General features: G+C 44.4%; 3 protein-coding genes, 2 long non-coding RNA genes and 1 pseudogene across 5 annotated transcripts; 4 read left to right on the top strand and 2 right to left on the bottom strand.

Moving 5' to 3' along the window:
* The first annotated feature begins 31973 nt into the window (after positions 1–31973).
* LOC135175367 (alpha-2-macroglobulin-like protein 1) lies at positions 31974–58700 on the top strand. The gene is made up of 35 exons (XM_064143399.1): positions 31974–32034; positions 32857–33019; positions 33361–33413; positions 34267–34284; positions 35111–35270; positions 36341–36425; positions 37924–38038; positions 38372–38486; positions 38894–39003; positions 39716–39883; positions 40185–40415; positions 40801–40864; positions 41626–41771; positions 42578–42727; positions 43725–43841; positions 44335–44482; positions 44905–45022; positions 46994–47219; positions 47340–47466; positions 47727–47848; positions 48328–48382; positions 49280–49363; positions 49749–49925; positions 50078–50159; positions 50543–50699; positions 50896–50970; positions 54360–54522; positions 55146–55363; positions 55548–55763; positions 56235–56359; positions 56711–56801; positions 57319–57387; positions 57598–57700; positions 57793–57834; positions 58442–58700. Exons 1-34 carry the CDS (start codon positions 32017–32019, stop codon positions 57831–57833), a joined length of 4110 nt encoding a protein of 1369 aa, XP_063999469.1. The 5' UTR covers positions 31974–32016; the 3' UTR covers position 57834; positions 58442–58700.
* Positions 58701–61669: 2969 nt separating this feature from the next.
* LOC135175742 (U1 spliceosomal RNA) lies at positions 61670–61820 on the top strand (annotated as a pseudogene).
* A 25742-nt stretch (positions 61821–87562) lies between these two features.
* LOC135175368 (alpha-2-macroglobulin-like protein 1) lies at positions 87563–123480 on the top strand. Its single transcript, XM_064143400.1, has 34 exons — positions 87563–87621; positions 88329–88512; positions 89525–89687; positions 90211–90263; positions 91387–91407; positions 92533–92692; positions 93153–93237; positions 95642–95753; positions 100155–100269; positions 100677–100786; positions 101270–101437; positions 105282–105387; positions 105729–105874; positions 106853–107002; positions 107245–107388; positions 108445–108529; positions 109516–109630; positions 110274–110499; positions 110620–110746; positions 111516–111637; positions 112120–112174; positions 112763–112846; positions 114594–114770; positions 116254–116335; positions 117256–117412; positions 117642–117716; positions 118623–118785; positions 119799–120013; positions 120134–120349; positions 120462–120586; positions 120897–120987; positions 122771–122839; positions 123159–123261; positions 123379–123480. Exons 1-34 carry the CDS (start codon positions 87563–87565, stop codon positions 123417–123419), a joined length of 4104 nt encoding a protein of 1367 aa, XP_063999470.1. The 3' UTR covers positions 123420–123480.
* Positions 123481–124759: 1279 nt separating this feature from the next.
* On the bottom strand, positions 124760–185819 carry LOC135175364 (alpha-2-macroglobulin-like protein 1). Its single transcript, XM_064143398.1, is given in 38 exon segments — positions 124760–125022; positions 125792–125833; positions 126554–126656; positions 128348–128416; positions 128702–128792; positions 135014–135129; positions 135531–135746; positions 136057–136271; positions 136694–136739; positions 136741–136866; positions 137505–137579; positions 138731–138887; positions 139489–139570; positions 139863–140039; positions 140807–140890; positions 142414–142465; positions 142857–142978; positions 143151–143274; positions 144082–144310; positions 147670–147823; positions 148558–148645; positions 149551–149742; positions 150592–150741; positions 150891–151036; positions 151663–151726; positions 151855–151880; positions 151883–152078; positions 153349–153519; positions 153872–153981; positions 163530–163647; positions 165296–165416; positions 165941–166025; positions 166451–166604; positions 173957–173977; positions 174270–174322; positions 175098–175260; positions 176138–176324; positions 185749–185819. Coding segments are annotated over 37 exon segments (4395 nt in total). The 3' UTR covers positions 124760–125022; position 125792.
* On the bottom strand, positions 167382–173333 carry LOC135175365 (uncharacterized). The gene is made up of 2 exons (XR_010302339.1): positions 169274–173333; positions 167382–168041 (listed from the first exon to the last, which is right to left on the bottom strand). It is a non-coding gene; the product is annotated as an uncharacterized LOC135175365 (long non-coding RNA).
* Positions 173234–175133, top strand: LOC135175366 (uncharacterized). Its single transcript, XR_010302341.1, has 3 exons — positions 173234–173250; positions 173921–174023; positions 175078–175133. It is a non-coding gene; the product is annotated as an uncharacterized LOC135175366 (long non-coding RNA).
* Positions 185820–288358: the final 102539 nt, after the last annotated feature.

The following is a 288358-nucleotide window of genomic DNA, read 5'->3' as shown; positions in this document are numbered from 1 at the left end:
CAGGAGAAAAGGAGGCTAATGGCAGACCACCTCAGTCTACAGCTATCTGAAAGGAGGCTTTAGTAAGGTGGGTCTTGCTCTCTTCTCCCTGGTAGCAAGTGATAGAATGAGATTAAATGGCTTCAAATTGCACTAGGGGAAGTTCAGATGTGGTATATTAGAAGAAGCTACTTTACAGAAATAGTTCTGAACCACTGGAATAGACTCCCCAGGGAGGTGGTTGAATCCGCGTCCCTCAAGATGTTTAAAAGGTGCAAAGAGGTGTTGCTGAGGGACATAGTTTAGCACAAAACTTGTCAAAGTCATATAATGGTTGGACTTTATGATGTGAAAGGTGATTCTGTGATTCCATTCAGTGATTCTGTAGCAAAGGATAGAGGTACAGAAATACATGTGAACCTTTTTAATGAGCATGAGGACCATTCTAGGTGACTTAGAGTGATTTTCACCCACAGCTGTCAATGTGTAAGATTATTATTCCTACTAAATGTGACATAGCAAAGCAGCCTGTTCTCTACAACACTGAAATTTGAACAAGGTAAAATATTCTTTCTTATCCCAGGCTTCCACAACTAGGAAAGGGGTGATATGTATGCAAAATGAAGAATGGCTAAGTCCCTTGGGCTGACTGGAAGGTGGATTATGGATTTGGCTGATAGAAAAGTTAACATTTACATTGTACCTAAGCAAGGTGTTTTTGAGGTATTTCTGTATCCCCTTTTTGTTCCATTTAGAAAATGTAGAAATGTTACTAGATTATACAGAGCCTCCATAGTAATATGTTAAGCTCTGCGAAACCTGTCTGGGAAAAGCCTTCATAAAGTTTAATAAGAATTTCTGTGTAAGCCTACTTCTTTATTTGGAGCCAATGTGTGTGTCACAGAACCACAGAACTTTAGAGGTTGGAAGAGACCTCCAGAGATCTAGTCCAACCTCCCTGCCAAGGCAGGATCCCCTAGGATAGTTCTCACAGGAACGTATCCAGGAAGGTTTTGAAAGTCTCCAGAGAAGGAGGCTGGGCAGCCTGGTACAGTGCTCTGTCACCCTCACTCTAAAGAAGCTTCTCCTTATGTTGAGGTGAAACCTTCTATGTTCCAATTTGTAGCTGTTGCTCCTTGTCTTATTGCTGCAGACCACCGAAAAGAGATTGGCCCCATCCAGTTGGTACCCACCCCTCAGATATTTGTATACATTGATAAGATCTCCTCTCAGTCTTCTCTTCTCCGGGCTAAACAGCCCCAGGTTTCTCACTCTCCATAGAGAGTACTCTGTCTTCATGTAACAGAGTTTTCTGTTTGTTTGTAAGGAAAGGTGTTTGGGGAATTAAATACACCATTCTGTTGCCCATTTCTACAGGAAGCAAAATGGCGGAGGGCACACCTTTAGTACTGTGTTCAGTTTTAGACCCCTCACTGCAGGAAAGACAGTGAGATGCTGAAGTGGGTCCAGAGAAGGACAATGTGAAGAGTCTGGAGAAGAGGTCTTGTGAGAAGCAGCTGGGGTTGTTTAGAAGAGGAGGCTTGCTCTCTACAACTCCCTGAAATGAGATTGTAGGCAGGTGAAGGGCAGTCTCTTCTGTCTAGTAACAAGTGATATGATGAGATGAAATGCCTCAAGTTGCACCAGGGGAAAATTAGATTAGATATTAGGAAAAAAAAATATTTCCTGAAATGAAAGAGTGGCCAGATACTGGATTCAGCAGGGAGGTGGCTGAATCCCAGTTCCTGGAAGTGTTCAGAAAAGATGTAGACATAGTACTTTGGGACATGGTTTAGTGGCCATGGTGATGTTTGGTTAACAGTTGGACTCTGTGATGTTAAAGATCATTTGTGATCAAAATGATCTGTGATTGAATGAAAGCAATTAAATTGCATAGGAAAACTAGTTTCATCTTATGATGGTTTGGGTGTTACCCCCTCACCCCGTTTTGGAAATCACCCAGACTAGACTCAGCCAGCTCTGGAAATTGAATGAAGCTTATATTTACAGTTTAGCACAATATACAAGCAAATATTTACAATATATACAGTGATATACAGAAATATGCAAATTTATAGGTAATACAGAAACACAACAGTCCTCTGAGAAACCTAAGTCCCCAGGAGGGACTCCCAACCACCCTCCCACCTTTTTCCACCCCTCTCTACCTTACCCCAGATGTTGCCTTGTGCCCAAGGAAGATTGGAGGGTCGTCCAGGGGGGTTAGGAAGCAGGTGGATTAATCAGAGAGATGGCAGGTTAGATTAGAGAGAGACAATGCAGCCCACAGCCCAAACAGAGGGCATCTCCTTTATCTGTGTTTGGATTCTTGCTCTTACACATCTCAGCAAGCCTATGAGTGAAGTAGACATCACCATTGTTTCCCTTTCACAGCCTGTAATCTAGTTCTTCTCACCAAAATATTCTAGCTTGCTTCAAACTAGCACATGTCTGAAGCCTGGTGTTAGCACTTACTGATGTCACTAGGGGGAAGACTTTTTGGTCTGTTAATAACAGGAGGCAAAGAAATGTGATAAAGTTTGTTGCGTACATTAAATGACATCTACTGTCATTTCATTTTTGCTCTCGGAACTCTTTGATATGCTTCTGTACAAGTATCTTGGTTAAAAAGCAGTGGCTACTGAAATGTTTCTGGTCCTTAGCACTGAGCTCAGTCGAAGAGGAGGCATAGGTGTGGAATGCTCCAACTGAGAATGGTCAGCCAGGCTAATCTGGGCCTTAACTAGAGGAGGACAAAGAGTTACAGTCTAACCTGGATTTTGCTGGTCGTATATTTTTATTGCAACATGCAGTAATAGCAGAAGTCTGTCAACAGTATCCTGTGTAGCTGACACTTGAAAGTGCTTTTGATCAATGGTGAGTTACAGCATTTCCCTTCTGCTTTGCATTTTCCACAAGTACAGCTACTGTGTTATGTTAATCTGCTTTAACGTAATACAATATATATAGAGTTCTCCAAATCAGGACTGATTTTTTGTTCTTAGACTGATTGCAATGTAATTAAGGTATTTTGACGCAGGAATGGAAAAGGTAATTGGATTTTTTAAAAAATAAACTCATCAGAAAAAGATTTATTGATCACACTGATAAATTTTCAGGGATATATGTTAATATTCAGAATTAGTGGGACAATCAGTTTTGTACAAAATTGCATTTGTTAATAGAGAGTGAGGCAAAACCCGTATTGTATTAGCCAGTAACTTAATTGTTGCTACCTCTTTGGCCAGTCACACATTTTTTTCTATGCAGATACCCTGTTTATGTTGGAAGCAGTGATACTACTGAGCTTCCCTGATGCTTCCTTTATCTGAGTCATAAAATACTTACATTCTAGGGAGGAAGGAACTGGAGAGATGACAGCTGTGTCACATGGACTAAACAGAAAGGTGCCATGAGACAGGGAGAGAACACTAAGCAGTGGCTGTAGACATAGGTATTTGTTGAACTATGTCTTATCAATATAGTGGGAGACCAGGAGTCAAGGGGACTGTTTCATTTATGCCATGATGAGGAGTGCAGTGTCATGTTGACTGTGCAATTGTAAATATTTCCCATCTGTTGTTTACGAGCAGTGTGGCTTACCCAAGGACACCTGTGCAATTTCACTTCCTCACTACTACCATGCAAAGCACTGTCTGCTTGTATTTCTTATTCTCTGGCTTCTGTTTGTTAGGTTGTGTTGTGTTAAGCCCAAAACTTGTATAGTGTTTTTTGATTTCAGGATTAGATCTGGTGTGCTTGTGTATGTATTTTCCCTTCTAACAAGTACAAAGACAACAGAAACATCATGAATGCTATGGCTACTCTCCCTCCCATCTTTTCAACAGTTTATGGAAGGCACATGCCTAATGTGATGCAAGAATACTTGTCCATGCCCAAACGGAGGTATTTGTTTATCTGAGGGCAAATACTGAAGCTTTTTCAGAGATAGAACTTAATCATAAAAGAGGCTGCTGCGTTTTGACTTTACTATATCTTTATACAATTTTTCTCCCACATGAAATGTTTCCACAGGAATGTAATGCTTGTGAAAGATGATGGATCAGCAGTTGCAGAGATTGAACTCCTCTACTCAAAGGAAAGGTAACAGAAAGTAGGTTTTACCTTTAGAGCACTACATCTCACTCCTTTGACCTGGAAAGGCCTTTCGAAGGTCAGAAGAGGAGTTTGGTACCTGTGGCTCAGTCTTTGATGCATCCGTGATGCATTTCTCAAGGAAGCCAGATAATAAGTTAGCCACAGAAATCTTTGTTTAATGAGATCTAGTTGAATTTCTGGTATTAATATTTTGTGGGAAATTACTAACTTCTTTAATGGTTTGGTTTTTTAGGTTTTATCTACACCATCAGGACGTCTTCTCTTTCCTCTTACTGGGGCAATTAACTCTTCATAACAGCCCCTTCACAATGAAGGGAAGAACAGATGGACCAGCAGCATGTAAAATGGGGTGGTGTCCACATTTGGGATTAAGAGTCATAATGAACACTCCTACCAACTAAGAGTCATAATGAACACTATCTTACCAACATGAAGAACTGAATAAAAGGGTTGAATTTGAACTCATGAGAGTACGAGGTTCTTTTTGGTATCTTCTGCACCAGTTCCCTTTTCTTCAAGTGCTGGCTAGCTTCAGAAATCGTTCCAGCTTGTCTAAAAGCTACAGCTAACCCAGAAAAGTAAAACATACTGGATATCTTTCATCATACTGGTCTTTTCTTCAGGAATTTCATTCCTAAGAGTGTTCTTCCTGAATGCCTTAGAAACCTCCCTTGCTTTGTTGTTAGTGAAACACTGTAAAGACTTAGACACATGCTGATGTTATTTTCTATAATGTGCTTATCTGACAATTGTGTTATAAAAGTGCAGCAAAAAAAGAAGTAAGATACAGAGTTGGTACATTACAGGTAGCATCTCTTGCAAGTGTAGGATATTAGCTTTTTGATAATTTTTTCCTTCTGTCCTTGAAATCCTGGCTAAAGAGGGCTGCAATAAAGCATTATTGAGCCTGAAAAATTAAATTTTAAAGAATTTGTGAAACAGAAGTGGAAAGTGAAGTCAAATGTAAAACATTTAGCTAACTGCTGATTGCAAGAGGAAGCATAAGGAAGTAAAAGGGAAGTATCTCCTTGGGCTTTGAATCTTGCAAGGACCAGGGAAGTGACTGTCAGCACTGGTGAGGCCACACTGTGATGGTTTAGGGGTTACCCCGCCCCTCCCACACTTTTGAATTTGCCCCAGCTAACTCAGACGGACCCTGGGAATATAGATGAAGCAATTTATTTACAGCTAGCAGGATTTACAAGCAGCTATTTACAATATATACAGTTATATACAATTATATACAGAAATATACAAAGGATAAACAACACAAAAGCACAACTCCCCTCCCAGAAACCTGAGTCCCCAGGAGGGGCTCTCAAACCACCCCAATACCTCCCCCCGGCCCTCTCAACCTTACCCCAGTTCTCAGGAAGAAGAGAGGTGCAGCCAAGAGGTTAGGGAGCAAGGTTAGTAGGAGCAGGGTTAATGAGATGTGACCAGGTCTAAGGCAAAAGCAAGAGTGAGAAACAAAATGGAGAATGTTTTCTTCTTCCCAGAGTTCTCAGTGTGACTGTGAGAGAAGTAGACACAATTGTTTTTCATTTCACTGCCCGTTATCTAGTTCTGTTACCAAAACATTCCAGCTTGCTTCAAACTAGCACAATCCACCCCTTGTCTACTTCGCTCAGAGTATTGCTGAGAATTATCCAATCTAATCTAAACCAATATTTACACTGAAACAATATATATACAAGTTCAGTTCACACTTCAATCAGATGTAGGTGATTCAAAAGCTCAGAACAGGGACTCCCAGGTGATGTTGGGTTCATGCTCACATACTGTAGATTCTATCGTAGATTCTCTCAGTGTTGGGCGCCGATGTTACCTAAAAAAGAAAACTCCTAACAGTTTGAATTTAAACTCTCTCAGCTAAGGTTAGATTTCTCTGTGGAATACACTGGATTTCACCATTCTCCTGCATTACCCAGTATGTATGACCAGGACCTTCAGCAGAAACCACCCCTCGGACAGGTTTCCCTTCACCCGAAGGAGAAAATACCCAAACAGTTTTCCCTAACAGATTCTTTTCATGTACAACAGGAACTTTATCACCATCTACTGTTTGGACCAAATCTGATTGTGCAGGTCCTGCTCTGTTTACTGAACCTCTACTATTTACCAACCAAGTAGCTTGTGCTAAATGTTTGTCCCAGTTTTTCAGAGTTCCACCCCCCATGGCTTTTAGGGTGGTTTTCAGCAAACCATTGTAGCGCTCAATCTTCCCTGAAGCTGGTGCATAGTAGGGTATGTGATAGATCCATTCAATACCATGCTCTTTGGCCCAATTTTTCACAAGATTGTTCTTGAAGTGAGTACCATTGTCTGACTCGATTCTCTCTGGAGTTCCATGTCTCCACAAGATTTGTCTCTCCAAACCAACAATGGTGTTACGTGCAGTAGCATGTGGAACTGGATAGGTTTCCAACCATCCAGTGCTGGCTTCTACCATCGTCAACACATACTGCTTGCCAGAACGTGATCGAGGTAAAGTGATGTAGTCAATCTGCCAGGCTTCACCATACTTGTACTTTGACCATCTATCCCCATACCATAAGGGCTTGATTCGCTTAGCCTGCTTAATAGCAGCACAAATGTCACAGTCATAGATGACTTGGGTGATAGCGTCCATGGACAAGTCAATTGACCTATCGCGAGCCCATCGGTATGTTGCATCTCTGCCTTGATGTCCAGATGAGTCACGGGCCCACCGAGCTAAGAACAGTTCACCTCGGTGATTCCAATCAAGGTCAATGTCAAGATCAGAGTTGGTGTCAACTTGAGCAATCTTAGCAGCTTGGTCTGCCTTCTGATTGTGTTGATGTTCCTCAGTGGCTCTGCTCTTAGGCATGTGTGCATCTACGTGCCGCACCTTCACTGGAATTCTCTCCAGTCGTGCATCAATGTCCTGCCATAGATCAGCACACCAAATAGGCTTTCCTTTCCTCTGCCAACCATTCTTCTTCCAGTCCTTTAGCCAACCCCATAGAGCATTGGCTACCATCCACGAGTCGGTGTAGAGGTAAAGGATAGGCCAATTTTCACGTTCAGCCACATCAAGAGCAAGTTGAACAGCTTTTACCTCAGCGAACTGACTGGATTCTCCTTCTCCATCTTTTGTTTTGGTAACTCTCCTGGTTGGACTCCAAACTGCTGACTTCCATATTCGCTTGTTCCCAACAAGACGACAGGAACCGTCTGTGAACAAAGCATAGTTCTTTTCCTGATCAGAGAGATCACCATAGGGAGGAGCTTCCTCAGCACGAGTTATTTTCTCCTCTGGAGGTTTGGAACAGTCTGTGCCTTCCGGCCAGTTGGTGATCACCTCCACCAAACCAGGTCGGTCAAGATTACCCATTCGTGCTCGTTGGGTTATCAAAGCCATCCATTTAGACCAGGTTGCATCTGTGGCATGATGTGGTGATGAACCTTTGCCCTTGAACATCCAGTTAAGAACTGGCAGTCTAGGAGCTAAAAGCAATTGTGACTCAGTTCCAATCACTTCAGAAGCTGCTTTCACTCCCTCATAGGCTGCTAGAATCTCTTTCTCAGTTGCAGTATAATTTGTCTCTGAACCTCTGTAACAACGTCCCCAGAAACCAAGTGGACGACCACGTGTCTCATTTGGAGCTCTCTGCCAAAGACTCCAAGTTGGACCATTGTCACTGGCAGCTGTGTACAGAATGTTTTTAATGTCTGGACCAGATCTCACAGGTCCCAGGCCCACTGCATGGACTACTTCTCGCTTGATCTGATCAAAGGCTGCTTGTTGTTCAGGTCCCCACTCGAAATTGTTTCTCTTACGAGTCACATCATGCAGAGATTTGACAATCTGATTGAAACCAGGAATGTGTAGTCTCCAAAATCCCACCACAGCAAGGAAAGAAAGTGTGTCCTTCTTACTGGTGGGAACTGCCATGGTAGAGACTTTGTTGATCACATCCTGAGGAATGTAACGGCGACCATCCTGCCACCGCACTCCCAGAAACTGAATTTCTTTGGCAGGTCCTTTGACCTTGTCTCTCTTAATGGCAAAACCTGCTTGTAACAGAATGTCAATGATTTTGTTACCTTTCTCGAAGACTTCCTCAGCAGTTTGGCCCCACACAATGATGTCGTCGATGTACTGGATGTGCTCTGGAGCTTTACCTTTCTCCAGTGCATTGTGGATGACTGAGTGACAGATGGTTGAGCTGTGTTTCCACCCCTGAGGCAAACGATTGAACTGATACTGGATTCCTCTCCAGGTGAATGCAAACTGAGGCCTGCACTCCTTTGCTATGGGAATAGAGAAGAAAGCATTAGCAATGTCTATGGTTGCATACCATTTAGCCTCCTTCGATTCCAGCTCATACTGGAGTTCCAGCATGTCCGGCACAGCTGCACTCATGGGTGGCGTCACCTCGTTGAGGGCACGAAAGTCAACTGTCAGTCTCCAGTCGCCCGTAGGTTTACGCACAGGCCAGATGGGACTGTTGAAAGGTGAATGAGCTTTCTCGATGACAGCCTGACTCTCCAATTGATGAATCAGCTGATGAATGGGCAACAAAGAGTCACGGTTAGTTCTGTACTGCCTATGATGAACAGTTTGAGTTGCAATTGGCACTTCCAGGTCCTCTATGTCATGATGTCCCACAACTGCAGATTCATCAGAAAGTTCAGGTCTAACAGACAATTTCAATTTACCATCCTCAATCTCTACAGATGCTATTCCAAAAGCCCATTTGTGACCCTTAGGATCTTTGAAACAACCTTGTCTCAAAAAGTCAATTCCCAAAATGCAAGGCGCATCAGGACCAGTTACAATAGTATGTGTCTTCCACTCTTTACCAGTTAAACTGATCTCAGCCTGTACCTTAGTTAACTCTTGAGATCCACCAGTGATTCCAAAGATAGAAATGGACTCTGTCCCTTTGCAATTAGATGGCAATAAAGTACACTGTGCACCTGTGTCAACTAAAGCCCTGTATTTCTGAACTCTTGAACTGCCAGGCCACCTAATGAATACATTCCAATAGATTTGGTTCTCTCCACTATCCCTTTCCTCCTCCTGGCTGGAGGCAGGGCACCCCTAATGCTGAACATGGCATGTAGGGTGTACACAGTGATTGGTGTTGTTGTGAGAGGAACTGCAACTGTTGGAACAATTGCAGTTGCCCTCGGGAGCTGAAGAAGTGACAGCTACTTTTCTGGCATTATTGCCTCTGTTTCTGCCACTCTGCAGATCCCTGACCCTCTTTGAAAGAGCTGAAGTAGGTTTACCATCCCATTTGTTCATGTTCTCCCCGTATGTGTCACGCAGAAGTATCCACAGTGACGCACGTGATTGCTGCTGTCTGGGTGGAATTTGTCTCCTCCTAGGCTGGAACTGCCTTGCAGGAGGTGGGCGTCTGTTCCTGACTGCAGAAACATGCACCCATTCAGATGATGCAGGAATAGTATCCTTTACCAGATTTTTGAGATCCTCCTTCAGTTCTTTCATAGTATCTTTAATCTCTGTAGTCATAGTTTTTATGGCACAGATTATACCAGAATGTGACAAGCTGTCCTCAATCTGCCTGAGCTGATCAGTGAATTCACCAACAGTGAAAGACCTTCCATTATCACTCCTTGCTAGAAATTTACTGGCCAAGATGTTAGCATAGGATGAAGGAGCAAGCTTAATCAGCTTCTTCATGAGACCTGTTCCCAAAGGAATATCGTCAGGCTCATGAGTGCCATGATCTCCATAAAGCACTTCCTTCACAGCAAACTCCTTCAGAAGCTTAATTCCCTGCTCAATGGTGTTCCACTTCTTGGCAGCCCATGGCAAATCATCTCGGGAAGGATATCTCATAGCCACAGCCAACAGAAGGCGTGTCCACAAGCTAACCCTACCAAGAGGACTTGCCAGGTGTTTGTCCACTCCACTCTCCTTAGTGAGTGGTCCCAGCTGCTTGGCAGACTTGTCTCCTACCTGCAGAGCATTAGCACCAATGCCACGGCATCTCACTAGCCAGCTTAGGATTGGCTCACCTGATTCCCTTGTGTATTCCTTCCTAACTTCCCTGACCTCTCTGAGTGGATCCTTGGAACCCTGGATGTCATCTTCCTCCTCTTCTTCCTGTTGTTGATCTGGTGGTGCCGGGCCTAACACAATCTTCCTCATAGCATTCCTAAACTCATTGGAACCATCCTCTCTCTTGGCAGCTAACCTCACAGCACTCCTCTCACTTGAGTATTGTTGTCTCAGCACATCTACAAGGTCTCGCAGACTAACTGCCTCCTCTTCCTCCTCTTGCTGCTGATCACCAGAGGTCCCATGTCTTACATCCTCCTGTGAACCACTCTTTGTCTTAGCTTTTGCCTTAGCAGGTGCCAGAAGGGCCTGAGCAGCAACAGACTTGGATGTGTCTGCTGGAGGATTTGAATCTTTAGGAGTCTGACTTGGAGGGTTTGAATCCTTAGGGGTCTGACCTGGAGCTTGTGAGTTCAAATCTGCCTTGCTCTTAACAGGAGGATTTTGGTTCTGGTCTGCTGGCTGGGGGTTTGAATTGGCTGAGCTGGTGTCATTAGGATTTGGACTGACTGGGCTAGCATTACCAGCATTAGTATTAGCATTAGTGGGATTATTTGCCTGTCCTCCTGGGATGCCTGCCAACCCTGACTTGTTTTCATTTTTACTAGGAACATTCTGATTTTGGGTACCTGCCTGTCCTCCTGAGGCTCCTGCTAAACTCTGCGGCTTGTTTTGGTTATCCTTATCATTGTTTACGTTAGTGGCAGGAACACTGGCCGTGTTCCCAGCACTTGGAGAAGGAGGGCAGAGGCTGGCAAGGGGGAAGCCGATGACTGTGTTCCCTTGTTTTGCTGTGAAAGAGACTGCTTCTGAGACACAGAATTTTTCCTAGCTCTTACAGAAGCTGGTTTTGAATTTTTCACCAATAATGCCAAAATTAATATGAAATTTAAAACTACAAGAGCCAGTATAATGCCCAGCAACCCTGCCATGCTCTGTTTCGAGTAGCAATCCTTGCAGGGATTTGGCATTTCAGTTTGGGGCTGGATGACCCTCATGAGAGCAGTAGATAAAGCAGACTCTTGATTGATTCTCACATTATTGAGAAAAACTCTTGTAATATCACTAGTAATATTCTCAGTGACACTAAACCCAGCATAACCAAGAATAAAATCACCCCAGCTCCAGAACATGTTTGAAAGCTTAACTTTAGCCTTCTTAAAAACTACATGAAGCAAGAAATAACCAATTTGATCTTTGATCCAATTGTACACAAAAAACCAGAAAACAGGCCACACAGCAATCCCCACCAAGTACAATAGCTGCTTGATTAGCTTCATCTTAATTCCCAGAGCTAATTTCCACTCAGTGAAATATCTAGCCCCACGTTGGGAAAGCCAATAAAAAATGTGATGGTTTAGGGGTTACCCCGCCCCTCCCACACTTTTGAATTTGCCCCAGCTAACTCAGACGGACCCTGGGAATATAGATGAAGCAATTTATTTACAGCTAGCAGGATTTACAAGCAGCTATTTACAATATATACAGTTATATACAATTATATACAGAAATATACAAAGGATAAACAACACAAAAGCACAACTCCCCTCCCAGAAACCTGAGTCCCCAGGAGGGGCTCTCAAACCACCCCAACACCTCCCCCCAGCCCTCTCAACCTTACCCCAGTTCTCAGGAAGAAGAGAGGTGCAGCCAAGAGGTTAGGGAGCAAGGTTAGTAGGAGCAGGGTTAATGAGATGTGACCAGGTCTAAGGCAAAAGCAAGAGTGAGAAACAAAATGGAGAATGTTTTCTTCTTCCCAGAGTTCTCAGTGTGACTGTGAGAGAAGTAGACACAATTGTTTTTCATTTCACTGCCCGTTATCTAGTTCTGTTACCAAAACATTCCAGCTTGCTTCAAACTAGCACACACACCTTGAGTATTGTTTTCAGTTTTGGAGCTGTCTCTTCAAAGAAAACATTCGAGTTGCCAGAGCACATTCAGAAGGCGGCGACAAGGCTGGTGAAGTGTCTGGAGAGCAGGTCTTGTGAGGAGTGGCTGGGGGAGCTGAGTTTTAGTCTGGAGAAAAGAAGGCTAACGGGAACCTTGCTCTCTACAACTTCCTGAAAGGAGGTTGGAGACAGATGTGTGTTCATATCTTCTCCCTAGAAATGAGTGATAGGACAAGAGGAAATGGCCTTCAGTTGCACCAGGGGAAGTTTAAGTTGGACATCAGAATAAACTTCTTCACTGAAGAGGCTCTCAGCCACTGGAGTAGACTCCCAAGAGAGGTGTTGAATCCCCATCCCTGAAGGTGTTTAAAAGACATACATGTGGTGCTGAAGGGACATGGTTTAGCACCAGATTTGGTAGAGTTACGTAATGGTTAGACTTGATGATTTGAAAGGTCTTTTCCAACCAAAACTATTCTATGATCCTATATTTTAAAGTTAGATTACATCACACTATGCCGAAAGTTAGCATAACTGATGTAAAATTAATATAATACACTTGACGTACAAATACCAGTGCTCTTTAGATTGGAAGATGAAGGAATTTATTTCAAAGTGCTCTGCAGGCTAAGACTTTAGCAAGAGGGAGGCAGTTGTTTTATTTTTAGAAGCATTTACACAACTGTCATCTACATGTCATTGTAGCAATGAGAAAGGCAAGCAGTTTAATGTTTAGATGTTTCTGGAGAGCTATTCAGTACTGTTCATAGAATCATAGAATCAACCAGGTTGGAAGAGACCTCCAAGATCATCCAGTCCAACCTGTCCCCCATCCCTATCCAATCAACTAGACCATGGCATTAAGTGCCTCAACTAGGCTTTGCTTGAACACCTCTGAGGATGGCAACTCCACCACCTCCTTGGGCAGCCCATTCCAATGGCAAATCATTCTCTCTATGAAGAACTTCCTCCTAACATCCAGCCTATGTGCAAGGTCAAGCTGAGACATCATCTCTAAAGCTGTAAACACTTCTGATCATTTGGATTTGAAATAGAATTCCTCATGCTGAGGGATGTCTTCTAGGATAATAGTTTCTCCATTCTTTGTAATAAACAGTACACAAACTCGTCTTCTGAAACGTGTTGAAGAGTGAAGGCTCCTTATCATCTTGTGATGATAAGGATATTTTTGGTCCTGTTTTCTGTATGCTTGTTACAGTTATTTATGTGACTGTGGAAATGAGGAGCATGACTGGTACTCTGTCCACAGAGGAGGAAACTGCATTTCCTCCTGCAGTTTCTGATTGATTGGTTGGTTTGCAAATCTTTGTGTTAAACCATGCTTCTGGTAGTACTGCAATACCTCTGTAAGCTGATGCAAGGCCAAGAAGATCAGTGGTACCCTGGGGTGCACTAAACATGTAGCCAGCAGGTCAAGGGTCACTATTTGTCACTCTACTCTGCCTTGGTGAGGTCACACTTGGAGTACTGTGCACAGTTCTGGGGTCCCCAGTTCAAAAGAGACAGGGAGCTACTGAAGAGTCCATTGGAGAGCTACAAGGTAATCATAGGACTGGAACGTCTCTCTGACAAGGGAAGGCTGAGAGGCCTGATGCACTTTAGCCTGGAAAAGAGCACACACTGAGAGGATCTTCTTAAAGCTTATCAGTATCTAAAGAGTAGAGGTCAAGAGGGCAGGACTGGGCTCTTTTTAGTGATGCCCAGTGATAGGACAAGAGATTTCACTGAAACATACAGGAAAACTTCTCTCCTATGAGGAAGCTGGAGCATTGTACCAGGCTGCCCAGAAAGGTTGTGTGAGATGAGTAAGTAATGCTGGGCTCCAAAATCATGTGGAAGACATTAAGAAGAGTTTTGTCCAAGATGGAGTCAGAACTGATGCATATTTTTCTACAGACTTTTTATAGAAGAAGAAAGCTGGGTTTGTTGGTGGTTTTTTTTTTTTTTTTTTTTTTTTTTTTTTTTTTTTTTTGATGTGTCTGTTTGGGGGTTTTTGTGTGTGTATGTACAACAGTGTTTCTGAAGAGTTCTTGGTTCTCCTAGTTCTGCCCATACTTTCCTCCCTGGAGAGACCATACAGCAGCTGGCGGAAGTGTCTGCTTCTTTCCTACAGACCTTAAAATTGAGGATGAAGAGGTGCAGAAGAATACAGTGATGAGCTTCCAAGAGAGAAGAGTAAGATGCTGCTTTCTAGCATTTCCAGTATACATCTATGCTCATCTGCTTAGTGGTGACAGTGCTTAACTCTCCATGAATAGGGAAGCAAGATGGGCAAGCAGGGAAGGGACACAATCCCTTCTGACTGTAATAGATCACTGATGGACCAGAAGTCATGTCTGTGGTTGGGGTGGAGAGCTTGAGCTTTTGGAAAAACAAAGCTTCCATGATTTTCTTGTACCTTCTTTCTAGCCTTGTGGCCAGTGCTGTCGCTTATTAGCCTGTCTCCTCAGTCTTCCTTGTAACATCATACTGTAGAGCTTTCCGGGGTTCTACTTGCAATGTAAATCTCTGAGAGAACTCCTCCATAAAATTCGGTGCTCTTTGCAGCTCAAATTCTTGTCATGGCTTGGCTTGGTGATCTGCGATTTTAGCTCAGTTCTTCTAATATCTCACATGAATTTCTGAGCAGGGAAAGGCAATGAGACTTAGACCTGGAACAAGCAAACCCTGAAATGGGAGAAGAGGCCCCATAGAGTCATACAATGATTTAGATTTGAAGTGACCTTTAAAGGTCATCTAGTCCAAATGCCCTGCAGTAAGCAGGGACATTCCCAACTAGAGCAGATTGCTTAAGAGTCCCAAACAGCTTGGCGTGGCGGAAAAAAAGGGAAGGAAATTTTCAGTATCTTAAGATCATAGATTTTTTTAAATGAGTGTGTGTAGCTTTTTTATTACAACATCAGCTATCATACTAGGTTGGTTTACTTGGTTGGAAGATATTAAGGAGTATGGCCTTCTTTAGATGCAGCCGGTGATTTGGCATAATGATGACTTACTAGCAGAAGTTTCCTGAAGAAACCCCTATGTAAAATTAAGATGATACCATTTGGATAAGGTAGGCCACATAAAATCCTTGTCTAGGTTGCTCATAAGTCATTCTAAAATGTATTTTTCCCTCTCTTTTTTGTGTTATTTAGATTTTCATGCCCACAGTAGTATTTCTTGGAGCTGCTTTGCATATGCAAATTTACAAGTTGCTTTTCTTCACAAGATTGTGGTGTACTCAGAGGAGGAAATTTTTAGTTGCAAGCTCATTTCAAAGCTTTTTTTCAAATACTGTAGCAGTTGTAATTTCAGTTCAGGTTTAAGCCCTTAAGAGCTTCCATGCTAGAAAATGTATTCTATGTGTGTCTATGACTTAGATGAAACTATAAAGTCAAGATCTCTATAAGGGCTTGTCACTTAAAGTTTCTTCTGAACAGTACATGCTGTGTTGATCATCCTCTCATGTACTGTTCAGAAGAGAACCTTCGGTGACAATCACTGGCTTTTGTCACCTTTATTTATTCCTCTTGAACATCTTGGACATTAGACATGACTCTTGCAAAGCATCTCCAGGCCCAAATTTTTCTGTAGTCCTCTTTAGACTGTCCTTGGAGAGTTAAACTCTTTATGGTGTGTAATATACCTTGTGTCTTGCTGCACATTTGCAAGTGTGGAAATGGGCTCTTTGGGCTGATTGATCTCGGGAAGCTCCGTTTGCCTATTCTATCAGAGGTTGCTCTCCAAGTTGTGACATAACAGCTAAAACAACCACAGAAGATACTCCAGTTTAAACACAAGGAGGTGGTATAAAAAATGGCATGTACTTCTTAGATGAACAAAGTCCTCGATCTCTTTCTTGTCACTGGCACTCTAAGAATAAACTATAGAGACACTGTTTTCAAGACTTTGGGTCCTTTGATTTCAAAATCGTAAGGATCCTTGTCTTTTGGCCATCTGAAAGATTTCAGGTAATGGGACTTACAAGCTGATTGAAGTTCATTCAGAAAATGCAAACAGCAATCCCCTGGGATATCTAGCAGCTTGCATATTTATGACAGTTTGCTTAGTTATACTTCAGACTATTTTAATGTCTGCAAAGTTAGAATATTAATTGCCAATCTACTGACAAGAATCTGGGAGTCCTTCTTATCCTTTCAGGATTGTAAAGAGCAGAAAAATGTTCACCTGTAAAGCATACTAGAGCCTACCAATCCCCCAGTCACATCTTCTGATAGGTGGAGTATCACCAAACCAAATTTCAGATGTCATGCAGGTGTTCAAGGACTGAAAACTATTAAGCATTGTTGTGTGAATCTTTAATTACATTTGGAAAAGAAACATTTTGTGTCAGAGACTGGACTGTGACATCCTTAAGCAAGCAGGGGTAATGAAACCATTCATGTTAGGAAGCTAACATGTCTTGAGAACTGAACATCACAAGTGAATACACTGGCTGTGTGTTTCTGCAGGGAGGGTGAGCAGTTGGCAGACTAACTAGTTGGGTGATTGTAAAATTCAGTGATGGCATAGCCTTAGAGCAGCTTAAGGTGGTTTGCAAAGTGATTCCTAAAGCTATCTCTAGTACTACAAATATGCCACAGGTATTTATCACTGAGGTGGACCTAGAATCATAGAATTAGTCAGGGTTGGACTAGTTCCAAACCCTCTGCCACGGGCAGGGACACCCTACCCTAGAGCAGGCTGCCCACAGCCTCATCCAGCCTGGCCTTAAACATCTCCAGGGATGGGGACTCAACCACCGCCCTGGGCAAGAACCATTCCAGGTTCTTGCCACTCTCATGCTGAAGAACTTCCTCCTCACGTCCACTCTGACTCTCCCCACCTACAGCTTTGCTCCATTTCCCCTAGCCTGTCGCTTCCTGAGAGCCTAAAAAGTCCCTCCCCAGCTTTTTTGTAGGTCCCCTTCAGATACTGAAAGGCCACAAGAAGGTCACCTGGGAGCTTCCTCTTCTCCAGACTGAACAGCCTCAGCTCTTACAGTCTGTCCTCACAGCAGAGCTGCCCCAGCCCTCTGAGCATCCTCATGGCCCTTCTCTGGACATGCCCTATCATGTGACTGGCTTGCAACCAACGTGAATTGGCGTTCTTTTTTTCTCCTGAACAGGACAGTTCCATCTTTTTCAAAGCTGAAAAGAAAGCATCTTAGATGGTCCTCACTTTTAGTTACTTTGGAGTGTTTGTCATTGGTAAATCTAATTCACAGTAGGAGAGAGGTACAGTAGGAGGAGAGAGCAATATCTACGTGGCACTAAGCAGTACATCCAATTTCTCAGAACAAAGTATTGTTGTCTAGGCAGGACAATTCAAGCGCTGTAGGACTTCAGGTTTTTCAGTGCTTGACACAGCCATTGTTCAAGCCAGTTTTTTCAACCTATTGTTTATTAATGAAGGTAGTTTTTAAGTATCTATTATTTCAGCTTATGAAGGCAAACTTTATGTCATAGAATCATAAAAGACCATCAAGTTCAACCATTATCCAACTCTGCCAAGTCTGGTGCTAAACTGTGTCTCTCAGCACCACATCTCTGCCTCTTTGAAACACCTCCAAGGGGCAGATTCAACAATCTTCTAGTCTTTCAGAACTCTTTGAGGGAAGAAGTTTCTTCTAATATCCAACATAAACCTCCCCTGGTGGAACTCAAGGCCATTTTGCTTGTTATTAGAGGGAAGAAACCAACACCCACCTTGCTGCAGCTTCCTTTCAGAGAGTTGTAGAGCATAAGGAGGTCTCTTTTAAGCCTCCTTTTCTCCAGATTAAACACCCCTAGTTCCCTCAGCCACTCCCCACAAGACCTGTGCTCTAGACACTTTACCAGCTTTGTTGCCCTTCTCTGAACTCAGAGCAGCAATTCAAGTGTCTTTATTTTAGTGAGGGCCCCAAAACTCAACCTAGTATTAAGGTGCATGCAGCCTCACTAGTGCCAAGTCAGTTCTGGCTTGCGCTATCCTAAGGGACAGATTTTTCATGGTCTACATGTTTGTAAGCACACCCTGTGGTCAATGCACATTCAGACTAAACCCCAAGTTTGTTCAGAAGCACAAGTTGATGCCGTGATTACTGCATCTTACTAGGGAATCCCCTCTGAAACAGTAACTGTTGGCCCTTGTGTGAAGAGGGCAGGTTTGCAAACTGGCAACAGAGTGCTCAGTGGTTCCTGGTTATCCACACTTGAGCATTTTAGTGGTACCAGTGCTGCGTAGAAGTCTTGAGTGTCAAGTATTTTGCTCAGACTGTAGAGAACGGGAAAAAAGATTCTAAGTGCCCAGTAAAGACTTATGAAAAAAAATTGCTTCCTTTTTGTGATCTGATGTGGATCCTTGTCTTCAAAACTATCTTTTGGGTTTGGTAATTCATTCAGTATCTCAACCCAGGATTTTATCTGCAGCTGATGTATTATTTGCTTTGAGGCAGAGAAGTACTTTGTGTTCAAATTTGTCTTCAAATCTATTGTCTGTGATCTCTGGAGTGTGCCTTTGTAGCTACTGTGTCCTAAGAAACTGTGGTATTATCGATACTTAGTTTCAGGCAAAGACTTAAATGAGAAAGAAGTGAACTTCCCCACTCACGATCATATCTCTGTCCTTTGATCATTGCACATTAGCCTGAGTAAGAAACTCCACTGGGCCAGAGTGGAGAAATCTTCCCCGTGGGATAAGGACTCACCAGCTGGGGACAAAAAGATTGCTAAGAGACGCAACAGTACACAGGCTCCAGACATCTTCATCCTTGTGGGGTGGAGGACAGAGTCGGAGGAAAGCTAAGGCAGGAACAAGGATATTCTCCTCTGCAGCACAAAAACTCTTTGCTTGCTATCTCCGTTTCCCTCTCATGACCACTTAGCTCTCCCAGCCTCCCACCCACCTGTCTCCCTCTTTAAATCTAGCCATTTTTTTCAGGTGTTAGGGCTTTTCTGAGGGAATGTTGGTAACACGGAGGTAGCTGATACACTGCTTCACTGGTTTGTGAGCAGAGTACAGGCGTGTGCAAAGGAACTTTTCTTCACGACAATCTGGGAATACACACAGAGAGCTGCAATACAGCATCATTCTGGCACACATACAGCTTCATCACTAGGGACTGTCCCCCAGGCTCATAGGAAAGGCTCTAACCTCTATTTTCCATTTGCTCATGAGAGATGGGAATGGTTTAGAGAAGCAGAAAATAAGGCAGACAGAACACAGTATCACAGTATCACGGTTATCAGCAAGGTTGGAAGAGACCTCATAGATCATCAAGTCCAACCCTTTACCACAGAGCTCAAGGCTAGACCATGGCACCAAGTGCCACGTCCAATCCTGCCTTGAACAGCTCCAGGGACGGCGACTCCACCACCTCCCCGGGCAGCCCATTCCAGTGTCCAATGACTCTCTCAGGGAAGAACTTTCTCCTCACCTCGAGCCTAAATTTCCCCTGACGCAGCTTGAGGCTGTGTCCTCTCGTTCTGGCGATGGCCACCTGAGAGAAGGGAGCAACCTCCTCCTGGCCACAACCACCCTTCAGGTAGTTGTAGAGAGCAATAAGGTCACCCCTGAGCCTCCTCTTTTCCAGGCTAAACAATCCCAGGTCCCTCAGCCTCTCCTTGTAGGGCTTGTGCTCAAGGCCTCTCACCAGCCTCGTCGCCCTTCTCTGGACATGCTCAAGCATCTCAATGTCCCTTCTAAACTGGGGGGCCCAGAACTGAACACAGTACTCAAGGTGTGGTCTAACCAGTGCAGAGTACAGGGGTAGAATGACCTCCCTGCTCCTGCTGACCACACCATTCCTGATGCAGGCCAGGATGCCAGTGGCTCTCTTGGCCACTGCTGGCTCATGTTCAGGCGGGTATCGATCAGCACCCCCAGATCCCTTTTTGTTCTGATCCCCTTGCCTCACAAGACGAAAGTAAAGAAAGCTGAGTGAAATGTGTTGCGGAGGGCAGTAATAATTCGTGGCCGAGTCGAGAATTTATCAAAAATAGATATTTTTTATTTTTACAAAACCCGCCCCCACAACTATATATACAAAGATTAATTTCGTTTGATAAACAGGTTGAGTTGCATGAGAATTCTACGAGGATACCATTAATAATCTGACTATATATATTTGGAAGTCAGTTTTTGGAAAAGGACTCTGCTATTAATTAATAGCGGTTTCTTACTAAATTAAGCTAAGCCAAATAACTCACTCAGGCTGGCTCGTGCAGTCGGTCTTCCTCCTCCAGCGGCTACAGGAGTCGTTAAGGGTCGTTAAGGGTCGTTAGGCAGACAAAGGTGTGCCTAACACCAAAGCAAGTCCTTTATCTCTCTGCAGTCCAGGCACAGGAGAGTGAGCGAACTCGTCCAGGCACAGGCAAAATCCAAAAGCGGGAACCCCAAAGGCGGGAAGATCCCCAATATTTATAACCTTGGCTAGACAAAGGGCAGAGTTACCACACTTTAGGCGCGAAAGCGCACGGCCAATCCCAGCCTGGCTCCAGCGCGGGAACTCACGGGGCAGTCGCCGCCCCCTTCTCGGCTGCAGGGCAGGCGAGGGGGGGGGAAACCAGGCGGCTTTTCCCCTTTCCCCCCGAAGTCCGGGCAGGAGAGGAATTTAGGGGTACAGGACTCCAGGACAAAATGCAAGACAATTCCACTGGGGATCCTCAGTATGGAAAGCAGATGCTGGAAAGAGGACAGACATTAATGAGCAAAATGTCATTCACAGTCACATTTTTAAGATGTGTTTCTAATTGATCTGCAATCTCACATTTCCTTTGTTTTCTGGGTAATGAACTCAGTAGCTAACTATGCTGTTTCTTCTTGCATTTCCTTCTGAAAAGCCAGATCTTGGCCACTGACAATGAAAAAATATTGACTCAACATATCTGTTCTGGATGAGGAGAGAGCAGTGGATAGTTTACCTTGACTTCAATAAGGCTTTCAATAATGCATCCCACAGCATTTTCACAGCCTAGCTTAGGGAGTGTGGATTGGATGACTGGACAGCAAGGTGGATTGAGAACTGGCTGGAGGACAGAGCTCAGAGGGTTATGGTAATTGAGCAGCATCTACTTGGAGGCCCATGGTAGTTGTATTACTCAGGGTTCAGGACACTCTTCTCCATTGCAGCCTTCCCTGCTTATATATTCCTAGATTCATAACACAACCGCTTTTCACTGTGTTTCCCCACTTGTGTCTAGGGCAGGAGGCAACACGTATTCTAACTTAGAGAACCCTTTCTTTGCTCTCTGTGTAACTGGTACCCATCTGCTGACTGGGAGGCCATGTTGAATCATAGAACTGTTTTGGTTGGTAGTGACCTTTAAGAACAGTGAGTCCAAAAAGCACCTGTTGTACAGCACCACTGATCCTCAACAACATGTTCCTTTTCAGTCGGAGATAGAAAATTTGGTGTCTCTTGTTATTTAAGAGTTTAAAAAAACCTCTTTTGGGGGCAAAGGTGCAAACATTCTGGCTTTCCTGTGACTTCAAAACTTGGACAATAGTCTGCTGAACTATGATCAGATGACACAACAACCCCATACAGTGCTCCAAGCTTGGGGAAAAGGGTCTGGAAAGCTGTCCAGTACAAAAACAAATGTGAGTGTTGGATGGTTGAATATAAGCCAGTGTGTGCTCAGGTGGCCAAGAAGGCCAGCAGCTTCCTGGCCTGCAGCAAGAACAGTGTAACCAGCAAGACCAGGGGAAGTGATTGTTCCCCTGAACTCAGCACTGGGGAGGACACACCTTGAGTACTAGGTTCAATTTTTGTCTCCTCACCACAACAGTGGAGCAGGTTCAGAGAAGAGCAACAAGCTGGTGAAGGGTTTGGGAACAAGTCTTCTGAGAGCAGTGAGGGAATTGAGGTTGCTTAGCCTGAAGAAAAGGAGGCTCTCTGCAGCTGGATGAAAGTAGGGAGGTGGATGTTGGTTTCTTCTCTCTAGTAACAAGTGATAAAATGGGAGGAAATGATTTCTGGTTGCCTCAGAGGAGATTTGGGTTGGGTATTAGAAGAAACTGAAAGGGTTCTCAAAGACTGGAACAGGTTGCCCAGGGAAATGGCTGAGTCTCCATCTCTGGAAGTGTTTCAAAGATGCAGAGATATGGTTCTGAGGGACATGATTTAGCACCAGACTGTAGAGTTGGATAGTGGTTGAACTCAAGGATATTAAAGGACCTTTCCAACCAAAATGATTCTATGATTCTGTGACAGTGAAATTCTATCTTTTGTGTGACTATAGAGGTGTAGTTTATGAGATACTCCCAAAATGGAGGTTATTAAGGCAATGCAGACATGTTTCATTATTGATGGCTATATTTGGTAAGAGATCTGTCCCTGTCCTTTGACATCTAGTTATTATTTACTTCTAAATGAGGCAAAAAAACCCAGGATAATTTTTATATCTGTACTATTGTGCAGAGTGAAGGAGTGGGACTGTGGTCAAGTTATTGTTCACTTATCAGCTACAGAAACACTTCCTAATCTTAGTCTCTTGTCAGCAAGCTTACAGGTGAGAATGGGACTGCTTGGCTTTTGCCTTTACCCTCCACTCTTTCCTGGTGCCATGGGAACAGAGATCAGTGAATTGTCACTCAGCTTGTGTGTCTGCTCAGGCTACCATATATATATATCAGCAAGGCTGGTTCATGCTTCTGCTAGGTTGTTGACTGCTCTGCAATGGGAATAAGATAATTTCCAATACATTATTAATCCTTGGTCCCTGGAATGTAAGAGATACCTTTCTTTGAGGTTTAATCAACCAGCTGATTTCTTCATCTTTCTAAAGGTAAGTTCCCATAAGACCTTCATTAAACCAGAGAGTGGTTTGGCTTGGAAGTGACCTTTAATAAACTTCTAGTTCTAACCACCCTGCCATAGATGGGGACACCTTCCACTAAACCATGTTTCTTAAAGCCTGACCCAGCTTGAATGATTCTATCCACAACTTATCTGGGCAACGTGTCTCACCAACCTCATCATAAAGAATTTCCTCATATCTAATCTAAATCTACCATCTTTCATAGAATCATAGAATCATAGAATCAACCAGGTTGGAAGAGACCTCCAAGATCATCGAGTCCAACCTATCACCCAGCCCTAGCCAGTCAACTAGACCATGGCACTGAGTGCCTCATCCAGTCTTTTCTTGAAGACCCCCAGGGACGGTGCCTCCACCACCTCCCTGGGCAGCCCATTCCAATGGGAAATCACTCTCTCTGTGAAGAACTTCTTCCTAACATCCAGCCTATACCTACCCTGGCACAACTTGAGACTGTGTCCCCTTGTTTTATTGCTGGTTACCTGGGAGAAGAGGCCAACCCCCACCTGGCTACAATGCCCCTTCAGGTAGTTGTAGACAGTAATAAGATCACCCCTGAGCCTCCTCTTCTCCAGGCTAAACAGGCCCAGCTCCCTCAACCTCTCCTCATAGGGTTTGTGTTCCAGGCCCCTCACCAGCTTCGTTGCCCTTCTCTGGACATGCTCCAGCACCTCAACATCTTTCTTGAATTGAGGGGCCCAGAACTGGACACAGTACTGAAGGTGTAGCCTGACCAGTGCTGAGTACAGGGGAAGAATAACCTCCCTTGTCCTACTGGCCACACTGTTCCTGATGCAGGCCAGGATGCCATTGGCTCTCTTGGCCACCTGGGCACACTGCTGGCTCATCTTCAGCTTACTATCTATCAGTACCCCCAGGTCCCTTTCCTCCTGGCTGCTCTCCAGCCACTCAGTCCCCAGCCTGTAGCACTGCTTGGGGTTATTGTGGCCGAAGTGCAGAACCCTGCACTTGGCCTTGTTAAATCTCATCCCATTGGCCTCTGCCCACCCATCCAGCCTGTCCAGGTCCCTCTGCAGGGCTCTCCTACCTTCCAACAGATCAACACCTGCTCCTAGCTTGGTGTCATCTGCAAACTGACTGATGCTGGACTCAATGCCCTCGTCCAGATCATCAATAAAGATATTGAACAGGACTGGGCCCAGCACTGATCCTTGGGGAACACCACTTGTGACTGGCTGCCAACTGGATGTGGCACCATTCACCACCACTCTCTGAGCTCTGCCATCCAGCCAGTTCTTGATCCAGCACAGAGTGAATCTGTCCAAACCATGATCTGCCAGCTTGGCTAGGAGCTTCTTGTGGCAGACAGTGTCAAAGGCTTTGCTGAAGTCCAAGTAGACTACATCCACAGCCTTCCCCACATTCACCAGGTGGGTAACCTGATCATAAAAGGAGATCAGGTTGGTGATGCAGGACCTGCCCTTCCTAAACCCATGCTGGCTGGGCCTGATCCCTTGGCTATCCTGTAGGTGCTTTGTGATGGCACCCAAGATGACCTGTTCCATGACCTTGCCTGGCACTGAGGTCAGGCTGACAGGTCTGTAGTTTTCTGGCTCCTCCTTATGACCCTTCTTGTGTATGGGAATCACATTGGCCAGCTTCCAGTCTTCAGGGACCTCTCCAGTGAGCCAGGACTGCTGATAAATGATGGAGAGTGGCTTGGCCAGCTCAGCTGCCAGCTCTCTCAGCACCCTAGGGTGGATCCCATCCGGTCCCATGGACTTGTGAGGATCCAAGTGACTTAGCAGATCCCTTACTGCTTCCTCATGGATTAGAGGGGGACTGTACTGGTCCCTGTCCTGGAGACAACCTGTCCCACTAGTGAAGATTGAGGCAAAGAAGGTGTTAAGCACCTCTGCCTTTTCCTCATCCTTTGTCACTATGTTCCCATCTCTATCTAGTAAGGACTGGAGGTTGTCCTTGCCCCTTCTCTTGCCATTCATATATTTAAAGAAACACTTTTTATTTTCCTTGGCAGCCGTGGCCAGCCTGAGCTCCAAGTGGGCTTTTGCCTCTCTAATTTTTCCTCTACAAGACCTAGCAACCTCCTTGAACTTCTCCTGGGACACCTCCCCTCTTTTCCAAAGGTGATACACTCTCTTTTTAATCTTTAATTCCTTCAGCAGCTCCCTGCCCATCCAGCCTGGCTGCCTCCCTCGTCGGCTCATCTTCCGGCTCAGTGGCACTGCCTGCTCCTGTGCCTTCAGGAGTTCTTTCTTGAAGCAGGTCCAACCTTCCTGGACCCCTTTGTTTCTAAGGGCTATTTCCCAAGGAACTTTCTGAATTAGTTCCTTAAATAGGCTGAAGTCTGCCCTTCGGAAGTCCAGTGTGGAGGTTCTGTTGATGCCCCTCCTGGTTTCTCCATGGATTGAAAACTCTATAATTTCATGGTCACTGGACCCCAGGCAGCCTCCAACCACCACATCCCCTACCAGCCCCTCTCTATTTGTGAGCAGCAGGTCAAGCAGGGCTGCCCCCCTGGTAGGCTCATGTAACAGCTGGGATAGGAAGTTGTCTTCCACACATTGCAGAAACCTTCTAGACTGCTTCTTCTCTGCAGTGTTTAAGTCCCAGCAGATGTCTGGTAGGTTAAAGTCGCCCACCAGAACAAGGGCAGGTGATCTTGAGGCAGCCTCCAGTTGCTTAAAGAGTAATAAATCAACCTCTTCTTCCTGGTTGGGTGGTCTGTAACAGACTCCAACCAGGATATCAGCCTTGTTGGCCTTCGCCTTAAGTCTCACCCATAGTGACTCAACTTGATCATCTTTGATTTCTACCTCCACGACATCCAGAGCATCCCTAATATACAGAGCCACTTTAATTTTAAACTTTTGCCCTTTGTCCTGTCAGTACAGGCCCTGGTAAAAAAGGCCTTTTTTCTTTCTTACAAGCTCTCTTTAGCTATTAAAAGGCTGCAATAAGGTCTCCCCAGAGCCTCCTCTTCTCTAGGATGAATAACCTTAACTCTTTTTTTTTGTGAAAAGCATGGAATGCTGCAGTTTTCAGGATTCACACCTATTCCTTAGAGAGAGGTTCATGGCTCAGCTGTGGTTTGAGATCCTTCTTCTGAAGGTTTGCAAACTGCTGTGGATGTTCCATGATTCTCCAAAGCTTAATTCCAATTAACAAATGCAAAGCCTACAGTCTAAAGTCATGTAGGAGATTTCTGGGCAAAAGCTATGGAGGATTTGCAGTTTGTTGAATGGTCTTGGTGTAGGAGCCAAGTATTGAGAGGGGAATAGAAAAGTTTACGCTATGCTGCCTTGAAACTTTCTGACCCAGTTCCTGCTCTTCCTGCTGTGTTTGTCCAGGTGTGTTCTCAGGTCCTTGCTTGGCTTCAGTGCAATGGGCAAATTCTGCTGTCAAGCAAGAATCTGCCTTGACATTATGGAGAGATTATTTCACAGAATTATAAAAGACCTTTAAGAACACTGAGTCCAACAATTGTCTAACTCTACCAAGTCTGGTGCTAAACCTTGTCCCTCATCACCACTTCTCTGCCTTGTTTAAATGCCTCTAGAAATGGGGATCCATCCACCTTTCTGAGCAGCCTATTCCAATGTTTGAGAATACAGTTTCTTCTAATACCCAACCTGGTGCAACTTGAGGACATTTCCTCACATCTTAGCACTTCTTAATAGGAAGAGGAGACCAACCCTCACCTCACTGCAGACCTCCTTTCTGGAAGCTGTAGAGCAAGAAAGTATTCCCTCAGCCTCCTTGTCTCTAAGCTAAACAACCCCAGTTCACTCATCTGTCTTCACAAGACCTGTTCTGTAGACCCTTTATCCTCTTCACCAGCTTCTCTAGACCCACTCCAGCACTTACTTACACATTTTTCTTGTAGTGAGGATCCAAGACTGAACCCAGTACTCAAGGAAGTCTATCACATCCCTGGTCCTGCTGGTCACATTTTTCCTGCTGCAGACCAGGATGGTGTTAACCTTCTTGGCTACCTGGGCACCTGCTGGTTTGTATTCAGACCTGATTCAAGAGACTTCATTATTTTGTTGGTGCTACTCTGGTTGCAGAAACATGGCCTCATAGATATTGATGAACCTTGGATGGATCATGAAATAGTCTCAAGGCAAAAGTCTGCTTCACTATCAGAACAGAAGGCTATCAGATTTCATTGTTTCTGAAGGTGCTACACAGGGGATTTAAAATGTGTGTGTAAGAGGCGAGCTGGAAGTGTCCATCCTTAGGTTGATGTGCCTTTGCAGCCAAGAAGGCCAACAGTATTCTGGGACGCATCAAGAAGAGTGTGGCCAGTAGGCCAAGGGAAGTTCTCCTCACTCTCTACTCTGCTTTGCTGAGGCCTCATATGAAATACTCTGTCCAGTTCTGGACTTCTTCAGATCAAGAAGGACAAGAAACTGCTGGAGAGAGTCCAGCAGGTGGCCACTAAGAGAATGAGGGAACTGGAACATCTACCTAAGAGGAGAGCATGAGAGACCTGGAGCTCTTTAGGTGTGAGAAGATTGAGAGAGGACCTTCTTAATGCTTGTTAATAGCTGAAGGGTGGAAATCAAGAGGATGGAGCCAGGCTCTTTTCAGTGGTTCTCAGTGATAAAACAAGGGGAAGTAAGCATGAACACAGAAGAGAAGGAAAAACTTCTTTCTTGTGAGGGTGCCAGAGCACTGAAGCAAGCTGCCCAGAGAGGTTGTGGAGTCTCCTCTAGAGACTTCGAAAACCCATCTGGATGCACTCCTGTGCAACCTGATCTAGACAAACCTGCTTTAGCAGTGGGAGTTGAGCAAATAATCTCCAGACAACCCTTCCAACCACTACTGTTCTATGATTCCGTGCTTAGGAGAATGAAGTCTGACTGGCAGGGTAAGCAGTGCTGGAGGCTTTAGGCCTGTGTGAAGCTAATGATGAGTTTGAAGAGAATGAAGAATGATTCAGTTGCTTTGAATTTTCCTGCACTTGATGCTCTCTAAAAGATGAGTTGCTTTACAGAAACCAGTTATTTTCTCCTCTTTGGTTTCGTGCCAAAGTGCTCTGCAGACACCAGTGCTTCCCCACTAATGTTCTCATACAGAGCCTTCATACTATTGCATTTGTTTTCTTTGAAGCTACTAAACCATAGGAGTGATTTCCAGCATGCCATTGCTCCTAGTCCTCATCCTGAACCATGGAAGATGTCTTTCATGACTTTAAGTGTGAACTTTACCAAGTCTCCTTTTCTTCCTTTTTTCATGTTCATGATGATCTTAAAGGACTTTTCCAACCTTAATGTGGCTATGACTTTTTTATTCAAGTTACCTGTGGAGGTCAGGTATCTATGGTTTTTGCACTGCCAGTATCTGCAATGGCTTTTGCTCCAGCTGAACAGTGTGTTTTCAGGAGCATTAGCTTCCTTACTCCCCATGGAACTCTCAGCTCAGCACTTCTGTCACCAGGTCTCTTGGAAGAAGAGACCAGCAGAACTACAGATTGCTTTGCTGTGCTTTCTCTCTGCCAGACTAGAACACCTGTGTAGCTGTCTATCACTGCCTTGAATGTAGATTCTTCAAATGTAGGTTTCTGTGACCAAGAACCAGGTTTGCTGAAGCCAAACAAGGAATAGAGAACACACCTGAACAAACATGGTAGAAGGAGCATAGTGGGACAGGGTCAGAGAGATCTCCCTAGTGCTGACCTCAGTACATGCAGCTCCTATCAGGAGAGGAAATCACAGGGTTTTGACAAAAAAAGTATTAGTTTGCCTGTTCTTCTCAGTGGCATGGTGTTCCTTCACAAAGAGACAAGAACAGAGAGCTTGTGTTTGTATAATTAAGAATCATAGTATCAGCCAGGTTGGAAGAGACCTCCAAGATCATCCAGCCCGCCCTAGCACCCAGCCCACCCCAATCAACCAGACCATTGCACTAAGTGGCCCATCCAGGCTTTGCTTCAACACCTTCAGGGACAGCGACTCCACCACCTCCCTGGGCAACCCATTCCAATGTCAATCATTCTCTCTGGCAAGAACTTCCTCCTAAAATCCAGCCTAGACCTCCCCTGGCACACCTGAGACTGTGTCCCCTTGTTCTATTGCTGGTTGCCTGGGAGAAGAGGCCAACCCCACCTCAGGTAGGAGACAGCCTCCCTTCAGGTAGATGTAGATAGCAATGAGGTCTGCCCCGAGCCTCCTCTTCTCTAGGCTGCATACCCTCAGCTCCCTCAGCCTCTCGTCACAGGGCTGTACTCCAGGCCCCTCACCAGCTTTGTTGCCCTTCTCTCTCTCAACATCTCTCTTGCATTGAGGGGCCCAGAACTGGACACAGTACTCAAGGTGTGGCCTGACCAGTGCTGAGCACAGAGGCAGAATAACCTCCCTTGTCCTGCTGGCCACACTGTTCCTGATCCAGGCCAGGATGCCATTGGCTCTCCTGGACACCTGGGTACACCCTTGGCTCGTGTTCAGCTACTGTCTACCAGCACCCCCAGGTCCCTTTTTTCCTGGCTGTTCTTCAGCCACTCAGTCTCCAGCCTTCAGCGCTGCTTGGGGTTGCTGTGGCCGAAGTGCAGAATCCTGCACTTCGCCTTGTTAAATCTCACATCTAGTCTTCCTTCCCTAGGAACCTAGGACTGCATTCAGACGATGTCAAAGATGAATTTTGATATCAGTTGGGATATCTGGCCTCTGGCCAGTCATCTCAATCATCTGAGCAGGGAAATATTCACCAAAGACAGTGCTAGTACCAACGGCTCCTGCGTGTAACATACAGGCACCATAGAATAATAGAATCGTTTCAGTTGAAAAACACTTCTAAGATTGAGCCCAACTGTCACTCCAGCATTATGATGCCCACTGAGCCATGATGCCCGCTGAGCCATGTTGCCAGGTGCCATGTCTACATACTTTTTTTAACACCTCCAGTGACTCCACTGCCTCTTTGGAGAGCCTATTCCAGTGATGCAGAATGTTTTCAGTGAAGAAGTTTCTTCTAACAGCCATGCTAAAACTCCCCTGGTGCAACTGTGAGAAAAGACCAAATCCCACCTTGCTTACAACCTCCTTTAAGGGAGCTGTAGAGAGTGAGAAAGTCTGTCCTGAGCCTCCTGTCCTCCAGATCAAATGATCCCAGTTCCCTCAGCTGTTCTTCACAAGGCCTGTTCTCCACACCCTTCATGAGTTTCCTTGCCCTTCTGCTCCAGCACCTCAATGTCTTTCTTGTAGTCAGTGGCCCAGAACGGCATACAGTATTTGAGGTGTGGCTTCGCCAGTGCTGCAGGCATCATTCATGCTTGTTTTTGAGTGGCCCAGTGATTGAGATAAAATGGAGATCAGTCTTCTCAACGGTAAGAAGAGTATGGAGAGCATTGAGAATAGCAATTACAAGGTAGCTGGGAATTTCTAGGCAACCTCGAACCTCATCTGGGGACCCAGATATGGAGAGCTGAGGCAGCACCAGTGCTGTTGAAGAAGACTGGGAAATATTCCAGGAACAGGTCTATAGCTGTCTCACCTTGGACTAGCTAACACACTCACACTAGTCTCTGAGCAGGGGGATTGGACAAGATGATCTCCAAAGGTCCCTTCTATTCTATGATTCTATGTGGTTTTTGAGTTGATGCCATCCATATACAGCTCACAACAGGCAGCTTACTTGGTGACCGTGCTTTTCTGGAGGCCAAACTGGTTAAACAGTGTGATGCTTCACCCTTCTGTACAGGCTATCATCAGTGCAAGAGAAATATCCTGTGTGCTTATTTTGCAAATTTTAATCTGGCTGTCAGCTTCAAAACCAGAATTGAATGGCTGTATCCCTGTACTTTAGACCTTTCAGACCTAAACATGAGCAATGTGGAACAGAAACCAGTTTCTGAGGCCCCCTTCTTGCTAAAAGGAGCTGGCAGAGACTTTTGTTGACCAGTATATTCTCTCACTGTATACAGGGAAGGAAAAAGCAAAGTCATTAGCTCATTAATAGTTGCTGGCTGATGGTGGTATTGTTACCCTACTTTCTTGTGTAGATATCAAGATTTGCTCCCATTCCCCAGACAAATAGCCTAAGGAGGTCCACATCCACATAGTCAGATCCAGCACTACTGAATCTATGTCCTGAATGACAGCACTGCCTGCTGTGTGCTGGGGTCAGCTCTTGCTACTGGCTGCACAGCAGCAATCCATCTCCACATGAAACAAAAGGATGCAAGTTAACAAGTGATCAGGACCTGGCCTGGGTCACTGATCAGCAAACCTTCCCCTGATTTTTTTGTTTTTTTTTTTTTTTTTTTTCCCATGAAAAGTCCATTTGGTCAGATGTCTTCATGGCAGCCTTGCAGGAGGGAATGTTCTGAACCAGTGGCTGGCAGCCCATGCTGCTGCTATTGGCTAAGGGGCACTTGGCATGGTACGCACACCTCTACTGCTGCCTGAGTATAATCTCAGGAGGACTGAAAAGGTGGGGAAAGGCTGGCTCCTCCCCCAGCCCACCTCTTCATTTAGGCTGTGCTAGAAAGAAATTACACCTGTAAAAATAGCCTCATTAATTTCAGAAGAAAAAGACCATTGGAAACAAGGCAGCAAGAGTCCCCATGATGAGGATAGCTGTCCTCCTGAGCCTTCTCCTCCGCATTGCAGCTGTGTTTCACCAACTGTGAGTGATGCTGAGCTTCTGTTTCAGTTTCTTTCACAAAAGCATAGGTGTAGGTAGATAGACTGCAGTCCATGCTCTCATGCTCTGTCAGCTCTCGTGCTTTTTTCCCTATCAGGCTGCACCAAAGGATAGCCATAGCTTTGCCTCTCATGTGTTAGATTGACTCTTAGTTAAAATACAAGCCAGCTTTTTGCAACACTTAGGCCATGAGATGTTTGTTTCTGTAGTTGCTGTGCCAGATCAAATTGCTGGTGCCTACACTACAATGTTATGAGGCCACTTCTGAGGACTGTGAGGGATGTTTTGGGGGAGTTCAGGGGATGACTGGAGTAAGGGATTTAAAAAAGATGAGATAACACCTCTGATGCCTTCTTTTTCCTGGCACAGACATTACTTGGTGGTGGTTCCTGCAGATCTCCGCTACCCATCCACCCAAGTTGCCTGCCTCCATATCACCTGTTATGAAGTGAAACTTCAAGTGAATCTGATCCTGGAGCACTCTGCAGGTCGTGAGCTCTTGGTACAAGAAACCATCCAGAAGGAGAAGACTTTCATGTGCACCAAGTTCTGGGTGAGCTACCCTAGGCAAATGCCATCACTGATCTTCCCTTCAGGAGCTGCAAATCTCTTGTGTTACTCCCTAACCAGGCATGGCAGGGTCTACTTTGCCTTGGAGTGAGCCTGCTAGGAAGTGTAGTGGATGGTGCCTAGCAGTGTGTAGCCCAGCACAGTATCTCTTGATCATCACTGGATAGCCCTTCTTGAATCTAATTTTTAAATCGAAGTTAGACTTTTTTAACATGCACTGCACATCTAGATACATAAGAAGAACTCAGATGAAGCAGCTTTAGCTCTTCTCTGATGGACTTGTACAGCTCCACAGCTAAAGCCTGGGGTTTGCATGACAGACTGCAGTTTCTGTAGGACCCAAAACCAGGTAGCAGCTCAGCTCTTAGGAGCTGCTGAAGAGCAGCTGGATGGAAAAAGATGTGTTTTTTAAACAGCACTGAGCTTATGCATTGTTAGTGACACAGTTTATATTGAGGCTGCTGGGGTCTTTGTCTGCTGGATTCAGGAAGACCCTCTTGTTGTCTTTTTTAATCTGCCTTTCATGTTTGTGCTTACCACATCTCACCTTCAACCCGGAAGTGTCAGGCACCCCCTTGTCACTACAGGTGAAAGTCCTTCACCAGGGGGAAAAGGACAGATTCCATGACATGCAGGGTCTCCTGTAGGACTTATTGAGATCTGGATGTTATCTGGACCCAGACATTGAAGAGGATATCCTGGGGACAGATGGAGGGGAACTGGTTGGTTCTTCACTCTCAATTCCTGCTCAGGGCCACCGAAGATTATCTGGGGGCTGCATGCTCTCCTCTTTGTGTCTGTATAGGTTGCACCTCCAGCTGTTGGCACAGAAGAGATTGCCACTATCAAACTGATCATCACAGGCAAAGGGATAAGTATTGAGGAGAAGAAAAAAGTCCTGATCCGTAAGGCCAGCCATGGCACTTTCATCCAAACAGACAAGCCCATCTATCAACCAGGGCAGACAGGTGAGAGCTGCAAATAGGAGCAACTGTGGGCCCTAAGCTTACTGCTGGGGAGACCATGTGAAAAATCTGTTATTGCCTAAAATTAATGGATATCTCTATCAGAAGGCCTTGAAGCAACGTGTCCTGTTGATGTGATGTTTTCAGTCTGGGTAGTGGTGACTGTGAAGTCGCAGGGGGCAGTAGGTCATTGTCCATGTGCATTGTGTATGTGAACGTCCTTGTCAGATGTTATCACAAATGTTTACAGAATGGGGACAAGAGCAGGGGAAACATACAGAGCAGGGATCTATAGGGAATGATTGAGATCTGGTAAACATATTCCCTGATTTCCTTGCCTTCAGTGAAATTTCGCATTGTGACCCTGGATGAGGAATTCAATACACTCAACAATTCGGTAAGCCATGACTGTGGGGGTTGCGGATAAGGTCACCTTCTTCCCCATGTAGATCCTACTTCCTTTCTACTCTGCTCATCTGCCAAAGATCTAACGACTCCACATTAATCCCTGGGCTGTGCTTGAAGAGTGGCCAGGGTAGAATAGTCACTCAAGTTAAAGCTGGTACCTCAGCAAGATGGCAGAGGCTTACATGTCTCTTGCTTCTCTTGGTAAGATGATCATGCAGGAACAAGCAAGTGACATACTGATTTCTTATTCAAGAGTTTCTGCAAGTGAGGTTTTCCTGGGGATGTGTTGGGGAGAGATGCTCTTAATCTGGCTCCTAGGAGTTGGAAAATGGGAAATTCTGATTAGACACTAGGAAAAAGTTGCACATTGTGACAATGATCAGATATTGAAATAGGTGGCCAGAGAAGGCATCCCTGGAGGTATTTAAAACTCAGGTGAGAAGTCTATGGGCAATCTGCTCTAAGAAACTGTGGTTTGGCAAGGATGACCTCCAGAGGTTCTTCCAAACTCTGTGATCCATTTCCTCTGTAAGCCTTCAAGACTGGCAGAGAGCTCTGCCAGAAAGTCATCAGCAAGTGCTGGATGAGCTCCAAATTAGCTTTTCCTTTCTCTTTCTCCAGACCTTACTGTAAAGCACCCACTCAGTGCTTTTTGGGTTTTTTTGTGACTTGTTTTACTTTATACTATTGTCAGTGCTCTACATTTCCAAGTCACTAGTTGCATATCCTTCAGAGCAGTCACTAGTTGCATATCCTTCAGGCTCTGCATCTGACATACCTTCTGTGTGTTGCTGGTATGTGTTTCTGACTTCTGATGGTTTTGCCCTTTTTTCCCATCCCAGATTTCCCTGTTTCTCCAGGTGAGTGATGCTGAAATCTAGTCTTAAGGTAATGTTGATGGTACCCATTTCATTGGGCTATTTGTATTTGATTCTGGAGAGATTTTACTGATCTGTGAGTGAAATAGTAGAACTTCAAGTTTTCTTAAACTGACACACAACAGCTTCTGTTTTATGCACTTGAGGTTATGCTCCCAGTGACTTCAATAGAAATTCGAGTTGTTCTAGACTTGAAAAAGTAGTGACAGGGCTAGGGAATGCAGCAAAGCTGGAGGTGGGGACATTCAGACTGCACGTAAGGAGGAAGTTGTTGAGCATGAGAGTGGTGAGAGTCTGGACTGGGTTGCCCAGGGAGGTGGTTGAGGTGCCATCCCTGGAGGTGTTTAAGACCAGGCTGGATGAGGCTGTGGGCAGCCTGCTCTAGGGTAGGGTTTGGAACTAGATGATCCATGTGGTCCCTTCCAACCCTGACTGATTTTATGATTCAATGAAGAGTATAAAACAGGTCAACTTAGAATTTTAGGAGAAGGATTAGAACTGTGAAGGATCTTACCAGTTGAAATCAATGATCTTAAAGGACTTTTCCAACCCAAACAATTCTCTGATTCTGTAGTCTTTCTTTGAGATTAGAATACAAAGATCTGTCAAAGAAGACTCAGATGCTGGGAGCAGAATATAAGCATTGATTTCTTCTAAGTTTCTTAAATAGCCCACACCAAACCTCACTCCTTAGTTTGCAGAACGTGCTCTTCTCTTAGCAGCACTGAAATCCTAAGGCTCAATTTCTAGTGATGGGTGGACCAGTGAGATGCTGAAACAACTGCTTTCTTCTTTCTTGTGAGTATAGGACCCTAAGGACAACCAGATAGAGCAGTGGCTGAATGTGGTCCCTCAAGATGGTATTGCGGATCTGTCTTTCCAGCTGAGTGATGAGCCTCTACTGGGGACATATGTCATCAGTGTAACCAGTGCAAAAGCCTACAGCACCTTCTCCGTTGAGGAATATGGTATGAACATGTGGGGGTATATATCTGAGCTAGAGAGAGGCCCTTGCCTTTTTGATCCAGGAAGATGAATGTTTATTCCATAAAAACCATCCTAGAAGCAAATGGGTAAAGTAATAGCATCTGTCATAGAAAGAGTCTGAACTGAGAGAAAACATTTTGGGATTTTGGGTCAGTGTGAGAGGACCTGGGGTCATTCAGCCTGGAGAAGAGGAGGCTCAGGGGAGACCTTATTGTTCTCTACCTGAAAGGAGGTTGTAGCCAGGTGGGGGTTGCTCTCTTCGCCCAGGCACCCAGTGACAGAACAAGAAGACAGTCTCAAACTGTGCCAGGGCAGGTTTAGGCTGGATGTTAGGAAGAAGTTCTTCACAGAAAGAGTCATTGGCATTGGAATGGGCTGCCCAGGGAGGTCGGGGAGTCCCCATCCCTGGAGGTGTTTAAGAGGAGCTGGATGAGGTACTTAGTGCCATTGTCGGGTTGATTGTACAGGGCTAGTTGATAGGTTGGACTGGGTGATCTTGGAGGTCTCTTCCAACCTGGTTGATTCTATGATTCTATGTTTCTATTACATGTAGCTGAAATGTTTAGTTAATTAGAAGGGTTAGGTGATAGGTTGGACTGGATGATCTTAGAGGTCTTCTCCAACCTGATTAATTATGTGATTCTGTGAATGTTGTGTAGGGCCACAGACCTTTGACACAGCTGATTCCTGCACTTCTCTGTTTACAGACAAAGCAACGTCACTTACAATGGGCTTTTCCACTGAGAATGAGGTTCAGTGCCATCCCACTTCTCTTTCATCCTCTAATTAACTGTGTTGGGAGTCTAGTCTTCTCTCAGTTGCTCTTCTCTGTTGGAAGTGCAGACATGGTCATGTTTGGATTTTAGTATGGGAAGGAGCAATCTACCAAGGACTACACACACAAACAAACAGTGGAAATATTCCCTTTTCCCTCTCACCACCTCCTTCTCCATTTCCAGGCTCTTATTCAATCATAGTCTATCATCATATTGATTCTCTGGAATTTCCTGGCCAGTATTTATCCTACAGTTCTCCATTTTTTTTCTTCCAGTGCTACCAAAATTTGAAGTATTCTTTGAGGCACCAAATCAGATTTATGCACTAGATAAAACCTTCCCGCTCCGGATATGTGGCAGGTGAGAATTCTGCTTGGAGGAGTGGCCAAGTTAATTTCTGGCCTGATGAGTACAAGATGGCCAGGGTTCAGGGGAAATTTGCTACCCTTCAGCTAAGAAAGACAGAATCACAGAATGTTAGGGTTTGGAAGGGATGTCTGAAGATCATCTACTCCAACCCCCATGCTAGAGCAGGATGACCCAGTGTAAATCACACAGAAATATAATCAGGTGGGTTTTGAATGCCTCCAGAGAAGGCACACAACCTGTCTGAGCAGCCTGTTCCCGTACTCTGCCACCCTCAAGGGGAAGAACTTCTCCTTCTGTTTATGTGGAACCTCCTGTGTTGTAGTTTGTGTCCTTTGCCCCTTGTCCTGTAATGGGACACCACTGAAAGGAGTCTGGTTCCATCTTCCTTACACTCTCCCTCTAGATATTAGTAAGCATTAGTGAGATCCTTCTTCAGTCACCTCTTCTTCCTTGGTAGCTGTTTGCACCCTGATGCAAGTCAGAAAGTTCCTGTAGCTATCCTTCTGGTACTTGAACACCCCCCAAGTCTCTTGACGCAAAACAGGGAAACAACCTGCTTCTTGAAAAGCAGCCATTCATGGGCCAGAACATGGCAGATGTTTGGTGTTCATCTCCCTGCAGAACAAACTTATGGGAAATGAGGGGTAGTTTATCCAGATTCTGCTATGGAGGAAGCTAGGGAGACACAAAAATGGATTGTGCCAGGCACAGCTCAAGGAAAACACTAGGGCTAACAATCTCTTGTAAAGGAGCTTTCTTAATGAAAGGCACTTTCTCAATCATCTGTTCTTCTGCTCATAAGATGATACATGCCTTCAGTATATCCTGGGTTTTTTGCAGGTGATGATGGTGCTTAGGATGAGAGGAAATACCCTCAAATGGTGCCAGTAGAGGTTTAGATTAGATATTGGAAAAAAAATTCTTTGCTCTAAGAGTGGTCAGGAATTGGAACAGGCTACCCAGAGAGGTGATGAAGTCACCATTCCTGGAGGTATTAAAAACTGTGTAGACATGGCACTTTGGGACATCGGTAACTAGTCATGGTAGTGCCGGGCTTATGGTTGGATTTTGTGGTCTTAGAAGCCTTATCTAACTTTAATGACTCTATAATAGTATGAACGTGCAGAGCTCTGTGCTGAGTCAGCACCTACAGCACTTGCTTCCCCAGAATGTTTGTTTGGCACTAATTCTATCACAGAGTCCTTGATCTCCCATCACTGCAGTGTGCTAGACTGACCTCGCTTACTGGATCAGGGCTCCTGAACCTGCTGTGTGGCTGCCACTCTTGTGCCTTATGGTTCCTGTGCAACTTGTTCTAGGTGAACCTGCTTTAGCAGGGAAATCAGAGTAGATGATATCCAGAGATCCCTTTCAACCCCTGCCATCTGTGATTCTGTGAATGAGTAGTTTCTGAGGTGATGCAAAGCACGGCCTGTGTCTTCTCACTATGTGTGTGACTGTCTCTTCCTTTCCCTCCTCTCCCAAACAGATACACCTATGGGAAAGGTGTCCAGGGGATGCTTCATGTGAGCCTTTGTCAGAAGATAGCCCCATTCCTGCCCAGTGCTTCCAAACCTAATCTCTGTCAGGAATTCCACAACCAGGTGAGATGCTTAGGAGACTGTGAGCTGTATTTAGAGACAGTTGCACTCAGCTCCAGGATAAGGCAAGGCTGCTGGAGGCTTCAATGAAACAACAGTGATGCCACGCCCTGGTTTTGACTGCTTCACCAGTGGTCTGCTGGTGCTACCTCTTACTAACTTTGCTGGTGGCTGTGACTGGTTGTGTGTCATCTGCCTTCTCCACATCCCAGATTGCTGTATCAAAAGGCAAGCTCCCTGAAGACAGGGGTTTTGTATTGCTGTTCCTTCTCCATTTAGGTATTTTTTAACATAAATCCCTTGCTTGGACCTTGATTCCTCTCTCTGTGCTTTCAGACAGATGAGACAGGCTGCTTCTTCACAAATGTGAGTCTCTCCTCCTTCAGTCGAGACTCTCGGTACTATCAGAATAGCATAGCTGCAGAGGCCATGCTGGTGGAGGATGGCGCAGGTAAGTAGAAACAACTTGAGTCACTGAGAAGAGGCACATGATGACAAGCTAATCTTTCTAAGAACACTGGAGCCTTTCAGGCTAACAAGAGCCCTGAGCTTTCTGAGCCCATCAGAGACTGCCATCTAACCTGACAGATACAGACAGAGCCACCAGATCCAAATGGCATGACGTGCTCAGTCTGTCTTCAGTCTCAAGTGGGACATGGCTTAGTGACCTCTCTAAGGGCTAGAATCAAGTGTGAGGGAGACTAAATATGCAGAGCACTGGGCAGATCCTCTCTCTGGCATGATATGTGTGCAGCTGAACATGGGCAGTAGTATTACCAGTGGGTCATGCTACAGGGAAATTGCTGAGGGGTGCTTGGCTTCCTTGCTCCCTTCTTTATGTTTCTTTCACTGCTTTAGAGATACACGTCAATGGTTCCCACAAATTACTCATCTCCAAGATTGTTGGAATGGTCTTGTTTGGTGATGTGAATTCTTACTACCATACTGGAGAAGTGTACAGAGGGAAGGTAATTTTCAGTTATAGTCCTTTGGAGGAGAAAGTATGAGAAATGCCTTCACAATGACTGTTCTCTAGTATCTTTTCCAACCTCACCTCCAGCTTGGGAGGGCTTGAGTGATTCCCAGAAATAAAACTCTTGAACTGTCAAATGTGTGAATCACACAAGACTTCTATTTAGAGTCTTAGAATCATAGTATTAATAAAGTTGGAAAAGACCTCCAAGATCATTAGGTCCAACTGTCAACCCAGCACCACCATGGCCCCTAAACCGTGTCCCCCAGTGCCATGTCTACATGATTTTTAAACACCACCAAGCATGATGACTCCACCACACCCTTGGGCAGCCTGTTCCAATGCTTGACCACTCTTTCAGTAAAAAACAACCTCCCAGTATTCAGTCTAAAGCTCCCCTGGCACAATAATTTGCCAAATAAGCCTTGAGAGTGACATCTCTGGTGGTCTGTATTGGGGTGTTAAGTCAAACATTTGGAATTTCAGCAGCTGGGAGGCCTTCTGCTGTGAAAGGTAGAGCGCATGGTCATGAGTGAAGACGGTAGTGCAAGTGCTAATAGGAGGTGGGTGACCAGTAGCAGTGTTGATAATAATGTTAGTGACTGTTGCTATCTTTGGAAATGCTGCTTTTTGACTTGTAGAAGCAGAAGATTCTGTCCACTGATTTGGCTTTTCTGCACTTCTCTTGCTTATCATGATATTCTCAGATTAAAGTCATCAACTACCAAGGCAAGGCTCTAAAACACAAAACAGTCCTTCTCGTAGTAAGATGTGGTGAGCATCAGTTTAAGCAGAGGTACATCACTGGGGACTCAGGGACAACTTCGTTTAGCCTGAACACCACTGCTTGGAACAGCACCTCAGTCTCCCTGGAGGTGAGGAAAGGTCTGACTTGTTGGCAGAGGTATGCATGCATCTCAGAGCTATTCACTGTCCCACTGTCCCCCTTATTCTTGAAAGACAGTGATTCAAACCTGAAACACCTCAATATGTTCTGGATGTCAGTTCCCTGTGAGAGATTATTCCTTGGATCCTCATTAACTGTGCACTAAGACCTGTGCTGTGATGTTACTCAGACCCAACCTGAGCTTTTTACCAAGCCACAGCTAGGATGACTTCCAACTGACTTGCTTAACTTGAAAAATTAACTGTGGGGGTTTTGTTTTGTCTCACCAGGCAAGTGTTCTGCATCAAGATTTGGATAGAGAGACTGGGCCAGTTGACTTAAATTACCAGCAAGCCTCTTATTTCATCCGTCCATTCTACAGCATCAGCAGGAGTTTTCTTTCTATTGTCCGTGTGTCTGAAACAATGCCTTGTGACAGAAAGCAGGCTGTCCAGGTGGACTTCAGCATTCACCAGGAGGACCTGGAGCATGGGCCCAAGCGTGTCATTTTCTCATACTTTGTGAGTTTCTGGGGATGTGCTAGTGAGTGATGGCTCAAGGCACGTGACCAGACTCTCCTACAGATTCAGGCCCGATGTTTGATAGGTGTGATTCAATCCTGTGGAAGTAGCTCATCCAGCCATCACTAGGCTAGATCCTGGGGCTGCAATAATAGCAAGAAAGGCATCACCTTTCTTTTGGCCTCTGTACAGGTGTAGGGCAGGTACTCTGCTTACCTCTCCTACCCAAAGTATCTTGATTCCTTGAGCTCTCTCTGCTACCTGAAAGCAAGTAAATCTGATGTCTCTCCCTCTTCCCCCATTTATTACCCAGTTGCAGGATTATTTCAATCTGCATAGTGGCCTCAAAGACTGTGCCTGGCATTCCTTTCCCTTTCTTCCCTAGGTCACAGGGAAAGGAGGGATAGTCCATGCAGGTCAGAAGACTATTTGGGTTGGGCTGCCAAGGAGTAAGTACACTCTCCTGTTTCATGTCTATCAAGCACTCAGTGGCCAGTGGCATCCCATTTTACTTGGATGTGCGGCATAAACCTCTTTGCAGTTCAGAGTTGTCTCACCGCTTTGCTGTTGTATCAGAGTAGCATGCCTTTCCAGCTTGCATGTTTTCTTTACCCTCCTGCTTGGTACCAAGAGAACAATACTCAGCATTCCACAGCTCCTATGCTCATAGAATCATATGATTGTTTCAAATGGAAAAGATCTCCAAGATCAAGTTCAACTGTCAACCCAACAACACTAAATCATGTCCTGAAATGCCATGTCTACAAGTTTTTTGAGCTCTTTAAGGATGATGACTACACCACCTCCCTGGGCAGCCTGTTCTAATGCTTGACCACTCATTCAGTAAAGAAATGTTTCCTAATATTCAATCTAATACTCCCTTGTTGTCTTCTTTTTCAAAGTCTACTTTTGCTGCTCCAGCAATGCAACATGAAACTCTAGCCTTGCCCTTTACCAAAAGTTTTCTGCTTTCATTTGCAAATGTTTCATCTCCTTGAGACAGCAAATGGAACCAGGAAGAATATTTTGGTGATCTTGAATACCAGATGCAGATATGTGCTGATTGTTTCTGTGGTCTCCAGAAGTCTCCTTGGCTGTGAAAGATTTGAGGAAAAGAACTACACAGACACATGCAGAACAGCAAAAGCTGATTGGAATCCATTTTCACTACCCAATCTGCTTTCTCTTCTTCCCTGTCTCCTCTACCTAGTGCTGAAAGGCTTGTTCTCAATTCCCCTTACTTTCACCACAATCTACGGCCCATCTCCAAGACTCATTGTTTACGTTATCTTCCCAAATGGAAAAATCATTTCCGATTCTGCTGTCTTCAGCATCTCCATGTGTTTCAGGAATAAGGTAGGATTTGTGTCTGAGGCTATGACAGAATGTGTGATAGAGTGTATGTCTGCTGCAGTCTAAGGCGACACTGAGGAATACATGTATGGCTGCTTGTGGCTGACAGCGTGTGGGATGCTGCCACATGAAGAACACTGTGCTGTGATGTTTGGAGCAAGTATGCACTGAGCGTATATTTTCCAGAAGAGATCAAATGCTTGAGCTTGTTAGTATGTGGTGTTCGGAAGACAGCTGAAAGTGGCTGATGGAAGAAGTGGATTTTACTGGCCATCTAGAAAGGGACAAGTATTTGTGGTTATTCTGACATCTATGGGAAATCTGCTTGCTTGGCACTTCAAAGATGAACTGCTAAGGACTGGCATTACCCTGGTTATCTGCCACAGTCACAGATTCAAACACGATCAGGAAGTGCTTCAGGAAAATGACACCAAGCCCACAAAGAGTGTGGAGAAAAGTTCTAGGCTGTATTAGGGCTCCAAAAAGAAGAGAAGGACAGCTGTGAGGTGTGTGGCCATGGCTGACTGGTTTGCTGTGTAAAGAACACTGTGTTCTGACACAGTAATATCTCCAGCCCTGTGAGTTGTGCACACTGACAGCTCCTCTTCTGCCATCTTTGCTATTAAAACTTCACAGTGATTTTTTAAAAAATACCTCCTGGGGGGAGGGGTCCTTGGGAGATCCCTTGGGTTTCCATCCAAGTCAAGTCCTTGGAAACTCTCATGGAGATTCCTTCCATGCTTGGGAAATGATAGGTTGGTCATCAGCAAAAATGTCACTCAGGTATTGCCTGCATTCTTTCTACCCAGGTGGAGCTAAGCTTCTCAAGGCCAGAGACTCTTCCTGGTTCAGAGGTTGTTCTCCATCTCCGAGCAGCTCCTGGGTCCACCTGTGCAATTTGGGCTGTGGATCAGAGCGTTTCTTTGAGGAAGCCAGGAAAAGAGCTCAGCAGCTCTTTGGTGAGTGAGACAGCTCTGACTGTTTCCCTTTGTTTGTACTGACATGAAGTGGGAGGGGGAGCCACAAGCTGTTGCATCTTTGCAGAGCTAATCTTGAAGCACTCCCCAAAAGGATCAAAAGTGCTCTTAGTATGGCACGGGTAAGGACTTGGGGACATGCATTAAGAAACAGGTTGAACATCACACAGTGCACTGCTGGTAAATCAGCTTCTATTGTTCTGTGTCATGTTGAGGTCTCATGGTAAGGGATCTTAGCACTATCTACAGGGACAGTGTAACCAGTAGGACCAGAGAAATGTAGCCCTGGACAATCACTTGGTAGGGCTACACTTTGAGCACTGTGTTCAGTTTTGGGGCCCTCCCTGCAAGAATGACATCAAGGCATTGGAGCGGGTCCAGTGAAGGGCAATAAAGCTGGTGAAGGGTCTGGAGAACAGGTCTTGTGTGGAGTTGCTGAGGGAACTGGGGTTGTTTAGGGGAGGGGAGACCTTTCTCTCTACAATATCTGAAGAGAGGTTGTAGCAAGGTGGGAGTTGGTCTCTTCTTCCCAGTAACAAGTGATAGGACAAGAGAAAATGGCCTCAAGTTGCACCAGGGGAAGTTTAGGTTGGATATTAGAAGAAACTTCTTCACTGGAAGGGTCATGAAACATTGAAACAGGCTTCCCAAGGAGGTGGTTGAATCCCCACCCCTGGAGATGTTTAGAAGAGGCAGAGGAGTGGTGTCGAGGGACATGATTTAGCATCAGCCTTGGCAATTAGATAGTAGTTGGACTCTGTGACCTCAAAGGTCTTTTCCAAAACAAATCTGTGATTCTATAATTCTATGTTCAGTTTTGTGGGTTGTTCTGGCTCTACCAGAAGAGAGCCAGAGAAGAGTGCCAGCAAGTCTGGGCTTTATTGCATGTGTTGGTACATAGTAGCTGGAAGCCTTGAATGTCTGACAGGAAGGGAATGCTAGGTTTTATTTGTACTGATTTTTTTTCTTGCTTTCTCAGATCTATGGGCTGTTCCCATCTGTTTCTAGCTCCAGGTATCCTCCCCAAGTTTCTGAAGATGATAATTCATGCAGGTTCTCAAATGTTAATGAGCCAGATGTGTTTACAACATTTAAGGTAAAAAGGGTTGATTTGATGGGTTAGGGTAAGTCATGAACTGGGGGATGTGTGGACACCTGACTTCACCAATATCTTAGGGATGCTGTTCCAGACAGAACAGGGAACGCATCCACTTTAGACCCTTGTAACTCACTTGTTACTTGATTAAAAGACTTGAAATCTTAACCAAGAAGAAATTGTTCTGTGGCCATTATGCTTTGGTTATGTGATTCAGGATGTCAGGGATTATTGGTTACTTTAGTTAGATTTCCCATTGTTTATTTAATCTCAATAGCATGAGCAATTCCACTTTGCAGGCTGGGAAGGAATAGTATTGAAATGGCAATGTTGGTCAAAAATATCTGGCTGATTTAAGCCAGATGAATTCTCTTGGAAAATGAAGTGAGAGAATACTTTGCCAAGACAGAGGACTGCATAAAGGGATAAGAAAGTAGAAAGGAGAGCGGAGAGGACAGGCTTGTGGTACATCAGTTCATTCTTTCTTCTATAGGAAATGGGTTTGAAAGTTATGTCCAACACCAATATCAGGAAACCCAGAGTGTGTCTAGCCACTTCATCAACCACTATGCTGCAGGAAGGAAGAATTTTGGCTTTCAGGCCCATGTTGATGTTTGCCCAGTCCCACACAGCACATGACAGTAAGCATTTGCCAACTGTTTCTTCTTATATGGGATGCTTAGTCAAGTAAACGCAGTTCTGGTGTGAGCTAAGGGGCAGTACTTGCTGTAAGTGCAAACAGAAAGAGCATTCCAGGGCCCTAAATGTCTTGTGCTAGTGTCAGACTGCTTGGGGTTCACAACTTCTGGCTCTGAAATGTTAGCAAGCTATCTGGTTTCCAGGTCTTATCTCTGAGGTGATGGCAGTCACCCCCACAAATGCAAGTAAGGGCAAAAGCACCTTTTGTCATTTGAACTGAGGCCAGACATTTTAACATTTGGGTAGCACTTCACATTCCAGTGCCATGCTTCCCAGGATCTGGCTGGATGACCTGCAGCCTGAGCTGGACTGAAGCTCATCTGCACTGAGGGTCCTGTGGTGACTGGGTCTTTGTTATTTCCAGGAGAGCATCTGACAACATCTGTCTCTCAGCCCACTATGTTTTCACCTGTTTCTTCAGCTGAAGAGAGAGTACACAAGGATTTTCCCAAAACCTGGATATGGGATTTGTTTTCAGTGGGGTGAGTGAAGTGAACAGTGGGGGAATCTAGTGTGAGTAACTTAGTGTGACCTAGAGTGGCAGCAGATATGACTAAGGCTGTAAATTGCTGAGGGACATGTCATAGGGCTCACTCAAACTGTCATGCTGTGATGGTTCAGGTGTTCCCCCCCACCACTTTTGGAAATCACCCAAACTACACACTTTTGGAAATCACCCAGACTAGACTCAGCCGGCTCTGGAAATATGAATGAAGCTTATATTTACAGCTGGCACAATATACAAGCAGATATTTACAGTATATACAGTTACAGACAGAAATATACAAGGTAAAAAGGTAATACAGAAACACAACTCCCCTCCCAGAAACCTGAGTCCCCAGGAGGGGCTCTCAACCACCCCTTCACCTTCCCCCTATCCCTCTCAACCTTACCCCAGCCCCAAGGAAGAATAGAGGTTTGGCCAGGGGGTTAGGAAGCAAAGTGGATTAGTCCAAAATGGAGGGTGAGGTTAGAGAGTAAGATGCAGCTCAACCAGTTCCTCAGCAGCAGCCCAAGAGTGATTATCTATGTTTTTATTTCTGGTTCCTATACATCTCAGCAAGCTTATGAGAAAAGTAGACATCACCATTGTTTTCCTTTCACAGCCTATAATCTAATTCTTCTCACCAAAACATTCTAGCTAGCTTCAAACTAGCACACATGCCATTTTGCATTGGAGATGAGGTCTGTATGAAATTAATTTTCCTCTGCTAGATGATCATATAGAAATATTGTCCATCCATGGAAGGTGAGTGACATGGGACTGTAGGAAAGTAGGTTTAGTGAAGCAAAACAATTTGGTTTACTCCTACACTCTGCCAAGTGGGACACCATTTCTCAAACTGTGATCACAGGATGCATCCTGGGATGAGAAGAAGCCAATCTCCACAGATGTCCTTTGCAGGACTAGGAGTTGTGTTCTGGGAGAAAAACTCAGTTGAGTACACAGGGTATGCTGAGAGAGCTTTTGGAGGTTTTTAATCTCTGGTGCCTGGAGATGAGTCTGCTTAGGCCAGAAGCCACCACATCTGCCCTCTCCTTCCAGCTACTTCCATCTCTTCACCCCGTAGCAGTAGATATCTCCTATGTTATTTGTCCACAAGCCTGTTCAAGCAACCAAAGGTTTCTTAGAACACAGGTTTCATTTGCACTTGGGAAAAGACTTCTTTACCTGATCAGGCTGGAATAGGCTGCCCAGATAGATTGTGGAGTCTCCATCTCTGATGGCATTCCAAGCCCACTTGCATGATTTACTCAAGATGATCCTGCTCTAGCAGCAGCATTGGACTAGATGATCTCTAAAGGTCTCTCCAAGCCCTGCCAGTCTGTGATTCTGTTGTATATTTTTACCTTCCCTTATGTGCCCGGCAAAAGTGAATGTCTTGTTACTGGAGCCAGATAATATAGCTAGCTTTAGATAGAACAGTCTTTCTGTCTTTGGCAGTGGTAGCCACAGAACAGTCTACTGCTCTCTGAAATTGTGATGCAGGCACAAAGCAAATCTCTGCTGTCTTCATGTTGCACTTGAAGCTGTCAGTGTCTCACAGGAAGCTGGATGGCTGCATCTGTCTCTTTTGCTGGCTTCTACTGATGTAGAGTCCTATTGCTCTTATACTGTGTGGCTCTCCATCCCTAGGATGAGAAGAGTAAACCTGCTGATATCTGTAAACTGTTTTCAGATGTGCGAAGGGACTCTGAGAAAAGCATTGAGTGGCATTGATGGCATCTTGCAATCATGTCATGTACTGTCAAAAACTTCCTGCAGTAGGGGTCCCTACTTCTACAAGGATGTACTGGCAACCCTACGAGGGCTATAAGTTCATCAGAGATTAAGGGCTAGGAGGAGGGTAGGGAATGGGGTGCAATGAAGAGAAGAGCACAGACCAAGTCATTTGGTGCTGTGTACAGCGAGACTGAGTTAAATGCTTCTGTTGCTATCTACTTCTCCTCAGTCCCAATGGGAACAAGAATGTCACTATCACTGTGCCTGACACCATCACAGAATGGAAAGCAGGGATGTTCTGCACAGGACATAATGGCTTTGGACTTGCACCACATTCCAGCCTGCTTGTTTTCAAGCCCTTTCTTGTAGACCTCTCTCTTCCATCTTCTGTGATTCAGGGTGAGACCTTCATGTTGAAGGCCACAGTCGTCAACTACCTGCAGCGATGCATGAAGGTAGGCAAACTCTTACAGATTTTGAAAGAAAAGGAGGGTTTGGGTAGATAGGAGGTAGATGAAATCTATGGCCTGTGATGTTTATCTGGTTACCACTTGCCATCCTTCCTGCCCCTTCAGATCAAAGTAACCTTGGAGGAGTCTGCACACTTGCAGTTGAAGCCATGCAAAGGCTGTGTCTACAGCAGCTGCTTATGCGTGGGTGAAGCTAAGACCTTTCAGTGGAGTGTCACAGCTGAGCAACTGGGTGAGAAGAACAGAGAGTCAGTGGAGTAGTATTTGGGAAGAGACCGGATCAAAGTGGGGGGTGTTTCATAAGAGCTGACATGGAGTGAGGAGTCATTTGCCCTGTTAGCAAGAGAGTACTTTTTTTGCATTCATCCTATGGTCACGATTATCAGCAAGTAAACCATACAGGGCTCTGATCTAGTTGTTGGTTGTCGTTATGTGGCTTTCAAGAGCTTCCTCAAGAGATGTTTTATGTACCTAAACGTGTTTAATTTTCAGGGCTCATGAATATTACCCTCAGCACAGAGGCTGTGGCCACTGAGGAACTCTGTGGTGAAGAGATGCCGTTTGTCCCTAGGCGAGGACAGAAAGACACAATCATCAAACTCCTTCCAGTCCAGGTCAGACAAGCTCTTACGCTACCTAGACCAAAAGTAGGCTTTGTGCAATTCACACAGGTTACCCTTTGCAATTCAGGCTGTGTAATTGGGACCTTGGGGCCCAAGATGGACCCAGCTGTAAGGGCTGATGGCTGCAGGAAGTAGAGGTGTGTCCTCCATACCATAGAAAACTTTAAACATGTACACCCTTCTACATCCTTGCTCTTGAGCTCTCTGCTGAAACTTACAGCATCAATTTCACAAAGTTAAGATATTCTGAAAATGCTGTTTTCTTATTTGAAATGAAACTTACAGAGTCATGGAATGCTTCAGATTGGAAAATGATTGACTATCGTTTATATTTTTATGTGGCAATGATGTTACTCTATCTGATTCTCCAGCCTGAGCCCAGATTTTGTCCATAGCTATTTGTAATTCACTTGTAATCCTGTTTCTCTTTTGTGTGCTCACCGTGATGCTACTTCCGTGTGTTCCAACAGCCAGAGGGTGTCTTGGTAGAAAAGGCTCACAGCTCCATCTTGTGTCCCAAAAAAGGTAGAGAGATTGTTCTCTCATCCCTGTCCTTCTTGTGTAACCACCTTCTGGGTCTTTCTACTTACTGAAGTATTTTCTCTGTCAACATGATCATGCTGCAGAGGCTCAGTCTAATTGTAGTGGCAGCTAGAACTCCTCCTTGCTAAGTATGTGGGGAGGCCAAATGTTTTTTGCATTAACATCCTTGACACTAATCATAGAATCATAGAATCATTTTGTTGGAAAAAGACTTCAAATTCATAGAATCTATACGTTATCTAACTCTACCAAGTCTGGTGCTGAATCATGTCCCTGAGCACCACATCTCTACTTCTTTGAAACACCTCTAGGAACACAGGATTCAAACACCTCCCTGGGGAGACTATTCTGGTGTTTGAGAAGCCTTTCAGGGAAGAAATTTCTTCTAATACTCAACCTAAACCTCCTTTGCTGCAACTCGATGCTCTTCTTGTTTTGTGACACCATTAGGCCTTTTTCACCTCTGGTAATAAAAGCAGACTGCTGAACATGGCAAGGCAGAAGGACATGACTAAGGATTGATATTCCTGTCTTGAATTTTGTGGTGTATGATGACCCATTAGTGGGTTTTGAGAGCATGATGTCTGTTGAGAAGACATGCCTGCAGTCAAAATCCAAATTGAGATGGAGCAACTTTGACCAGCGGAGGTTTCCAGATGCAGATCTTCTCAAGTTCTTTAGGAAGAAGGCTATTAGGATAGTGCAGTCACCACGAGGTAGATGGATGAGGTTGAGGATGGAATGGGACAGGATAAGGCAATTTGCAATCTCTGTGACAAGAAAATGGGATGTCATCAGTTTCTGGGGATTTTGAAGACTGTTAATCAGAATCTCTTTCTTTTTGTCCTACACATGCACCCCTTATTCCACTCATGTCAGGGAATCCAGCACAGGAGTTTGTGTCCCTGGTGTTGCCTCCAAATGTGGTTGAAGGTTCAGTCAGAGCCACCATCTCAGTCACTGGTAAGGAATTCATCTATAATAGTACCTGTCCAAATCCCATATTTCTGAGGAAAGCCCAAACCCAAACCCATCTCCCTTTCTGAGGTTTCTGAGATTGTTCTGCCTTGTTCTTCTCACGTATATAGCAGTGTTTCTTGATTCCAAATAAGGTAAAACACTTAGCAAGGGAGTGTTCTGTTTATGGCCATTCCCTGACAGGATGGAGATATGTGCTGTCTGGAGCGCATAGTGGAACTGATAAGCTGACAAGACAGAGGTGACCTCACACTTCTGTATTGAAGCTATCTTGCCTGGTGCACTGCTGGGAAAGGGTCACAGGTAGGAGTAGGTGAATCCACAAGCATCCTGCCCAGGAGGTGGTCAGGATGCTTGTGCTCTGTTACAGGTGACCTCATGGGGACGGCACTGCAGAACTTGGACCATCTGGTGCAGATGCCCCATGGCTGTGGAGAGCAGAACATGGTGCTGTTTGCCCCCATTGTCTATGTGCTGCAGTACCTGGAGAAGACGAGGCAGCTGACCCCTGAGATCAGGGAGAGAGCAACAGGATTCCTGCGCAATGGCAAGTACAGCAGGACCCACCGTTGCTCCTCTGCATTCCACTGTGTCTGACTCACTAATAATCATAGGCACTTAATCAACCAGCCCATTCCCTTCACAGTGATTTCATTACAAATACCATTCTGCACACTAATGTCCTATCCTGCTTCCCAGGATACCAGATACAGCTGCAGTATCAGCACCCTGATGGTTCCTACAGTGAATTTGGTACCAAGGATGATTATGGTAACACTTGGTAAGCTCTGAGCTCTCTCCTTGCTGTCTGCTTGCTTTCTGACAGCCTGGAGGTGGGCAGCTTTCTGCTTCCATCATTGAATCCTTTCTGTCCTATTGGACCCAAAGTGTTCCAGATGCTTCACAGGCTAGGTTACCCCATGGGTATGCAGCTGTCTTTGGACCAGCAAATTAGGAATATCACAAGAGTAGGTGAGGAGTGACCCAGCAGTTTTGAGATCCCACATTTTGTTGTTTGGGTATTTTTTTGTTTGTTTGTTCGTTTTCCCCTCAGCGTCTGCTTAGAATCCTTCTTTCCACTCACTCTTACTTCTCTTTCACTCCATCTCTTTCAGCTTCTCTCCTCTCTCTTCTCATGCCTTTTTTTTCTTTTCTCTCCCCGAGGCTGACTGCATTTGTACTTAAATGCTTTGTCCAAGCCACACCATACATCTTCATTGACAACAGGACCATTCAAACTGCTCTCACCTGGCTAGAGTTCCACCAGCTTCCCAGTGGTTGCTTCAGAAACATGGGCCAGCTTTTCCACACAGCCATGAAGGTAAGAGGCAGAGCATGTTGAAAGGCAATTCAAAGCAGTTCTTGTCATTTGTACTGGTAATTGTTTGGTTCACCATCCATTGTTGTTCTGCTTTCTTGCATGGGAGCAGGTCAGGGATAGTGGGGCCTTTCCTAAAAAGCCTCAGGTCTTTGTATATTACCTTCTCCAGCTTTTTGGATATTTATGCTTTTTGTAGGGAGGTGTGGATGGGGAAGTCCCCTTGGCTGCCTACATCACTGCTGCATACTTGGAGGCAGGAGAGACACCAGAGGTAAGTATTGAGGTTCTTTTCCATGCTCTCGCCCCAAAATTGAATCTGAAAAACTTAGTGGTGTCACTAAGAAAGGCAAGAAAGCATCTTGGAGAGGCCCATGAGCATGTGGGAGGAAGAACTTAGCACTTCTCAGGAAAAAGCCTTAACTGTCCCTTGAGGAGGAGATAGCTAGCAGGGGAAAAGGTGAAGTTAGACTACCAAAACCCATTGGATATCATGTCTAGATGCCATTCCCATTTACCAAGCCTTGGCTGCTCATTCTTGCTCTACCCTCATCATCTTCCCATCCTCTTGCTACCCACTCACAGCTGAGAGCTAATGGTGAGTTGTAGCTTGTGAGTTGGTGGGTGTAGCTGCTCCCACAGTCAAGTAAATAGATATAATGACATTTGAAATATGTTTTAGCTTCACAAAAACATGGAAGTCTGCAAAAGGAGTGCTGGAAGGCAAGTGGAATTGCACATCTAAATAATAACAGTGAGTGGGAACTCTTAGAAGTGGTAAGGATCATAGCTCATTACTAAACTCTGGCAAGTGAAAAAATATAATAATCAACTTGGTGGAGAAATGCAGTTGTTGTAATCTTTGAGAAGCAAATTTTTGTGGGCATAAGAAAAGTAAGTGAAAGAGCAGTGCTTTTCATGGCAACAACAACAAAAAAAAACAGAGATAGATGAAAATTAACCTTTCTAGAAAGACATGTTCTACAGGTCACCTCTTTTCACTATAAGGAAAATGAAATGTTGGAACAGGTTCCCTGGAGAGGTTTAGTTTTCTCTGTCACTGGGAATTTTCAAGATGTAGCTGAATAAAACCCCTGAGCAACCTGTTCTTATCTCATAGCTAACCCCACTTTGAGCAGGAGGTTGGGTTAGAGACCTTTCAAGGTTTCTCTCAGACTGAATTAGTCTGTAATTTGGTAGTTGTACAACCTGTCTGAGTTTTGGCTGATTTTTGTGGAGGAGACTTTTCATGAAACTGAATGAGAAATACTTGACACATACTGTGCTCTGTGACAGGATGAAACACAACTACAAGTACCTTATCCTGGTAGAAAATTAAGAAAGGGTTTGTTGTAGGCCTTAACCAATTTTGGTCATCTGGGAAGGAAGGCAAAGAGTTACTGAGAGCAGACTGTGATCCAAAGGCATAATTCAGATCCTGAATTGTGGGCCTCAAAACAGTATGCATGATGACCTAGTTGAAGCCACAGAGGAGATTAAAAAATCCAAACTACTACAAGGTAGGAGACTTCATGGAATTCCTCATGCTCCAGAGAACTTGGCAGCAATATTGTTAGCTCAGAAGGTTGTCCATGGAGTGAGAAATGCTTTGTTGGATCAGCAGATTTGTCGATACCAAAGTAACCAGACAGTTATTCAATTGGACATACATACATAAACCAAGCTGGTGGAGATCATTGCCAGACCACACTCCATCATCTTTGGTAAGTCATGGTGGGCAGGAGAGGTGCCTGGGGATTGGAGGAAGGCAAACATCACTCCAATCTTCAAAAAGGGTAAGAAGGAGGACTCAGGTAACTATAGACCTCTCCGCCTCACCTCTATCCTCAGAAGGATAGTAGATGATGAACTTCTATGAGGACGTTACCAGGTGGATAAATGATGGAAGAGCAGATGTGCTTTACCTTGATTTCAGTAAAGCATTTGACACCGTCTCCCACAGCATTCTCATATTTAAACTCAGGAGGTGTGGTCTGGGTCATGGAATAGTGAGGTGGATTGGGAACTGGTTAAAAGAAAGAAGTTAGAGAGTTGTGGTCAATGAGATGGAGTCTAGCCGGAGGCCTGTAACTAGTGGAATTCCCCAGGGGTCAGTACTGGGACCAGTATTATTCACTGTATTTGTTAATGATCTGGATGAGGGCATGGAGCGTGCTGTCAACAAGTTTGCAGATGACACTAAGCTGGGTGGAGAGGCTGCCACACGAGAGAGTTGTGCTGCCATTCAGAGAGACTCAGACAGGCTGGAGAGTTGAGCAGGGAGAAATTTACTGAAGTTCAGTAGGGGCAAGTGTAGAGTTGTGCACCTGGGAAAGAACAAGCCCAGGTATCAGTATAGGTTGGGGACTGACCTGTTGGAGAGCAGTGAAGGGGAGAAGGACTTGGGAGTCCTGATGGATGGAAGGATGGTAATAAGCCAGCAGTGTGGCCAGGAGGGCCAATGCCACTGTGAGGTGTATTAGAAGGGCTGTGGTTAGTAGGTTGAGGAAATCCTCCTTCCCCCCTTCTCTGCCCTGGTGAGGCCTCATCTGGAGTATTGTGTCCAGTTCTGGGCCCCTCAGCTCGAGAAGGACAGGTTGCTGCTTGAGAGAGTCCAGCACAGAGCCACAAAAATGATTAAGGAAGTTGAACATCTTTCTCATGAAGAGAGCCTGAGGGAGCTGGGGCTTGTTAGCTTGGAGAGGGGACGACTAAAGTGCGGCCTCATTCATGTTTATAAATGTGTAACGGGTGAGTGCCAGAAGGCTGGAGCCAGGCTCTTCTTGGTGATGCCCAGTGACAGGTCTAGGGGTGATGGGTGGAAGTTGAGGCACTGGAGGTTCCATGTGAACCTGAGGAGGAATTCTTTCCCTGTGAGGGTGACAGAGCACTGGAACAGGCTGCCCAGGGAGGAATCTCCATCTCTGGAGATATTCAAGAACCATCTGGATGTATTCCAGTGTGACCTGCTCTGAATGATCCTGCTCTGGCAAGGGGGCTGGACCAGATGAACTTTTGACGTCACTTCCAGCCCCTGACATTCTATGATTCTAGATAAAATTGTCATGGTTGTGGAAGACACTGCAAAGTAATGATGAAGAGGTTAGAACTAGTTCCTCCAAGGGCCAGTGCACTCAGGATCTTCAGAACAGATCCTACTTTGCCTAGCAGGCATACCTGAAAGTCTTATAGAATCATTCAGTTTGGAAAAGACCTCTAAGATCATCAAGTCTAGCCATCAACCCTGCACCACCATGCCTACTAAACCATATGCCAAAGAGCTATGTCTACACATCTTTTGAACATCTCCATGGATGGTGACTCTGTCCCTTCCCTGGACAGCCAGAGGATAACTTATAAAAGTGATAAGGGGTTAAAATGTGGGGGAAAGGTTGGAGATGCACTGTCCTGAGTGAACCAGCAGTTTGCATGACAAAAAAAAATATCTAGGCAGAGATGTCTACCCACACTGTGTTGGAAATTGATCTCTTGGAACAAAGCCAGCTGTTCATGTTGACTGGAGAAACAAATGGCTATGGTTTAGTGGGTGTGGTGGTGTTGGGTTGACTGTTGGACTTGATCTTGAATTTGTGGTTGCATCTCAGTGTTTGCCTGCCTTGTGTGTTTGTCTGTTGCCAACTTCCATATAACTTTTCTCTGTAGAGTACAGTGGTACGCAAGGCTCTGGGCTGCATCGTTCCTTCCCTTCCCAAAGCTGCCAGCACTTATACGCAGGCCCTGCTGGCCTACACCTTTGCTCTGGCCAAGGACTCTCAACACACTCAAGAGCTACTTGAGATGCTGGATCAAAAGGCAATAAGAGCAGGTACAGGAATCATAACGCCCAGTGAGCATCAGAGAAGGGTCAAGTAACTTTTCTGTGCCTTTGGTTATATAAAACCTGGAACCTGTGGCCCTACTCTCTAAATCCTTGACCTTTAGCTTTTAGACAATCAGTCTATGAACTCAAGCTATGTGCTAGAAATACTAGGGTATGGGGACTAACCTCCTTCAATGCTCTTCTCCTTTTTCTGGTACCTGAGGGAAGGTTGGGCTCTGAGGGAAGTGGGCTTTTTTCTGCAGGACTGAAAACTACCAGAGAGGGATGCAAGCTGGCAACCTGCCCTACTTCTTGTTAGTCCCTGATACCCATAGGTAGCTAGTTAGTGTCAAGTAGCTAGTGGACCTAGCAAAAAAGACAGTGGAGAAGTTGGATATTTATGAGGTGATGTGTATGCATATTTCTGACATCTCAGTTTTTGCATATCACCTCAGTGTGGAGTATGGAGTGTTGGGCATTGCAAAGACCATAGGATTGCAGTTCACCCAGTGACATGAGCCAAGAGGTATTTATTCAGTAATTTTTGCAGACACAAGTCATTGTGCCTCCCAACCTCAGGATTTCTTTCCTGATGTCTCTCAATGTAACCTACTGCTTTCCTTTCCCAGATGGGCAAATCCACTGGAGTCATACCTCGCCCAAGCCCAGACTCAGCACCAGCCCTTGGGCACAGCCACTGTCTGTGGATGTGGAGTTGACAGCCTACGTCCTTCTAGCCCTGCTCTCCAAGCCAAATATCACAGAGTCTGATCTCAGCATGGCCTCTGGCATTGTGGCCTGGCTCACCAGGCAGCAGAATGCCTATGGAGGGTTTGCATCCACACAGGTAACACAGGTGGCCAGGGAAGAGGATATTACTTGAGAAAGAACCTTTGCACAATATATGTACAGTATGTGCAAGTGTGAACACTTGGAGCAGAGGACCCCTTGTATGAGGAAGTCCTCAGGATGGTGAGTTCAAGCATCTTTGAGTCTCATAGCTGAAGATATGATTGTTTCTTCGTTTTCAGGACACAGTAGTTGCCTTGCAGGCCTTGGCTAAGTATGCAGCACTGACATACAGAACGAAAGGGATTGCAGAAGTGAGGGTGAGGTCCCAAAGAGGCTTTGGAAAGCATTTCCAAGTCTCCTACCAGAACCGGCTGCTGGTGCAGGAAGCAGCACTGACAGAAGTCCCGGGCAAGATCTCAGTGCAGGCCAATGGCAGCTGCTGTGTCTTTACCCGGGTAGGTTTCCACAGACCCTTCTGTGACAACCCTCTGCTCACCTTATAAAACCCAAAACTTTCCATTGCAGCTATCACTGTGCTTTAATCCCAGTCTGTTGTCAATGCAATAAACTACTATGCTGAAGGGAACTTGGAGGTAGAATGTGTCCAAATGTGAGGACAATGATGCTTCCTTGGCCTTCAGAATACTGGAAGGATGGAAATGATATATCATGGTCGCACTGCTGTGTGCCTGACTTGCACAGACTCAAGGGGAAGGGTGAGGTGAAGGAGCCCCAGCTGGAAGGATCATGGAAGGTTTCCAACCTGAATGTCCTTTATTGTGGGATGAATGTTCTCACTGTGTCTGGCTTATCCTGTTGCTGTGTGGAGTCTATATCTTGAGGGTTGGTCAGTGACAAAGAAATGCAGTAGATGGTATTGAAATGATTGTCTGTGTCTTCTTCTGTCTTTTTGTCTCTCCCTGCAGATGGTGCTGAGGTACAACACGCCCTCACCGCAGGTCTCCACGTCCTTTGCCTTGAGAGTGGAAACCGAGCCAGTCAATTGCACAGGGGATGATAGACACTCTGTTACTATCTACATCAATGTCAGGTGACTATCTAAAGACCTTGTTCCACTTGGGAACAAAGCATGGCTGTATAGCTGAAGGGTGCTTCTTAGCTGCAATGGAGACACCAGATGGTTTCAGCAGGAGGTCCAGAGGGAATATGGAGAACATGACTTTGGTTCTTGTTAGGAAGAGCAGTGCAAGTAGTCATCTCAGATTTGGGATGCCCAGAGAAGTGAGAAGTGCAGCTGTCATCTGCTCTCTGGTAGAAGAAGCAGTGACTTCTTTGGGACTGGTCCTGGTTGGGATGCCTGGTTTAGGGCCCTGCATACAAGGCATGGTGGTGGAGAGAAGGGGGAGCTAGGAGAGTCTTTCTTTTTTATCTTCTCCCCCAGATACACTGGGAAGAGATCTATTTTCAACATGGTGATCCTGGAGGTGTCCCTGCTGTCTGGATTTGTCTTGGCTCCAGGATCCAGGATGTCTGTAAGAAGCCCAGAATGAGGGTGGTGATATGATGTCAGTGATACCATTTATGCCCAAGGAGATGGGGAGGTTGCATAGAAAAGTGGTTGCCTGTCTCTCTCTTGAGCAATCTCACCATCCCTTCCCATTCTGCCATCTTAAATATGGACAAATACTGTCTCTTTCTGTGATCCTTTTGGCCCAATTCACTCAGCATATCCTTGACATCTAAATAGTCTAGGTTCTTGTCCTTAAGTTTTGCAGGAGCTGAGTGGCCCTGCATGGAGATCAGCCTGAAAGATTAAGAGCCCAAAAGTAGTTTTGAAGTGAGCAGGTGAGAATCTGCCCAGTCAAGCTTAAGGGATACACTGGGGATGCTCAGAGAAGTGCAATCATCATCTATCCACTGTGAGAGGGAGAGTAACTGCCTTGGCACTGATTCTGTCTGGGCCGCCTGTCTCAGGGTCCTTGTTTGGATGTCTCGTCCTTGCTTTTCAAAATACTCAACTAAATTATTTCCTCTTTTCTCCTGTCCTAGCTGCAACATTGGCAGTCTGTGAGAAAAGCTGAGAAAACACAAGGAGTTATTGCCATCTACTTGGACAAGGTATGTGTCTGCTGTTGGAGAAGCTACATGAGTGGACCAGAGTTGTGTAGAACCAAGGACTAGGTTAGCAGAGCAGGATATTCAAGTTTCATCTTAGAAATTCTGCCTTTGACTCCAAAGAGTTATTACTGCCTCTCAATAGGATCAAATTTAGGTGAGGGATAAAAATAACAGATCAGAAGCAGACTGTCATTTGGTCTTCTTCTCCAGCTGAGCCACAAGTCTGAGACATATGTCCTGCAACTGGAGCAGAAGGTTGGTGTGACCAACCTGAAGCCAGGCCATGTCAGGGTCTATGACTACTATCATCCAGGTGAGTGTAGAACCATGGGGTGCCAGGACTTTCTGGGTGTTTACACTTGGCTCTGTGCAAAAATAACTTAAATCTCTCCTGTCCTTTTGCAGAGGAGCAGGCCCTGGCTGATTATAAAGTCTTCTGCATCTGAGGTAGGTGTAAATCTCTTCCTCCACACCCATGCAGACCTAGTAGCCTTCTGCAACTCAGCCAGTTCTTGCTGTCTTGGAAAAGCCCTGTGTATCTTTGATTCAGTATGTTCCCTTCATCTAGGACTGTATCTGGAACTCCTAAGGCCTCCAGAGACTTCAGTCTGCCCTCTGCTTTCTGGACTTTGCAATGTAGTCTTTCCTGGATTGCCCTGTAGGCAAGACATGACGTGGTTAATATATGCCCATGCTCTAACAGACCAGGCGTGCATTTTCTGGGACTGTGCAGGTACAGTGCACAGGTCTGCCTGCCAGATAAGTGACAACTATCATAGCTGGTTTGCACTGCTCCGGGAGAACTTTCTAGCAGAATTCATGATCTTAGTTTCAATTTACTGTGTTTGAGTATGGAGAGTCACTCTTTCTGTGGAGAGGCTGAGGTGAAACAAGGGTGCTAGATCAAACCAGAGAAACAGTTTCCTGTAGAGCCCTTCCTGAGAGCCTGGGCTCTCTAGCTGTTAGCATCCCAGAGTTAATAACGTGGATCATGTTATTTGCTCACTCCCTCTTCTGCTTTCATTTCTCCTTTCACTATTGCCCACTTCTTCAGCCCACAGGGATCCCACCAGTGTGAGACATCCTAGGACAGCAGGACTGCTGAATTACTGCTTCTGGTGTGATGTTGTATGTGTCACCAGGAAAGTCACATCTCAGTGACTTGGAATATTGATGGAACAGTTGGATTTCAGGACTAATTGAAGCCAAATCCATATCACATCCTGATGGCCATTTTGTTGTGAATTCCTTTGGGCATTTGATTAATTCTGATTGTCTTAATCCCACAATTTTCTCATTTATGTAAAAGAATGAAAGCAAAACATAAATCACAAATCTGGCTCATTTGGTGTGTGTTTGGACTCTGTGACAGAGAAAGCAGAAGCAGACCCTAAAAGAAAGTGTACCTGGTGTTCACAGGATATTGGGGGTTGGAAGGGACCCAAAGAGATCACTGAGTCCAACCGCCCTGCCAGAGCAGGGCCACACAATCTAGCTCAAGTCACAAAGAAATGCATTCAGACAGGCCTTGAAAGTCTCTAGAGAACGAGACTCCACAACCTCTCTGGGAAGCCTGTTCCAGTGCTTTGGGACCCTTACAGGAAAGAAGTTCCCTCTTGTGTTGAGGTGGAACCTCCTGTGCTGCAACTTACACACATTGTTCCTTGTCCTATCCCAGGGAGCAGTGAGCAGTGAGCAGAGCCTGTCAATCCCCCTCCTCACTCCCAGCCCTCAGATATTTACAAACATTTATTAAATTCCCTCTAAGTCTTCTCCAGACTAAAAAGCCCCAGGTCCTCAGCGTCTCCTCATCAGGCAGCCCTCCAGGCCCCTCATCATCCTTGTAGCCCTCTGCTGGACCCTCTCCAGCAGATCCCTGTCCCTCTTAAACTGTGGAGCACAAAACTGAACACAGTATTCAAGGTGAGGTCTCACCAGGGCAGAGTAGTGGGGAAGGAGACCCTCCCTTGATCTACTGGACACACTCTTCTTAATGCACCCCAGGATCCCATTGGTCTTCTTGGCCACAAGGGCACATTGCTGTGCCATGGTTTACTTGTTACCCACCAGCAAGCACTCTCAGGTCCCTCTCTACAGGGCTGCTCTCCAGCAGATCACCTCCCAGCCTGTACTGGTGCAGTTTATTATTCCTCCTCAGGTGCAGGACTTTGCACTTGGCCTTGTTGAACCTCTTTTAGTTCCTCTGTGCCCAGCTCTGTCTGTCCAGGTCTCACTGGATGGCAGCACAGCCTGCAGCTGTCTCAGCCAAGCCTCCCACTTCGGGGTCATCAGCAAACTTGCTGAGCAGACTCTGTCTGTCTGTGCCCTCATCAATGGCATTGATGAAGATGTTGAACAGGACTGGACCCAACACTGATCCCAGGGGACTCCACTAATTACAGCTCTCCAGATGGACCTGGCACCATTGATCACCACTCTTTGAACTCTATCCTGTAACTGGTTCCTAATCCACCTCACTGCTCTTCCATCCCACACTTCCTGAGCTTGCTGACTAGGATGTCATGGGAGATGGTGTCAAAGGCTTTGCTAAGGTCAAGGTCTCCCTGAATCTACCCATTCAGTTACGACATCACAGAGTGCTATCAGGTTAGTCAAGCATGACTTCCCCTTGGTAAATCCATGCTGACTACTCCTGATAACCTTCTTCTCTTCCAAGTGCCTTAAGATGCCCTCCAGAAGGAGACATATTAATTTCTTCTAGCACTCCAGCAGCATCATGTAGACACCCATATGGGGTTGTTGTGGAGACAGCGAATTAACATGGCCAAGTCAGGAAATAAAAAAATAGAATTATTTTATTTTCCTGAACCCCACCCCCAAAACTATACTAAAAATTAGTTTAGTTTATTAGCAGATTGACTTCTATTGGGAATATCTTACAAAGAATATTATAGATAAATTTGGATATTTAGGAAGTCAGGAAATGGAAAAGACTAAGCTATAAACATTAACACAGATTTACCCCACTATCAATCAGGCTGAGCAGAAATTTAAGGGAAAAGCTACTCACAGATGTGAGCTAGACACTCAGCAAAGATCCCTGAATTCCTGTGCAGGAGCAGCCTTCTGACATTGCGGCCAATATCCAATAATAGAGATCCACACCACAGAAGTCCAAGACAAGTCACAGAGCTGCCAAACTCAGAAATGTTTCAAGCGCTTCTTTCCAAGTGGGATGGTCGTGGGATGATGCTGCTCTCACAATGGCAGGGGAGAGCCCAAACTGCTAGGGTCCCCAGTCTGGGAGGCAGCCAAGAAATTAGCTACTAATAGGGTCTGAGAGAGGGCAGTCCAAATGCTGCTGGCTCTCTCTCTCAAAGGACCCCAGGGCTTGCTAAGCCTGCTGGCTTGCACAAAAAAGTGCAAAGTGAGGAGAACCATCCAAAAGCAGGGACGGGATAAAACCATGCCCCGTAGGAGCTGTCCAAATGTGGGGATGGTCCATTCATGGCAGGAGCCTATCCTTCGCAGTGGCAGGGACTTTCCAGACAGCAACTCTCAAGGCGGGAACCCTTGCTCTATTTATCCCTTTTTCTAGACAAAGTGTCCATCTGGGCGCAAATACACAGCCAATCACCATCTCGATATCAGTGCGGGCATCTACACGGATCAGCCCACGTGCAGCAAAAGGAGCCTTTGCTGCCCCTCTTCAAGCCTGCAGGGCAGGGAGGGAGAAACAGGTTTTTGCACCTTTCTTCTCCTATTCAAACCATGGAGTGAGAGGGAAAAGAGGGGAATTTGGGGTATCCAGGACAGGGATGAGAACCCCAAACCCTGCATGAAGCCTGATGCCACTGAGCATCGTCATAGATATAGCTGAGCAATGAGATCTTGGCCTTTTCTGCACTTTACAGTGCAGTAAATCTACCTTGCCATGCATCTCACAGATTCACTTATGTCCTCCTAGTGCAGGCATAGCAAGGCAAGTTGTTCTATTTTCTGCACCTCCTGTGAAGTTGTATCTTGCACAGGACAATTCAAACATGAGTTGGCAGGCAGTGATGATGCCTCAGAGTTGAATGCTCCCCAATAATGAGCTACTAGAGAGGCAACGGAGTCTCATTCAGCATCTATTGCTGCTTTTTTAAATCAAACCTCGTAACAGGTGACACCAAGCTGAATGGTATTATTGATATGTCAGAGGGATCAGGACAAGCTGGAGAAGTGGGCCTAGGTGAACCTCGGGAAGTTCAACAAGTCCAAGTGCAAGGTCCTGCACCTAGGTCAGGACAATCCCATTATCAGTACAAGATGGGGAATGATATTTACCTGGCAGAGAAAGTATCATGGTCAGGCATGTGGTTTACCCAGAATGAGGTATATCCTTTGCAGTCTGGGTCTGCCAACCCCTTCAGTTTCCTCAAGTGTGGGAAACTCAGCTGCATAATTTGTGGTAGTGGGGGTTACCTTTTTTATTTTTGCAGACTTCATTCTCTTCAGGGATCTATTTGGCAGAGTATCTTGGGATAAATCTTTGGAGGGAAGAGTGGCTCAAGAAAGTTGATCAATATTTAAGGGTCATCTCCTCCGAGCCCAGGAGCAGTGCATCCCAAGGAGGATAGAAGGCAGCAAAAGTGCCAGGATGCTGCCAACATGGACAAATAACGTGCTCCTAGACTTACTGGGTTAAAAAGGGGGAGCAGGCAATGGGAGCAAGAACAGGCCATGTGGGAAGACTACAAAGTTGTCTGAGAAGCCAGGGATCAGGTTAGGAGATCAGAAGCACAGGTGAAATTAAAATTGGCTAGAGACATAAAAGGGAATAAGAATTTCTTCAAGTGTATGACAGTCAAAAAGGTGACTAGGAAAGATATGGGGCCTCTCCAAAAGAAAGGTGGAGACCTGGTCACAAGGGATAAGGAGAGGGCTAAGGTACTGAATGGCTACTTTGTCTGATGAACTTGGTGGCTTTCTGTTTTTCTAGTTAAGGCATCAGTGGATAAGGTACCTGGCCTTGTGTAAAGCATTTCACAGAATTACAGAACTTTAAAAGTTGGAAGGGATATCCACAGATCATTGAGTCCAACTTCCCTGCACAGGAACACATCCAGGAAGGTTTTGAGAGTCTCCAGAGAAGGAGACTCCACAGCCTCTCTGGGCAGCCTGTTCTCTGTCACCCTCACTGTAAGAAGCTTCTCATGTTGAGGTGAAACATTTGGTACCATCCTGCATGACATCCTGGTCACCAAGTTGGAAAAGCATGAACTTGAGGATTGGACCACTTTCTAGAGAAGGAATTGGCTGGATGATCACACTGAGAGGGCTGCAGTCAGTGGCTCAATGTCCAAATGGAGACCCATGACAAGTGGCACTTGTCAGTACAGTGGCACTTGTCAGTACTTTAACGTCTTTGTCAGTGACAGTAGGATTGAATGCAAGTTTGTGCATGACACCAAGCCGTGTGGTCTGGCTGACATGCTGGAGGGAAGGGATTCCATCCACAGGGACTTGGACAGGCTTGAGACATGGGCCCAAGCCAACCTTGTGAAGTTCAGCAAGGCGCTACAACTGTGTCAAGGTAATCCTTAGCACAAAAACATACTGTGTGAGGAGTGGAATGAGAGTCTTGAGGAGAAGGACCCGGAGGGTGTCAGTCAATAAAAAACTCAACATAAGCTGGCACTGTGCAATTGCAGCCCAGAAGGGCAGCTGTGTCATCAGCTGTATCAAAAGAAGTGTGACCAGCAGGACAAGGGAGATCATTCTTTCTCTATATTCTGCTCTTGTGAGATTCTACCTGGAGTACTGTGTCCTATTCTGGTGTCCACAGTGTAAGAGGGTTATTGAACTGCTGGAGTGGATCCAGAGGAGGGCCAAGAAGGTGATCAGAAGACTGGAGCACCGCCCCTACGCCAACAGGCTGCAAAAGTTAGAGCTGTTCAGCCTGGAGGAAGGGCTCCAGGGAGAGCTGCCATTGGTTGAATTGAATCTGCTGCAGGTATTCAATACCATGCTGCTGTCATACCAGCTTCAAAATGGAAGTGCTGGTTGGGCCAAACTATCATGGGGACTGAAGCTCAGTTTATAGCATGGGAGGCTTCTTGCTCTGGTTGCTGCTTCTGGTTTTGGGGGTATTGGTCTTTTCCACTAGGCAGGTTGCAGGTCAGGGGGTGGGGACAGGTTACTGCCTTCTGCAGCTGCTTCTGCATTTTTGCTGCACTTTTTCTGCAAATAAGCTAATTGTTCATCAGATTGTTTCCAGTAAAACTTTTTTATCTCAACCCAAAGGGTTTTTTTTTGTGTGTGTTACTTTCCTTCCCATCTCTGTGGGGAGAGGGAGGTGCTTGTGAGAGTGTGTTGTGTTAACCTAGGACAGGAGCTTATAGTGGCCTTCCAGTAACTTAAGGAGCCTTACAAGAAAGCTCAGATGGGATTTTTTACAAGGGCTTGTTACTACAAGACAAGAAGGAACGGATTGAGGCTTGAGGAGGGTGGATTAGACTAGATATTAGACAGAAGTCTTTACAGGGAGAGTGGTGAGACACTGGAATGTCATGGATGCCCTCTCCCTGGAAGTGTTCAAGGCCAGGTTGGATGAAGCCTTGAGCAGCCTGATCTAGTTGGAGATGTCCCTGCCCATGGCAAGAGGGGATTTGAACTAGATGATCTTTATGGTCTTTTCCAACCCAAACCATGGAATCATTCTATAAAGTGATTGAAAGCAGCCCTGCAGAGAAGGACTTGAGTGCGCTGGTGGATGAAAAGCTGTACATGAACCAACCCTTGCAATCCAGAAAGCCAATCACATACTGAGTTGCATCAAAAGTAACAAAAAGAGATGATCTGCCACTCTGCTCTGGGAAGGCTTCAACTAGAGTACTGTATTTAGCTCTGGGGCCCTCAACAAAAGGACATAGACCTGATGGAGAGATTCTGGAGAAGGGCCACAAAAATGACTGGAGGGCTGGAGCACCTCTCCTCTAAGAAGACATGCTGAAGGAGCTGGGAGAAGAGAAAGATCCACAGAGATCTTGTAGTGGACTTCCAGTACTTCAAGGGGGCCTGTGAGAAAACTGGGGAGGTGTCCTGGGTTTGGGCTGATCCCTCCCCCGGGAAGAAAATTCACAACACAAACCCCCCTATTTTTTGAAAGTCAGGGAAAGATGAAATTGTATTTTCTTATAATATAAGTATAACAATGTAAAGAGAAATAATAACTAGAGAAGGAAGGAAGGAAAAAAAAATAAATACAATAACCTTAAGGGAGATGGGGAGGGGATCAAGCGGCGGTGAAGCAGCAGAAGCAGCAGCAGCCAAAACAGCAGCCGGGGAAGATAGGCGAAGCTGCAGCAGCAGAAGCCAGCGGGAGAAGGGGGAGAACAAACTGTGCTTCTAGACATTAAGTTCTTGATGTTCCAATGAAATTATATTAATTTATCTATTGTTGCCATTTATGTGGCCTATCCCTGGAATGTTCATCTCTCCCCTATGTCTGAGCTAGAGGATCAGCTCAAACGGCCACAGGAGGGACCTTTTACAAAGGCACATAGCACTGGGAGAAGGGCCAAAGCATGTAGCTCTGGGAGAAGGGCCAAAGGTTTTAAACTAGAGTAGGGTAGATTTAAATGGGAAATTAGGAAGAAGTTCTTTACTATGAGGGTCACATAAGACTGGAATGTGTTGCCTCCGGGAGTTGTGGAGGCCCTATCCCTGGAGATGTTCAAAGTCATTCCTGATGGAGCTCTGAGCAACCTGATCTACTAGGGAATGGCCCTGCTTACTGCAGAGGAGTTAAACTAGATGACCTCTAAAGGGGCCTTAAAACCCAACCCAATGCATTCCATGATTTGAGGAAGTCTAGCTTGTGATTTGTTGTCTTCAAATGGGTCTCAAACAGGGAGCTCTTCAAAGACCCTACTAGAACTGGCTGTGAGATTGTGATGGCAAAGTCAGGCTTAAGAGTGGAAGGTCTCAGAGTAGGGCAGAGGTTGAGCTAGAGGTCTGGGTTGAGCTAGAGCCCTGAAGGTTACAGTATCACAGTATCACAGTATCACCAAGGTTGGAAGAGACCTCACAGATCATCAAGTCCAACCCTTTACCACAGTGCCCCAAGGCTAGACCATGGCACCAAGTGCCACATCCAACCTTGCCTTGAACTGCCCCAGGGATGACGACTCCACCACCTCCCCAGGCAGCCCATTCCAGTGCCCAATGACTCTCTCAGTGAAGAATTTTCTCCTCACCTTGAGCCGAAATTTCCCCTGGCGCAGCCTGAGGCTGTGTCCTCTTGTTCTGGAGCTGGCCACCCGAGAGAAGAGAGCAACCTCCTCCTGGCCACAACCACCCCTCAGGTAGTTGTAGACAGTAATAAGGTCACCCCTGAGCCTCCTCTTCTCCAGGCTAAACAACCCCAGCTCCCTCAGCCTCACCTCGTAGGGCTTGTGCTCAAGGCCTCTCACCAGCCTCGTTGCCCTTCTCTGGACACGCTCGAGCATCTCAGTGTCCTTCCTAAACTGGGGGGCCCAGAACTGAACGCAGTACTCGAGGTGTGGTCTGACCAGTGCAGAGTACAGGGGCAAAATGACCTCCCTGCTCCTGCTGACCACACCATTCCTGATGCAGGCCAGGATGCCACTGGCTCTCTTGGCCACCTGGGCACACTGCTGGCTCATGTTCAGGCAGGTATCAATCAGTACCCCCAGATCCCTCTCTGTCTGGCTGCTCTCCAGCCACTCCGACCCCAGCCTCTATCTCTGCATGGGGTTGTTGTGGCCAAAGTGCAGCACCCTGCACTTGGAGCTATTGAACCCCATCCCATTGGCCTCTGCCCATCTGTCCAGGCGGTCAAGGTCCCGCTGCAGAGCCCTTCTGCCTTCCAACTCAGTCACATCTGCCCCCAGCTTAGTGTCATCTGCAAACTTGCTGATGACTGACTCGATGCCCTCATCCAGATCATCTATGAAGATGTTAAAGAGGATGGGGCCCAGCACTGATCCCTGAGGGTTGAAGAGCTGCTTGGGTCACAACAACCCACACAACACTCCACAGTTGGGGAAGTGTGGCTGGAAAGCTGCCCAGCAGAGAAAGACCTGAGGGTATTGATCGACAGCTGTCTGAACATGAGTGTGTGCCCAGGCGGCCAAGAATGCCAACAGCATCCTGACATCTATGAGGAATAGTATGACCAGCAAATTCAGGGAAGTGATTGTCCTGCTGTACTCAGTGTAGCTGAGGCCACACCTTGAGGCTCTTGTTCAGTTTTGGGGCCCTCACTACAAGAAGGACACTGAGGTGCTGGAGCGGACCCAGAATGGCTATGAGATATCCTTCCCAAGATGATCTGCCATGGGCTGCCAAGAAGTGGAACACCATTGAGCAGGGAATCAAGCTTCTGAAGGAGTTTGCTGTGAAGGAAGTGCTTTATGGAGATCATGGCACACATGAGGCTGATGACATTCCTCTTGGAACAGGTCTCATGAAGAAGCTTATTAAGCTTGCTCCTTCATCCTATGCTAACATCTTGGCCAGTAAGTTTCTATCAAGAGGTGATAATGGAAGGTCTATCACTGTTGGTGAATTCACTGACCAGCTCAGGCAGGTAGAGGACAGCTTGTCACATTCTGGCCTAGTCTCTGCTATAAAAACTCTAGGTACAGAGATTAAGGAAGGTATCAAAGACAGCATGAAAGAACTGAAGGAGGATCTTAGAAACATTACCAATCTGGTAAAGGATACCGTCCCTGCATCATCTGAATGGGTGCATGTTTCTGCCATCAGGAACAGACACCCACCTCCTGCAAGGCAATTCCAGCCCAGGAGGAGACAAATTCCACCTAGACATCAGCAATCACGTGCGTCACTGTGGATTATTCTGTGTGACAAATATAGTGAGAACATGAACAAGTGGGATGGTCAACCTACTTCAGCTCTTTCAAAGAGATTCAGGGAACTGCAGAGTGGCAGAAACAGAGGCAGCAATGCCAGGAAAGTAGCTGTCACTTCTTCAGCTCCCGAGAGCAACTGCAATTATTCCAACAATTGCAATTTCTCTCACAACAACACCAATCACTGTGTACACCCCACATGCCATGTTCAGCATTAGGGGTGCCCTGCCTCCAGCCAGGAGGAGGAAAGAGATAGTGGAGAGAACCGAATCTATTGGAATGTATTCATTAGATGGCCTGGCAGTTCAAAAGTTTGGAAATACAGGGCTTTAGTTGACACAGGTGCTCAGTGTACTTTATTGCCATCCAATTGCAAAGGGACAGAGTCCATATCTATTTTTGGAATCACTGGTGGATCTCAAGAGTTAACTAAGTTGCAGGCTGAGACAAGTTTAACTGGTAAAGAGTGGGAGAAACATACTATTGTAACTGGTCCTGATGCGCCTTGCATTCTGGGAATTGACTTTTTGAGACAAGGTTGTTTCAAAGAACCTAAGGGTCACAAATGGGCTTTTGGAATAGCAAAAGTATGGTAAATTGAAATTGTCCATTAGACCTGAACTTTCAGATGAATCTGCAGTTGTGGGACATCATGACATAGAGGATCTGGAAGTGCCAATTGTTACTCAAACTGTTCACCACAGGCAGTACAGAACTAACCGTGACTCTTTGTTGCCCATTCATCAGCTGATTTGTCAACTGGAGAGTCAGGCTGTCGTCGAGAAAGCTCATTCACCTTTCAACAGTCCCATCTGGCCTGTGTGTAAACTTAATGGCTGATTTTCGTGCCCTCAATGAGGTGACTCTACCCATGAGCACACCTGTGCCGGACATGCTGGAGCTCCAGTACGAGCTGGAATCGAAGGAGGATGAATGGTATGCTACCATAGACATTGCTAATGCTTTCTTCTCTATTCCCATAACAAAGGAGTGCAGGCCTCAGTTTGCATTCACCTGGAGAGGAATCCAGTACCAGTTCAACAGTTTGCCTCATGGGTGGAAACACAGCTCAACCATCTGTCACTCAGTCATCCACAATGCACTGGAGAAAGGTAAAGCTCCAGAGCACATACAGTTCATCAACGACATCATTGTGTGTGTCCAAACTGCTGAGGAAGTCTTCGAGAAAGGTAACAAAATCATTGACATTCTGTTGCAAGCAGGTTTTGCCATTAAGAGAGACAAGGTCAAAGGACCTTCCAGAGAAATTCAGTTTCTGGGAGTGCGGTGGCAGGATGGTCGCCGTCACATTCCACAGGATGTGATCAACAAAGTCTCCACCATGGCAGTTCCCACCAATAAGAAGGAGACTCTATCTTTCTTACATGCAGTGGGATTTTGGAGACTACCCATTCCTGGATTCAGTCAAATTGTCAAACCTCTGCATGATGTGACTCGTAAGAAAAACAATTTTGAGTGTGGACCTGAACAACAAGCAGCCTTTGATCAAATCAAGCAAGAAATAGTCCATGCAGTGGGCTTGGGACGTGTGCGATCTGGTCCGGACATTAAGAACATTCTGTACACGGCTGTGAGTGACAATGGTCCAACTTGGAGCCTTTGGCAGAGAGCTCCAAACGAGACACATGGTCATCCACTTGGTTTCTGGGGTCATACCTACAGAGGTTCAGAGGCAAATTACACTCCAACTGAGAAAGTGATACTAGCAGCTTATGAAGGAGTGAAAGCAGCTTCTGAAGTGATTGGAACTGAGTCACAATTGCTGTTAGTTCCTAGACTGCCAGTTTTAAACTGGATGTTCAAAGGCAAAGTTTCATCACCGCATCATGCCACAGATTCAACCTGGTCTAAATGGATGGCTTTGATAACCCAACGAGCACAAATGGGTAATCACGATCGGCCTGGTCTGGTGGAGGTGATGACCAACTGGCCGGGAGGCACAGACTGTACCAAACCTCCAGAGGAGAAAATAACCCATGCTGAGGAAGCTCCTCCCTATGGTGATGTGCTAGTTTGAAGCAAGCTGGAATGTTTTGGTAGAAGAACTAGATAACGGGCAGTGAAATGAAAAACAATTGTGTCTACTTCTCTCACAGTCATGCTGAGAACTCTGGGAAGAAGAAAGACTTTTTCTCCATTTTGTTTCTCACTCTTGCTTTTGCCTTGGACCTGGTCACATCTCATTAACCCTGCTCCTACTAACCTTGCTCCCTAACCTCTTGGCTGCACCTCTTTTCTTCCTGAGAACTGGGGTAAGGTTGAGAGGGCCGGGGGGAGGTGTTGGGGTGGTTTGAGAGCCCCTCCTGGGGACTCAGGTTTCTGGGAGGGGAGTTGTGCTTTTGTATTGTTTATCCTTTGTATATAACTGTATATAATTGTATATAACTGTATATATTGTAAATAGCTGCTTGTAAATTCTGCTAGCTGTAAATAAATTGCTTCATCTATATTCCCAGGGTCCGTCTGAGTTAGCTGGGGCAAATACAAAAGAGTGGGGGGGCGGGGTAACCCCCAAACCATCACATTTTTAATTGGCTTTCCCAACGTGGGGCTAGATATTTCAGTGAGTGGAAATTAGCTCTGGGAATTAAGATGAAGCTAATCAAGCAGCTATTGTATTTGGTTGGTGCATTGCTCTGGTCTGGTTTTGTTTTCTTGGTATTTAGTTGGTTAAAAGGCCAAATTGTTGCTTATTTCATTGATCTGGCTTATAATAAGGCTAAAGCTAAGGTTTCAGATATGTTCTGGAGCTGGGGTGATTTTATTCTTGGTTATGCTGGTTTTAATATCTCTGAGAATATTACCAAGGACATTACAGGAGCTCTGGTCAATAATGTGACAATCAATGGAAATTCTGCTTTAAATATGGCTCTAATGAGAGTTATTCAGCCTAAGACAGGAATTCCAACTGTTTGCATAGGTACATGCTCGTGTAAAACTGTTTTTCTTCTCACAATTTTTAATATTTGCCTCATGATTTTAATATTCATATTAATTTTGGCATTATTGGTGAAAAATTCAAAACCAGGTTCTGTAAGAGCTAGGAAAAATTCTGTGTCTCAGAAGCAGTCTCTTTCACAGCAAAACAAGGGAACACAGTTATCGGCTTCCCCCTTGCCAGCCTCTGCCCCTCCTTCTCCAAGTGCTGGGAACACAGCCAGTGTTCCCGCCACAAACAATAACAATGATAACAAAACCAAAAACAAAAACGGGCAGAATTCGGTAGGAGCCTCAGGAGCACAGGCAGGTACCCAAAATCAGAATGTTCCTAGCAAAAATGAAAACAAGTCAGGGTTGGCAGGCATCCCAGGAGGACAGGCAAATAATAATACTACTAGTGTTGGTAACGCTAGCCCAGTCAGTCCAAATCCTAATGACACCAGCTTAGCCAATTCGAACCCCCAGCCAGCAGACCAGAATCAGAATCCTCCTGTTAAAAGCAAGGCAGATTTGAACTCACAAGCTCCAGGTCAGACCCCTAAGGATACAAATGCTCCAAGTCAGACTCCTAAAGATTCAAATCCTCCAGCAGACACATCCAAGTCTGTTGCTGCTCAGGCCCTTCTGGCACCTGCTAAGGCAAAAGCTAAGACAAAGAGTGGTTCGCAGGAGGATGTAAGAGATGGGACCTCTGGTGATCAGCAGCAAGAGGAGGAAGAGGAGGCAGTTAGTCTGCGAGACCTTGTAGATGTGCTGAGACAACAATACTCCAGTGAGAGGAGCGCTGTGAGGTTAGCTGCCAGGAGAGAGGATGGTTCCAATGAGTTTAGGAATGCTATGAGGAAGATTGTGTTAGGCCAGGCACCACCAGAACAACAGGAAGAGGAGGAGGAAGATGACATCCAAGGCTCCAAGGATCCACTCAGAGAGGTCAGGGAAGTTAGGAAGGAATACACAAGGGAATCAGGTGAGCCAATCCTAAGCTGGCTAGTGAGATGCCGTGGCATTGGTGCTAATGCTCTGCAGGTAGGAGACAAGTCTGCCAAGCAGCTGGGACCACTCACTAAGGAGAGTGGAGTGGACAAACACCTAGCAAGTCCTCTTGGTAGGGTTAGCTTGTGGACGCGCCTTCTGTTGGCTGTGGCTATGAGATATCCTTCCCGAGATGATTTGCCATGGGCTGCCAAGAAGTGGAACACCGTTGAGCAGGGAATTAAGCTTCTGAAGGAGTTTGCTGTGAAGGAAGTGCTTTATGGAGATCATGGCACACATGAGCCTGATGATATTCCTTTGGGAACAGGTCTCATGAAGAAGCTGATTAAGCTTGCTCCTTCATCCTATGCTAACATCTTGGCCAGTAAATTTCTAGCAAGGAGTGATAATGGAAGATCTTTCACTGTTGGTGAATTCACTGACCAGCTCAGGCAGATAGAGGACAGCTTGTCCCATTCTGGTATAATCTGTGCCATAAAGACTATGACTACAGAGCTTAAAGATGGTATAAGAGATGGCATCAAAGAGAGCATGAAAGAACTGAAGGAGGATCTTAAAAACATTACCAATCTGGTAAAGGATACCATTCCTGCATCATCTGAATGGGTGAATGTTTCTGCAGTCAGGAACAGACGCCCACCTCCTGCAAGGCAATTCCAGCCCAGGAGGAGACAAATTCCACCCAGACAGCAGCAATCACGTGCGTCACTGTGGATACTTCTGCGTGACACATACGGGGAGAACATGAACAAATGGGATGGTAAACCTACTTCAGCTCTTTCAAAGAGGGTCAGGGATCTGCAGAGTGGCAGAAACAGAGGCAATAATGCCAGGAAAGTAGCTGTCACTTCTTCAACTCCTGAGAGCAACTGCAATCATTCCAACAGTTGCAATTCCTCTCACAACAACACCAATCACTGTGTACACCCTACATGCCATGTTCAGCATTAGGGGTGCCCTGCCTCCAGCCAGGAGGAGGAAAGGGATAGTGGAGAGAACCGAATCTATTGGAATGTATTCATTAGGTGGCCTGGCAGTTCAAGAGTTCGGAAATACAGGGCTTTAGTTGACACAGGTGCTCAGTGTACTTTATTGCCATCAAATTGCAAAGGGACAGAGTCCATTTCTATCTTTGGAATCACTGGTGGATCTCAAGAGTTAACTAAGGTACAGGCTGAGATCAGTTTAACTGGTAAAGAGTGGAAGATACATACTATTGTAACTGGTCCTGCTGCGCCTTGCATTTTGGGAATTGACTTTTTGAGACAAGGTTGTTTCAAAGATCCTAAGGGTCACAAATGGGCTTTTGGAATAGCATCTGTAGAGATTGAGGATGGTAAATTGAAATTGTCTGTTAGACCTGAACTTTCTGATGAATCTGCAGTTGTGGGACATCATGACATAGAGGACCTGGAAGTGCCAATTGCAACTCAAACTGTTCATCATAGGCAGTACAGAACTAACCGTGACTCTTTGTTGCCCATTCATCAGCTGATTCGTCAACTGGAGAGTCAGGCTGTCATCGAGAAAGCTCATTCACCTTTCAACAGTCCCATCTGGCCTGTGCGCAAACCTACAGGCGACTGGAGACTCACAGTTGACTTTCGTGCCCTCAACGAGGTGACGCCACCCATGAGTGCAGCTGTGCCGGACATGCTGGAACTCCAGTACGAGCTGGAATCGAAGGAGGCTAAATGGTATGCAACCATAGACATTGCTAATGCTTTCTTCTCTATTCCCATAGCAAAGGAGTGCAGGCCTCAGTTTGCATTCACCTGGAGAGGAATCCAGTACCAGTTCAATCGTTTGCCTCAGGGGTGGAAACACAGCTCAAGCATCTGTCACTCAGTCATCCACAATGCACTGGAGAAAGGTAAAGCTCCAGAGCACATCCAGTACATCGACGACATCATTGTGTGGGGCCAAACTGCTAAGGAAGTCTTCGAGAAAGGTAACAAAATCATTGACATTCTGTTACAAGCAGGTTTTGCCATTAAGAGAGACAAGGTCAAAGGACCTGCCAGAGAAATTCAGTTTCTGGGAGTGCGGTGGCAAGATGGTCGCCGTTACATTCCTCAGGATGTGATCAACAAAGTCTCTACCATGGCAGTTCCCACCAGTAAGAAGGACACACTTTCTTTCCTTGGTGTGGTGGGATTTTGGAGACTACACATTCCTGGTTTCAGTCAGATTGTCAAACCTCTGCATGATGTGACTCGTAAGAGAAACAATTTTGAGTGGGGACCTGAACAACAAGCAGCCTTTGATCAAATCAAACGAGAAGTAGTCCATGCAGTGGGCTTAGGACCTGTGAGATCTGGTCCGGACATTAAAAACATTCTGTACACAGCTGCCAGTGACAATGGTCCAACTTGGAGTCTTTGGCAGAGAGCTCCAAATGAGACACGTGGTCGTCCTCTTGGTTTCTGGGGACGTTGTTACAGAGGTTCAGAGACAAATTACACTGCAACTGAGAAAGAGATTCTAGCAGCCTATGAGGGAGTGAAAGCAGCTTCTGAAGTGATTGGAACTGAGTCACAATTGCTTTTAGCTCCTAGACTGCCAGTTCTTAACTGGATGTTCAAAGGCAAAGGTTCATCACCACATCATGCCACAGATGCAACCTGGTCTAAATGGATGGCTTTGATAACCCAACGAGCACGAATGGGTAATCTTGACCGACCTGGTCTAGTGGAGGTGATCACCAACTGGCCGGAAGGCACAGACTGTACCAAACCTCCAGAGGAGAAAATAACTCGTGCTGAGGAAGCTCCTCCCTATGATGATCTCTCTGATGAGGAAAAGAACTATGCTTTGTTCACAGATGGTTCCTGTCGTTTTGTTGGGAACAAGCGACTATGGAAGTCAGCAGTTTGGAGTCCAACCAGGAGAGTTACCGAAACGAAAGATGGAGAAGGAGAATCCAGTCAGTTCGCTGAGGTAAAAGCTGTTCAACTTGCTCTTGATGTGGCTGAACGTGAAAATTGGCCTATCCTTTACCTCTACACCGACTCGTGGATGGTAGCCAATGCTCTATGGGGTTGGCTGAAGGACTGGAAGAAGAATGGTTGGCAGAGGAAAGGAAAGCCTATTTGGTGTGCTGATCTATGGCAGGACATTGAAGCACGGCTGGAGAGAACTCCAGTGAAGGTGCGGCACGTAGATGCACACATGCCCAAGAGCAGAACCACTGAGGAACATCAACATAACCAGAAGGCAGACCAAGCTGCTAAGATTGCTCAAGTTGACACCAACTCTGAACTTGACATTGACCTTGATTGGAAACACCGAGGTGAGCTGTTCTTAGCTCGGTGGGCCCATGACTCATCTGGACATCAAGGCAGAGATGGAACATACCGATGGGCTCGTGATAGGTCAATTGACTTGTCCATGGACGCTATCACCCAAGTCATCTATGACTGTGACATTTGTGCTGCTATTAAGCAGGCTAAGCGAATCAAGCCCTTATGGTATGGTGATAGATGGTCAAAGTACAAGTATGGTGAAGCCTGGCAGATTGACTACATCACTTTACCTCGATCTCGTTCTGGCAAGCAGTATGTGCTAACGATGGTAGAAGCCAGCACCGGATGGTTGGAAACCTATCCAGTTCCACATGCAACTGCACGTAACACCATTGTTGGTTTGGAGAGACAGATCTTGTGGAGACATGGAACTCCAGAGAGAATTGAGTCAGACAATGGTACTCATTTCAAGAACAATCTTGTGAAAAATTGGGCCAAAGAGCATGGTATTGAATGGATCTATCACATACCCTACTATGCACCAGCTTCAGGGAAGATTGAGCGCTACAACGGTTTGCTGAAAACCACCCTAAAAGCCATGGGGGGTGGAACTCTAAAAAACTGGGACAAACATTTAGCACAAGCTACCTGGTTGGTAAATAGTAGAGGTTCAGTAAATAGAGCAGGACCTGCACAATCAGATTTGGTCCAAACAGTAGACGGTGATAAAGTTCCTGTTGTACATGAAAAGAATCTGTTAGGAAAAACTGTTTGGGTATTTTCTCCTTCGGGCGAAGGGAAACCTGTCCGAGGGGTGGTTTCTGCTGAAGGTCCTGGTCATACATACTGGGTAATGCAGGAGAATGGTGAAATCCAGTGTATTCCACAGAGAAATTTAACCTTAGCTGAGAGAGTTTAAATTCAAGCTGTTAGGAGTTTTCTTTTTTAGGTAACATCGGCGCCCAACACTGAGAGAATCTATGATAGAATCTACAGTACGTGAGCACGAAACCCAACATCACCTGGGAGTCCCTGTTCTGAGCTTTTGAATCACCTACATCTGATTGAAGTGTGAACTGAACTTGTATATATTATTTTAGTGTAAATATTGGTTTAGGTTAGATTGGATAATTCTCAGCGATACTCTGAGCGAAGTAGACAAGGGGTGGATTGTGCTAGTTTGAAGCAAGCTGGAATGTTTTGGTAGAAGAACTAGATAACGGGCAGTGAAATGAAAAACAATTGTGTCTACTTCTCTCACAGTCATGCTGAGAACTCTGGGAAGAAGAAAGACTTTTTCTCCATTTTGTTTCTCACTCTTGCTTTTGCCTTGGACCTGGTCACATCTCATTAACCCTGCTCCTACTAACCTTGCTCCCTAACCTCTTGGCTGCACCTCTTTTCTTCCTGAGAACTGGGGTAAGGTTGAGAGGGCCGGGGGGAGGTGTTGGGGTGGTTTGAGAGCCCCTCCTGGGGACTCAGGTTTCTGGGAGGGGAGTTGTGCTTTTGTATTGTTTATCCTTTGTATATAACTGTATATAATTGTATATAACTGTATATATTGTAAATAGCTGCTTGTAAATTCTGCTAGCTGTAAATAAATTGCTTCATCTATATTCCCAGGGTCCGTCTGAGTTAGCTGGGGCAAATACAAAAGAGTGGGGGGGCGGGGTAACCCCCAAACCATCACAGGTGATCTCTCTGATCAGGAAAAGAACTATGCTTTGTTCACAGATGGTTCCTGTCATCTTGTTGGGAACAAGCAAAGATGGAAGTCAGCAGTCTGGAGTCCTACCAGGAGAGTTACTGAAGCGAGAGATGGAGAGGGAGAATCCAGGCAGTTCGCTGAGGTGAAAGCTGTCCAGCTTGTTCTTGATGTGGCTGAATGTGAGAATTGGCCTATCCTTTACCTCTACACCGACTCATGGATGGTAGCCAATGCTCTATGGGGTTGGCTAAAGGACTGGAAGAAGCATGGTTGGCAGAGGAAAGGAAAGCCTATTTGGTGTGCTGATCTGTGGCAGGACAAATTCCACCTAGACACCAGCAATCACGTGTCACGGTGGATAAGTCTTTGTGACCAATTTGGTGAGAACATGAACAAGTGGGATGGTCAGTCTACTTCAGTTCTTTTCAAGATAGTCATGGAACTGCAGAGTGGCAGAAACAGAAGCAACAATGCCAGAAAATTGGTTGTCACTTCATCAGCTACCCAGAGCAACTGCAATTATTGCAACAATTGCAGTTTCTCTCACAACAACACCAATCATTGTGTACACCCCACATGCCATGTTCAGCATTCAGGGTGCTCAGTGTACTTTACTGACATCCAATTGCAAAGGCACAGAGACCATCACTATTTCTGGAATCACCTAGTGGATCTCAAGAGTTAACTAAGTTGCAGGCTGAGACAAGTTTAACTGGTAAAGAGTGGAAGAAACATACTATTGTAACTGGTCCTGATGCGCCTTGCATTCTGGGAATTGACTTTTTGAGACAAGGTTGTTTCAAAGAACCTAAGGGTCACAAATGGGCTTTTGGAATAGCACCTGTAGAGATTGAGGATGGTAAATTGAAATGGCTCATTAGACCTGAACTTTCAGATGAATCTGCAGTTGTGGGACATCATGACATAGAGGATCTGAAACTGCCCATTGATACTCAAACTGTACACCACAAGCAGCACAGACCTAACCATGACTCTTTGTTGCCCGTCCATCAGCTGATTTGTCTACTGGAGAGTCAGGCTATCATCGAGAAAGCTCATTCACCTTTCAACAGTCCCATCTGGCCTGTGCGCAAGCCTAACAGACACTGGCAAATGACAGTAGACATTTGTGCCCTCAACGAGGTGACTCCACCCATGAGCGCACCTGTGACAGACATGCTGGAACTCCAGTACGAGCTAGAATCGAAGGAGGCTAAATGGTATGCTACCTTAGGCATTGCTAATGCTTTCCTCTCTATTCCCATAGCAAAGGAGTGCAGGCCTCAGTTTGCATTCACCTGGAGAGGAATCCAGTACCAGTTCAACCATTTGCCTCAGGGGTGGAAGCACAGCTCAGCAATTTGTCACTCAGTCGTCCACAATGCACTGGAGAAAGATAAAGCCCCAGAGCACATACAATGCACCGACGACATCATTACGTGTGGCCAAACAGCTGAGGAAGTAGTTGAGAAAGGTAACAAAATCATTGACATTGTGTTGCAAGCAGGTTTTGCCATTAAGAGAGACAAGGTCAAAGGACCTTCCAGAGAAATTCAGTTTCTGGGAGTGCGGTTGCAAGGATGGTTGCCGTCACAATCCACAGGATGTGATCGACAAAGTCTCTACCATGGCAGTTCCCACCAATAAGAAGGAGACTCTATCTTTCTTGGGTGCAGTGGGATTTTGGAGACTACCCATTCCTGGATTCAGTCAAATTGTCAAACCTCTGCACGATGTGACTCATAAGAGAAACAACTTCGAGTAGGGACCTGAACAACAAGCAGCCTTTGATTAAATCAAACAAGAAGTAGCCCATGCAGAGGGCTTGTGACCTGTGTGATCTGGTCTGGACATTAAGATCATTCTGTACATGGCTGCCACTGACAATGGTCCAACTTGGAGCCTTTGGCAGAGAGCTCCAAACGAGACACATGGTCATCCACTTGGTTTCTGGGGTCATACCTACAGAGGTTCAGAGGCAAATTACACCCCCAACTGAGAAAGAGATACTAGCAGCTTATGAAGGAGTGAAAGCAGCTTCTGAAGTGATTGGAACTGAGTCACAATTACTCTTAGCTCCTAGATTGACAATTATAAATTGGATGTTCAAAGGCAAAGGTTCATCACTGCATCATGCCACAGATTCAACCTGGTCTAAATGGATGGCTTTGATAACCCAACGAGCATGAATGGGTAATCATGATTGACCTGGTCTGGTGGGGGTGATCACCAAACCTCCACAGGAGAAAATAACTCGTGCTGAGGAAGCTCCACCCTATGGTGATCTCTATGGTCAGGAAAAGAACTATGCTTTGTTCACAGATGGTTCCTGTCGTCTTGTTGGGAACAAGCAAAGATGGAAGTCAGCAGTCTGGAGTCCTACCAGGAGAGTTACTGAAGCAAGAGATGGAGAGGGAGAATCCAGTCAGTTCACTGAGGTAAAAGCTGTCCAGCTTGTTCTTGATGTGGCTGAACGTGAAAATTGGCCATCCTTTACCTCTTCACCTACTCATGGATGGCAGCCAATGCTCTATGGGGTTGCCTCAAGGACTGGAAAAAGAAAGGTTGGCAGAGGAAAGGAAAGCCTATTTGTTGTGCTGATCTATGGCAGGACATCAGTGCACGACTGGAGAGAATTCCAGTGAAGGTGCAGCACGTAGACTCAGACATGCCTAAGAGCAGAGCCACTGAGGAACAACAACACAACCAGCAGGCAGACCAAGCTACATAAATTTCCCAAGTTCATACCAACTCTGATCTTGACCTTGATTGGAAACACCGAAGTGAACTGTTCTTAGCTCGGTGGGCCCATGATTCATCTGGACATCAAGGCAGAGATGCAACATACCGATGGGCACGCGATAGGTCAATTGACTTGTCCATGGACGCTATCACCCAAGTCATCCATGACTGTGACATTTGTGCCGTTATTAAACAGGCTAAGTGAATCAAGCCCTTATGGTACGGTGAGAGATGGTCAAAGTACAAGTATGGTGAAGCCTGGCAGATTGACTACATCACTTTACCTCGATCTCGTTCTGGCAAGCAGTATGTGCTAACGATGGTAGAGGCCAGCACCGGATGGCTGGAAACCTATCCAGTTCCACATGCTGCTGCATGTAACACCATTCTTGGCTTGGAGAGACAAATCATGTGGAGTCATGGAATTCCAGAGAGAATCAAGTCAGACAATGGCACTCATTTCAAGAACAACCTTATGAAAAACTGGGCCAAAGAGCATGGCATTGAGTGGATCTACCACATACCCTACTATGCACCAGTTTCAGGGAAGATTGAGTGCTACAACTGTTTGCTGAAAACCACCCTAAAAGCCATGGGCGGTGCAACTCTGAAAAACTGGGACAAACATTTAGCACAAGATACCTGGTTGGTAAATAGTAGAGGTTCAGTAAACAGAGCAGGACCTGCACAATCAGACTTGGTCCAAACAGTAGAGGGTGATAAAGTTCCTGTTGTACGTGAAAAGAATCTGTTAGGGAAAACTGTTTGGGTATTTTCTCCTTCGGGCAAAGGGAAACCTGTCTGAGGGGTGGTGTCTGCTGAAGGTCCTGGTCACACCTACTGGGTAATGCAGGAGAATGGTGAAATCCAGTGTATTCCACAGAGAAACCTAACTGTAGCTGAGAGAGTCTAAATTCAGAATGTATAATACAAGCTGTTAGGAGTTTTCTGTTCTAGGTACCATCGGTGTCCATCATTGAAAGAATCTATGATAGAATCTACAGTACATGAGCACGAACCCAGTGTCACCTGGGAGTCCCTGTTCTCGTCTCATCTGTGAGGAGACAAACTGTTCTGAGCTTTTGAATCACCTACATCTGAGATAGCTGGAATGAAGTGTGAACTGAACTTGTAATATCCATTAGTGTAAATATTGGTTTAGATTAGATCAGATAGTTCTTAGCGATACTCTGAGTGAAGTAGACAGGGGTGGATTGTGCTTGTTTGGAACAGGCTAGAATGTTTTGGTGAAAAGAACTAGATAATAGGCTGTGAAAGGAAAACAGTGGTGATGTCTCCTTCCCTCAGAGTCTCGCTGAAGAAGAATGTAAACATTAGATAACACTTTCGCCATTTTGTCTGCACTTTCTGGCTGGGCTCGGACTGAGCTGCATCTTCCTAGCCTCACCTGCCACTCACCTCTGCTTCTTAACCTCTGGCCGAACCTCTCTTCTTTCTTTGGACTGGGGTAAGGTTGAGAGGGTCAGGGGGAAGGTACAGAGGTGGTTGAGAGCCCCTCCTGGGGACTCAAGTTTCTGGGAGGGAAGTTGTGTTTCTGTATTACCTTTTCATTTGTATATTTCTGTATATAACTGTATATATTGTAAATATCTGCTTGTCTATTGTGCTAGCTGTAAATAAATAGCTTCATTTATATTCCCACAGCCTGCCTGAGTCTAGCTGGATATTTCTAAAAGTGTGGGGGGGTGGGTAACACCCAAACCACCACACAGAAAAAGTCGATTAAGCTGTGGAATGGTTTGGAGAACAGGTTATCTGAGGAGCAGATGAGGCAACTGGGTCTGTTTTGTCTGGAGAAGAGGAGGCTGAGGTGAGATCTTCTCACCCTCTTCAAGTACCTCAAAGGAGGTTGTAGCCAGGTGAGTTTTGGTCTCTTCTGCCTAATAACAAGTGATATGATGAAAAGAAATGGCTGTAGGTTGCACCAGGGCAGGTTTAGGTTGGGTCTTAGAAAAAACTTCTCCGCTGAAAGGATTCTCAACCACTAAACACGCTCCCCACAGATGCAATTGAATCCTCATCACTAGTGGTTGAATCTGCATCCCTCTGAGTGTCAAAGATGCACAGATGTGGTGGTGAGGGACATGGCTCAGTACCAGACATAGCAAGTTAGATAATGTTTGAACTTGATGGTCTTAAAGGTCTTTTCCAACAAAAACAATTCTATGACTCTCTAAGTTCTCCATATCATACACTGCAGCAAGACTGGGGTCTGTGATGGTTTAAGGGGTAATTTTGAAAGTGTGTTCAAATTTCAGCTTTGAAATATCAGAGTAACCCTAAAGTCTCAGCAAGTCCCCTCTGTGAGGCAAAGATACTATCATTGCAAGTTCTTCTGGTTAAGAGTGAACATTCTCCACAACACACCAAGGAGTTTGCCAGCAAGGCAGGCTGCTGAAAGCCTGCTCTGTGACTCAGACGCAAACTGACAGGAAAAAAATGCATGCAGAAGTTCAACATTGCCATTGGGCCTGTGCCTTCAGCCGTGCCAGAAGTGGCTGTGAAGAGGTTGACTTCATTCCAGGTGTCACTTTCTCCCTCCTTCTGACCTTTGTTTGAACAAGTGCTTTTTCCTTCTTTGTGTTCAAATTTCTTAGCAGTCCATCAGCAATGCAGAGCCCAGTTCTGCAGAACAGGAATGTTTTTGCAGAACACTGGGTTTGCAAAATCACAGAATGGCGAGGATTGAGAGGGCCCTCTGAATATCATCTAGTCCAACTGCCCCTGCTAAAGCAGGATCACTCAGAATAAATCACCCAGGAACATACCTGGGTGGGTTTGGACTGCCTTCAGAGAAGGAGACTCCAAAACCTCTCTGGGCATCTTGCTCCAGTGATCTGCCACCATTAAAGGGAAGATTTTTTTCCCCCTTCTGCTTAGGTGAAACCTCCTGTGTTCTAGTTTGTGTCTGTTGCCCCTTGTCCTGTCACTGGAGACCACTGAAATGGTTCCATTGTCGTGACACTCACCCTTTAGATATTAATAATATCCTCCCTCCTCCAGGCTAAACAGCCCTCTTGCCATCTTACTGGCCCTCCACTGGGCTCTTTCCAGTAGTTTCTTGTTGTTCTTGAACTGGGAAGCCTGGATCTGGGCATGGTATTCTAGATAATGCCTCAACAAGGCCGAGCAGAATGGGACGATACTCTTACTTGACCTGAAATTTTACAAGAAAAGCTGCACAAATACTGCACATTTCTTTGCAAATGTCTCCTCCTCCTCCTCCTGCTCCTGCTCCTCCTCCTCCTCCTCCTCCTTCTCCTCCTTCTCCTCCTTGCCTTTACCTTTGAAAATATCTATCCTTGTGTTGTGAAGGGGTTTGTCTGGGTTTTAGGGGAATGAAATATGAGGCCGAATTTCAAAGGGTTTAAATAATTTAATATTATATAAACGAGAAATTCCCCCCTTCCCCAAACTTATTTACAGCTACCCCACACAAGTTCTTTGTATGCGGTTGTGAAATTATATTACAGAATGTCTATATACAGCGGAATTGGGAATTTAGCAAAGGTTTGGAAAGATTTAGATAGAGAGCCTGTGGCATGAAAGTGCCACAGGTAAAATTACTGAGAGTCTATGCTAGTTTAAATCGAATTTGCTCAGTTACTCACTGGCTGGAGTCAGTTTCAAGTGATCCCAAATATGTGCGGCAAAGCCACATTGTTAACCCTCATGGGTTTGAATAGTTCAGTTCAGGGATTATTGGGGCGCGTTGTCTGAGGATTCCACAGGCACGGTCAAGCTGGGAACGGCGGGCTGGAGCGGTGGCTGGCCAGAAGCACCTTGGTCAGTTTCCCTTGGCTGGTGCGAGGTGCCATAGGCTGGAATCATGCAGCATCGGTGGTCCCCAAAAGCAGCAAAGCGGCTGGAAACAGTAGATGGAGGAGGGTAGAAGAGAGGTGGCAGGAACACTGAATTGTCCCTTTTATGAGGTATGACCCTGAGATTGATGGTCCTTGGCCACATTTCTATCCAATAAGGGTCTGGCAGGAGGCCAAAACATACCAAATAAGGTGAAATCCACGGGTCTGGTACCCCCAAATATGGAGAGAGGTCAGGCGGATCCTCACCCTAGGCACGTGAGCTTACATAACGTGTTTGCTTCAACCTTCAAGCAGGCCAGGCCAGACTTGAAGGCACCAGAGTTATTGGGCTCCTTTGTCCCCCTTAACTTGTTTTCCCCAAGCTTGGCCAGGGTAACACCTTTCGGGGACACACACACACACACACACACAACATGTCCGGGCATGAATAGATTTGTAAACACGATCATCTGGGGCCTGTGCAATCCTCCACCACACCTTGCTAGTACCAAGCTGCAGAGCTGGAGCTACTCAGGCCTGTAGATACTTATAAAGCATTACAGGCTAGAAAGGGGGAGGGCCCCACTTGGCACTGCTTATGCCACCATGTTCTAATCATTTTAGCAAAGCCCAGGCAACAGATATGATAAAAGTTTCTGGAATAGAGGTCTTTTGAGAAAGCAACTGCTGCAGTGGTCATACACACTTATAATATACTTACCCCTTACTGACACCAGGATTAGCTTATGCTTGAGCCCATTGTTACAGGAGGACTTCACATACACACACACCCCCCACATATGTGTACACACACTGAAAATTCCACACAGTAACATTTTTATTCAATATTCATTTCTATTTCTGCTTTTTAAACATCTCTTCTGTGTCCTTCAAAACATTCTTTTTTGGTTTAAACTGTAGTACCTGCTGTGTCTTGTCACATCAGAGAGCGTTTGAAGGGATGTGGCTCCAGGAGAATTTAAAGATAGAGAAAAAACACTCACTTTTGTACAAAATGCATTAATTTCTCTGTGGTCTAAACTTCCATCTTCTCTGATTAGAGCAGGAGATGTCAAGCATCACATAAACTCATACAATAGAATCATCAAGGTTGGAAAAGGTCTCTGAGATCACGAAGTCCAACTGTCAAGCCAACACCACCATGCGCACTAAACCATGTGCCAACACTTCCAGGGATGGTGACTTCTACCACACTCATTTCTTTACCACTCACAAAACTGAGTATTTGAGTTGATTTGACATGGAGCCTTGGTGGTGCATGTGCCTCTATCTAGTTTGTAATCAGCTTTGCTGCTTAAGCAGAGGACCGCCTACCTCTAGAAACACAAATCCATCCTCAGCTTCATGTGCAGCTCTTGGCCTTTCTCTGAGACAAGTGATCAATGGGTCTGTAGGCTGAGGAAGGATGATCCCAGTATGTGACAATAGCCAGGTTCTCTGTACACTACCACAAGAAATTTGCTGAGAGATGTCCTCTTCCCAGGTGCCTCTTGGCTACCAACACTCACTGGCTGAATCAGAGTACCTGTGGCTGCTTTTGCTGCTCCACCCTTTATTTCATTCTGCTTCATTGTCTAGGAGTTGGATTGAGCAAATTGCTCAGGATGTAAGTTTCCAATCAGTGCTAAATCCAGAACTTCAGAGGTGTTTATGGGTCCACTCAGAAAACAGCTTCTGGAGTCAGTAGGAGCTGGGACTCTAAATACCTTCACTATTGTGAGCTCCTATGCTGTCATGAGGGATCTGCTTGTCCTTCAGAACTCCTGTGGATCCTGTGTGAACAAACAACTGTCAGCTGGGATTGTTCAGCAGGCACCGTCTGTACTTTTTTAGACCAAATGAAAGAAAGAAGGGCAGCCCAGTATCAGAGAATGACTCATGTTCTTGCTCCAGTTCCTGTTCCCTTGTTTATCCAGGTGCATTTACACCTTTTTCTCAGCCATTGTCACCCACAGCTCTGAGCTGCACAAAACAAGGCAGCCAGAAAGAGGAGATGGAGGCATTGTATCTGCCGACTGTGGGTGTGGGTGTAAGGAAAAAAAACCCAACAAACCTTAATTCCTTGTTATGCATCTATCTTTTCTAAAGAAAAGGAAAATACTACTCCACTCTGCATATTTAAGAGCTCAGATTGGTACTGAAGGATGAATTAGAGGTGCATTTTGAAATGAAGTGGCCATTGCACCACAATAGATCTTCCTTATTTTAAGAATAAGCACTTTCAAGAATCAGATTTTCTTTTCAATTATTGTAGATCTTGAGGGAAATGTTCTGAAGCTAGACACAGCTTTACAACTCTATCTACCTCTACAACTACCTGAAAGGAGATTGTAACAGGGTGGATGTTTGCTGTTTTCCCAAGTAGCAAGGAATAGGATGAGAAAGAAAGGGTAAAAAGTTGTGTTGGGAAGGTTTAGGTCAGACATTCTCCACTGAAAGGATTCTCATTTACTGGAACAGGTTCCCTGGGGAGATGGTTGAATCCCTATGCCTGAAGGTGTTTAAAAGCCACAGAGGTGTGGTGCTGAGGGACATGGTTTAGCACCAGACTTGGTAGTGTTATGTTATTGGTTGGATCTGATTATTTTAAAGGTCTTTTTCAACCAAGACAACTCATAGTAATTCTAGAATTCAAGAAATCTATAATCAGTAGACTAGCAAGCATAATATTAACAGGCAGAATGAAACCTCCAAATTAGAAAGAGTATGTTCCCATCAATTATATCCAGAGCCACAGCCTCTTGGTAGCTAGAGGAGATCCTGTGAGACTCAAGCCATGCAGGTTTTGACCTGCATGACAGTCATAGAACCATTAAGACTAGAAAAGACTTCTAAGATTGTTGAGTTCAACCATCAACCCAACACCACCATGTTCCAAAGTGTCACAGTTTTTTAACACCTTCAGAGATGATGACTCCACCATCTTCCTGGGCAGCCTGTTCCAATGCCTGACCACTATTTCAGAAAATAATTTTTTTCCTGATATCAAACCTAAATCTTTCCTGGCAAAATTTGAAGGTCAACTGTCTTTCCATCCATGAGGGTGTGTGCAATTTGGCTCTGAACTGGCCTACAGAGGACTGTGTGATATATCTGGAATGAACTGCAACTGTTAAGAGTACCTCTTTAAATGGCAATAGCTGTAGGACTGAGCTCTGCCTGCTCTCTGTGCTCTTCTCCTCTGTCGTGGAGAGCCTGTAGGCCCTAAAGGAGCTTATTTATGCCTGCTCTGCCTGGACATGTCTCTCTGCTTGCACCAGAGGTAAACGAGCACAAAGGGGCAGGACAGACTGGGGCTGTAAAGTCAGTTGCCCAGGACACCTGATTGTGTAAGTCCCCACATGCCCATCTCGTGCCTGCCTAGTGCTAGGCCCACGTGATTCCCATATTTGAAGTCCAGGTCTGTGGCTTTTGCCTAGCATGGTAAGGTTTGGCTGACTGCCAACCTGATTGGTCATTCTAGTGGCCAATGAGACCATTAACTCTTGGTCCATATTTAATAAATATGAGTGCACAGGCTCATGTGCAGCCTTCCCCACATTACTTGCGGCTTTGCCACATTGCTTGCTTGCCTGCCTGTGTACTTCCTTGCAGCTTTATGCCCGCCTTTGTATGATTACCTGGTGTGCACCACTGCCACCAGTTGCCAGGAGCAGAGCCACTTGCCTGCATTCAGTCGGCCTGAGTAGTCAGCGTTAGACCCATGCTCAGACTGCGTGGAATCCTGCCTCTGCACCTGAGATCCTGCCTGCATACCCCTGGGGAAAACATCCAGAAGAAATCAGCAGCACAAGGTCAGAGACTGCCGTTTCCCCTGAAGTCGGAGGATTCCAGCCTCAAAGTCCACAGACAGACTGGAGAATTGGACATTCGTATAGGCTGTGACATAGCCCCGGAGGGTGGTTGTTGGTTAATTAGAATTGTGAGTAAATACTTGAATGCCTCTATAATTTCTATTACCTCTGCCATAAAGCAGAAAACAGCTTTCAGCTCACCCTTGCTGGGCAAATAGTATATGACCTCAAGCAGCATTAAGCCACAGGGACAACTCTCTCTGTTAATAGTTTCAATGTTTGCTAGTGATTAATACATTTCTGTAGATATGTATCCTAGAATGTTTTCATAACCATGTAAGAATGCATATTAAAGTTCAGTGGTTGGGGGTGGCGAGAGTTCAGAATATTGGAAGTTATTAAATATATATATTTTTATAAATATCCTCTTGCATTAATTAATTTCTCCCCTCCGCCACAATTGGTGTACGGGCAGAATACCCCTCCATGACATCCTCCTGGGTAAGGCAGCACTCCACAAAGGCCTGGAGTGCTATGCTGAGTGAAATGTGGCTCTGGAGCTACAGTTTCAAAAAAGCTTAGGGACAGTTTGACCACAAGAGTTCTCAGTGAACTTGGGCTGAGTGCACGTGCCAAGGAGCTGTGGGCCAATCTACCTGAGGCAGAACAATGGGGCTGAGGCGCAGTTGGCATGGGGAGCAGGGTCAGCACAATGAACAGGAAATAAGCTGTTGATTAGCAAAATCAAAAGCAAATTTGTCTTAATCGTGCTGAGCCATCCACAGGCGGGTAAGAGAGTAGAGTCCAGAAACACTTGGATTGGCTGGAGTACATCCTGGATGGTACAATCCTGTGCATGCAGAACTATAAACACAGGAATGAGGCAGAAGGAAGAGAACTTTGAGGCTTCTTTTCTGCTTTCAGAGAGAAACAGCAAAACAAGCAGGTGGACTGGAGATCTTGGAAGGAGACGAGCTACACCCTGCCTTCTCTCCTGACCAGCCCTCCAGAGGAATCAACCTCTCTGGGGTGTCCCATGAAAATGTGGGCTCCCTTCCTCCTGAGTGGCTTGCTCTACACCTTGGGGTTAGCAGCACAACCGTAAGTGACATTTAATTATCTGGTGATAGTTGTGGTGCTGAGGGAGGGGGCAGGATAGTATAGAGAGAGTGAGAGTTTGTAAGTCACCTTCTGGAAGGGACAGATGTAGGGTGGTAAGCAGCACACCACATGATTTTTTAAGATCATAGGATACTCCTGAAGATGGGAACCTATCTCATGGATATTGCTGCTGTATGAGAACTAGGTGAGAACAGGTAGTGGGAACAAGAAGAGTGAGGGACTGTAGGTTGAGGCAGCCTGAAGAAGAAGAGCAGATGAAAAGGGATGCTGGTCTAGGGATGATAAAGCAAGAATCAGTTTGCTGCCAAGGTAGTTGAGGAGCCATCTCAAAGCAAGAAGGGCAAATCCCTTTCTGTTGAGAGGCTGGACTGTTGTGTATTGGCAACATCTAAGAGTGGTTACCTTTCCAGAAGCAGAGATGGTCTCCGCTGCTGTAGCATGGTCCAAAATTATGTATACACCAGCATGACTCAAGGTTATCAAGAAACATTTCTCTTGCATCTGAAATCAACTGTAAACCTCTCACCACCTGTGTTAATTCACCACTGCCATTGTTAATTCATTCCTTTCACTCCAGCAGAATAGCAGTCCCTGCCCCTAGAGAGGTGGAAACCCCCTGCTTCCTCAGACCATGAAGTATTAGTGCCAGGAGTTAGTGAAATTACTCTTCTGTTTTCCCACTGCAGAAGGTACCTGATCATTGTTCCAGCTGCACTGCCTTACCCATCTTCCCAGAGGGTGTGCTTGGACCTCCGTGGGGTGGAGAAGCCTATTCGTGTGGCTTTAACTCTTGTGCATCCATCTGGCAACCTCAGTCTCTACCGCAAAGTTGTCCGGAACAACTGGATCTTTGAGTGTTCCAAATTTCAGGTGAGGGTCATTCTTGGCAGGGACCTTTAGCTCCCTGCACTCCTAGTGCTCCCAGCTTCCCTGGTAAATATGTTAGTCAGGGCAGACCAGCAGCTCCAGTTGTGCTCAACTGACTCATGACTCCTCTCACCACAGACACAAAGAATGAGGTTGATGTGAGGTGAGAGGTCATGGAAAGGAGTGAATGTTTTCAGAGAGTGTTTAGTGGGAGCTCGGTGTTTTTGCTCCCTGCCTTTGTCTGTTATCATGATACTGTTTCTGTGTCTCACAATTCACCTTGGTGGCACACCTAGGGAAGGCTACCTGGCCAGGCATTAAAGGACTGAGGAGGATGAAGGCACTTGGAAGCATCCAAGTGGCAGTTGTGCAACTCATTGTCTCCTCTGAGAAAGAAGTACTGTCAAAAGGTGTCATTAGTGAATTGCAATGCAGGAAGAATCAGAGCTTTCCTCTCAGGCAGCCTTCCATCACATCTGCTTCCCTTTAAGCTTCTCTTTAAGGGATGGAAAATGTGCTGAAGGACTAGGAAAGACATGAGGGAGCACACACACAAGCTTGGCTCAAGTCTTTCTGATGCACCAAACTCATGAACCTTATTTTCTTGGTTTGAGCCAATGCTAAGGGTAGACTTCAGCCTCCATGACCCTCATGTACTAGATGTCTCCTCAACATAGAACTTTTCTTCCTTTGGTTGTCTTCTCCATCGCACTTCATGCAAGCTCTAACAGTGTCCCTGTGAAGAGGCAGACACAATTTCTGTGTCAGAACAGGCTCTGTTTTCCTCTCATCCTGGGTTTGTTCCAAGTGCAAATGCATTGTCCCTTGTGCTTCCATAAACAAGTTGTCACACAAAAAGTGCTGAGGGGACACCATGTGCTGACCTTCACAGTAAGATGAGACCAGAGAATAGGCCTCAGTGCAGCAAGAGCAAGGAGAACAGGAACAGCATTGCTCTTATGCCATCTTGTCTTCTACTGCCTGCTAAGCTGATGGCTCCTCTTGTATGTCCTAGGTCCCTCAACCTGCAAGCATCCAGGAGGTGGGCACTGTCCACCTGCGCATCTCCAATGGCCACTACTTCAATGCAAACGAGGAGAAGCAAGTCCTGATCCACAGAGCTGGCACAGGCACCTTCATCCAGATGGAGAAGCCCATCTATAACCCAGGAGAGCTAGGTGAACATTGTATGGAGCAACCTGACAACCACTGCCAGTATTCTGTTTCCAAATTCCTATGAGTGGTGTGCTGAGTGCTTTGTGCCATGTTGTCTCCATGGGGATGGAGCTGTAAGCTATCTGCTGCCTTGTGGAGTGGTATATCCACGCACCACCTTCAGGAATAGGACAGAACTTGCAAGGGTCAATATCACATGCTCTAAGAACCAAGAAATCTTGATTGCAATCTTCTTAGCCAGGGCCAGGTAGGACTGGTATGCTCATATTGCAGATGATGAAATGCAAGGGCAACTGCAGGGTTAGCCCATGGGAAAGACTCTAAATTTTGGGGCTGACTACTAATGGTGCTGTGAGGTGTTTTGGGGGGAAGAGCAGGGATGAGCAATAGGTAAAATGGGATGGAGGGCAGGTATGGTGCTGCTGGTAGGGATGTGTGATTTAGGGATGAGGCAAATACAGGGCATTTCCTTTCCCAAATGCATTCTCTCTCTAGGACGTGCTCTCCTTTGTTTTCTCCCTTCAGTGAGATTCCGGATTGTGACGCTGACTGAGGATTTTGCTCCTATTAACAGCAAGGTAAAGCACATCAAGATGGTGGAGAGGAAATCTCCAGGCTTCCTCTTTTAGTCCTGCCTCCTCTGCCAGCCCCACACCATGGAGGCTGAGACAGCTAGAATGTCTGCATCACTTGGGTGGCCAGTCCCAAGCTTCCTCTAAACTATATTGTGCCTCTCATAGGGCAGCTGCAGACTGGTGGGAGGGTCAGAGTTGCTGCTGATATCTGGAGATTGTGCCAGAGTTTGCTGCTAGCTTAGTTAGAGTCACAGAATTGTTTAAGCTGGAAAAGATCTTTAAGATCAAAAAGTCTAACCATCAACCTAAAACTATGAAGTCTGCTGTTAGTAGAGGGAAGACCAGGAGCTGTAGGCACCTGCCACCCTCCCTGCCATAAACCAGGCAAAGCTTCTGGGAGTGTCTGTGGGCTGCTGGCCATGAGTACCATGACCAGAAAAGTTGTGAGCAGACTCAGCCAGACCTGCGTGAGTATAAGCAAATTAGCATTGTAACTGTTGATAATGCTGTGACGGAAATTCAGAACAGATCATGTTTACTGACTCCTAGTTCATAGCTGCAGTGATACATGAACAAACAGAAAATTAAATGTCTAGAAGGTCTGAGGTATGTCCTTTGTTGTTCCTCCCTAATCATATCAGTTGCAGTCAGCAGTAATTCATATCTCCAAGCATTATGTCCTAGGCCAGGGATTCCACAGGAAAACGTGAGGTGTATTTTGCTTTAAGTGATGCAGTTTTGCTAATTCTTGGGATATATGTTGCAAAATTGAAGCCTATTAATATCTGTGAAATTGGGATTCTTGTGAGTCTTTCTACCTTTTTTCTAAAATATAAATTTGTAAATAGTGTCTTTCATAGTTGTAAAGTACCTCTCAAAATGTATGCTAAGATTTTGAGGATTAAAAAGCAGCTCCAAGGAATAGCACAGATTTCCATTCTACATATTTTTCTTTCTGTTTAAAAGCCGTTCTCTTGGGCTTGGTAGGAGCAAGAACCTTGCATTCTAATACTTGGGACTGGCAGTCCCTCTACTAACAGCAGACAGGCTAGGTGGGTAAGAGAACTTCATACGTACATAACTGTGTCATGCCCACTTCTGATATTTCTGTCTGTTTGCTTTGCAGTATTCTGTGGTGGAAGTCCAGGTGGGTGCTTCAGATGCCTCAGGGGTTATGAGAAAATGCACTTCAGGACAGATACACATTGGACGCTGTCTTAATGAGACAAGATTCGACCCCATGTAATGCTCCAGGCCTGGGGAAGTGTGGCTGGAAAAAAACAGCAGAGAAAGGCCTGGTGGTGTTGATCTACAGCCAGCTAAGCGTGAGCCAGTGTGTGCCCAGGTGGCCAAGAATGCCAATAGCAGCATGCCATGTATCAGGAACAGTGGCTCCGGCAGGACCAGGGGAGGGATTGTCCCTCTGAACTCATCACTGGTGGCGGCACACTTTGAGTACTGGCTTCAGTTTTGTGGCCCTCATTATAAGAAGGGCACTGAGATGCTGGAGTGAGTCCAGAGAGGGGCAAAGGGTCTGGAGAACAGGTCTTGTGAAGAGCAGCTATGGGGACTGGGGCTGTTTAGCCTGGAGATAAGGCTAAGGGAAGACCTTCTTGCTCTCTACAGCCTCCTGGAAGAAGATTGCAGTGAGGTGGGTGTTGATCTCTTTTTCCCAGTCACAAGTGATAGGATGAGAGAAAATGGTTGTATCAGCAGAGGTTTGGGTTGGACATTAGAAGGAACTTCTTCCATGAAAGGATTCTCAGCCACTGGAAAAGGCTCCCCACCCCTGGAGGTGTTTCAAAGACACAGAGCTGTGGCACTGAAAGACACCATTTAGCACCAGACTTGGTAGAGTTAGAGAATGGCTGAACTCAATGATCTTAAAGGTCTTTTCCAATCAAAATTATATTATGACTCTATGCATGCACATACTTTGTCTACATGGTTCTTATTAACAAGAATTGATGATCCAAATGGTTCCATTTCCATCCATGTCTACATTCAGGAACACCAGCCAGGCTTTAGGTAACTTACAGTTCATCTTTAAATGAGAACGGAGAGTCTAAATGTCAAGACCCTTTTTTAATGACACTACAGAATAGAGTAACCTTGAGTGGGTTGAGGTCACCTCTGTTGATGCTCCAGCACTCAGTTCACTTCAGCATCATCTGAGTTCAAAATAGCCTCTGAAATGCCTTTGAGTCCAGTGGATTCTGAATAGAGAACAGATATTGACAACAGCTTCTCCTCTCTTTCCTTCAAACTGCAGAACCCAAACCAAAACCGTGTTGGCCAGTGGCTGGATGTGAGGGCAAAACAAGGCATTGCAGAACTCTCTTTCCAGTTAGCTGCTGAACTTCCTTTGGGGACTTACACTATCAGTGTGGTGAACTCAAAAGCATCCAGTACCTTTAAGGTGGAGAAACGTGGTAAGATGGAATATGGAGAACAAAGAATGGGATGGAATAAGTGGCTTGTTTCTGTCTGTATAGAAATATATACCCAAATGCTGTCATCTAAGATTTACCTTTTGAGAGCTAGGATTAAACACAAATCTATAGAGTAACGAGTGGGCAATGTCAAGATCGGAAATGAACACTAAGGAGAGTTCTGTGCTGGAGAGTCCTGAAGAAGGTATCTCCTAACAGCTGGGCTGGCATAGAGTGAGAATGCACTAAAGACCTCTGTGAAAATGTTAATATGTTGAGGGGAAAAAAAAAAAGTGATTCTCTCTTTGGTTTCACTATTTTTAATTCATCGTTTACTTGAACATGTTCTTTCACGGGACTCCAGCCTTACATGAACACATGTGATCCTATGTCTAGGTAGTCTGTTCCCTCTGATGGAGTAACTACGTGTTGATGTGTTGTTGTTTTTTTTTTTCTCCAGTGTTGCAAAAGGTTTATGTTTTCTTCGAGGGACCAGCTCAGATTTATGCTTCAGATAAAACTTACCCACTGCGTGTGTGTGGCAGGTAAGGTGAATGCTCAAGGGAAAAGAAATTGCTTATTAAAGTAATCTCTCCTTCTGTGTATCTCCTATCAAACCCATCAAGGGCAACTGGCTCAAGAAGGGCCAAACACAGTCATTACTTTTGAAGAATCTCAAAAAGTGCAAGAGTCAAACTGATGGTTTCTTTCTTGGGGAAAAGGTGCATGTGCCACTCTTGGAACAGATAATCCAACCATAGGAGGCGAATGATAGTCTGCTCTGGAAGCTGTGTGCATATCCAGCCTTGAAAGACCTTTTCTGGGGGAAAATGCATATCTGATACAGAATCATCGAATAGTTTCTTTTGGAAAAGACGTTTAAGATCAAGTGTATCCATCAACCAAACACCATCATGGCCATTAAATCATGTCTCAAAGTGCCATGTCTACGTGTTTTTTAAACACCTCCAGGCATGATGACTGCATCACCTCCTTGGGCAGCCTATTCCAATGATGCTGTTCTGTTGAGGCAAAGGAGCAGGAACTGGTGCGGCTTTGTAAGATTATGCTCTTCCTTCTCATGTGCTGCTGAGCTCCACTACCTTTTTGGAAGAAGCATGTGTTTTTTTCTAGTTACATAGTCATTAGCAAAAACTGAGCAAATGAAGACATGAAGGCAGGCATGATCTCAGACGATGTAAGCATAAAGGAGGAGGGAGAATGTTCTGGAAAGCACTTTGTAGATAGATAAGAGTATTTGCCCTCATCTGTATTTGAGGTTGAGTTTTAGTTTCTTTCAGCTGATGGTTTGACATCATTTCTCATTAACTTGCACATTTGAAATTGGACTACATGAAGCTCTAGTAGAAAACAGAACAGCACTCTGCATCCCTAGAATGGGTCATAGATGTCTTCCTGTTATTGATATTGTCAGGAGCATTGCTCCAAAGGAAATGTCAAAAAGGAGTCAAAGGTGGTAAAGGTAACAAGGCTGGCAGGTGAAATGTCTGCCCTGACCAGGACACACTTCTGTTGTATGTTGTAAAAAAAACAGCAGAGCAGGGCTGATGATGGAAACACGAGTTCAGATCATGACTTATACCCATAGCAAGGCAGGTCTGAGGGCACTCTGTAGCTCTGTCAGTGCCATACACTTGTTATTGCTGTCTGCAGGGACACAGGTTTCTGCTGCTTTCACAGCTGAGCTAATATTTCTACCAATTGCTGCATGGACACATCATCTCAGGTCAGGTCTCTGTCTCTGACTACAATTCCAGGACTCTACTCCGCTCTGGTGAGGCCACACCTGAAGTAGTGTGTCCACTTCGAGGCTCTCCAGCTGATGAAAGTCAGAGAACTACTGGAGAGAGTCCAAAACAGGGTTACAAATATGGTCAGGGCACTGGAGCGTCTCTGTGATTGGGAAGCGGCTGAGAGACTTGGGGGACTTTAGCCTTGGAGAAGAGAAAACTGAGAGAGGATCTTATAAATTCTTATAAACATGTAAAGGTTTCATGTGGGAATGCAGAATGCACAAGAGTTGTGGGGTGCAGGTGCAGGACTGCTGTGGGAACAGAGCGAAGAGAAGAGACAACAGGCAGATCCTTGTAATAACAGACCTTGGTTCTCACATGCAGCTGGACACCTTATCTCAGAAGGGGTAGATAACGGACCTTACTAACGAGAATAACAAGGTGTGTACTTATGCATATGTGGTGGGTTGTCCCTGACTAATTATGCTAATGTGTAGGCGTGTGCTCTACTGGCTGAGTGTATAAATTCAGGCTGTCATGATCAATAAACGGCTTCAGCATAATTCGTATTTGGATCTTTCTGAAGCTCAGGCAGCTCGCCCGAACCATATTGGTTTATGGGTGTGTTTACTGTTGTCCCGATGGCAAGCAGTGATAGCAGGCATGCAGCCTGCAACATCTGGTGCACTGAACAGTGGAATCTAACCCCACTCTTTGGGTGCAACATTTTCACACAGAATGGGCTGGGCTCAGTGATAGGACAAAGAACAACAGGCACAAACTCAAACACAGTTTTCACTGAACAGAAGGAAAAATCTGTTTCCCGTGAGGGTGCTGGAGCACTGGAGCAGGCTCACCAGAGAGGCTGTGGAGTTTCCTTTTTCAAAACCTGTGTGCATGCATTCCTGTGCAACTCGATGTATGCAATCTGCTTCATCAGGGGAGCTGGAGTAGATGATCTCTGAAGGTCCCTTCCAATCCCTACCATTCTGTGATTCTGTAACAGCAAGCAGAAGTAAGAGAGATTCAGGGAGTGCAAGTTCTTTCTTGCCTGTGCTTTGTTTGTGCCCCTGTTTGATGCAGGGCCATGCTACTGCGCTCTAAAAGTAGACAATGTTCTCCAGTTTCATTTATGCCTGCCTGTCAAAACAAGCAATGCCTCTGCTCAGCAGCTCCTCTGGTGTTCTCCCTGCAGGTACAGCTATGGAAAAGCAGTGCAAGGAACCATGCGAGTGACTTTGTGTCAGAAGGCAAGGAGACGTCCTCAGAATGCCAGCAGGGACATCTGTAAGGAATATAGCGGTCCAGTAAGTAAAATCCTGGATGATACCTATGTACTACAGGGTAAAAACCTGACTGTGTGGTTCGGCCTAGAGACTGGTGATGAATACAATTAAACCCAGCTGGCAACCAGTCACAAGTAGTGAATCTATAAGGCTCAGTGGTGGGGCCAGTTCTCTTTAATATCTTTATCAATATCTATATCTGACACTAAGCTGGGAGGGTGTTGATCTGCTTGAGGAAGGCTCTACAGAGGGACCTGAACAGGCCAGATCAAGGGGCTGAGGCCATCTGTATGAGATTAAACAAGGATAGGTACTGGGTCAGACATTTGGGTAACAATAAACCCATGAGCGCTCCAGGCTTGGGGAAGAGTGGCTGGAACGATACCCATCAGACAGAAACTCAGGTGTGTTGAATGACAGTCAGCTGAACATGAGTCAGCAGAGTGCCCAGATGGCCAGGAAGGTCACCAGCATCCTGGCCTGTATCAGGTATAGTAAGACCAGCAGGACCATAGAGGTGAGTGTTCCCCTGTACTCAACATTGGTGAGGCCACACCTTGAGTCCTGTGTTCAGCTTTGGGGCCCTCCCTACAAGGGTTGAAGTGCCGAAGCATGTCCAGAGAAGATCAATGAAGGTGCTGAAAGAACTGGAGACAAATCATGTGAGAAGCAGATGAGGGGAAAAATGATGGAGTGTCTCCTTCTGGAGGGCATCTTAAGACACTTGGAAGAGAAGAAAGTTATTAGGAGTAATCAGCATGGATTTACCAAGGGGAAGTCATGTTTGACTAACCTGATAGCACTCTGTGATGCCGTAACTGAATGGGTATATTCAGGGAGACCAGTGGATGTAGTCTACCTTGACTTTAGCAAGACCTTTGACACCATCTCCCATGACATCCTAGTCAGCAAGCTCAGGAAGTGTGGTTACAGGATAGAGTTCAAAGAGTGGTGATCAATGGTGCCAGGTCCATTTGGAGAGCTGTAATTAGTGGAGTCCCCTGGGATCAGTGCTGGGTCCAGTCCTGTTCGACATCTTCATCAATGCCATTGATGAGGGCACAGACAGACAGAGTCTGCTCAGCAAGTTTGCTGATGACCCCAAAGTGGGAGACTTGGCTGAGACAGCTGCAGGCTGTGCTGCCATCCAGTGAGACCTGGACAGACAGAGCTGGGCACAGAGGAACCAAAAGTGGTTGAACAAGGCCAAGTGCAAAGTCCTGCACCTGAGGAGGAAAATAAACTGCATCAATACAGGCTGGGGGGTGATCTGCTGGAGAACTGCCCTGTGGAGAGGGACCTGGGAGTGCTGGTGTGTAACAAGTAAACCATGGCACAGCAATATGGCCTTGTGGCCAAAAAGTCCAATGGGATCCTGGGGTGCATTAAGAAGAGTGTGTCCAGCAGATCCAGGGCGGTTCTCTTCCCCCTCTGCCCTGGTGAGACCTCATCTTGAATACTGTGTTCAGTTTTGGGCTTCCCAGTTTAAGAGGGACAGGGATCTGCTGGAGAGGGTCCAGCAGAGGGCTACGAGGATGATGAGGGGCCTGGAGGGCTGCCTGATGAGGAGAGGCTGAGGGACCTGGGGCTTTTCAGTCTGGAGAAGAGAAGACTGAAAGGGGATTTAATAAATGTTTGTAAATATCTGAGGGCTGGGGGTCGGGGCTGGGTGGTGGGATTGACAGGTTCTGCTCACTGCTCCCTGGGATAGGACAAGGAACAATGTGTGTAAGTTGCAGCACAGGAGGTTCCACCTCAACACAAGAGGGAACTTCTTTCCTGTAAGGGTCCCAAAGCACTGGAACAGGCTCCCCAGAGAGGTTATGGAGTCTCCTTGCCTGGAGACTTTCAAGGCCCATCTGGGTGTGTTCCTCTGTGATAGTATTGTCCTGCTCTGGCAGTGCGGTTGGACTTGATAATCTACTTCCAACCCCTAACATCCTGTGAACCTGTGATCCTGTGAGAGAACTGGGATTGTTTAGTTTAGAGTAAAGGAGCCTTAAAGGGAGTCTTTCTTGCTCTCTACAACTCTGTGAAAGGAGGTTGGAATGAGCTGGGTGTTGGTGTCTTCTCCCTAGTATCAAGTGGGAGGAAACGGCCTCAAGTTGCACCAGGGGAGATTTTGCTTGGACATTGGAAGATCTTTCTTCACTGAAAAGGTTCTCAAACACTGAAATAGGCTCCCCAGTGAGGTGATTGAATCCCCATCCCTGGAGGTATTTAAAGGATGCAGAGATGTGGTGCTGAGGGAGATGGATTAGCACCAGTCTTACTAGAATAAATAATGGCTGGATTCAGAGATATTAAAGATCTTTTCCAACTGAAATAATTCTATGATTCTAAGGAGCACAACACAGGAGAGAGTGTGAAGGGATGAATGAACAGAATTAATTGCTATGCAGGGAAAGTTTGCCAACCTCTGTAATGAATATATAGACTAAAAAATGATTGTTTATATTCAGTTAATGCAATTATTGTTACCAAGACAAACTGAGAAGTCTTTGCCCCCAGATGTTCTTCTCTGTAATTTCACTTATTAGTGATATGGACTAGAAAAGTGGAATTTAAGGAAATATAAAGAGAAATGTCTTTACTTTGAGGGTACTGGACTGCCCAGAGAGGTTGCAGAGGCTCCTCTGGAAACTTTCAAGACCTGTCTGGACATGCTCCTGTGCAGCCTGCTCTAGCTGAACCTGCTTTAGTAGGAGGATTGGAGCAGATGATCTTCAGAGGTCTCTTCCAGCACCTAGCATTCTGTAATTTCAGAGAAAGATTAGGAGTACTGTTCTTTTAATGAAAGAAGCATAATTTTTCCAGTAATTGTTGCAATATAAGAAGCAACAATTAATAGAGCTTTCTCAGGTGCAAAATTGTCATGTAAAGGTGAATCTGGAGCTGCACAAGAACACTGAAGGTGTGGAATAGACATAGGTAATTCCATAGCCATGTCACACCATGGCTTCGAAACTTTATTTTCTCTCTATAAATATATATATATGTCTATAGGCAGATATATATATATATATATATATATACATCATATTTTTAGATTTTACTTGTTACATATTTCCATTCATAACAAAGTATCTTCTTTTGTACACATATGCTTGAAAAATTCTCATGCTTTATGATTTGTCATCATGACTTGTTACAGTAGTTGTAATCTTCCAACTCTGAAAAGGATTCATTACTTTGAGTTTTCACTTGACTCTGAAGTTTTTCTAGCTAGCTCTATTAAAATACTCAGTTCTCTATGAGCCATACTCATACTCTATGAGCCAGTCAGTGTAGTCTTCAGCTTTCTGCTAAAGCTACAAAGTTAACAACATTGCAACTTTGATAAAATTGTGATGCATGTTTTGATTTATATTCCTATACCATAACTGCATTAATGAATGAATGAATGACAGGGGTTAGAAAGGAGGTCATCTAATCCAACCCCCCTGCCTAGAGCAGGCTGCAAGGATGGCATCCAAGAGGGTTTTGAAAGTCCCCAAAGACAGACTCTGAATCTTGTCTGGGCAGCCCGTTCAGGGCTGTGTCTTCCTCAAAGCAAAGAAGTTCCTCCTCATGTTTAGATGGAACTTCATATATTCAAGTTTGGGCATTTTACCCCTTGTCCTGTCATCAGGCACCACTGAAAAACCACTGGCCTCAGAGTCGTGATACCCACCCATTTAGTATTTATAAGCACTGATAAGGCTTGATAAGAATACCCCCTCAATCTTCTCTAGGCTAAAAAGACCCAAGTCCCTCATCCTTTCTTCACTGGAGCCCCAGTCCCCTAATCATCTTTGTAACCCTTTGCTGTACTCCCTCAAGCAGTTTTGTGTTCATCTTGAGCTGGGGAGGCCAGAACTGCTTACAGTACTCCAGCTGAAATTGAGGCCTTATCAAGGCAGAGTAGAGGTGGCAGATAACCTCCCTCAGCCTGCTGCGCATATTCTTCTTGATGCATCCCAAGATACCATTTGCCTTCTTGGTGGGGCCAAGAGGACACATTGCTGGCTTCTGCTCATCCTATTGTCCACCAGGACTCTTAGATCTTTTTCTACAGAGCTGCATTCCAGCAGGTCAGACCCTAACCTATACCAGTGCAGGGGATTATTCCTCCCTAGGTGCAGGACCCTACTCTTGCCCTTGTTGAATTTCATAAAATTACTCTCTGCCCAACTCTCCAGCCTGTCCAGGTCATGCTGGATGGCAGCACAGCCTTCAGTTGTGTCAGCCACCCCTGTAGGTTTTGTGTTATCAATTAATGACACCTATGGACACACATAAAATAGAAAACACATAATTGAAAATGTGAGTCATAACTCTCTCTGCTTGATGACTGCATTGCAATCAAGTTATAGCAGAATATTGTACTTCTGCCTCTTTTCCTTCTCTGCAGCCCTGAATAGTATCTATTTCCTTTTGCAGACCACAAGCAAGGGGTGCTTCACCTCTTCTGTAAGCACATCAGTCTTCATCCTGTCTCCCACCGAGGAAGACAGCAAGCTCTATGCAGAAGCTTCTCTCCTGGAGATGAGCACAGGTACTCAGGGGCTTAGTAGAGAAGATGCAAGGGCAAGAAGGACCATTTTAGGAGTGTGAGGGTCAAAGGGGGCACACCTTCCCTTTTCCTTCACCTGATGCTGACACCATCACAGGACACAGCACTCCTGCCTTTGGAACTCACCGTGCCCACAAATTGCTTCTGCCAGCAGTAAGGAAGGCAAAGCATGACTAGGAGCATGTTTCATGAGGCCATAAATGGGTTTGGAGCCATCTTAACTAAGGAAGGACTTCCCATGGGAAGCACCTCCAAATCTTGAAGGGTGATGGTGAGAAGGAAGTTTAAGACACTCCACTTAAGAAGCTGGAATAGCTGACTGAGATTAAACCAGGGTTTGGTAATCACCTCTGATAACGATCCTACTTCCTTGAACTCTGTTGCAACAGGTCTGCAGATCAACACCTCCAGACAAATCCTCCTCTCCAGGACAGCTGCAAGGGCAGTGTTTGAGACACCAAATGCATATTACATCCCTGGAGTACCCTACAGGGGGAAGGTGATTTTGCCCCTCCCTCCCCCCTCCCCCCCCCCCCCCCGCCTTTGCTTCATCCCTCCCCACCATTTGCCAAGAAATTCAGTGTCTAGCAAATTTTGCTGACCCTGCTGACCATTTTCAGTTCTTCACACGTTGCAGTGTGTCACATTACTTGACAGCTCCAGAGCTCCAGTTCCTGCATTTCAGTTTCCCAGATGTCTCATCAGGGATGCTGGGATACAAGGACATCTCAGCTGTTGGCTAGGAGATAATCTCCTTACACTTCTAGTCACACACATGTTTTACAATGGACAGGTTTTTTTCACTTTTGCCTTAGCTTTAGAGATAAGGGTCTTTTATAGGTCTTCGCTCTTCTTAGGAAAAGTACTGAAGTTATGGCCACCTAACTCAAGAGGCTCTGTGTTTGTCAGAAGGAGGAAGGTTTTGGGGTTAATCTGGAAGAAATATCTGACTTGCTTTTCTGCCTCACCCTGTTGTGACCAGATTAAACTTCAGGACCACTACGGAAATGCTATGAAAAACAGAAAAGTTTATCTTGTGATAAAATTCACAAGGCGTAAGTTAATCAAAACATACATCACAGACAGCGATGGAATAGCATTATTCAACCTGGACACAACTGCCTGGAACAGCTCATCAGTGTCTTTGGAAGTAAGTTTCACCTCTGCATACAGAAAAAACAGGAATCCTGGATTTCTGCCAGTGCCCACCATGCCTGCCCTCCAACCTCCAGCAAGTCACAACATTAATAGATGAGGGGTAAGCAACTGATGTCATTTACATGGACCTGAGGAATGCCTTTTGACACTGTCCTGCACCACATTCTGGTCTCCAAGCTGGTGACACATGGGTTTGATGGGTGGATCACTAGATGGATAAAGAACTGGCTTAATGGCCACACCCAAAGAGTATCTGTCAAAGGGTTCATCTCCAAGTGGAGGCCAGTGACAAGTGCAGTCCCTCAGAGATCAGTACTGGGACCAGTCTCAATCCAACGTCTTTGTTGGTGCCATGGAGAGAGGCATTGAGTGCACCCTGAGCAAGTTTTCTGACAACACCAAGCTGCGTGGTGCAGGAGACAGGCTGGAGGGCAGGGGTGCCATCCAGAGGGACCTGGACAGGCTGGAGAGGTGGGCACAAGCCAACCTCAGGAGGTTCAACAAGACCAAGTACGAGGTCCTGCATCTGGGTCAAGGCAATCCCAAACACAACTCCAGGCTGGGCAGTGACTGGCTGGAGAGCACCCTGAGGGGAGGGATGTGGGGGTACTGGTAGATGAGAAGCTCAACATGAGCCAACAGTGTGCACTGGCAGCACAGAAAGCCAACCAGATCCTGGGCCGCATCAGGAGAAGTGTGGCCAGTTGGGTGAGGGAGGTGATTCTCCCCCTCTATTGTGCTCTGGTGAGACCCCACCTGGAGTACTGCATCCAGTTCTGGAGCCCCTATTACAAGAGGGATGTGGAGATGCTGGAGTGTGTCCAGAGAAGGGCCACAAGGATTCTCAGAGGGCTGGAGCAGCTCTGCTATGAGGACAGACTGAAAGAGTTGGGGCTGTGCAGTCTGCAGAAGAGGAGGTTCCCAGATGACCTTCTTGTGGCCTTCCAGTATCTGAAGGCGGCCTACAAAACAGCTGGGGAGGGATTTTTTAGGCTATGAGGGAGTGACAGGACTGGGGGAAATGGAGCAAAGCTGGAGGTGGGGAGATTCAGAGTGGAGGTGAGGAGGAAGTTGTTGATCATGAGAGTGGTGAGAGGCTGGAATGGGTTGCCCAGGGAGGTATCACAGTATCACAGTATCACCAAGGTTGGAAGAGACCTCATAGATCATCAAGTCCAACCCTTTACCACAGAGCTCAAGGCTAGACCATGGCACCAAGTGCCACGTCCAATCTTGCCTTGAACAGCCCCAGGGGCGGCGACTCCACCACCTCCCCGGGCAGCCCATTCCAGTGTCCAATGACTCTCTCAGTGAAGAACTTTCTCCTCACCTCGAGCCTAAATTTCCCCTGGCGCAGCCTGAGGCTGTGTCCTCTTGTTCTGGCGCTGGCCACCTGAGAGAAGAGAGCAACCTCCTCCTGGCCACAACCACCCCTCAGGTAGTTGTAGACAGCAATAAGGTCATCCCCGAGCCTCCTCTTCTCCAGGCTAAACAATCCCTGCTCTCTCAGCCTCTCCTCGTAGGGCTTGTGCTCGAGGTCTCTCACCAGCCTCGTCGCCCTTCTCTAGACACGCTCAAGCATCTCGATGTCCCTCCTAAACTGGGGGGCCCAGAACTGAACACAGTACTCAAGGTGTGGTCTAACCAGTGCAGAGTACAGGGGCAGAATGACCTCCCTGCTCCTGCTGACCACACCATTCCTGATGCAGGCCAGTATGCCATTGGCTCTCCTGGCTCATCTGTCCAGGTGGTCAAGGTCCCGCTGCAGAGCCCTTCTGCCCTCCAACCCAGCCACATCTGCCCCCAGCTTAGTGTCATCTGCAAACTTGCTGATGACTGACTCGATGCCCTCATCCAGATCATCTATGAAGATGTTAAAGAGGATGGGGCCCAGCACTGATCCCTGGAGGACACCACTTGTGACTGTCCACCAGCTGGATGTGGCACCACTCACCACCACTCTCTGGGCTTGGCCCTCCAGCCAGTTCCTAACCCAGCATAGAGTGTTGCCATCCAAGCCACGGGCTGATAGCTTAGCCAGCAGTTTGCTGTGGGGGACAGTGTCAAAGGCCTTGCTGAAGTCCAGATAGACCACATCCACAGGCCTTCCCACATCCACCAAGCGGGTCACCTGATCATAGAAGGAGATCAGGTTGGAGAGGCAGGATCTGCCCTTCCTAAACCCATGCTGGCTGGACCTGAGCCCTTTGCCATCCCTCAGGTGCGCTCTTGTCACCCCCAAGATAACCTGCTCCATCAGTTTCCCTGGCACTGAGGTCAGGCTGACAGGTCTATAGTTCCCAGGTTCCTCCATCCGACCCTTCTTGTGGATGGGGATCACGTTGGCCACTTTCCAGTCTCTTGGGACCTCTCCGGTGAGCCAGGACTGCTGGAAAATGATGGAGAGTGGTTTGGCTAGCTCAGCTGCCAGCTCTCTCAGCACCCTGGGATGGATCCCATCTGGTCCCATGGACTTGTAGGTGTCCAGATGTCTCAGCAGGTCCTGAACTAATTCTTCATGAATTTCCAGGGCAATATACTGCTCCCTGACCCCATCCCCCAGTTCAAGAGGCCACTTGCCTCCTTCTCCCTCCTTACTGTTGAAAACTGAGGCGAAGAAGGCATTCAGAACCTCAGCCTTTTCTTTGTCATCAGTGCCTGGAGGTATTTAAGACCAGGCTGAATGAGGCTGTGGGCAGCCTGCTCTAGGGTAGGGTGTCTCTGCCCATGGCAGGAAGTTTCAAACTAGATGATCCTTGTGGTCGCTTCCAACCCTGACTGATTCTTTGTCAGTTCACCCTGGGCTCACCACACAGAACCAGGAGGATGGCACCAAACAGCAGCCTTTCCCACACCAAGCTGATGATATCCTAACAAGACATTGAAACATGAAACTCTTGATTTCTGTGTGTCTCTGGTCTTGCCTCAGGGAAGATTCACACTGGAGGACCTCACTCACACACCTCGAAAAGCTGACTTAATTTACACCAATGCTTACCATCACCTGCAGCCCTCCCATGTCAGAACGAAGAGCTTTGTGGACATACATCCACTCACAGGAATGCTGCCTTGTGGACTGAAGCAGAATGTCCAAGTGACCTTCACACTTAGTCGAGATGACCTAGGAGAAGACACCAGCCGTATAGGTTTTGTGTATTATGTGAGTAGAAGTCATAGAGAACCTGAAGGGAAAAGGTGCCCTGATGGGACCAGAGCTCAATGAGATTTGCAGGATGGAATTTAGATAATTCCTGGAGAGATGACAGGAAAAACTTGTTCCTGGAAAACAAGTTGAACACTATATCCAGTAAAGCTCAGCCTTACCACAGTGTGGTGTCAGGGCCCCACTCATTTCCATGGACAGGAGGAAGCTTCTACCTTTGCAGCCCATCATGTCCTTAGCCTCTTGGGGTTCAGCAGGAAGTGTCTTGTGCAGACTTTGCTACCAAACTCTTCTCCCTGTAAGACTGCATGGGAGATCACCTTTTCACTCTGCTTATCCAACAAATGCTCAGTAGAAAGGTTGGGGTTTTTTTTCAGTCCAGTCTGGAGACCTGTCTACTAGAGTGCAAATACCTTAATTGTCTCTCACCTCCAGTGCATCCCATTACTCATCCATTGTACTAACTGGAAAGATCAGATCACAATTTCATGTGTTAAAGCTTATTCTTCCACACTGTGATGTCTGCAAATCTGATGGAGCTGAGATGTGAAGTTGGATTGGACCCACAGTTAATTTCTGAGGTCACTTAGAAAAGTGTGGTGCAAATGGATGAGGGTGACTGTGCTCCAGTGGCAAACAGTGGTCTGCTCATCCCATGTCCCTGCTTCCACAGGTCACTGGGAAAGCTGGAATTATTGTCAGGGGCCAGAGGAGTGTCCAGGTCGGGAAGCTGAACAGTAAGTCTGTGGCCATTGTACAATGGGAAAGAGTTGCCCCTGGCAGATTTCTAAGACAGGCAGTGAAAGCTGCTAGAGTTTGCCCAAAACTCCCTAAATCCATAGGTTCTCAGCAGTCAATGTACAAGACAGAGAGGGTTGAGGAAGCAATCACGTCATCTGGAAGAGGCTGATGAGACAGAACAAGGGAAGCAATGATAGGAAGAGAAATGGTGAGGACGTGTGGGAAGATTGTGCATATGTAATCAGAGAATGGAGGGAGAGAGCACACAGAGCTGCAGCAGGAATTGGTTTTACACTGTGGGATTATAAAGCGGAAAAAAGAAGGGCAGAAGCAAAGTTGATGGGACTGTGATAAAAACACTATGTTTTTCCTTTGTCAGTGTTGAAGGGCTCCTTTTCCATCCCTTTGACCTTCACTGCTGACTTCACCCCGTCGCCTTCCTTAGTGGTATATGCCATCTTCCCCAGTGGAGAGATAACAGCCGACAGCATTGATTTTGATGTTGCCTTGTGCTTCGAAAACCAAGTAAGGCTCACTCCTGCAGCTGGGAGAAAGCTGACAAGCAGGAGTCAGCAGGCATGGGGGAAGAAGACCCTCTGATTATTCAAAGAAAGAACTAGAGAGAAAAAAAGAGGGGAATGCCTGCAGCACAGGGACCAGGAAACTTTTGAGCAGCAGCTTCTGTTCATAGCAGTGGCTGAGCAGGGAAGACTGCAGCTGCTCTTCCTGAAATTGAAAAATGTTTAAGATTGGAAAAGACTTGTAAAATCATCAGATCTAACAATCAGCCCACCACCACCACACTCACTGAACCATGTTCCAAAATGCTATGTCTAGACCTCCCTGGGCAGCCTGTTCCAATGACTGACCACTTTGTCAGTAAAGAAATTGTTGCTAATATTCCCAATAAACCTCCCCTGGCACAACCTGAGGCCATTTACTCCCATTCCATTGTTAATTATTTGAGAGAAGAGACCAACACCCAACTCACTGCAATCTCCTTTAAGGTAGTTGTAGAAAGCAAGAATGTCTCCTCTCACACTCCTTTTCTCCAGGCTAAACAACCTGTTTCCTCATCCGCTTCTCACAAGATTTGGTCTCCAGATTGCTCAGCAACTTTCTGTTCTTCTCTGGATCCCATCCAGTACCTCAATATCTTTCTTGTAATGAGGGCCCCAAAACTTAACCCAGTATTCAAGATGTGGCCTCATCAATGCTGAGTACGTGGAGGCAATCTCTTCTCTGGTCCTGCTAGTCACACTATTCTTGATACAGGTCAGGATGATGGTGGCCTCCCTAGCACATACTAGCTCATCTTCAGCCAGCTGTTGATCAACCCTCCCCAGGTCTTTTTCTGTTGGGCAGCTTTCAGCCACTCTGCTCCAAGCCTGGAGGGTTCATGGGGTTGTCATGACCATCTTTCTGTCTATGCCACCTGTCTGTCAGCTCCTTTAACCTTCTTCCTTTCTTTTTCATATTTCCTTTTCTACTGTGTTGCTCAAGGTCAAGGTTGGATTCTCAGCTAAAGAAGCTCATTCAGGGTCAACAGTGCAGCTCCGACTTCAGGCAGCTCCTGGCTCCACGTGTGCAGTACAGGCAGTGGATGAAAATATGTTCTTCAAGAGACCAGAGACTGAGTTGACAAGTCAAATGGTGAGTGCTTGGAGAATCAGGCAAAAAAATCCAGAAGTGATAGATGAGCTGAGAGAGGCAGGCAAAGGCTGTGGCAAGAGGAGCCAGAGGCTAATGGATGAGGAGGTCTTGGTGTGGAGGAGAAAGTGAAGTCAGCCTGGGGAGATGGGCAGGAACAGATATGTATGCTATGGCAGGGTGGAGCAAAGCAACTGAGATATCTGCTCCTTGTCTGATTCTTCCCTCTCTGTGAGCTTCCCTAGGTCTATGATTTGTTCCCTGCTGCCTACCGACATGGATACCCTGCCCAAGTAGAAGAGCACTGTGTTCAACCTCAATCCACATCATCTCCACTGCGAGGGAAGTCACAGGATTCCTTCCAGCCTGACATCTTTAAAGTTTTCTGGGTAACCACCTCATGATTTTTCCTAAAGTTGTTGATACTATGGACATCTGAGATATCTTTATCCCCAAGCATTCTGAGAAGTTCTTGCCTTCTCTAGGCAGTCCCTGCTGTCTGTCCTTATCTAACTGAGCTCCCTCAAGAGATGTAGAATCTCATAATGAATATGGGCACCTGTATTTCCTTCTCCACAGATGCACAAAGAAAGATTATGAGATCCTGGTCTAGCAAAATTCAGCTTTCAGGACATGGGAATGGGGTCCTGGGCCATGTACTGTTCATCCACAGTATTGTTGAAAATAAAGACAGAGTGATCCCAGTCATTAGATCACAGATCATTGCATTGGCTTAGTTGTTACCCTGCTCTCTGGCACTGCATTGGACTGTTCCCTGATAGATCTATTGGTATCTTTGAGGTAGATGTCCTCTAGAAAGGACTAACAGGGAAGCAAAACAGGTAGTACCATTTGGCATTGGAGGTGGGAATCAGATCATGCCTCCTAGGTCAGGCTCCATGGGACTCTGAGCAACCTGACCTATTTGAGCATGTCCCTGCTTACTGCAGAGGAGTTAAACTAGATGACCTTTAAAGGTTTCTTCCAACCCAATGCATTCTATGATTCTTTTATTTAGCAGTAGAGACACATCCAAGGAGGCTCTCTCACATCATAGGGATATCCCTTACAGACAGACAGGTCTATGTCAGAGCCTCAACAGCTGTATGACTTCAGAGAGCAAAGAGGACTTCATTTCAGTGTGCATGAAAGCAGGACACTGACACCTCTTTCTCCATGCCCTTGCTGCTAGAAATGCATTGAGAGGAACAAGACATGGCAGTATCCACTGGAACAGAGATGGTGATTTAGTGACCTTTTGAGAAAAAACGGATTGAGGAGGCTGTGCCATGCCTCCTTCAGCATAGTGTTTGCTGCTCTGTGTCAACCAGGCACTGGGCTGTCCTGGCCTTGACAGCTTTCAGGTAATTTTGAAGAGTGGTGGCCACTTTTCCTCACTCACATCTGCTTTTCTGCCTCTATTTCCTTCTTTCTTTTCTTAACAGAACATGGGCCTGAAGATGTTCTCAAATCTCGTAATCAAGAAGCCATCTCAGTGCTTTCATTGGGCAGATAGGAAGCAGACCATAGGTGAGTGACGCTTTCAGTCTACCTGGGCCATGGAGTCACCCAGATGGAAGAGCACTCTGATCTCTGAGCAATGCTGGTGGTCGATATTGGCTCTTTTAAGGAGTAACAGATGGTCTTGCCACAGCCTACCTGCCTGGTCCACTAGCATCATGTGGAATGACCAAGTCTCTATACAAAGAGCCCCAAAAGTCACTGCCTGGATGTTCTTTGGCATTGAAAAATGACATTCTTTTTCCTGGCACAGACAAAACCAAATGTGGGCCCAGTATCTGTTTCCCAGTGACTAGCCCATAGACTATACTGAAACTTGGCTTTTATCACTGCCTGTGGCTGCAGGGACAATCACTCTCTCTATGTTTCAACTGTGTCACAGATTGGTAAGGTTTGGAAAGGACCTCTGGAGATAATCTAGTCCAACTGCCCTCTTAGAGCAGGGTCACCAAGAGCAGGTTGCACAAGAACACGTCCAGGAAGGCTTTGAAAGTCACCAGGGAAGTCACTTCACAGCCTCCCTGGGCAGCCTGATCAGGTGCTCTGGCACCCCTTTGCACTAGATCATCACACTAGATGGCTCAGATACCTGCTGATATTTAAATCATTGCTTGAAGAGGGCTGTGAGTTTTCTGCAGGCAAGAAACAGTGTTGTCCTCACAGAATTACAGAAGCATTTGTTGAAATTACTTTCTGAAGGTCCTGAGTCTCTTAGCACAAACTCTGAGTTGCATCAAGTCAACAAGGGGCTTGTCTAACCAGATAGTGGAAAACATAAAAGCTTACTGCAAGTTGGTTCTCCTGTTACCACTCTCTTTGCCCTTCCTGCTTTCCTTTTCCTACCAAATCAGCCCACTTCCTTGTATTCTCTTGTGCCAGACTATTCCCATGTTTCTCTTACTGCATGGTTTATTTCTTGCCCCAGGGCAAGGCTGTCTCTCATTGTCAGGGTTTACCTCACGCACTCTGGTGGGATTCCTTATTCCTTTATTCAGGAGTGCCTTCTACAGAAGACCAAAAAATTATTAAGGAACAGTCCAGATTTGCATCTCACAGAAGACTTCACCATTATTTCCCTGAAACTTGGATCTGGAATCTGTTCTCTGTTGGGTAAGTGATGCCAGATTTACAAATGGACAGAAGGAATCTTGGCTGCCTTGCATTCATGCAGGTGTCCAGCTGCAGGTGTCAAGAGAGGTCTGTGTATGAATTTTGTGGCAATCCCCTGCATTTACAGTACATCAAACTGAAGGACTAGTAGACTTTGAGGTGCAGAACTGAAGCCTGTGAAAGTTTAGAGAAGCCAAATACATTTCAAGTCCAGAATACTGAGCATCCTTTCCTCATGCATTGGGTATACTCCATTAGCTTCTCAGTTTGGTAGGTTTGTAGTCCTCGTTGATACAGTGCTTAAGAGTTACGAATCAGCACTCAGGAGGATATGGTGCTGCTGCTTTCCAAGACACTGTGTTGCTGACTGAGTGCATTGAGCTGGAATGCTTAGGTGGTGTCTTGTTCAGGAGAAGGATGTAGAACCATCACTGATGGCATTTAAGGAGGGTTTTATGACTTTATAGTACAAATAGCTGAGAGCTGATTTGCTGTAAGCCACTGCAGCAGAAGTAACTGGTAATGCAGCAGAGGCTGATCAAGCTTGAGGACCCGCATAATCTTGGTCATTCAAGGCCATGAGCACTCCCCATTGCTGTGGAGTGGGATGAATTTCTTCATGCAAATGTTCTCTTCCCCTCAGCTCCAACAGCAGCAGGAGTGTCCTGGTCACAGCACCTGATACTACTACAGAGTGGAAAGTCAAGATCTTCTGCTTGGCTGGGAGGGGATTTGGCCTTGCCCCTACCATGCACCTCAGAACAATCCAGTCCCTCTTTGTGGACATGATGCTGCCATATTCTGTCATCCAAGGAGAGACCTTCACACTGAAAGCTACTGTCTTCAGCTACTTGCAGCAGTGCATACAGGTCTGTGTGCCTGTGCCACAGGTGGACAGACTTACCACGCCCTCTGGTTTTAGAGTGCCTTGTGCCAAATCATCTGCTCTGAGATGCCCAGTCTCTCACTTGCATCTGTTATTCCCACAGATCCATGTGACCCTGGCTAAATCCTCAGACTTCCACATGGAGCCATGCTGGAGCTGCAGAGACAAGGAATGTCTGTGTGCAGAGGAGCCCAAGACCTTTACATGGAATGTGACAGCAGTCCAGCTGGGTATGGCAGCAGAAATAGGAGCGGTGATTGGAAACCCAAGAACTAAATTGAGAGAGAGTGGGAGACACACAGGAGTCAGCAGCTCCTCTGGATCCTGAAGTGTTTGGTCTTAGTGGTTCAAGCATGTAACCCATATTGTTTGCTTACTTTCTTCTTAGGCTCATTAGAGAGGGCAGGAATTTAATGAGTGCCATAGAGAACTCTAGAAGCTTGTGGGACCAGCTGGGGAGGAAGTGGCTGTGTGGATGTAGGTGGGAAAATGTTGTATTGCTAGTGTTGTCCTTCATATACAACGGTGTTCAAGGTGATACTGGACCTTCTGTCTTTACAGCCATATGTATTTCAATGAAGTTATAGTCAATGAAGCATTAGATTGGATAGTAGAAGAAAGTTCTTCACTGAAAGGGTGCTCAAACATTGGAATAGGCTCCCCGGGGAGATGGTTGAATCCCTGTCCCTGGAGGTATTTCAAAGAGGCAGAGATGTGGTGCTGAGGGATGTGGTTTAGCACCAGCCTTGATAGAGTTAGATAGTTGTTAGACTCAATGACCTTAAAAGTAATTTCCGACCAAAATGATTCTATGGTTACTCAGTTCCCTCATGCTTAACATGTCTGAACAAGCCACCAGTACTGGCTGGCTCACCTTAACTGGCCAATTGACTGAGATGATGATCATCCACTCAAAGCCCCTCAGACCAAAAAAAAAGCAAGTTGACTCCACTTGGCCTAAGGTATAAGAAACAGGCTTTTGGTCTATTTATTTGTTAGGCACTCTGAATATCACAATGCAGACAGAGGTACTGGAAACCGCAGCATGGTGTGGAGGTAGAAAGCCTTTACCAGCTACCATGAGGCGGAGGCATACACTGGTCAAACACCTACTGGTCCGGGTCAGTATGAAAGCATCCCTGCCCCTGGGTGAAGGGAGGCTAATATTGGCTAAATGTTCTTCTTTCTTCATGTTTCATCCAGCACTAGCATACCAAGGCTGAGGCTCAGTTCACTTTGCTCTCCTCAAGACTTAGCCAAGCCTATTTCCTTCTTCCAGTAGTTCTTCCAGAGCTACATCCACACATCATGTCTATGTTTTTCCCTGTACTTTTCCCTACTCCATCACCCATTCTACATAGTCTTTTGTATATGCTCATTGAGCAGAAAGCCCTGTCTCTCAGACTTGCTCTTGCTCTCGTAAGCAGTGCACAGATGGCTTCAATGCAGACCAGCCAAAGGTGAAGAGGATGGAGTCCCTGACAGCATGGGGACTAACGAATAAAATTCAGACCCAAACTTGCTTTGACATTTTGCTGCTGTTTGGGAATTTTGTCTATATTCTTGTTTCTTCTGTCCCATGTGCATGTTCCTGCCCTGGTAGCCAGAAGGTGTGTTAGTGGAGAAGTCTTACAGCTCCCTTCTGTGCCCAAGAGGAGGTATGTTGACAGTTTGAATACATTCTGCAGCCTGAAGTGAGTAGACCTGAGAGCAGAACCAAACTGTGAGAGGTCTGATGAAAAAATGTTTTAAAATTATTTTTCATATAGGAAATTTCACTTCCTACTAGACAGAAAAGAACAAGAAATATTACTTCCACATGTGCTGTCCTACTAAATTTGTCACTGAGTGTAAGTGGTAACATCCTGTTCTGCGGTCCTCTTCTCACACTGCAGCTCTGGAGTGATGCTAGGGCTTGATAGTCACCAGTGAGAGCTGCTCCAACCCTCTCACCCTGTCCCTGCAGCATTACATCTTTCCAGGATGCCTCTCTGTGAGATTTGTGAAGCACAGTGAATTGAGCTTTTAAGTTCAGTGAGCTCTCAGTCTGGCCAACAGCTTTCCCATCTTTTCTAATATGAAGTTTCCAGGTCATGGAGCTTGGTGTGGCGACTGGGACAGACTGTAGGGAGCAATGTGTGAGATGGGGATGTAGGCAGAGTCCTATTTACCTGTGCCAGCCTTGTTCTTCTGGTTAGATGAATCTGCCTTGATTTCCTCATGCTACACTTTTATCCTGTTATCAGGAAGCATGTCTGAAGAACCTATGTCACTTCACCTCCCTGACAACATAGTGAAGGGATCTGCCAGGGCCTCCATTTCCGTCTCAGGTAAGTGATTTCTATTGTCAGCTCACTGACTGATCTTACAGATCAGCAAGGCTTAACTTAGTGATGGTGTCAGGGTATCCACATAACACAAAACTCTTCAATAGAGAGGATGCTGTGCTTCCATTCTCTGCAAGGTTTGCAAATACCAGGCTTTCCAATTTTTTAGTATTTAGACTTTCATAGGAAAATTAATCTGCAGATGATAATAATCCTTATTTTTTTAGCCAGGATTTTGGATCAGAGACTTTAGGCCATTATTTTTACTGGGACTTTGAAATCTTGGCTAGTTTTGTGTAAATACAATCAGAAAATCCCATAACTATCTTGTCTCCCTGATAAGTTTTGCTAATACACTAGAAATTACTGGAGAGAATGAAACCATCTCAGCTTAGTACTAAGTTGCAAAAACCTGTTTGGGAGAGGCTGTTTGGACAGGCACATGTCCAATCCAATGCACTTCTTTGTATTGTGCTCATTTGCCCCTGTGCTGGAACTGGTGCAAAGCCAGGCCTGCCATAAGTAGCCATTGAAATGAAACAAAGAATCAAAGGAGGAAATCACATACAAGTTTTTCTGGTTTGCTTGAGGAAATACTGAATCATAGAATCAGTCAGGGTTGGAAGAGACCACAAGGATCATCTAGTTCCAACCCCCCTGCCACGGACAGGGACATCTCATACTAGATCAGGCTGTCTCATCCAACCTGGCCTTAAACACCACCAGGGATGAGGCTTCGACTACCTCCCTGGGCAACCCATTCCAGGGTCTTACCATCCTCATGCTGAAGAACCTCTTCCTCTCATCCAGTCTGAATCTCCCCATTACTACCTTTGTTCCATTCCCCCTAGTCCAATATGGACACCTTTACACCCGTGGTCACTTACTGACATTTTGATGCTTGACATGTGGCAGTTTGAGACATAGTTTTGTGGGCATGGTGGCATTGTATTGATGGTTGGACATGATGATATTAGAGGTCCTTTTCACCCTTAATGTTTCTACTTGAGAACTGGGATTGTTTAGTCTTGAGGAGTCTAAGAGAGTTTCTTATTGTTCTCTACAGCTCCCTGCAAGACAGTTGTAGTGAAGCAGCTGTTGGACTCTTCTTCCTAGTAATGAATGATAGAACAAGAAGGAATGGCCTCAAGTTATGTCAAGGAAGGTTTAGATGGAATATTAGGAAAAATTTCTTTACTGAAAGAGTGAGTGGTCAGTCATTGGAACAGGCTACTGGGGGAGGTGGAGGAATCACTGTCCCCTGAGTTGTTAAAAAAACACATAGAAATAGCACTTTGGAACATGGTTAAATGCCCATGGTGGTGTCAGGTTGGACCTGATGATCTTGGAGGTCTTTTCCAACTAAAACAAGTCTATGCTTCTATGATTCTATGACATGAAAAGGTAGAATAGCTCTGGCTAAAGATCGGAAACATCTCAACCTTTCCCTAAGTGCTTTCAGATTTGCCTGTCTGCAGCTCTCCTCATAGTGTTTTAGAAACAGTACGTGTTTTGATTGAAGCTCATTAGACTGTAAAAACTGATCTGCAGAAGTTCCTCAGGAACTTCATGGCGTGGCCACCCTGCATCAGGATGCAGGTATGGAAGTGGTGAAACAGATACCACTTTCTATACTGCACTCTGTTGTTCTTCCTCTCTCCAGCATTTTCCTCTGACTGAGATAAAGTACTCTTACTCACTGAGAAGCACCTCAAATTATACTTATTCTGTTTCTCACACCCTTGGATAGGTGACCTCATGGGGATGGCAATGAAGAACTTGGATCGCCTGGTGCAGATGCCCCATGGCTGTGGGGAGCAGAACATGGTGCTGTTTGCCTCAGTTCTCTATGTGTTGCAGTACCTGGAGAAGACAAGGCAGCTGACCCCTGAGATCAAGGAGAGGGCCACAAGATTCCTGCACAATGGCAAGTACAACAGCCTGTTGCGGTGGGGGTTCTCTATGCCTATGCCTATTTGGTGGAGGTGAGAAATTAATTTGAGGCAGTATTAATTTTTTATAAAAATATAATTTATTAAAATTAATATTTATGAACTCTTGCCACCCACAACCACTGTGTATTAAAACTTAGTTCTTTGGTGCAAAGTTATGAAAACAAATTGGTATATATAGGGATCTGGTTAATAACTGGCAAAACATTTCAAACTATAAACAGAGAGAGATTTCCCTTTGGCTTAGTGCCGCTTAGGAACTTATACTATTTGCCCAGCAGGGGCTGAAACTCTTTCTGCTCTAAGGCAGAGGTAACTTACATTACAGAGGAATTAAAGCTTACTTAGAAGTCTTGCTATTAATTGTTAATCACCCTCCGGGGTTGTGTCACAGCCTGTGCCCAGTGTCTGGACTTCAGGGGATCTTTGCCCATGGACTCTGTGGGGCTGGAATCTTCCTGGCTTGAAAGGAAATGATAAATCTTCCCAGTCTCTGGAGTAAACAGGTTTCTTTCTCTAACCTTTGTTCTCCTGGTGTGGAGCGATCTCTGCCTTGATGCTGCTGCTTCTTCTGGATACTGCATCCAGGGATTATCAGCTGGCAGGATTCCAAGAGCAGGAGAATGTCTGTGCTGGCTCCAGCATGGTCCCTTCACATGGGTTCAGGCCGTGTGTATGTGGGTTAGCAGACAGTCTAAATGTCTGCCTCTTGCTTCTCTTACCAGGCTGTAAGCTGGGAGTCTGAGCTCCGTAGATAAATGATATAGCTTGCAGATATGCACAGCTGGTCTTAGGAGGTTCTATCGGCTCCTTATATATATGTGTGTGCAGGCTTGAATGAGCTTCTGCATCTGAAGTATGCAGTCAGGTTAACTGCAAATTGAAATCAAGGCATGAGGTCTGTGCCTCAGTGAGCTGCAAGTGAGGGCCAGACTCTCTGTCTGAGCCTTGCAGGTGAGTCAGGGCAGCAGGATGCTGCAATGTGGGTCAGAAAGCTGAGCTGAACAGATCTGAACCGAGCTGAGTCTGAACACGTGGTGCTCTTGTGCACCCCTCTTTATGGACTGTGGGCCGAGATTAATGTGCCCCTTTGGCCACCAGTGACCAATCAGGTTGGCAGTAAGCCAAACCTTACCATAATAGGTAGGAGCTGTTTGCCTGGACTCTCCCAAATATGGGGATCACATGGGCGGACCCCAGGGATACATGAGTTGGGTGTGTGTGTGTTACACAACCTTTTTTCAACCAGGGGTCCTGGCAGAAAAACATGTCCGGGCATGTAGGGGCATGAATAAGCTTCCATTCGGGCCTACAGGCCCTCCACCATACAGCCCCACCTTGCTTCTCTGCTTTCCCTCATGTCTGACCTTCATGTAGCCCTTGCTTTTGTACTTAATCTGTCAATGTTGTCCCCTTTGTGTGTCTATGCTGCATTAATGACTGTTTCCATCTCCTCAGGGTATCAGACACAGCTCCTTTATATGCACAGAGATGGATCCTACAGTGTCTTTGGGCAGCAGGATGGAGAAGGGAACACTTGGTAAGCACAGCAAGTATCTCTCACTCCTAATTTTTCCTGTCTGGGCTACAGCATCTAATGTTTCTGTGAAAGCTGGTAGGAAGTGTGTTCCTTCTTTTGGATGGAGACAACAGAAGCTCTCTGGCAGGGAGACAAATTGAGGGACCTGAGCCACCTGAAAAAAGCAGTGAGGCAGGACAATATAGTTTCTTGAAAAGAAGAACATCAAAGATGTGGTCCCAAAGGGTGGTGGGAGGTCCATTTTTGTCTCTATGGCCCTGTTGTTGCCCTGCAGACAGCACAAGGTACTTCTAGTGGTGTCTCGGTAGCCAAGAGGGGTACATACTGACTGGGTGAAGATCAGGGAAGATCTCCCCAAGGAGAGCATTGCTTGAAAGCGCTGCACTAGCTCGGCTTGACCCTGTGGTGTCTGGCTGGGAGAAATGGAGAAAGGAAGAGAAGAAGGAAAAAGTGCATTCAAGATTCTTCCTAGGTATTTGGGAGACATGAAGTGCAATGGGTAAAAGCAGAAGGGGTACAAGGTTTTAAACCTTTAAATCAATGGGTAAAACAGTAGTACATGAGTAGTGCTTTTGTGAAGCAGTGCTGATGGAGAGAAGCCATTTGGGTCCTGTGGACCACTTTTCCACTTTTAACTTGCCATTCTGTATGAAAATGACTCTTTTTTTTTTTTTTTTTTTTTTTTTTTTTGGCACCACACTATATCACTGTTAGCTCCAAGAACAAGCACCAGGAGGCCTTTGACTTTCTGGAGATTTTTTAAACCTGCCTGGATGCGTTCTTGCACAACCTCCTCTAGGCAAAACTGCTCTAGCAGTGGGGTTGGACTAGATGATCTCTGGAGGTCCCTTCCAGCCTTTACCAATCTGTGACTCTGTGATTCTCTTTGCCCTTTTGTGTTCCTCTGCCTCACAATTTAGGCTGACAGCTTTTGTAGTGAAGAGTTTTGTCCAAGCCAGAAAATACATCTACGTAGATGAAAAGAACATCCAGGATGCCCTACACTGGCTGGAGCGAAATCAGCTCCCTGATGGCTGCTTTGCCACCAAAGGAAGCCTCTTTCACTCCTCCCTAAAGGTAAATGAGGGCCAAACCAGGCAGCACATCTGGCCAATGGCTGGGTATATATTGTGACAAGAGAAGACTGTGGGATCCCACAGGATCCTGGAAAATGTCTCCTGAAATCCATGCAACCAGCCTTAAAAAGAGCAGGGTACGGGGTGGGAAATGTGAAATGACTGCTTTTCCTTATGGCCTATATTCTCCAAACACCACTTTGAGAGTGAAAGACAGATACCCTTCACAGGGCAGTATGGATGATGAAATCTCTCTGGGTGCATATGTCGCTGCAGCACTGCTGGAGTTGGGTCAGCCACTGAAGGTGAGCATGCTCTCACTCTCTCCTGCTCTGCTCTACCCTCCTACATCTGGGCACTGCCATGCTTTGTAATGCTGGTATACTCGTGGCCAGGAACAGGTCCTGGTCCTACTGCTGCTTGGAGGGATATGATGTTTCACTATACTGTGAAGTTTGTGTTCAGTATTCTGTGTTAAGTTGTGTTCAGTTTTGGGCCTCTTACTTCAAGAAAGACATTGAGTGCTGGAGAGGGTCCAGACAAGGGCAGGAAAGCTGGTGAAGGTTCTGAAGAATAGGTCTTGTGAGAAGCAGCTAAGAGAACTGAGGTTGTTTAATCTAGAGAAAATGAAGCTGAGGGGAGACTTTCTTGCTCTCTGGCAACTCCTTGAAAGGAGGCTGGAATAAGGTGAGTGTAGATTTCTTCTCTCAGTTGATAGGAAGAGAGAAAATAACTTCAAGTTGTGCCAGGAGAGATTTAGGTAGGATATTAGGAAACATTTTTTTTTACTTAAAGACTGGTCAAACATTGGAATAGGATGCCCATGAAGACAGCACAGTCACCATCCTGGGAGATGTAGAAAAATGTGTAGACATGGCACAGTGGGACATGGTTCAGTGGGTATGGTGGTGTTGGGTTGACAGTTGGATTTGATGATCTTGGAGGTCTTTTCCAGACTTAATGATTCTGTAATTCTAAATCATTCTTCAAAAGAGGTAATGCTGTAAACCTGACATGGAACAACAGTTTGACAACTATGGTTTCCAGTGCATGTAAGGGCTGCATTGCATGTTTTCTCAAGAAAACATGGAATTTAATGTGTTTCTCCGCAGCTACATCAGGCAGGCACAGACCAGCTCCCTGGAATGAGTTCTCTTGCCCTCTGCTTTGACCCTGTCAGAGTTTGGCATGTGTCTCTTTTCCCAATGCAGAGCAAGCTTATGCAGACTACCCTCCGCTGCCTGCAGCAGGTGGTTCATAATGTCACCGACATCTACACAGAAGCCATACTGGCCTATGCTTTTGCCCTGGCTGGGGACTATGAGACAACTCAGGAGTTGCTGTATAAGTTGGAGGAACAAGCCATAAAATCAGGTGCTGACCGCTGGTTGGGGTAATGCTTCTCCTTCACTTGGTAGGAACAGGATGAATGCATGGCCAACTACAGCGGTTATAAATGGTGCATGTGTTTGTACATATTCATTGTGTTTGTGCAGTAACTGCTCTGTCTAACTGAAATACAGGAAGTTACTTCATAAGCTGTATGAGTTAGTTATCAGAGTGAAATTGCTCAGCCCAAAGTGAGGAGGTAGGAGGAAGGAACCTACGCACTAAGATAAGATGAAGTGATCCTAGTCTGAATACATGTAATGAGATGAAGCAGACCTGAAAGCATGATAGATTCTAGTTTTTCCTGTGAACACTCAATTTCTCAACCCCATGCAATGCTCCAGGCTTGGGAAAAAGCATCCTGGCCTGTATCAGGAATAGTGTGCCCAGTGGGACACAAAAGTGATTAACCAACTTCACTCAGCAGTGCTGAGGCCACAGCTCGTATTTGGTTTTGGACTCCTCACTACAGGTAGGACATTAAGGTGCTGAGTGGGTCCAGAGGAGGGCAACAAAACTTTTGAAAAGTCTGGAGAACAGGTTTTGTGAGGAGCAGCTGTGGGAACTGGGGTTGTTCAGTCTGGTTAAAAGGAAGCTGAGGAGAGACCTTCTCCCTCTTTGCAAGTTGCAGAGGTTGTAGTGAGGTAGTTTTTGGTCTCCTCTCCCATGTAACAAGCAATGAGATAAGAGGGAATGCCCTCACATCACACAAGGGAAGCTTTAGGCTGGATGCTAAAAGAAACTTCATGGAAAGGATTCTGAAACAGTGGGAAAGGTTCCTTGCAAAAGTGGTTGAATCTCCATCCCCAGAGGTGGTCAAATCTCTGGAGGTGTTTAAAAAACACAGAGGTATGGTGCTGGTGCTGAGGGACATGGTTTAGCACCAGACATGGTAAATTCAGTAATGGTCGGATTCAATGAACCAAAATGGTTCCGTGATTCTGTTTCTGATTCTATGTATTGTCCAGATAGCCTGCATTCTCCTTTTCCTTCTGCAGGAGGACAGATCCACTGGAGTCCCAAGCCACACTCTCCAGGTTCCACAAACTTCTGGCCTGGTACTCAATCAGTGGACATAGAGTTGACAGCCTATGTGCTCCTGGCATACCTGTCTAAGCCACAGGTACATGCAGGTGACATGACAACTGCAGCTGGTATTGTGGCATGGCTGACCCGTCAGCAGAATGTCTATGGGGGATTTGCCTCCACCCAGGTAAGAAGTACCTCCCTGTGGATTCCATTGGCAGAACGAGGTCTCTTGAGGTCTTCCTGCTCCACATCAGCTTTGCTAGAGCTGATACTTTCATAGGAGTGACTCTCCCTCTCTCTGTAGGATACAGTTGTGGCCTTGCAATCGTTAGCAAGATATGCAGCAAGGACATTCAGCACGTCAAGCCAGGCACTTGTGAGGGTGAAGTCTCAGAGAGGCTTCGAGAAGTCTTTCCAAATCAACCACCAGAATCGACTTCTGGTGCAGCAGGCAGCACTGGCAGAGGTCAAAGGGAATTTCCTAGTGCAGGTCCACGGCAGCAGCTGTGTTTTCACTCAGGTGAGGTGGTGGGACAAGTGTGGGAGAGAGGTGAGGTGGAGGACTCTGCCTCATCTCCCAGCACGAGGTCGTGCCTGCCATGTCTTTTCCCTTCCTGGCCCTCACTCTGCAGATAGTGCTGAGGCACCACCAGCGCTCGCAGCAGGCTGCTGTAACCTTTAATCTGCACGTGAACACAGAGCTGACCAACTGTAGCCAGGGCAAAGCACGTGTCCTCACTGTCTACATCCTTGCCAGGTGAGTCCCAAGGATTGTTTCCTCCTCCAGCAAGACCCACTGTGCTTGAAGACTGCAGCTGTGAAAGCCTCAGGGCTGCAATGGAGGGACTGGGCACTTGAGGCTGGGGAGAGGGGGAACAGGACAGAGGGTGAATTTGATATGTGGAGGTGGTGGGGAAGGAAGGTGCTGGCTACCACCTGCAAGAGGGAGCAGTGGCTGCTGCGTCCCTAATCTCCAACCTGTTTCAGAGTCCTGCGTACAGGGTATGGTGACTGGGGGGAGGGCACTATCCTCACAAACTCAGACACTCTGACTGCTTCTTCTTCAGCTACATTGGGAGCAGAGTCACATCCAACATGGTGATTGTAGAGGTCTCCTTGCTGTCTGGGTTTATTCTGGCTCCCAGATCTAGGATGCTGGTAAGGACTTTGCAATGAAAAGACAAGTGGTTATGGTAAATGGGTCCTGCCTGCTCACTCCTCTTTGGTAGTGTTTGTTTTAAGCCATGAGGTAACTGAATTAGCAGAGGTCCATTGCTGTCATAACTGAAACCAAACCTCTCACTTCCACAGAGGCCCCTCGTGGGTTTGCTGAAGGAGGTCAGAGGTAGTTCAACTTTTCCCATTGATACTGCTCTGCTTTGGGCCGGGAACAAAATGTACTGCTGGGTGTGATAAACACCAGGATTTATCTGGCAGAAATTCTAAGACAAGATTTGTTAAAAATACTCTAGTTTTACCCAAAAGTGTTTGATTTGGAGTATTTTTGTTGTTTGGGGTTGGTTTTGGGTTTTTTTTTCTTTCTTTTTTTTTTTTCCAATTAAGCCATTAAACTGAGAAATTAATAATTTGCACAGCATCTAGACAGGTTTCTCAGAGCTGCCTAGCAGTTAGTGAGATAATAAGAATCTTTATTGGTGCCTGCACCTCTTTGCTAACCAGTACATCAGGTCCCATATACACAGGACTGTTTGTCCCGAGGGGAAGGTTTCTCTGAGCAGAAACAGCACAGTTCGTCCCTGAAATGCTCACAGGAAACAGTGCCAAAGATACAACTACTAAAACCCTTGTAATAGAATCATAGAATGATTGCATTGGAAGGGACCTTCAAAGGTCATCTAGAGCAAGCTAGTTATGCATGAGAAAGATACGAAGTACAGCTAAACACCATCCCTTCAGTGATCCTTTGGAGAGCAGGTCTCACAAGGAACAGCTGAGGGGACTGGCATTTAGGCTGGAGAAGAAAAGGCTGAGGGGAGTATCTAGGTTCTAGTTTAAATTTCCCAGAAACTCAAAATATAGCTAACAGAACCAATACAATAATAGGGAGCCTTCCCCTCTCCCGCCACCCTTTGGAAGGAAAAGGAATTAGATGTAGAGAGGAAAAGGGTAAAAAATACCCAAATAAATAGTCTTTCTTCCATTTGAAAGTTAAAAGATAAACCCATAACTTTTAACAATAAATAAAAGGTATTTAAGGTAAGGGAGCTACAAAGAGGTACAGGGAAGGGAACACAAGATACAAAAATATGTATACTATCAGATTGATGGCAATGGATGGAGGTAGAATCAAGAAGGCTTTGTCCACCACATGGAAGAATGACCACATGGCAAAAAAGGAACAACAGCAGGAACCAGGGTGATGCTAGCAGGCAGGGAGGCAAAAGAAACAGGAGGTTTCTGTGTTTTTATAGGGGTGGGCTAACCACTGCACCTGGGGTTAGGTTCAGACCACTCTCCAAGAGGGTTAACCCTTTACAAGGAGACATCTCTTTTTCTACCACTCCTTTAACAGAAGTTGGAGCAAGGTGGGTGTCAGTCTATTCTCTCAAGTAACCAGCAATAGAATGAGAGGAAATAGCCTCGAGTTGGGAGCATTAGATTGGATATTAGGGAAATGTTCTTTACTGAAATAGCGGTCAAGTACTGTAATAGGCTTCCCAGGGAAGCAGTAGAGTCGCCACCCCTGTAGGTGTTCAAAAAACATGTAGACATGGCACTTCAGGACATGGTTTAGTGGCCATGTTGGTGTTGGGTTGACAGTTGGACTTGATATTTCAGGTCTTTTCCAACCTATAATTTGTGTTTTCACTCAGATGAGTGAAATCAATTCTATGATTTAAACCAAGAGTGCGTCCCTCAGGTCAGGAGGCCCTAAGGATAATGCTGACAAATTTCCTTGTGTTATTGCTTCCTATCCCAGCTGGAGCATAGAACCATCATTAAGAAACTAGAAGTGAAAGCTGATGTGGTCTACATTTATCTGGAGAAGGTATGTGGGAACAAAAGTATTTTGTCTGGCCCAGCAAGAGGAAGATATCAGAGGACAGGGAGAGCTCTGTGTGAAGTTAAAGACTTGGTTAGATGTGGAGAAAGAGAATTGTGGGTAGAACTGTGGATAAAAGAAGGTTGCCCAATTTCATTGTCATTGGGTTAGCACTTGCTACTCCTCCCACTGACTCCAATTCTAGAATCCAGAATATTTAATGCTTTATGGAGATTTAGTGCAGGAAAACATTCAAGCTAGGGAAGATGAAGATGCAATGACTTCTTTCTCCCATTCCTTGCTATTTTCTTTCCATCTACATAAGCTCAGTGATGAATCTCAAACATTCCTTCTGCAACTGGAAGAAGTAATTCATGTAAAGAACCTGAAGCCAGCCAGCATCAAAGTCTATGATTACTACCAGCCAGGTGGGTTGCAGGTTTCCTTCTACTCTGAGGCTGGGAGCTGGGTTCCTAGCTGTCTGACTGGGAAAAGACATCACGCGCTCTTCTCTGTGTAATTGTCTTCCTCACTTCCCTTTGCAGAGGAGCATGCCTCTGTGGACTACAGTGTTGTCTGCATTTGAGGTAGGCAACAAGTCTCAGTGTGACACAGTGACACCTTGACATGGTGGGTCTTGGGCCACAGAGAGGCAATGTAAGCAAACAAACACTGGCAGTGTTGGTGTCTCCTCCCTAACAGCAAGTAATAGGACAATATTAAATGACCTCAAGTTACACCAGGGGAGATTTAGGTTGGCTATTAGAGGAAATGTCTTCACTGAAATGGTGCTCGAACACTGTAACAGGATCCCCAGGGAGATGGTTGAATCCCCACCCCTGGTGCTGAGGGATGTGGTTTAACACAAGCCTTGGTAGAGTTGGATAATGGTTGGACTCAATGACTTTTCCAACTAAAACAATTATGTGATCTATGGGAAGGAGGATGGCAATCATTGGGGGGCCTATATCCAGATAGAAAGAGGAACTGGCATTTATCTGTGGCTAAGCATGTGGATTTAGAATGGAGCTCTTTTGCAGCTGGGAAGGTAGTGAAAAGGCACTTATGGGAAGCAGCTGAAGCATCCTGCTTGTTTGTTTTACTTTCTATCCCCACAACTGCACATTCTTCATAAAGAGGTAGAGGTACTCCCAAACTTGCGATGAAGGATGGGGGAGAAACTATCACACCATCACACCTACCTTTGCCTACTATTATACATGGAATGGAAGGAAATGCCACCCAGCTGGTACATAGCCCATATGGTCCTCCACTTGAGTGAATGGACTGAGGGATCACAACAGACCAACAGTTGTGTCGGAACTGTGAGGACTTTGGCTGGGGTGGTGGTGGAGGGGGTGTCATGCACCTGGGAAGAATTAAAGTAAGCATGACCCCTGACCTTGCTGCCGATGTTCCAGTTGGTGATGAGCTACAGGCTTAGTCCATGAAGATATAATTCTGCCTTCAATGTACAAAACTTCTAGCTCCTCTGTTGCTCTCTCCTCACACTTTCCATGGTTTCTCCTAATCGTTCTGCAGCAGGATTCAGACAGCACTGGAGTACAAGTGAACATGCTGTGATAGCCTTGTCTCGTGTGCCCTTTCTGCAAGTCACCAGCTCTTCTTGGAAGTGGCCTTCAGATAGTGATGCAGTGTTCTGAGACGCCTACTCCTCACCCCTCCTCAGCAGCCTAGCCTTGCTAATTGCTGGTGATTAAGGTTTCTAAATGCTTTCCAAATTGCTGGCCAAGGAAACTGCTGAACATACCCCAGGTCTCTGTTGCCTTCAGATCCAGTTTGTGTGATGCTCATCTTCCCTGGGTACCAACTGTGCCTTGGTGCATGCTCCACTTCCTCCTCTGCAAGTCTGCAGCTGGAGGGACAGAATGTTGCGTGTGTACATACACACAGAGCAGAGGAGAAGAAATTATTTTTACTCTGGTGCTCTTAGTTTTTCTGGTTTGGTAGACATACAGTAAACCTGAATAACCATTCAATCAGATAGTTCCAGTCTCCTGCGATTTAATAAGATGCCAGGCACAGTCTGAGCCTTTCGGAAACTACCTGCTCATCAGGAAATGTGACATATTTTCTCTTTGCTTCTCATCTCCACGTGGTGGTTGTTGGCAGGAGTGACAGGGGATGGATGGACAGAGACTGCAGAGGATGGGTCTCTAACCCTGTCCCTGTGAAGACATCAAAAGACAATAAGTCTGTGTTCCTGAAGTATTAAATGTAACCATTTGAAATCTGGGGGGTTATTTTGCGCCTTGTGACTAAAGAAGACTGCCAAGTCGTCAAAGAGAGGGCTCATTGTGAATCTACCTATACCAAAGCTATAGCAGAATCTCTACTAAGAGTATAGGGTTAGTGGCTGCCATTCCACAGTAGGGCAGGTGATTCATGAAGCAAGTGTGTCTCTCCGTCTGATGGTCTGTGGGCAAGGAAGCATGCAGATACAGAAAAATTTAGAACAGCAGCATGCACTGCTTAAGTTCAAGCCTTTACTCATTGTGGCAGATGCTTATTCCCTACTGTGCATCACAAACCGGGCTGAGATTGTGAAAAACTGGCACTGAGAAAGACTTAGGTCCTGCGACAAAGGTGAACATGGCTTGTTGTGTGCACAGGTCTAGAGAGCTGTGGAAATGCAGGGAAAGGGCCAGGAAAAGGAACTGTGTTGATTTGAGGAAAGTGTATTTGACGTAAAATGCCAGGACTGGTGGTAGGACTCAGGATAAGCAGTTCTTGCTTTCTGTGAACATACCTCAACTCTTAAGAGCTCAGGACTTCAAACCTTCCACTTCAGTTCTCCCTTTGCTTTAGTGTAACTACTGACATACAGGAACTCCTTCTTGTTTAGCATTGCTAATCACTTTCTGCCCTCAACTGGCACTCTGGCCTTGTCCGTATCTCCATACTCTTCAAGACCATGCCACCAAAAGAGGCCCTTACCTCACTCACACAAGGCACTGTAGTTCATCATTGTAGTTTCTTCTGAATGACAAAAAAAGAAGTGCAAATGAGACACACTTGCCAAAAACTGACTAAAGTAAGCCAGATTTGTGACTCTGTTCCTAGGAGAGGTGCTTCCACAGATTACAGACCATGACTTCCCTCTGCTATGACACACAAACCCACCAGTATATGTCTGACTCTGGGTGCAGCTAGTCCAGACTCACTCAGGTCATGAGGCTGGTTTTATTTTGAAACTGTAAGTTCCAGACAACTCTATTACAGTTATGGATTCCTCACTTTCTGAAGCAATAGCGAGCCCGAGCAGATATCTAGCTTTTATCTCCACCAGGGAAGGGCCCCAGAGAACAGAGAAATTTTTAACAGTATTATTCTTTTGCGGGGGAGGGGGAGGGCACTCATTCTTCTAAGTCATCTCCTCATCACAGTCCCACTGCCTTGGCTGTATCCCACAGAATGAGTGTACAAACGAATGGCTTTGGGCTCTGTATTCCCTTCTTGTTGGGAGACTTAGAATCTAAGTGGGTCTGCAAGACAACTTCAAGCTTGTAGGTTCGGGGATCAGAGAAAGAAGAATCTACCAATTTGATATCCAAGAGGGTAAGTTTGTCACTAGAAAGCTTCTCAGGGGAAGTTAGATAAACATGTAAGGGAGGTATTGTATTAGACTTTACAACTTCAGAAAATGTCTTTCCAGTGTTACCTTTGGGTGGTGTCTGCAATGCATCAATCTGATCTTACCTAGCATGTAGTAATCATAGACCTTGATACTAGCTGGTTTATGATCCTTCACTTGCATGTCCTGCTGCACCAGCAAAGTGTAGGTATGGGGCTGTCTAGTCAGCTGTGACCAAGAGATGTAAGGATTACAGCTAGAATTGAATCATTGCAAGAAAATCCCTTCCACCCATTCTCCCTCAGGCTCTGTGAAGGCCTCACTGCTGTGAAGGATCTGTTCTGCTTCCCAGGCCATCTCAAAAGTATCTTCTCAGTCTGTGACCATCTCCCCTTTTTGATCACTAATTTTAACTTAGCTTGTGAGACAGCAAATCCACGCAGTCAATGTGCATTGGATATCTAAATGTTACACTGGTGTTCCCAACCAATCCCACTTTCTCATCTATCTCTGCTCTGAGCTCCATGCATTTTGCCTCAATGGCTACTTTCATACAGAGTCCCATTATGTCAGCTTTTGTTCTCACCTTGCATAACCCTCATCATGAAGCAGACAAATGCAAGGTGTCTGCTGGATGATAGTAGTTACATGACCTGCCATTGATTAGGATCCTCCTTGTGCTACATGGGAGCCTGAACTGAAATCTTTGTGCTGCCTTCTGCTGCAGGTGTAACAAAACCAGCATCTCTGCAACCCTTGTGCATGCACACTTATTATGAAGCCAGCTTAGCTCAGCTTAGTGACAGCTAGGGACAAACCACAGAATTGTTTTGATTGGAACAGACCTTTAAGATCATCAAGTCCAATCATCATCTAACTCTACCAAGACTGGTATTAAGCCACAGCTCTGCATTTTAGAAACACCCCCATGGATGGGCATTCAGCCATCTCCTCAGGGAGCCTGTTCCAGTGTTTGAGAATCCTTTCAGTGAAGAAGTTTCTTCTAATATCCAATCTAAGTCCCTCCTCAGGAAATGGAAGGCCATTTCCTTTCATGCTATCACTTGTTACTAGGCAGAAGAGATGACTCCCATCTCCAAACAACCTCCTTTCAGAGAGATAAAGAGAATGGGAAGGTCTACCTTCAGCCTCCTTGTCTCCAGGCTAACCATCCCTAGTTCCATCAGCTGCTTCTCACAAGACCTCTTCTCCCAACACTTCACCAGTTTCATTATCCTTCTCTGAACCTACCCAAGGACCTCAGTGTAGGGTCCAAAACTGAACCCAGTGATGAAGCTGTGGGCTCACTAGTGCTGAGTAGAGGGGAAATGAACAATCACAGAAATCTAAAAGTTCTCCTTGAACATTCTAAAGGTTTTTAATTCGTTTTTATTTCCCTTTTGTATAGGTGTGTATGTAGCTAGCAAAAGGCTGGAGCGGTTGTTAATCTGCTGATTAATGAGGCTGGGGAGCAAGCACTGCATCTGACACAACCATCTGCTTTAATTTTGAGTGGTCTTGACAAACTCCATAAGCAATCTTGGCTGCTTCCTATAGGCTGCATAAGGGCTCTGTATGAACTGAATTTACAAGATGGATCCTACTACTACTCCCCAGTCCTGATCAGACACTGTGGACTCATAGCATGTAGGAATAAATTCTCTGTGGGTCCCCTGATTTCTCTTTTAATTCTGCTGAACCATCAGTGTTATTCTCATTTTACCCAAGAGAAGTGTCCCTGTATACAGGCTCTGCAACTGAACTACTGCAGACTGATAGGTCACCAAATATGGCTGGTGTGTAGGAGCAACACCTTTGGATACTTAAAATACTAATTGGAATCAAGATACAAGAGTAGGCTAAAACCGTGTTATCAGACCTTAGCCCTTTTAATAGATGTTGGTATAAATTCCACTTACTTCTTCCAGGTAGAGAACAACTTGCTCAGCTTTACTTTCCACTTTCCTCACTAAAGGCATCCTCTTTAACTGAAAATAGGAGGACAGTGTCAGAAACACTAATAGAAAAAAAAGATATTCAGGCATGTTTGGCCTTGTGAGGGCACAGGCAAAATGGTGTCATCACCAAGGAAGCCCTTAGGGTAGGAGAAGGCAAGATGTGATCTGGAAGGCACTTAGTTTATACAAATTTCTTGAGAGGAAAATTACTTTATTTCTCTGTCCATGGGAATGATCGAAGTCCCGCATACAGTCCTGCGTGATATACAACTATCACTATTCTCATTCCATCTGGATATAAACTGACAGTCTCACCTTTTCCAGTGAACCTATCACAGGGCTGTAGCCAGACAGCAGCTCCATTTGGATCAGGACCATATTGGTGGAAACATGATTCCCTGTGTAGCTGCAGCAGAAAACCAGGGGACAGCACTAATGTTACTTTCTGAGCCATGATCTTCAGATACTCCAGCCCAGCTTTGGCATTCAAGTGGAGGAATCTGCCTTTGCTTTCACTGTTCTTCCTGTTGTCACGGAAGGTAGCACCCCCACCAGTATGTATCTCTTCCCATGTGAGGGTTTAAATGGACCCACATAATCAACTTGCCATGTGCTCCATAGCTTCTTGTCTTCTCTAATGTGTTGTGCTGGAGCTAAGTTGGGGTGATCGGTTCTAAGCCTAACTTTACACTGTGGACAAGCTGAAATGATTTCCCCGCAGGTAGTCATAGAAATTGGCCATCCTCTGGATCTACACTCGTAGTAGAGGTCTGCTTTTCCTGAATGGCCTCTTTTAATGTGTAGCCATTCAGCTAATCTCCACCATTCATCTTTCTCATCTTCAACTATGTTTATTCTCGCCAGAAAATCTGCCTGATTATTCCAGGCTGCAGATGGAGTTTGCTGTTTAGAATGCCCTTTAACCCAACCAACTTCAAGTGATCTGGATCGGCCTATTTCTAATAGTCTTTTCCAGTCATCAGCCCTCCAAACTTCCACGTTTGAAACCTTCCACTGATTCGCTTCCCACTGGCAAATCCACTCAGTGGCACCTTTGAATGTAGAGTAGGAATCAGTGTAAATGGTTGTTGCTCCGTGCTCTGCTGCTAGCATGAGAGCATGCAGCTCCCCTACCTGTGCACTGCCATCACCCTCTTCAGTGATGGTTTGGCCTGTAGCAATCTCCAAGGCAGCGGCTTTATAGCGCCACTTTGACCCCACTCTCCGAGAAGATGCATCTGTGAACCATACTCCTGATTTATCAGAGTCTGCAGTCATTTCTGGGGCCACCTGAATAGGAGAAGGCTTATATGGCTGACCAAGTAGTGCCTTGTCAGGGTTGATGGGCTGCTGTAATTTGGATACCTTAGTAGGTCCTTCTCTCAGTGGCATAAGCTGTGAGATTCCCTCTAGGTAAGTATACCACTTTCTTACAGTGGCCTTTTGGGCAATTCCTTCTGGTGGAGGAGATCCTTTGAGGATCGATTTTAGCAGAGGAAATGGGCCTTGCACTACAATGTCTTGTGTAGTGCGAAGCTTTTCTGCCTCTTTGACAGCTCGAGTTAGGGAAAGGAGTCCCTTTTCCCATTCCGAGTACCGTGTCTCGGTCTCTTTGAACGCTGTTGAGGAAAACAAAAGAGCTCTACTGGGACCATTGGGTCCTCTCTGGAAAATTCCACAGTATGAGGCATTCTCGGAAAAACCCCATTCAGCCCTCAGGGCATCTTTTGGGTGCAAGGGCCCCAACTTCTGATATGCCTTCAGTTCATCTTTGAGAACTTTCAGGCTCTCAGAATGTTGTGGAGTCCAATCCCAAACTTTGTGCTTCTTAAGCAAATCATACAGAGGAGCAGAGGAAATGGGCCTTGACACTTTTCCTTTGGAATAGTTAGCCCTTTATCAGTTAACAGCTTTCGAATATTCTCAGCTACTGTAGCAACTTGTTCTTTGTCATTCCCTCCCACCAAGATGTCATCAATGTAATGATACACCTTAACATCTTTAGGAAGTTGAACAGTGTCAAGCAAAGCTGCAAGTGTGTTGTGCGCAATAGTTGCACAGTGTTTGTACCCTTGTGGGAGACTGTTGAATGTGTATTGAATACCTTGCCAAGTAAATGCAAATTGCGGTTTGTCCTCTTCTCTTAGTGGTACCATGAAAAACATGTCCTTCACGTCCAGAGTCGCCATCCAGGCATGAGAAGCTGCTTGGATCGCTGTTACTGTGGATGAGAGACTAGGAACTGCTGCAGTGAGAGGAAGAGTGTTACTATTAAGTTTTCTGAAATCAATCATTAATCTCCATCGGCCATCTGGTTTGCGGACTGGCCAGACAGGTGAATTGTAAGGAGAATGAGTTCTGGTGATGATCTTTCTCTTCTCAAGATCAGCTGTCACTTCAGTAATACCTTGCCTAGCTGCTGCTGGCAATGGATATTGTGCAACACAGGTAATGTGCGACTTCGGCAAAGGAGGAGCAGTTTGTAACCAATGAACATGAGCATGTACTAATTTTCCCCTCTTATTTCTCACCTCATAAGCACCAAAGCTCCATAATGTTCCATCTGGAAGATGCCACCTTCTACCTGCTAAAACATCAAATCCGAGAATATTATATCGACAATCAGCTAATGCTACTTCTACCAGGGTACTTCTCTTCTCCCCAGGCAACCATAGTTTCGTTTTAGCCAAGTGGCATATGTCAGGCTGTCCTGTTACACCTGTTATTTTTATCTTCTTACTAGATGGCAGAATTCTGAGGCGTTTTGCCAATTGCTCATTCAACACAGTAATTTGTGCACCTGTGTCTATTAGGTACTTAACAGCAGTTCTATCTGGTCCTGTTGGAATCATAATGAAAGGTTCAGGTTTTTCAGACCACTGACAAGCAGAAACAAAGCGATGAGTGTGGCCTGAAGCATTCATCGCTGCTTCTAGTTTTTTGACTTGTTTTTAGCCCTTTGCTGATCAGATTGACCTGACTTATTGGGAGAGGTGTTTCTGGAACCCCTCTTGCGTCTCTGTTTTGTCTTATTTCCATCCTGGCCTAATAGTTTTTTCATTTCATCAATGATGGCTTTACCCATAGCACCAATTTCAGTCTTCATGGGGTCACACTCCACCAGTCTCTTCTTCGGGTAGTCACCTTGCCCATAATAGGAATTCCGCCCCCAGAATGTTCTCGAATTAGAGCGACGGTTGATCTCAGGGCTCCCCCTGGGACTTGACCGTGGGCTCGTCCTGGGGCTTCCCACAGGGCTTTCTGGACCACCATAAGCTTTGGCATACCTCACTTCTGGCTTCTTTCCATGTGGAGGTTTGCTCCTTCGGTCAGATGTTCTTGATTTGTACCAGGATGGATGTAAAGGTGTGGTATCAGTATAACCTAGATTTCGCCCTTTAAACATTAATTCTTCTAGGAGTTCTCCCCACGTAGTGTGATTTAATGTGTTATCTCCTGTTCTTACCTTTTCTTGTATCGCTTTCTCAATATGCTCCCTTCTAGCCTCACACACAGTTCTCAAAATTCCTGGCAAACCTTTTACCAAAGGATGAAGCCTATTTGGTTCAATTGGGAGACTCATAGGATTTGGGTTAATTCCACGATTATCCATGGCCTGTATACAAGCCAACTTTGTGATTGTTTCAACTAACTGATCACAATTTGAAATACGACATCTGATTACCTCATCTCTCTCTGAAGGATGATAAGCACCAGCCCAATAAAGTATTCTAGAACTCAATGCAAGCTCACCCTCGGGACCATTCCCTAGAAACACTTCAGATCCCCAACAATATCCCTTTACCTCTTCAAGAGACAAAATTACAGATTCAGCATCATTCATTATAATTCTATAAACATAATCAGTTATAGTCTCGTTAGGCAATCGGGAATACCTTTCCCTTATCTCCTGCTTCTGCAATGCGGTGTATGGTCGAGTTTTCTGAGTCGTGGTGCGCTGTCCTCGTGGTCCTATAACGGTTTCTGTCTTGAAAACGGGATTGACAGATGCGTTCCTCATGCTGTCGGTTAGCTCCTCCACTTCCGTGTCGCTGCTCATGACGCAATTGCGGGTGATGGCTCGGAGTGGGGCTGCGCAGGCGCGCTGTCCTTGTCGCTCCGTAATGGCGCCTGCGGGCGTGGCTGCGAAGAAGATGGCGTCTGCGGCGCGGGCTGTTTAACCGGGATGGACGTCGGCATGGCCTGCGGAATCAGAACCTGCAACGGAACCTGCTGAGGCAAAATCGGTTGAAAAGACATCGCTAATTGCGGCTGAGCCGTTGCCTGAGGCTGAGAAGGCATCGGGACTGGCAAAACTGGTTGCAAAAGCGACGTCGGCACGGGCTGCTGAGCCGTTTGCGGCTGTGGGGGCAGCTGTGGCATGGGCTGAGATAGTATCGGAGCCGCTGGCGGCGGACCCGGCTGGGCTTGCGGCAGGGGCTGAGAAGGCAAAACAGTTATCTGTGGAGAGAGCGGCGGTGGCACAGGCTGAGACGTCCGCCGAATTGAGGTCCGCGGCAGAGGGACGGGTGCCGGCCGTGCCGGGGACTGCTGCGGCGACAGCGCCTCTGGGCCCTGCTGCCCTACGCGCGGCTGCGGGGACTGCGATGGCGACATTCGCAGCTGTAATTCTTGAAAGGCTTGGAGAAACTTCCCCTCTAGCCTCTCCTCCAACTCCCGAAGTCGTTGATCGGTAACCGCGGGTACGTTCACACGATTAATCTCGCTACTCAACCTGCTATTCTCAGCTTTCAACTCCTCAACCTGTTGTCTCGCCTTCTGGCCGATCTGCCTCCAACATTTTCGCTGTTTATCGAGATAATCAACTTCTCTCCTTAACTTGTCTCCTTCGTCACTCGCCTGTTTCAACTCATACTCCAATTCATCTACTTTATCTTGAGCTCGAATTAAGCCTACTGCCAGCACAAGGTTTTCTTTATCTATTCCTTCCACGTCTTGGAAAGCTTTATATAGCATAATAACCATATCTATTAAATTATCGGTGACCTGTTTCATGGTATCATTAGCAAGTGCGTCCATAGTCTTTCGTATGTGAGCGATCTCAAAAACAGACATCAACTTAACAACTGGATCATCTGCTACTGCCTCCACTGTATCTTCTGCCTCCACTGTGGCAGACTCAGACTCTGCTTCAGCTGCCATAGCCTGTGGCTGCGGCTGTTGCTGCTCCATCATGATATTTTCTGCCATAAATCTGTAGTTATTCTACGGTTACAATCCCATCCTCGTCGCCAATTTGTCACGGAAGGTAGTTTGGGAGGTTGTGGGGAAAATACGTGGAGACTCACTTGTGGATTTCAAGTGATTTATTGCTCAAACACGGAGATCCCCCTCCCGAACTAAATTCCCCACGTGAGTTCTTTTGTATTGAAGTTGTAAAATAACAGTTCAGAAAATAGCGGATAAAAGAGAGTCTGTGATTTCTTTAGAGTTCTTTTGAGTCTTTAAAGTTACTCAGTCTTTAGGTAAAGAGTTCTTTCTCCAATTTACTCACTGTTCGAGGTTCAGTTCAGCAAAGTTCGAAGGTTTTGGGCGGTGTCCCTTTGTTCCTCAGGATCGGGCCCAAGCAGGTTTGAGGCCTCTGCGGGCCCCTCGTCGGGCAAGGCCGATCAGGAACGTGAGGGCACCGCGGCAGGAGCGAGGCAGGCAGGCAGGCTAGCGAGCGAGCGGTAGGAGCAGGTACCAGCAAGCTCAAGCCAGCAAGCGCCCCGATCCAGGAAGGCACACCATTTTTATAATGTTCAAAAGAGGTGTAACCCTCCAGTCCAGGCTATTTTAAGTTATTCTTACAGATTGGCACAAAATTACAATTAACCTATATAATTGGACAGTTCTTACCAAAACAACCTGTAGGACCACCCAAAGCTCGGCCCACACCAGGTGTCGAGCGGGCATGAGAACTGCCGTTCCCCCTAGCCAAAACAGTGGCCATTGTTTACCTTTATCTCGACTAGGGAGAGACTTTCTCATGGGGCTGAAGGACTGTTTTGGTTTACGATGCTTGTGGCTTAAAATGTGAGACACTGCAACTTTTACAGCAGGGAGGCCTGCTAAGGGCTTCTGCTACCCTCCATGACACCTGTAAACATACATTTTCCTGTACTGGAATAAATTTTTGTTCTTCCCTCAGTTTCCCTTCTAATTTTTCTGAGACAAAGAAAAGAAATTCCTTGGAAGACTTTTGGAGTTACCTTCTCTATGTGTGTCAGAGAACATCACATCCTCTGCCTGCTCCCTTGGTAATTCTGTGCCAGGTATATGGCAGAGTGGTCAACCAAGAGTGGAGGAGGGAAGACTTAGGAATGAGAGTCAGTAGTCAGACCCACAGGACCTTCACATCACTAGTATTTTGAGACCTAAGCCTACAAGGCAGTGAGACCCCTAGACCTTGTGAAAATTTGTGGTGAGTGTCATAATAACAAGTAAATCTGTAGCCTGAGTCATCCCTCTGGGGTCTTACACTTTTCACTGAGCTGAGGAGAGCATAATTAAAAGAATGTGGACATCTTAGCCCTCGGACCTCGTGAGTGAAAGGGAATCCTGACCATTAAGAGACTGGTGTGAATTCTCTTAGCACAGTGGCTGCAAGGGACAACTGTCTCCTACCGAGCATGAACGGTGATAGAGAATTGGGTGGCGTTGGGTGCAGTGCATTCTGTATACACGGATATGGCAAAGGTGTCCTCACTTCTCGGTGGAGGGATGTGGTACCGCAGGACAGCCTGCCGGGACAGAAAGAAGCCAGTTGGCAGAGAGCAGCATTTTTGTCTTCTCATGGAGAGTATAGTTTTCTAGCATTTGATTGTTGCTTGCTGTCTTCTGCTCATGTAAGAGAGAATTATGTGGTAGAAACAGAGGTTCTGCTAGTGTACTGCTTCTGGTGGTGGTTGACAGACTTCTTGAAGAGGTGCAACTCTGGCAGGGTGGAGATGATCCAGATTTCATTTGAGGAACTGCTATTCCCTTCCTGTTGGATCTCAGCTGCTGCTACTAGCTGTGAACCCAGATTCTTGCAAGTCCCTGTAGCAGTCTGTTTTTAATGTTGGCTAAGGAGCAAGGTGAGAAGCTCCCTAGCTTTCAAGGCTTTTCCCTAGACAGACCCTTTCTCCCTGGCTGGTCTTACCTGCAGGAAGAGGCACCCATGGCCCTGTACTTGCACAATATAATCTCGGGGAATGGCTGGCAGCTCCACCATCTGCAACAGGAGGCGATTGGTGTTGTCTACTCTGATGTTTTGGTTGAAACCCTCAGATGAGAGAGATGCCTGAAGATCGGGGCCATCCTTGCTGAAGGTCTTGGTTGCATACAGGGCTAAGGCTTCCAGAGCAACCACTGTGTCCTAAGAGAAGAGAAACAGGTTGGGCAAAATAGTACCACTTCCTCCTCTGCATTCCCAGTCCTTAGGCATTCCCTCACTCATGCTGCCTCTACAACACAGTAAGGATTAAGCTTTTAGCACAGGATTATTTCAGAGGAATACAAATATCCCCTTTTTTTCCCAGCGCCCAGGAGCTATAAATCCACACATCTTTTTTTTTTTTTTTTTTTCTTTTGTGTTTTTTTTTACTATGAGAAGTGCTAGGACCCATTGCTCTCACAAATCATAGCTGATGACACATTCTCCAATGCTGATGGCTCCCAGAGGTTACCTGGGTTGAAGCAAAGCCTCCATAAGGGTTTTGTTGCTTGGTGAGCCATGACACAATCTGGGATGCCTTTTTTATTTCATCTGAAGATAAACTTGGCTTTGAAAGGTGAGCCATGAGGATACTAGATGTCAATTCCACATCAACAGATGGAGCCCGATACCAATACAGGGAGTCTTCTTCCTGTTTGGGCTGTTGACTCCAGAATATTTGGTCATCTAGAGATGGAATTAGAAGACTTACAGACTGTGACTGTATCTAATGAGTTAATGCTCCTCCACCCTTAGGCCTAAGTATTGAGTAAATACATACACAAGAAATGGGTTCATATCTCCCTATTTGTCCCCCACACCTTGCTCTTCCCAATAGAGACCTAGGTCTACAGAGTGGGAAGGAGCTATTCAACATCCATGAAGTTCCCCTGGTTTGTGTAACTGGAAGGCCAGAACTGTGAGAGCATAGAGAAAATATGTCTCACAGTGCTGACACAGCTTGGCAAGCGGGTTGCTAAAGTGTTGGGTTCCCCACAGAGCTCTGCCAGTGCTCCCCACTCCTGTCTTTCATTTGCTTGATCATCAGCTCTGGGATCTCCACACGGTTCTGTCAGTGCTCCTCTAGCCTGACCCACAGTCCTTGGTACCTGATATTATGGCAGCCATATCCAATCTTTCAAGGATTTTCTGCCTGAAGGTCTTTATCGCCTGCTACTGCAAAAGCATTTGCAGCTAGTGCCAAGTCATAGAGGGTAGAGCTGCCAGTATCAGAGCTGACCATGTCCTTTATACATTTCAGAGCTTTCCACACAACTGGGTCCTAGGATACAGAATCACATAATCATAAAATTGTTCCTTTTGGAAAGGACCTTTACAATCAAGTCCAACCCAACCATTAGCCCAGCACTGCTGAATCACCACTAAACAATGTCCCTCAGCACCACAGCTACATGACTTTTAAATGCCTTCAGGGATGGGGACTCCAACATTGTCCTGGGCAGCCTGTTCCAGGCCTTAACAACCCTTTCAGGGAAGAAATTGTTCCTCATGTACAGTCAAAACTGCTTTTGGCACAACATGAGGCCATTTCTTCTATCACTTGTTACTGAGGAGATTGACTCCCACTTCACTACAACCTTCTTTCAGGGAATTGTAGAAAGTGAGAAAGTCTTCCTTCAGCCTCCTTTTCTCCAGGCTGAACAGCCCTGTTCCCTCAGCTGCTCCTCAGAAGACTTGTTCTCCTTCATCAGCATTATTGCCCATTTTTCCAACTGAAAGCATACTGGTTGCTGGCAGGTATTATGGGAAGGGAACACAGCTCTGATGTGCAAAGGAGGGTGGAAAAAGTGACAGAATACGCAGGGAGAAAATGAGCAACATACTCCTGTGTGCACAAAGGCAGAAGATCACTGCCTGCCAAGTGGCTGCACGCATAGCCCATCCTGATACTGTACTTACAGAGCGTGGCATCCCTGAGTGCATGAGAGCTGTGATGATTGCAGAGCTCAGACCCAGTCCTTCCTCCACTGCACCCTGCAGCCACCCCGAGACAGAGAAGAATGCTGCTGTGAGAAGAAGTTTTCCAGTGCCTTGTGCTCCCCAAGCATGCCATAGCACCAGTGCAAGTAATGGTGCTGGCCCTGTTCATGGAATTGGTTTGACTGGGAAAAACATTTCATATCATCAAGTCCAACGATCATCTAACTCCACCAAAACTGGTGCTAAACTGTATCTCTCAGCACCACAACTCTGCATCTTTGAAACAGCGCTGGAGATGACAGTTCAGCCACCTCCCTGGGAAGCCTATTTCAGTGTTTGAGAACGCTTTCAGTGGAGAAGTTTCTCCTAATAACCTAAACCTTCACTGGTACTATCTGAGCCCATTTCATTCTTCTGCTAAGAAAGTGTCAGGACTGGTCTCTACTCTGCAGGTCCTGTTTCCCAGAACACTTCTCAGCCATGATGACCTTGGGCAGCTGCTTCTCTCCCACTGCTGAACACATTTTCTTTTCCCTCCCCCTGCAAAATATTTTCAGTAGCAGATTTCAGTTCTGGGAGCAAGTGATGTTCCCACAACCCCAATGAAATGTGGCACCTTATTCAAGGGCCAGAACAATGGCAAGGGTATGAAGGAACAGAAGAAAAGTCATGTCTTGCAAGAGGAAGTGAAAGGTACCATTCTCTTCACTTAGAAGTTTATTTGTCTGAAGTCCTGACCACTGGAACTGTTGCTGGTGCCACTTTGGAGGCACTCTGCGTGTCTGTGCTTTGTTTCTGAGTGTGTAGGGCACATCTCTGGTAAGGTGAATCTCACTTGAGTGGCTGCCATCAATCTCCATTCACTTAATTTCTAACTTTTTCTGTAGATGTGGTAATTCAGAGTGAAAGAAGAAACAACAGCTTGATAATGGGATAGGAAGCTAAACCATTTTCCCAAGGGAATACCTGCTAGCTTTTGAGATGAGGCTAGGGAAGGGCACTGTTTCAGTTCCCACACCCATATCATTCATAACTTGAAAAAGTACCACCATGACTAAGCACAGTCCCAAGTGTCACCCAAGAGTGATCTTGGGCACATCAGAGCCTCTCTCCTGCAGTAGGATTTGTTTGTTCTTGGCACCCAAATTGTGCCAGTATGTGAAGGAGCTCTGAGCTATCTAATGAACAGTCAGGACAGTTCATACCATCAAACCATTATTGAAGAGCTTCCCCACACTCTTGAAGCAGCCAGTTGGAGTCTGACTTTTTATCAGGGCACTGGTAGCATCCTTTATATTCTGCTCATCTATGTGGATGAAGTCCCGGGCTTGACTGAAGGTCTTCAGGACAAGGGCAGTAAGCCTAGGTCAAAGGAATGGAGAAGAAAATTGAATTGGACCAATCACACATACTTATCTCCAATAGGAGACAGGAGTCTCTGTGGCTTCTACTGTCTCATCCCTGGAGAAAAACAGCAGGGCAGAACCTCTGTACAGATGGAGAACTGGAAGCAGTGCATATGAGTTAGATGCTCTTGATCTATTTGCAGTGAGAGAAAAAAATCACCTACAGCTCAGTGCTTCCCCCAAAGCTCTGTCAATTCCAACAGGGTGCACTTAATGTGACTTCAAGTCAGGAGGGCTGATATTCAGTGAGCTCGCTCAGCCCTTCTCACAATCCTGTTTGGGCATGAAGTACTCTAGAAAACTTGGATAAAAGCTGTCTTTGCAACCAGGGTTTCAGAGTCCACCTAAGCTGGGGTGCAAGCACAAACAATCAAGCAGGGGTACCTTCAGGCAGTTCATTAGCACAGTCCTTTTCCAAAAATGCCTCAGGAGGAGTTTGAGTTTAAAACTCCAGACCTCTAAAGTTCCTCAGTTTCCCCAGGCCAAAGTCTAAGCCAGCTTGAGCCTGACTAGGTCAAGCTGTTGTTCCTCAGCTCTGTCCAGATATCTCTGCTTACCATGTGTTCCCTGGCTCACTTCCTTCCCCAAAGGCACTGTATGAGCCATCTGTGTGCTTGTACAGGAGTTGCCGCTGATATCCTACAGGAAGAGGCTGGGATTAGTGAAGATGCACTGTATCTGTTGTATTCTCAAGCCTGCCCCACCAATCCTGCTGACCAGTAGAGAAAGTATTGTCTCTGAGAAATTTAGCAAAGGGCTTCTGAAGGGGTGTTGTGTACCCCTTGTTGTGGGGCATGACTTGCACTGCTGTAATTCCCATGATGTCTAACAAGTGATGCTGCACCAAGCCTCTGCTGAGATCCCCACCCCACAATCTACTGCAGTGGACATCAGCAGCTCAATAATCCAACAGGAGAAGAAATCCACTCACCACTTTCCAAATAGCCAATTGCCTTCTGTTTGACTTCTGGTGTCAGTTGTCCTGTTTCTTCAAGGTATTGTGTGATAAACACATTGGGGGCAAAATGAACCATGTTCTGCTCACCACAGCCACTGGACATCTGCAGGAGATCATCTATGTTGTCCAGTGCAGGCCCCAGAATGTCACCTGTAGGACAGAACACAGTATCACAGTATCAGCAAGGTTGGAAGAGACCTCATAGATCATCAAGTCCAACCCTTATCCACAGAGCTCAAGGCTAGACCATGGCACCAAGTGCCACGTCCAATCCTGCCTTGAACAGCTCCAGGGACGGTGACTCCACCACCTCCCCAGGCAGCCCATTCCAGTATCCAATGACTCTCTCGGTGAAGAACTTTCTCCTCACCTCAAGCCTAAATTTCCCCTGGCGCAGCTTGAGGCTGTGTCCTCTCATTCTGGTGCTGGCCACCTGAGAGAAGAGAGCAACCTCCTCCTGGCCACAACCACCCCTCAGGTAGTTGTAGACAGCAATAAGGTCATCCCTGAGCCTCCTCCAGGCTAAACAATCCTAGCTCCCTCAGCCTCTCCTCGTAAGAACCACAGCTTTGGGAGCTTTACATGTTCTTGCATGTGAAAAATGTCTGCTAAGACTCATCCCAGTTTACTTCTGGCCACATTACAGTCATTTCGTCTATAGAGTCCTGTAGGAGCAGTGATATGGTACTTGCCTATCTTTCTCTTGGCTGGGTAAAATTTCACATGGCCATCTGGCCCTCTGTCACTTGGATAAGAGAGATAGACTGCTTCTTTGGAAGACATAAGGTCCCAATATCACATCTTACTGTACACATTCCCTCATTTCTCTGATAGAGCACCAGAAGAAAGTGGTGGCACCAGAAGAAAAGACTCTTGCAGTGGAAAATCTTACTTTCCAAGATTCCCTCCAAACTCACCTAAGAAAGAGATATGTGCTCTCTCTGACCCAAGGACTGTGTTCTCTGGCATAGCAAAAGTGATTGTCTCAGAAGCTGATGTTCCTGTAAAGGGCAAGAGTATCAGAACAACAGGCAGGAGGGAGATGGAATAGAATCATAGGACAGTTTGGGTTGAAAGGGACTTTAAAGATCACCTAGTTCCAGCCTCCCTGTTATGGGCAGGAACACTACCTACTAAACAAAAATACCCACAGGCATCCCTCAGAGATGATGTAAACAAGGCTAGGAATATGTCATCAGCTGGTGAAACCAGCATTCAAAAGAGGATGACACAGAGATCAGATCACTCACTGATGAATGACTGTGATCATAGATTCATAGAAACATAGAATCAACCAGGTTGAAAGAGACCTCCAAGATCATCCAGTCCAACCTATTCCCCAGCCCTAGCCAGTCAACTAGACCATGGCACTAAATGCCTCATCCAATCTTTTCTTGAACACCTCCAGAGACAGTGACTCCACCACCTCCCTGGGCAGCACATTCCAATGCCAATCATTCTCTCTGGCAACAACTTCCTCCTAACATCCAGCCTAGACTTCCCCTGGCACAACTTGATACTGTGTCCCCTTGTTCTGTTGCTGGTTGCCTGGGAGAAGAGACCAACCCCCACCTGGCTACAGCCTCCCTTCAGGTAGTTGTAGACAGCAATGACGTCTCCCCTGAGTGTCCTCTTCTACTTTTATAAACAGTCTAGACAAACATTGGTCAGGAATAACCTATGAGTGACTTGTCCTGCCCTGGTATGCACGAATCCCATTCCAAAATCCAGTTTCTTAATCCATTTCCGATCTGATGCTGAGCCCAGTCCGGGACTTCTGACACAGCATCAGTGATGACAGTGACTGTCACCAGAATGGTTGGGTTCAATATTGGTTTTGTATATAGCTGATTATTATTATTGTTACTACTATTAACAACAATAATAGGTTTAGCTTCCTTTTCCAATTAATAAGTCTCTCCCTTATTTCATTTCTCAACCCTTTGGGAAGAGAGAGGGGATAATGGAGAGTGTCTGTCATCCATTTAGAGGCTGGGCAAGCCCCAACCCTTGACAATAATGAGATTGAATTCCATAATTTACACCTGATGGATGAGCAAGTTTTAGAACCCTCATCAATACAAAGAAAATTAGCATGGTAAAAATATTCAGCCAGGCTTTAAATCATATCAAAGCTAGAAGCAACCACAAATAGAACAGAAATCTATCCATAAAGTTTATGATATGATTCTTGTCCTTAGGTCTTGTCTTGAGGATGTAAATTGTTTCATAGGTTTTATTTACATTCTTGTAGTCTCTTTGTTATCAAACCTGCAGTTTCGACAGGAGGTTAATTAGAAACAGAGCTAACTGTCAGAGCTTCAATAATTGGCATAATTAAAAAATTAGAACAACCAAATAGAGCTGAATGGTTTTATCCCCTCAAAAAAGCTCTGCAAACACTGACTTTGCTCTCCCGATACATCTTCAAGTAGTCCTAGTTCTGTTCCCACACCACACTGCTTCTGTTTGGTCTTCTCACTTCGTGTGCGTACCCCTCTCTCTGAGGTACCTAAGGACCTACCTTTAGGGCACAGGAGTGAGGTGTGTGTCTTTTCCTCCAGCAGACCCTCTGCCTGGTAGAGAAAAGTCTGGTCAGTTCCAGTAAGAGCTCCAGGAGAGCAGTAATATGAGATAGCAGCCCCACACCACCTCATCTTCTTGCAAGCTGTCCTGATGAGCCATGCAAAGGGCCTCATATAGCAGTGAGGTCTTGCTGGGAAATAGGTTTCTAAGCTGCTACATCATGTTTGCCCCTTACTGCGCTGCTAGCAAGCAGTTCTGACTTCTCTGTTCCATGGAGTAGAGGTGCTTAGCTCATGCCCCAACCCAAACTGTCCTTAGAATCACTCTTTCACTAGCCCTTCTGAGAAATGTGCTTATCTGCTGTGCTGACTTCTCATGCCCAGAGCCACCCCCCGGTCATTCTGAATTTGATCTTGCCAAGACCCTGAAGCATACTCTGACCTTCACCAGCAGTTGTTTAATCACTGTGTCCTTCCCTCCAGACTCTGGAATAAAGGCTGTACTCTCAGTGCAAATATCTTCCTGTTTCATCACCTCAGCAGTGACAGTGAAATTCACATTCCCTAGAGAACAAAACATTGAGAGGCCAGCTGGCACATCCATGCTGCCCAGCACAAGGCTGCTCACTTGTTCTTCATATAACAGGCCATAGCTCTCCTTTCCAGCACAGCTCTGGTTTCCTCAAGCATCTCTGCTACAGTGCCTCCCTTTCTTGCTGCTTCCTTGCCTCCTTACCTAATTTTGTAGCCTTCACATCCCAGAAAAATGTTTTAGCTGAATCAGGACAGAGACAGACAGTGAACCTGGCATTGGCGTGTACAAATTCAAAATCTCTGGATTCCATTAGGCTGAGTTGGATCTAAAGGTTAGACAGAAGGAAGTTTGGGTTACAGAGCTGATTCTGAGTTGTTCTTTCCATGATCCAAATGTCAGTCAAGCCCAAAAGCCCCGGATGAGTATAGAATCATAAAATCATTAAGGTTGAAAAGGACCTCAAGATTACCAAGTCTAATCATCAACCTAACACTAGCATGACCATGAAGCCATGTCCCAAAGTGCCATGTCTACATATTTTTTAAAAACTCCTCCAGGGATGTTAACACCATCGCTTCCCTGGGCATCCTTTTCCAATGCTTGACCACTCTTGCAGTATGAAATTTTTCCTAATATCTGATCTAAACCTCCTCTGGTGCAGCTTGAGACTTACTGATGAGGGAGTGACAGGACAGGGAGGAATGGAGCAAAGCTGGAGGTGGGGAGGTTCAGAGTGGAGGTGAGGAGGATGTTGTTCAGCATGAGAGTGGTGAGAGCCTGGAATGGGTTGCCCAGGGAGGTGGTTGAGGCCCCATGCCTGGAGGTGTTTAAGGCCAGGCTGGATGAGGCTGTGGGCACTCTACTCTAGGGTAGGGTGTCCCTGGGCATGGCAGTGGGTTTGGAACTAAATGATCCTTGTGGTCCCTTCCAACCCTGACTGATTCTATGATTCTATGAAATTGCAGTGAAGGATAAGCTGGGCACAGGTGGCTCAGCACAGAGCTTTGTGAAGCGCTTCTTTGGTGTCTTTTGCCAGCTCCTAAGGAGGCAGCCCCTTGTCTGGTTCTCTATCAGTGAAATACTGTTCTACACATCCCCTTACCCAAAAACAGTTCTGGAGGGATCCACTCACCACTGTGCACTGCTTCAAGTAGCTGAAGATTTTGACTTTCAAGGGAAATGACTCTCCCCGGAAGACAGAGTAGGGCAAGCTGGGTTCCATGAAGAAAGGTTTAAAGCTCTGCAGGTTGGTGGTCTCTGAGATGCCCAGTCCATGGCTCCTTGAGGTGCAGAAGGTCATGGCTTTCCAGTCTGTGATCCTGTCAGGTACTGTGACGTCTATCTCAGCAGTCCCTGAATCACTGAGGTGAAAACAGTAGAAGGGGTTGTCCCCATCCCTTTTAAGATTTCCCTTGGGAATACAAATGCAGAAGGCCTATGAGCTGGAAGTGCATGTGAAGGTGTGGGGATTCCTAGGAAACAGGAAAGGAGTATGAGAAGGATAGCAAATGGCTGTGCACGGAAGGTCTGAGAGGCAAATGAAACCCAATATATGCTTCTGGATAATGTTTCATGTTTTGTGGGGGCATCAGGGCTCCCAAGAATCCATGTTATATACCTAGCCTGTGCAATATGACACTTCCACCACACTGCCAGCCAAAAGCCCAGCAACAGTTCATCAGTCATCACTACAAGTGTCACTTACAGATCTGCGTACACAAAATGGAAAATAGTCCCTGCCCTGAAATGGACATGTATAGGGTTAACCCTCCAGGGGGAGTAACCTTGAACCTGACCCTAGGTGGTCTTGACCCCTCCCCAGGGGTGGGTCTGAACACTACCAGGTGATGGTTAGCCCACTCCCCCTTCCTGTCTAAGGTTCCATAAAAGCAGGGGTACTTCCTGTTTCTCCCTCTACACTCCCTGCCTTCCTGATTACCAGCATCATCATCCTGTTCCTGGTTTCTCTTTGTTTTACCACATGGCCATCACCCACGAGGCGGACAAAGCCATCACCATCAAAATTGGGTTGTAGTTATACATTTTGTATTTGGTTTCCCTTCCCTGTACCTTTGTAACTTCCCTACCTCAGATACCTTTTTAAGCTATTGTTAAACTACTTTTTCCTTTTTAACTTCCAAATTGAGTGAGATTAATTTATTTGGGTGTGCTTACTTTTTGTCTCCATCTAATTCCTTTCTTATGGGAAAGGAGGGGGAAGAGGGAAGGGCACTCTATAAAAATTGTTAATGGTTCTATCAAATTTATTTCAGTCTCTGGAAATTTAAATTAGAACTTAGGGCATAATCTAGCCAAACAAGCTAGAGAGCAGCCATTTTATTTTACAGATGGAGAACATAGGCATGTGGAAGGATTAAGAAAGCTGGAAAGTGTGAATGAAGAGAGAATAATGGGTGCTTCATGACTAAACCTCAGCAAGGCCTCCTACGCAGTCTCCTGATAGTATCCTTGTAGTCATGTGTGATGGTTTGGGTGTTCCCCATCCCCCCACACTTTAGAAATTATCCATACTAGGCTCAGTTCACTCTGGAAATATAAATGGAGCTATTTATTTACAGCTAGCACAATATACAAGCAGATAATTACAGTATATACAGTTATATACAGAAATATACAAGGTAAAAGGTAATACAGAAACACAACTCCCCTCTCAGAAACCTGAGTCCCCAGGAGGGGTTCTCAACCACCCCTGCACCTTCCCCCTGCCTCTCTCAACCTTACCCCAGTCCCAAGGAAGAAATTGAGGCTCGGCCAGAGGTTAAGAAGCAAAGTGGGTCAGGCCAAATGGAAGGTGAGGTTAGGGAGTAAGATGTTGCTCAGCCAGCAGCCCAAGCCAGAGTGAGAGAAAATGGTGAGAGTGTTATCTAATGTTTTCATTTCTTCCTCCCAAACACGTCAGTGAGACTTCTGAGGGAAGTAGACATCACCATTGTTTTCCTTTCACAACCTGTGATCTAGTTCTTCTCACCAAAACATTCTAGCTAGCTTCAAACTAGCACATCGTGTTAGTGTGGACTGGACACACTGGTGAGCAGGAAATTTGCTGTACCACTGGGGAAAAAGGATAGTTATTGCTGACAAAACATCCAGCTGATGGCTCTTGACCCATGGCATCCTTCCCCTCTACTCTGCCCTATTCCCCTCTATTCTGCCATAGTGAGGCCCCACCTAGAATAGTGCATCCAGTTCTGGGCTCCAAAGTTCAAGAGGGACAGGGATCTACTAGAGAGTCCAGCAGAGGACTACAAAGATGATTAAGAGCCTGGAGCACTGCTTTATGAGGAATAGCTGAGAGACCTGGGGCTGTTTAGTCTGGAGAAGAGAAGGCTTAAACAAGTGTTTATAAATACACTTAAACATGTGTTTATAAATATATGAGGGCTAGGTGTCAAGACGGAGGGGACAAACTCTTTTCAGTTGCACCCTGTGATAGGACAAAGGGCAATGAATCATAGAATCAACCAGGTTGGAAGATACCTCTAATATCATCCAGTCCAACCTACCACCAGTGGATGTAAGCTACAGCACATGAAGGTCCACCTCAACATGAGAAAGAACTTCTTTACTGTAAGGGTCACAGAGTGTTGAAACAGCCTCCCCTGAGAAGTTGTGAAGTCTCCTGAGGAGACTTTCAAGACCCATCTGGATGTGTTCCTGTGTGACCTGCACTAGATTATATGGTCCTGCTCTGACAGAGGGGTTGAACCCAAAGATCTCCAGATGTCTCTTCCAACCCCTAACATCCTGTGATCATTCAGAGACTGATACTTGGTCAAATACTGCTTAATGACTTTATTAATGACCAGGATAATAGGAGAAAGGATGTCCTATGCATTTGTGGACTATGTTGGAGGTAAAAGTTGCTATTAAGAAGAAGTGAGGGACAAGTTGAGCATGAGACATCTCATGTGCTCTTACAGCAGCGAAAGGCATCTATTTCTGGACTTCGTTAAGAGGACTGCAGCTACTGGGTTGGAAAAAAATATTTTTCTCTCTGTACTCCTTTGGGCTGAGACCATATCTGGAGTACTGTATCTCATTTTTGCCTTCCAGTATATGAAAGACACTGACATAGTCAAAAGCATCCAGTGGAGTACTACCAAAAAGGTCAGAGGGCATTTGATGTAAAACTAATAGCTGAAAGAACTGGGGTTTTCAAACTTAAGAAAGAAAGGCTAAGGGGAGATCTTTCAACTTTATAAAGCTACCAGTTGGGAAGATGCAGAGACAATGGAAACAGTCTGTTCCGAGATGTATATTGATAGGATGAAAGGTAACAGATGCAAGTCGGAACATGGGAAATTCTGACTTAAGATGAGAAAAAAAATACCATGGGGATGGTCAAACACTGGTTAAAAAATGCCCGGATAGTTTGCAGAATCTCCAGCATTGGAGATGTGAACTTGATTACAACTTGATCAAACTGGACTGGCCTTGTGTTGAACTACAGACTTTTGGAGGTCCCTTCCATCCTATAGGAACCTGTGTGTTCAAATTCTCCAAGATAATTTATAAAATCTCAGCCAAAACAAGTAATTGAACCAATCCTTCATTGTCCTTATCTACCTCTTCACATCTCCCTTTTCTTTGTGAATACAGAAAGCAATAACATTCTGGTTCTCCTGCCTATTCCCTCTTCATTATGGCTGGTAGGAGGTCTGTCTGGATCCGTGTGTAGCCACAGCCTGTAAGCACTTACTTAACAGGAACCAGAGTCCAGATGAATATCTCTGGAAACCAGACACGTACTGGTCCTGCCTCGCTGCCCAGCTCAACATGCTCAGACTCAGCACGTCCAACAGCAGCATCTGTTTCCGTGTCCAAGTGGTCCAAGTCTGCCAGCTCATCATAAGCTGTTGGGAATACAAGCATTCATTCAAAGGCAGAGAAACTGTGAAATCAGGATAGAGCTCAGCTTTTCATTCCTCCAATTTCCACTCCAATCCCACTTGTCCTTTCCAAGACAACTCCTCAATCTACTTAATTATTGTCTTTTAAGAGACAATCCAGGAATCCATGAGGATTCCACTATGTATGTTCTCCTCCATGAGAAACTCTACCTGCTTATACTTTCACCCCCAGCAGAACTGGCTAGATACGGCCTGGTGCCAATCTTGGCTCATTCTGTGTTTTGAGCAAGGCCTTTCCTAATCTTACAAATAAATATTCCTTCCTGAGGCAGCTGCCTTGTTTCCCTTCTTGACTATCATAGAACAGTTTTGATTGGAAGAGACTTTTAAAAGCATCAGTTCCAAACATTAATTCAATACCACTAAGCTATGTCTTTCAGCACCACATCTACATATCTTTGAAGCACCTCCAGGGACAGTGACTACACCACCACCTACCTGCCTGCCAGCACAAGTTTCTAAGCAGGTTTTTCCTATGCAGCACCCCTCCACTGAGCTGGAAACACAAACACATCAGGACCCTTCCCTTCTTCCCATGGTGCAGATCTCCTGCACTAAATACTACTCATCTCTGGAATCCATCCTCAGTCCATCAACACACTGCAGGCTTGTCTGCCTTTGTGTATCCTGTCTGTTACCCACAGTTTCCAAAACAAGCAGGATATATGGAGACATACACATGTAGTCATAGTGGAAAGTGGTCTGGGTGCGGCACTCAACTGGAGACTTGATTTTAAGGCTGGTTAAAAGTGTTAGACCTAAATTCTGGAGAGAAAAAGGGGAAGAAAAGAAGGCATATTTCAGCAGAGGGGGATCATACAATCATAGACTCATTAAGGTTTGAAAAGACCTCTAAGATCATCAACCCAAAACCACCATGCCTACTAAACCATGTCCTGAAGTGTGCCTGATGGGACAGTGTGTCTGAGGGTCCATCTCTCTCCCACTTCCCAGCATATCAGGCACATAGATTGTCAGTGTGACCACTCACATGTGCACGTCCACACACAAAGTCATTATTCTGCAACACAGTTTACTGCCTGTTCTAACGCAATTATTCTCCTCTTTGGCCTCCTTTCCATTTCTACTGTTCATTTCCGCTGTTAATTTCTACTGTTCATAAGGATGATAGAAGATGTTTAGATTGGATATTGGGAAAGATTTCTTTGCTGAAAGAGTGGTCAGGCAATGAAACAGGCTGTCCAGGGAGGTGGGGGAGTCACTATCCCTGGAGGTGTTAGAAAAATCTGTAGAAATGACACTTTGGCATGTGGTTTCATGGGCATGCTGGTGTTGGGTTTACAGTTGGACTTGATAATCTTAGAGGTCTTTTCCAACCTTAATGATTCTATGATTCCTTCAGTTGCTTTTCTTTTCCAACCTCCAGTTTTCTCTGACACTCCCCTCTCCTTCCAACCTCTAGAAAATCTGAGGGTGTTGATCCTGGGATAAACAGGGATCTGTGTTCTAGGCATCTTCCTAAACAATGGGAATTTATCAATCTGGGAGCATGGAGAGTCAGAGATGTCTTATCTGAGACGCTTGGCAAACTTGGACCCTGTAGTTGCCAGTGTTTAGAGGAGAGATAATCAGTGAAGCTACCCAGAGCTGCCCTAGGGTATGAAAAGACTCAGCTCTGATATTTCAGGTTTTCTGGAAATAAGTTTTACCTTCAGAAGTTTGTAAGTATCTGGTTGGGACACTGCATAAGTCTCATACATAAATGGTGACATTGTTCCTGGTGGAATGGTGGTCTGAGAGGAGCCTGTGATTCCTGGACTCCTGTGGATAGTACAGTAATCACTGTAATAGTCTGTAAGAGTGCTGGACTGCTCCCAGGAGTAGCTGAACATGTTGTATATCTGTAGAAAGAGAATAAAAACTATGTGGGAAGTTTTCCACTTTTATCCAGAGATCTGTGACTGCAGAAAGCAAAGTTTGGATCTTGCCTGTCACAAAACCCCAGGCCCAAAGGTTTTTTAGTTTCATGGAGAGACTATGCAAATTTTCAGATGCATATCACCAGAGATGAATGTGAACCCTTCAGAGGTAAAATTGCAGTAGCTGTGGCCACTTCTATCTCTTAGGTGGTACCTGTGATCTCAATGGATACAAAGAAGACACTTTCCCTGTATGGGTCATTAGATGGCTTCCTCTCTGACCGAAGGCACATTCTGGATCCACCAAGTGTCAAAAGGCAATTCAAGGGTCCTTAGACCCAGGTCTAGAGGAGAAATGGGACCCTCTCATTGCCAAGGCACCACTTTGACTCCAGTCTGAATGGAAGGACTGTCTGGTTCACGTGAGCTGGAAAAAAGATAGAACCTACCACACACCGGGCTTTTACTTCACTGTTGTTTTCAGAGCCCTGTCATGGATCAGTTTAGGAGATTGAAGTCTCTTGCCATCTAGTTGCCTCTGTGGCAAAGCACTCTAGTTTAACAAGGATATGACTTTGGACTGTTCTTAGGGATGACAGTAGGTTATTCTATTAGACATCTCCATAGAGACTGGAAATCTTTACTTGTGTTTGATAATGGTCTTGGGTTTTTTTGTTTGTTGTTTTTTTTTTTTTTTGTCGTCATTAAGCCATTTCTGTCCCTATTCTAGTATTTGTAATATCCACTGTTCCTTGCTAACCAGTGCCTGTAACCAGACCCTCAGAATGCATCTCTCCAACATCAGCAAGGCTCTGTTCTTGGGTGACTCACACTATTCTTTGATAGCTCAGCCTCTGGCTTCAGAAGAAGGACACCCTGGTCTACAGCACGGATGCTACATAGAGAGCCTGGTGCAGCTTGTAAATGGAGATGGACAGATGATCCTGGGAGAGCCACTGTGTCTGAGAAGCCCAGCTTCACCTGAAACAGAAAAAAGGACTGAAGGAACTGACAGAGGAAGGAAAGGGGAGACTGTGGCTTACTGAATTCCAATGGATGTCTATTGCCATTTTGAAGTTAATTAACTTCATCCAGCCTATCTGCCCCTCTATGTTTTCAGCACTACTTACATGGTTCTTGAAGCACTTGGAGACTTTAAGACTGAAGGTGTCAGCTGCCACTTGTCCATCAGGGAAGGGAATATAAACAAAGAGAGTCGCCATGGGTGAAATGAGGTCAGTGGGCAGAGTGACATTGAAAGCCCCACTATACTGACCTGAAGGAAGAAAAATAAATAGAACTAGCATAGGAAGTGGCAACGAAGTCTGTCTCCAAGAAGCACAGCAGCAACATGTCCGTCCTATATAATACAGAAGTATTACCACTACTTGGATCAAAATTATTCTGCCTTGCTTCAGAGAAGGCCACAGCTTGGTCAGGATATAGATAAGTGTGATTTTGTAGCAGTGACATTACATAATGAATGGAAGATGTCCCTGTTCTCTGCAAGATGATCTTTAAAGGCCCCTTCCAACTCAAACCATTCTGCAATTCTATGGTTCTATGATCTTGACAACAGTGTGCACTTGGAAGAGAAGTGACCTTCCAGCTGAGTCCAGCAAAAGGATTCTGTGAGTTTTCTTGCACATGTCTTATAATTCAAACTTGGCAGGTAAACTTTGACAGTTCCACCATCTGAATCAAGAAACAATATATTAATAGGGAAATTAAGAGAGAGAAGAGACAGAGTCTATTTGCCATTTCCTGTTGACTTTTTTTTTCTTTGGTAGTAGATCTGTTATTTCTTTTTGGTCTCAGATTGCTTTTCTCCCCTTCCCCATTTAGGATGGAAGGACTTTCTTTCGAATCCTCAATGCACTCTTGGTATTTCTATATTTTTACCTAATGCTACATCAAGAGGTACTGTTGTTTGGCCATGGTGCACAAGGGATTCTCTGGTCAAAACCTGAAGGGTAAACAACAGACTAAATGTTGATAGTGTTTCTGCTCCATGTCTCTGGGCCAGCAAACATTCTTTGCTGGCAGAGATCCATTGAAAAGCTGACCTCATTGCCAACACTATCCTGCACTCACCAAGTGGTAGAAGTCTGCTTTGGTAGCCCTGTTCCCAGCTCTGTGGCTAGGATGCAATAGTGCACAGTGACCTGCTGCATGTCCCCACAGAGTAGAGTTGCCTGCACTGGCTGGATCCTCACAGAGCTGCGGCTGGAAGAGTAGAAAGCCCTCAGTGTGAGGGATGCAGTACCATAGGACACCTTAACATTTCGACTGCTCACGTCCTCTGGATGGGTCTTTGCCTGTGGCACAGAAAAAGTAGTTCAGTGTCTGAAGTGGTTTTATAGCTCTCTCCATGCCAAAAGCAAGATTGATACAACAGTGGGCTCTGAACTCTTCCAGATTATGGTGCCTACTTCTATCTAAGCCAGGCTCATCAGCCTCTTTCTGTGGTGCTTGATTGCTCCACTACACCCTGGGATAAGTAGTAGGAGACTACTGGAGACTCTAAAACAGGAGACAAGGAGCTGTGTACTACTAGGGCTTGGACTATAGCCTAGACTTCTGCAATGCCGCTTCTCCTCCAGAAGCAAGCCAGGTTGATAGACTGTGTAGAGTGGCTTATTAAGTCTGTGGATCAAATTGCTGAATCCTTTGCTTCTATCAGCCTGTGTGGGAAAGTATAAATTCCACTTGCACACTGTATTTATTTTAATATTTGCCCTGATTCGGAGGATAGAGGTGATAGGGAACAACTGAAAATCAATAGTCTTGCTCATCTTTGACCTGTGACCTATTTGCACTGAGACTATCATAGTAAAGTCTGGTAGACTTCCAGCAAGGTCAAGATCTAACATACTGTGTGCACTCTGATAAAGGGAGAGAGCTGACCATGAAAGTTTAGATGGGACAGATGTTAGAATCCCACCACTACAACCAGGCAAGAGAGCCTTCATTTTCCATGAGAAAGCAGATGTAAACTTTTATTTGTCCTTGTTGAACTGTTAGGTTCATCCTGGTTACCTGCTCTTCTTTGGATTGCCTTCCAGCAACTGCTGTCTTACTGGCCTGTCTTCTTTCTCTCCTAAACTTGATGTCTCTTCTATTCCAGTTCTCTTCTAATTCTTATGCTATGAGGAAACATAATGTGAACTGGTCATTAATATTTTCTTCTCTACAGATGATTTCAGATGCTTCCAGATGCTTCTTCCCAGCTCCTTTACTACCTTCCCTCTTTATTCCATGTGGGAGCTTTTCCTTTGTGCTTTGTCTCTGCCCAGTGTCACAAAGCCCTTTGTACCTCAGACAGGAGAATGATGTTGGTAGATCTCAGTATCAGCTCCATGGAGCCTCTGGCCACTCTCCCATATCTCATCATGTCTCCTGACTGCTCACTATGTGTGTGGCACTGTGGGTCAGGATGCTAGCTCTACTATGGGCTACTCTAGATTTGTCATTTCACTGCTCTAAGCCTCCATCTTCCTGGCCATATCAAAACAATGACGTAGACAACAGGTCTGAGAGATGCATTGTTTAGGGCTAACCAAATCCAGTGTAGTTAACTGGCTTAACCTGTAGCAGAACTTTGCTGCTGTTGTCCCACGCTGATGTCTCTAAGATGAAATAGGCCATCCCAGTGTCATCTGTGAAACAGGTCTTGGTTTGTTTCTTGTTATTGTAGGACACTGTAAGAGTCACTTCCTTGTTCTTCAGATGTGTCCCATTGGGACTTTTGAGCTCCAGCTGTAATTATACAGAGAACAGAGAATTGGAGGCCTTGTGGCTGAAAATCTGCCTCCCAGTAGAAGTCCCAGTTCCCCTCTGTGCAAAGGGACTCTCAGTGTGAACTGTATCTCTTCCAACCCCTCCCCATTTATGCAGCAGCCATCTATCTCACCTGGCAAAAGCACGTGTCTATCATGAACTCACACTTTTTAATTACCTCTGGTAGAGAGATCAAAGGAGAGAATGGGACAGAGGACTGTGCTAGAGGTTTTGGGCAGCTCCAAACAAGAGGATTTCTCAGTATTTCTGTGCTCGCTATCCCTTAAAGCACAGCTGCTAAGCTTTCCATCTTTCTACCCTCTTCACATACGTTTCCATAGTAGGGAGCTCCTTGCTGGTAGTAGTAGCTTGTTCCCCAGAACTGCAGAGCTGTGATCTCAAAAGAGACCCTGCAGTTTTTAGTAGTGCTGAACTCCACTCCTAGGAAAGACAGAAGATGCATGCAAATGAGTATCATGTGGTTGAGCAAAGGCAGCAACACTGGATAGACTGAGGTATGGGACAGACAGGTACTCATAGGAAGGGAACTGTAGTAGTATTTTCAGGAGTCATTTCACACACACACACACACGTTTGGCAGTAGTGCATCCTACATTCTGGCCTTCTAGAATGACAGTAGTCAACCAGGAGGTCTCTGCCAGACAGTTTACAAATGCTCCTTCTGACTATGTTTGAGACAGCCATAGAATCATTTTGACTGGAAAAGACCTTTAAGATCATTGAGTCCAACCATTATCTAACTCTACAAAGTTTGGTGATAAACAAAGTCCCTCCAAAGTCCCACCACATCACTGTGTCTTCAAAACACTTCTCTGGGGAGCCTGTTCTTGTGCTGCTGCTGTGAAGGTTTGGGTATTACCTGCCCCCCCCCCCCCCTCCACTTTAGAAATCACCCAGACTAGACTCAGTCAGCTCTGGAAATTGAATGAAGATTTTCTATTTACAGCTTAGCACAGAACAATATACAAGCAGATACTTACAGAATATACAGTTATATACAGAAATATACAAGTTAAAAGGTAATATGGAAACACACCACCCCCCAAAACCTGATTCCCCAGGAGGGGCTCCCAACTACCCTACAACCTTCTCCCACCCCTCTCTACCTTATGCCAGATGTTGCCTTGTGCCCGAAGAAGAATGGAGGGTCGGCTGGGGGATTAGGAAGCAGGTGGAATAGTCAGGTTAGGTTGGAGAGAGAGAAATGCAGCTCAAAGCCCAGGTAGCGACTGAACATCTTATGTATGTTTGGATTCTTGCTCTTATACCTCTCAGCAAGCGTATGAGTGAAGTAGACATCACCATTGCTTCCTTTTCACAGCCTGTAATCTAGTTCTTCTCACCTAAATATTGTAGCTAGCTTCAAACTAGCACAATCCAACCCTGTCTATATCACACAGAGCATTGCTTGAGAACTATCTAATCTAATCTAAAACAATATCTACACTAATGAATATCACAAGTTCAGTTCACAATTCATTCTGGCTATCTCAGATGTAGGTGATTCAAAATCTCAGAAAACAGCAGTTTGTCTCCTCACAGATGAGACGAGAACAGGGACACCCAGGTGACACTGGGTTCGTGCTCATGTACTGTAGATTCTATCATAGATTCTTTCACTGGTGGACACCGATGGTACCTAGAACAGAAAACTCCTAACAGCTTGTATTATACACTCTGAATTTAAACTCTCTCAGCTAAAGTTAGATTTTTCTGTGGAATACACTGGATTTCACCATTCTCTTGCATTACCCAGTATGTATGACCAGGACCTTCAGCAGACACCACCCCTCAGACAGGTTTCCCTTTGCCCGAAGGAGAAAATACCCAAACAGTTTTCCCTAACAGATTCTTTTCACGTACAACAGGAACATTGTCACCATCTACTGTTTGGACCAAATCTGATTGTGCAGGTCCTGTTCTGTTTACTGAACCTCTACTATTTACTGACCAGATTACTTGTGCTAAATGTTTGTCCCAGTTCTTCAGAGTTCCACCCCCCATGGCTTTTAGGGTGGTTTTCAGCAAACCGTTGCAGCACTCAATCTTCCCTGAAGCTGGTGCATAGTAGGGTATGTGGTAGATCCACTCAATACCGTGCTCTTTGGCCCAGTTTTTCACAAGGTTGTTCTTGAAATGAGTGCCATTGTCTGACTTGATTCTCTCTGGAATTCCATGTCTCCACATGATTTGTCTCTCCAAGCCAAGAATGGTGTTACATGCAGTACCATGTGAAGCTGGATAGGTTTCCAGCCATCTGGTGCTGGCCTCTAACATTGCTAGCACATACTGCTTGTCAGAACGAGATTAAGTGATGTAGTCAATCTGCCAGGCTTCACCATACTTGTACTTTGACCATCTCTCACCATAACATAAGGGCTTGATTCACTTAGCCTGCTTAATAACGGCACAAATGTCACAGTCATGGATGACTTGGGTGATAGCGTCCATGGACACGTCAATTGACCTATCGCATGCCCATCGGTATGTTGCATCTCTGCCTTGATGTCCAGATGAATCATGGGCCCACCGAGCTAAGAACAGTTCACCTCGGTGTTTCCAATCAAGGTCAAGATCAGAGTTGGTATGAACTTGGGAAATTTATGTAGCTTGGTCTGCCTGCTGGTTGTGTTGTTGTTCCTCAGTGGCTCTGCTCTTAGGCATGTCTGAGTCTACGTGCTGCACCTTCACTGGAATTCTCTCCAGTCGTGCACTGATGTCCTGCCATAGATCAGCACAACAAATAGGCTTTCCTTTCCTCTGCCAACCTTTCTTTTTCCAGTCCTTGAGGCAACCCCATAGAGCATTGGCTGCCATCCATGAGTAGGTGAAGAGGTAAAGGATGGCCAATTTTCACGTTCAGCCACATCAAGAACAAGCTGGACAGCTTTTACCTCAGTGAACTGACTGGATTCTCCCTCTCCATCTCTTGCTTCAGTAACTCTCCTGGTAGGACTCCAGACTGCTGACTTCCATCTTTGCTTGTTCCCAACAAGACGACAGGAACCATCTGTGAACAAAGCATAGTTCTTTTCCTGACCATAGAGATCACCATAGGGTGGAGCTTCCTCAGCACGAGTTATTTTCTCCTGTGGAGGTTTGGTGATCACCCCCACCAGACCAGGTCAATCATGATTACCCATTCATGCTCGTTGGGTTATCAAAGCCATCCATTTAGACCAGGTTGAATCTGTGGCATGATGCAGTGATGAACCTTTGCCTTTGAACATCCAATTTATAATTGTCAATCTAGGAGCTAAGAGTAATTGTGACTCAGTTCCAATCACTTCAGAAGCTGCTTTCACTCCTTCATAAGCTGCTAGTATCTCTTTCTCAGTTGGGGGTGTAATTTGCCTCTGAACCTCTGTAGGTATGACCCCAGAAACCAAGTGGATGACCATGTGTCTCGTTTGGAGCTCTCTGCCAAAGGCTCCAAGTTGGACCATTGTCAGTGGCAGCCATGTACAGAATGATCTTAATGTCCAGACCAGATCACACAGGTCACAAGCCCTCTGCATGGGCTACTTCTTGTTTGATTTAATCAAAGGCTGCTTGTTGTTCAGGTCCCTACTCGAAGTTGTTTCTCTTATGAGTCACATCGTGCAGAGGTTTGACAATTTGACTGAATCCAGGAATGGGTAGTCTCCAAAATCCCACTGCACCCAAGAAAGATAGAGTCTCCTTCTTATTGGTGGGAACTGCCATGGTAGAGACTTTGTCGATCACATCCTGTGGATTGTGACGGCAACCATCCTTGCAACCGCACTCCCAGAAACTGAATTTCTCTGGAAGGTCCTTTGACCTTGTCTCTCTTAATGGCAAAACCTGCTTGCAACACAATGTCAATGATTTTGTTACCTTTCTCAACTACTTCCTCAGCTGTTTGGCCACACGTAATGATGTCGTCGGTGCATTGTATGTGCTCTGGGGCTTTATCTTTCTCCAGTGCATTGTGGACGACTGAGTGACAAATTGCTGAGCTGTGCTTCCACCCCTGAGGCAAATGGTTGAACTGGTACTGGATTCCTCTCCAGGTGAATGCAAACTGAGGCCTGCACTCCTTTGCTATGGGAATAGAGAGGAAAGCATTAGCAATGCCTAAGGTAGCATACCATTTAGCCTCCTTCGATTCTAGCTCGTACTGGAGTTCCAGCATGTCTGTCACAGGTGCGCTCATGGGTGGAGTCACCTCGTTGAGGGCACAAATGTCTACTGTCATTTGCCAGTGTCTGTTAGGCTTGCGCACAGGCCAGATGGGACTGTTGAAAGGTGAATGAGCTTTCTCGATGATAGCCTGACTCTCCAGTAGACAAATCAGCTGATGGACGGGCAACAAAGAGTCATGGTTAGGTCTGTGCTGCTTGTGGTGTACAGTTTGAGTATCAATGGGCAGTTTCAGATCCTCTATGTCATGATGTCCCACAACTGCAGATTCATCTGAAAGTTCAGGTCTAATGAGCCATTTCAATTTACCATCCTCAATCTCTACAGGTGCTATTCCAAAAGCCCATTTGTGACCCTTAAGTTCTTTGAAACAACCTTGTCTCAAAAAGTCAATTCCCAGAATGCAAGGCGCATCAGGACCAGTTACAATAGTATGTTTCTTCCACTCTTTACCAGTTAAACTTGTCTCAGCCTGCAACTTAGTTAACTCTTGAGATCCACTAGGTGATTCCAGAAATAGTGATGGTCTCTGTGCCTTTGCAATTGGATGTCAGTAAAGTACACTGAGCACCCTGAATGCTGAACATGGCATGTGGGGTGTACACAATGATTGGTGTTGTTGTGAGAGAAACTGCAATTGTTGCAATAATTGCAGTTGCTCTGGGTAGCTGATGAAGTGACAACCAATTTTCTGGCATTGTTGCTTCTGTTTCTGCCACTCTGCAGTTCCATGACTCTCTTGAAAAGAACTGAAGTAGACTGACCATCCCACTTGTTCATGTTCTCACCAAATTGGTCACAAAGACTTATCCACCGTGACACGTGATTGCTGGTGTCTAGGTGGAATTTGTCTCCTCCTGGGCTGGAACTGACTTGCAGGAGGTTGGCATCTGTTCCTGATTGCAGAAACATGCACCCATTCAGATGATGCAGGGATAGTATCCTTTACCAGATTGGAGATGGAGATTTTAAGATCCAACTTCAGTTCTCTCATGCCATCTTTAATATAATTCTTTGTCTCTTTCACCTCTGTAGTCATAGTTTTTATAGCAGAGGCTATGTTAGAATATGACAAGCTGTCCTCTGTCTGCCTCAGCTGGTCAGTAAATTCACCAACAGTGAAAGACCTTCCATTATCACTCCTTGATAGAAACCTGCTAGCCAAAATGTTAGCATAGGATGAAGGAGCAAGCTTAATCAGCTTCTTCATGAGACCTGTTCCAAGAGGAATGTCATCAGCCTCATGTGTGCCAGGGTCTTCATAAAGCACTTCCTTCACGGCAAACTCCTTCAGAAGCTTAATTCCCTGCTCAATGGTGTTCCACTTCTTGGCAGCACATGGCAGATCATCTTGGGAAGGATATCTCATAGCCACACCCAACAGAAGGTGTGTCCACAAGCTAACCTTACCAAAAGGACTTGCTAGGTATTTGTCCACTCCACTCTCCTTGGTGAGTGGTCCTAGCTGCTTGGCAGACTTGTCTCCTACCTGCAGGGCATTTGCACCAATAGTATGGCATCTCACCAGCCAGCTTAGGATTGGCTCTCCCGACTCCCTTGAGTATTACTTTCTAACTTCCCTGACCTCTCTGAGGGGATCGTTGGATTCCTGGATGTCATCCTTCTTCTCTTCCTCTTGTTGTTCTGGTTGTCCCTGGCCTAGAAACAGAACTCTTAAACTCATTAGAACCATCCTTTTTCTTGGCAGCCAATCTCACAATGCTACTCTCATCAGAGTACTGGGTTCTAAGTTTATTTGCCAAATCTCGAAGACTATACATCTCCTCTTCCTCCTCTTGCTCATCAGAGGTCCCCTCCTCTGAGTCCTCTTTTGAATCACTCTGTCCCGCGAAGCCGGCATCCGGGGGAGGCGGGGTTCGCACTCCCGGTGCCAGCCCTTGAGTCCGCGGGGCGGGGGGAAGGTGGGGGGTGAGCGTGCTGCTCTGGCAGGCGCGGGGGGAGGAGAGGGGCGTGTGGGCATGAAACCGACAACAGAAAACCAGTCCCGATCTCCCACCCTGCCAAAGCCTCCAAGTCCCAAACCCCATGATGGAGTCTGAGACCAAGGTGTGGGGGGGACGCAGCTGGTGAATCCGGTGAAGAGACGCCGCCCATCCTGCCTCTTTGTGCAGCGAGAAGTTCCAAGGTGAAGAAGAAAAAAAAACTCGATCGGCCATCAGCCTGTTGAAATGCAAAACAGCCCAGCTCCCTGAAGCCCATACAGAGACCTAGCACCTCCCCAAAACAGACCCATCGCCCCTGGCCATGATGGATAGGCCGCAAAAACACAGGAAATGCTGGATGGAAGCATTTCACAGGTCCCCCAGTCAGCAATGGATGAATTCGCCTGTGGGGCTTCGTCTTTCTTGGGGTGATCTTATGAAGCGTGGGAGATTGCAAGAGTGGGTCTCCGGAGGAGGACGAAGCATCCGCTGATGTGAACTCAGTCGCTTCTTTCTTGGTCTCCGCTTTTCCTCTCGAGCTTCAGAAAAGTTAGCTGGAACAGACTTTCAGACACTTCAGCTGGTAGTTAATCACTTAGCTAGGATTCGGCTTATCAGCAAACAGTTACAAACAGCAGTCTCTGGACAGCAGCAAAGAAATTCCTGAGATATCTGTGCAGCTTCCACTACTCTCCCCAGTCTGACTTTAAGGCAAAAAGCGAAGAGTCTTTAGAAACAACATTTACGTCTCTTTTCCAAGGTTTATTACCCGTCGTCACCCAGAGGGATGCTTCAAAAGGCCACATATATTGAGTCGCTCCTTTTGACCAGCAAAATTAGAGCGTCCAAATGTCTCATAGAGACATGCTTTGAGGGGCATTCCACCACTGCTCCTCTGAGCGTGGACCCCATGCCCCCCCTGGCCGTCTGCCCTGATCAGGGGCAGAAAATCTAGTTACCTCACTAGGCGTGCACGACTTTGACCCTGTCTCTGGGGCAGAGATTGTATATGGCCAGTCTCCCCCACCCCTTCTCTCTCATCAGCCATCTTCACATCCCCCATATGGAGAATTTGTAGCTGCGGAGGAAGGTCAAGCCTCTCCATTCTGTGCATCCGAAGGGTCAAATCCCACTGTTCAGTGCACCAGATGTTGCAGGCCACATTGCCTGCTATCACTGCTTGCCATCAGGACAATGGTAAACAGGCCCATTAATCTACATGATTCGGGCCTGCCGCCTGAGCTTCGGAAAAATCCAAATACGAATTATGCTGAAGCCGTTTATGGATCATGACAGCCTGAATTTATACACTCAGCCAGTAGAGCACACGCCTACACATTAGCATAATTAGTCAGGGACAACCCACCACATATGCATAAGTCCACGCCTTGTTATTCTCGTTAATGAGGTCTGTTATCTACCCCTTCTGAGATAAGGTGTCCAGCTGCATATGAGAGCCAAGGTCTGTTATTACAAGGATCTGACTGTTGTCTCTTCTCTTCACTCCGTTCCCACAGTAGTCCTGCACCTGCACCCCACAACTCTTGTGCATTCTGCATTCCCACAGGTCTGGCTTGAGGCCTGTGAATTTGAATCTGTCTTAGGGTTAAGGGTTTCTGCTGCCTGAGGAGTCAAATTAGCTGAAGGAACATCTTGGGCTGGGGCAGTTATCTGTTCCTGGGCTTTGTGCCATGTTATTGTTATTACCTGGGACCTTGGCAGTTTTCCCAGAATCTAGGGGAGGAGGTGCAGTTGTGGCCCCCCCTTGCTCTCCCTCCGAGCTAGGACTGTTTAGACTCTTTTTATCTTTACTCAAAGATAGCCACCTCTTTCTCTGGTTCCTTAAAGGCATCACACCCGAATTCCTCTTACGTAATGCCAAAATTAATATGAAAATTGAAATTACAAGACCTAAGATCACATACAACAGAAATACCACAGTCTCAAGTGGATAAAATTCAGAGCAAGGGTTAGATATCTGGATCTTAGGCAAAATTACTCTCATTAAAGCTGTTGATAAAGCAGTATCATTTCCTGTATTGTTGCTGGTAAAAGACGCTGTAATACTAAATCAAACATATCCAAGGATGTAATCTCCAAAATAAAAAAAAAATTATGTAACTTTTGATTTAATCTTCAAAATTAGATTAACAAAACGTAACCAATTTGGGGTTTAATCCAATTATAGACACGAAAGCAGAAAATAGGCCACACATTAGCCCCCACTAAGTAAAATAGCTTCATTAGCTTCATTCTGATTCCTAGAGTTAATTAGCAATTACTCAAAATTAACTTTCCCCACATTGGGTGCCAAAATGAAAGATGTGATGGTGTGGGTGTTACCCTCCCCCCCACAGTTTAGAAATCACCCAGACTAGACTCAGTCAGCTCTGGAAATTGAATGAAGATTTTCTATTTACAGCTTACCACAATATACAAGCAGATATTTACAGTATATACAGCTATATACAGAAATATACAAGTTAAAAGGTAATATGGAAACACAACACCCCCCCAAGAAACCTGATTCCCCAGGAGGGGCTCCCAGCTGCCCTTCCACCTTCTCCCACCCCTCTCTACCTTACCCCAGACATTGCCTTGTGCCCAAGGAAGAGTGGAGGGTCGGCCCGGGAGTTAGGAAGCAGGTGGATTAGTCAGGTCAGGTTGGAGAGAGAAATGCAGCTCAAATCCCAGGCAGTGACTGAATGTCTTATGTATGTTTGGATTCTTGCTCTTATACCTCTCAGCAAGCGTATGAGTGAAGTAGACATCACCATTGCTTCCCTTTTGCAGCCTGTAATCTAGTTCTTCTCACCAAAAAATTGTAGCTAGCTTCAAACTAGCACAGCTTGACAACCCTTTCAGTGAAGAAAGTTCTTCTACTTGCCAATCTAAACCTTCTCTCGAATCCATTTCCTCTAATTCTATCACTTGTTACTAGAGAGAAGAGACCAACACTCACCTGACTCCAACCTCCTTTCAGGGAATTGTAGAGAGCAAGGTGTCCTCAAGCTCCTTTCCTCCAGACTATTCAACCTGAGTTTCCTCAGCCACTCCTGAAGACCTGTATGATGGCCCTAATCACTTACATTCTCCTCCCATTCTCACAGCAGTCACCAGAAGGCAACATTTTCTCTTGCTATCATGTAAGGTGGTGTTCATCTGAAATCACTGCAGCTGTTTGCTAAGTCACTGCTTTCAGCAAGGGACTGTAGAACATTTATTTGCTTGTAAGTAAGGGTTTGTAAAATATTGGAGAGGAAACCTTACAGTGTGGGATATTTAACAGCATCTCTGGATTGGTATCTTCATCTCTCTGTTTGGGGATATGGATATTAATCTAACAAGGAGGTATTAAAAGTACACAGTCCGGGCCTTGGTTATTGCTGGTTGCTTTGAATCTCCTCATTCTGGTGCACTTTTCTAAAATAAAGTTTAAGGACAAAAGAAGCTGGCCTGTCCCACCTCTATCCCATTTTTTGCTGTGATTAGAATACCAAAACAAAACCGGCTTTTGCCTGTATCTGCCCAAAGCAGGTGACTGTCAGAGCTGGACTGGACACAACATCTTGTGGAGGAACAAGCATACAGGTGAAGCCCATCCAGCAATTAGGAGAACTTGCATGTCTTATCTAAGTCAGAGCTTGATGGTACAGTACAAGTGAACATCCCTGCTGCCGTGCTGCTTGCAGGGAAGGCACAACCTACTTGACTACATGGCAGCCAATGAAGAAACTTACAGCAGTTTGATAGGAAGACAGAAGGATCTAGAAATCTTACAGATGAAAAAGCAAAGACAACAATGTGCTATGAGCATAGAGTAAAATATTTTCCACGAAGTGTAGAATCAGTTTTTGCTACCTGTTCCACTTTCTTTCAGAAAAGCCACAGCTTCCAGGTTGAAATCAAAACTGTCACCATGTTTCTGGTGGTAGAACTTAGTGTTCACCTCAGTGGTAAAGCAGCCGTCCTCGTCAGTCTAGGGATATGAAATAGCATCTATTAACCAGGCACAAATGTACTGATCCCTTATGCAGTGCAGATCAAATCCAAGGCCCAGGAATCACAGAATTACAGACTGGTAGGGGTGCTGGAAGAGACCACTGGTGATCATTTAGTCTAAATCTCCTGATAAAGCTGGGCTACCCAGAGCAGGTTGCATAGGCAGGTTTTGAAAGTTTCCAGAGAAGAATCCATAACCTATCTGGGCAGCCTGTCCCAGTGCTCTGGCACCTGCACAGCAAATAAGTTTTTCTTGCATTTAAATGAAACCTGCTGTGTTCTAGTTTGTACCCATGGCTCCTCATCCTTTCACTGGGCACCACTGGGAAGAGCCCAAACCCATCCTAGATTTAAAAGAACATGACTAAGACGTGACTTAAAGGAGAAGATTCCATGCTGGCATGAAACATACTCCTTTTTTAGTGGAGAAGCCACTAGGAGGGGATGCTGTTTCACCTGTCTCATCTTTACACTCTCTGTCATGTGCCAGTAACAACCGTAAGTTGTCATTTCTCCCTGCAAACATGATTTCTTTTACAATAGCATGATTTATCTTTTGATATGTACTAAGTTACTTTAAAATATGTAAACAATAGGTTCATTTGACCCTAGAGCTGAATGAGTAAATACTGTGCTGAACTGCAACTGCTTGCTTAGGTGCCAGAAGTGGTTTCTGTGTCTCCAGAAGAGCTGCTTCTGGGGAACAGCACATAGATGTTCATGCCAGATTGAAAGGTAGTCCTAAAAAGCATCCAGGGTATCAATACGGACACTGTACTTCTTATCTCCCTGTTGCAATACCACTTTTGCAGGTGAATCCGCAATAGAATTATAGAATGGTAGAATCATTAAGGTTGGAAAAGATCTCCAAGATCATCAACTCCAACTGTCAACACTACCATTCCTACCACAGCATGTGCCAGAGCCATGAGTCTATAGGCTTTTTTGACACCTTCAGGAATGGTGACACCACCGCTTCACTGGGCAGCCTGTTCCAGTGGTTGAGTACTTTTTCAGTAAAGGAGTTTTTCCTAAACCTCCCCTGGCACAACTTGAAGCCATTCCTATTCTTCTATCACTTCAGAGAAGAGATCAACACCCACCTCACTACAACCTCTTTTCAGGTACTTATAGAGCACCAGAAGGTCTCCTCTCAGCCTCCTTTTCTCTAGAGTAAACAACTCCAGTTCCCTCAAATATTCCTCATAAGACCTGTTCTTCAGACCCTTCATCAGTTTCCTTGCCCTTTTCTAGACCAACTTCAACACCTCAGTGTCTCTTACACATGGGGCCCACAAAACTGAACACAGTACTCAAACTGAGTCCTCACCAGTGCTGTGCACAGGGGCATGATCACTTCCCACCTCCTGCTGGACACACTAGTTTTGACATGGACCATGATACTATTTGTCTGCATCTTCCTTTGAATGCATCTAAGTGCAGTCAGATAAACCAGAGAGGGGGCAAGATTGCCACACTAGGAAGTTAGGGACAGTCATTCATCCCCAAACAAAGAGCATGTTGGTTCAAATGCTCATGTCTGTCCCACTCCATCCTCTAGTACTCTTCCCTCTTTGCCCCTATTCCTCTCTTTCACAAGAGGATTAAATGTCCCATGTGCTCACCTCACCAGTGTATTCCTTACAAATACTTCTCTTGGCTTTGGAAGACCTCTTATCATAGCGGATATGTTTACGGCACACCACAGCCTTTGCAATACCTTGGACTGGTTTCCCATATGTGTACCTGGCAAACAGAGCAGAGACTTAAGCTCACATGCAGAAACACTGTCTCAGGAATTAATAACATCAGTTCTAGCCTTGGTTTGCAGGTATACAGCTCAGCTGCCTGCAGCATCTTCATGGTTCATGAGTTTGGCTGAGACCAAAAAATTAAAATTACTTCATCAGATTAGAACAAAAGGCAGTCAGTGATGTGCAAGTTCTCTCCAACTCAACACTAGTCCCACTAGGCAGTGCTAGGAAACAGGTGCTGTCCACAAACCAAGTTATCATTCCTTCCACACTAGCACGTGCTCCACTGAGAGGATCCACACTAGATTTTTGAACTTTCAAACTCACAGAAGAAGAAGGGAGAGAGAATATGGAGAAAGATAACAGTCCAGATGAATTCCTTCACAAAGGATGTCAGGGTACCAAACTTTTGGAAGGGGGTATGATTGGCAGAGAAAATTATGAGCTCTGTTATTTATAGCTATGCAGTTCCCAAACCAGTAAGAATGCACTTTCTGTCATGGTAAGTCAGCTTACATGCCACAGAGGCGGAGAGTGAAGTTCTCCTCCAAGATGGTGACCACCTGAGGCATCTGGATGGTGACAGTGAACTTGGGCAACACTGTGTAAAAGCAAGAGAAGTAGAATTCAGTGAGAAAAGAGAGAAGTAATTTGTTTTTATCCTTTCCAAATGGTTGTCCACAGGAAAAAAAAAAATCCTTCTCTGACTACCAGCTCGGTAGTAATGCATCAGCAGCCCAGCCAAGACAGTGCAGTGAGAGCAGACAGCTTTAGTCTTCTCTCCAGAGCACAGCTGTGGGACAATGCCTCAGTCCATCTTCAGGACATGAGAAAGCCAGTGAGCCTGAGTGAAAGGCAGTGATTACATACTACATCCACTGGCAGAGGCAGCAGGACATCTCATGCACTAGCACAACTAGCACAGCTGTTCACAGCTTCAAAGTCCACTCATCTCTGGGTGAGAGAATGGGGGAAACAGAGGCAACACAGTTTTCTCAGCTGCCCTCGGCTCCCTGAGACTCTTACCATACTCCTCTACCCTGAAGGTATGTGTGCATTCAGGCACTTTGATGGTGTACTCTCCAACTGGTGCTTCTGCAGCTGTAGGGAAAGACAGATCCACAATGCCTCCCACAGGTGTGACATTCAGCCACTGAGCAATTTGGTTTCCTTTGGGGTCCTGTATAGGCAGTTGTAGAGAGTAGTTATTTCCCAGTGCAAGAACAGACTTTTCTGTAGAAAAGCTACCACAGCATGGTCTGAGCGCATAGGCTTTTGTCCTGAGAGCTTGGGTTTATAGTCCTATGACATAGCTACAGTGCTCAAGTGAGAATGAACTTGAGGAGCGTAGGGCTTTTCTCCCTGTCTCATTGACAGAGTCACAACCATAGGATTATTTTGGTTGGAAAAGAACTTTAAGATCGTTGAGTACAACAGTCAACCCAACACCACCATGCCCACTAAAGCATGCCCAAAAATGCTGTGAAGCAGAGATGTTTGCAAGAGCAACAAAGATCTCACCTTGCAGATTGGTGACAGATGGCACATTGAGCATAACTTACACACTATTCACACAGTGCAGTTAAGGCATGTAGGTTGCTAAGTACACACCAATATCTCACTGACTGCTGCAAAACTTGTTTACTTCCTTCCTTACCTGTCTCACTGAGAGACAGATGTGGTCTGTCTTAAAGACCTCTGTGATGATCTGAGCTGGCATAGTCCTAAGGTTGCTGTAGAGAGGATGAGTCCTAACAGCACTTGACAGTATGTTGCCTATAGCATGGGCTATTTGAGGAGTCTGATGACTTGAATCCCCAGGGAAGTCTGGGCAAATGAGTCCAGGACTTCATGCAGGGGACCATGAGTCCCAGTATAGGAAAAGGAGGATGTAAAGTGTTGGGAATCATGTTCGGTGGAGCGCTATGGGAAGATGACTCTTTGTTCACCAATATGGTTAGATGGTCAAATCCACTTTATTTCCGTGATACAGTGACTTATATGCATTCTAGCAAGAGGCGTGCTCAGCTTAAGATTGGTTACAGTCAGAGGGTCCAGAGTTACATGTAAGGTGTGCATAGGTTAACTTATCACAACATTCTAAGGGTCAGCCTCCCAGACCACCCACTCCAGCCCCCTTGGTTATCTAGTCTCTGCCCACTGCAGCTGTGTGTGGGGTGCTCAGTTGTTTACATCTCGATTTCCTAGCCTCGCTGGGAACCAAGGACGTTCTCAGCGCCAGTTACCCATGTTTATGACTTTATGTCCTCGACTGGCGAGAAATTCTTCCACAATTCCCTCTTTTTCTTTTGAGCAACCCACACCTGGCTAACTACCTTAGTTAAGCTCTTCTTAATGCAAGCAAAGACAATACAAGCGCATAGCAGAATTATTATGAAAATAACAAATAACCGTAAGCCTTCTCCTAATAAGCTGCTTAACCACCCCGGGATTGTCCCAAACAGGTTCTGCAACCAGTCATCAAAAGTCGATGTTTCCTTTTTGATCTTGTCAATACGGCCTTTCTACCAGGTTATACTCTTGTGAATGGACTCACCATGATCTGATAAATTCAGACAACACATCCCTTCAAAGTCCTGGCAGCCGTGTCCTTGGGCTAGCAAAAGAAAATCAACGGTTGCTCGATTTTGCAATAGGGCATGACGAAGGCTATTTTGATCAACCAATAGTTGTCCTAAAACCTTTGTGGTGACATTGGCTTGTTTTGCTGACCAACACGCGAGTCTCTCTAGCTGTACTAATGCTTTTCCAGCTGCTCCTCCTGGTAGAAATACAGCTAAGGCAACACGAGCAGCTGTGGATAACAATTGAACGTTGTCATTGCAATTAGGACTCAATTTTAGAGATCGCTTAGGCCGGCGTCGGGCTAGGTCCCTGAGCTGACTAAGATGAGGGGCAAACATTGTCAGTTTACCCAGATAACGTGGACCTCCATAAACGTTCTTTGGTATGCCTTGCCAGGCTCTATCACCACAAATAAGGAACACACCAGTGGGAAGTGCCTTAGCGGTTCTGTTGTTCCACAACAGATGACCTCGGCCCGTTCTTGATGCTTTAACACCATAACGCCAATTGTTTGCTCCAAAAGCACCTAAGGGTCTAACATGGGCCTTGTCAGTGTCGTTTGAACCGCAGTGTCCATCCTCGTTGCTAAGGAAGTTATCATAGGCTGTTTAACACAGGGGTGAATGGTGCAGCTACAAATCAACAGCGCTACAATCAAAAGGAATAAACCTGTTAGAGCTTTCATCAGTAGCATTAGTCTGGCAAGCTAACAACCCAAGCTTAGCTAACAATCCCAAAAGCTATTTCTGCAAGCGACAGTAAGTCATTCGTTCAGAAACCCAAAAGTGCAGACGAACATCACAGTCACAGGAGAGTGCAGGTGTGCCACGTCTGCGCTGGCTCTGTGTGGCAGTCGACGCTGCAGACTCGCAGATCACTCAGCTGTCAAGTATTCTTCTCAGACTCCCATAGTTCTGGGTTCACTCGATGTTCTCATTACACTCCTTAGCTATGAGCTGTGTCTGACTACTGTGCTTAAGAACTACTAACCTCTAAATACAATATAAAGATATGCCCTAGATGTTACTATCAGTCTATTCTACTTAGGCCTTTTCCCACAGTTCTTCATCTGCTTTTAGAATTTAGGGCAGTGGTTTTTTATCTCTTGCAGGGCCCTTGCAAGAGAAAAAAGTCACATTGCCATCTTATGCCAATTTGAGTGGGCCTTGGCCTTTACAAAGCTGTTAAACTGAACCTATTCCATTAAACCACAATCACTGAAAACTCATAAAAATACACAAATTCGTTAGCCATGGTCCAAACCTTAAAGATCCATACAAATACAATCATCATGTCAGTGCTTCTTTCAAGTCCTTTCACAGTTCTGCCATCTGAGCAAGACTTCTGCTCACTTTAGGAAAAAACAAGTTGGTCATAATCAGGTTGGTCTTCATCAAGGCCTGTGAAGATAAATGGTCAAACACAAGCAGATACAAGAACAAATGCAGACACATCCATTGCCTAGGCTAGCAGATCCACTGGCCTAGTCTGTATGCTGTGATTAGAAAAATCCCGAAAAGGAAAAGATTTCTTCTGCTATCCTACTGTCCTCTAACCCATATTCCCCTTTTCAATAATGCCTAAATGTACCCAAGAAAAACATCCCATAACATCCTTGTGTCCTAAGTTCCCAAAACTACAAACCCTTAGTCTTAACTTATCTTACCCTAAATATCTATCAGCTATAGGAACTTCAAGAAAAGCAAAGAAAATCCAAGAAGATAACAATACCATGGTATTCTCAGAAAAGGGAAAAGTCAGAATTGTCACAAGACTCAGTTCATGCAATTAGCAGCTGTTCCAGTAAACTTCTATACTAGTCCTGTCATTATCTGTTATTGGGGGAAGGAGCTGACTGGCATTAGCCTACAAGCTCTATCATTCCCTGCTCCTAGTCCAGAATCTGGTTAGTGACTTGCAATGTGGATCTCAGTGCCTACACCCTCGCTGTGAGAGGCAATGCATCTGAGTTCTAATCTGTCCTGCTTGGTGCCTTCCATGTCTGTATAAGTTTCCACCCATGGTCAGTGGCATTGGCATCTCTGCTATGTCCTAGCAATCTCCCTCTTTTTCTTTTTGCCACTGAGCAGGGGGTGCAAAAGTCATTGCTGCCTAATCTGTAGAAGGAATTAACCAGCAAGGCGATGGTGAATACCCCAGCCAGGAACTATCAGCCATCATCCGGAATGCAAACTGTTATCATCAGGTGACTAAAAAATACACCTGTGCGTGTCCATGCCTGTAACAGGGACAAAAATGGTCCTAAGTCATCCTTGTCATTCTTGCTACCATTTCCATAAACTTTCTGACATCTGTCTGCAGTAGCACAGTATCACAGTACCATCAGGGTTGGAAGAGACCTCATAGGTCATCAAGTCCAACCCGTCACCACGGGGCTCAAGGTCAGACCATGGCACCAAGCGCCACGTCCAACCTTGCCTTGAACAGCTCCAGGGCACCAGGGACGGCGACTTCACCACCTCCCCGGGGAGCCCATTCCAGTATCCAATCAGTCCCTCAGTGAAGAGCTCTCCCCTCGCATCTGGTGTTGTCAAAACAGCTTCGAGGCTTCGCTGCCTCCTAGCAGGGAAAAAAAAATCCGTAAAAGAAACAACGGGCGGGGGGGGAACGGGGCCCCGCGGGCCCTCCACAGGTGGCTAGAGGGGGAGAGGAGGAGGGGGAGGAGGCCAGCAGCCGCAGCGCCGCTTTTGTCCTCGGCCTTCCATCTCGCCCAACCCCTAGCTGTTTCAGGTCAGCCACCACTTGCTGTTTTCGTCCTTCTCCCATCCCACTATCGATCCTTAGTACACAACATGAAATCTACTCTGAAAACTCCCAAACTGCCGTCCTCCCTCTCAGGCTCTTCCAGAAAAAAAAAGGCAGAGGTGAAGCTGTGAGCTATCGAACAGCTAATCTCCCTGTAGCCATACAAACGCAAATTGACTAAACTCTGAAACGACTCAAGGAAACCCACAAACTCTTCCCACCCCACCGATCCCCTCAGCATCTCCCTCAGTCCCCCAGCTGTTGAAGACTCGCGGGAGACCCCTCGGCTTTGGGATGCGGTCCGTCGGAGATGGGCGGGCGGGCGGCGGTGAAGGGGGCGGATCTGAAGACTGTTCCGCCGAGCCGCGGGAAAGGGAGGGTCCCGAGCCGTCCGGTGCGGTCACGTCTGCCGTCGGTCCGTTCTCTCTTTACCGTCCGTTCCTCTGTACCTTCAGTAACGTCTTTTACCGGCTGAAAAACTAAAAGGCGGTGTCCTGTATCGCGTGCAGCCATCCGCGGGGACGCGCGGGCTACAGCGGCAGATTCGACACAGTACACACAGCGGCAGGCAGCCGCCCTCCGCGCGGCAGGTCCGAAAACTTTTCCAAGCTGAGAAGCGATTGTAACTGGCTGCCGGCGGGTCGCTGCGGGCAGCCGCCATCACGGGTGTGTCAGTGAGTCGCTACGGGCAGCCGCCATCATGGGTGTGTCAGCCGCAACTCAGTCCCAAGCGCATCTCTCCCAGCGCTCCAGTTAGACCGATCAAAAAGTCCTTAGCTTTCTACGTGCAGCCCACAGAGCTGAAGCAAGACGAGATGTCTCTCGGAGACTAAGACTCGTCAGCGGGGACAGAAAACAAAGTCATTCACATAGTGATAAACAATTGCACACGCCCAGTTCTTCTCGGGGGCTTGCAAATGCTTTGCAACGAACAATCAGCAGAGAGTTGGTGTGGTCTGCATGCCTCGCGGCAAAGTTGTGTACTCAGAGCGGCTCGCAGGCTCAGCTTCAGTCAGAGATGGTACTATAAAGGCAAACCGCCGGCAACCTTGTTGCGAACCGCGTATTGCTCCTGCGGTCAACGTGGCTACAATCGGGTTACCGGGCGCGGCTCCAGTAGGGAAGGAGGGCGGAGGCGGGGCGGGTGGGGCGGGCGACACGGGTGCCCGCCGGGATCGTACGGCACGCTCATTTTCAACTCCGCCACAGAGCTGGCAACCTTCCCAGCCACGCCTTTAACGGAAGCAGCTCTGCCGAGACCGAAAAACCGAACCACGGAGCCTTCTCTCTCCGGGACGCTCGGGGCGGGGGTGGAGGAAAAACCTGGCGCCGCGCACGCGTCAGAGCTGTTCGTAGCGGCCGGCAGGGCTAGGAGTAATACCAGGAAGACCACCGCCGCCGTGTTTCTTTCGGCTTCCATCTTTAGTAACGCGCGGAGCACCTCCCGCCGGGCGGGACTTAGCTGGCGGGGCGACTCAAAGTCTGTGCCGTTGCTAAGAACCGCGTCCCACAGTGCGTCTCCGACCTCCCGCTGCACTTTCGATCTTAAAATCATGGGAGGCTCTTTACTCGCATGACCCTGCGCATACGCCCGGGCCAGCAGCTCTCAGAGCTCAATGTCCGTCGAACTTCTCTCACGAGATAAATACGCCAGCAAACGCAGTGCCCCAGCAAATCCACCGTGGGCCTTACCTGCCTTACACACGGGCTGTTCACTCCGGAAATGAACGTCCAGACTACTGCCACCTCGGGGCAGCGCTACCCGGCCCAGCGGCACCGAATGACGCTTACTCTCTCCGATACGGAGAACGTCCCACAAGTTGATCGGACCCCTCTGTCTTCGGGCCAACCCTCCGGCCCCCAACGCAGTCTCACCTGCGGCCGGCTTGTGTCCTGACTCCTCTGTTCGAGCGCCAGATGTTGGGAATCACGTTCGGTGGAGCGCTATGGGAAGATGACTCTTTGTTCACCAATATGGTTAGATGGTCAAATCCACTTTATTTCCGTGATACAGTGACTTATATGCATTCTAGCAAGAGGCGTGCTCAGCTTAAGATTGGTTACAGTCAGAGGGTCCAGAGTTACATGTAAGGTGTGCATAGGTTAACTTATCACAACATTCTAAGGGTCAGCCTCCCAGACCACCCACTCCAGCCCCCTTGGTTATCTAGTCTCTGCCCACTGCAGCTGTGTGTGGGGTGCTCAGTTGTTTACATCTCGATTTCCTAGCCTCGCTGGGAACCAAGGACGTTCTCAGCGCCAGTTACCCATGTTTATGACTTTATGTCCTTGACTGGCAAGAAATTCTTCCACAGTAAAGACTAGGGATACCAGTACATTTGGAGGCTTCATTGACTATCACAGTCAGTCCCTGATGGACAACATTCTCCCATTGCTGATTCTTGGGAAGGCAAGATGCAGAACTCTGGCTTCAGTCACTCTGCCCATCTGGGAAAGACTTAAGTGATGACTTGGTGAGTGCTGTATAAACATATGGAATGAGCAGACACTGTGTTTTGAAAGGGTGAAGCTGGATCAGGGTAGTACTTTTGTATGTAATGGCATAAAGATTTACATAAAAGTCTTGGAAACCACGTGTTTATAGACTGGTTGCTTGCTGAATATGGCAAATGTGCCTACTACTAGTTGGAACTGTGATTTATCTACATGAGTCTTTACAAATTCCAGACTGCTTTCAGATGTCTTTCCTTAGCTCAGATGATTGAAATTAGTAATACTGGAACTAAACTAATGTATTTTAAAAGCAATCCTCCAAAAGCTGCTTTAGGAAGTTTTTCCAGATGTGTAGCTGCAAAGCTAACTGGTCAAACTTTCATTTCCTGCTTGTTAAAAAGAAAAAAAATCCATAAAAACGCTTCAGGTTTTTCACAAATCTTCAGTTCATAGGCTAGAGAGACTAGAAGTCCTGTGATCACTCTAGAACTCAAGTTTGCTGGACAAGTTTCCAGTTTACTGCAGGGACCCCTGTGTGATCAGTATCATGACAGTGCATTGTAAAACTTGTGTGGACACTAAAGGAAGGAAGGGTAACAAGTGAAAGACTATTTCCATTCATTTTGAGATCGCTAGCCTTCTGCATCTGTATTTCACCACCACCAACTCTAAACCTGTGATTTCCCCAAGGTGAGATCACCGATTTCAATAAAGTAGGTGCTTTACCTTCAGTTCCACCAGGTGATGCTGTGGGGAAGAAATAACAGTTACTGATGGGATGCTTTCAGATAAGGTACCACCTCCTCAGCCATCCATGAATCTTCCTTAACTAACTCCCAAGAAACTGCCCTTGGCCCAACATTATGAGCAACTCCTGTGTTGGAAGCTGTGCCCAATGCTGTTTACAATCCCCAAACTCAACACTGAGACTAGCTGTCCACAGATGGATCACCTAGATGGCCCAAACACTGATTCAGAAGCCATGGAGGCAGCCCACAGTGTTTTTGGATTTATTAAGGCTTTTCTGCTCTTGGCTTACCGTTTCATTGCTGGCCATAAAGTTCTGATCCAACGTTACAATTCGCAGTTTGACTATACAGTAAAAGAAAAAAACAGGGCTGGCTGAAATGAAATCAAATCTGTCAATGATAATAAAAATATGGAAGTTAGCATATGGATAGACTGGGTGGGTAACCAAGATGAGCCCTTGTGCTTCACTGAGAAGGTGTGTGCAGCAGCTAGAGCCATCCACTCCTGAGTCTATGCTCAAAGCCCTGTTATGAGCTGGCAGCCTGGCAGGAGGGGTGTTATGAGGTTTCTGGGAAGGCTGGCTGTGCTGCTGAGAAACAGTATTTTTCTGGGCATTGGACCTGTGGTAATGCATTCAATCTTTCCTGTAGTAAAGGTCGTGTCAACTGAAAGGGTGCAGAGCCACAAAGTAAACAGTTGTACCATATGGTGATATGAGCTGTACTAGGGAAGTGTTGTGGCCCACAGGACCCCATAATCTTCATATGAGTGAGTCTATGGGAGAGAGAGGGATTTAGAGCACGGAGAGACTATTGTGGTTTTGACTGCAACAATCATGAACATGTCAGCATCCAAATATTTTCTCAAGCATCGGCCAAAATACATTGCTATGTGGTCCAAATATGGCTGCTACTAGGGAAAACATGTATCTGTCTGATGTAGAACCCAAATCCCTCAAAGCCTAGAAAGAAGGTGAAGTCTGTGGCCTATCTCCCTTGTAGCACAGGATCCCCACTCCAAGTGCTAAATGTTACTCTGGATTGTGCTAAATGCTACCCTGTATTTTGTGATCTGAAGGCTGCTTTTTCTCTCAGAAGACATGGCATACTGTCCGTACCTATCTGACCAGGCTTATACACAGGTTTCTCTGTCTGAATAAAAGTCTTCTTGTCTGCATGTTTGATTAGAACTTTCTGTTTCTTCTGAAACTCTGAGTTGGCCACCAGGACTGTGATCACAATAAAAGCCACTTCTTCAGGGTTTCCAACAGGCAGAGGGACCTACAGGAATAGTTGCAAGCATCATTCAGGGTCAATCACATTCACCGATCCCCATGCTTTATCCTCAGGAATAGTACCTATGATACTGCTCTGATGTTGCTCCAGTTTTTGCCCTGAATGACATCACAGTACTTTTCAGAATGTTTTCTAAACTAGTAGAACACCAGTGGAGCTACTTAGCAGGAAGGGCACTGACAGACCTATAGAGGCTGAAGCAGAATCATAGAATACAATGACAGAATAGTTTTGGTTTGAAAAGAATTTAAAATCATTGAGTCAAACCATTCTCTACCTCTGCAAAGGCTTGTGCTGAACCATGGCCCTCAGCATCACATCTTTGTGACTTTGAAACACCTCAAAGGACAGGGATCCAACCATCTCACTGGGCAGCCTGTTCCAGTGTTTGAGGAAACCTTTCAGTGAAGAAGTTTCTTCTAATAGCCAACCTAAACCTTCCTTGGCACAACTTGAGCTGATTTCCTCTTGTCTTATCACTTCTTACTAGGGAGAAGAGATGGACACCCACCTGGCTCCATCCTCCTTTCAGGGAGTTATAGAGAGCAAGAAGGGCTCCTCTCAGCCTCCTTTTCTCCAGACCAAACCCCAGTTCCCTTAGACACTCCTTACAAGACCTGTTTTCTAGACCATTCAACAGCTTTGCTGCCCTTCTCTTGATCCACTTAAGGACCTCAATGTTTTTCTTGTATTGGGTGCCCCAAAATCAAACCCAGTACTCAAGATGATGAGCACAGGGAGATGATCTCTTCTCTATTAAGATATTTGCATGGAAAGATAAATTTCTTTGCCTCCTGCCCAGCTAAAGCAGAATTCACACACTATCCACCCTACTGAGAATCTTTTAAAATCTGTTCCTCACCTGGAATCTTGTGCAATGAAAGAAGGTGAGCTGAGAGACGGACTGAGTGATCAAAGTCTCATTTCCAGCTCTGCTTTGCAAGGTTACTGTCACATGAGTTGGGACTGATTGCTTTCTGCTGATCTGGAGACACACTGTCTCTGAGAAGGGGTAGTAGAGCTGAGATGGTATTGCCACAGCATAATTGCTATTTATAAAAAGAAAAGGAAAAAAGTCAGGTGAAATTGATTTTCCAAGAGGATAGACTTTTTTGTGATTCTGTGACTTTAACCATAGGATTTGGGTACTTAATAAGATTTCTAGTCCTTTATTCTGTTCTTACAGTGTCAGTGTGGCATGATTACATTGTTCTTTTCACCTAGAGGTACGCAGCTAAGGTACTAGGTTAACACTGAATCACTGCATGCTACATGTACATATAGAATGATCAAGTCACTGCTCCCACACCTGAAAGTTCAAATAAGGGGAAGAGACCTCCCCACATGACCCAAGAGATCAGCAGCAGAACTTACATTGGGGGTTTCCTGGGACTTTGGCCTTTTCCATAAACCACAGTAGATATTGCTGTCAGTTTGGCTGGTTGACTGTCTGCTTTCTGTCCTATCAGCTACTTGTGGGCTCAGAATTAATGCCAAGAGTATGAGGCCCAGTGTCCTGGCTTTGTGTCCCAGACACAGTCAGTCTCATGAGCACTTTCTCTTCAGCCCCTGACACTCCTGTCCTCCTTGCTATCTTTTGCCAGATCTTGCACCTCTGTAGCTACTCTTGTAGCTGTGCCCATGGTTTGGTTTTCTTCGCATTATGCTGCACTGCAGCAACCAGGACAAAAGAAAAGCCAACATTCAAGCAGGTTTGAAAATTCTTATCACTGACTCCTTGTGCTTACTGCCTCTGGACAGGTTCAGTCAGCAGCATGTTTTGCGGCCGGAACAGAGCATTTTGATTTTTCTACTTGAGCTGACTCACTGGGCCAGCAGTGATGGGGTAGGGATAAGATACCAGGATAAAGAACTCAGTGAGCACTAAAGACTTTCTGCTAGAACCTTTCATACATTCCATGCACCTAATGACTCTGGAATATTTTCTTACACCTCTTTGAGAATTGATCCCATGCCCTCTGAGCTATCAAAGTAGGAGACAGCATCTCTGAGGCTGTCATTCAGGCATCTCAAGAGTCAAGCTGAATTACTTTCTCATAGAATCACTTTGTTTGGAAAAGGTCTTTAAGATCATTGAGTCCAACCATCTTATAACTTGTGAATTCTTGTTAATCTGCCAAAACCATTGGTATACAGGTGGGACAACAGACAGCCTGTTGAAGCAAGCAAGCATGGCAAAACCAACTAGACTGCCATAGAACAGGAAGGCAAGTTGGTTTAGCAAAGGTCAGGACCAAAGTCATTCACAATTGGCAGGTGTTTGTGTTAAATGAAAATCTGCAAAGCTGGCCCAACAAAGAGCTGAAGAAAGGAGTCTTATGAAGAAAAGACAGCCCTGTTTTGTCTAAAACTGATGAAGCAAGGCTCATGTAACTTAAACATCCCACTTCAAAGCAGATACTGAGGGCCAAAGTGCTTGAGCAAAGATTTTTGCTTCAATGTTAATGTTAAAGTTGACACCCCTCAATATGCCAGCGAGGAAACCCAAATGCTAAAGGTATATGAGTGTGTTACAAAACTTTCCTCCCAAATCATGCTACATGTCATTTAGAAAGCAGCAACAACCTGGGCTAGGGTATAAAAAACATTAGGGGAACATGTGTGCACGTGGCACTGATACTAGTAACAGGGGTGTAGCATGGGCCAGCAGCAGAAGTGAAGCATGGCCAGCACCAGCATCCCCACCAGCCACAGCAGCAGCTGTTGGGAGAGAAAGACAGAGATGAGGACAGTTTATGGGCTGCGCTCCTTCTCCTCCACCCAAGACAGGGACACATTTCTTAGTGAGAACTGCATCTTTTGAGCTTTTGTTCCATTTATCTTACATTAGAGCTACTGCAAAGGTTTGCATCTTCAATTTTGCCAGACAGTATCACAGTATCACACAGTATCATTAGGGTTGGAAGAGACCTCACAGATCATCAAGTCCAACCCTTCACCACAGAGCTCAAGGCTAGACCATGGCACCAAGTGCCACGTCCAACCTTGCCTTGAAGTGCCCCAGAGACGGCAACTCCACCACCTCCCCGGGCAGCCCATTCCAGTGTCCAATGACTCTCTCAGTGAAGAACTTCCTCCTCACCTCAAGCCTAAATCTCCCCTGGCGCAGCCTGAGGCTGTGTCCTCTTGTTCTGGCGCTGGCCACCTGAGAGAAGAGAGCAACCTCCTCCTGGCCACAACCACCCCTCAGGTAGTTGTAGACAGCAATAAGGTCACCCCTGAGCCTCCTCTTCTCCAGGCTAAACAATCCCAGCTCCCTCAGCCTCTCCTCATAGGGTTTGTGCTCAAGGCCTCTTACCAGCCTCGTCGCCCTTCTATGGACACGCTCAAGCATCTCAGTGTCCCTTTTAAATTGGGGAGCCCAGAACTGAACACAGTACTCAAGGTGTGGTCTAACCAGTGCAGAGTACAGAGGCAGAATGACCTCCTTGCTCCTGCTGACCACACCATTCCTGATGCAGGCCAGGATGCCACTGGCTCTCTTGGCCACAAGGGCACACTGCTGGCTCATGTTCAGGTGGGTATCAATCAGTACCCCCAGATCCCTCTCTGTCTGGCTGCTCTCCAGCCACTCCGACCCTAGCCTATATCTCTCCATGGGGTTGTTGTAGCCAAAGTGCAGCACCCTGCACTTGGAGCTATTGAACTCCATTCCATTGGACTCTGCCCATCTGTACAGGCGGTCAAGGTCCCGCTGCAGAGCCCTTCTGCCTTCCAACTCAGTCACATCTGCCCCCAGCTTGGTGTCATCTGCAAACTTGCTGATGACTGACTCGATGCCCTCATCCAGATCATCTATGAAGATGTTAAAGAGGATGGGGCCCAGCACAGATCCCTGAGGGACACCACTAGTGACTGGCCGCCAGCTGGATGTGGCACCATTCACCACCACTCTCTGGGTCCGGCCCTCCAGCCAGTTCCTAACCCAGCACAGAGTGTTGCCATCCAAGCCATGGGCTGACAGCTTAGCCAGCAGTTTGCTGTGGGGGACAGTGTCAAAGGCCTTGCTGAAGTCCAGATAGACCACATCCACAGGCCTTCCCACATCCACCAAGCGGGTCACCTGATCATAGAAGGAGATCAGGTTAGAAAGGCAGGATGTGCCCTTCCTAAACCCATGCTGGCTGGACCTGAGCCCTTTGCCATCCCTTAGGTGTGCTCTTATCACCCCCAAGATAACCTGTTCCATCAGTTTCCCTGGCACTGAGGTCAGGCTGACGGGTCTGTACTTCCCAGGTTCCTCCATCCGACCCTTCTTGTGGATGGGGACCACGTTGGCCAGTTTCCAGTCTCCTGGGACCTCTCCAGTGAGCCAGTACTGCTGGAAAATGATGGAGAGTGGCTTGGCCAGCTCATCTGCCAGCTCTCTCAGCACCCTGGGATGGATCCCATCTGGTCCCATGGGCTTGTGGGTGTCCAGATGGCTCAGCAGGTCCTGAACTAATTCTTCAGGAATTTCCAGGGGAACACACTGCTCCCTGACCCCATCCCCCAGTTCAAGAGGCCATTCTTCTCCTCCTCCTTCCTTACTGTTGAAAATTGAGGCAAAGAAGGCATTCAGGACCTCAGCCTTTTCTACATCATCAGTTATAGTATTCCCCTCCTGGTCCAGTAAGCAGTGGAGGCTCTTCTTGCCCTTCCTTTTTGCGTTGATAAATTTATAAAAGTGTTTTTTGTTATCTTTCACGGAAGTTTAAGAGTGCTATGAGGAAACTTCTGTTTCTAGGCCAGGGACAACCAGGTCAACAAGAGGAAGAGGAGGAGGATGACATCCAGGACTCCAACGATTCTCTCAGAGAGGTCAGGGAAGTTAGAAAGGAATACTCAGGGGAGTCAGGTGAGCCAATCCTAAGCTGGCTAGTGAGATGCCGTAGCATTGGTGCAAATGCCCTGCAGGTAGGAGACAAGTCTGCCAAGCAGCTAGGACCACTCACCAAGGAGAGTGGAGTGGACAAATACCTAGCAAGCCCTTTTGGTAAGGTTAGCTTGTGGACACGCCTTCTGTTGGGTGTGGCTATGAGATATCCTTCCCAAGATGATCTGCCATGGGCTGCCAAGAAGTGGAACACCATTGAGCAGGGAATTAAGCTTCTGAAGGAGTTTGCTGTGAAGGAAGTGCTCTATGGAGATCATGGCACACATGAGGCTGATGACATTCCTCTTGGAACAGGTCTCATGAAGAAGCTTATCAAGCTTGCTCCTTCATCCTATGCTAACATTTTGGCCAGCAAGTTTCTATCAAGGGGTGATAATGGAAGGTCTATCACTGTTGGTGAATTCACAGACCAGCTCAGGCAGGTAGAGGACAGCTTGTCACATTCTGCCATAGTCTCTGCCATACAAACTATGACTACAGAGATGAAGGGGATAAAAGATGGTTTTGAGAATAGCATGAAAGAACTGAAGGAGGACCTTAAAACCTCAATTTCCAATCTGGTAAGGGATACTGTTCCTGCATCATCTGAATGGGTGCATGTTTCTGCCATCAGGAATAGACGCCCACCTCCTGCAAGGCAATTCCAGCCCAGGAGGAGACAAATTCCACCTAGACATCAGCAATCACGTGCGTCACTGTGGATACTTCTGCGTGACACATACAGTGGGAACATGAACAAGTGGGATGGTCAACCTACTTCAGCGGTTTCAAAGAGAGTCAGGGAACTGCAGAGTGGCAGAAACAGAGGCAGCAATGCCAGGAAAGTAGCTGTCACCTCTTCAGCTCCCGAGAGCAACTGCAATTATTCCAACAATTGCAATTTCTCTCACAACAACACCAAGCACTGTGTACACCCTACATGCCATGTTCAGCATTAGGGGTGCCCTGCCTCCAGCCAGGAGGAGGAAAGAGTGGAGAGAAAGTATTCATTAGGTGGCCTGGCAGTTCAAAAGTTTGGAAATACAGGGCTTTAGTTGACACAGGTGCTCAGTGTACTTTATTGACATCCAATTGCAAAGGGACAGAGTCCATATCTATTTTTGGAATCACTGGTGGATCTCAAGAGTCAACTAAGACACAGGCTGAGACAAGTTTAACTGGTAAAGAGTGGGAGAAACATACTATTGTAACTGGTCCTGATGTGCATTGCATTCTGGGAATTGACTTTTTGGGTCAAGGTTGTTTCAAAGATCCTAAGGGTCACAAATGGGCCTTTGGAATAGCATCTGTAGAGATTGAGTATGGTAAATTGAAATTGTCCATTAGACCTGAACTTTCAGATGAATCTGCAGTTGTGGGACATCATGACATAGAGGATCTGGAGGTGCCAATTGCTACTCAAACTGTTCACCACAGGCAGTACAGAACTAACCGTGACTCTTTGTTGCCCATTCATCAGCTGATTTGTCGACTGGAGAGTCAGGCTGTCATCGAGAAAGCTCATTCACCTTTCAACAGTCCCATCTGGCCTGTGCATAAACTTAATGGAGACTGGAGACTGACAGTTGATTTTCATGCCCTCAACGAGGTGACTCCACCCATGAGCACACCTGTGCTGGACATGCTGGAACTCCAGTACGAGCTGGAATCGAAGGAGGCTAAATGGTATGCTACCATAGACATTGCTAATGCTTTCTTCTCTATTCCCATAGCAAAGGAGTGCAGGCCTCAGTTGGCATTCACCTGGAGAGGAATCCAGTACCAATTCAACCGTTTGCCTCAGGGGTGGAAACACAGCTCAGCGATCTGTCACTCAGTCATCCACAATGCACTGGAGAAAGATAAAGCCCCAGAGCACATCCAATGCATCGACGACATCATTGTGTGGGTCCAAACAGCTGAGGAAGTCTTTGAGAAAGGTAACAGAATCATTGACATTGTGTTGCAAGCAAGTTTTGCCATTAAGAGAGACAAGGTCAAAGGACCTTCCAGAGAAATTCAGTTTCTGGGAGTGCGGTGGCAGGATGGTCGCCGTCACAATCCACAGGATGTGATCGACAAAGTCTCCACCATGGCAGTTCCCACCAATAAGAAGGACACTCTATCTTTCTTACATGCAATGGGATTTTGGAGACTACCCATTCCTGGATTCAATCAAATTGTCAAACCTCTGCACGATGTGTCTCATAAGAGAAACAATTTCGAGTGTGGACTTGAACAACAAGCAGCCTTTGATCAGATCAAACAAGAAGTAGTCCATGCAGTGGGCTTGGGACCTGTGCAATCTGGTCCAGACATTAAGATCATTCTGTACACGTCTGCCAGTGACAATGGTCCAACTTGGAGCCTTTGGCAGAGAGCTCCAAATGAGACATGTGGTCGTCCACCTGGTTTCTGGGGTTGTAGCTGCAGAGGCAAATTACACCCCAACAGAGAAAGAGATACTAGCAGCCTATGGAGGAGTGAAAGCAGCTTCTGAAGTGATTGGAACTGAGTCACAATTGCTTTTAGCTCCTAGACTGCCAGTTCTTAACTGGATGTTCAAGGGCAAAGGTTCATCACCACATCATGCCGCAGATGCAACCTGGCCTAAATGGATGGCTTTGATAACCCAACGAGCACAAATGGGTAATCTTGACCGACCTGGTCTGGTGGGGTGATGACCAACTGGCCGGGAGGCACAGACTGTACCAAACCTCCAGAGGAGAAAATAACTCATGCTGAGGGAGCTCCTCCTTATGGGGATCTCTCTGATCAGGAAAAGAACTGTGCTTTGTTCACAGATGGTTCCTGTTGTCTTGTTGGGAACAAGCAAAGATGGAAGTCAGCAGTCTGGAGTCCTACCAGGAGAGTTACTGAAGTGAGAGATGGAGAGGGAGAATCCAGTCAGTTCGCTGAGGTAAAAGCTGTCCAACTTGCTCTTGATGTGGCTGAACGTGAAAATTGGCCTATCCTTTACCTCTCCACCAACTCATGGATGGTAGCCAATGCTCTATGGGGTTGGCTAGAGGACTGGAAAAAGAAAGGTTGACAGAGGAAAGGAAAGCCTATTTGGTGTGCTGATCTATGGCAGGACATTGATGCACGACTGGAGAGAATTCCAGTGAAGGTGCAGCACGCAGACGCACACATGAATAAGAATAGAGCCACTGAGGAAGACCAACAGAATGAGCAGGCAGACCAAGCTGCTAAGATTTCCCAAGTTCATACCAACTCTGATCTTGACCATGATTGGAAACACCGAGGTGAACTGTTCTTAGCTCGGTGGGCCCATGATTCATCTGGACATCAAAGCAGAGATGCAACATACCGATGGGCACGCGATAGGTCAATTGACGTGTCCATTGACGCTATCACCCAAGTCATCCATGACTGTGACATTTGTGCCATTATTAAACAGGCTAAGCGAATCAAGCCATTATGTTATGGTGAGAGATGGTCAAAGTACAAGTATGGTGAAGCCTGGCAGATTGACTACATCACTTTGCCTCGATCTCGTTCTGGCAAGCAGTATGTGCTAACGATGGTAGAGGCCAGCACCGGATGGCTGGAAACCTATCCAGTTCCACATGCTACTGCATGTAACACCATTCTTGGCTTGGAGAGACAGATCATATGGAGACATGGAATTCCAGAGGGAATCGAGTCAGACAATGGCACTCATTTCAAGAACAACCTTATGAAAAACTGGGCCAAAGAGCATGGCATTGAGTGGATCTACCACATACCCTACTATGCACCAGCTTAGGGAAGATTGAGTGCTACAACTGTTTGCTAAAAACCACTCTAAAAGCCATGGGCGGTGCAACTCTGAAAAACTGGGACAAACATTTAGCACAAGATACCTGGTTGGTAAATAGTAGAGGTTCAGTAAACAGAGCAGGACCTGCACAATCAGGTCTGGTCCAAACAGTAGAGGATGATAAAGTTCCTGTTGTATGTGAAAAGAATCTGTTAGGGAAAACTGGGTATTTTCTCCTTCGGGCAAAGGGAAACCTGTCTGAGGGGTGGTGTCTGCTGAAGGTCCTGGTCACACCTAATGCAAGAGAATGGTGAAATCCAGTGTATTCCACAGAGAAATCTAACCTTAGCAGAGAGAGTTTAAATTCAGAGTGTATAATACAAGCTGTTAGGAGTTTTCTGTTCTAGGTACCATCAGTGTCCATCATTGAAAGAATCTATGATAGAATCTACAGTACATGAGCCCGAACCCAGTGTCACCTGGGAGTCCCTGTTCTCGTCTCATCTGTGAGGAGACAAACTGTTCTGAGCTTTTGAATCACCTACATCTGAGATAGCTGGAATGAAGTGTGAACTGAACTTGAAATATCCATTAGTGTAAATATTGTTTTAGATTGGATCGGATAGTTCTTAGCAATACTCTGAGCGAAGTAGACAGGGGTGGATTGTGCTAGTTTGAAACAGGCTAGAATGTTTTGGTGAGAAAAAATAGATTATAGGCTGTGAAAGGAAAAACAATGGTGATGTCTGCTTCCCTCAGAGTCTTGCTGAAGAAGAACGTAAACATTAGATAACACTCGCCATTTTCGCACTCTCGCTCTGGCTACTGACTGAGCTGTGTTTCCCTAACCTCACCTGCCACTCACCTTTGCTTCTTAATCTCTTGGCTGAACCTCTATTCTTCCTTAGGACTGGGGTGAGGTTGAGAGCGGCAGGGGGAAGGTGCAGGGGTGATTGAGAGCCCCTCCTGGGGACTCAGGTTTCTGGGAGGGGAGTTGTGTTTCTGTATTACTTTCACCTTGTATATTTCTGTATTTAACTGTATATGCTGTAAATAGCTGCTTGTATATTGTGCTAGCTGTAAATAAATAGCTTCATTTATATTCCCAGAGCCCGTCTGAGTCTAGCTGGGTACCTTGTAAAGTGGGGAGGGGGCGGGGTACACCCAAACCACCACAAGAACGTAGTAGTAAAACATCATCTGGGCAAAAGCTGTGTCAGACTATGCTACATCTCCTGGAAGACGAGGATGTACTCCCTCTGAAATAGTCTTCTGTATGCCACACTACATCCAGGAGAGCCCAGCTATGATCACGTGACACATTTCCCACTGTACCATCTAATATTTGGGCAGTCATACCTCTGCTTGCACTTATGCCACGGCTGCAAAAGCAAAGGCCTTCAAAAAGAAAGTTCACAAGGCTTGTAAAGGCATCCAGCCTTTTCCACTAAGTATTTAAATAGTCACCTGTGACTATGTGGAGAAAAGCATAGCTCAAAAGAAAAGATATTCTGGAGTATAGAAGGAGATATGAGATTTTAACACGTCAGAATGAAATACACATGGAAAGCTGGCAGAGCTGCTCTGGCTGAGTGCTTGTAGAAGTAAATGGTCTATAGAAATGAAACTAATGGAAGAGCCAAGTAGTATTTGGAATATACAGAGTGATAGAAAGTGCATGAGAATCAAGGAAAACCTTGAGAATGTGAGAAATTATTCCTCTTTGGAATATCATTCCTTATTTTAGGACTTATGTCCTGTTTCTGTTACATCACCACCCACCCAGGATTCCCCACACACCAGAACACTTAGGAGAAGCAGCTGAGATTCTTACAGCATTGCAGGCATTCTAGCCATGCTAGACAGGAGAAGGATGCTGCCCCACAGGAAAGCGATGATCCACATTGCTGATGGCAGGTCAAATTTCTCCAGGGAAACTTTAGCCTCGCCGTCCCTCCTTTGCCCCTACTCTTGCTGTCTTCTTTCTTCCTCCTCCTCCTCATCCAGAGCTGAAGGACTACACAGCTCCTGCCCAGACTGGGTGCCTGTCTCTCTTGGCTTTAAAATCAAGAAGGTGAAAATCACAATGAGCATGGCAGGGGCTGGGGCTGGGATATGGGCGGGTGGAAGGGGTGGAGACAGTGTTTGCTGCCTACATGCCAAAAGCACTTGCCTTGAGCTTTTGCAAGGTTTATTGGTATGTCTCCAGAAGACATCTCACTATGAATTAATGCAGCACAGTAAGAGTGCTCAGTTAGTACATTTGGTACAGGGGGTCTATTTTTATAAAGTCATTACTGGGACTTTATTGGAAACATCCTGGGACAACATTATTCTTTGCAATGTCAGCAGATTTTTTTTTCAGGATTCTTCTGTAGAGCTTCTTTTTTTGTACATTATTTACTTCTTAGAGAAAATTCACTTCTGCCCTGCAGCCTCCAGTCAAGGCCAGCCAAGACCTTGCCACACAGCTCTTCCATTCCTCTCTGGAAGAAGGCAAGAACTTTCACATGTTACTATCTTTTCACTGTCTACCTGTTCCCATTTAACTTCCTAGGAAGCCAGCTTCAAGACTGTTCAGAGAAGCAGAGCAGTGGGGAACGTTTCAGAAATCAGACACGACTCAGATTGTTTTTTGTCCTGCTACTTTAGGCTTGGGTTCAAAACCCTGCTGATTTCAGAGAATCAAATATGCTCTCAGAGCAGTGACACACAGTGGTCTAAACCTGTGAATTATCTCCAGCATCAGAGGCTCATGTGCTCCTGTTGCATCAGACTGTATGCTAAGGTTTGGTGCTAAGCACACATATGAGGAACATGCCAAAGTAAATCCAAAGGATTGCTTCAGTTTGGAGCAAAGAGTGGGTTAATGGCCTATCCAGTGTACCTTCAACCATGCTCAGCAAAAACACAGCTGGAGCCAGGGCAGGATGAGGACAACCACCTGAAAATGAGATTGTAACTAGATGGCAGATATATCCAAGCACCGTTCACTTCACTGCTGCCACCCAGGAAAAGGAAATAAAAACTTTACACAAAGGAGACCTTCTGGCACTCTACAACACCCTGAAAGGAAGTTGGAGTCAGGTGGGGGTCAGTCTCTTCTCTCTATTAACGAATGATAGGACAAGAAGAAATTACCTCAAACTGTGCCAGGGGAGGATTAGGTTGGATATTAGAAGAAACATTTTCACCAAAAAGATTCTCAAACACTGGAAAAGGCTTCACCAGGAGGTGATTGAATCCTTGTCTCTGGACATGTTGAAAAGATGCAGATATGTGGTGCTGAGGGATAAAGATTAGCACGAGACTTGGTAGAGTTAGATAACAGTTGGACTTGATGATCTTAAAGGTCTTTTCCAAGTAAAACAGTTCCATGATTCTAAGGTTGCAGTGCATGAGAAGAGTCTGGAGGAGGTGGCTGGTGATGTCAATGAACTTTCTTTTACCTATAGAAAGCTGTCAAACGAACAGACATCTGACTTGGGGGAGGTAAATTAGAGATTTGATAAAATATAGGATCAGACATGGTTGGATAGATGGACAGAAGTAGGAATGGAGGTAAATTGAGTTTTACTACAAACTCTGATTAAATATTGGATGACAAGAAGATCACAGAATCATAGAATCACTGATTGGGAAAGACATTTAAGATCACTGAAGTCCAATAATTATCTAACTCTACCAGGTCTGGTGCCAAACCATTTCCCTCAGCACCATATCTTTGCATACTTTAAACACGTCTAGATTACTAATGATAGACAGAAAGTACTGTGGATGCTTTTCACAAACTGAGGACTGTATCTTGTGTGTGTCTGTGGCTGTCAGATGCTATAGCCAGAAGCCAGGTCAGCCAAAGCTGAGATGATTTTTTTCTCTTAAGTTCCCTTCAGCCTGGATTAGAGGTCATCCACCCCACATCTCTCCTGATACAATCTGGTATCTCCACAATTTGGAATAACATCTGAATATAGATGTGCATGGAGAACTGTGCTTTGGCCTTTACTTTGCTGGTGGTGGAAGCAAGTAAATATTTGCTAAGGTCATTAGCCTGGAAAAGATACTATCTCCATATATCAAGTCCCTTACTCTTTGGACTTAGGAGCAGCTGAGGGTTTTTTTTAGCATTGTTCAGTCCATCAGTACAGGCAGTTGTCTCCTCCTGTCCCAGTCCAAGCAATGGGAACACCAATGCTCTTTTTAGCTCTGACCCTCTTCCCACTTGCAGTTGAAACTGCAGCAAGCATGGAACTGTGAGATTATCTCCTTCTGATTTCAGGGAGGGCTTGGTGGAAGGGACTGACATTGAAGGGTGGTGTTGAGGTGCTGCACTTCTGAGCACATCAGAGGTGAATGGTGGGGGCTTTTTTCCCAGGATGGTTGAGAAGAAACAACTCCTATAGAGTCCCATTGGAGCACTGGGTATTGACTGCTACTGGGCAGGTGAAACCCCTGGTGTTTGTATGTTCATGTGCAATGCACACACCACAAAGCTGCAGAACCCACAAGATCATTCTATGCTGATGGGGGTGACCAGTCTTCAGCTTAATTTCTCACAGTCTTGCTGTGCTCACAACTGAAGTATCATACACTGGGCAAGGTGCTGACAGACAGGTATCAGGAGATCTCTAGATACACACTAAGCATGTTGCCACCAGTATGGAAAGGGAACTGCACTGTGGTTCCTTTACTGCAGGCCTCCAGACACTTCTGAACCCTGATCTACTTCTTCATGGAAGCAGCACAGACAGGTTCTGGACTGTCCACTTCAGCCTCTGAATTTTTTTTTAACATCTGCTGCTCTCTTATAGTCACCCTATGGTGGTGTTCCCTGCTGTCATTCACCACACCCAAGAGCAGAAGCTCTGCATTCACCTCACAGGATTACAGGATCATAGGATATTAGGGGTTGGAAGGGGACCCAAGGAGATCATTGAATCCAACCCCCCTGCCAGAGCAGGACAATCCTATCTAACACAGAGCACAGAGGAACACATCCAGAGAGGCCTTGAAAGGCTCCAGAGAAGGAGACTCCACAACCTCCCTGGGAAGTCTGTGCCAGTGCTCTGTGACCCTTACAGGAAAGAAGTCCCCCCTTGTGTTGAGGTGGAACCTCCTGTGCTGCTGCTTCCATCCATTGCTCTTTGTCCTATCACAGCAAGCAAGTGAGAAGAGCCTGTCCCACCCTCCTGGCCAGCCTTCAGATACTTACAAACATTTATCAAATCCCCTCTAAGTCTTCTTTTCTCCAGACTAAAAAGCCACAAGCCTCTCAGCCTCTCCTCATAAGCCATGCTCTCCTGTCCCCTAATCATCCTCTTAGCCCTCCGCTGGACCCTCTCCAGCAGATCCCTGCCCTCTTAAACTGGGGAGCCCAAAACTGAACACAGTATTCAAGATGAGGTCACCAGGGCAGAGTAGAGGGGAAGGAGACCCTCCCTTGATCTGCTGGACACACTCTTCCTAATACACCCCAGGATCCCATTGTCCTTGCCACAAGGGTACATTGCTGTGCCATGGTTAACTTGTTATCCACCAGGACCCCCTCTCAACTCCCTGACTGTGGCCATGCATTTGGCTGTTACCTTGCAAGTGAAAACCCAGAACCACACAGTACTTGAACAAGATGTGGAGAATCCAGGAGCTTTTCAGTGCCTCACCTTCCAGGTGAGTGTAGCTATTGCTGATGTTTTGGTACTGCAGACAGGATCCCAGCACCCCCCTGGGTATGCTGTCTTTTGCCTTGTCATGGTTTGCAAGAGCATTAAGTATGTTTCCCTCCCAGGGGTAGGCAAAAAAAACAAAACAACCCAATAGTGCCTTGGAGCCCAGCAAAGCAGAGAATCTTTCCCATATAAATGGCTTCCTCAGAAGCCTACTTCTCCATCTCCAAGAAGACCATCCTGCTCTAAAGCTGCACCTGTATTGCAAGGTGTTCCTGCAGCCTGCACAGGCATTGAGCTTGCTTAAATTATCTGTGATAAGTGGTGATGGTGCTGAATAAATGCTGAACTGAAGTTCAGTGTGATGGTTTGGGTGTTCCCTGCCCCCCCACACTTTAGAAATCACCCAGACTAGACTCAGACGGCTCTGGGAATATGAATGAAGCTATTTATTTACAGCTAGCACAATATACAAGCAGCTATTTACAGCATATACAGTTAAATACAGAAATATACAAGGTGAAAGTAATATAGAAACACAACAGCCCTCCCAGAAACCTGAGTCCCCAGGAGGGGCTCTCAACCACTCCTGCATCTTCCCCCCTTGCCCCTCTCAACCTTACCCCAGTCCTAAGGAAGAACAGAGGTTTGGCCAAGAGTTTATGAAGCAAAGTGGGTTAGGGCAAATGGAATGTGAGGTTAGGGAGTAAGATGTTGCTCAGCCAGCAGCCCAAGCCAGAGTGAGAGAAAAATGGTGAGAGTGTTATCTAATGTTTTTGATTCTTCTTCAGCAAGACTGTGAGGGAAGTAGACATCACAATTGTTTTCCTTTCACAACCTGTGATCTAGTTCTTCTCACCAAAACATTCTAGCTAGCTTCAAACTAGCACAATGCACCCCTGTCTACTTCACTTACACTATTGCCAAGAACTGTTCTAATCTAAACCAACATTTACACTAATGGATACTACAAGTTCAGTTCACGCTTCATTCCGGCTATCTCAGATGTAGGTGATTCAAGAGCTCAGAACAGTTTGTCTTCTCACAGATGAGACGAGAACAGGGACTCCCAGGTGACGTTGGGTTCGGGCTCATATACTGTAGATTCTATCATAGATTCTTTCAATGATGGACACCAGTGGCAGAGTATTATACACTCTGAATTTAAACTCTCTCTGCTAAGGTTAGATTTTTCTGTGGAATACACTGGATTTCACCATTCTCCTGCATTACCCAGTAGGTGTGACCAGGACCTTCAGCAGACACCACCCCTCAGACAGGTTTCCCTTTGCCCGAAGGAGAAAATACCCAGTTTTCCCTAACAGATTCTTTTCACATACAACAGGAACTTTATCATCCTCTACTGTTTGGACCAGACCTGATTGTGCAGGTCCTGCTCTGTTTACTGAACCTCTATTATTTACCTACCAGGTATCTTGTGCTAAATGTTTGTCCCAGTTTTTCAGAGTTGCACCGCCCATGGCTTTTAGGGTGGTTTTCAGCAAACCATTGTAGCACTCAATCTTCCCTGAAGCTGGTGCATAGTAGGGTATGTGGTAGATCCACTCAATACCGTGCTCTTTGGCCCAGTTTTTCACAAGGTTGTTCTTGAAATGAGTGCCATTGTCTGACTCGATTCTCTCTGGAGTTCCATGTCTCCACATGATAGGTGGAGATTGATCTATCGCATGCCCATTGGTATGTTGCATCTCTGCCTTGATGTCCAGGTGAATCATGGGCCCACTGAGCTAAGAACAGTTCACCTCGGTGTTTCCAATCATGGTCAAGATCAGAGTTGGTATCAACTTGGGAAATTTATGCAGCTTGGTCTGCCTGCTGGTTGTGTTGATGTTCTTCAGTAGCTCTGTTCTTAGGCATGTGTGCGTCTACGTGCTGCACCTTCACTGGAATTCTCTCCAGTCGTGCATCAATGTCCTGCCATAGATCAGCATACCAAATAGGCTTTCCTTTCCTCTGTCAACCTTTCTTTTTCCAGTCCTCTAGCCAACCCCATAGAGCATTGGCTACCATCCATGAGTCGGTGTAGAGGTAAAGGATAGGCCAATTCTCACGTTCAGCCACATCAAGAACAAGCTGGACAGCTTTTACCTCAGCGAACTGACTGGATTCTCCCTCTCCATCTCTCACTTCAGTAACTCTCCTGGTAGGACTCCAGACTGCTGACTTCCATCTTCGCTTGTTCCCAACAAGATGACAGGAACCATCTGTGAACAAAGCATAGTTATTTTCCTGATCAGAGAGATCACCATAGGGTGAAGCTCCCTCAGCATGAGTTATTTTCTCCTCTGGAGGTGTGGTACAGTCTGTGCCTCCCGGCCAGTTGGTGATCGCCTCCACCAGACCAGGTCGGTCAAGATTACCCATTTGTGCTTGTTGGGTTATCAAAGCCATCCATTTAGGCCAGGTTGCATCTGTGGCATGATGTGGTGATGAACCTTTGCCTTTGAACATCCAGTTTAAAACTGACAGTCTAGGAGCTAAAAGCAATTGTGACTCAGTTCCAATCACTTCAGAAGCTGCTTTCACTCCTCCATAGGCTGCTAGTATCTCTTTCTCTGTTGGGGGTGTAATTTGCCTCTGAACCTCTGTAGGTATGACCCCAGAAACCAAGTGGATGACCATGTGTCTCGTTTGGAGCTCTCTGCCAAAGGCTCCAAGTTGGACCATTGTCACTGGCAGACGTGTACAGAATGATCTTAATGTCTGGACCAGATTGCACAGGTCCCAAGCCCACTGCATGGACTACTTCTTGTTTGATCTGATCAAAGGCTGCTTGTTGTTCAAGTCCACACTCGAAATTGTTTCTCTTATGAGTCACATCGTGCAGAGGTTTGACAATTTGACTGAATCCAGGAATGGGTAGTCTCCAAAATCCCATTGCACCCAAGAAAGATAGAGTGTCCTTCTTATTGGTGGGAACTGCCATGGTGGAGACTTTGTTGATCACATCCTGTGGATTGTGACGGCGACCATCCTGCCACCGCACTCCCAGAAACTGAATTTCTTTGGAAAGTGCTTTGACTTTGTCTCTCTTAATGGCAAAACTTGCTTGCAACACAATGTCAATGATTCTGTTACCTTTCTCAAAGACTTCCTCAGCTGTTTGGACCCACACAATGATGTCGTCGATGCATTGGATGTGCTCTGGGGCTTTATCTTTCTCCAGTGCATTGTGGATGACTGAGTGACAGATCGCTGAGCTGTGTTTCCACCCCTGAGGCAAACGGTTGAATTGGTACTGGATTCCTCTCCAGGTGAATGCCAACTGAGGCCTGCACTTCTCTGGTATAGGAATAGAGAAGAAAGCATTAGCAGTGTCTGTGGTAGCATACCATTTAGCCTTCTTCAATTCCAGCTCATACTGGAGTTCCAGCATGTCTGTCACAGGTGCGCTCATGGGTGGAGTCACCTTGTTGAGGGCACAAAAGTCTACTGTCATTTGCCAGTGTCTGTTAGGCTTGCGCACAGGCCAGATGGGACTGTTGAAAGGTGAATGAGCTTTCTCGATGACAGCCTGACTCTCCAGTTGATGAATCAGCTGATGAACGGGCAACAAAGAGTCACAGTTAGGTCTGTGCTGCCTGTGGTGCACAGTTTGGGTAGCAATTGGCACTTCGAGATCCTCTATGTCATGATGTCCCACAACTGCAGATTCATCTGAAAGTTCAGGTCTAATGGACAATTCCAATTTACCATACTCAATCTCTACAGATGCTATTCCAAAAGCCCATTTGTGACCCTTAGGATCTTTGAAACAACCTTGACCCAAAAAGTCAATTCCCAGAATGCAATGCACATCAGGACCAGTTACAATAGTATGTTTCTTCCACTTGTCTCAGCCTGCAACTTAGTTAACTCTTGTGATCCGCTAGGTGATTCCAGAAATAGATATGGACTCTGTCCCTTTGCAATTGGATGTCAATAAAGTACACTGAGCACCTGTGTCAACTAAAGCCCTCTATTTCCAAACTTTTGAACTGCCAGGCCACCTAATGAATACATTCCAATAGATTTGGATCTCTCCACTATCGCTTTCCTCCTCCTGACTGGAGGCAGGGCACCCCTAATGCTGAACATGGCATGTGGGGTGTACACAGTGATTGGTGTTGTTATGAGAGAAATTGCAATTGTTGGAATAATTGCAGTTGCTCTCGGGAGCTGAAGAAGTGACAGCTACTTTTCTGGCATTGCTGCCTCTGTTTCTGCCACTCTGCAGTTCCCTGACTCTCTTTGAAACCGCTGAAGTAGGTTGACCATCCCACTTGTTCATGTTCCCACCGTATGTGTCACGCAGAAGTATCCACAGTGACGCACGTGATTGCTGATGTCTAGGTGGAATTTGTCTCCTCCTGGGCTGGAATTGCCTTGCAGGAGGTGGGCGTCTATTCCTGATGGCAGAAACATGCACCCATTCAGATGATGAAGGAATGGTATCCTTTACCAGATTGGAAATTGAGGTTTTAAGATCCTCCTTCAGTTCTCTCATGCCATCTTTGATGCCATCCTTGATGCTCTTCTTAATGCCATTCATCCCCTTCATCTCTGTAGTCATAGTTTTTGTGGCAGAGACTAGGGCAGAATGTGACAAGCTGTCCTCTATCTGCCTCAGCTGGTCAGTGAATTCACCAACAGTGATAGACCTTCCATTATCACCCCTTGATAGAAACCTGCTGGCCAAAATGTTAGCATAGGATGAAGGAGCAAGCTTGATAAGCTTCTTCATGAGACCTGTTCCAAGAGGAATGTCATCAGCCTCATGTGTGCCATGATCTCCATAGAGCACTTCCTTCGCGGCAAACTCCTTCAGAAGCTTAATTCCCTGCTCAATGGTATTCCACTTCTTGGCTGACCATGGCAGATCATCTTGGGAAGGATATCTCATAGCCACACCCAACAGAAGGTGTGTCCACAAGCTAACCTTACCAAAAGGGCTTGCTAGGTATTTGTCCACTCCACTCTCCTTGGTGAGTGGTCCTAGCTGCTTGGCAGACTTGTCTCCTACCTGCAGGGCATTTGCACCAATAGTATGGCATCTCACTAGCCAGCTTAGGATTGACTCTCCCGACTCCCTTGAGTATTACTTTCTAACTTCCCTGACCTCTCTGAGGGGATTGTTGGATTCCTGGATGTCGTCCTTCTCCTCTTCCTATTGTTGTTCTGGTTGTTCCTGGTCTAGAAACAGAACTTTCCTAAGAGCACTCTTAAACCCGTTGGAACCATCTTGGCTGCCACACTCACAGTGCTCCTCTCATCAGAGTACTGGGTTCTAAGTTTATTTGCCAAATCTCGAAGAATATACATCTCCTCTTCCTCCTCTTGTACACCAGAGTTCTCATCTCCTAAATACTCTTTTGAATCACTCTTTGTCAAATATTTTGTCTTAACTAGGACTTTGGCATGCACCAAGACAACCTGCGATGAGAGAGATTTTGATGAGTCCACTAGCCGTTTGGAATTATTTGGGGTCTGGCCAGAGGCCTGTGAGTTCAAATCTGCCTTAGGGATAGGGTTTTTTTCTGCTGCTGGGGAGGTTGAACTGGCTGAATTAGTTATTAGTTGAAGTAACATCTTGTGTTTGGGTAGTTCCCTGTGTTCCTGGGCATCCTGCCATGTTATCATTTTTTGTAAGAACACTGGCAGCTTTCCCAGAATCTAGGGGAGGAGGTGTAGTGGTGGCCCCCCGTTGCTCTGCCCCTGAGTTATCTCTGTTTACACTTAGATTGGTACTTTGTTTACCATTAGTCTGGGACACAGGCACCTTCTTTTTACTTCTTAAAGGTATCACACTCAAATTTCTCTTACATAATGCCAAAATTAATACAAAAATCAAAATTACAAGACCTAAAATCACACACAACAGAAATACCACGGTTTGATGTGAATAACATTCAGAATAAGAGTCAGCCACCTGAGTCTTAGGTAGAATTACCTTCATTAGGCCTGTAGATAAAGCAGAAGATGTAATACTTCAATTTCCTGCAATGTTACTGGTGAATGCCCTGTAATGTTACTGGTAAAAGACTCAATGATGCTAAATCCAATATAGCCAAGGATGAAATCCCCCCAATTCCAAAAACTGAATGCAAGTTCAGCTTTGATCTTCAAAATTAGATGAAACAAAAAGTAACCAACTTGTGCCTTGGTCCAATTATAAACAAGAAAACAGAAGATAGGCCACACAATAGCCCCCACTGCTCCAGGATCCTCATGCTCTGTTCAAGCTGTTGACAAGAGTGTCCTCCTGAAGAAGAACCCTAACAGCAGACATAGTGAGTGCAGCCTGTCATGACCAACCTACTAGTGTCTACCTGCCTTCTGCCTCTAGGCACTGACAAGAGGAAGCCCATAGTCCATCCCAGGATATGGCTGCTCCAACATTCTCTCTCTTTGGCATCTTCTGAGAAGTGGTTCTTGAGCATCAGTCCTGAACTGTAGACCTCTGCCTGGAGAGTGCTAGATGCTGCACAACGCTGCAGTGGTAGGCAGAGAGAGCAGCATTTTGCCTGGAGAGAGAGTACTTGGCAGCGTTTCTCACATCCACCTGTCTTGCTGCTCTTCCATCTTCCATCAACAGTGAGGCTAAACCTTTGAAATTTGTCCTACTAAGGTCCTCATACCCCTCTGCCCCAAACATTGCTTGTTATAACCACATGACAGAACAGACTGAGAACATGAGGAACTCTTTACAAAACAGCAGCTGAAGCAGTTTAGGCCGGAGAAAAGGAGGCTGAAGGGAGACTGTCTCAGTCTGGACAATTCCCTGAAAGGAGGTTAGAGTGAAGTGGGTGTTTCTCTCCCTAGTAACAAGTGATAGTAAAAGAGAAAATGGCGTCAAGTTGCACCAGGGGAGGTTTAGGTTGGATATTAGAAGAAATGTCTTCACTGAAAGGGTTCTCAAAAACTGCAATGGGTTCCCTAGGGAAATGGTTGAATCCCCATACCTGGAGGTGTTTCAAAGACACAGAGATGTGGTGCTGAGGGATGTGGTTTAGCACCAGACTTGGCAGAATTAGATAACGTTTGGATTTCATTATTTTAAAGGTCTTTTCCAACTCAAACAGTTCTACATTAAATGGCAGCACACACAATAGGTGGTTAAAAGCATTCAGCTAGCTGCATTCTAAGGTTATGAAAAGGCCTTGCCGTGAGTTTATAAAGAAATAGCAGAATTATGGGATTGAATAACAATCTTCTAGTCCCCAGAAGACTTTTAACCTTATAGTTGTCAATCTGGGACACCCTCTTTCAGAAGGAAAGGAAGTAAATGTAGAGAGGCAAAAGAGGTGAAACACACAAAGAATAGTCTTGCTTTGATGAGGAAGTTAAAAGAAAAAAAATCAATAAATAAAGGGTACTTAAGGAAAGGGGAATTACAAAGAGGTATAGGGAAGGGAAACGAGATATAAATATATATATACAACCAGATTGATGGCAATGGATGGAGGTAGATTCAGGAAGTGGTGGTCCCACCATGTGGTAGGATGGCCACGTGGCAAAATAGGAGCAGCAGGAACAAGAGTGGTGCTATCAGGCAGGGAGGACAAAGAGAGAAAGAGAAACAGAAAGCTCCTCTGTTTTTATAGGGGGTATAAACAGCAAGATGGACTGGGCTAACCACTACACCTGGGGTCAGGTTGAGACCACCCCTAGAAGGGTTAACCCCTTACAGAGGCTAACTTGAGTAAGGATGATTGCATGCGAACAGAGAGTCAGATCTTTCCATTAAAGTTTAGATTTTTTTTTTCTCTCAAGTTCATTTGTGGGCTATATGGTTGTGGCAGTTTGAGCTGATTTTTCTAGCTCAGACATAGGGGAGAGGTGAATATTCCAGGGACAGGCCATATAATGGCTACAATAGATAAATTAATATAATTTCATTGGACCATCAAGAGCTTAATGTCTAGAAGCACAGCTTGTTCTCCCCCTTCTTCTGCTGGCTTCTGCTGCTTGAGCTGTGCCTGCCTATCTTCCCTGGTTGCTGTTTTGGCTGCTGCTGCTTTTGCTGCTTTGCCACCACTTGACCCCTCCTCCATCTCCCCTAAGGTTATTATATTTTTTTTCCTCTTCTCTAGTAGTTTATCTCTCTTTATATTGTTACACTTACACTATTAGAAATGCAATTTCATCTTTCCCTGACTTTCAAAAGAAAATCTGTGTTGTAGTGAGTTTATTCTCCTGGAGGAAGGATCCACCATAACCCAGGGCAATGGTATTTGACTTTGGCTTGCTGTTAGGGTCAGGTATATGAAAGACAAGTCTAGATAAGACTTACTTTTATGATAAGTAATAATTGGTTACAGTATTCCTCTGAAGCTGGTTTTCATTCCTCATGCACAGTCCAGAGTCTGAACCTGTAATTTTGTGTAAAAGTGTACAAACAAGAAGTATTTAAAAGTGTTTCAGCTACCACCAGCCCCTTTATAGAATCATAGCAGTCAGGGTTGGAAAGGACCACAAGGATCATCCAGTTCCAACCCTCACTGCTATGCCCAGGGACACCCTACCCTAGAGCAGGCTGCCCACAGCCTCATCCAGCCTGGCCTTAAACACCTCCAAGCATGAGGCCTCGAACACCTTCCTGGGCAACCCGTTCCAGCCTCTCACCACTCTCATGATCAACAACTTCCTCCTCACCTCCACTCTGAACCTCCCCACCTCCAGCTTTGTTCCATTTCCCCCAGTCCTGTCACTCCCTCATAGCCTAAAAAGTCCCTTCCCAGCTTTTTTTGTAGGCCCCCTTCAGACACTGGAAGGCCACAAGAAGGTCATCTGGGAACCTCCTCTTCTGCAGACTGCACAGCCCCAACTCTTTCAGTCTGTCCTCACAGCAGAGCTGCTCCAGCCCTATGAACATCCTCATGGCCCTTCCCTGGACACACTCCAGCATCTCCACATCCCCCTTGTAATGGAGGCTCCAGAACTGGATGCTGTACTCTAAGTGGGATCTCAGAAGAGTGGAGTAGAGGGGAAGAACCACCTCCCTCACCCTGCTGGCCACACTTCTCCTGATGCGGCCCAGGATCTGGTTGGCCCTCTGGGCTGCAAGTGCACACTGCTGGTTCCTGTTGAGCTTCTTGTCCAGCAGCACCCCCATGTCCCTCTCTTCAGGGCTACTCTCCAGCCAGTCACTGCCCAGCCTGGAGTTGTGCCTGGGATTGCCTCGACCCAGATGCAGTACCTTGTACTTGGTCTTGTTGAAGCTCCTGAGGTTGTCTTGTGCCCACCTCTCCAGCCTGTCCAGGTCCCTCTGGATGGCACCCCTGCCCTCCAGCCTGTCTCCTGTACCACACAGCTTGGTGTAGTCAGCAAACTTGCTGAGGGTGCCTCTGTCCATGGCACCGATAAAGATGTTGAACAAGATACTTTCAATATTCCTTGTTCCCTTTAATTTCTCATTGATTCACTATTTTCATTGTTTTCCCAGAAATTGCATATGAAAGTATTAACCAATGCTAGTGTGCTAGTTTGAAGCAGGCTAGAATGTTTTGGTGAGAGAAAGTAGATAATTGGCTGTGAAAGGAAAACAATGGTTATGTCTCCTTCCCTCACAGTCTCGCTGAGAGGTATGGGAACAAGAAAGTAAACATTAGATAACACTTTTCGCCATTTTCTTCACTCTGCTTCTGGCTTCGAACTGGGCCACAGCTCCCTAACCTCACTGCCACTAACCTTGCTTCTTAACCTCTTGGCTGAACCTCTCTTCTTTCTTTGGACTGGGGTAAGGTTGAGAGAGGCAGGGGGAAGGTGCAGGGGTGGTTGAGAGCCCCTCCCGGGGACTCAGGTTTCTGGGAGGGGAGTTGTGTTTCTGTATTACTTTTACTTTGTATATTTGTGTATATTTCTATATATATTGTAAATAACTGCTTGTATATTGTGCTAGCTGTAAATAAATAGCTTCATTTATATTCCCAGAGCCCATCTGAGTTAGCTGGGGTACCTTCTAAAGTGTGTGTGTGTGGGGGGCAGATAACAGCCAAACCACCACAGCTAGAATCAAGAAACCAGTTTCCTGTATGAGACCAAACATTGAAAAAAAGGTGCTCTCTGGAACTGTCACTATGCTTGGTAAGGAATAGACACATCCATCTTCTCTCCCAGTTCTGGACAACCTGCAGCTGAGACAGCTGATTCCCAGTCTGCTATGTTCCTTGCCTGTGGGGTATGACAAGAACAAACATCTTCATACTCCAGTTCTTGAATAAGACTAAACAACTGGATGCAGGAATTGAAGATAGAGCACTAGAATTCTTGAGAAAAGGTAAACATTGTCCTTCTTCCTTCTGCTGAAAAACAAAGGTACTCTAAATAAAAAGTGCAGGGCACTGGCCTAGTGGGAAAGTGCAGGATAGTAGTGGGAACACTGCCAAAAGTATGACAAAAGCAGGTATCACAGAGAACAAGGAAAATGTCTCATGGAAGGAAGAACCAGAATTTCTGTATTTTTGCCTGTTATTGAGATACTAAACCTGCTCTTAATGATTTCCATCACTCTCTGATGCCTGTGGTTTGCTCTTTAATCAGTCTTAGGCAGATGGAAGTCCCTTGCGGTAACAGGGAATCAACTGCTATTACCTGGAATAGAGTGGCCCTTAGGGACAGACAGGATTTTGGTAGCTTTTCCCTGTTTTTTTAGGACACATATTGTAGAGGCATATGGGCTCTGTCCAACATATTCTGAATTTAACACAGTGCCAGTGTCTTTGTCTCATTTTGCAACAAGCCTCATATGTCAGCCTGACTGTCTCCTTAGCCTACCATGTTCCAAGTTCAGCAGCAACCCCTGGAGAGGATTTTGCTCCCTCTCCTTCCCTGTTCCTCTCTTGTACTGTGAATTGCAATATCTGTCTGGGAGAGGGTGGCCTGAGAGAATGGTGGCAACAGAGAGTCAAAGGGGAGGGTAAATAATGAGCAAACAAAAGCAGACAGGGCTTTGCCCTCAGAGCTTAAAGGCATGACCTTGTTACTTTCTGTACATCCCATAAAAAGGGCTGTCTTGAGTCCTAGTGGAGTGCCAGTGAGAGCTAGCAGAAGCACTGAAAGACTCTCCACTTCTACATCTCTTCTTATTCATGGCAAGGTGCAAGTGACAGTTCCCTGTGGAGATGTGAGGTGGCTGAGCATGTCACTGTTCAGCAAACCAGCAAGGCAGATACCTACAGTACTTGCACACAGCAGCTCTAGTAACATGGAACAGCCACATGGCATATTTCAGTGATACTTCATGTCATGCTGATGTGGTGGGGTGTGTGGGGAGATGTGGGGTGGTAGGTTTGCCTCACTGTCTCTGATTGTAGGGCCTGATGAAATCTCTTGCTGCAAAGCCTTCTCACAGCAAGGATACAGTTTGAGATTGAATTGGTTGTGGCAATTAATGAGGCGGGAATTATAAAATACGTAGTTGTTTTATTTCTGAAAGCCCCGTCCACAACTCTATACAAATTAGTTAATTTTGAGTTCTTAATTTATTCAGGAAAATCTTCATAAGGATGCTTCTCAGCAGTGTAATAATTTAGAAAAATGAGAAACATTGGAAAAGGTTTGTCCACAAAAATATCTTTGTTCCACTTACAAATGAAAGGCATCCTGGAGCCTTAGGAAAACTCTGTGCTACTCATGGCAGTGGAGTAAAAATTTCAAGATAGTCTCTGGCTCCTTTGTGACAATGTTGGACCTGCTTGACCATTGAGATGCTTCCAGATTTTCCCAGGGTGCTGGGAAAGAGGCAGACAATCTCTGACCTGATCCTGGTTCCTCTTGGCACAGAGGTTTGCAGAAGTGCAGGCAGGATCTCTTGCAGATGTGTAGAGAGCACCATGTTGATGGCACTTCTTGCCATGTCATGAGACACTTAAATGCCTTCTCCTGGGAAACTTGAGGCACTTCAGTTTCCTGGTAGTTCAAGCCCAAAATATGAGGGCTAAGCTGGTCTGAAGCACGAGGCAGAGCAGAACAGGTTGTCCAAGAGCAGTGAGGCAGAGGCAGCAAGGAAGAGGCAGCATGTACTGAGGCAGAGCAGTGAGGCAGAAGCAGCTCAACTACTTGCAACTTAGCTCAATTTATATTATTTGCCCCTGTGGAAAGGCTCCTTTGGCCACAGAGAGTCACCAATCAAAATGGCATTTGCCAAACTGACCATGTTAGGTGAACCCAGGGCTTGCTCACTCTTATTTGGGCAAGACACCAACAAGTACCTAAACACCTGTGGATACACGTTTATCACTTTGGGAGGGGACATAATGGCCCAAGCTTTTGTTTTCCTCCCACCCTTGCTTCCCCCATCAGCAGAAGGGTGGGGCAAGCCAGGACATCTAATAGGCCTATTGGCCTTCCAGGACATCTCCAGACATGATGATGGGTCCTACAGTGCCTTTGGGAAAGCTGACAACCAGAACAACACGTGGTAGGTGACCAGTGTTGGTACTGTCATCCCAAACCTATTGTCCTTGCTGGTTCAGCTCCTGGCTGTGACATGGGAACCCCTCTGTTCTCTGCCTACAGGCTGACAGCTTTTGTAGCCAGGTCCTTTAGACAAGCCAACTCTCATATTTACATCAATAAGAAACATGTGCAAAGTGTTCTACTCTGGCTGCAGAAGCATCAGCTGCCCAGTGGCTGCTTCAGGAGTGTGGGGAAACTCTTCAACAATGACCTGAAGGTACCAAACATGGGAGTGGAAGGAACATAATGTGGGGCACAGGGTTTTTTCCTCCTACTCTTCTACTGTGCACAGATGCACAAAACTATGTGCCCATAGACCATCAAAGCCAAGGCAGCTTCCCAGAGTGGAACAAAAAATTGTAGCCTAAACCAGCAATCATTTCCTCCATGTGAGGTTTTAATCTCAGCTAGGCTTTCTTTATTTTCACACTAGTCTTATTTTCACACTAGTCAAAAGGTACCATGGCTAACTGTGATAAGGCAATTCAAGAACACAAGGAGAAACATTTGCATATTTTAGTGCTTGTCTAAAATAATCTGGTTGTGTTCTCCCTCTTTTCATGCCTTACAACACACAATACTCTCCAGATAGGCCTGATGATGTGCTTTAATATGAGACAATCTGAAGACACGGTTGTCCTTCCATTGCCCCAAAAGTATGACTTCTCTTGTCACTTCCCATCATCAAAATGATCCCTGCAATGTTGCTGGAAATCATAGAATCATAGAATAGTTTGGGTTGCAAGGGACCTTAAGGATGATCTAGTTCACAGGCAGGAACACTTCCTACTAGACTAGATTGCTTAAGACTCCATCCAGCCTAGCTTTGCTTGGACCCTTCACAACTTCTATAGGCAAGCTGTTACAGTGTCTCACCACCCTCATGGGGAGGAATTTCTTCCCGGTGGCTAATCTAAATCAAGCTTCTCCTGGTTAAAGGTCATTACCTCTCATCCTGTCACTACACACCTTTCTAAAAAGTCCCTCTCCATCTCTCCTCTAGCTCTATTCAAATATTGGAAGGTTTATAGAGGTCTTTTCCAGCTGAAAAGATTCTATAATTCTATGATTCTATAAGGTCTCCACAGATATTTCTCTCCAGGCTGAACAACTCCAACTCTCTCAGCCTTTCTGTGTAGGAGTATCCAATCTTCAGGAACTCTGCCCATGGACATGGAGGCTGGAATTCTCCCGGCTTCAGGGGAAAGGACAGTCTCTGACCTTGTTCTCATGGCTTCTTCTGGACGATCTGTCCAGGGATTCTTAGGCAGGGCAGCCTAAGCACATGTCCCAGCACAGTGTCACACTGGCCACACAGGCTGATCATGTGCAGACAAGTGGAGCCTACCAGGCAATAATAAGGCAATGGACATGCAATAGGGTGCACTGCTGCACAGGAGACTAGGCTCCATAGATAAAGGCAGGCAATACAGTATCTAGTCCTGGTAACTCACCACAGTGGTGTGCAGGTGTACATGGCTGGCTGGGAGCCCATGGGAGATTCTGTCTCCATAGATAAAGGCAGGCATTAGGGTGAGCACTGCGGGTGAGCAGGCCAGCAGGCAAGCAGGCACGCAAAAGCAAGTTGTTTTCCTGTGGACCTCTATTTATCAAATGCAGGCTGAGATTAATGGCCCTTTGGCCACCAAAATGACCAATCAGGTTAGTAGTTAGCCAAACCTTACCATAATAGGCAAAAGCCACAGGCCTGGACCTTCCAAATAAGTGGAGAACATGGGCCTAAACACCCTGGTGGGCCATAAGCTAGGTACATGGGCTTATAAAAAAACCACTAACACAGCCAGGGGCCTGGGGCAGGCCAGACTTTATGGCACCAGATTTGTTATGCCCCTTTGTGTTCATTTATGTGTTTTCCTCTGGTGTGGGCAGAAAAACATGTTCAGTCAAGACAAGGCATGTATAAGCCTATTTGGGCCTAAGGGCCCTCCACAACATGAAGCCATGTTGTCTGTCATCAATAACCTCGTCATTTTTCATGTGCCTTAGTAGAGTTTCCAGGAGAATCTGCTCCATGAGCTTTGTGATGGTTTGAGTGTTAACTGCCTGTGCTAGTTTGAAGCAGGCTAGAATGTTTTGGTGAAAAGAACTAGATAATTGGCTGAAAAAGGAAAACAATGATTGTGTCTCCTTCTCTCACAGTCTTGCTGAGAAGTATGGGAACAAGAAGGGTAAACATTAGATAACTTTCGCCATTTTTTCTCTCTCTGCTTTTGGCTTCAGACTGAACTGCATCTCCTTAACCTCTCTGCCACTAACCTTGTTCCTTAACCTCTTGGCTGCACCTCTATTCTTTCTTTGGATTGAGGTAAGGTTGAGAGGGGCAGGGGGAAGGTGCAGGGGTGGTTGAGAGCCCCTCCTGGGGACTCAGGTTTCTGGGAGGGGAGTTGTGTTTCTGTATTATTTTTAACTTGTATATTTCTGTATATAACTGTATATGTTGTACATATCTGCTTGTATATTGTGCTAGCTGTAAATAAATAGCTTCATTTATATTCCCAGAGCCCATCTGAGTTAGCTGGGGCATTTCTAAAGTGTGGGGGGGCGGGTAACAGCCTAAACCACCACATATTTTATTTGGCTTCCCCAATGTAGGGCTAAATTCATTTGAGCGACTGTTAATTAACTCTGGGAATCAGAATGAAGCTAATAAAGCAGCTATTGTACTTGGCGGGGGCTATTGTGTGGCCTGTTTGCTGTTTCTTTGTGTACAATTGGATCAAAGACCAAATTGGATATTTCTTGCTTCATGTAGTTTTTTAGAAGGTCAAAGCTAAACTTTCAAGCATTTTCTGGTCTTGGGGTGATGTTATTCTTGGTTATGATGGTTTTAATGTCACTGAAAATCTTACCAGTAACATTACAGGGGCACTTGTCAAAAATATTAAAGGCAATCGAAACACTGCTTTATCTACAGACATCATGAGGGTAATTCACCCCAGAACTGGGATGCCAGACGTTTGTCTAGGTGGTTGCTCATGTAAAACTGTGTGTCTTCTCTCAATTTTTAATCTATGTCTTATGGGTTTAATTTTCATATTAATTTTGGCATTATGTGTGAAAAATTCGAATGCAGTTCTTGCAAAAACTAAGAAAATGTCTGTATCGAAACTGTCTGTCTCAAAACCAAATTCAGTAACAGTTTCTCAGCAACTACCTTCCCCCCAGCCAGTCTCTGCACCCTCCTCTTTAGATTCTGGGAAGGCTGCCAGTGTTCCTGGTAGGAACAATAACTATAACAATGAGCCAGGTTTGGCAGGCATCCCAGGAGTACAGGCTCAAAATTAGAATGTTACTGATAACACCAGCTCAGCTAGTTTGAATCCCCAGCCAGCAGACCAAAACACTGTTAGATCTAAGGCAGATCTGAACTCACAGACCCCAAGTCAGACCCCCAGTGATTCAAACCCTCCACCAAACACATTAAAGTCTGTTGCTGCGCAGGCCTTTTTGGCACCTGCTAAGGCAAAAGCCAAGTGTGATTCAAAGGAGGATGTAAGAGAGGGGACCTCTGGTGAGCAAGAGGAGGAAGAGAAGGCACTTAGTCTGCGAGACCTCGCAAACGTGCTAACATCCCAATACTCGAATGAAAAGAGCGCTGTGAGGTTGGCTGCCAAGAAAGAGGATGGTTCCAATGAGTTTAAGAGTGCTATGAGGAAACTTCTGTTTCTAGGCCAGGGACAACCAGATCAACAAGAGGAAGAGGAGGAGGATGACATCCAGGACTCCAACAATTCTCTCAGAGAGGTCAGGGAAGTTAGAAAGGAATACTCAAGGGAATCAGGTGAACCAATCCTAAGCTGGCTAGTGAGATGCTGTAGCATTGGTGCCAATGCTCTGCAGGTAGGAGACAAGTCTGCCAAGCAGGTAGGACCACTCACCAAGGAGAGTGGAGTGGACAAATACCTAGCAAGTCCTCTTGGTAAGGTTAGCTTGTGGACACGCCTTCTGTTGGGTGTGGCTATGAGATATCCTTCCCAAGATGATCTGCCATGTGCTGCCAAGAAGTGGAACACCATTGAGCAGGGAATTAAGCTTCTGAAGGAGTTTGCTGTGAAGGAAGTGCTCTATGGAGATCATGGCACACATGAGGCTGATGACATTCCTCTTGGAACAGGTCTCATGAAGAAGCTTATCAAGCTTGCTCCTTCATCCTATGCTAACATCTTGGCCAGCAAGTTCCTATCAAGGAGTGATAATGGAAGGTCTTTCGCTGTTGGTGAATTCACAGACCAGCTCAGACAGATAGAGGACAGCTTGTCAAACTCTGGTCTAGTCTCTGCCATAAAAACTCTGGATACAGAGCTTAAAGAAGATATTAAGGACGGCATCAAAGAGGACATGAAAGAAATGAAGGAGGATCTCAGAAACACTACCAATGTGGTAAAGGATACCATTTCTTCATCATCTGGATGGGTGCATGTTTCTGCCATAAGGAACAGACGCCCACCTCCTGCAAGGCAATTCCAGCCCAGGAGGAGACAAATTCCACCTAGACATCAGCAATCACGTGGATACTTCTGCGTGACACATACAGTGGGAACATGAACAAGTGGGATGGTCAACCTACTTCAGCGGTTTCAAAGAGAGTCAGGGAACTGCAGAGTGGCAGAAACAGAGGCAGCAATGCCAGAAAAGTAGCTGTCACTTCTTCATCTCCCCAGAGCAACTGCAATTATTCTAACAATTGCAATTTCTCTCATAACAACACTAATCACTGTGTACACCCTACATGCCATGTTCAGCATTAGGGGTGCCCTGCCTCCAGCCAGGAGGAGGAAAGAGATAGTGGAGAGAACCGAATCTATTGGAATGTATTCATTAGGTGGCCTGGCAGTTCAAAAGTTTGGAAATAGAGGGCTTTAGTTGACACAGGTGCTCAGTGTACTTTATTGCCATCCAATTGCAAAGGGACAGAGTCCATATCTATTTTTGGAATCACTGGTGGATCTCAAGAGATAACTAAGACACAGGCTGAGATCAGCTTAACTGGTAAAGATTGGAAGAAACATACTATTGTAACTGGTCCTGATGTGCATTGCATTCTGGGAATTGACTTTTTGAGAAAAGGTTGTTTCAAAGATCCTAAGGGTCACAAATGGGCTTTTGGAATAGCATCTGTAGAGATTGAGTATGGTAAATTGGAATTGTCCATTAGACCTGAACTTTCAGATGAATCTGCAGTTGTGGGACATCATGACATAGAGGATCTCGAAGTGCCAATTGCTACCCAAACTGTGCACCACAGGCAGCACAGACCTAACTGTGACTCTTTGTTGCCCGTTCATCAGCTGATTCATCAACTGGAGAGTCAGGCTGTCATCGAGAAAGCTCATTCACCTTTCAACAGTCCCATCTGGCCTGTGCGCAAGCCTAACAGACACTGGCAAATGACAGTAGACTTTTGTGCCCTCAACGAGGTGACTCCACCCATGAGCACACCTGTGCCGGACATGCTGGAACTCCAGTATGAGCTGGAATTGAAGAAGGCTAAATGGTATGCTACCATAGACATTGCTAATGCTTTCTTCTCTATTCCCATAGCAAAGGAGTGCAGGCCTCAGTTGGCATTCACCTGGAGAGGAATCCAGTACCAGTTCAACCGTTTGCCTCAGGGGTGGAAACACAGCTCAACAATCTGTCACTCAGTCATCCACAATGCACTGGAGAAAGGTAAAGCTCCAGAGCACATACAGTTCATCGACGACATCATTTTGTGGGCATCGAAACTGCTGAGGAAGTCTTTGAGAAAGGTAACAGAATCATTGACATTGTGTTGCAAGCAGGTTTTGCCATTAAGAGAGACAAAGTCAAAGGACCTGCCAGAGAAATTCAGTTTCTGGGAGTGTGGTGGCTGGATAGTCGCCGTCACATTCCACAGGATGTGATCGACAAAGTCTCTACCATGGCAGTTCCCACCAGTAAGAAGGACACTCTGTCTTTCTTAGGTGTGGTGGGATTTTGGAGACTACCCATTCCTGGATTCAGTCAAATTGTCAAACCTCTGCACGATGTGTCTCATAAGAGAAACAATTTCGAGTGTGGACTTGAACAACAAGCAGCCTTTGATCAAATCAAGCAAGAAATAGTCCATGCAGTGGGTTTAGGACCTGTGCGATCTGGTCCAGACATTAAAAACGTTCTGTACGTGGCTGCCAGTGACAATGGTCCAACTTGGAGCCTTTGGCAGAGAGCTCCAAATGAGACATGTGGTCGTCCACCTGGTTTCTGGGGTCGTAGTTACAGAGGTTCAGAGGCAAATTACACCCCAACAGAGAAAGAGATACTAGCAGCCTATGGAGGAGTGAAAGCAGCTTCTGAAGTGATTGGAACTGAGTCACAATTGCTTTTAGCTCCTAGACTGCCAGTTCTAAACTGGATGTTCAAAGGCAAAGGTTCATCACCGCATCATGCCGCAGATGCAACCTGGCCTAAATGGATGGCTTTGATAACCCAACGAGCACAAATGGGTAATCATGATTGGCCTGGTCTGGTGGAGGTGATGACCAACTGGCCGGGATGCACAGACTGTACCACACCTCCAGAGGAGAAAATAACTCATGCTGAGGAAGCTCCTCCCTATGGTGATCTCTCTGATCAGGAAAAGAGCTATGCTTTGTTCACAGATGGTTCCTGTTGTCTTGTTGGGAACAAGCGAAGATGGAAGTCAGCAGTCTGGAGTCCTACCAGGAGAGTTACTGAAGCGAGAGATGGAGAGGGAGAATCCAGGCAGTTCGCTGAGGTAAAAGCTGTCCAACTTGCTCTTGATGTGGCTGAACGTGAGAATTGGCCTATCTTTTACCTCTACACCGACTCATGGATGGTAGCCAATGCTCTATGGGGTTGGCTAAAGGACTGGAAGAAGCATGGTTGGCAGAGGAAAGGAAAGCCTATTTGGTGTGCTGATCTATGGCAGGACATTGATGCACGACTGGAGAGAATTCCAGTGAAGATGCAGCACGCAGACGCACACATGCCTAAGAACAGAGCTACTGAAGAACATCAACACAACCAGCAGGCAGACCAAGCTGCTAAGTTTTCTCAAGTTGATACCAACTCTGACCTTGATACCAACTTAGATTTCGACCTTGATTGGAAAGACTGAGGTGAACTGTTCCTAGCTCAGTGGTCTCATGACTCATCTGGACATCAAGGCAGAGATGCAACTTACTGAGGTGCACGTGATAGGTCAATTGACTTGTCCATGGATGCTATCACCCAAGTCATCTATGACTGTGACATTTGTGCTGCTATTAAGCAGGCTAAGTGAATCAAGCCCTTATGGTATGGTCAGCGATGGTCCAAGTACAAGTATGGTGAAGCCTGGCAGATTGACGTAACACCATTCTTGGCTTGGAAAGACAGATCATGTGGAGACATGGAACTCCAGAGAGAATCGAGTCAGACAATGGCACTTATTTGAAGAACAACCTTGTGAAAGACTGGACTCGTTCTGGTGCTGGCCACCTGAGAGAAGAGAGAAATAGCTTCATTTATATTCCCAGAGCCCGTCTGAGTTAGCTGGGGCATTTCTAAAGTTGGGGGGGGGGGGGGGGCGGGTAACAGCCTAAACCACCACACTGCCCCCTCACACTTAAGAAAATCACCCAGACTAGGCTCAGTTGCTGGAAATTGAATGGATGAACCTATATTTACAGATTAGCACAAAATACAAGCAGATATTTACAGTATCTACAGCTTAGCACAAAATACAAGCAGATATTTACAGTATCTACAGCTATAGACAAAAATATACAAGTTAAAAAGTAATACAGAAACACAACACCCCTCTCAGAAACCAGAGTCCCCAGGAGGTGCTCCCAACCACCCTTCCACCTTCCTCCCACCCCTTGACCTTACCCCAGACTGCTTTATGTTTAAGGTGAGTTAGGGTGAGCCAGGGGAGTTAGGAAGCAGAAGGATTAGTCAGGGAGCAAGTTAGAGAGAAAAATGCATCCCCAAAAGCCAGAAAGAGACTCTCTTATCTATGTTTGTGTTCTTATTCTTATATGTCTCAGCAAGCCTGAGTGAAGTAAATATCACCATTATTTCCTTTTCACAGCCTGTAGTCTAATTCTTCTAACCAAAATATCCCATCTAGGCTCAAACTAGCACAATCTTGCTGGGGACTGAAGGGATTCTGACTGGCTTGTAGTTTGCTGCATCTCCTTTTTTTTCTCTTTTTAAAATTTGAGGTGACGTTTGCACAAAAGTCTTGGTGAACGTGCCCCAGTGCTCAAGTATCAGTGTACATGCCATATGGCACTGTTTGGGTTCATTGTCCTTCTAAAGATGAGAGTAATTCAGTCCAGTCAGATTGCAAAGCCATCCGTACTATGTACAAAGCAAGTATGTGAAAAAAAAAAAATCTATTTTGTTTTGTTTTGGTTTATTTTCTTATTCTAGTAAAGCAGAGGCATATCTTTCTTTTTTTTTCTCTTCAATTTTAAATGCAGTACTGAAGGAAACCAGAGTGTACATGTAGACTGTTCATCTATTTCTGACTTCCATTAGTTTCTTATCTTGGGCTTTCTATTTGAAGAGAATTTTTTGGAATACTTTCCCTGTGCCCCCCTCTCCTTGCCCCCTTATCCTTCAAAATTTCATCTGTTCAGTGTGAAAGCTGCTTCTCAGCATCTCAGCCCCTTTTTTTTAGATCACAGGATCACAGGATGTCAGGGGTTGAAAGGAACCCAAAGAAATCATCAGATCCAACTGCCCTGCCAGAGCAGGACCAAATCTAGCTCAGGTCACAGAGAAACGCACCCCGATAAGTCTTGAAAGTCTCCAGAGAAGGGGTCTCCACAACCTCTCTGGGGAGCCTGTTCCAATGCTCTGTGACTGTTACAGTAAAGAAGTTCCCCCCTGTGTTGAGATGGAACCTCCTGTGCTGCAGCTTATGTCCATTGCTGCTTGTCCTATCACAGGGAGCAAATGAGAAGAGCCTGTCCCACTCTCGCCTGGCCCCCAGCCCTCAGATGTTTATAAACATTTATTAAATCCCCTCTCAGTCTTCTCTTCTGAAGACTAAGCAGCCCCGGGGCCCTCAGCCTCTCCTTCTCAGGCAGTGCTCCAGTCCCCTCATAATCTTTATAGCCTTCTACTGGACCTTTTCCAGCAGATCTCTGTCCCTCTTAAACTGGTGAGCCCAAAACTGAAGGCAGTATTCAAGATGAGGTCTCATCAGGGCAGAGTAGAGGAGGAGGAGAACCTCCCTTGATCTGCTGGACATTCCAGGATCCCATTGGCCCTCTTGGCCACAAGGGCACATTGCTGTCCCATGGATGTCCTCCCCCAGTGCTCCCAGGTCCCTCTCCATAGGGCTGCTCTCCAGCAGATCACCTCCCAGCCTGTACTGCTGCAGTTTATTATTCCTTCCCAGGTGTAGGACTCTGCACTTGTCCTTGTTGAACCTCATCTGGTTCCTCCATGCCTAGGTCTCCTGTCTGTCCAGGTATCCTTTTGTATGCACATCCTGCATCCAAAACTCTGTTCACGTGTCTAGTTGTGTGGTGAATAGTCCTAAAGGACATAAACATGGACTTAAGCATGTCCTGTCTTATTTACCTGCCTGTCTGCATTGCAGCCAGAGGCAGGAAAACAGGACAAAAGAAACCCAGGCAACTTAGACTCTCTGCCTGAGAGGAGTTTCATGGGACCGCACCCCTGTCCCGGGGTAGGCGTGTGCGCCCCCATTTTGTGGAGGACAACAGCCTGTGGGTTCTTTCATTTCTGTGTCTACTTGGGTGATTGCCAGAGGTGATTGGGTGATTATGTGGTCAATGAGACCATTAGCCTCGGCCATTACCCTATAAATGGGGGTGAACAGGGGAAGAGGTGCTGGCGTGCTCATTCATTCCTCGCTGATCTGCCACTTGCCCATCTGTTGCTTCAGCCACCACCTCAAGCCACCTCAGCCAGCAGCAGATTTTCACTTTGCGGCCCACGTGGGATTTGCCACAGGACTTCTGTTGGATATTTTCCTGCCTGTGTTTTTGGGCCATGGACATTAGGACTAGTGAGTATTCTCCATTCTTTGTTCATGTTGCTAAAGGATTTTAATTAACCTCACAAGCGGCGAATTAAGCCACCAGACTCTCTATTAAAGACATTTTCTGAAATCTTTCAAAATTCCACTGTACATAGACATTCTGTGCAATAGCTCTGCTAACCGCATCCAAGAACTTGTGTGGATAGTTGTAAATAAGTTTGGGGGAATTATTTTGTGTATATTAATAAATATTTCATAACTTTTAAATCTGCCTCGTTGCATTTTACCCCAAATTCAGATTTCAACTAGCCCCATTTACAACAAGTTGTAACACATTTAATAAAATATACAGCTAAACCATTTGCTTCCTGCCTTCCTACAACAAGGCAAGCCTAGATTTTATGGACAATATGGTGCTAAGGATGCCCTCAACACCAGACTTCCAGGATAATCAGTAAGTAAGCCTGGAGGGCTTTCTTTCAGTCCCCACATGTCCTAGAATGCCCAGAAGCATGCTGCTATACTCTGTCAGCTACCCCATTCATACACACTTTTCAGAGGCTATACAATGACAGGCAAGCAATGTCTGCTTTTGCCCCTTTGGTGGTTGTCTGTATGACTTGCAGGGTGTTGTGCATGACTCAATCTTGTTAACACCCTGCATCACTGCTGTGCTGGTGGAACTCCATCTGGAGAGCCATGTAAGTCACATCTGAACTCTTACAGGGCTTGAGAGCATCTTCCACCCCTCATTCCTCCCCAGGTCTGTGGTTTCAAGGCCTATCCTACTTGAGTTGCTGAAAGGTTCTGTCACATCCCACCTTTGTACATAATCACAGTATCACAGTATCACCAAGGTTGGAAGAGACCTCATAGATCATCAAGTCCAACCCTTTACCACAGAGCTCAAGGCTAGACCATGGCACCAAGTGCCACGTCCAATCCTGCCTTGAACAGCTCCAGGGATGGCGACTCCACCACCTCCCCAGGCAGTCCATTCCAGTAGCCAATGACTCTCTGTGAAGAACTTTCTCCTCACCTCGAGCCTAAATTTCCCCCAGTGTAGCTTGAGGCTGTGTCCTCTTGTTCTGGTGCTGGCCACCTGAGAGAAGGGAGCAACCTCCTCCTGACTACAACCTCCCCTCAGGTACTTGTAGACAACAATAAGGTCTCCCCTGAGCCTCCTCTTCTCCAGGCTAAACAATCCCAGGTCCCTTAGCCTCTCCTTGTACGGCTTGTGCTCAAGGCCTCTCACCAGCCTCATCACCCTTCTCTGGGCACGCTCAAGCATCTCGATGTCCCTCCTAAACTGGGAGGCCCAGAACTGAACACAATACTCAAGGTGTGGTCTGACCAGTGCAGAGTACAGGGGCAAAATGACCTCCCTGCTCCTGCTGACCACACCATTCCTGATGCAGGCCAGGATGCCACTGGCTCTCTTGGCCACCTGGGCACACTGCTGGCTCATGTTCAGGCGGGTATCAATCAGCACCCTCAGATCCCTTTCTGTTTGGCTGCTCTCCAGCCACTCCGACCCCAGCCTGTATCTCTGCATGGGGTTGTTGTGGCCAAAGTGCAGCACCCTGCACTTGGAGTTGTTGAACGCCATCCCATTGGACTCTGCCCATCTGTCCAGGTGGTCAAGATCCTGCTGCAGAGCCCTTCTGCCCTCCAATCCAGACACATCTGCCCCCAGCTTGGTGTCATCTGCAAACTTGCTGATGACTGACTCGATGCCCTCATCCAGATCATCTATGAAGATGTTAAAGAGGATGGGGCCCAGCACTGATCCTTGAGAGACACCGCTAGTGACCAGCCACCAGCTGGATGTGGCACCATTCACCACCACCCTCTGGGTTCGTCCCTCCAGCCAGTTCCTAACCCAGCACAGAGTGTTGCCATCCAAGCCATGGGCTGACATCTTAGCCAGCAGTTTGCTGTGGGGGACAGTGTCAAAGGCCTTGCTGAAGTCCAGATAGACCACATCCACAGACCTTCCCACATCCACCAAGCGGGTCACCTGATCATAGAAGGAGATCAAGTTGGAGAGGCAGGATCTGCCCTTCCTAAACCCATGCTGGCTGGACCTGAGCCCTTTGCCATCCCTCAGGTGCGCTCTTATCACCCCCAAGATAACCTGCTCCATCAGTTTCCCTGGCACTGAGGTCAGGCTGACAGGTCTATAGTTCCCGGGTTCCTCCTTTCAACCCTTGTGGATGGGGATCATGTTGGCCATTTTCCAGTCTCCTGGGACCTCTCCAGTGAGCCAGGACTGCTGGAAAATGATGGAGAGTGGCTTGGCCAGCTCAGCTGCCAGCTCTCTCAGCACCCTGGGATGAATCCCATCTGGTCCCATGGGCTTGTGGATGTCCAGGTGGCTCAGCAGGTCCTGAACTAATTCCTCATGGATTTCCAGGGAAATACACCGCTCCCCAGCCCCATCCCCCAGTTCAAGAGGCCACTTGCCATCAACTCCTCCCTCCTTACTGTTGAAAATTGAGGCAAAGAAGGCATTCAGGACCTCAGTCTTTTCCTCAAAATAAGCTCAAAAGGAATTTTTTAACTTGGTAATAAGTTCTTAATGTAAACGGCCTGATTTGCAGCAAAGCAGAGCATCTGCCTTCCTCAACTGATCTTAGGGGAAACAGCTGTCTCTGAAAATGGCTCTGGGCTTGCAGGGAGAGGGCACAATATTCGTTAAACTAATCAATGTAGGTAAAGGAGAAAAAAAAGACCCATTCTCCCTCAGACCTGAAATCTTTGTGTACAGACTGTTCTGCTCAGGATGAACAGTCTGACTGGTACATTTCTGCAAACAGCATCAAACTTCCTCAGGAGCTGAGCCCACAGCACACAGTTCTGACATCCCTGAGACAGTGTTCCCAGATGCTTACTACAGCTGGAATCTCCAGTTGATTAACAATCCCCTATCCCAGTGATATGTCCAGTCACACCTTTAACGTGAACCCACAGCAAGTACTGCTTTGTTCACTCTACTTCATGTTCCACAGTTCTGAAAGAGATGCTAATTCTGAAACACAGGAAGGATGCAGCTGGGATACTTGGGGAATGAGGACAGATTTTTCATAATAAAAAGTGGTCAGAGGAAGTTCACTGGAGATTGATTCCTTTTTTAGGATACTATGCTGGATAATGCCTTACATTGCCTCAAGAATGAAACACTTGATAGGACAAACCTTTATGTCAAGGCTTTGCTGGCTTATGTATTCGCACTGACCAAGGACACAGAGAAGAGACAGCAGGTCCTGGATATGTTGGAGATTCAAACTGGTAGGTTGTTGCTGTTTAGAAGGTTTCAGGTTCTAGACATGATTATGTTTAAGGCCTGATAGCTGTAGGATTTTATTGCAGTGATTTGGGAAATGTATCTATCCTCAGATTGGCTTTTGTGTCAGAAATGGTAATTTATTGAAGCTCTGTGTGGTAGTTTGAGGGAGTCCCAGGTTCCTTTAAGAAGAACACAGAGAGGAAGTCCCATCCCAGGGGGATCGAGCTGGTCATCCCAGGATGTGATAACTTTGTTGTTCTATTTCGCTTTCTGGTATCACAGCTCATAAGGCAGCGCCTGGCTGATATCTCTCCCTTCTCTTCCCTTCCCTGCCTCACCTCCCTTCACTTTTCTCCTGGCAAGGCACGCATACCTCCTCATGGTTTGTGCCGGGGAGACGGCTTCCAGCTGGCAGGGAATTCCGAGCTGTGTCATGCAGCCTGCTGAGGCCTTGTAGGCCTAAGCTTGGGAGGGCAGCATTGACCTACTCTCAGGCCTGCTGAAGGTGGAAGGGGTGGAGAATTCTAGATGGATTTAGTCTGATAAAATTGGCCCTAGTTTGTGAACAATTTAATTCTACCTGACTGCCTTTTGTACATATGCACCTGCCAATAGAATCTCCCCTTAAACTTCCAGTCAGTGTGCAATATCTTAATTTTCACTCCCCAAAGGAGTAGATGTAATTTCTGCCCTCTAGTTTTGCATAGCTCATAGCCCTAAACTGGGACAGAAATTTCTGTCAATATCTATAGAGCAGACAGAATTGAGATTATTTTACTTTTAAAAGGCAGTAAAACAACAATGCTTTTGCTTAATTGAAGAGGAATACAGAAAAGTGTATGTAAAGATGTGCAGGAAGAAAAAATATAGCATATACGGATCCTTAACACCTAACACAGATACAGGATACAGATGGGAATTCCCCCAAAACCTTCCTCCTGACCAATTCTAAACTACCAAACCCCAGTGCTTGTTTCCTCTCCCCACCATTGTCTCCCATTAGGCCCAAGCAGGTCATGATTGTGCAGCAAGAAATGCACTGTGGCCTTGGAAGCTGCAGGCAGGTTACTCCTCCATAGTTACCCAGATAAGACTCCCTCTGGAGTGCCGATGGAAGGAAGAAAAGAGAAAAAAATTGCTTTGCTGCCCACTTATAAAGTGATAGCAGGATTATGGGATCGGATAACAAAAATTACAATATCTGGGGTCCACCTCCTAAACCTCTGTGGTCCTCCTGGAAAACTCTATGGCTTTCTTAAGGGGACCTGGGTCAAACTACCACACTGTGAAGGTCTCTAGTCTAGGCTCAAGAACCAATTTCCAGTCAAAAGAAGCAAAGGTGATCCATGCTTAACTTGTGTGGTAAACATAGTCACTTGAGTTGTGGTGCTTCCATCTTTCTTCACCAATCCACATAGTATAAGAGATCTTGCATGGAAAGTAGGAAAAGGGGTCACAGGCATAAACTAGAACACAGGAAGTTTCACTTAAAAATAGATTCTTTACTTTGAGGGTGGCAGAGCTCTGGACTAGGCTGCCCAGAGGGGTTGAGTAATCTCCTTCTCTGGAGACTTTCAAAATCTGCCTGGACACATTTCTGTGCAACCTGGTCTAGGTGAACCTGCTCAAGCTGGGCGGCTGGACTAGATGATTTCTAGATGTCCCTTCCAACCCCCACTAGTCTGTGATTCTCTGACTGCTGCAATGGCTCAGGGTCCTTGTTGTTTTCTGTTGTGTTGCTAAGCTTGGTTCTTCCTTTTGTCTCTGTAACACACAAAACAGTGGACCTCCAATATAAAGAAGGATGGCAAGTGGCAGTTTCAAAGCATCTAAGCCTATGGTTGAACAAGTGATAATCTTCCTAGGATTAGAAGAAATGGCCTCAAGTTGCACCAGGGGAGATTTGGGTTGGATATTAGAAGAAACTTCTTCACTGAAAGGGTTCTCAATGACTGAAATAGGCTCCCCTTGGAGATGGATACATCCTTATCACTGGAGATGTTTCAAAAGCACAGAAATGTGATGCTGAGGGACATGGTTTAGTACTAGACTCAGCAGCATTAGAGAATGGTTGGACAAAATGATCTTAAAGGTCTTTTCCAACCACAATGATGCTGTGATTCTGTGAATATTACCTGAACTGACTAAAGTATGTTCTTCTGCACCTCTGTTCATCTGACAGTATGGTGAACAATGTTGAGGACTGAAAAATAGCACAGAAGAAAAAAGGGAGAGTGGATTTTTACAGTCTCGTCAGCCTGACTAGTTACCAGTGCAGTTCACTGCATAGCCACTCAAGCTGCCCAGATGGCTTCATGGGGTGGCTGGTAGGCAAACTGGAGGGAGTAGAATTGCACACAGTGAAAGCAGTAACACCCCTGAGATAGAATATATGGATCAAATGACTGTAGCACATTCTCATTGATGTCCATTCAGTCTGATGTTTGTAACTTGCAAAGCACTTGGGGAAATGTGCCTTTAAGACATGGACCACTACCAAACACCTACAAGTCAAGTGATAGTTTGATTTGGCTCTGCTTCCCCTCATAATAGTTAGCAATGACTTATGGAAAGCAATGGAGTGAGGAAAAACTGGTGTCCTACATATTTAAATGTATCTGTGTTTTGCATACCGAGTCGGAGGATATGGCTGCCTGCTGGGGAACATCTGTCTTGAAGGATTACCGTCTGCTGACTAGAGATGCCTTCTGTGGCCTGGTGGCTGGGATTCTGTTGGCTTCACTATCAGGGTTACAGTTGGAAGACAAAGAAGAATTACAGAAATTTGGTGCTAGGTTTCTCCTTTAGAATGCACCCATGTTTGTCGCTAGATGTCGCTGTTTCCATGCTGACTGACGAAGTTGAGGAATATGGACTTACGGACTCCAACATGAAGTGTAAATGTAAGCCGTTTAATACAGAAATCAGAAGGCTTTTTGTACTGTTACAGGATTACATGTCGATTTCTAATTGGTCCATGCTACACATTTTTGTGGTTTAAAGCATAATCATTAGTAGATAGAAAAGGTATTTTATAAGCACTACGTGTGCTCATATATCAAACCCTACATTTCCAGATGTGCAGATCCTTTATTCTAAGGTATATTCATGACTGATTTATTACTTTGTTTTACTTCGCACAGCTGCTGACAAGGACACAACACCCTCAGGCTAACCTTGCTTTTTTTCATAGAAAGCACAAAGAGGACACAGAGTCCTTGGGCTGATCGATGTTTTACCCGCTGTGCTCAAGTCACTTACATATTGATTGCAAAGCAACAGCTCCCACAAAAGCACCCACACATGTTCCCATTGCTCTCTATCGGCGCAAGAAGAAAACGCGTTCAGAAAATGCATTCATTCAACTTACACCTCTGAACAGGAAAGTCATAGGCATGAGTATGATGCCTCATTCTGCATCTTTATGGAATCCTCTCACGTGGCAGAAAGAAATTTGGTGCTAGAATTTTTTCTGTAGAAAGCACCCATGTCCTCATTTCTCTCTATTGGCATAAGAAGAAAACACATTCAGAAAATGCATTAATTCCCCATATAACTCTGAAAAAGTAGATGGTTGGCATGAGTATGATGCCTCATTCTGCATCATTTTGGAATCCTCTCACGTTGCAGAAAGAAATTTGGTGTTAGGGTTTTTCTGTAGAATGCACCCATGTCCCCATTTCTCTCTATTGGCATGAGAAGAAAACACATTCCGAAAATGCATTCATTCCTTTAATAACTCTGAAGAAGCAGATGGTTGGCATGAGTATGAAGCCTCATTCCGCATCATTTTGGAATCCTCTCACGTTGCAGAAAGTAATTTGGTGCTAGGATTTTTCTATAGAATGCAACCATGTTCCCATTTCTCTCTATTGGCATAAGAAGAAAACGCGTTCTGAGAATGCATTCATTCCCCTTATAACTCTGTGCACGAAAGTCATAGGCATGAGTATGAAGCCTCATTCTGCATCCTTTTTGAATCCTCTCACATTGCAGAAAGAAATTTGGTGCAAGGATTTTTCCTGTAGAATGCACCCATGTTCCCATTTCTGTCTTTTGTCCTGAGAAGAAAACGCTTTCGGAATATACATTCATTCCCCTTATAACTCTGTGCACGAAAGTCATAGGCATGAGTCTGATGCCTCATTCTGCATCATTTTTGAATCCTTTCACGTTGCAGAAAGAAATTTGGTGCTAGGATTTTTCCTGTAGAATGTACCCATGTTCCCATTTCTCTCTATTGGCCTAAGAAGAAAACGCGTTCGGAAAATGCATTCATTCCCCTTATAACTCTGAGCACGGAAGTCATAGCCATGAGAATTATGCATCATTTTGCATCATTTTTCAATCCTTTCACGTTGCAGTAAGATATATGGTGCTGGTTCGTTTCCTTGAGATGCACCCATGTTCCCTTTTCTCTGTATTGGCACAGTAGGAAAACGCGTTCAGAAATGCATTCATTCCCCTTATAACTCAGAGCACGAAAGTCATAGGCATGAGAATTATGCATCATTCCGCATCATTTTGGAATCCTCTCACTTTGCAGAAAGAAATTAGATGCTAGGTTTTTTCTGTAGAATGTAACCATGTTCCCATTTCTCTCAATTGGCACTATAAGAAAACGCGTTCAGAAAATGCATTCATTCCCCTTATATCTCTGAGCAAGAAAGTCATAGGCATGAGAGTTATGAATCATTCTGCATCATTTTGGAATCCTCTCACGTTGCAGAAAGAAATGTGGTACTAGGTTTTTTCTTTAGAATTCACCCACGTTCCCATCTCTCTCTATTGGCATAAGAAGAAAACGCGTTCTGAAACTGCATTCATTCCTCTAATAACTCTCAGCACGAAAGTCATAGCCATGAGAATTATACATCATTCAGCGTCATTTTGGAATCCTCTCACGTTGCAGAAAGAAATTTCATGCTAGTTCGTTTCTTTGAAATGTACCCATGGTCCCAATTTTCTCTATTGGCTCAGGGAGAAAACGCGTTCAGAAAATGCATTCATTCCCCTTATATCTCTGAAGAAGTAGGTGGTACGCCTGAGAATAATGCCTCATTCTGCATCATTTTGGAATCCTCTCACGTTGCAGGGAGAAACTTGGTGGTAGTTTTTTTCTGTAGAATGCACCCATGTTCCCATTACTCTCTGTTCTCACAAGAAGAAAACACATTCAGAAAATGCAATCATTCCCCTTATATATCTGAAGAAGTAGGTAATAGGCATGAGTATGATGCCTCATTCTGCATCATTTTTGAATCCTCTCACGTTGCAGAAAGAAATTTGGTGCAAGGATTTTTCCTGTAGAATTCACCCATGTTCCCATTTCTGTCTTTTGTCCTGAGTAGAAAACGCTTTCGGAATGTACGTTCATTCCCCTTATAACTCTGTGCACGAAAGTCATAGGCATGAGTATGATGCCTCATTCTACATCCTTTTTGAATCCTCTCACATTGCAGAAAGAAATTTGGTGCTAGTTCGTTTCCTTGAAATGCACCCATGTTCCCTATTCTCACTATTTGGTCAGGGAGAGAACACATCCAGAAAATGCATTCATTCCATTATAACTCTGAAGAAGTAGGTGGTAGGCCTGAGAATGATGCCTCATTCTGCATCATATTGGAATCCTCTCACGTTGCAGAAAGAAATTTGGTGCTAGGATTTTTCCTGTAGAATGTACCCATGTTCCCATTTCTCTCAATTGGCACTATAAGAAAATGCGTTCAGAAAATGCATTCATTCCCCTTATATCTCTGAGCAACAAAGTCATAGGCATGAGAGTTATGCATCATTCTGCATCATACTGGAATCCTCTCACGTTGCAGAAAGAAATGTGGTACTAGGTTTTTTCTTTAGAATTCACCCACGTTCCCATCTCTCTCTATTGACATAAGAAAATGTGTTCTGAAACTGCATTCATTCCTCTAATAACTCTCAGCACAAAAGTCATAGCCATGAGAATTATGCATCATTCAGCGTCATTTTGGAATCCTCTCACGTTGCAGAAAGAAATTTCATGCTAGTTCGTTTCTTTGAAATGTACCCATGGTGCCTATTCCCTCTATTAGCTCAGGGAGAAAATGCATTCAGAAAATGCATTCATTCCCCTTATAACTCTGAAGAAGCAGATGGTTGGCATGAGTATGATGCCTCATTCCACATCATTTTGGAATCTTCTCACGTTGCAGAAAGTTATTTGGTGCTAGGATTTTTCTATAGAATGCAACCATGTTCCCATTTCTCTCTATTGGCATAAGAAGAAAACGCATTCTGAAAATGCATTCATTCCCCTTATAACTCTGAAGAAGCAGATGGTTGGCATGAGTATGATGCCTCATTCCGCATCATTTTGGAATCCTCTCACGTTGCAGAAAGTAATTTGGTGCTAGGATTTTTCTATAGAGTGCAACCATGTTCCCATTTCTCTCTATCGGCATAAGAAGAAAACGCGTTCTGAAAATGCATTCATTCCCCTTATAACTCTGTGCACGAAAGTCATAGGCATGAGTATGAAGCCTCATTCTGCATCCTTTTTGAATCCTCTCACATTGCAGGAAGAAATTTGGTGCAAGGATTTTTCCTGTAGAATGCACCCATGTTCCCATTTCTGCCTTTTGTCCTAAGAAGAAAACGCTTTCGGAATATACATTCATTCCCCTTATAACTCAGAGCACGAAAGTCATAGGCATGAGTATGATGCCTCATTCTGCATCATTTTGGAATCCTCTCATGTTGCAGGGAGAAATTTGGTGGTAGTTTTTTTCTGTAGAATGAACCAATGTTAACATTACTCTCTGTTCTCACAAGAAGAAAACACATTCAGAAAATGCTTTCATTCCCCATATAACTCAGAAGAACCAGATGGTTGGCATGAGTATGATGCCTCATTCCGCATCATTTTGGAATCCTCTCACGTTGCAGAAAGAAATTTGGTGCTAGGATTTTTCTATAGAATGCAACCATGTTCCAATTTCTCTCTATTAGCACAATAAGAAAACGCATTCTGAAAATGCATTCATTCCCCTTATAACTCTGAAAAAGTAGGTGGTAGGCCTGAGAATGATGCCTCATTCTGCATCATTTTGGAATCCTCTCACGTTGCAGGGAGAAATTTGGTGGTAGTTTTTTTCTGTAGAATGAACCAATGTTCCCCTTTACTCTCTGTTCTCACAAGAAGAAAACACATTCAGAAAATGCTTTATTCCCCATATAACTCTGAATAAGCAGGTGGTAGGCATGAGTATGATGCCTCATTCCGCATCATTTTGGAATCCTCTCATGTTGCAGAAAGTAATTTGGTGCTAGGATTTTTCTATAGAGTGCAACCATGTTCCCATTTCTCTCTATTGGCATAAGAAGAAAACGCATTCTGATAATGCATTCATTCCCCTTATAACTCTGTGCACGAAAGTCATAGGCATGAGTATAAAGCCTCATTCTGCATCCTTTTTGAATCCTCTCACGTTGCAGAAAGAAATTTGGTGCAAGGATTTTTCCTGTAGAATGCACCCATGTTCCCATTTCTGTCTTTTGTCCTAAGAAGAAAATGCTTTCGGAATCTACATTCATTCCCTTTATAACTCCGTGCACGAAAGTCATAGGCATGAGTATGATGCCTCATTCCGCATCCTTTTGGAATCCTCTCACGTTGCAGGGAGAAATTTGGTGCTAGGATTTTTCTATAGAATTCACCCACGTTCCCATTTCTCTCTATTGGCATAAGAAGAAAACGCGTTCTTGAAATGCATGCATTCAACTTATAACTCTGAGCACGAACGTCATAGGCATGAGAATTTTGCATCATTCGGCATCATTTTGGAATCCTCTCACGTTGCAGAAAGAAATTTGGTGCTCGGTTTCTTCTTTAGAATGCACCTATATTTGTCGATAGATGTCGCTGTTTCCATGCTGACTGACGAAGTTGAGGCAAATGGACTTACGGTCTCCAACATGAAGTGTAAATGTAAGCCGTTTAATACAGAAATCAGAAGGCTTTTTGTACTGTTACAGGATTACATGTCGATTTCTAATTGGTCCATGCTACACATTTTTGTGGTTTAAAGCATAATCATTAGTAGATAGAAAAGGTATTTTATAAGCACTACGTGTGCTCATATATCAAACCCTACATTTCCAGATGTGCAGATCCTTTATTCTAAGGTATATTCATGACTGATTTATTACTTTGTTTTACTTCGCACAGCTGCCGACAAGGACACAACACCCTCAGGCTAACCTTGCTTTTTTTCATAGAAAGCACAAAGAGGACACAGAGTCCTTGGGCTGATCGATGTTTTACCCGCTGTGCTCAAGTCACTTACATATTGATTGCAAAGCAACAGCTCCCACAAAAGCACCCACACATGTTCCCATTGCTCTCTATCGGCGCAAGAAGAAAACGCGTTCAGAAAATGCATTCATTCAACTTAAACCTCTGAGCAGGAAAGTCATAGGCATGAGTATGATGCCTCATTCTGCATCTTTTTGGAATCCTCTCACGCGGCAGAAAGAAATTTGGTGCTAGATTTTTTTCTGTAGAAAGCACACATGTCCCCATTTCTCTCTACTGGCATAAGAAGAAAACACATTCAGAAAATGCATTCATTCCCCTTATAACTCTGAAGAAGTAGATGGTTGGCATGAGTATGATGCCTCATTCTGCATCATTTTGGAATCCTCTCACGTTGCAGAAAGAAATTTGGTGTTAGGTTTTTTTCTGTAGAATGCACCCATGTCCCCATTTCTCTCTATTGGCATAAGAAGAAAACATATTCCGAAAATGCATTCATTCCTTTAATAACTCTGAAGAAGCAGATGGTTGGCATGAGTATGATGCCTCAATCCACATCATTTTGGAATCCTCTCACGTTGCAGAAAGTAATTTGGTGCAAGGATTTTTCTATAGAATGCAACCATGTTCCCATTTCTCTCTATTGGCATAAGAAGAAAACGCGTTCTGAAAATGTATTCATTCCCCTTATAACTCTGTGCACGAAAGTCATAGGCATGAGTATGAAGCCTCATTCTGCATCCTTTTGGAATCCTCTCACGTTGCAGAAAGAAATTTGAAGCAAGGATTTTTCCTGTAGAATGCACCCATGTTCCCATTTCTGTCTTTTGTCCTGAGAAGAAAACGCTTTCGGAATATACATTCATTCCCCTTATAACTCCGTGCACGAAAGTCATAGGCATGAGTATGATGCCTCATTCTGCATCATTTTGGAATCCTCTCATGTTGCAGGGAGAAATTTGGTGGTAGTTTTTTTCTGTAGAATGAACCAATATTAACATTACTCTCTGTTCTCACAAGAAGAAAACACATTCAGAAAATGCTTTCATTCCCCATATAACTCAGAAGAAGCAGATGGTTGGCATGAGTATGATGCCTCATTCCACATCATTTTGGAATCCTCTCACGTTGCAGAAAGAAATTTGGTGCTAGGATTTTTCTATAGAATGCAACCATGTTCCAATTTCTCTCTATTGGCACAATGAGAAAACGCATTCTGAAAATGCATTCATTCCCCTTATAACTCTGTGCACGAAAGTCATAGGCATGAGTATGAAGCCTCATTCTGCATCATTTTGGAATCCTCTCACGTTGGAGAAAGAAATTTGATGCTAGGTCGTTTCCTTAAGTGCACCTATGTTCCTAATGTTCACTATTGGCACAATAAGAAAACGCATTCTGAAAATGCATTCATTCCCCTTATAACTCTGAAAAAGTAGGTGGTAGGCCTGAGCATGATGCCTCATTCTGCATCATTTTGGAATCCTCTCACGTTGCAGAGAGAAATTTGGTGGTAGTTTTTTTCTGTAGAATGAACCAATGTTCCCCTTTACTCTCTGTTCTCACAAGAAGAAAACACATTCAGAAAATGCTTTATTCCCCTTATAACTCTGAATAAGCAGGTGGTAGGCATGAGCATGATGCCTCATTCCGCTCCATTTGGAATCCTCTCACGTTGCAGAAAGAAATTTGGTGCTAGGATTTTTCCTGTAGAATGCATCCATGGTCCCATTTCTCTGTATTGGCCCAATAGGAAAACGCGTTCAGAAGATGCATTCATTCACCTTATAACTCAGAGCACAAAAGTCATAGGCATGAGTATGATGCCTCATTCTGCATCATTTCGGAATCCTCTCACGTTGCAGAAAGAAATTTGGTGGTAGGCTTTTTCTTTAGACTTCACCCACGTTCCCATTTCTCTCTATTGGCATAAGAAGAAAACGCGTTCTTGAAATGCATTCATTCAACTTATAACTCTGAGCACGAAAGTCATAGGCATGAGTATGATGCCTCATTCTACATCCTTTTTGAATTCTCTCACGTTGCAGAAAGAAATTTGGTGCTAGTTCGTTTCCTTGAAATGCACCCATGTTCCCTATTCTCACTATTTGGTCAGGTAGAGAACACATCCAGAAAATGCATTCATTCCCATTATAACTCTGAAGAAGTAGGTGGTAGGCCTGAGAATGATGCCTCATTCTGCATCATTCTGCAATCCTCTCACGTTGCAGAAAGAAAATTGTTGCTAGGATTTTTCCTGTAGAATGTACCCATGTTCCCATTTCTCTGAATCGGCACTGTAAGAAAACGCGTTCAGAAAATGCATTCATTCCCCTTATATCTCTTAAGAAGTAGGTGGTACGCCTGAGAATGATGCCTCATTCTGCATCATTTTGGAATCCTCTCACGTTGCAGGGAGGAATTTGGTGGTAGTTTTTTTCGGTAGAATGCACCGATGTTCCCATTACTCTCTGTTCTCACAAGAAGAAAACACATTCAGAAAATGCAATAATTCCCCTTATATCTCTGAAGAAGTAGGTAATAGGCATGAGTATGATGCCTCATTCTGCATCATTTTTGAATCCTCTCACGTTGCAGAAAGAAATTTGGTGCAAGGATTTTTCCTGTAGAATTCACCCATGTTCCCATTTCTGTCTTTTGTCCTGAGTAGAAAACGCTTTCGGAATGTACGTTCATTCCCCTTATAACTCTGTGCACGAAAGTCATAGGCATGAGTATGATGCCTCATTCTACATCCTTTTTGAATCCTCTCACATTGCAGAAAGAAATTTGGTGCTAGTTCGTTTCCTTGAAATGCACCCATGTTCCCTATTCTCACTATTTGGTCAGGGAGAGAACACATCCAGAAAATGCATTCATTCCATTATAACTCTGAAGAAGTAGGTGGTAGGCCTGAGAATGATGCCTCATTCTGCATCATATTGGAATCCTCTCACGTTGCAGAAAGAAATTTGGTGCTAGGATTTTTCCTGTAGAATGTAACCATGTTCCCATTTCTCTCAATTGGCACTATAAGAAAATGCGTTCAGAAAATGCATTCATTCCCCTTATATCTCTGAGCAACAAAGTCATAGGCATGAGAGTTATGCATCATTCTGCATCATACTGGAATCCTCTCACGTTGCAGAAAGAAATGTGGTACTAGGTTTTTTCTTTAGAATTCACCCACGTTCCCATCTCTCTCTATTGACATAAGAAAATGTGTTCTGAAACTGCATTCATTCCTCTAATAACTCTCAGCACAAAAGTCATAGCCATGAGAATTATGCATCATTCAGCGTCATTTTGGAATCCTCTCACGTTGCAGAAAGAAATTTCATGCTAGTTCGTTTCTTTGAAATGTACCCATGGTGCCTATTCCCTCTATTAGCTCAGGGAGAAAATGCATTCAGAAAATGCATTCATTCCCCTTATAACTCTGAAGAAGCAGATGGTTGGCATGAGTATGATGCCTCATTCCACATCATTTTGGAATCTTCTCACGTTGCAGAAAGTTATTTGGTGCTAGGATTTTTCTATAGAATGCAACCATGTTCCCATTTCTCTCTATTGGCATAAGAAGAAAACGCATTCTGAAAATGCATTCATTCCCCTTATAACTCTGAAGAAGCAGATGGTTGGCATGAGTATGATGCCTCATTCCGCATCATTTTGGAATCCTCTCACGTTGCAGAAAGTAATTTGGTGCTAGGATTTTTCTATAGAGTGCAACCATGTTCCCATTTCTCTCTATCGGCATAAGAAGAAAACGCGTTCTGAAAATGCATTCATTCCCCTTATAACTCTGTGCACGAAAGTCATAGGCATGAGTATGAAGCCTCATTCTGCATCCTTTTTGAATCCTCTCACATTGCAGGAAGAAATTTGGTGCAAGGATTTTTCCTGTAGAATGCACCCATGTTCCCATTTCTGCCTTTTGTCCTAAGAAGAAAACGCTTTCGGAATATACATTCATTCCCCTTATAACTCAGAGCACGAAAGTCATAGGCATGAGTATGATGCCTCATTCTGCATCATTTTGGAATCCTCTCATGTTGCAGGGAGAAATTTGGTGGTAGTTTTTTTCTGTAGAATGAACCAATGTTAACATTACTCTCTGTTCTCACAAGAAGAAAACACATTCAGAAAATGCTTTCATTCCCCATATAACTCAGAAGAACCAGATGGTTGGCATGAGTATGATGCCTCATTCCGCATCATTTTGGAATCCTCTCACGTTGCAGAAAGAAATTTGGTGCTAGGATTTTTCTATAGAATGCAACCATGTTCCAATTTCTCTCTATTAGCACAATAAGAAAACGCATTCTGAAAATGCATTCATTCCCCTTATAACTCTGAAAAAGTAGGTGGTAGGCCTGAGAATGATGCCTCATTCTGCATCATTTTGGAATCCTCTCACGTTGCAGGGAGAAATTTGGTGGTAGTTTTTTTCTGTAGAATGAACCAATGTTCCCCTTTACTCTCTGTTCTCACAAGAAGAAAACACATTCAGAAAATGCTTTATTCCCCATATAACTCTGAATAAGCAGGTGGTAGGCATGAGTATGATGCCTCATTCCGCATCATTTTGGAATCCTCTCATGTTGCAGAAAGTAATTTGGTGCTAGGATTTTTCTATAGAGTGCAACCATGTTCCCATTTCTCTCTATTGGCATAAGAAGAAAACGCATTCTGATAATGCATTCATTCCCCTTATAACTCTGTGCACGAAAGTCATAGGCATGAGTATAAAGCCTCATTCTGCATCCTTTTTGAATCCTCTCACGTTGCAGAAAGAAATTTGGTGCAAGGATTTTTCCTGTAGAATGCACCCATGTTCCCATTTCTGTCTTTTGTCCTAAGAAGAAAATGCTTTCGGAATCTACATTCATTCCCTTTATAACTCCGTGCACGAAAGTCATAGGCATGAGTATGATGCCTCATTCTGCATCCTTTTGGAATCCTCTCACGTTGCAGGGAGAAATTTGGTGCTAGGATTTTTCTATAGAATTCACCCACGTTCCCATTTCTCTCTATTGGCATAAGAAGAAAACGCGTTCTTGAAATGCATGCATTCAACTTATAACTCTGAGCACGAACGTCATAGGCATGAGAATTTTGCATCATTCGGCATCATTTTGGAATCCTCTCACGTTGCAGAAAGAAATTTGGTGCTCGGTTTCTTCTTTAGAATGCACCTATATTTGTCGCTAGATGTCGCTGTTTCCATGCTGACTGACGAAGTTGAGGCAAATGGACTTACGGTCTCAAACATGAAGTGTAAATGTAAGCCGTTTAATACAGAAATCAGAAGGCTTTTTGTACTGTTACAGGATTACATGTCGATTTCTAATTGGTCCATGCTACACATTTTTGTGGTTTAAAGCATAATCATTAGTAGATAGAAAAGGTATTTTATAAGCACTACGTGTGCTCATATATCAAACCCTACATTTCCAGATGTGCAGATCCTTTATTCTAAGGTATATTCATGACTGATTTATTACTTTGTTTTACTTCGCACAGCTGCCGACAAGGACACAACACCCTCAGGCTAACCTTGCTTTTTTTCATAGAAAGCACAAAGAGGACACAGAGTCCTTGGGCTGATCGATGTTTTACCCGCTGTGCTCAAGTCACTTACATATTGATTGCAAAGCAACAGCTCCCACAAAAGCACCCACACATGTTCCCATTGCTCTCTATCGGCGCAAGAAGAAAACGCGTTCAGAAAATGCATTCATTCAACTTAAACCTCTGAGCAGGAAAGTCATAGGCATGAGTATGATGCCTCATTCTGCATCTTTTTGGAATCCTCTCACGCGGCAGAAAGAAATTTGGTGCTAGATTTTTTTCTGTAGAAAGCACACATGTCCCCATTTCTCTCTACTGGCATAAGAAGAAAACACATTCAGAAAATGCATTCATTCCCATTATAACTCTGAAGAAGTAGATGGTTGGCATGAGTATGATGCCTCATTCTGCATCATTTTGGAATCCTCTCACGTTGCAGAAAGAAATTTGGTGTTAGGTTTTTTTCTGTAGAATGCACCCATGTCCCCATTTCTCTCTATTGGCATAAGAAGAAAACATATTCCGAAAATGCATTCATTCCTTTAATAACTCTGAAGAAGCAGATGGTTGGCATGAGTATGATGCCTCAATCCACATCATTTTGGAATCCTCTCACGTTGCAGAAAGTAATTTGGTGCAAGGATTTTTCTATAGAATGCAACCATGTTCCCATTTCTCTCTATTGGCATAAGAAGAAAACGCGTTCTGAAAATGTATTCATTCCCCTTATAACTCTGTGCACGAAAGTCATAGGCATGAGTATGAAGCCTCATTCTGCATCCTTTTGGAATCCTCTCACGTTGCAGAAAGAAATTTGAAGCAAGGATTTTTCCTGTAGAATGCACCCATGTTCCCATTTCTGTCTTTTGTCCTGAGAAGAAAACGCTTTCGGAATATACATTCATTCCCCTTATAACTCCGTGCACGAAAGTCATAGGCATGAGTATGATGCCTCATTCCGCATCATTTTGGAATCCTCTCATGTTGCAGGGAGAAATTTGGTGGTAGTTTTTTTCTGTAGAATGAACCAATATTAACATTACTCTCTGTTCTCACAAGAAGAAAACACATTCAGAAAATGCTTTCATTCCCCATATAACTCAGAAGAAGCAGATGGTTGGCATGAGTATGATGCCTCATTCCACATCATTTTGGAATCCTCTCACGTTGCAGAAAGAAATTTGGTGCTAGGATTTTTCTATAGAATGCAACCATGTTCCAATTTCTCTCTATTGGCACAATGAGAAAACGCATTCTGAAAATGCATTCATTCCCCTTATAACTCTGTGCACGAAAGTCATAGGCATGAGTATGAAGCCTCATTCTGCATCATTTTGGAATCCTCTCACGTTGGAGAAAGAAATTTGATGCTAGGTCGTTTCCTTAAGTGCACCTATGTTCCTAATGTTCACTTTTGGCACAATAAGAAAACGCATTCTGAAAATGCATTCATTCCCCTTATAACTCTGAAAAAGTAGGTGGTAGGCCTGAGCATGATGCCTCATTCTGCATCATTTTGGAATCCTCTCACGTTGCAGAGAGAAATTTGGTGGTAGTTTTTTTCTGTAGAATGAACCAATGTTCCCCTTTACTCTCTGTTCTCACAAGAAGAAAACACATTCAGAAAATGCTTTATTCCCCTTATAACTCTGAATAAGCAGGTGGTAGGCATGAGCATGATGCCTCATTCCGCTCCATTTGGAATCCTCTCACGTTGCAGAAAGAAATTTGGTGCTAGGATTTTTCCTGTAGAATGCATCCATGGTCCCATTTCTCTGTATTGGCCCAATAGGAAAACGCGTTCAGAAGATGCATTCATTCACCTTATAACTCAGAGCACAAAAGTCATAGGCATGAGAATTATGCATCATTCCGCATCATTTTGGAATCCTCTCACGTTGCAGAAAGAAATGTGGTACTAGGCTTTTTCTTTAGACTTCACCCACGTTCCCATCTCTCTCTATTGGCACTATAAGAAAACGCGTTCTGAAAATGCATTCATTCCTCTAATAACTCTCAGCACGAAAGTCATAGCCATGAGAATTATGCATCATTCAGCGTCATTTTGGAATCCTCTCACGTTGCAGAAAGAAATTTCGTGCTAGTTCGTTTCTTTGAAATGTACCCATAGTCCCTATTCCCTCTATTGGCTCAGGGGGAAAATGCATTCAGAAAATGCATTCATTCCCCTTATGTCTCTGAAGAAGTAGGTGGTAGGCCTCAGAATGATGCCTCATTCTGCATCATCTTGGAATCCTCTCACCTTGCAGGGGGAAATTTGGTGGTAGTTTTTTTCTGTACAATGCACCCATGTTCCCATTACTCTCTGTTCTCACAAGAAGAAAACACATTCAGAAAATGCAATCATTCCCCTTATATCTCTGTATAAGTAGGTAATAGGCATGAGTATGATGCCTCATTCTGCATCATTTCGGAATCCTCTCACGTTGCAGAAAGAAATTTGGTGGTAGGCTTTTTCTTTAGAATTCACCCACGTTCCCATTTCTCTCTATTGGCATAAGAAGAAAACGCGTTCTTGAAATGCATTCATTCAACTTATAACTCTGAGCACGAAAGTCATAGGCATGAGTATGATGCCTCATTCTACATCCTTTTTGAATTCTCTCACGTTGCAGAAAGAAATTTGGTGCTAGTTCGTTTCCTTGAAATGCACCCATGTTCCCTATTCTCACTATTTGGTCAGGTAGAGAACACATCCAGAAAATGCATTCATTCCCATTATAACTCTGAAGAAGTAGGTGGTAGGCCTGAGAATGATGCCTCATTCTGCATCATTTTGGAATCCTCTCACGTTGCAGAAAGAAAATTGTTGCTAGGATTTTTCTTGTAGAATGTACCCATGTTCCCATTTCTCTGAATCGGCACTGTAAGAAAACACGTTCAGAAAATGCATTCATTCCCCTTATATCTCTTAAGAAGTAGGTGGTACGCCTGAGAATGATGCCTCATTCTGCATCATTTTGGAATCCTCTCCCGTTGCAGGGAGGAATTTGGTGGTAGTTTTTTTCGGTAGAATGCACCGATGTTCCCATTACTCTCTGTTCTCACAAGAAGAAAACACATTCAGAAAATGCAATAATTCCCCTTATATCTCTGAAGAAGTAGGTAATAGGCATGAGTATGATGCCTCATTCTGCATCATTTTGGAATCCTCTCACGTTGCAGAAAGACATTTGGTGCTAGGATTTTTCTATAGAGTGCAACCATGTTCCCATTTCTCTCTATTGGCATAAGAAGAAAACGCATTCTGAAAATGCATTCATTCCCCTTACAACTCTGTGCACGAAAGTCATAGGCATGAGTATGAAGCCTCATTCTGCATCATTTTTGAATCCTCTCGTGTTGCAGAAAGAAATTTGGTGCAAGGATTTTTCCTGTAGAATGCACCCATGTTCCCATTTCTGTCTTTTGTCCTGAGAAGAAAACGCTTTCGGAATATACATTCATTCCCCTTATAACTCCGTGCGCGAAAGTCATAGGCATAAGTATGATGCCTCATTCCGCATCATTTTGGAATCCTCTCATGTTACAGGGAGAAATTTGGCGGGAGTTTTTTTCTGTAGAATGAGCCAATGTTAACATTACTCTCTGTTCTCACAAGAAGAAAACACATTCAGAAAATGCTTTCATTCCCCATATAACTCCGAAGAAGCAGATGGTTGGCATGAGTATGATGCCTCATTCCGCATCATTTTGGAATCCTCTCACGTTGCAGAAAGAAATTTGGTGCTAGGATTTTTCTATAGAATTCACCCACGTTCCCATTTCTCTCTATTGGCATAAGAAGAAAACGCGTTCTTGAAATGCATGCATTCAACTTATAACTCTGAGCACGAACGTCATAGGCATGAGAATTTTGCATCATTCGGCATCATTTTGGAATCCTCTCACGTTGCAGAAAGAAATTTGGTGCTCGGTTTCTTCTTTAGAATGCACCCGTATTTGTCGCTAGATGTCGCTGTTTCCATGCTGACTGACGAAGTTGAGGCAAATGGACTTACGGACTCCAACATGAAGTGTAAATGTAAGCCGTTTAATACAGAAATCAGAAGGCTTTTTGTACTGTTACAGGATTACATGTCGATTTCTAATTGGTCCATGCTACACATTTTTGTGGTTTAAAGCATAATCATTAGTAGATAGAAAAGGTATTTTATAAGCACTACGTGTGCTCATATATCAAACCCTACATTTCCAGATGTGCAGATCCTTTATTCTAAGGTATATTCATGAGTGATTTATTACTTTGTTTTACTTCGCACAGCTGCCGACAAGGACACAACACCCTCAGGCTAACCTTGCTTTTTTTCATAGAAAGCACAAAGAGGACACAGAGTCCTTGGGCTGATCGATGTTTTACCCGCTGTGCTCAAGTCACTTACATATTGATTGCAAAGCAACAGCTCCCACAAAAGCACCCACACATGTTCCCATTGCTCTCTATCGGCGCAAGAAGAAAACGCGTTCAGAAAATGCATTCATTCAACTTAAACCTCTGAGCAGGAAAGTCATAGGCATGAGTATGATGCCTCATTCTGCATCTTTTTGGAATCCTCTCACGCGGCAGAAAGAAATTTGGTGCTAGATTTTTTTCTGTAGAAAGCACACATGTCCCCATTTCTCTCTACTGGCATAAGAAGAAAACACATTCAGAAAATGCATTCATTCCCCTTATAACTCTGAAGAAGTAGATGGTTGGCATGAGTATGATGCCTCATTCTGCATCATTTTGGAATCCTCTCACGTTGCAGAAAGAAATTTGGTGTTAGGTTTTTTTCTGTAGAATGCACCCATGTCCCCATTTCTCTCTATTGGCATAAGAAGAAAACACATTCCGAAAATGCATTCATTCCTTTAATAACTCTGAAGAAGCAGATGGTTGGCATGAGTATGATGCCTCAATCCACATCATTTTGGAATCCTCTCACGTTGGAGAAAGAAATTTGATGCTAGGTCGTTTCCTTAAGTGCACCTATGTTCCTAATGTTCACTATTGGCACAATAAGAAAACGCATTCTGGAAATGCATTCATTCCCCTTATAACTCTGAAAAAGTAGGTGGTAGGCCTGAGCATGATGCCTCATTCTGCATCATTTTGGAATCCTCTCACGTTGCAGAGAGAAATTTGGTGGTAGTTTTTTTCTGTAGAATGAACCAATGTTCCCCTTTACTCTCTGTTCTCACAAGAAGAAAACACATTCAGAAAATGCTTTATTCCCCACATAACTCTGAATAAGCAGGTGGTAGGCATGAGTATGATGCCTCATTCCGCATCATTTTGGAATCCTCTCACGTTGCAGAAAGAAATTTGGTGCTAGGATTTTTCCTGTAGAATGTACCCATGGTCCCATTTCTCTCTATTGGCATAAGAAGAAAACGCGTTCGGTAAATGCATTCATTCCCCTTATAACTCTGTGCACAAAAGTCATAGGCATGAGAATAATGCATCATTCTGCATCATTTTGGAGTCCTCTCACGTTGCAGTAAGATATATGGTGCTGGTTCTTTTCCTTGAAATGCACCCATGTTCCTGTTTCTCTGTATTGGCACAATAGGAAAACGCGTTCAGAAGATGCATTCATTCCCCTTATAACTCAGAGCACGAAAGTCATAGGCATGAGTATGATGCCTCATTCTGCATCATTTTGGAATCCTCTCTCGTTGCAGAAAGACATGTGGTACCACGCTTTTTCTTTAGAATTCACCCACGTTCCCATCTCTCTCTATTGGCACTATAAGAAAATGCGTTCAGAAAATGCATTCATTCCTCTAATAACTCTCAGCACGAAAGTCATAGCCATGAGAATTATGGATCATTCAGCGTCATTTTGGAATCCTCTCACGTTGCAGAAAGAAATTTCGTGCTAGTTCGTTTCTTTGAAATGTACCCATGGTCCCTATTCTCACTATTTGGTCAGGGAGAGAACACATCCAGAAAATGCATTCATTCCCATTATAACTCTGAAGAAGTAGGTGGTAGGCCTGAGAATGATGCCTCATTCTGCTTCATTTTGGAATCCTCTCATGTTGTAGAAAGACATTTGGTGGTAGGCTTTTTCTTCATAATTCACCCACGTTCCCATTTCTCTCTATTGGCATAAGAAGAAAACGCATTCTGAAAATGCATTCTTTCCCCTTATAACTCTGTGCACGAAAGTCATAGGCATGAGTATGAAGCCTCATTCTGCATCCTTTTTGAATCCTCTCACGTTGTAGAAAGAAATTTGGTGCAAGGATTTTTCCTGTAGAATGCACCCATGTTCCCATTTCTGTCTTTTGTCCTGAGAAGAAAACGCTTTCGGAATATACATTCATTCCCCTTATAACTCCGTGCACGAAAGTCATAGGCATGAGTATGATGCCTCATTCTGCATCATTTTGGAATCCTCGCATGTTACAGGGAGAAATTGGGTAGTAGTTTTTTTCTGTAGAATGAACCAATGTTAACATTACTCTGTTCTCACAAGAAGAAAACACATTCAGAAAATGCTTTCATTCCCCATATAACTCCGAAGAAGCAGATGGTTGGCATGAGTATGATGCCTCATTCCGCATCATTTTGGAATCCTCTCACGTTGCAGAAAGAAATTTGGTGCTAGGATTTTTCTATAGAATTCACCCACGTTCCCATTTCTCTCTATTGGCATAAGAAGAAAACGCGTTCTTGAAATGCATGCATTCAACTTATAACTCTGAGCACGAACGTCATAGGCATGAGAATTTTGCATCATTCGGCATCATTTTGGAATCCTCTCACGTTGTAGAAAGAAATTTGGTGGTCGGTTTCTTCTTTAGAATGCACCCATATTTGTCGCTAGATGTCGCTGTTTCCATGCTGACTGACGAAGTTGAGGCAAATGGACTTACGGTCTCCAACATGAAGTGTAAATGTAAGCCGTTTAATACAGAAATCAGAAGGCTTTTTGTACTGTTACAGGATTACATGTCGATTTCTAATTGGTCCATGCTACACATTTTTGTGGTTTAAAGCATAATCATTAGTAGATAGAAAAGGTATTTTATAAGCACTACGTGTGCTCATATATCAAACCCTACATTTCCAGATGTGCAGATCCTTTATTCTAAGGTATATTCATGACTGATTTATTACTTTGTTTTACTTCGCACAGCTGCCGACAAGGACACAACACCCTCAGGCTAACCTTGCTTTTTTTCATAGAAAGCACAAAGAGGACACAGAGTCCTTGGGCTGATCGATGTTTTACCCGCTGTGCTCAAGTCACTTACATATTGATTGCAAAGCAACAGCTCCCACAAAAGCACCCACACATGTTCCCATTGCTCTCTATCGGCGCAAGAAGAAAACACGTTCAGAAAATGCATTCATTCAACTTACACCTCTGAGCAGGAAAGTCATAGGCATGAGTATGATGCCTCATTCTGCATCTTTTTGGAATCCTCTCACGCGGCAGAAAGAAATTTGGTGCTAGATTTTTTTTCTGTAGAAAGCACACATGTCCCCATTTCTCTCTACTGGCATAAGAAGAAAACACATTCAGAAAATGCATTCATTCCCATTATAACTCTGAAGAAGTAGATGGTTGGCATGAGTATGATGCCTCATTCTGCATCATTTTGGAATCCTCTCACGTTGCAGAAAGAAATTTGGTGTTAGGTTTTTTTCTGTAGAATGCACCCATGTCCCCATTTCTCACTATTGGCATAAGAAGAAAACATATTCCGAAAATGCATTCATTACTTTAATAACTCTGAAGAAGCAGATGGTTAGCATGAGTATGATGCCTCAATCCACATCATTTTGGAATCCTCTCACGTTGCAGAAAGTAATTTGGTGCAAGGATTTTTCTATAGAATGCAACCATGTTCCCATTTCTCTCTATTGGCATAAGAAGAAAACGCGTTCTGAAAATGCATTCATTCCCCTTATAACTCTGTGCATGAAAGTCATAGGCATGAGTATGAAGCCTCATTCTGCATCCTTTTGGAATCCTCTCACGTTGCAGAAAGAAATTTGGTGCAAGGATTTTTCCTGTAGAATGCACCCATGTTCCCATTTCTGCCTTTTGTCCTGAGAAGAAAACGCTTTCGGAATATACATTCATTCCCCTTATAACTCCGTGCACGAAAGTCATAGGCATAAGTATGATGCCTCATTCCGCATCATTTTGGAATCCTCTCATGTTGCAGGGAGAAATTTGGTGGTAGTTTTTTTCTGTAGAATGAACCAATGTTAACATTACTCTCTGTTCTCACAAGAAGAAAACACATTCAGAAAATGCTTTCATTCCCCATATAACTCAGAAGAAGCAGATGGTTGGCATGAGCATGATGCCTCATTCCGCATCATTTTGGAATCCTCTCACGTTGCAGAAAGAAATTTGGTGCTAGGATTTTTCTATAGAATGCAACCATGTTCCAATTTCTCTCTATTGGCACAATAAGAAAACGCATTCTGAAAATGCATTCATTCCCCTTATAACTCTGTGCACGAAAGTCATAGGCATGAGTATGAAGCCTCATTCTGCATCATTTTGGAATCCTCTCACGTTGGAGAAAGAAATTTGATGCTAGGTCTTTTCCTTAAGTGCACCTATGTTCCTAATGTTCACTATTGGCACAATAAGAAAACGCATTCTGAAAATGCATTCATTCCCCTTATAACTCTGAAAAAGTAGGTGGTAGGCCTGAGAATGATGCCTCATTCTGCATCATTTTGGAATCCTCTCACGTTGCAGGGAGAAATTTGGTGGTAGTTTTTTTCTGTAGAATGAACCAATGTTCCCCTTTACTCTCTGTTCTCACAAGAAGAAAACACATTCAGAAAATGCTTTATTCCCCTTATAACTCTGAATAAGCAGGTGGTAGGCATGAGTATGATGCCTCATTCCACATCATTTTGGAATCCTCTCACGTTGCAGAAAGAAATTTGGTGCTAGGATTTTTCCTGTAGAATGTACCCATGGTCCCATTTCTCTCTATTGGCACTATAAGAAAACGCGTTCTGAAAATGCATTCATTCCTCTAATAACTCTCAGCACGAAAGTCATAGCCATGAGAATTATACATCATTCAGCGTCATTTTGGAATCCTCTCACGTTGGAAAAAGAAATTTCGTGCTAGTTCGTTTCTTTGAAATGTACCCATGGTCCCTATTCCCTCTATTGGCTCAGGGGGAAAATGCATTCAGAAAATGCATTCATTCCCCTTATGTCTCTGAAGAAGTAGGTGGTAGGCCTCAGAATGATGCCTCATTCTGCATCATCTTGGAATCCTCTCACCTTGCAGGGGGAAATTTGGTGGTAGTTTTTTTCTGTAGAATGCACACATGTTCCCATTACTCTCTGTTCTCACAAGAAGAAAACACATTCAGAAAATGCAATCATTCCCCTTATATCTCTGAATAAGTAGGTAATAGGCATGAGTATGATGCCTCATTCTGCATCATTTTGGAATCCTCTCACGTTGCAGAAAGAAATTTGGTGCTAGGATTTTTCTATAGAATTCACCCACGTTCCCATTTCTCTCTATTGGCATAAGAAGAAAACGCGTTCTTGAAATGCATGCATTCAACTTATAACTCTGAGCACGAACGTCATAGGCATGAGAATTTTGCATCATTCGGCATCATTTTGGAATCCTCTCACGTTGTAGAAAGAAATTTGGTGGTCGGTTTCTTCTTTAGAATGCACCCATATTTGTCGCTAGATGTCGCTGTTTCCATGCTGACTGACGAAGTTGAGGCAAATGGACTTACGGTCTCCAACATGAAGTGTAAATGTAAGCCGTTTAATACAGAAATCAGAAGGCTTTTTGTACTGTTACAGGATTACATGTCGATTTCTAATTGGTCCATGCTACACATTTTTGTGGTTTAAAGCATAATCATTAGTAGATAGAAAAGGTATTTTATAAGCACTACGTGTGCTCATATATCAAACCCTACATTTCCAGATGTGCAGATCCTTTATTCTAAGGTATATTCATGACTGATTTATTACTTTGTTTTACTTCGCACAGCTGCCGACAAGGACACAACACCCTCAGGCTAACCTTGCTTTTTTTCATAGAAAGCACAAAGAGGACACAGAGTCCTTGGGCTGATCGATGTTTTACCCGCTGTGCTCAAGTCACTTACATATTGATTGCAAAGCAACAGCTCCCACAAAAGCACCCACACATGTTCCCATTGCTCTCTATCGGCGCAAGAAGAAAACACGTTCAGAAAATGCATTCATTCAACTTACACCTCTGAGCAGGAAAGTCATAGGCATGAGTATGATGCCTCATTCTGCATCTTTTTGGAATCCTCTCACGCGGCAGAAAGAAATTTGGTGCTAGATTTTTTTTCTGTAGAAAGCACACATGTCCCCATTTCTCTCTACTGGCATAAGAAGAAAACACATTCAGAAAATGCATTCATTCCCATTATAACTCTGAAGAAGTAGATGGTTGGCATGAGTATGATGCCTCATTCTGCATCATTTTGGAATCCTCTCACGTTGCAGAAAGAAATTTGGTGTTAGGTTTTTTTCTGTAGAATGCACCCATGTCCCCATTTCTCACTATTGGCATAAGAAGAAAACATATTCCGAAAATGCATTCATTCCTTTAATAACTCTGAAGAAGCAGATGGTTAGCATGAGTATGATGCCTCAATCCACATCATTTTGGAATCCTCTCACGTTGCAGAAAGTAATTTGGTGCAAGGATTTTTCTATAGAATGCAACCATGTTCCCATTTCTCTCTATTGGCATAAGAAGAAAACGCGTTCTGAAAATGCATTCATTCCCCTTATAACTCTGTGCATGAAAGTCATAGGCATGAGTATGAAGCCTCATTCTGCATCCTTTTGGAATCCTCTCACGTTGCAGAAAGAAATTTGGTGCAAGGATTTTTCCTGTAGAATGCACCCATGTTCCCATTTCTGTCTTTTGTCCTGAGAAGAAAACGCTTTCGGAATATACATTCATTCCCCTTATAACTCCGTGCACGAAAGTCATAGGCATAAGTATGATGCCTCTTTCCGCATCATTTTGGAATCCTCTCATGTTGCAGGGAGAAATTTGGTGGTAGTTTTTTTCTGTAGAATGAACCAATGTTAACATTACTCTCTGTTCTCACAAGAAGAAAACACATTCAGAAAATGCTTTCATTCCCCATATAACTCAGAAGAAGCAGATGGTTGGCATGAGCATGATGCCTCATTCCGCATCATTTTGGAATCCTCTCACGTTGCAGAAAGAAATTTGGTGCTAGGATTTTTCTATAGAATGCAACCATGTTCCAATTTCTCTCTATTGGCACAATAAGAAAACGCATTCTGAAAATGCATTCATTCCCCTTATAACTCTGTGCACGAAAGTCATAGGCATGAGTATGAAGCCTCATTCTGCATCATTTTGGAATCCTCTCACGTTGGAGAAAGAAATTTGATGCTAGGTCTTTTCCTTAAGTGCACCTATGTTCCTAATGTTCACTATTGGCACAATAAGAAAACGCATTCTGAAAATGCATTCATTCCCCTTATAACTCTGAAAAAGTAGGTGGTAGGCCTGAGAATGATGCCTCATTCTGCATCATTTTGGAATCCTCTCACGTTGCAGGGAGAAATTTGGTGGTAGTTTTTTTCTGTAGAATGAACCAATGTTCCCCTTTACTCTCTGTTCTCACAAGAAGAAAACACATTCAGAAAATGCTTTATTCCCCTTATAACTCTGAATAAGCAGGTGGTAGGCATGAGTATGATGCCTCATTCCGCATCATTTTGGAATCCTCTCACGTTGCAGAAAGAAATTTGGTGCTAGGATTTTTCCTGTAGAATGTACCCATGGTCCCATTTCTCTCTATTGGCACTATAAGAAAACGCGTTCTGAAAATGCATTCATTCCTCTAATAACTCTCAGCACGAAAGTCATAGCCATGAGAATTATACATCATTCAGCGTCATTTTGGAATCCTCTCACGTTGGAAAAAGAAATTTCGTGCTAGTTCGTTTCTTTGAAATGTACCCATGGTCCCTATTCCCTCTATTGGCTCAGGGGGAAAATGCATTCAGAAAATGCATTCATTCCCCTTATGTCTCTGAAGAAGTAGGTGGTAGGCCTCAGAATGATGCCTCATTCTGCATCATCTTGGAATCCTCTCACCTTGCAGGGGGAAATTTGGTGGTAGTTTTTTTCTGTAGAATGCACACATGTTCCCATTACTCTCTGTTCTCACAAGAAGAAAACACATTCAGAAAATGCAATCATTCCCCTTATATCTCTGAATAAGTAGGTAATAGGCATGAGTATGATGCCTCATTCTGCATCATTTTGGAATCCTCTCACGTTGCAGAAAGAAATTTGGTGCTAGGATTTTTCTATAGAATTCACCCACGTTCCCATTTCTCTCTATTGGCATAAGAAGAAAACGCGTTCTTGAAATGCATGCATTCAACTTATAACTCTGAGCACGAACGTCATAGGCATGAGAATTTTGCATCATTCGGCATCATTTTGGAATCCTCTCACGTTGTAGAAAGAAATTTGGTGGTCGGTTTCTTCTTTAGAATGCACCCATATTTGTCGCTAGATGTCGCTGTTTCCATGCTGACTGACGAAGTTGAGGCAAATGGACTTACGGTCTCCAACATGAAGTGTAAATGTAAGCCGTTTAATACAGAAATCAGAAGGCTTTTTGTACTGTTACAGGATTACATGTCGATTTCTAATTGGTCCATGCTACACATTTTTGTGGTTTAAAGCATAATCATTAGTAGATAGAAAAGGTATTTTATAAGCACTACGTGTGCTCATATATCAAACCCTACATTTCCAGATGTGCAGATCCTTTATTCTAAGGTATATTCATGACTGATTTATTACTTTGTTTTACTTCGCACAGCTGCCGACAAGGACACAACACCCTCAGGCTAACCTTGCTTTTTTTCATAGAAAGCACAAAGAGGACACAGAGTCCTTGGGCTGATCGATGTTTTACCCGCTGTGCTCAAGTCACTTACATATTGATTGCAAAGCAACAGCTCCCACAAAAGCACCCACACATGTTCCCATTGCTCTCTATCGGCGCAAGAAGAAAACACGTTCAGAAAATGCATTCATTCAACTTACACCTCTGAGCAGGAAAGTCATAGGCATGAGTATGATGCCTCATTCTGCATCTTTTTGGAATCCTCTCACGCGGCAGAAAGAAATTTGGTGCTAGATTTTTTTTCTGTAGAAAGCACACATGTCCCCATTTCTCTCTACTGGCATAAGAAGAAAACACATTCAGAAAATGCATTCATTCCCATTATAACTCTGAAGAAGTAGATGGTTGGCATGAGTATGATGCCTCATTCTGCATCATTTTGGAATCCTCTCACGTTGCAGAAAGAAATTTGGTGTTAGGTTTTTTTCTGTAGAATGCACCCATGTCCCCATTTCTCACTATTGGCATAAGATGGTTGGCATGAGTATGATGCCTCAATCCACATCATTTTGGAATCCTCTCACGTTGCAGAAAGTAATTTGGTGCAAGGATTTTTCTATAGAATGCAACCATGTTCCCATTTCTCTCTATTGGCATAAGAAGAAAACGCGTTCTGAAAATGCATTCATTCCCCTTATAACTTGTGCACGAAAGTCATAGGCATGAGTATGAAGCCTCATTCTGCATCCTTTTGGAATCCTCTCACGTTGCAGAAAGAAATTTGGTGCAAGGATTTTTCCTGTAGAATGCACCCATGTTCCCATTTCTGTCTTTTGTCCTGAGAAGAAAACGCTTTCGGAATATACATTCATTCCCCTTATAATTCCGTGCACGAAAGTCATAGGCTTGAGTATGATGCCTCATTCCGCATCATTTTGGAATCCTCTCATGTTGCAGGGAGAAATTTGGTGGTAGCTTTTTTCTGTAGAATGAACCAATGTTAACATTACTCTCTGTTCTCAGAAGAAGAAAACACATTCAGAAAATGCTTTCATTCCCCATATAACTCAGAAGAAGCAGATGGTTGGCATGAGCATGATGCCTCAATCCACATCATTTTGGAATCCTCTCACGTTGCAGAAAGAAATTTGGTGCTAGGATTTTTCTATAGAATGCAACCATGTTCCAATTTCTCTCTATTGGCACAATAAGAAAACGCATTCTGAAAATGAATTCATTCCCCTTATAACTCTGTGCACGAAAGTCATAGGCATGAGTATGAAGCCTCATTCTGCATCATTTTGGAATCCTCTCACGTTGGAGAAAGAAATTTGATGCTAGGTCGTTTCCTTAAGTGCACCTATGTTCCTAATGTTCACTATTGGCACAATAAGAAAACGCATTCTGAAAATGCATTCATTCCCCTTAGAACTCTGAAAAAGTAGGTGGTAGGCCTGAGAATGATGCCTCATTCTGCATCATTTTGGAATCCTCTCACGTTGCAGGGAGAAATTTGGTGGTAGTTTTTTTCCGTAGAATGAACCAATGTTCCACTTTACTCTCTGTTCTCACAAGAAGAAAACACATTCAGAAAATGCTTTATTCCCCTTATAACTCTGAATAAGCAGGTGGTAGGCATGAGTATGATGCCTCATTCCGCATCATTTTGGAATCCTCTCACGTTGCAGAAAGAAATTTGGTGCTAGGATTTTTCCTGTAGAATGTACCCATGGTCCCATTTCTCTCTATTGGCACTATAAGAAAACGCGTTCTGAAAATGCATTCATTCCTCTAATAACTCTCAGCACGAAAGTCATAGCCATGAGAATTATACATCATTCAGCGTCATTTTGGAATCCTCTCACGTTGCAAAAAGAAATTTCGTGCTAGTTCGTTTCTTTGAAATGTACCCATGGTCCCTATTGCCTCTATTGGCTCAGGGGGAAAATGCATTCAGAAAATGCATTCATTCCCCTTATGTCTCTGAAGAAGTAGGTGGTAGGCCTCAGAATGATGCCTCATTCTGCATCATCTTGGAATCCACTCACCTTGCAGGGGGAAATTTGGTGGTAGTTTTTTTCTGTAGAATGCACCCATGTTCCCATTACTCTCTGTTCTCACAAGAAGAAAACACATTCAGAAAATGCAATCATTCCCCTTATATCTCTGAATAAGTAGGTAATAGGCATGAGTATGATGCCTCATTCTGCATCATTTTGGAATCCTCTCACGTTGCAGAAAGAAATTTGGTGGTAGGCTTTTTCTTTAGAATTCACCCACGTTCCCATTTCTCTCTATTGGCATAAGAAGAAAACGCGTTCTTGAAATGCATTCATTCAACTTATAACTCTGAGCACGAAAGTCATAGGCATGAGTATGATGCCTCATTCTACATCCTTTTTGAATTCTCTCACGTTGCAGAAAGAAATTTGGTGCTAGTTCGTTTCCTTGAAATGCACCCATGTTCCCTATTCTCACTATTTGGTCAGGTAGAGAACACATCCAGAAAATGCATTCATTCCCATTATAACTCTGAAGAAGTAGGTGGTAGGCCTGAGAATGATGCCTCTTTCTGCATCATTTTGGAATCCTCTCACGTTGCAGAAAGAAATTTGTTGCTAGGATTTTTCCTGTAGAATGTACCCATGTTCCCATTTCTCTGAATCGGCACTGTAAGAAAACGCGTTCAGAAAATGCATTCATTCCCCTTATATCTCTGAAGAAGTAGGTGCTACGCCTGAGAATGATGCCTCATTCTGCATCATTTTGGAATCCTCTCACGTTGCAGGGAGAAATTTGGTGGTAGTTTTTTTCTGTAGAATGCACCCATGTTCCCATTACTCTCTGTTCTCACAAGAAGAAAACACATTCAGAAAATGCAATCATTCCCCTTATATCTCTGAAGAAGTAGGTAATAGGCATGAGTATGATGCCTCATTCTGCATCATTTTGGAATCCTCTCACGTTGCAGAAAGACATTTGGTGCTAGGATTTTTCTATAGAGTGCAACCATGTTCCCATTTCTCTCTATTGGCATAAGAAAACGCATTCTGAAAATGCATTCATTCCCCTTATAACTCTGTGCACGAAAGTCATAGGCATGAGTATGAAGCCTCATTCTGCATCATTTTGGAATCCTCTCACGTTGCAGAAAGAAATTTGGTGCAAGGCTTTTTCCTGTAGAATGCACCCATGTTCCCATTTCTGTCTTTTGTCCTGAGAAGAAAACGCTTTCAGAATATACATTCATTCCCCTTATAACTCCGTGCACGAAAGTCATAGGCATGAGTATGATGCCTCATTCCGCATCATTTTGGAATCCTCTCATGTTGCAGGGAGAAATTGGGTAGTAGTTTTTTTCTGTAGAATGAACCAATGTTAACATTACTCTCTGTTCTCACAAGAAGAAAACACATTCAGAAAATGCTTTCATTCCCCATATAACTCCGAAGAAGCAGATGGTTGGCATGAGTATGATGCCTCATTCCGCATCATTTTGGAATCCTCTCACGTTGCAGAAAGAAATTTGGTGCTAGGATTTTTCTATAGAATTCACCCACGTTCCCATTTCTCTCTATTGGCATAAGAAGAAAACGCGTTCTTGAAATGCATGCATTCAACTTATAACTCTGAGCACGAACGTCATAGGCATGAGAATTTTGCATCATTCGGCATCATTTTGGAATCCTCTCACGTTGCAGAAAGAAATTTGGTGCTCGGTTTCTTCTTTAGAATGCACCCGTATTTGTCGCTAGATGTCGCTGTTTCCATGCTGACTGACGAAGTTGAGGCAAATGGACTTACGGTCTCCAACATGAAGTGTAAATGTAAGCCGTTTAATACAGAAATCAGAAGGCTTTTTGTACTGTTACAGGATTACATGTCGATTTCTAATTGGTCCATGCTACACATTTTTGTGGTTTAAAGCATAATCATTAGTAGATAGAAAAGGTATTTTATAAGCACTACGTGTGCTCATATATCAAACCCTACATTTCCAGATGTGCAGATCCTTTATTCTAAGGTATATTCATGACTGATTTATTACTTTGTTTTACTTCGCACAGCTGCCGACAAGGACACAACACCCTCAGGCTAACCTTGCTTTTTTTCATAGAAAGCACGAAGAGGACACAGAGTCCTTGGGCTGATCGATGTTTTACCCGCTGTGCTCAAGTCACTTACATATTGATTGCAAAGCAACAGCTCCCACAAAAGCACCCACACATGTTCCCATTGCTCTCTATCGGCGCAAGAAGAAAACGCGTTCAGAAAATGCATTCATTCAACTTACACCTCTGAGCAGGAAAGTCATAGGCATGAGTATGGTGCCTCATTCTGCATCTTTTTGGAATCCTCTCACGTGGCAGAAAGAAATTTGGTGCTAGATTTTTTTCTGTAGAAAGCACACATGTCCCCATTTCTCTCTACTGGCATAAGACATAAACACATTCAGAAAATGCATTCATTCCTTTAATAACTCTGAAGAAGTAGATGGTTGGCATGAGTATGATGCCCCATTATGCATCATTTTGGAATCCTCTCACGTTGCAGAAAGAAATTTGGTGCAAGGATTTTTCTATAGAATGCAACCATGTTCCCATTTCTCTCTATTGGCATAAGAAGAAAACGCGTTCTGAAAATGCATTCATTCCCCTTATAACTCTGTGCACGAAAGTCATAGGCATGAGTATGAAGCCTCATTCTGCATCATTTTGGAATCCTCTCACGTTGCTGAAAGAAATTTTGTGGTAGGTTGTTTCCTTGAAATGCGTGCATGTTCCCTATTCTCACTATTTGGTCAGGGAGAGAACACATCCAGAAAATGCATTCATTCCCATTATATCTCTGAAGAAGTAGGTGGTAGGCCTGAGAATGATGCCTCATTCTGCATCATTTTGGAATCCTCTCACGTTGCAGGGAGGAATTTGGTGTTAGGTTTTTTCTGTAGAATGCACCCATGTCCCCATTTCTCTCAATTGGCCTAAGAAGAAAACGCGTTCGGAAAATGCATTCATTCCCCTTATAACTCTGTGCACGAAACTCATAGCCATGAGAATTATGCATCATTCTGCATCATTTTCGAATCCTCTCACGTTGCAGTAAGATATATGGTGCTGGTTCATTTCCTTGAAATGCACCCATGTTCCCTTTTCTTTGTATTGGCACAATAGGAAAACGCGTTCAGAAGATGCATTCATTACCCTTATAACTCAGAGCACGAAAGTCATAGGCATGAGAATTATGCATCATTCTGTATCATTTTGGAGTCCTCTCATGTTGCAGTAAGAAATGTGGTGCTAGTTTTTTTGTGTAGAATGCACCCATGTTCCCCGTTCTCTCTTTTGGCACTAAAAGAAAAAGCATTCAGAAAATGCATTCATTCCCCATATATCTCTGAGCACCAAAGTCATAGGCATGAGAGTTATGCATCATTCTGCATCATTCTGCAGTCCTCTCACGGTTCAGAAAGAAATGTGGTACTCGGCTTTTTCTTTAGAACTCACCCACGTTCCTGTCACTCTCACTTGACATAAGAAGAAAACGCGTTCTAAAAATGCATTCATTCCCCTTATAACTCTGTGCACGAAACTCATAGCCATGAGAGTTATGCATCATTCTTCATCATTTTGGAAATCTCTCACGTTGCAGAAAGATATTTTGTGCTGGTTCGTTTCCTTGAAATGCACCCAGGTTCCCATTTCTCTCTATTGCCATAAGACGAAAACACAGTCAGAAAATGCATTCATTCCCCTTTTATCTCTGAAGAAGTAGATGGTAGGCATGATTATGATGCCTCCTTCTCTATCCATTTTGAATCCTCTCACGTTGCAGAAAGAAATTTGGTGCTAGTTCGTTTCACTGAAATGCACCCATGTTCCCTATTCTCACTATATGGTCAGGCAGAGAACACATTCAGAAAATGCATTCATACCCATTATATCTCTGAAGAAGTAGGTGGTAGGCCTGAGAATGATGACTCATTCTGCATCATTTTGGAATCCTCTCACGTTGCAGAAAGAAATTTGGTGGTAGGTTTTTTTCTGTAGAATGCACTCATGTTCACTTCTCTCTCTAGTGGCATAAGAAGAAAACGCGTTCTGAAAATACATTCATTCCTCTAATAACTCCGTGCACGAAAGTCATAGCCTTGAGAATTATGCATCATTCAGCATCACTTTGGATTCCCTTCACATCGTTGATAGAAGTTTGATGCTAGTTCTTTTCTCTGAAATACACCCATGTTCCCTCTTCTCTCTATTGGGTCAGGGAGAGAACACACCCAGAAAATGCATTCATTCCCATTATATCTCTGAAGAAGTAGGTTGTAGGCCTGAGAATGTTGCCTCCTTCTGCATCATTTTGGAATCCTCTCATGTTGCAGAGAGAAATTTGGAAATATTTTTTTCCTGTAGAATGCACCAATGTTCCCATTACTCTCTATTGGCACAATAAGAAAACGCATACAGAAAATGCATTCATTCCCCTTATAACTCTGTGCACGAAAGTCATTGGCATGAGAATTATGCCTCATTCTGCATCATTTTGGAATCCTCTCACGTTGCAGGGAGAAATTTGGTGCTGGTTCGTTTCCTTGAAATGCACCCATGTTCCCTATTCTCTCTATTGGCACAGGGAGAAAATTCATTCAGAAAATGCAATCATGCACTTATATCTCTGAACAAGTAGGTGGTAGGCATGAGTATGATGCCTCATTCTGCATCATTTTAGAATTCTCTCAAGTTGCAGAAAGTAATTTGTTGCTAAGTTTTTTCTTTAGAATGTACCCATGTTTCCATTTCTCTCTATTGGCACAATAGTAAAACGCATTCATTCCCCTTATGGCACTGAGCACGAAAGTCATAAGCATGAGAATTATGCCTCATTCTGCATCATTTTGGAATCCTGTTGCATTGCAGAAAGAAATTTCGTGCTGGTTCGTTTCCCTGAGATTCACCCAAGTTCCCATTTCTCTCAGTATTGGCACAATAGGAAAACGCGTTCAGAAAATGCATTCATTCCCCTTATAACTCAGAGCACTCTTCATCATTTTGGAAACCTCTCACGTTGCTGTAAGATACATGGTGCTGGTTCATTTCCTTGAAATGCACCCATGTTCCCTTTTCTCTGCATTGGTACTATAGAAAACGCGTTCAGAAAATGCATTCATTCCCCTAATATCTCTGAGCACCAAAGTCATAGGCATGAGAGTTATGCATCATTCTGCATCATACTGGAATCCTCTCACATTGCAGAAAGAAATGTGGTACTAGGTTTTTCCTGTAGAATGCAACCATGTCCCCATTTCTCTCTATTGGCATAAGAAGACAACGCGTTCTGAAAATGCATTTATAACTTTGTCCACAAAAGTCATAGGCAAGAGTATGATGCCTCATTCTGCATCCTTTTTTAATCCTCTCACGTTGCAGAAAGAAATCTGGTGCTAGTTCGTTTCCTTGAAATGCACCCATGCTCCTGTCCTGGAGTCCTGTACCCCTAAATTCCTCTCCTGCCCGGACTTCGGGGGGAAAGGGGAATAGCCGCCTGGTTTCCACCCCCTCGCCTGCCTTTCAGCCGTGAAGGGGGGGAGGGCTACCCCGTGATGGGTGGGGACTGCCCCATGAGTTCCCGCGCTGGAGCCTGTCTGGGATTGGCCGTGCGCTTTCGCGCCTAAGGTGTGGTAACTCTGCCCTTTGTCTAGCGAAGGTTATAAATATTGGGGGTCTTCCTGCCTTTGGGGTTCCCGCTTTGGAGTTTGCCGGTGCCTGGACGTATGTGTCTGCCTGACCTCACACACTCCCCTGTGCCTGGACTGCAGCGAGACCAAGGATTTGCTTTCCTGTTAGGCACACCTTTGTGTGCCTAACGACCCTTAACGACCCTTAACGACTCCTGCAGCCGCTGGAAAGGAAGAGGAACATAGACCGCGCGAGCCAGCCTGAGTGAGTTATTTGGCTTAGCTTAATTTAGTAAGAAACCGCTATTAATTTATAGCTGAGTCCTTTTACAACTTCTGAATTTATTCTAATACATCAGATTATTGATGGTATCTTTGTAGATTAAATTCTCAAGCAACTGAACCTGTTTATTAAACTGAATTAATCTTTGTATATATAGTTCTGGGGGCAGGTGTTTGAGAAAATAATAAAAAATATCTATTTTTGATAAATTCTCGATTCGGCCACGTATCAAATCAATCCTGCTGTCCGCAACAGTTCCCTATTCTCACTATTTGGTCAGGGAGAGGACACATCCAGAACATGCACTCACTCCCATTATAACTCTGTGCACGAAAGGCATAGGCATGAGTATGATGCCTCATTCTGTATCCTTTAGGAATCCTCTCTCGTTGCAGAAAGAAATTTGGTGCTAGGATTTTTCCTGTAGAATGTACCTATGTTCCCATTTCTCTCTCTTGGCCTAAGAAGAAAACTCGTTCGGAAAATGCATTCATTCCCCTTATAACTCTGTGCACGAAAGTCATAGCCATGAGAATTATGCATCATTCTGCATCATTTTGGAATCCTCTCACGTTGCAGAAAGAAATTTGGTGGTAGGTTTTTTCTGTAGAACGCACTCATGTTCACTTCCCTCTCTAGTGGCATAAGAAGAAAACGCATTCTGAAAATACATTAATTCCTCTAATAACTCCGTGCACAAAAGTCATAACCATGAGAATTATGCATCATTCAGCATCACTTTGCATTCCTCTCACATTGTAGAAATAAATTTGGTGCTAGTTGGTTTCCTTGAAATGCACCCATGTTCACTCTTCTCTCTACTGGGTAAGGGAGAAAACGCATTCAGAAACTGAATTTATTACCATTATAGCTCTGAAGAAGTAGGTGGTAGGCCTGAGAATGATGCCTCATTCTGCATCATTTTGGAATCCTCTCACGTTGCAGAAAGAAATTAGGTAGTAGTTTTTTTCTGTAGAATGCACCCATGTTCCCATTACTCTCTGTTCCCATAATATGCATTCATTCCCCTTATAACTCTGAAGAAGTAGATGATTGGCATATGTATGATGCCTCATTCTGCATCATTTTGGAATCCTCTCACATTGCAGAATGAAATTTGATGCTAGGTCGTTTCCTTAATATGCATCCATGTTCCCATTGTTCACTATTGACACAAAAAGAAAACACGTTCTGAAAATGCATTCATTCCCCTTATAACTCTGTGCCGGAAAGTCACAGGCATGAGTATGATGCCTCATTCTGCATCATTTTGGAATCCTCTCACTTTGGAGAAACAAATTTGGAAGTAGGTTTCTTCTGTAGTATGCACCCATGTTCCCATTACTCTCTTTGGCATAATAAGAAAACTCATTCAGAAAATGCATTCAATCTTCTTATAACTCTGAAGAACTAGATGGTAGGTACGAGTATGGTGCCTCATTCTGCATCATTTTGGAATCTTCTCACATTGCAGAAAGAAATTTACAGCTAGTTTTTTTTCTGTGGAATGCACCCATGTTCCCATTTCTCTCTATTGCCATAAGACGAAAATACATTCAGAAAATGCATTCATTCCCCTTATATCTCTGAAGAAGTAGATGGTAGGCATGAGTATGATGCCTCATTCTGCATCATTTTGGAATCCTCTCACGTTGCAGAAGGAAACTTGGTGCTGGTTCTTTTCCTTGAAATGCACCCATGTTCCCATTTCCCTCGATTGGCACAGGGAGAAGACGCATTCTGAAAATGCATTCATTCCCCTTATATCTCTGAAGAAGTAGATGGTAGGCATGAGTATGATGGCTCTATCTGCATCCATTTGGAATCCACTCACGTTGCAGAAAAAAATTTCGTGCTATTTCGTTTCATTGAAATGCACCCATGTTCCCTATTCTCACTATATGGTCAGGGAGAGAACACGTCCAGAAAATGCAATAATTGACATTATATCTCTGAATAAGTAGGTGGTAGGCCTGAGAATGATGCCTCATTCTGCATCATTTTGGAATCCTCTCACGTTGCAGAAAGAGATTTGGTGGTATGTTTTTTCTGTAGAATGCACCCATGTCCCCATTTCTCTCTACTGGAATAAGAAGAAAACGCGTTCTAAAAATGCAATCATTCCCCTCATAACTCTGTGCACGAAAGTCATAGGCACGAGTATGGTGCCACATTCTGCATCATATTGGAATCCTCTGACGTTGCAGAAAGAAATTTGATGCTAGTTCCTTTCCTTGAAATGCTCCCATGTTCCAATTTCTCTCCATTGGCACAGGGAGAAAACACATTCAGAAAATGCAATCTTTCCCCTTATATCTCTGAAGAAGTAGGTGATAGGCATGAGAATGATGCCTCATTCTGCATCATTTTGGAATCTTCTCACGTTGCGGAATGAAATTTGGTGGTAGGTTTTTTCTGTAGAATGCAACCATGTCCCCATATCTCTCTATTGGTATAAGAATAGAACGCGTTCTGAAAATGCATTCATTTCCCTCATAACTCTGTGCACGAAAGTCATAGGCATGAGTATGATGCCTCATACTGCATCCTTTTTGAAACCTCTCACGTTGCAGAAAGAAATTTGATGCTAGTTCCTTTCCTTGAAATGCACCCATGTTCCCTATTCTCACTCTTTGGTCAGGGAGAGAACACATTCAGTAAATGCATTCATTCCCATTATATCTCTGAAGAAGTAGGTGGTAGGCCTGAGAATGATGCCTCATTCTGCAACATTTTGGAATACTCTCACGTTGCAGAAAATAATTTGATGCAGGTTCGTTTCCTTAAGATGCATCTATGTTCCTATTGTTCAGTATTGGCACAATAAAAAAGCGTCCAGAAAATGAATTCATTCCCCTTATAACACTGTGCACGAAAGTCATAGGCATGAGTATGAAGCCTCATTCTGCATCATTTTAGAATCGTCTCACGTTGTTGAAAGAAATTTGGTGCTAGGATTTTTCCAATAGAATGCAACCATGTTCCCATTTCTGTCTTTTGTCCTAAGAAGAAAAAGCATTCTGAAAATGCATTCATTCCCCTTATAACTATGTGCACGAAAGTCATAGCCATGAGAATTATGCTTCATTCAGCATCATTTTGGAATCCTCTCACGTTGCAGAAAGAAATTTGATGCTAGGTCGTTTCCTTAATATGCATCCATGTTCCCATTGTTCACTATTGGAACAATAAGAAAACGCGTTCTGAAAATGCATTAATTCCCCTTATAACTTGTGCAGGAAAGTCACAGGCATGAGTATGATGCCCCATTATGCATCATTTTGGAATCCTCTCACGTTGCAGAAAGTAATTTGGATCTGGTTTGTTTCCTTGAAATACACCCATATTCCCATTTCTCTCCATTGGCACAGGGAGAAAACACATTCAGAAAATGCAATCGTTCCCCTTATATCTCTGAAGATGTAGGTGGTAGGCATGAGTATGATGCCTCATTCTGCATCGTTTTGGAATGCTCTCACATTGCAGAAAGTAATTTGATGCTAGGTCGTTTCCTTAATATGCATCCATGTTCCCATTTTTCACTATTGGCACAATACGAAAACGCGTACAAAAAATGCATTCTTTCCCCTTATAACTCTGTGCATGAAAGACATAGCCATGAGAATTATGCCTCAATCAGAATAATTTTGGAATTCTCTCACATTAGAGAAAAATTTGGTGCTGGTTCATTTCCTTGATATGCACCCATGTTCACTATTCTCACTCTATGGTCAGGGAGAAGACGCATTCAGAAAATGCATTCATTCCCGTTATATCTCTGAAGAAGTAGGTGGTAGGCCTGAGAATGATGCCTCATTTTGCATCATTTTGGAATCCTCTCACGTTGCAGAAGGAAATTTAGTGGTAGGTTTTTTCTGTAGAATGCACCCATGTCCCCATTTCTCTCTATTGGCATTAGAAGAAAACGCTTTCTGTAAATGCATTCATTCCCCTTATATCTCTGAAGAAGTCGATGGTAAGCATGAGTATGATGCCTCATTCTGCATCATTTTAGAATCCTCTCAGGTTGCAGAAAGAAATTTGGTGCTACTTTTTTTTCTGTAGAATGCACCCATGTTCCCATTTCTCTCTATTGCCATAAGACGAAAACACATTCAGAAAATGCATTCATATCCCTTATATCTCTGAAGAAGTAGATGGTAGGCATGAGTATGATGCCTCATTCTGCATCATTTTGGAATCCTCTGACGTTGTAGAAAGTAATTTGGTGCTGGTTTGTTTCCTTGAAATGCACCCATGTTCCCATTTCTCTCCATTGGCACAGGGAGAAAACACATTCAGAAAATACATTCATTCCCCTTATATCTCTGAAGAAGTAGGTGGTAGGCCTGAGTATGATGTCTCATTCTGCATCATTTTGGAATCCTCTCACATTGCAGAAAGAAATTTGATGCTAGGTCATTTCCTTAATATGCATCCATGTTCCCATTGTTCACTATTGCAACAATACGAAAACGCTTTCAGAAAATGCATTCTTTCCCCTTATAACTCTGTGCACGAAAGACATAGCCATGAGAATTATGCCTCATTCAGAATCATTTTGGAATTTTCTCACATTGGAGAAAGAAATTTGGTGCTGGTTCGTTTCCTTGAAATGCACCCATGTTCCCTATTCTCACTATATGCTCAGGGAGAGAACGCATTCAGAAAATGCATTCATTCCCGTTATATCTCTGAAGAAGTAGGTGGTAGGCCTGAGAATGATCCCTCATTCTGCATCATTTTGGAATCCTCTCACGTTGCAGAAAGAAACTTGGTGCTAGGTTTTTTTCTGTAGAATGCACCCATGTTTCCGTCTCTCTCTACTGGCATTAGAAGAAAACGCGTTCAGAAAATGCATTCATTCCCATTATAACTCTGTGCACGAATGACATAGACATGAGAATTATGCCTCATTCAGCATCATTTTGGAATCCTCTCACACTGGAAAAAGAAATTTGGTGCTAGTTTGTTTCCTTGAAATGCACCCAGGTTCCCATTTCTCTCTGTTGGCACAGAGAGAAAACGCATTCTGAAAATGCATTCATTCCCCTTATATATCTGAAGATGTAGGTGGTAGGCATGAGTATGATGCCTCATGCTGTATCCATTTTGAATCCTCTCACGTTGTAGAAAGAAATTTGGATCTAGTTCGTTTCATTGAAATGCACCCATGTTCCCTATTCTCACTATATGGCCAGGGAGAGAACACATCCAGAAAATGCATTCCTTCCCATTATATCTCTGAAGAAGAAGGAGGTAGGCCTGAGTATGAAGCCTCATTCTGCATCATTTTGGAATCCTCTCACGTTGCAGAAAAAAATTTGATACTAGGTCGTTTCCTTAAGTGCACCTATGATTCTAATGTTCACTATTGGCATAAGAAGAAAACGCATTCTGAAAATGCATTCATTCCCCTTATAACTCTGAAAAAGTAGGTGTTAGGCCTGAGAATGATGCCTCATTCTGCATCATTTTGGAATCCTCTCACGCGGCAGAAAGAAATTTGATGGTAGTTTTTTTTCTGTAGAATGAACCAATGTTCCCCTTTACTCTCTGTTCTCACAAGAAGAAAACACATTCAGAAAATGCTTTATTCCCCATATAACGCTGAATAAGCAGGTGGTAGGCATGAGTATGATGCCTCATTCCGCATCATTTTGGAATCCTCTCACGTTGCAGAAAGAAATTTGGTGCAAGGATTTTTCCTGTAGAATGCACCCATGTTCCCATTTCTGTCTTTTGTCCTGAGAAGAAAACGCTTTCGGAATATACATTCATTCCCCTTATAACTCCGTGCACGAAAGTCATAGGCATGAGTATGATGCCTCATTCTGCATCATTTTGCAATCCTCTCATGTTGCAGGGAGAAATTGGGTAGTAGTTTTTTTCTGTAGAATGAACCAATGTTAACATTACTCTCTGTTCTCACAAGAAGAAAACACATTCAGAAAATGCTTTCATTCCCCATATAACTCAGAAGAAGCAGATGGTTGGCATGAGTATGATGCCTCATTCCGCATCATTTTGGAATCCTCTCACGTTGCATAAAGAAATTTGGTGCTAGGATTTTTCTATAGAATTCACCCACGTTCCCATTTCTCTCTATTGGCATAAGAAGAAAACGCGTTCTTGAAATGCATGCATTCAACTTATAACTCTGAGCACGAACGTCATAGGCATGAGAATTTTGCATCATTCGGCATCATTTTGGAATCCTCTCACGTTGCAGAAAGAAATTTGGTGCTCGGTTTCTTCTTTAGAATGCACCCATATTTGTCGCTAGATGTCGCTGTTTCCATGCTGACTGACGAAGTTGAGGCAAATGGACTTACGGTCTCCAACATGAAGTGTAAATGTAAGCCGTTTAATACAGAAATCAGAAGGCTTTTTGTACTGTTACAGGATTACATGTCGATTTCTAATTGGTCCATGCTACACATTTTTGTGGTTTAAAGCATAATCATTAGTAGATAGAAAAGGTATTTTATAAGCACTACGTGTGCTCATATATCAAACCCTACATTTCCAGATGTGCAGATCCTTTATTCTAAGGTATATTCATGACTGATTTATTACTTTGTTTTACTTCGCACAGCTGCCGACAAGGACACAACACCCTCAGGCTAACCTTGCTTTTTTTCATAGAAAGCACGAAGAGGACACAGAGTCCTTGGGCTGATCGATGTTTTACCCGCTGTGCTCAAGTCACTTACATATTGATTGCAAAGCAACAGCTCCCACAAAAGCACCCACACATGTTCCCATTGCTCTCTATCGGCGCAAGAAGAAAACGCGTTCAGAAAATGCATTCATTCAACTTACAGCTCTGAGCAGGAAAGTCATAGGCATGAGTATGATGCCTCATTCTGCATCTTTTTGAAATCCTCTCACGCGGCAGAAAGAAATTTGGTGCTAGATTTTTTGCTGTAGAAAGCACACATGTCTCCATTTCTCTCTACTGGCATAAGAAGAAAACACATTCAGAAAATGCATTCATTCCCCTTATATCTCTGAAGATGTAGGTGGTAGGCATGAGTATGATGCCTCATTCTGCATCATTTTGGAATGCTCTCACATTGCAGAAAGTAATTTGGATCTGGTTTGTTTCCTTGAAATACACCCATATTCCCATTTCTCTCCATTGGCACAGGGAGAAAACACTTTCAGAAAATGCAATCGTTCCCCTTATATCTCTGAAGATGTAGGTGGTAGGCATGAGTATGATGCCTCATTCTGCATCGTTTTGGAATGCTCTCACATTGCAGAAAGTAATTTGATGCTAGGTCGTTTCCTTAATATGCATCCATGTTCCCATTGTTCACTATTGGCACAATACGAAAACGCGTACAAAAAATGCATTCTTTCCCCTTATAACTCTGTGCATGAAAGACATAGCCATGAGAATTATGCCTCAATCAGAATAATTTTGGAATTCTCTCACATTGGAGAAAAATTTGGTGCTGTTTCGTTTCCTTGATATGCACCCATGTTCACTATTCTCACTCTATGGTCAGGGAGAGGACGCATTCAGAAAATGCATTCATTCCCGTTATATCTCTGAAGAAGTAGGTGGTAGGCCTGAGAATGATGCCTCATTCTGCATCATTTTGGAATCCTCTCACGTTGCAGAAAGAAATTTGGTGGTAGTTTCTTTCTGTAGAATACAGCCATGTTCCCATTTCTCTCTATTGGTATAAGAAGAAAACGTGTTCTGAAAATGCATTCATTCCCCTTATAAATCTGGGCACGAAAGTCATAGGCATGAGAATGATGCCTCATTCGGCATCATTTTGGAATCCTCTCATGTTGCAGAAAAAAATATGATGCTAGGTCGTTTACTTAATATGCATCCATGTTCCCATTGTTCACTATTGGCACAATAAGAAAACGCGTTCTGAAAATGCATTCACTCCCCTTATAACTCTGGGCACGAAAGTCATAGGCATGAGTATGATGCCTCATTCAGCATCATTTTGGAATCCTCTCACTTTGCAGAAAGAAATTTGGAAGTAGGTTTCTTCTGTAGTATGCACCCCTGTTCCCATAGCTCTCATTGGCATAATAAGAAAACTCATTCAGAAAATGCATTCATTCTTCTTATAACTCTGAAGAAGTAGGTGGTAGGCCTGAGAATGATGCCTCATTCTGCATCATTTTGGAAGCCTCTCACGTTACAGTAAGAAATTTAGTGGTAGGTTTTTTCTGAAGAATGCACCCATGTCCCCATTTCTCTCTATTGGCATTAGAAGAAAACGCTTTCTGAAAATGCATTCATTCCCCTTATATCTCTGAAGAAGTCGATGGTAAGCATGAGTATGATGCCTCATACTGCATCATTTTAGAATCCTCTCACGTTGCAGAAGGAAATTTGGTGCTACTTTTTTTTCTGTAGAATGCACCCATGTTCCCATTTCTCTCTATTGCCATAAGACGAAAACACATTCAGAAAATGCATTCATATTCCTTATATCTCTGAAGCAGTAGATGGTAGGCATGAGTATGATGCCTCATTGTACATCATTTTGGAATCCTCTGACGTTGCAGAAAGTAATTTGGTGCTGGTTTGTTTCCTTGAAATGCAGCCATGTTCCCATTTCTCTCCATTGGCACAGGGATACACATTCAGAAAATGCATTCATATCCCTTATATCTCTGAAGAAGTAGGTGGTAGGCCTGAGTATGATGCCACATTCTGCATCATTTTGGAATCCTCTCACGCGGCAGAAAGAAATTTGGTGCTAGGTTTTTTCTGTAGAATGCAGCCATGTTCCCATTACTCTGTATTGGCGTAATAATAAGAAAACGCATTCTGAAATTGCATTCATTCCCCTTTTAACTCTGAAGAAGTATGTGGTAGGCATAGGATGATACCTCATTCTGCATCATTTTGGAATCCTCTCACATTGCAGAAAGAAATTTGATGCTAGGTTTTTTCTGTATAATGCACCCATGTTTCCGTCTCTCTCTACTGGCATGAGAAGAAAACGCGTTCAGAAAATGCATTCATTCCCATTATAACTCTGTGCACGAAAGACATAGCCATGAGAATTATGCCTCATTCAGAATCATTTTGGAATTTTCTCACATTGGAGAAAGAAATTTGGTGCTGGTTCGTTTCCTTGATATGCACCCATGTTCACTATTCTCACTATATGCTCAGGGAGAGAACGCATTCAGAGAATGCATTCATTCCCGTTATATCTCTGAAGAAGTAGGTGGTAGGCCTGAGAATGATCCCTCATTCTGCATCATTTTGGAATCCTCTCACGTTGCAGAAAGAAATTTGGTGCTAGGTTTTTTCTGTAGAATGCACCCATGTTTCCGTCTCTCTCTACTGGCATGAGAAGAAAACGCGTTCAGAAAATGCATTCATTCCCATTATAACTCTGTGCACGAATGACATAGACATGAGAATTATGCCTCATTCAGCATCATTTTGGAATCCTCTCACAGTGGAAAAAGAAATTTGGTACTGGTTCGTATCCTTGAAATGCTCCCTGGTTCCCATTTCTCTCTGTTGGCACAGAGAGAAAACGCATTCTGAAAATGCATTCATTCCCCTTATATATCTGAAGATGTAGGTGGTAGGCATGAGTATGATGCCTCATGCTGTATCCATTTTGAATCCTCTCACGTTGTAGAAAGAAATTTGGAACTAGTTCGTTTCATTGAAATGCAACCATGTACCCTATTCTCACTATATGGCCAGGGAGAGAACACATCCAGAAAATGCATTCCTTCCCATTATATCTCTGAAGAAGTAGGAGGTAGGCCGGAGAATGATGCCTCATTCTGCAACATTTTGGAATCCTCTTACGTTGCAGAAAGATATTTGGTGCTAGGATTTGTCTATAGAATGCAACCATGTTCCCATTTCTCTCTATTGGCATAAGAAGAAAACGCATTCTGAAAATGCATTCATTCCCCTTATAACTCTGTGCACGAAAGTCGTAGGCATGAGTATGAAGCCTCATTCTGCATCCTTTTTGAATCCTCTCACGTTGCAGAAAGAAATTTGGTGCAAGGATTTTTCCTGTAGAATACACCCATATTCCCATTTCTGTCTTTTGTCCTGAGAAGAAAACGCTTTCGGAATATACATTCATTCCCCTTATAACTCCGTGCAAGAAAGTCATAGGCATGAGTATGATGCCTCATTCTGCATCATTTTGGAATCCTCGCATGTTGCAGGGAGAAATTGGGTAGTAGTTTTTTTCTGTAGAATGAACCAATGTTAACATTACTCTCTGTTCTCACAAGAAGAAAACACATTCAGAAAATGCTTTCATTCCCCATATAACTCAGAAGAAGCAGATGGTTGGCATGAGTATGATGCCTCATTCCGTATCATTTTGGAATCCTCTCACGTTGCACAAAGAAATTTGGTGCTAGGATTTTTCTATAGAATTCACCTACGTTCCCATTTCTCTCTATTGGCATAAGAAGAAAACGCGTTCTTGAAATGCATTCATTCCCCTTATAACTCTGAGCACGAACTTCATAGGCATGAGTATGATGCCTCATTCTGAATCTTTTTGGAATCCTCTCACGCGGCAGAAAGAAATTTGGTGCTAGATTTTTTTCTGTAGAAAGCACACATGTCCCCATTTCTCTCTACTGGCATAAGAAGAAAACACATTCAGAAAATGCATTCATTCCCCTTATATCTCTGAAGAAGTAGATGGTAGGCATGAGTATGATGCCTCATTCTGTATCATTTTGGAATCCTCTCACGTTGCAGAAAGAAATTTGATGCTAGGTCGTTTCCTTAATATGCATCCATGTTCCCATTGTTCACTATTGGAACAATAAGAAAACGCGTTCTGAAAATGCATTAATTCCCCTTATAACTCTGTGCAGGAAAGTCACAGGCATGAGTATGATGCCCCATTATGCATCATTTTGGAATCCTCTCACGTTGCAGAAAGTAATTTGGATCTGGTTTGTTTCCTTGAAATACACCCATATTCCCATTTCTCTCCATTGGCACAGGGAGAAAACACTTTCAGAAAATGCAATCGTTCCCCTTATATCTCTGAAGATGTAGGTGGTAGGCATGAGTATGATGCCTCATTCTGCATCATTTTGGAATGCTCTCACATTGCAGAAAGTAATTTGATGCTAGGTCGTTTCCTTAATATGCATCCATGTTCCCATTGTTCACTATTGGCACAATACGAAAACGCGTACAAAAAATGCATTCTTTCCAGTTATAACTCTGTGCATGAAAGACATAGCCATGAGAATTATGCCTCAATCAGAATCATTTTGGAATTCTCTCACATTGGAGAAAAATTTGGAGCTGTTTCGTTTCCTTGATATGCACCCATGTTCACTATTCTCACTCTATGGTCAGGGAGAGGACGCATTCAGAAAATGCATTCATTCCCCTTATATCTCTGAAGAAGTAGGTGGTAGGCCTGAGAATGATGCCTCATTCTGCATCATTTTGGAATCCTCTCACGTTTCAAAAAGAAATTTAGTGGTAGGTTTTTTCTGTAGAATGCACCCATGTCCCCATTTCTCTCTATTGCCATAAGACGAAAACGCGTTCAGAAAATGCATTCATTCCCCTTATATCTCTGAAGAAGTCGATGGTAAGCATGAGTATGATGCCTCATTCTGCATCATTTTAGAATCCTCTCAGGTTGCAGAAAGAAATTTGGTGCTACTTTTTTTCTGTAGAATGCACCCATGTTCCCATTTCTCTCTATTGCCATAAGACGAAAACACATTCAGAAAATGCAATCGTTCCCCCTATATCTCTGAAGAAGTAGATGGTAGGCATGAGTATGATGCCTCATTCGGCATCATTTTGGAATCCTCTGACGTTGCAGAAAGTAATTTGGTGCTGGTTTGTTTCCTTGAAATGCAGCCATGTTCCCATTTCTCTCCATTGGCACAGGGAGAAAACACATTCAGAAAATGCATTCATTCTTCTTATAACTCTGAAGAAGTAGGTGGTAGGCCTGAGAATGATGCCTCATTCTGCATCATTTTGGAATCCTCTGACGTTGCAGAAAGTAATTTGGTGCTAGGTTTTTTCTGTAGAATGCAGCCATGTTCCCATTACTCTGTATTGGCGTAATAATAAGAAAACGCGTTCTGAAAATGCATTCATTCCCCTTATAACTCTGAAGAAGTAGGTGGTAGGCATGAGCATGATGCCTCATTCTGCATCATTTTGGAATCCTCTCACATTGCAGAAAGAAATTTGCTGCTAGGCCGTTTCCTTATTATGCATCCATGTTCCCATTGTTCACTATTGCAACAATACGAAAACGCGTTCAGAAAATGCATTCTTTCCCCTTATAACTCTGTGCACGAAAGACATAGCCATGAGAATTATGCCTCATTCAGAATCATTTTGGAATTTTCTCACATTGGAGAAAGAAATTTGGTGCTGGTTCGTTTCCTTGAAATGCACCCATGTTCCCTATTCTCACTATATGCTCAGGGAGAGAACGCATTCAGAAAATGCATTCATTCCCGTTATATCTCTGAAGAAGTAGGTGGTAGGCCTGAGAATGATCCCTCATTCTGCATCATTTTGGAATCCTCTCACACTGGAAAAAGAAATTTGGTACTGGTTCGTTTCCTTGAAATGCTCCCAGGTTCCCATTTCTCTCTATTGGCACAGAGAGAAAACGCATTCTGAAAATGCATTCTTTCCCCTTAAATGTCTGAAGATGTAGGCGGTAGGCATGAGTATGATGCCTCATGCTGTATCCATTTTGAATCCGCTCACGTTGTAGAAAGAAATTTGGAACTAGTTCGTTTCATTGAAATGCACCCATGTTCCCTATTCTCACTATATGGCCAGGGAGAGAACACATCCAGAAAATGCATTCCTTCCCATTATATCTCTGAAGAAGTAGGAGGTAGGCCTGAGAATGATGCCTCATTCTGCATTATTTTGGAATCCTCTTACGTTGCAGAAAGATATTTGGTGCTAGGATTTGTCTATAGAATGCAACCATGTTCCAATTTCTCTCTATTGGCACAATAAGAAAACACATTCTGAAAATGCATTCATTCCCCTTATAACTCTGTGCACGAAAGTCGTAGGCATGAGTATGAAGCCTCATTCTGCATCATTTTGGAATCCTCTCACGTTGCAGAAAAAAATTTGATGCTAGGTCGTTTCCTTAAGTGCACCTATGATTCTAATGTTCACTATTGGCACAAGAAGAAAACGCGTTCTGAAAATGCATTCATTCCCCTTATAACTCTGAAAAAGTAGGCGGTAGGCCTGAGAATGATGCCTCATTTTGCATCATTTTGGAATCCTCTCACTTTGCAGAAAGAAATTTGGTGCTGGTTCTTTTCCTTGAAATGCACCCATGTTCCTGTTTCTCTGTATTGGCACAATAGGAAAACGCGTTCAGAAGATGCATTCATTCCCCTTATAACTCTGAGCACGAACTTCATAGGCATGAGTATGATGCCTCATTCTGCATCTTTTTGGAATCCTCTCACGCGGCAGAAAGAAATTTGGTGCTAGATTTTTTTTCTGTAGAAAGCACACATGTCCCCATTTCTCTCTACTGGCATAAGAAGAAAACACATTCAGAAAATGCATTCATTCCCCTTATATCTCTGAAAAAGTAGATGGTAGGCATGAGTATGATGCCTCATTCTGCATCATTTTGGAATCCTCTCACGTTGCAGAAAGAAATTTGATGCTAGGTCGTTTCCTTAATATGCATCCATGTTCCCATTGTTCACTATTGGAACAATAAGAAAACGCGTTCTGAAAATGCATTAATTCCCCTTATAACTCTGTGCAGGAAAGTCACAGGCATGAGTATGATGCCCCATTATGCATCATTTTTGGAATCCTCTCACGTTGCAGAAAGTAATTTGGATCTGGTTTGTTTCCTTGAAATACACCCATATTCCCATTTCTCTCCATTGGCACAGGGAGAAAACACTTTCAGAAAATGCAATCGTTCCCCTTATATCTCTGAAGATGTAGGTGGTAGGCATGAGTATGATGCCTCATTCTGCATCATTTTGGAATGCTCTCACATTGCAGAAAGTAATTTGATGCTAGGTCGTTTCCTTAATATGCATCCATGTTCCCATTGTTCACTATTGGCACAATACGAAAACGCGTACAAAAAATGCATTCCTTTCAGTTATAACTCTGTGCATGAAAGACATAGCCATGAGAATTATGCCTCAATCAGAATCATTTTGGAATTCTCTCACATTGGAGAAAAATTTGGAGCTGTTTCGTTTCCTTGATATGCACCCATGTTCACTATTCTCACTCTATGGTCAGGGAGAGGACGCATTCAGAAAATGCATTCATTCCCGTTATATCTCTGAAGAAGTAGGTGGTAGGCCTGAGAATGATGCCTCATTCTGCATCATTTTGGAATCCTCTCACGTTACAGTAAGAAATTTAGTGGTAGGTTTTTTCTGTAGAATGCACCCATGTCCCCATTTCTCTCTATTGGCATTAGAAGAAAACGCTTTCTGTAAATGCATTCATTCCCCTTATATCTCTGAAGAAGTCGATGGTAAGCATGAGTATGATGCCTCATTCTGCATCATTTTAGAATCCTCTCAGGTTGCAGAAAGAAATTTGGTGCTACTTTTTTTCTGTAGAATGCACCCATGTTCCCATTTCTCTCTATTGCCATAAGACGAAAACACATTCAGAAAATGCATTCATATCCCTTATATCTCTGAAGAAGTAGATGGTAGGCATGAGTATGATGCCTCATTCGGCATCATTTTGGAATCCTCTGACGTTGCAGAAAGTAATTTGGTGCTGGTTTGTTTCCTTGAAATGCAGCCATGTTCCCATTTCTCTCCATTGGCACAGGGAGAAAACACATTCAGAAAATGCATTCATTCTTCTTATAACTCTGAAGAAGTAGGTGGTAGGCCTGAGTATGATGCCACATTCTACATCATTTTGGAATCCTCTGACGTTGCAGAAAGTAATTTGATGCTAGGTTTTTTCTGTAGAATGCAGCCATGTTCCCATTACTCTGTATTGGCGTAATAATAAGAAAACGCGTTCTGAAAATGCATTCATTCCCCTTATAACTCTGAAGAAGTAGGTGGTAGGCATGAGCATGATGCCTCATTCTGCATCATTTTGGAATCCTCTCACATTGCAGAAAGAAATTTGCTGCTAGGCCGTTTCCTTATTATGCATCCATGTTCCCATTGTTCACTATTGCAACAATACGAAAACGCGTTCAGAAAATGCATTCTTTCCCCTTATAACTCTGTGCACGAAAGACATAGCCATGAGAATTATGCCTCATTCAGAATCATTTTGGAATTTTCTCACATTGGAGAAAGAAATTTGGTGCTGGTTCGTTTCCTTGAAATGCACCCATGTTCCCTATTCTCACTATATGCTCAGGGAGAGAACGCATTCAGAAAATGCATTCATTCCCGTTATATCTCTGAAGAAGTAGGTGGTAGGCCTGAGAATGATCCCTCATTCTGCATCATTTTGGAATCCTCTCACACTGGAAAAAGAAATTTGGTACTGGTTCGTTTCCTTGAAATGCTCCCAGGTTCCCATTTCTCTCTATTGGCACAGAGAGAAAACGCATTCTGAAAATGCATTCTTTCCCCTTAAATGTCTGAAGATGTAGGCGGTAGGCATGAGTATGATGCCTCATGCTGTATCCATTTTGAATCCTCTCACGTTGTAGAAAGAAATTTGGAACTAGTTCGTTTCATTGAAATGCACCCATGTTCCCTATTCTCACTATATGGCCAGGGAGAGAACACATCCAGAAAATGCATTCCTTCCCATTATATCTCTGAAGAAGTAGGAGGTAGGCCTGAGAATGATGCCTCATTCTGCATTATTTTGGAATCCTCTTACGTTGCAGAAAGATATTTGGTGCTAGGATTTGTCTATAGAATGCAACCATGTTCCAATTTCTCTCTATTGGCACAATAAGAAAACATATTCTGAAAATGCATTCATTCCCCTTATAACTCTGTGCACGAAAGTCGTAGGCATGAGTATGAAGCCTCATTCTGCATCATTTTGGAATCCTCTCACGTTGCAGAAAAAAATTTGATGCTAGGTCGTTTCCTTAAGTGCACCTATGATTCTAATGTTCACTATTGGCACAAGAAGAAAACGCGTTCTGAAAATGCATTCATTCCCCTTATAACTCTGAAAAAGTAGGCGGTAGGCCTGAGAATGATGCCTCATTTTGCATCATTTTGGAATCCTCTCACTTTGCAGAAAGAAATTTGGTGCTGGTTCTTTTCCTTGAAATGCACCCATGTTCCTGTTTCTCTGTATTGGCACAATAGGAAAACGCCTTCAGAAGATGCATTCATTCCCCTTATAACTCTGAGCACGAACTTCATAGGCATGAGTATGATGCCTCATTCTACATCCTTTTAGAATTCTCTCACGTTGCAGAAAGAAATTTGGTGCTAGTTCGTTTCCTTGAAATGCACCCATGTTCCCTATTCTCACTATTTGGTCAGGGAGAGAGCACATCCAGATAATGCATTCATTCCCATTATAACTCTGAAGAAGTAGGTGGTAGGCCTGAGAATGATGCCTCATTCTGTATCATTTTGGAATCCTCTCACGTTGCAGAAAGAAATTTGGTGCTAGGATTTTTCCTGTAGAATGTACCCATGTTCCCATTTCTCTGAATCGGCACTGTAAGAAAACGCGTTCAGAAAATGCATTCATTCCCCTTATATCTCTGAAGAAGTAGGTGCTACGCCTGAGAATGATGCCTCATTCTGCATCATTTTGGAATCCTCTCACGTTGCAGGGAGAAATTTGGTGGTAGTTTTTTTCTGTAGAATGCACCCATGTTCCCATTACTCTCTGTTCTCACAAGAAGAAAACACATTCAGAAAATGCAATAATTCCCCTTATATCTCTGAAGAAGTAGGTAATAGGCATGAGTATGATGCGTCATTTTGTATCATTTTAGAATCCTCTCACGTTGCAGAAAGACATTTGGTGGTAGGCTTTTTCTTTAGAATTCACCCACGTTCCCATTTCTCTCTATTGGCATAAAAAGAAAACGCATTCTGAAAATGCATTCATTCAACATATAACTCCAAGCACGAAAGTCAGAGGCTTGAGAATTTTTCATCATTCTGCATCATTTTGGAATCCTATCAGGTTGCAGAAAGAAATTTGGTGCTATTTCGTTTCCTTGAAATGCACCCATGTTCCCTATTCTCACTATTTGGCAAGGGAGAGAACCCATCCCAAAAATGCATTCATTCTCATTATATCTCTGAAGAAGTAGGTGGTAGGCCTGAGAATGATGCCTCATTCTGCATCATCTTGGAATCCTCTCACGTTGCAGGGAGAAATTTGGTAGTAGTGTTTTTCTGTAGAATGAACCAGTGTTCCCATTACTCTCTCTTCTCACAAGAAAAAAACACATTCAGAAAATGGCTACATTCCCCTTATAACTCTGAATAAGCATGTGGTAGGCTTGAGTATGATGCCTCATTCTTCATCATTTTGGAATCTTCTCACGTTGCAGAAAGAAATTTGGTGCTAGGATTTTTCCTGTATAATGTACCCATGGTCCCATTTCTCTCAATTAGCCTAAGACGAAAACGCGTTCGGAAAATGCATTCATTCCCCTTATAACTCTGTGCACGAAAGTCATTGGCATGAGAATTATGCATCATTCTGCATCATTTTGGAATCCTCTCACGTTGCAGTAAGATATATTGTGCTGGTTAATTTCCTTGAAATGCACCCATGTTCCCTTTTCTCTGTATTGGCGCAATAGAAAAAAGCGTTCTGAAACTGCATTCATTTCCCTTATATCTCTGAAGAAGTAGGTGGTAGGCATGAGTATGATGCCTCATTCTGCATCATTTAGGAATCCTCTCACGTTGTAGAAAGAAATTTGGTGCTAGTTCTTTTCTGTAGAATGCACCGATGTTTCCATCTCTCTCTATTGGCATAAGAAGAAAACGCTTTCAGAAAATGCATTCATTCCCCTTTTAACTCTGGGCACGAAAGTCATAGGCATGAGAATGATGCCTCATTCTGCTTCATTTTGGAATCCTCTCATGTTGCAGAAAAAAATATGATGCTAGGTCGTTTACTTAATATGCATCCATGTTCCCATTGTTCACTATTGGCACAATAAGAAAACGCGTTCTGAAAATGCATTCATTCCCCTTATAACTCTGGGCACGAAAGTCATAGGCATGAGTACTATGCCTCATTCTGCATCACTTTGGAATCCTCTCACTTTGCAGAAAGAAATTTGGAAGTAGGTTTCTTCTGTAGTATGCACCCCTGTTCCCATAACTCCCATTGGCATAATAAGAAAACTCATTAAGAAAATGCATTCTTTCTTCTTATAACTCTGAAGAAGTAGGTGGTAGGCCTGAGAATGATGCCTCATTCTGCATCATTTTGGAATCCTCTCACGTTACAGTAAGAAATTTAGTGGTAGGTTTTTTCTGTAGAATGCACCCATGTCCCCATTTCTCTCTATTGGCATTAGAAGAAAACGCTTTCTGAAAATGCATTCATTCCCCTTATATCTCTGAAGAAGTCGATGGTAAGCATGAGTATGATGCCTCATACCGCATCATTTTAGAATCCTCTCACGTTGCAGAAAGAAATTTGGTGCTACTTTTTTTCTGTAGAATGCACCCGTGTTCCCATTTCTCTCTATTGCCATAAGACGAAAACACATGCAGAAAATGCATTCATATCCCTTATATCTCTGAAGAAGTAGATGGTAGGCATGAGTATGATGCCTCATTCTACATCATTTTGGAATCATCTGACGTTGCAGAAAGAAATTTGGTGCTGGTTTGTTTCCTTGAAATGCACCCGTGTTCCCATTTCTCTCCATTGGCTCAGGGGGAAAACACATTCAGAAAATGCATTCATTCCCCTTATATCTCTGAAGAACTAGGTGGTGGGCCTGAGTATGATGCCACATTCTGCATCATTTTGGAATCCTCTCACGTTGCAGAAAGAAATTTGAAGCTAGGTTTTTTCTGTAGAATGCACCCATGTTTCCGTCTCTCTCTACTGGCAAGAGAAGAAAACGCGTTCAGAAAATGCATTCATTCCCATTATAACTCTGTGCACGAATGACATAGACATGAGAATTTTGCCTCATTCAGCATCATTTTGGAATCCTCTCACACTGGAAAAAGAAATTTGGTACTGGTTCGTTTCCTTGAAATGCTCCGTGGTTCCCATTTCTCTCTATTGGCACAGAGAGAAAACGCATTCTGAAAATGCATTCATTCCCCTTATATATCTGAAGATGTAGGTGGTAGGCATGAGTATGATGCCTCATGCTGTATCCATTTTGAATCCTCTCACGTTGTAGAAAGAAATTTGGAACTAGTTCGTTTCATTGAAATGCACCCATGTTCCCTATTCTCACTATATGGCCAGGGAGAGAACACATCCAGAAAATGCATTCCTTCCCATTATATCTCTGAAGAAGTAGGAGGTAGGCCTGAGAATGATGCCTCATTCCGCATCATTTTGGAATCCTCTTACGTTGCAGAAAGAAATTTGGTGCTAGGATTTTTCTATAGAATGCAACCATGTTCCAATTTCTCTCTATTGGCATAAGAAGAAAACGCGTTCTGAAAATGCATTCATTCCCCTTATCACTCTGTGCACGAAAGTCGTAGGCATGAGTATGAAGCCTCATTCTGCATCATTTTGGAATCCTCTCACGTTGCAGAAAAAAATTTGATGCTAGGTCGTTTCCTTAAGTGCTCCTATGATTCTAATGTTCAATATTGGCACAATAAGAAAACGCATTCTGAAAATGCATTCATTCCCCTTATAACTCTGAAAAAGTAGATGGTAGGCCTGGGAATGATGCCTCATTCTCCATCATTTTGGAATCCTCTCACGTTGCAGGGAGAAATTTGGTGGTAGTTTTTTTCTGTAGAATGAACCAATGTTCCCCTTTACTCTCTGTTCTCACAAGAAGAAAATACAATCAGAAAATGCTTTATTCCCCATATAACTCTGAATAAGCAGGTGGTAGGCATGAGTATGATGCCTCATTCCGCATCATTTTGGAATCCTCTCACGTTGCAGAAAGTAATTTGGTGCTAGGATTTTTCTATAGAGTGCAACCATGTTCCCATTTCTCTCTATTGGCATAAGAAGAAAGCGCGTTCTGAAAATGCATTCATTCCCCTTATAACTCTGTGCACGAAAGTCATAGGCATGAGTATGAAGCCTCATTCTGCATCCTTTTTGAATCCTCTCACGTTGCAGAAAGAAATTTGGTGCAAGGATTTTTCCTGTAGAATGCACCCATGTTCCCATTTCTGTCTTTTGTCCTGAGAAGAAAACGCTTTCGGAATATACATTCATTCCCCTTATAACTCCGTGCACGAAAGTCATAGGCATGAGTATGATGCCTCATTCTGCATCATTTTGGAATCCTCGCATGTTGCAGGGAGAAATTGGGTAGTAGTTTTTTTCTGTAGAATGAACCAATGTTAACATTACTCTCTGTTCTCACAAGAAGAAAACACATTCAGAAAATGCTTTCATTCCCCATATAACTCCGAAGAAGCAGATGGTTGGCATGAGTATGATGCCTCCTTCCGCATCATTTTGGAATCCTCTCATGTTGCAGAAAGAAATTTGGTGCTAGGATTTTTCTATAGAATTCACCCACGTTCCCATTTCTCTCTATTGGCATAAGAAGAAAACGCGTTCTTGAAATGCATGCATTCAACTTATAACTCTGAGCACGAACGTCATAGGCATGAGAATTTTGCATCATTCGGCATCATTTTGGAATCCTCTCACGTTGCAGAAAGAAATTTGGTGCTCGGTTTCTTCTTTAGAATGCACCCATATTTGTCGCTAGATGTCGCTGTTTCCATGCTTACTGACGAAGTTGAGGCAAATGGACTTACGGTCTCCAACATGAAGTGTAAATGTAAGCCGTTTAATACAGAAATCAGAAGGCTTTTTGTACTGTTACAGGATTACATGTCGATTTCTAATTGGTCCATGCTACACATTTTTGTGGTTTAAAGCTTAATCATTAGTAGATAGAAAAGGTATTTTATAAGCACTACGTGTGCTCATATATCAAACCCTACATTTCCAGATGTGCAGATCCTTTATTCTAAGGTATATTCATGACTGATTTATTACTTTGTTTTACTTCGCACAGCTGCCGACAAGGACACAACACCCTCAGGCTAACCTTGCTTTTTTTCATAGAAAGCACAAAGAGGACACAGAGTCCTTGGGCTGATCGATGTTTTACCCGCTGTGCTCAAGTCACTTACATATTGATTGCAAAGCAACAGCTCCCACAAAAGCACCCACACATGTTCCCATTGCTCTCTATCGGCGCAAGAAGAAAACGCGTTCAGAAAATGCATTCATTCAACTTACACCTCTGAGCAGGAAAGTCATAGGCATGAGTATGATGCCTCATTCTGCATCATTTTGGAATCCTCTCACGCGGCAGAAAGAAATTTGGTGCTAGATTTTTTTCTGTAGAAAGCACACATGTCCCCATTTCACTCTACTGGCATAAGAAGAAAACACATTCAGAAAATGCATTCATTCCCCTTATAACTCTGAAGAAGTAGATGGTTGGCATGAGTATGATGCCTCATTCTGCATCATTTTGGAATCCTCTCACGTTGCAGAAAGAAATTTGGTGTTAGGTTTTTTTCTGTAGAATGCACCCATGTCCCCATTTCTCTCTATTGGCATAAGAAGAAAACACATTCAGAAAATGCATTCATTCCTTTAATAACACTGAAGAAGTAGATGGTTGGCATGAGTATGATGCCCCAATCCACATAATTTTGGAATCCTCTCACGTTGCAGAAAGTAATTTGGTGCTAGGATTTTTCTATAGAATGCAACCATGTTCCCATTTCTCTCTATTGGCATAAGAAGAAAACGCGTTCTGAAAATACATTCATTCCCCTTATAACTCTGTGCACGAAAGTCATAGGCATGAGTATGAAGCCTCATTCTGCATCCTTTTTGAATCCTCTCACGTTGCAGAAAGAAATTTGGTGCGAGGATTTTTCCTGTAGAATGCACCCATGTTCCCATTTCTGTCTTTTGTCCTGAGAAGAAAACGCTTTCGGAATATACATTCATTCCCCTTATAACTCCGTGCACGAAAGTCATAGGCTTGAGTATGACGCCTCATTCCGCATCATTTTGGAATCCTCTCATGTTGCAGGGAGAAATTTGGTGGTAGTTTTTTTCTGTAGAATGAACCAGTGTTAACATTACTCTCTGTTCTCACAAGAAGAAAACACATTCAGAAAATGCATTCATTCCCCATATAACTCAGAAGAAGCAGATGGTTGGCATGAGTATGATGCCTCATTCCGCATCATTTTGGAATCCTCTCACGTTGCAGAAAGAAATTTGGTGCTAGGATTTTTCTATAGAATGCAACCATGTTCCAATTCCTCTATATTGGCACAATAAGAAAACGCATTCTGAAAATGAATTCATTCCCCTTATAACTCTGTGCACGAAAGTCATAGGCATGAGTATGAAGCCTCATTCTGCATCATTTTGGAATCCTATCAGGTTGCAGAAAGAAATTTGATGCTTGGTCGTTTCCTTAAGTGTACCTATGTTCTTAATGTTCACTATTGGCACAATAAGAAAACGCATTCTGAAAATGCATTCATTCCCCTTAGAACTCTGAAAAAGTAGGTGGTAGGCCTGAGAATGATGCCTCATTCTGCATCATTTTGGAATCCTCTCACGTTGTAGGGAGAAATTTGGTGGTAGTTTTTTTCTGTAGAATGAATCAATGTTCCCCTTTACTCTCTCTTCTCACAAGAAGAAAACACATTCAGAAAATGCTTTCATTCCCCTTATATTTCTGAATAAGCAGGTGGTAGGCATGAGTATGATGCCTCATTCCGCATCATTTTGGAATCCTCTCACTTTGCAGAAAGAAATTTGGTGCTAGGATTTTTCCTGTAGCATTTACCCATGGTCACATTTCTCTCTATTGGCATAAGAAGAAAACGCGTTCGGTAAATGCATTCATTCCCCTTATAACTCAGAGCACGAAAGTCATAGGCTTGAGTATGACGCCTCATTCCGCATCATTTTGGAATCCTCTCATGTTGCAGGGAGAAATTTGGTGGTAGTTTTTTTCTGTAGAATGAACCAGTGTTAACATTACTCTCTGTTCTCACAAGAAGAAAACGCGTTCTGAAAATGCATTCATTCCCCTTATAACTCTGTGCACGAAAGTCATAGGCATGAGTATGAAGCCTCATTCTGCATCCTTTTTGAATCCTCTCACGTTGCAGAAAGAAATTTGGTGCAAGGATTTTTCCTGTAGAATGCACCCATGTTCCCATTTCTGTCTTTTGTCCTGAGAAGAAAACGCTTTCGGAATATACATTCATTCCCCTTATAACTCCGTGCACGAAAGTCATAGGCTTGAGTATGACGCCTCATTCTGCATCATTTTGGAATCCTCTCATGTTGCAGGGAGAAATTTGGTGGTAGTTTTTTTCTGTAGAATGAACCAGTGTTAACATTACTCTCTGTTCTCACAAGAAGAAAACACATTCAGAAAATGCATTCATTCCCCATATAACTCAGAAGAAGCAGATGGTTGGCATGAGTATGATGCCTCATTCCGCATCATTTTGGAATCCTCTCACGTTGCAGAAAGAAATTTGGTGCTAGGATTTTTCTATAGAATGCAACCATGTTCCAATTCCTCTATATTGGCACAATAAGAAAACGCATTCTGAAAATGCATTCATTCCCCTTATAACTCTGTGCACGAAAGTCATAGGCATGAGTATGATGCCTCATTCTGCATCATTTTGGAATCCTCTCAAGTTGCAGAAAGAAATTTGATGCTAGGTCGTTTCCTTAATATGCATCCATGTTCCCATTGTTCACTATTGGCACAATAAGAAAACGCGTTCTGAAAATGCATTAATTCCCCTTATAACTCTGTGCAGGAAAGTCACAGGCATGAGTATGATGCCCCATTATGCATCATTTTGGAATCCTCTCACGTTGCAGAAAGTAATTTGGATCTGGTTTGTTTCCTTGAAATACACCCATATTCCCATTTCTCTCCATTGGCACAGGGAGAAAACACTTTCAGAAAATGCAATCGTTCCCCTTATATCTCTGAAGATGTAGGTGGTAGGCATGAGTATGATGCCTCATTCTGCATCATTTTGGAATGCTCTCACATTGCAGAAAGTAATTTGATGCTAGGTCGTTTCCTTAATATGCATCCATGTTCCCATTGTTCACTATTGGCACAATACGAAAACGCGTACAAAAAATGCATTCTTTCCAGTTATAACTCTCTGCATGAAAGACATAGCCATGAGAATTATGCCTCAATCAGAATCATTTTGGAATTCTCTCACATTGGAGAAAAATTTGGTGCTGTTTCGTTTCCTTGATATGCACCCATGTTCACTATTCTCACTCTATGGTCAGGGAGAGGACGCATTCAGAAAATGCATTCATTCCCGTTATATCTCTGAAGAAGTAGGTGGTAGGCCTGAGAATGATGCCTCATTCTGCATCATTTTGGAAGCCTCTCACGTTACAGTAAGAAATTTAGTGGTAGGTTTTTTCTGTACAATGCACCCATGTCCCCATTTCTCTCTATTGGCATTAGAAGAAAACGCTTTCTGTAAATGCATTCATTCCCCTTATATCTCTGAAGAAGTCGATGGTAAGCATGAGTATGATGCCTCATTCTGCATCATTTTAGAATCCTCTCAGGTTGCAGAAAGAAATTTGGTGCTACTTTTTTTCTGTAGAATGCACCCATGTTCCCATTTCTCTCTATTGCCATAAGACGAAAACACATTCAGAAAATGCATTCATATCCCTTATATCTCTGAAGAAGTAGATGGTAGGCATGAGTATGATGCCTCATTCTGCATCATTTTGGAATCCTCTCACGTTGCAGAAAGAAATTTGGTGCTAGGATTTTTCTATAGAATTCACCTACGTTCCCATTTCTCTCTATTGGCATAAGAAGAAAACGCGTTCTTGAAATGCATTCATTCCCCTTATAACTCTGAGCACGAACTTTATAGGCATGAGTATGATGCCTCATTCTGCATCTTTTTGGAATCCTCTCACGCGGCAGAAAGAAATTTGGTGCTAGATTTTTTTCTGTAGAAAGCACACATGTCCCCATTTCTCTCTACTGGCATAAGAAGAAAACACATTCAGAAAATGCATTCATTCCCCTTATATCTCTGAAAAAGTAGATGGTAGGCATGAGTATGATGCCTCATTCTGTATCATTTTGGAATCCTCTCACGTTGCAGAAAGAAATTTGATGCTAGGTCGTTTCCTTAATATGCATCCATGTTCCCATTGTTCACTGTTGGAACAATAAGAAAACGCGTTCTGAAAATGCATTAATTCCCCTTATAACTCTGTGCAGGAAAGTCACAGGCATGAGTATGATGCCCCATTATGCATCATTTTGGAATCCTCTCACGTTGCAGAAAGTAATTTGGATCTGGTTTGTTTCCTTGAAATACACCCATATTCCCATTTCTCTCCATTGGCACAGGGAGAAAACACTTTCAGAAAATGCAATCGTTCCCCTTATATCTCTGAAGATGTAGGTGGTAGGCATGAGTATGATGCCTCATTCTGCATCATTTTGGAATGCTCTCACATTGCAGAAAGTAATTTGATGCTAGGTCGTTTCCTTAATATGCATCCATGTTCCCATTGTTCACTATTGGCACAATACGAAAACGCGTACAAAAAATGCATTCTTTCCAGTTATAACTCTCTGCATGAAAGACATAGCCATGAGAATTATGCCTCAATCAGAATCATTTTGGAATTCTCTCACATTGGAGAAAAATTTGGAGCTGTTTCGTTTCCTTGATATGCACCCATGTTCACTATTCTCACTCTATGGTCAGGGAGAGGACGCATTCAGAAAATGCATTCATTCCCGTTATATCTCTGAAGAAGTAGGTGGTAGGCCTGAGAATGATGCCTCATTCTGCATCATTTTGGAATCCTCTCACGTTGCAGAAAGAAATTTGGTGCAAGGATTTTTCCTGTAGAATGCACCCATGTTCCCATTTCTGTCTTTTGTCCTGAGAAGAAAACGCTTTCGGAATATACATTCATTCCCCTTATAACTCCGTGCACGAAAGTCATAGGCTTGAGTATGACGCCTCATTCTGCATCATTTTGGAATCCTCTCATGTTGCAGGGAGAAATTTGGTGGTAGTTTTTTTCTGTAGAATGAACCAGTGTTAACATTACTCTCTGTTCTCACAAGAAGAAAACACATTCAGAAAATGCATTCATTCCCCATATAACTCAGAAGAAGCAGATGGTTGGCATGAGTATGATGCCTCATTCCGCATCATTTTGGAATCCTCTCACGTTGCAGAAAGAAATTTGGTGCTAGGATTTTTCTATAGAATGCAACCATGTTCCAATTCCTCTATATTGGCACAATAAGAAAACGCATTCTGAAAATGAATTCATTCCCCTTATAACTCTGTGCACGAAAGTCATAGGCATGAGTATGAAGCCTCATTCTGCATCATTTTGGAATCCTATCAGGTTGCAGAAAGAAATTTGATGCTAGGTCGTTTCCTTAATATGCATCCATGTTCCCATTGTTCACTATTGGAACAATAAGAAAACGCGTTCTGAAAATGCATTAATTCCCCTTATAACTCTGTGCAGGAAAGTCACAGGCATGAGTATGATGCCCCATTATGCATCATTTTGGAATCCTCTCACGTTGCAGAAAGTAATTTGGATCTGGTTTGTTTCCTTGAAATACACCCATATTCCCATTTCTCTCCATTGGCACAGGGAGAAAACACTTTCAGAAAATGCAATCGTTCCCCTTATATCTCTGAAGATGTAGGTGGTAGGCATGAGTATGATGCCTCATTCTGCATCATTTTGGAATGCTCTCACATTGCAGAAAGTAATTTGATGCTAGGTCGTTTCCTTAATATGCATCCATGTTCCCATTGTTCACTATTGGCACAATACGAAAACGCGTACAAAAAATGCATTCTTTCCAGTTATAACTCTCTGCATGAAAGACATAGCCATGAGAATTATGCCTCAATCAGAATCATTTTGGAATTCTCTCACATTGGAGAAAAATTTGGTGCTGTTTCGTTTCCTTGATATGCACCCATGTTCACTATTCTCACTCTATGGTCAGGGAGAGGACGCATTCAGAAAATGCATTCATTCCCGTTATATCTCTGAAGAAGTAGGTGGTAGGCCTGAGAATGATGCCTCATTCTGCATCATTTTGGAATCCTCTCACGTTACAGTAAGAAATTTAGTGGTAGGTTTTTTCTGTACAATGCACCCATGTCCCCATTTCTCTCTATTGGCATTAGAAGAAAATGCTTTCTGTAAATGCATTCATTCCCCTTATATCTCTGAAGAAGTCGATGGTAAGCATGAGTATGATGCCTCATTCTGCATCATTTTAGAATCCTCTCAGGTTGCAGAAAGAAATTTGGTGCTACTTTTTTTCTGTAGAATGCACCCATGTTCCCATTTCTCTCTATTGCCATAAGACGAAAACACATTCAGAAAATGCATTCATATCCCTTATATCTCTGAAGAAGTAGATGGTAGGCATGAGTATGATGCCTCATTCTGCATCATTTTGGAATCCTCTCACGTTGCAGAAAGAAATTTGGTGCTAGGATTTTTCTATAGAATTCACCTACGTTCCCATTTCTCTCTATTGGCATAAGAAGAAAACGCGTTCTTGAAATGCATTCATTCCCCTTATAACTCTGAGCACGAACTTCATAGGCATGAGTATGATGCCTCATTCTGCATCTTTTTGGAATCCTCTCACGCGGCAGAAAGAAATTTGGTGCTAGATTTTTTTCTGTAGAAAGCACACATGTCCCCATTTCTCTCTACTGGCATAAGAAGAAAACACATTCAGAAAATGCATTCATTCCCCTTATATCTCTGAAAAAGTAGATGGTAGGCATGAGTATGATGCCTCATTCTGTATCATTTTGGAATCCTCTCACGTTGCAGAAAGAAATTTGATGCTAGGTCGTTTCCTTAATATGCATCCATGTTCCCATTGTTCACTGTTGGAACAATAAGAAAACGCGTTCTGAAAATGCATTAATTCCCCTTATAACTCTGTGCAGGAAAGTCACAGGCATGAGTATGATGCCCCATTATGCATCATTTTGGAATCCTCTCACGTTGCAGAAAGTAATTTGGATCTGGTTTGTTTCCTTGAAATACACCCATATTCCCATTTCTCTCCATTGGCACAGGGAGAAAACACTTTCAGAAAATGCAATCGTTCCCCTTATATCTCTGAAGATGTAGGTGGTAGGCATGAGTATGATGCCTCATTCTGCATCATTTTGGAATGCTCTCACATTGCAGAAAGTAATTTGATGCTAGGTCGTTTCCTTAATATGCATCCATGTTCCCATTGTTCACTATTGGCACAATACGAAAACGCGTACAAAAAATGCATTCTTTCCAGTTATAACTCTCTGCATGAAAGACATAGCCATGAGAATTATGCCTCAATCAGAATCATTTTGGAATTCTCTCACATTGGAGAAAAATTTGGAGCTGTTTCGTTTCCTTGATATGCACCCATGTTCACTATTCTCACTCTATGGTCAGGGAGAGGACGCATTCAGAAAATGCATTCATTCCCGTTATATCTCTGAAGAAGTAGGTGGTAGGCCTGAGAATGATGCCTCATTCTGCATCATTTTGGAATCCTCTCACGTTACAGTAAGAAATTTAGTGGTAGGTTTTTTCTGTACAATGCACCCATGTCCCCATTTCTCTCTATTGGCATTAGAAGAAAACGCTTTCTGTAAATGCATTCATTCCCCTTATATCTCTGAAGAAGTCGATGGTAAGCATGAGTATGATGCCTCATTCTGCATCATTTTAGAATCCTCTCAGGTTGCAGAAAGAAATTTGGTGCTACTTTTTTTCTGTAGAATGCACCCATGTTCCCATTTCTCTCTATTGCCATAAGAGGAAAACACATTCAGAAAATGCATTCATATCCCTTATATCTCTGAAGAAGTAGATGGTAGGCATGAGTATGATGCCTCATTCTGTATCATTTTGGAATCCTCTCACGTTGCAGAAAGAAATTTGATGCTAGGTCGTTTCCTTAATATGCATCCATGTTCCCATTGTTCACTGTTGGAACAATAAGAAAACGCGTTCTGAAAATGCATTAATTCCCCTTATAACTCTGTGCAGGAAAGTCACAGGCATGAGTATGATGCCCCATTATGCATCATTTTGGAATCCTCTCACGTTGCAGAAAGTAATTTGGATCTGGTTTGTTTCCTTGAAATACACCCATATTCCCATTTCTCTCCATTGGCACAGGGAGAAAACACTTTCAGAAAATGCAATCGTTCCCCTTATATCTCTGAAGATGTAGGTGGTAGGCATGAGTATGATGCCTCATTCTGCATCATTTTGGAATGCTCTCACATTGCAGAAAGTAATTTGATGCTAGGTCGTTTCCTTAATATGCATCCATGTTCCCATTGTTCACTATTGGCACAATACGAAAACGCGTTCAGAAAATGCATTCATTCCCCTTATATCTCTGAAGAAGTAGATGGTAGGCATGAGTATGATGCCTCATTCTGCATCATTTTGGAATCCTCTGACGTTGCAGAAAGTAATTTGGTGCTGGTTTGTTTCCTTGAAATGCACCATGTTCCCATTTCTCTCCATTGGCACAGGGAGAAAACACATTCAGAAAATGCAATCATTCCCCTTATATCTCTGAAGAAGTAGGTGATAGGCATGAGTATGATGCCTCATTCTGCATCATTTTGGAATCCTCTCACGTTGCGGAATGAAATTTGGTGGTAGGTTTTTTCTGTAGAATGCACCCATGTCCCCATTTCTCTCTATTGTCATAAGAAGAAAACTCATTCAGAAAATGCATTCATTCCCCTTATAACTCTGCGCACGAAAGTCATAGGCATGAGAATGATGCCTCATTCTGCATCATTTTGGAATCCTCTCACGTTGCAGAAAGAAATTTGGTGGTAGGTTTTTTTCTGTAGAATGAACCAGTGTTAACATTACTCTCTGTTCTCACAAGAAGAAAACACATTCAGAAAATGCATTCATTCCCCATATAACTCAGAAGAAGCAGATGGTTGGCATGAGTATGATGCCTCATTCCGCATCATTTTGGAATCCTCTCACGTTGCAGAAAGAAATTTGGTGCTAGGATTTTTCTATAGAATGCAACCATGTTCCAATTCCTCTATATTGGCACAATAAGAAAACGCATTCTGAAAATGAATTCATTCCCCTTATAACTCTGTGCACAAAAGTCATAGGCATGAGTATGAAGCCTCATTCTGCATCATTTTGGAATCCTATCAGGTTGCAGAAAGAAATTTGATGCTAGGTCGTTTCCTTAATATGCATCCATGTTCCCATTGTTCACTATTGGAACAATAAGAAAACGCGTTCTGAAAATGCATTAATTCCCCTTATAACTCTGTGCAGGAAAGTCACAGGCATGAGTATGATGCCCCATTATGCATCATTTTGGAATCCTCTCACGTTGCAGAAAGTAATTTGGATCTGGTTTGTTTCCTTGAAATACACCCATATTCCCATTTCTCTCCATTGGCACAGGGAGAAAACACTTTCAGAAAATGCAATCGTTCCCCTTATATCTCTGAAGATGTAGGTGGTAGGCATGAGTATGATGCCTCATTCTGCATCATTTTGGAATGCTCTCACATTGCAGAAAGTAATTTGATGCTAGGTCGTTTCCTTAATATGCATCCATGTTCCCATTGTTCACTATTGGCACAATACGAAAACGCGTACAAAAAATGCATTCTTTCCAGTTATAACTCTCTGCATGAAAGACATAGCCATGAGAATTATGCCTCAATCAGAATCATTTTGGAATTCTCTCACATTGGAGAAAAATTTGGTGCTGTTTCGTTTCCTTGATATGCACCCATGTTCACTATTCTCACTCTATGGTCAGGGAGAGGACGCATTCAGAAAATGCATTCATTCCCGTTATATCTCTGAAGAAGTAGGTGGTAGGCCTGAGAATGATGCCTCATTCTGCATCATTTTGGAATCCTCTCACGTTACAGTAAGAAATTTAGTGGTAGGTTTTTTCTGTACAATGCACCCATGTCCCCATTTCTCTCTATTGGCATTAGAAGAAAATGCTTTCTGTAAATGCATTCATTCCCCTTATATCTCTGAAGAAGTCGATGGTAAGCATGAGTATGATGCCTCATTCTGCATCATTTTAGAATCCTCTCAGGTTGCAGAAAGAAATTTGGTGCTACTTTTTTTCTGTAGAATGCACCCATGTTCCCATTTCTCTCTATTGCCATAAGACGAAAACACATTCAGAAAATGCATTCATATCCCTTATATCTCTGAAGAAGTAGATGGTAGGCATGAGTATGATGCCTCATTCTGCATCATTTTGGAATCCTCTCACGTTGCAGAAAGAAATTTGGTGCTAGGATTTTTCTATAGAATTCACCTACGTTCCCATTTCTCTCTATTGGCATAAGAAGAAAACGCGTTCTTGAAATGCATTCATTCCCCTTATAACTCTGAGCACGAACTTCATAGGCATGAGTATGATGCCTCATTCTGCATCTTTTTGGAATCCTCTCACGCGGCAGAAAGAAATTTGGTGCTAGATTTTTTTCTGTAGAAAGCACACATGTCCCCATTTCTCTCTACTGGCATAAGAAGAAAACACATTCAGAAAATGCATTCATTCCCCTTATATCTCTGAAAAAGTAGATGGTAGGCATGAGTATGATGCCTCATTCTGTATCATTTTGGAATCCTCTCACGTTGCAGAAAGAAATTTGATGCTAGGTCGTTTCCTTAATATGCATCCATGTTCCCATTGTTCACTGTTGGAACAATAAGAAAACGCGTTCTGAAAATGCATTAATTCCCCTTATAACTCTGTGCAGGAAAGTCACAGGCATGAGTATGATGCCCCATTATGCATCATTTTGGAATCCTCTCACGTTGCAGAAAGTAATTTGGATCTGGTTTGTTTCCTTGAAATACACCCATATTCCCATTTCTCTCCATTGGCACAGGGAGAAAACACTTTCAGAAAATGCAATCGTTCCCCTTATATCTCTGAAGATGTAGGTGGTAGGCATGAGTATGATGCCTCATTCTGCATCATTTTGGAATGCTCTCACATTGCAGAAAGTAATTTGATGCTAGGTCGTTTCCTTAATATGCATCCATGTTCCCATTGTTCACTATTGGCACAATACGAAAACGCGTACAAAAAATGCATTCTTTCCAGTTATAACTCTCTGCATGAAAGACATAGCCATGAGAATTATGCCTCAATCAGAATCATTTTGGAATTCTCTCACATTGGAGAAAAATTTGGAGCTGTTTCGTTTCCTTGATATGCACCCATGTTCACTATTCTCACTCTATGGTCAGGGAGAGGACGCATTCAGAAAATGCATTCATTCCCGTTATATCTCTGAAGAAGTAGGTGGTAGGCCTGAGAATGATGCCTCATTCTGCATCATTTTGGAATCCTCTCACGTTACAGTAAGAAATTTAGTGGTAGGTTTTTTCTGTAGAATGCACCCATGTCCCCATTTCTCTCTATTGGCATTAGAAGAAAACGCTTTCTGTAAATGCATTCATTCCCCTTATATCTCTGAAGAAGTCGATGGTAAGCATGAGTATGATGCCTCATTCTGCATCATTTTAGAATCCTCTCAGGTTGCAGAAAGAAATTTGGTGCTACTTTTTTTCTGTAGAATGCACCCATGTTCCCATTTCTCTCTATTGCCATAAGAGGAAAACACATTCAGAAAATGCATTCATATCCCTTATATCTCTGAAGAAGTAGATGGTAGGCATGAGTATTATGCCTCATTCTGCATCATTTTGGAATCCTCTGACGTTGCAGAAAGTAATTTGGTGCTGGTTTGTTTCCTTGAAATGCAGCCATGTTCCCATTTCTCTCCATTGGCACAGGGAGAAAACACATTCAGAAAATACATTCATTCCCCTTATAACTCTGAAGAAGTAGGTGGTAGGCATGAGTATGATGCCTCATTCTGCATCATTTTGGAATCCTCTCACGTTGCAGAAAGTAATTTGGTGCTAGGTTTTTCTGTAGAATGCAGCCATGTTCCATTCTGTTCTCTCCTATTGGCGGTAATAATAAGAAAACGATTCTGAAAATGCATTCAGTCCCTTATATCTCTGAAGAAGTAGTGGTTGGGCATGAGAATGATGCCTCATTCTGCATCATTTTGGAATCCTCTCGACAGTTGCAGGAATGAAATTTGCTGCTAGGGCCGTTTCTGTGGTATGCATCCATGTTCCCATTGTTCTCTATTGTCTACAGATACGAAAACGTAGTTCTAGAAAATGCATTCTGTTCCCCTTATAACTCTGGCGCAAGAAAGTCATAGCCCATGAGAATCATGCCTCATTCTGCCATCATTTGGAATTCTCTCACAGTGCAGAAAGAATTTTGGTGCTGTTTCGTTCTTGTAGAATGCACCCATGTTCCATTTTCTCACTATATGCTCAGGGAGAGAACGCATTCAGAAAATGCATTCATTCCCGTTATATCTCTGAAGAAGTAGGTGGTAGGCCTGAGAATGATCCCTCATTCTGCATCATTTTGGAATCCTCTCACACTGGAAAAAGAAATTTGGTACTGGTTCGTTTCCTTGAAATGCTCCCAGGTTCCCATTTCTCTCTATTGGCACAGAGAGAAAACGCATTCTGAAAATGCATTCTTTCCCCTTAAATGTCTGAAGATGTAGGCGGTAGGCATGAGTATGATGCCTCATGCTGTATCCATTTTGAATCCTCTCACGTTGTAGAAAGAAATTTGGAACTAGTTCGTTTCATTGAAATGCACCCATGTTCCCTATTCTCACTATATGGCCAGGGAGAGAACACATCCAGAAAATGCATTCCTTCCCATTATATCTCTGAAGAAGTAGGAGGTAGGCCTGAGAATGATGCCTCATTCTGCATTATTTTGGAATCCTCTTACGTTGCAGAAAGATATTTGGTGCTAGGATTTGTCTATAGAATGCAACCATGTTCCAATTTCTCTCTATTGGCACAATAAGAAAACGCATTCTGAAAATGCATTCATTCCCCTTATAACTCTGTGCACGAAAGTCGTAGGCATGAGTATGATGCCTCATTCTGCATCATTTTGGAATCCTCTCACGTTGCGGAAAAAAATTTGATGCTAGGTCGTTTCCTTAAGTGCACCTATGATTCTAATGTTCACTATTGGCACAAGAAGAAAACGCGTTCTGAAAATGCATTCATTCCCCTTATAACTCTGAAAAAGTAGGCGGTAGGCCTGAGAATGATGCCTCATTTTGCATCATTTTGGAATCCTCTCACTTTGCAGAAAGAAATTTGGTGCTGGTTCTTTTCCTTGAAATGCACCCATGTTCCTGTTTCTCTGTATTGGCACAATAGGAAAACGCGTTCAGAAGATGCATTCATTCCCCTTATAACTCAGAGCACGAAAGTCATAGGCATGAGTATGATGCTCATTTCTGCATCATTTTGGAATCCTCTCACGTTGCAGAAAGAAATTTGGTGCTAGGTTTGTTTCCTGAAATGCAACCATGTTCCCTTTCTCTCCTATTTGATCAGGAGAAGAACACATTCAGAAAATGCATTCATTCCCCATTATAACTCTGAAGAAGTAGGTGGTAGGCATGAGAATGATGCCTCATTCTGCATCATTTTGGAATCCTCTCACGTTGCAGAAGAAATTTGGTGGTAGGTTTTTTTTCTGTAGAATGCACCCATGTTCCCCATTTCTCTCTATTGGCATAAGAAGAAAACGCGTTCTAAAAATGCATTCATTCCCCTTATAACTCTCGCAGGACGAAGTCATAAGCCTGAGAATGATGCCTCATTCTGCATCATTTTGGAATCCTCTCACGTTGCAGAAGAAATTTGGTGGCTAGTTTTTTTCTGTAGAATGCAACCCATGTTCCCATTTCTCTCTATTGGCACAAGAAGAAACGCGTTCAGAAAAATGCAATAATTCCCCTTATATCTCTGAAGAAGTAGGTAATAGGCATGAGTATGATGCGTCATTTTGTATCATTTTAGAATCCTCTCACGTTGCAGAAAGACATTTGGTGGTAGGCTTTTTCTTTAGAATTCACCCACGTTCCCATTTCTCTCTATTGGCATAAAAAGAAAACGCATTCTGAAAATGCATTCATTCAACATATAACTCCAATCACGAAAGTCAGAGGCTTGAGAATTTTTCATCATTCTACATCATTTTGGAATCCTATCAGGTTGCAGAAAGAAATTTGGTGCTAGTTCGTTTCCTTGAAATGCACCCATGTTCCCTATTCTCACTATTTGGCAAGGGAGAGAACCCATCCCAAAAATGCATTCATTCTCATTATATCTCTGAAGAAGTAGGTGGTAGGCCTGAGAATGATGCCTCATTCTGCATCATCTTGGAATCCTCTCACGTTGCAGGGAGAAATTTGGTAGTAGTGTTTTTCTGTAGAATGAACCAGTGTTCCCATTACTCTCTCTTCTCACAAGAAGAAAACACATTCAGAAAATGGCTACATTCCCCTTATAACTCTGAATAAGCATGTGGTAGGCTTGAGTATGATGCCTCATTCTTCATCATTTTGGAATCCTCTCACGTTGCAGAAAGAAATTTGGTGCTAGGATTTTTCCTGTATAATGTACCCATGGTCCCATTTCTCTCAATTAGCCTAAGACGAAAACGCGTTCGGAAAATGCATTCATTCCCCTTATAACTCTGTGCACGAAAGTCATTGGCATGAGAATTATGCATCATTCTGCATCATTTTGGAATCCTCTCACGTTGCAGTAAGATATATTGTGCTGGTTAATTTCCTTGAAATGCACCCATGTTCCCTTTTCTCTGTATTGGCGCAATAGAAAAAAGCGTTCTGAAACTGCATTCATTTCCCTTATATCTCTGAAGAAGTAGGTGGTAGGCATGAGTATGATGCCTCATTCTGCATCATTTAGGAATCCTCTCACGTTGTAGAAAGAAATTTGGTGCTAGTTCTTTTCTGTAGAATGCACCGATGTTTCCATCTCTCTCTATTGGCATAAGAAGAAAACGCTTTCAGAAAATGCATTCATTCCCCTTTTAACTCTGGGCACGAAAGTCATAGGCATGAGAATGATGCCTCATTCTGCTTCATTTTGGAATCCTCTCATGTTGCAGAAAAAAATATGATGCTAGGTCGTTTACTTAATATGCATCCATGTTCCCATTGTTCACTATTGGCACAATAAGAAAACGCGTTCTGAAAATGCATTCATTCCCCTTATAACTCTGGGCACGAAAGTCATAGGCATGAGTACTATGCCTCATTCTGCATCACTTTGGAATCCTCTCACTTTGCAGAAAGAAATTTGGAAGTAGGTTTCTTCTGTAGTATGCACCCCTGTTCCCATAACTCCCATTGGCATAATAAGAAAACTCATTAAGAAAATGCATTCATTCTTCTTATAACTCTGAAGAAGTAGGTGGTAGGCCTGAGAATGATGCCTCATTCTGCATCATTTTGGAATCCTCTCACGTTGCAGAAAGAAATTTGGTGCTAGTTTTTTTCTGTAGAATGCACCCATGTCCCCATTTCTCTCTATTGGCATTAGAAGAAAACGCTTTCTGAAAATGCATTCATTCCCCTTATATCTCTGAAGACGTCGATGGTAAGCATGAGTATGATGCCTCATACCGCATCATTTTAGAATCCTCTCACGTTGCAGAAAGAAATTTGGTGCTACTTTTTTTCTGTAGAATGCACCCGTGTTCCCATTTCTCTCTATTGCCATAAGACGAAAACACATGCAGAAAATGCATTCATATCCCTTATATCTCTGAAGAAGTAGATGGTAGGCATGAGTATGATGCCTCATTCTGCATCATTTTGGAATCCTCTGACGTTGCAGAAAGTAATTTGGTGCTGGTTTGTTTCCTTGAAATGCAGCCATGTTCCCATTTCTCTCCATTGGCTCAATAGGAAAACACATTCAGAAAATGCATTCATTCCCCTTATATCTCTGAAGAACTAGGTGGTAGGCATGAGTATGATGACTCATTCTGCATCATTTTGGAATCCTCTCACGTTGCAGAAAGAAATTTGAAGCTAGGTTTTTTCTGTAGAATGCACCCATGTTTCCGTCTCTCTCTACTGGCAAGAGAAGAAAACGCGTTCAGAAAATGCATTCATTCCCATTATAACTCTGTGCACGAATGACATAGACATGAGAATTTTGCCTCATTCAGCATCATTTTGGAATCCTCTCACACTGGAAAAAGAAATTTGGTACTGGTTCGTTTCCTTGAAATGCTCCGTGGTTCCCATTTCTCTCTATTGGCACAGAGAGAAAACGCATTCTGAAAATGCATTCATTCCCCTTATATATCTGAAGATGTAGGTGGTAGGCATGAGTATGATGCCTCATGCTGTATCCATTTTGAATCCTCTCACGTTGTAGAAAGAAATTTGGAACTAGTTCGTTTCATTGAAATGCACCCATGTTCCCTATTCTCACTATATGGCCAGGGAGAGAACACATCCAGAAAATGCATTCCTTCCCATTATATCTCTGAAGAAGTAGGAGGTAGGCCTGAGAATGATGCCTCATTCCGCATCATTTTGGAATCCTCTTACGTTGCAGAAAGAAATTTGGTGCTAGGATTTTTCTATAGAATGCAACCATGTTCCAATTTCTCTCTATTGGCATAAGAAGAAAACGCGTTCTGAAAATGCATTCATTCCCCTTATCACTCTGTGCACGAAAGTCGTAGGCATGAGTATGAAGCCTCATTCTGCATCATTTTGGAATCCTCTCACGTTGCAGAAAAAATTTGATGCTAGGTCGTTTCCTTAAGTGCTCCTATGATTCTAATGTTCAATATTGGCACAATAAGAAAACGCATTCTGAAAATGCATTCATTCCCCTTATAACTCTGAAAAAGTAGATGGTAGGCCTGGGAATGATGCCTCATTCTCCATCATTTTGGAATCCTCTCACGTTGCAGGGAGAAATTTGGTGGTAGTTTTTTTCTGTAGAATGAACCAATGTTCCCCTTTACTCTCTGTTCTCACAAGAAGAAAATACAATCAGAAAATGCTTTATTCCCCATATAACTCTGAATAAGCAGGTGGTAG

This window comes from Pogoniulus pusillus, chromosome 5 (assembly GCF_015220805.1).
Source record: "Pogoniulus pusillus isolate bPogPus1 chromosome 5, bPogPus1.pri, whole genome shotgun sequence".
In the NCBI taxonomy this organism is placed as follows: Eukaryota; Metazoa; Chordata; class Aves; order Piciformes; family Lybiidae; genus Pogoniulus; species Pogoniulus pusillus.
Note: the sequence above shows the minus strand (reverse complement) of the source record. Positions and strands in the feature narration are given on the sequence as shown.

Coding starts and splice junctions, on each gene's coding strand:
- LOC135175367 (XM_064143399.1), top strand. Junction 33,020..33,360: donor CTATCAACCAGGGCAGACAG/GTGAGAGCTGCA, acceptor CCTTGCCTTCAG/TGAAATTTCGCATTGTGACC. Junction 55,364..55,547: donor GAGGGTTTGCATCCACACAG/GTAACACAGGTG, acceptor CTTCGTTTTCAG/GACACAGTAGTTGCCTTGCA.
- LOC135175368 (XM_064143400.1), top strand. CDS start 87,563: ATGTGGGCTCCCTTCCTCCTGAGTGGCTTGCTCTACACCTTGGGGTTA. Junction 108,530..109,515: donor AGATAGGAAGCAGACCATAG/GTGAGTGACGCT, acceptor TCCTTTATTCAG/GAGTGCCTTCTACAGAAGAC. Junction 120,988..122,770: donor CTCCCAGATCTAGGATGCTG/GTAAGGACTTTG, acceptor TTCCTATCCCAG/CTGGAGCATAGAACCATCAT.